Source organism: Xiphophorus hellerii, chromosome 21 (assembly GCF_003331165.1).
Source record: "Xiphophorus hellerii strain 12219 chromosome 21, Xiphophorus_hellerii-4.1, whole genome shotgun sequence".
NCBI classification, from domain to species: Eukaryota; Metazoa; Chordata; class Actinopteri; order Cyprinodontiformes; family Poeciliidae; genus Xiphophorus; species Xiphophorus hellerii.
The window spans coordinates 6862245-7125713 of record NC_045692.1 but is presented as its reverse complement, the minus strand read 5'-3'; the positions used below and the strand labels follow the sequence as shown (position 1 = coordinate 7125713).

The 263469-nt window shown below is 40.4% G+C and overlaps 12 protein-coding genes and 1 non-coding gene across 22 annotated transcripts; 4 read left to right on the top strand and 9 right to left on the bottom strand.

The window, feature by feature from the left end:
* The first annotated feature begins 59880 nt into the window (after positions 1-59880).
* On the top strand, positions 59881-70815 carry tecrl2a (trans-2,3-enoyl-CoA reductase-like 2a). Of its 2 annotated transcripts, none has more exons than XM_032551028.1 (13): positions 59881-60931; positions 64500-64583; positions 64699-64750; positions 65180-65224; positions 66215-66318; positions 66411-66526; positions 67122-67227; positions 67381-67453; positions 68090-68133; positions 68204-68261; positions 68370-68458; positions 68593-68638; positions 69443-70815. In XM_032551028.1, exons 1-13 carry the CDS (start codon positions 60908-60910, stop codon positions 69568-69570), a joined length of 969 nt encoding a protein of 322 aa, XP_032406919.1. In that variant the 5' UTR covers positions 59881-60907; the 3' UTR covers positions 69571-70815. The 2 variants fall into 2 exon arrangements, with proteins under 2 accessions (XP_032406919.1, XP_032406920.1); XM_032551029.1 differs by having other exon boundaries at positions 59886-60931; positions 64533-64583.
* Positions 70628-115469, bottom strand: LOC116711635 (retinal-specific phospholipid-transporting ATPase ABCA4-like). Of its 3 annotated transcripts, XM_032551024.1 has the most exons (51): positions 113609-115469; positions 113130-113249; positions 112683-112776; positions 112409-112550; positions 111685-111824; positions 109425-109552; positions 107058-107255; positions 103579-103668; positions 102307-102541; positions 101023-101162; positions 93099-93215; positions 91281-91478; positions 88865-89070; positions 88615-88791; positions 88300-88522; positions 87578-87799; positions 86372-86576; positions 86210-86287; positions 85913-86110; positions 85417-85594; positions 85207-85338; positions 83952-84091; positions 83733-83870; positions 83428-83606; positions 83048-83150; positions 81930-82135; positions 81603-81657; positions 81077-81157; positions 79768-79925; positions 79348-79472; positions 79162-79260; positions 78894-79083; positions 78684-78778; positions 78545-78577; positions 78213-78318; positions 77123-77197; positions 76847-77016; positions 76531-76708; positions 76323-76438; positions 75317-75464; positions 75115-75238; positions 74395-74524; positions 74157-74277; positions 74005-74067; positions 73789-73895; positions 73411-73552; positions 72997-73131; positions 72794-72897; positions 72615-72707; positions 72274-72523; positions 70628-71726 (listed from the first exon to the last, which is right to left on the bottom strand). In XM_032551024.1, exons 2-51 carry the CDS (start codon positions 113193-113195, stop codon positions 71607-71609), a joined length of 6951 nt encoding a protein of 2316 aa, XP_032406915.1. In that variant the 5' UTR covers positions 113196-113249; positions 113609-115469; the 3' UTR covers positions 70628-71606. The 3 variants fall into 3 exon arrangements, with proteins under 3 accessions (XP_032406915.1, XP_032406913.1, XP_032406914.1); XM_032551022.1 differs by having other exon boundaries at positions 113130-115469; XM_032551023.1 differs by having other exon boundaries at positions 85958-86110; positions 113130-115469.
* A 1075-nt stretch (positions 115470-116544) lies between these two features.
* arhgap29a (Rho GTPase activating protein 29a) lies at positions 116545-152273 on the bottom strand. 2 transcript variants are annotated; one of them, XM_032551026.1, is made up of 23 exons: positions 152001-152273; positions 150172-150557; positions 134254-134397; positions 130793-130889; positions 129550-129622; positions 129075-129135; positions 128469-128615; positions 126822-126886; positions 126619-126729; positions 126437-126517; positions 125811-125999; positions 125586-125723; positions 125314-125504; positions 123583-123752; positions 122097-122225; positions 120919-121017; positions 120613-120776; positions 119581-119769; positions 119239-119376; positions 118902-119137; positions 117907-118207; positions 117714-117822; positions 116545-117629 (listed from the first exon to the last, which is right to left on the bottom strand). In XM_032551026.1, exons 2-23 carry the CDS (start codon positions 150455-150457, stop codon positions 116674-116676), a joined length of 4074 nt encoding a protein of 1357 aa, XP_032406917.1. In that variant the 5' UTR covers positions 150458-150557; positions 152001-152273; the 3' UTR covers positions 116545-116673. The 2 variants fall into 2 exon arrangements, with proteins under 2 accessions (XP_032406917.1, XP_032406918.1); XM_032551027.1 differs by lacking the exons at positions 134254-134397; positions 150172-150557; positions 152001-152273 and adding an exon at positions 131836-132116.
* A 1238-nt stretch (positions 152274-153511) lies between these two features.
* On the top strand, positions 153512-195864 carry prkdc (protein kinase, DNA-activated, catalytic subunit). Its single transcript, XM_032551202.1, has 86 exons — positions 153512-153819; positions 154304-154380; positions 154476-154580; positions 154669-154743; positions 155598-155706; positions 155780-155892; positions 156138-156237; positions 156328-156383; positions 157081-157111; positions 157759-157916; positions 158040-158186; positions 158318-158482; positions 158564-158732; positions 159450-159499; positions 159612-159719; positions 159822-159971; positions 160074-160183; positions 161000-161159; positions 161256-161342; positions 161439-161558; positions 162648-162807; positions 162908-163017; positions 163760-163847; positions 165038-165201; positions 165286-165438; positions 165525-165632; positions 165711-165937; positions 166067-166161; positions 167298-167400; positions 167480-167613; positions 167716-167946; positions 168019-168245; positions 168328-168536; positions 169121-169253; positions 169625-169783; positions 169937-170140; positions 170338-170526; positions 170615-170719; positions 170813-170980; positions 172489-172616; positions 173393-173600; positions 173684-173862; positions 173954-174122; positions 174736-174801; positions 174885-174948; positions 175085-175233; positions 176117-176257; positions 176388-176507; positions 177377-177520; positions 178044-178195; positions 178682-178813; positions 178975-179086; positions 179188-179312; positions 179401-179550; positions 180179-180352; positions 180783-180881; positions 180971-181181; positions 181269-181443; positions 181525-181728; positions 182434-182549; positions 182640-182771; positions 182851-183030; positions 183104-183312; positions 184271-184409; positions 184549-184737; positions 185646-185870; positions 186115-186223; positions 186855-186957; positions 187030-187180; positions 187268-187442; positions 188293-188486; positions 188612-188795; positions 189414-189574; positions 189696-189907; positions 190016-190103; positions 190197-190340; positions 190609-190816; positions 190972-191039; positions 191123-191343; positions 191496-191588; positions 192282-192359; positions 192472-192543; positions 192625-192826; positions 192909-193097; positions 193508-193647; positions 195398-195864. The coding sequence occupies exons 1-86, from the start codon at positions 153645-153647 to the stop codon at positions 195600-195602; spliced, it is 12321 nt and encodes a 4106-aa protein (XP_032407093.1). The 5' UTR covers positions 153512-153644; the 3' UTR covers positions 195603-195864.
* A 1205-nt stretch (positions 195865-197069) lies between these two features.
* garem (GRB2 associated, regulator of MAPK1) lies at positions 197070-206493 on the bottom strand. Of its 2 annotated transcripts, none has more exons than XM_032551204.1 (6): positions 206093-206493; positions 205400-205540; positions 204458-204588; positions 201811-203007; positions 201078-201232; positions 197070-200992 (listed from the first exon to the last, which is right to left on the bottom strand). In XM_032551204.1, exons 1-6 carry the CDS (start codon positions 206232-206234, stop codon positions 200152-200154), a joined length of 2607 nt encoding a protein of 868 aa, XP_032407095.1. In that variant the 5' UTR covers positions 206235-206493; the 3' UTR covers positions 197070-200151. The 2 variants fall into 2 exon arrangements, with proteins under 2 accessions (XP_032407095.1, XP_032407094.1); XM_032551203.1 differs by having other exon boundaries at positions 197070-200995; positions 206093-206492.
* Positions 206494-207919: 1426 nt separating this feature from the next.
* On the top strand, positions 207920-216032 carry ncf2 (neutrophil cytosolic factor 2). The gene is made up of 15 exons (XM_032551385.1): positions 207920-208123; positions 208383-208465; positions 208633-208741; positions 210107-210241; positions 210317-210424; positions 210588-210647; positions 211231-211274; positions 212633-212774; positions 213588-213656; positions 213823-213877; positions 213971-214008; positions 214101-214240; positions 214332-214437; positions 215257-215374; positions 215458-216032. Exons 1-15 carry the CDS (start codon positions 207950-207952, stop codon positions 215547-215549), a joined length of 1473 nt encoding a protein of 490 aa, XP_032407276.1. The 5' UTR covers positions 207920-207949; the 3' UTR covers positions 215550-216032.
* On the bottom strand, positions 215581-220273 carry dph2 (diphthamide biosynthesis 2). 2 transcript variants are annotated; one of them, XM_032551386.1, is made up of 7 exons: positions 220007-220273; positions 219648-219848; positions 219443-219555; positions 218631-218851; positions 217866-218546; positions 216058-216240; positions 215581-215912 (listed from the first exon to the last, which is right to left on the bottom strand). In XM_032551386.1, the coding sequence occupies exons 2-7, from the start codon at positions 219795-219797 to the stop codon at positions 215788-215790; spliced, it is 1473 nt and encodes a 490-aa protein (XP_032407277.1). In that variant the 5' UTR covers positions 219798-219848; positions 220007-220273; the 3' UTR covers positions 215581-215787. The 2 variants fall into 2 exon arrangements, with proteins under 2 accessions (XP_032407277.1, XP_032407278.1); XM_032551387.1 differs by having other exon boundaries at positions 219648-219816.
* A 293-nt stretch (positions 220274-220566) lies between these two features.
* On the bottom strand, positions 220567-225687 carry mcur1 (mitochondrial calcium uniporter regulator 1). 2 transcript variants are annotated; one of them, XM_032551388.1, is made up of 9 exons: positions 225235-225687; positions 224611-224727; positions 224375-224478; positions 223395-223496; positions 223170-223211; positions 222941-223012; positions 222055-222108; positions 221853-221967; positions 220567-221217 (listed from the first exon to the last, which is right to left on the bottom strand). In XM_032551388.1, the coding sequence occupies exons 1-9, from the start codon at positions 225506-225508 to the stop codon at positions 221162-221164; spliced, it is 936 nt and encodes a 311-aa protein (XP_032407279.1). In that variant the 5' UTR covers positions 225509-225687; the 3' UTR covers positions 220567-221161. The 2 variants fall into 2 exon arrangements, with proteins under 2 accessions (XP_032407279.1, XP_032407281.1); XM_032551390.1 differs by lacking the exon at positions 223395-223496.
* Positions 225688-227269: 1582 nt separating this feature from the next.
* On the bottom strand, positions 227270-231993 carry rgs9bp (regulator of G protein signaling 9 binding protein). The gene is made up of 3 exons (XM_032550838.1): positions 231510-231993; positions 228576-228882; positions 227270-228170 (listed from the first exon to the last, which is right to left on the bottom strand). Exons 1-3 carry the CDS (start codon positions 231603-231605, stop codon positions 227788-227790), a joined length of 786 nt encoding a protein of 261 aa, XP_032406729.1. The 5' UTR covers positions 231606-231993; the 3' UTR covers positions 227270-227787.
* A 1134-nt stretch (positions 231994-233127) lies between these two features.
* LOC116711514 (kinesin-like protein KIF20A) lies at positions 233128-239700 on the bottom strand. The gene is made up of 18 exons (XM_032550840.1): positions 238388-239700; positions 238194-238289; positions 237095-237214; positions 236887-237025; positions 236633-236817; positions 236452-236545; positions 236089-236235; positions 235903-236014; positions 235759-235821; positions 235241-235387; positions 234987-235152; positions 234751-234912; positions 234517-234656; positions 234256-234421; positions 233967-234078; positions 233826-233893; positions 233637-233756; positions 233128-233540 (listed from the first exon to the last, which is right to left on the bottom strand). The coding sequence occupies exons 1-18, from the start codon at positions 238463-238465 to the stop codon at positions 233319-233321; spliced, it is 2337 nt and encodes a 778-aa protein (XP_032406731.1). The 5' UTR covers positions 238466-239700; the 3' UTR covers positions 233128-233318.
* A 490-nt stretch (positions 239701-240190) lies between these two features.
* On the bottom strand, positions 240191-241613 carry rps20 (ribosomal protein S20). Its single transcript, XM_032552226.1, is given in 4 exon segments — positions 240191-240418; positions 240567-240640; positions 240820-240919; positions 241398-241613. Coding segments are annotated over 4 exon segments (573 nt in total). The 3' UTR covers positions 240191-240235.
* LOC116712391 (small nucleolar RNA U54) lies at positions 240710-240779 on the bottom strand. Its single transcript, XR_004337531.1, has one exon. It is a non-coding gene; the product is annotated as a small nucleolar RNA U54 (small nucleolar RNA).
* Positions 241614-243324: 1711 nt separating the features above from the next.
* anks6 (ankyrin repeat and sterile alpha motif domain containing 6) lies at positions 243325-258160 on the top strand. Of its 3 annotated transcripts, none has more exons than XM_032551607.1 (18): positions 243325-243955; positions 245342-245560; positions 245663-245864; positions 246706-246856; positions 248322-248366; positions 248462-248666; positions 249455-249561; positions 249794-249945; positions 250915-251152; positions 251249-251298; positions 251595-251789; positions 251879-252041; positions 252118-252308; positions 253296-253488; positions 253573-253640; positions 253751-253867; positions 253965-254061; positions 254156-258160. In XM_032551607.1, the coding sequence occupies exons 1-18, from the start codon at positions 243618-243620 to the stop codon at positions 254203-254205; spliced, it is 2781 nt and encodes a 926-aa protein (XP_032407498.1). In that variant the 5' UTR covers positions 243325-243617; the 3' UTR covers positions 254206-258160. The 3 variants fall into 3 exon arrangements, with proteins under 3 accessions (XP_032407498.1, XP_032407497.1, XP_032407499.1); XM_032551606.1 differs by having other exon boundaries at positions 251246-251298; XM_032551608.1 differs by lacking the exon at positions 243325-243955 and adding an exon at positions 243970-244071 and having other exon boundaries at positions 251246-251298.
* Positions 258161-263469: the final 5309 nt, after the last annotated feature.

The following is a 263469-nucleotide window of genomic DNA, read 5'->3' as shown; positions in this document are numbered from 1 at the left end:
AACTTTTGGTTTGGGTGAATAAAATCATGAACCATTTACTTTTTACTTAGCTTCGTCAGGTTGGTTACTGCTAGAAAGCTAAAGAAGAAAAGAAATTTAATTTCTTTGGCTTCTCACTAAGTCCGATTTTACATCAAAACCAAGATTTTGATTTTGGTAATCAAAATCAAAATGGATTTTGATTTTTGAAAAAGTTTTTCCTACTTTTTCAAAAAAAATTGGCTTTACAAAAAAAAAAAAAAAATTTTGTAACGGTCATAATACCTGAAGACATTTATGAATGAGGAACGTAGATCAGTATTTATTACCGTGTCATGATGTGGATCGATTCCTGCCCCCCAAAAATAAAATTCAACCTCAAGAAAACGTTCAACACCAGGTTATTAAATATTCAACAAAAATTAAGCGAAAATGGAAACATTTGTAAAAAAAAAAAAAAAAGATGATACACAACCTCTTTTGTATCACATAAAAATAGTGGTACATTTTTTTTTTTTTACATTTTCACGCATTTTACAAATGTGTATAACCCGGAAATTGTACTTGTTTTTTGTATTAAGTCTGTTGGTCTGTAACAAACTAAAAGCAAAACAATCATCAAACTGTTGTAGTGTCTTAGAAAACATTTGGCTTCAAAATCTAGTTTCCACAGCTTCCGGATGTTTGTTTTCTTGTCCCTGTTCCATCATTTTTGAAGAATCTTCCCTGTATTCCATAAAAAAATGAGGACATTTTTTTTCTTTTGTCAAACCTGTATGCAAATGTCCTCTTTCTGTTCGTGTTTACCTTCTACACAGCATGCCGACTTTCATGGAAATGTGGTTTTATTTTAGTTTATTCCAATCATGAAACCTGTTGCCAGTGCTCTTGCTAGATTGCATACAGAGCCAGCCTGGACATACAGTATTCATAATACACAGAGGATTGGGCTCAGCTATGAATACTGAGCACAACCTCTTTCAGAGTCTCCTCCATGATGAATTTGCATGGCACAAATTACTTTTTTTTTTTTCTTCTGGAACATCAATGACTCAAAAGCACAACCTGACAACTTTCCCAAGAGAAAAATAAATATGCTGCTGCATGCAACCAACCCCTGACCAAAATTATTTTGTTTGCATAATATGCGATCCGGTGTAAGTTGGATTTTTTTTTTTCTGATACCTTCATATATATACATGCTGAGTGTACGCCTCCACTGACATTTAGTTCAAACCTTAAAGCTGCAATATGTAACTTTTAGAAGAATCGATATTTTTCTAACAAGAAAAATGGTTTTTTTGTTTGTTTGTTTTTCTTTTCCTCAGGAACATTTAGGTGATTATTAGAGGTCATCTCTGTACTGTAGTCCATGTGCACTTTTAATTGTATATAGTTTGGGAACAATTTGCAATAAGTTCAAAAGCTGTGAACTGGATTCTTGTTTTCAGAGGTCAGCGGAGTTGAAGAAAGAAGTCATCAAAAGGTCAAACTTGTTCTGACATTAATAGTGCTGATGTTGGTAATCAGCGCCGCGGCGTAATTAGCTTTCCGAAAACAGATCACTCTAGCAAGTATACCTCTGTCGCTTCTTAATCCTTGGTCCTCATCTTTCAGGCCTGGACGGGTCGCAAACCAAAATCAACCTGAAAGCAATTCAGACCGCCACTAAAACATGGATACTTCTAGAATCCAAAGCATCCAGAGAAAATGCACAGCGGCGCCGTGCTAGCTCCACACCCAAAGCTCCTGAATTTAAATCACTAACCTTTTTTTTTTTTTTTTCTTTTGCTGTGATTTAACAATGCTCCGCTTCGCCCTTCCTGCAGACGCCGTTTATGGTAAACAATGGACGGGAGTTGTGCCCATAACTCAGGCGATGGCGGGGCTCGGAGTAATTTATGAAGATGTCTCAGCCCCTTCTTTTTATCGTAATAAGGGTAAAGATGAATGGATATGATGGCCGCGGTGATGACAGCATTTTTCAGGGAGCGGAGGGGGGATTTTCGTGCACTCAGCATGAGGCTCTCTCTGAGGGCTCCAGACTTATCGTTTGGCATTTCCATCAGCCTGTGGTGGTGATAACATGATGGAAGGATTTAAGGAAAAACTGCCATTTCTTCCATCTCACTGCTGACTTTCTGTCTTCGGCAACGTGTCTTTGGGCAGGATGTTTACTTCCTAGTGCTTGATGGGGAGTGTTGAATGTGTCTCAATGTTAATAAACACATTCTGTTTTTATCTGTGCATATACAGTACATGTTCTCTTAAACATTTTGACAGTTGTTAAAGGTAGAAGGTAAAAATTGTGTACCACAAATGTCCCATTACACTGCAGTTGAAACAGAAAAGCATGTGATTTTAATAATCTTCTTTATTTAGATTTTTTAATCAGATGATGTCAGTCTGACAAGCATTTCTTCTCTTTCCTTTTGGCTTTTTTTTTTTTTTTCGGTCATTTATCAGTTCGCCGTCTAGGGATCAATGCTACAAGTGCCACTCGGTAAAAGCCCATGCATCACCATTGTTTTCCAACTCTTATACTTTAAAAAAAGAAAAAAGAAAAAAAAATCCCATCAGTGCGACCTAATTGAATCAAAATGGCCCTGCGGAGAACCCCATTAGCATTGATTTTCCCACTCCTCCTCTGTGAGCACAGCGTGTGGCGGTTTGGATGTCTGCCTGCTGAAAGCAGCTGATCCAAGTCTGTGTGTTTGACAACACTCATGTTTATCTGACCCCAGTAGCAGCTCTGGGTCGTTTTCCCCCCTTACAAATTCATATCCCTGTTGTCCCATTTCATCCCTTCCTGCTTCTGTTTCACACCTGCCAAATTATAAAGCTCCCTTAATACTTAAGCTATTCATTGTGATTAATTATTATTTTCATGAATAATGGAAGTGAATGTCAAAACACTGCTGAGATTAATTCAGTTGTATTATTATCTGAAAATTCCCTTTTGTTTAATCATGATATTTCTTGATTAAACCAAAATATCTCTAAGTTACATCCTACTGGGAGTTATTTAATGTGGACTACAACTTAAATATACAACACTATATATTTAAGTTATAGTTTTTAGTAATTGGTTTAGCAATTACTAAATTGGTTTAGCAATTAGCAATTACTAATTGCTAAATAGTAATTTAGCAATTAGCAATTACTAATTGCTAAACCAGGGGAAGCAGCACCATTCAAATCTAAAAAGTCAAGTTAACATCTGTTAATACAGCTTTGTATCCCAGAAATGCTACGACTGAGCGTCCTGAAAAGCTAAAATTAGCTAAAACAGTTGCCGCCATTTGGCTAGCTGTTAGCCTGCACTACTTTTACACAAGTACCATCCTTACTCTGAACCCTAACGTCTAGTCTCTATTGTGAACATGTTAAGTGTTTGAAGACATAAAATGAAGAGAAATATCCCCTTTTGTTGTTAATGGTAGTTAGCAACACAACGATTAGCTAAACTTAGCTGTCCAGCTTGTAGCTACAACAGTTGAGGTGACACTCATCGCAGCATAAACGTCCAAGACAAATTCAGTGCTTGCTAGCAAAAATATTCCTGAGGTTAATTCCTAAACTGGAATGTGTTTAATATCTACATAGAGCAAAACTTGTTAAAGTTGTTACCCGACTGAACGTTTTGTCTCCTTTTACTTGCAGTATTTTTATATTTCATGACATACATAATGTAAATTGATCAATTTTAGCTCCATTTTTGGAGTTTATTTGAAATCTGTTTGCTATATTTGTCAGAGTAAACTAAAGTACTGGTACTTATTAGGTTTGTGTATTGTAAATAGCTGCTACTTTGTATATTTTAGTAATAAGACTAGCTGTCATTTTGTAATTTTGGGAACAGACCTGAGAATTTAAATGACAGCAGGTAGGACAAGTGAACTTTAACGGCGATAAAACCGTTAAAACAAAGCTGTTCTTCTGAGAAATTCTGTCATAAGTTTAAATTTGGAAGAATCTTTTCACATCACACATATTAGTATATATGCACACACATCTCTCCTCTGTGGAGGAGTGTTAAGACAAAAAAGCCAACATAATTTCTGTTTTCAGTTTGTCACTAGCCACCAATGGGGCATGTGTTAGAAGGTGCTCTGGTCAGATGAAAGCCATATTGGGTTCTCAAACTGAGAAAAACAAATAACTCTAAACACACTACTGGTCCAACACAATAGTGGGAGTATCATGCTGTGGGAATGTTTTTGATGATGTTGGTCTGTGGAAAACGTGAGTGGACGGGTTTAAATTGAAGCATATTTCAAATTAAAATTGTATTCAAAATTTTAAAATACTTTATCAGTCTTAAAGGGACACTACATATTTCAGCTACTTTTGCTTGATTTCAACTGAGAAGTAGTTCAATAAAGTACGTACTGTGTCAGACTAAATGTAAAATATTAATTCACGTTACACTTTTCACTGTTTTTATTGGTTAAAAGAAAACCTTTAAATCCTTCCACTTCACAGATTTGCTCTGTTTGTGTTGATCTGCTGCTTTGTTGTTTGTTTATTTTCATTACGAGATTAACATTTTAATTTTGAAGCTGCTCCACCATGATGTCTGCTTCACATAACTGAACGTAACCAATTTTCTTTAGCCTCAGTAATGTTCTTATCTACAGTGATTTCAGTTGTCACATTACATATTTGCCAAGAAATGACGCATTTAGATTATTTAAAATGGCCTCATTTATATATAGCTCTATTTGTGCAGCTTCTGTCGACATAACATTTCTTTTTTTTTTTTAAATCAAGTGCTTCTTTTTCTATAAATCCCAGAATAGTGTGTCTGTCCACAATTCCTTCCCTGTTAGTCTCTGGCTTACATAAAGGACTCCTGAAATAAAACAAACTCATCCCATTATGTAGAACAACAGAGTTCATCATAGCTGAGGGGATAAATCGACGTTTTACTGTCGTTCCACTGAATTGGCCCCGATGTGGAGCCGCTTTGTTTCAGCTAAATAAATGACCATTGCTGTGAAAAGTCGTTTTGCCCACCTGCAGTATTGATTATGTGGTACCTGTCAATAATCTAATTGGGCTCATAATTAATTTCAAATTAATGCCATGCTGGATTAGGCCCAGGAAACTAAGTGTCTCCAGCCGACTTTGTGGATTTGCCTGTGAACGGCGCACAAGATTCTTTCTTTCTTCTTCTTCTTCTTTTGCCATCTGCCCAAATTTGACTGCTCACCCATAAAATACAAACGTATTTACGTCAGTGTTCTCTACCGTTGCTGTGCGTTAGCTACATTTGTCTTCTGTTTAACTCTTTTTTTTTTCTTACGAACTTCTGACATAGCTTGATACGGCTTTCTTTTAACAGCTGCTTTCTTCTTGCTGCTTTTCTATCAAGTATCAAGATCTTTTTAATGATCGGCCAGAAAATCCCAATCCATGCATTCCTAGGTTTAGGCAGTTCTCAAAAATATCAATCATTTTCAGCATGGCTATAGAGTAGTCATCTAGGAAGAGTTTTGATGTAATATTCAATAGGGTAAAAAGATGTTTACTGATTTGGAGAGATTCTTCTTTTCGTAGACCAAAATATATACTAGGGTGTCGGAGGTATTTTCAAATTCCAGGCGTTAACTCCATTAAAAATCTGTGACAAGACTTAATTGAATGACGCTCTCTTCCAATCTGATTGACCTTGAGCTAGTTTACAAAAAACGAAAAGACAGAAACGTCAATTTAAGTTTGAAAGCTAGTTCAGATATTCCATGTGGCAAAATGTGAACAGGAAAACTTGCGGATACTTTTGCAAAGTACCGCTTGACACGTGCCAATTTCTTTAAATAAATCAGCATCAGACCAGTTTTCAGCTGAAGTCAAAAAAGACAAAGGAAGGAAACATCTGCCTGAACATTTTCTTTGATAGCCTCTAATTGTATCGGGAAATCACAGCCATTATCTCCACTCAGACTCTGCAATGCAATATGCATTTTATGAGAAACATCCACAGCCGTTTCGGCAAAAGTGGGAGTTTTGCTGGCATGGGGCGGCTGGAATCAAATGCAAATTTTTATCCCGTCAGTCGCCTTCACTCTTTCCCTCTTCACAGCGTCCCTCGCTCCGTCTCTCACCCGCGATTCGGCGAGTTTCATTTCCTCCAATGGGGCTGGAAAATTACCACACCGTGGGAGTGATGACCTCACAACATTGTCGGTCGCCGCGGTAGATAATTATCGTGTCAGCCCGAGTGCAAGTTGTGCGGCTTCACATTACACGGTGTGACATGCCTCGATATGAAACCGGAATATTAACTGTCACCAAAAGAGGGACGAGAGGTTAAACCGAGAAGCAGGTAAAGCTGCCACTTAGCAACATTTACAGAACCGAGACGCGGACGAAATCGACGCCTGGAAGGGTTTCCCACACAGTGCTGGCTGGGTTATGTTTGTTAGCATAGATCCAATTTCTTTTCACATAATCTTTGAAAGCGGTTTTAAGATATTCTACAGTTCTTAAATGCTGATTTTTAAAAAAAAAAAAATTATTAAAAAGAAAACAATCTATCCAAACCCGCCATGTAACAGTAAAACTGCCTCTGTTTTAAATTTTGATGTTTTTCATAAAAATTGAGGACCGGGTTTGCAAATGAGCTTATGGCTAGAAAACCTTTGTGCAAAAACAACGGTTCTACATGTAACACTGTTCACTGAGCTGGCTTGATTCAATGAACTTAAAGTGAGTTTAATTAAAATAATAATTTAACTGTGGTAAACCCAATATGTTTTTAGTCATCTTTCATTAACCACACAAGACCTGATTACTGCACAATCAGTAAAACATTCAAGTAGAAGTTGTCTGACAACTTGAATCAGGCAGAAAGTTTTCAAAGACTAACGTATGACCTGATGTAAAGAAATGTAAGAGTAAATTAAAAACAACGTCATTGATATCTATCAAACTGGAAAGGGTTGCAGAGCCATTTCTGATGTTTAAGATTCCAATTATCCACAAATGGAGAAAACTAAGGGAAAGTGGGAAACCTTCCAAGGAGCGGCTAACCTACCAAAATTAATCAAAGAGTGAACAGTCAACTCATCCAGGAGGACCGAAAATAATGCAGAGCTACATCTAAACCACTGCCGACCTCAGCTAAGGTCAGTGTTAAAGCTTCAATCAAAACCCTGAGCAAAAAATGGTATCCATGGAAACTCTTAAGGCCAAAACCAAGAATGCATAGGACCTTCACACATTAGCCAAACAAAATATCTTGATATTCCCTAAAACCTTTGGAAAAACGGCATGTGGACCGCTGAGACAAATGTGGATCCTTGCAAATTCTTGCGTTATGAAACATCCCAAGTTTTGAACATTTCAAAAAGGAACAGCTCCATACATTATTATTTATCATATTTCATTAGCCACACCCAAACATTCTCATGTAAGGATCTGTTCTCTATATGTGAAATGCTAGTAAGACAAACGCCCAAAAGACTTCCAGCTGAAATTGCAAGCCATCTTGTATTGTACCGTTTTTCGCCGCCATGGGGCTGTATTTCATTTTGTGTATTAATTACGGCAGCGGCAGGTACGGGGTTAATCGAGGTGAAGTGTGATTCTGTTCAGATGTTGCTAGTGAGAAGAGGCAGACGGTTTTCTACTCCGTTTAGTCTTGAGTTCTAAGCGGGGTTTTCTTTTCTCTAGATGGAAATGTCAACTTAGATTTAAGTTGTAAAGGAAATAAATGGCTTTTGGAAGTGGAAAGAAGATTGTCTTAGTGAACTTTGAGTGCAAAACATGAAATAAAGCACACAAGGATTTTAATCGCTACAGTTTCAGTCGACTGTTGTACAAATCTTTCACTCAGGTGGCGCTGATTACAAATGTACGCCACACTTCTTAGATTTTTTTCATCCTTGCCAAAACAAATAAATCTCCATCATTTTCTTTCCACCTTACAGACATGCACTACTTTGTGTTGGTCACACAAAATCTTAATAAGATACATTGAAGTTCCAAGTGTTAACATTATTAGTTAATATACTTTTCATTTGAGCAGAATTCCATTGCCAGCAGTTAAAATGGAGTCATTTAAAATGTGTTTAATGATCATTTTAGATATATTAAAGAGAGTTTCCAATACCCTGCATCTTGCTCATTTCTAATTCTAGTTTAAGGTTTTTAAGTCAGGCATTTATTCCACTTTTGCTGATGAAATTGCGAAAAGGCGTGCGCGTACATGTATGTGACCTTAGCTGTGACACGGACTTTAATCACGCCTTCTTAATTTGCTCTCTGAAAGGATTTGTTGAAAGCCCCGCCTCGTGGTTTAATGTGCGGAGTCCTTCGGGAGCCAAAGATTGCTCGCCAAAGGGCATCGCTCAAAAATTATTCACACGTCACAAGTGCCATCACGAGGTCCAGCTGGACAGTTCAGTACTCCCTTCAGATGGTGCTTGTTCTGCAGCCACAACAGTTTGTGCTGAAAGTCGTTAATCTTCAATCCACATTTGTCTCTGGATGCCAAGTGTCATTTAAAATGCTCACTTAATATAAATGTATACATTAAAAAAAAAGAACTTTTTACTTTTTTTTCCCACTTTTCTGTCTTCTGCTATGAAACAGACTCCTTTGAAAACATTTAAAGGACGAATGAAAGGAACGGCATCTATTTGAAGGCATTGTGTTCCGGCTCCGTTTTCGCCGCGACACAGCAGAAGAAGCGAAGCAACAAGGTGGAACGCGTTCCCCACCTTTCATCGTTTGCTTCTCCTGACTACAAGGGAGGAAGGAGGGGTAAAAAAAAAAAAAAAGAAAAAAGGTCAACCAAAACAAAAGTAATTGCAGCCTCCTATCGGCGCCGAGGTTCCGTTTTCATTTCATGTTGCGACATACAGGCGCTGCTTATTTCCACATGAGGCGCAGAGGAGCTATGCACACATTTGGACTGTTTCTGGTGTCTCGGCGTAGCGTACCGTGACGCCTCATGATTGAGGATTTGTTAGGAAAGCCATGGGTGTTGGACCTGCCTCTGAAACTAACCAAAACGGCTTCTCCACAAAGGAAGGAAGCTGGGTTACTGCTGTACACTGATTTCGAAAAGGTTCTCAAAAAAATTAAATAGAATAAAGCTGTACAGCAACCTTAGAAAATGTGTTTATACTGCTTAAACTTTGTCACTCAAGCACGAAACTACTTCTGATTTAAAGCTACCGACACGGAAGACAAATGATTCCGTTTTTTTTCTACGTTTTATCCAAATCGTGGCGGACATTTTTTTCTAGTCCCTTTGAGTCCATTTTACAGTACACGGATGATCAAACAGATTGAAATCTGGACTTTGACTGGGCCATTCTCACACTCAAATATGCATTGACCTAAATTGTTTCATTCTACCGCTTGCTGTGTGTTGAATGTTCTCGCACGAAAAGATGACCCTACACCGTTCAGAGGAAAAGCATCCCCACAGCATGACTCCTCCACCAACGTGTCATATGTCCAGTTTTGGCCTCATCTAACCAGAGCGCCTTTGTCCGCATATTTGCTGTCTCTTCTACATGGCTTGAGGCAAACTGCAAATTCAACTTTTAATGTTTTGTTGTTGTTTTTTTCCAACAATGCATGATCCTGTTTTTGATCCCTTATAGACTCTAAATTGCCTCTAAAAGAACAGAACAACTTTTCTTAAACTGGGATTGAAACAGATGACTTCTGAAGTCAGTGGTCTTGTGCCGGATTTTTATTTAGGAGTATCCGAGTAAAGACAGACATATATATACGTATATATAGGTTATATGCATAACCTATTGCATATAGGTTATGTTAGTCTGTTGCTTAAATCCCAATAATATAATCTGAAGTTTTGGTGGTTTTCCAAGGGGTAGGAATACTTTAGTAAGGTACTGTATGTATAAAGACAATGTCCAGAACCGTTTGAAGTCATTTTAAAGTTTTTTCTGTGGTTTCTTTCTTTCCACTTTAATTTGTCACGTCTGCGGGTTTTTTTGTATGTTTGTTTTGTTTTATTTTGGGTTTTTTTGCTTCCTTTTCATATTTATTGAATTGAAAAATGGGCTTTAGCTGAAGGATTGATGGTCGAATCCCATCCAGAGATGCCAAAATGTTTTACTATTTGCTGTACTCGCAATGCTATGTTCATCACTAGCGTTGTTATGAATTTCCACAGACTCACTTGTTTCTTATTTTCCACTAAAGTGTATCAGAGAAAGTGTCCTAATTTATATGCTTCATACGCACACACACACACAGAGAGAGAACTATTTCAGTAGGTACATTTTTGTTGAAGAAACCTTGAACTTTGACCTTGAAGAGCTACAGATCCAAGTAGGCAAACAAGCTCCATCCTCTTTTACCGCCAACGTTGACGTCTAACTACCTTCCCAAAGTCACGATTGTCTTTAATCGGCTGTCCAAGTGAATACTGCTGCTCATTACGCAGGATATAAATAAGTTATCGGTCCTTTGGAGCAGTTTGCACCAACAGAGGAACTAAAGATCAGCAGCCCGGCCTCGTCAGCTGAGGAACGTGTCTGTTTTAACCCGACAGGAAGGTGAAGCCTCCTCCCAGGAAACAAGAGGTTCTGGTGAGTTGAGACCCAGCAGGTAATATGTGTGCAGTAAAACAAAGAGCAAACAAACGTCAACGTTCTGAGAGAAAGAAGTAGAAAGAAGAAAACTTTTGATACAACTTCTAATTTAGGTTGAAGGCAGCGTGTTTGACATGCTCTCACTCTACTCTCTATCATTTTGCATCACTCTTTTCTTTTCATTCCACATTCTCAGAAGCTGAAGATTTATTAGAAAAATGTATGCAAATTGTTGCATGTACGAGCCCATTGTCATTCTTTTCCTGTTTCCCCTCCACATGATGTGTTGTACACTGACAACGGCTGACAGGTCTGGGCCGCTAAGCACCGCGCTGCTGAAACAACGATTCCGAAATCATTTCCTTTCCTGGAAATGATCCTTTCCTGGCAGATGATCCAGGAAAGGATCTTGCTGATTTCACTGACATATTTGCCTCAAAGCTCATTAGTGGTACCTTCACTCAGATAGAAGTCACCTCTGTGGTTGGTCTGACCCCATACCTGTTTTAAGCTCCATAAAGCTAAAGTGTAATAACGGTTTTTCTGTCTATCTCAGGTGAGCTGTAGTGTTGATATGTCTTTATAATAGTGTAGTTGAATCATGGTTTATATTGCTTTAAAACAAAAGTTTTTGGTGGATTCTCCTTTTATCCACCAGAATCCACCAGGATCCTATCACCTTACGTTTTTCCAAATAAACTTACTGTCCTTTACATTTTTACAGAACTCTGGTATTTGTACGACCCCCACCTCCCCCTAAAGCCGCAGAATGTAAGTTTTGTAAGAAAATATTTTTACTTATTTGTTGAAACTGTCATTATGTCATGACACAGTATGATATGAGACAGGTAATCTGTGAAAACATCGAGTTTCTCTGCCTTCTAGTCAAACTAGAAACAACCAATCAGAGCCGGGAGGAGAAGGAGCTTAGCTCTGCCAATCATCGAAAAGTAAAAGGATTGTGGCACAACTACAAAGCTGCTAAGACACATCTCCACCCAAACTGGTGTTTCAGCTGGAGAAACAATCATCCTTCAAATCTGGAAAAAATGTTCAATGCTAGCATTAACAAACATTTAGAAGCAAGCACTTTGGTCAGATGAGACCAATGGTAAACTTTTTGGTCCACTTTCAAAATGTCCTAGCAAAAAGTTACTGTACCTCACTGTCAACACACCATCTCCACAGCGAAGTGTCATGAAAGATCCAGTCAAAGTCCAGACCTAAATCAACCTGGGAACCAGTGGCACGATGACTGTCGAAAATCTGTCACAGACACGCTCTATAAAATCTGATTGTGAGCCATTTCTTTTGATATGTTTGGCAAAAACTAATCAGGTTTAAACATGACAAGTTCTTAAAAAACTTAAAGAAGTACAAACACTTTTGGGTGAAAGCCAGAGAGGTTGGAAAAGAGCCATTCACTTATCAATGACGGCAATCAGTTTCTCTTTCTTTCTCCGAAAATAACCCTATTCCCTCGTGACTCAAAAGTCTCTGGGCAACTTGAGATATTTCAACCCGGTTGCATCACTTTCCAGATCTCCTCTCTCTCCTTTGATGTTTCTCGCTGGAATACAGATTTACAGATATCATAATCTAACCGTCCGAAGCGATAAAGTGAAGCAATAACTCATCTGCTCTCACGTGGCGCGGCTTTCCCCCCTCCCGGTGCGCGCGAACGCCTTTCCCCGTCACTTCGACGCTTTATTAGCTGATGCGACCTCACCTGTTGAGAGGCCAGGCTGCTCCGGGTGATGAATGGCCTTCGTGTCGGGTTAGTGGCACAGCAGAGATATAAAGCGGCTGACGGGACGCGTCGTGGATCTTTGTCGGGAGCCAAAAGGAGGGAAATTAATTAACAAAAAAACAAGCGAGTGCACAAATCACCGCGCGCGAGCCGTTTTCGCGCCGTCTCGCCGCTGCAGAGATTTATTTCCCCACATGTTTTGCTCTCCGTACCCGGATATAAAACATGTCTTATTAGAGAAACGGCAGCAAAGCTAACAAGTTTTATCGGACTCGACGACTAGCGAGTCATAATGTGCAGCTCGTCCCTCTAAAAATACGGAATAAAACATGAGTAAATTTTTTAATGAGACAAAGCGGGATTAAAAGTGTTGAACCGGGAGAGCTGAGAGGTTTGCTGAATCATTAAGGTGGAGGAAGACGGCGGTTAATGAGATGTAGCTGGGGATTCAACACTCCCTTGTTATTTTTTTTAAAATTTATTTTATTTTTGTTGCTGTTGTTTGTTTTTGGGGTCTTTTTCGTACAATTTCATCTCATAAAAAAAAAAAAAAAAAGAGCGGCCGTCGTTACAAACATTTGATTTCTTCCTACAGGTGCGCGTCAGCTCCAGAGCTGGTTGTGCTGCCAGAGATTAACTAAAGCGCATCAATATTCTTCATACAGAGACATCCGCAATGGATTTTCTTCTCACTTTGCTGTCTCAGCTGCGGCTCGGGCTTTTGTTGTGCTCATTTCTTTCGGCTTTGTGGAGGGATGAGACTTCAGTCAATGTCACTGTCACTTACTGGAGCTTGGCTTGTCAAAGAGATGAAGCTTCATCTGCAGACTGAGATCCAAACGGGGCTGCAGGACTGTTAAGCAGAGAAGAAGGTCATCTTTTTGTATCTTTTTTTGTTTTTCTCGTCGACTGAGGTTGCACAACTACTGTAGTTATTAATTGTAATTTGACATGACTCTTTGTTTCAGTAATGTTGTAATTGGTGTTATATATCCACGTGTTGTTTGTTGCTGGGGTTTATACCAGTTTTGATTTGTTTTTTCTCTCTTTTGCAGGTTTAGAAACAGACTTCTAAGGTGTTGACCTGTATCCTCTCTATTCTTCCTTTCCCCCTTTTCTTCTATGTGCTTCTTGATTTTTGTCCCTGTTTGGTTTTTTCTTGGAACTCGCACAACAATTCTGAGTGTCACAGGGTTATTTTGTGGGGTTTTTTTACCCATGTCACAGTTGCCTTTTATCTTCCCAGACTCACTTTGCAACAACAAAAAGAGTTTTATTGGGTATAATGTGATAGATCAACACAAAGTAGTGGACAGTTGTGAAGTGTAAGGTAAATGACACGTGGTTTTCATATTTTTTATCATTCAAAATCTAAAAGTGATGCAAATATGTCATGAAGTTGTGCGTCTTCTACTTGGGGTAAATGCCACCTTTCGCTGTACTTGTAGCTGCAGGACTTTTGCACATCTAGAGCCGACGTTGTCCATTGCTCTTTGCAAAACAGCTCAAACTGAGTACGATTTTTCCATTCTGCACAACTTTGTTGCTCAATTAATTAATCATATGAACCACTTGCAAAATACACCAAAGTTTGGAACTGAAACGTTTCAAAATGTGAAAAAGTTTAACCAGTATGAGCGCTTTTGCAAGACCATGTATCTAATGCAGTGGTTCCCAAAGTGTGGGGCGCGCCCCCTTAAGGGCACGCAATGCCATTGTAGGGGGGGCGCGGGAAACGGTATGGATGAGCGGAAAAAAAACCCACAAAATTGTTTCACTGTAAAGATGGTTTGTAGTTTGTTTTGTTGTTGCAACCTGAAGTGTGAAATAAACTTCAGTGGAGTTTGAAAACAAAATATGTGTTTAGGTTTATGTCTGGTTGAACGATGTGTGTGCCCAGTTGATTTTTTTTTTCTCTTTTGGTGGGGGATTTTATTGTAATCCATAGGGGAAAGAAAATCTTTGGGAACCACTGCATTAATGTAAGATATTAGTGATACTCAGGTCTGTAAATCAGAAAATATGTTTCTCAGTAAGCTCCACAGTCGGTATACTCCATGAAGTCAGCGATCATAACATCCTGCAGCATCGTACTTTCCTGCAGGATCTCAGCTTCAACTTCATTCTCTCCTCCCTAACAGCACATCTGGATATTCTGCCCGAGCACGTAAATTAGACACTGACTCCTTGGGAGGGTTAAAGTCAGCACGTCTTCATTTTGATAGACAAGATCGTCCTTGAGGACTAGGAAACTTCGCGGTATGATTGACGGCCAAATTGCTCATGCAAATGAAGCAAAAACCCAGTGGAGCTGCTGTGGACTCAGCTCAAGTTGTTGGACTCCCTTCAAGAAAATCTTTAGAAACGAGAGCAATTGGGATTCCGATTACTACCAGTGTTTGCTGGAAATGCAACATGTTTCCTTAGAGATCAACTGAAATCAGCGGTTTTGCTCTGTAATTATTACTATTATGCTCATTTTAATTATTTTTTGCTCATTAGAAACTTCACTGCCTGACCTTTGCTGTCATTTTCAAGTTCTCCAGAGTCTCCTTTTTCTCAGGTGGAATTGTTACGCACTGCATCCCGTCTTCATCAGCTCCCAGCTGCTATTATGCTCCTCCAGTGACAGATTGCCGTTGCTCCCATGACTGACTGGCCAGTTTCTAAGTATACTGCAGTATTTTATTTATTTTTTGGTCTCTTTATGCCCATCACTTCATTTTACTTAACGTTATTCTGTTACATTTTTAGACAGGCATAGGTGCATCTCAAAAATGTAAAGAGAAGGACCTCATATGTGCATATATTAGAGACGTGGTGATATATTTCAGTCGTTAATTTCCTAGTAACTATAATGGCTAGGTCTTACATTTTAAAACAAAATCTAAAAATGCAATTTTGTAGAAAATTAGAACGTTACACAAGACCAAATATAGTAAATTGTGTTTAATAAGAAAATGTGATATGGTCATGTTGTATTGTGCACAGATATACACTAGGAGGTGCTAGAGAGTGTCCTTTTTTTGCTGGACAAAAAAGTGCTCTATCCAAGCATGTAAATTAGCTGAAATCTTTTTCTTAATTATTATTTCAGTGTCTTTTGTCTGGCCAAAGGCAGCATGTGGCAATTGATTTGGCAGTCACTGACACCCTCCACAAAAAAGAGATTGTCTGTTTACAAAGTCTAGTATTCAAGAGTTTAATCGGAAAGTAGAGAAGAAGGAAAACGTTTACTAGGAAAAGGTCCAGACTTACAGGAGAAAGCAGCGAATGCAGCCCTGACTCCTGCTGTGGTCCACGCCTCATGAATCCCATCTTCCCCCAAATTCTTAAATGTGCCTCGTATCAGATCGCAGTAATCTCTGATTTTTTTTTTCTTCCTCACTTTTTCCTTCCACTAACTCTTCTGCTTGGATCCAGCTCTCCGTAAACAGCCAGCTTCTTTAATAATAGACTAAGCTAGGTACTAAGCAGACTAAACAGAATTATGGCAAGGTTTTCAATCCTTGCCATGATCCTGCAGACCAAAACATAACAGAAAAACAATGATAGTAGTCTACATTAATAAATCTATATAGTAAATCTATGAGGAGAGAAGTAAACAAAAAGCTGCTTGAAATATGAACACAGTCTCCAAAAAAATGTCCAAATCTACTTTGACATAAATATGAAACTCGTATAACTAAAGTCGTTCATTATATCCATGTCCAATTTCAGGGTTAGTACTATTTTTTTTATTATTATTATTTCGTCCCTTGAAGAAAAAAACAACAACACAGATCCACATGAGGAACATGCAAGCTAATCCCTGAAAGCCTGGAGGCGACTACCAAACTGGTGACATCCTTGCTGAGGTAACCACAGTAGATCTGGGTAGCTCAAAGACACAGCAGTGGTTCTACACAGAAGACCACCAGGAGAAGTAAACAAAAAGCTGCTTGACATATGAACAGTCTCCGAGAAACGTCAAAAGGAATGACGAGACTCGTAGAAATTGAGAGACACGGGTGGAACTAAAGGAAAACGCCTGAAACAGGGCAAGAGAAAACTTGTCAACAAAGAGTCAGAGTTTTGCAAAAACACAAATAAGGAGAAATGGCAGAAGTGCTCTAAAAATTAAAAAAAAATGTGTAAAATATTTTTTACACATTTTCCTTGTCTTTCGAAATAAGTCAAGAAGTAAGAAACAGAACTGCAAAACTAGCAGATATCAGTGGAGATACAAAATGTGTCTTGAAACCAGAGTGTAGTTGTAAAGTGGAAGAAAGGTGAAAAACTATTTAACTTTTCTCAGAAACTAGAAAGAAATTGAAGAATGGCATGAGGCATTCAGGTCGTTTTAGTCCAATGACCCAGAGTGAAATTAGGCCTATCAATTTCCTGCTGGTCTCGCCCAATTAGCAAATTGAATTAACCTGTTCCTAATTCAGTCTCAATGTAAACAGACCAGGGAACACAGATGAAGTTTTGGAGAAGTCTAAAGCAATGTGTGGTTTAAAACTCTCATCATCCAGATAAAACCACCAACAAACTGCAATTCAAAACACTGAAACATGGTGTTGATAGCTGGGTTTCCTAAAATAGAGAAAGGGTTTGTCTCATTTGAATAGTGAACTGCATTATTTTTAGCTGCAGTGGAATTGGAATGCATAGAACTGATTTCAAATTTGGCTGTGAATTGATTATGTAGTTCTGTGTAAAATTAGATTTTGTGAATCTGTATGTGGAAAAATGCCTCCAGATCATTACTTAGCTGGTGCTAATAGGCTAAAAGCAAAAAGAATAAAAATAGGTGGTGCTAAACACTCAACATTGGGCAATTCTGGAAGAAAAAACTAATTTCATCATGCTTTTAGACGTTTTTAGACCAGTTGTTATACATTCTCGGCAATAAGAAAATGATACATGAGTGTCGATTTCTTCAAAAATGCCTGCTGCAACGTCTCAACTGCCTGGGATAGTCGAGAAAATCTGGAGCCCCAATCAAATAAGTGCAGAAATGAACATTAGAGGTGAGCGGATCGATCCAAAATAACCATAATATTGCTACCAAGCCGTTATTAGCATTGGGTCGATACTAGCGTGATACTTTAGTTTCTGATTACCACTTGAAATTTTATTTTATTTTTTTATTGCAGTTTTTCCAACTCTACTGTAAAAAGGAAAAGAAAAAAAAAATTTGGCTTTGATTTGCTGTCAAATGACCATTTTTGCACTTTGTTTAGTTTTTCTATTGTTTCTGTTTGTCAAGTTCAAATAGACATCTATAAACTTTATCTAAATTCTGCCCCATATTTTAACAGAATAATTCTAAGGGGGAAAAACCTAAAAATGACAAAAAGTTTAAAAAAAAATTTAAGACATATCATACTTAACTAATAAGTATCGGTATTGGCGATACTTCTCCTGTATTCACTTGGTATCAGAATGATATTAAAATATCCTATATACATATAGAGAATATTGACATTTCTGGCTAAATATAGTTTTTTTTTTTCATTGATCTTGTTTAATATTCTAATTTTCTAAGTCGTTTTCGTTGTCTGCAATCCATAATCATCAATATTACAAGTAATAAAGGATTGAAATATTTTACTTTGTGTGTAATGTATCTACATAAGTATATGACTTTCATATTCTTAAGTAAGTAACAAAAAAATGACAGAACTTTTAAAAGTGAGATTCAAACTTTTTGAGATGTACCTGCATACCAAAAGACTCGCAGCCACAGTTTAAATGAAATTTCGGTGGTTTTTTGGGGGGAAATATCGACTCGGTGAGACAGGCTGAAAACCAATCCTGCCGTGTGCAGCTCTTCATTTTTGTGACAAAGTTTGAAAACCATGTATGGGGAACGGTCAGAGGCCGGGGCTGATAACACAGAAAACAAATAACAAGGCCTAAACAGCACAGCTGATTCAAACAACATCTTGAAGTGTATTTGAAATAGCCGAGATACGAGGGAGGCTCCGCTGCAGCTCGACGGGGACAATAAAGACGAGCAGTGGACTGAACGCTGGGCCGATAAGTGTCTTCAGCTGCCGGGGCAGAATTATGAATTTAGAGAGGACATCCACTGTGGGGACAGAGCAGCTGTAATAATTCACGCTGAACACAGTCGACAGCTTACAATAAACAACGCGCTACTTTGAGAAACGACGCCATGTAAACACGTTTAGTCACTTAGCTCGCGCTCGACAGCCACAAAGCGCCGCAGTGGTAGCGAAATCCCATTAATTAACACTGGCTATTTCATGCGAAGCACCTAATTAGCTGGAAAACATATCACTAAAAACAGAAGACGGTATTCATTAGAGGACTGAAGATGACCATTTTGAGATTCAGCTAAAAAAATTCCCCCAAAATCTTGATTTTGACTTTTTCCCCCTCCGGATTTGATTCAGTTTGGACATTAAAGAGAAAAGCATAGCAGTGCAGAGGAGCGGTAGAAGTTCAGCAACCTTATCGCTGGTCTTTATCACTATCATAATAACAGAGGGGAGAGTAATTCCACCGATAATGAAATCTGACTGCGCAGACTCGCCGCCCCCACTTGACATGCCGCCCGCGTCCCACGCAGCGTGTCACTTTTTGGGGGTAAATTAATCATTCCAGCTGTTATTTACATTCTCTGTGTCCACTGTTGTATCAGCCAAATTATTGTCATAAATCTCACTCATTCTGGAGCCTCTTCACTCAGAACAAGGGGGGTTGGGAGGCCCGCGCGCTCACGCGTGCGCACACATTTCCCCCTCGTCAAAAACTTTCGGTCTCGAGATGCTTTTCTCTTCTAGTTTGCGCTGACTAACGCTGACAGCAATATAAGGCTTTACAAGACTTTAATGAGCCTCTTCTTTCCAAGAAAAACCCCTGATGATTAAACACACGCAACCAAACAAGCTCACTGAAACACTATAAATGCAAATTTGGGTTGCTGCAATGCAAATAGAACCCCATTTGCATGGAGAAAGCCGTACCCTTACTCATTTCTATCTTAATTAAAAGGGATGCGCCGATATAGAGAGACAGGGGAGGGGCGGGGAGATGGAGCTTTAAAACATTTAAGAATGGCCCTTTTTTTTCCGTCTTTGTCTTATTTTAACACGCTGCACAGGCCTTTAGAGATATATGTTAATAATCTCAAATGCTTCTGATTCTAGATTTACAGTCACCTGAATCCTTTTTTACGTTTCTGTAACAAATCAACCAATTGAAAGTGGGAAGTTTTGCGTGTTTTCCAGGCACACAGTGCCATTTTATAGCACAATCAAGCAACTATGTTGTTAAAAAAAAGTTGCTAGAAAATTGCTATATATAACAATTATGACTTAAAAGAAATTTTACTTTGTAATTTAATGCCTTGAAATTGGACCTCTGTTGCTTTAAAAACTCCTGCTCATTCTGAAACTCCGCCTTCAGGAAGTCATCACAACATCGCTCCCCTATTAGCCCTTTAGCAACGTTTTTACTGAGAAGCAGCTCGTATGATGAGCTCAGCTGATGCCCGGTTCCATCAGGTGTTTGCTAGTTGCTAATGGCTAGTCTGAAGGAGCCGAGTGGAGAAGTTGGGGGAGCAGAAGCCTGGACGCTTGAAAACTGCAGCACTGAGGAGGAGCTTCGTCTGGAAGGCGGGGCTAGGTCCACCCAGGCTGTTTGCACAGCTGAACGGTTGCCACAGGAGATTACAGGATTTCTCAAACATACATCAAAAGAATCAAGGCAACACTCCAGGTATGTTTTCCATGAAAGAATAACATCACAAAAAAATCTATTTTACATAATACTGCCCCTTTAATGTATTTTATTGGGATATTAGGCAAGAGGAAAGTCATTGTTGGAGGAAAGTCATATGAGGTTCTATTTGACCTTAATAGATGAGATTCAAATTGAGCTCATTGGTGTAAATAAAAAAATGCTATATGTGAAATGTAACTCTGTACCCCTCCTGGAAAACATCGTTCCCGCTGGTAGACGTGTTTGGACATTAAACGTCTACCAGCTATCTTTTAAAAAGAAAAGCTGTCGCCCACAACCAGCTGATTCAGCAAATTAGTTGATGAGGTTGATCAATGCAGTAGACTGAATCTGCTTAGCCTTAAACTTACGTCTCGAATAATCTCATCTTTGTGCTACAAGCCAGCGAACTACGACCAACAGCAACTTTAGAGAACGGCAGTTTTTTAAAAAGCATGGCAGCAAGTTAGGCCTCTGAGCGACTCACATGAAGCGAAACGCAGCCACAGTCAAAGTCTGGACTGACTAAACAAAGGAGAAGATGTGACATTACCTTTCAATTTAAAAACTTAAACCTCTAATCTGGTAAAATACAGTAAATTCTGAGGAAACAAGTTCCTCCACTTTGACTTAAAGGAACTTTTGGATAGTTTTCGCAAATACTTGATGGTCTTGCCAAGCAATCATTAGGTTTAGAGGGCAATTGCTTCCCACATGACCATTGGGTGAAGCAATTTTTTATTTAAAAAAAAAAAAAAATCATTAATTTGTATTTACTCACACTGTCCTTATTTGACGATCTGAAACTTTAGAGTTTGTCTTTATTTAAAAACAGCAAGAACAAGAAATCTATGAGAGGGACAAAATGCACATTAACCTGCTACTGTTGCACTTTTCTGTTTATTTATTTATTTATTTATTTCATTCATAGCGCCTCGTCGTTTCCCGCCTGTGTGATCCTTCATCCGCTATGGCCTGTGACACCGACAAATGAAACCGCTCGACGATCCGATTGAAACCCGGAGCCGCATCTCTCAGGGCTGCCGCTCAAGAGTCAGAGAGAGGGGTCACCGAAAATGATCGGGACCCATCCTTTCAGGGGCAAACGAATGTTTCATCAAACACTCCTTCCATTTTGATCAGCGCGAAAGCGGAGCGCCGTCTAAAAACGGCTCGCTGCAGGAAAAGGGGAAAAAATCAATAAAATTAGCATGATTTAAGAATACGCTCGGAGCGGAGCGGAGCGGCTTGAAAGCGGTGCTTGTCCAACCTTCTGTAAACGGAAACAAGAAAACCAACACTTCAGAGTTTAGAGGCGATTAAAAAGTATAAACCTTTTAGATCCCTGCCACAATCGACCTAAAAGATGTGAATGCAAATCATTTATTCAGCAGGTTTTCGGCGCTTATTTCTACTATCGGTGTTAGGAAAGAAAGGGCCTCGTGGCGTCCTCCGCTAATTCTGTACGGTGCTTATACTGAATTTCTAAATACTTTGACTTCCAGCCAACATAATTTTTTTCAATCACTTGACAAACTTGTTGGCATAGCAGTTCTCCACCGGCTCTGCGAGTTGTCAGGAGTGTGCAGCAAAGTGCTTTATCTCCTTCAGTCCTCGGCCCTCCGCCGAGAACACTTGTCCACCCACACGGGTTTGATTCGAACTAGTCGCTTTGTTCGACTTCTTCTTGTACATCTGGAGCTGGTACAGCGCCCTGTAGAAGTCCTGGTGACACCTTCGACGTTTTCACCCACAAAGTTTTGTGGATTTCACTCGCAGGTAATGTGACAAATCAACACAAAGCAGCCTCTAACATTTCCTGTTTACAAAAAAAAAAAAATACAAAAATAAATCTGGGTAGTGTGGAATGATTTGTGTTCTGTACCCCCCTGAGTCGAGTCCAAAGTGAGCCGTCTGATTTCAATCGACGGCTCGCAATCGGGCTTTTGCTGAAGTGCAAAAATGTGAATCGGGTGTGTTAAAGCACGGGGAGCATCTAAAACGTGCAGGCCAGCGTGCCTGGGAAACACTGACCTAAGTATTCCCTTGTAGCTCCAGCTGCCTGTTTGAAGCTGTCTTGAATTTTGCACACGAGTCAAAAAAGCTCGATGTTGATCTCTGGACACTACTTCCACAAGTTTGTTGTGAATTCTGCTCTTCTTGTGGCAAACTGCAAAGACCTGTGGTTCCTGAATTTTGAAAACGTATCAGAGTAATTAATACAAATGTATATCACATTTTTATTAACAAAAAAAAAAAAAAAAAAAAACTAGGCTAGGGGTGGTCATCGCAGGCGCAATAAAAATTTCTTGAAATATTTTTCTTTGAAAAACGTGGTAGAACCTAGAATGATGCTGTAAACACGCACACTATAAACGCATAGAACATCAGTTTTTACCATGCAGTTAAAAGCGCACAATACAAACACAGCAAATAAATAAATATACAAATAAATACAATCAAAATAAACTGCATCTTTTGCCAAGCATTCATAAAACTGTGTGCTACAGTTGCATTTTGACCAAGATTCAAATTTCACTTCACAACTATCAGGAAACGTCTGAAAGATTTGTTTTAATAATCCTTAATAAGTCTTACCCTTCACTAAAAATCAAGAAACAACCTACAAGTTTAACTGCGCAACTCTTTATCTGTGTTGCAGCTCATGCCGCCCTGGGCAGCCGCCCACATTGTATCAGAAACCGCTAATGCTTCCCCTTTACATAATGTGAATTACTATTATATTAGTCATAATACTAATACTCAAAACCATAAACAAACAGTTGCAGTTGTAACATTTAACTGTACAAATGTGGGGGGAAAAAAACACTAGTAGCTGTGAATACTTTCGTAAGACGATGTACATCACTACCAGAAACGCAGTTTATTTAAATCATAGCAAATTCTGCTTATGACTTATCGAAGTTCCAGCCAGAGCTTGGTGATGTCCGTTGTTTGTCATATTCCCATATCTACTTAGAGAAAAAGAGCAGAAGAGAAGAGATAGGAGAAAGGCAATTTCTTTGGATACCTGAGAGCAACAAATCCAAAAATTGTCAGTGGCAACCAAGCCACTGACAGCCGGTGTAAGAAGTGAAAACAGAATTGTTTTATGCTGTAATGCTTCAAACAAACTTTTAAAAAAAAAAAGCCGTTTAATCATTTTTACACTGAAATAAGAAGATAACCTATTTACATATAATGTCCTGTTTGGTGTTTGACTTCAAACGTCTCTTCTGGGGAATTGTAGAAGTGGCTCCGTCAGTAAAAAGATTTGCTGGAAAACCTTCATTCATTGACTCAAAACTGAAGTCGGCAGAAGCAAATTTTAATGAGGGAGTCTGAAAACTGGAATTTAGAAATGATTAAAAAAAAAAAAAAAAAAGATGTAGAAACATTGTGTTTGGGGCTTTGATTCAATTTCTGGCTTCTGACTTTCCACCTTTGCCTCTTACTTGATTGCCTCGGTTTTCTGCTGTTGTCAAAGCAGCGATCCATCAGATGAACATGGTTTTATATCACTCATTCTGTAATCACCCTGTATTTACTGTAGGCTGTTGGCTCGCTCATTGACGGCCGAGCCTCCGGTTACGACCCTCCACGGATAAATCTGGTTTACGGGACAGATGGATGGATATTTACAGTTACAGTTCTTTTTGTCACATCCATTTTTTATACTGTGCCTTTTATGGATGTGGTTTTACCTGCTTTTTAAAGCCAGCTGACTGTTTTGGGGTTTTTTTTATTTCTGTGATTGATTTCATTAGATTTTTTGTTTGTTTGTTTGTTTGTTTGTTCCCTTAAACTTGCGTTCTAATTCTGGGCCATTCACCAATTTGAAATATGACAAAGCATTTTCTCTGCATGACTTTGCAGCACTGGTTATCCCTTTTAACACATACAAATCATATTACAACTGAACTGCCGATGACAAAAAACAATTTTAGTGGATCAAGTAAGGGAGAGCTGCTAGTTTTGAGTTAAAAAACTGAACTCTGAATATTGTAACCATTGTCGAATATTAAAATGCATCTAGTTTTGCAAATAAAACAACATCTTTGTGCTTTATCCTTCTAATTCAACTTCCTGTCTCACGTAATTTATTTTATTTATTTATTTATTTTTGCACTTTAACAACTCCTCATGATATGACTTGATTTGGATTAAGAAAGTACTTGAGAATATTATTTGCATTTTAAATATTAACTATGTTAAAATCCTGCCTTGGTTTTTTTTTTTTTTTTTTTTGCTGGGACGGTTATGTGCAGGGATTGCGACTTTTTTGTAAGACATCGTCATGGCAAAAATACAGCTTGAAAGATATTTGGCTGGAACACTTCGAAAAAGGTGTCGCAAAATCAGTCATTTTAGTCGGCAAACAATAAAACGAAACGTCGCAACACGCCGGAGGGACGGAGCCAATGTTCATGTTAACAAATAAAAGCCACAATTCTGTTCATCTGCCGACTTGAGTTGCTTTTCAAGCATTAATTCGCCGTTTCCACTCTGCTTTCCTGTTTCCATTCTTCCGTCAGAGCACTTTGTTGCGGTGGCCCTATCATGTTCATTTCGTTGTCCAGGTTGTAGTCCCCAACCTGCTCCTCCCACACACTAGAGGAAAGAAATGGAGGGAGTAAAATAAAAACCCTAATTCTGCAGACCTAAACTGGCTGACACTAGGTTCACAAAAAATAAATAAAAAATAAAAAAATCACCTTTCAAACGCACAAAAAACACGACTTCCACTGACCTCTGGTGTAATAGCTCTGGCCTTGCTTCATGTTGAGACAATGTTGATGCAGGGCAGGACGTGAGGAAACGTCCTTTCCCAAACAAGCTGAAAACAGAAGCTAAACGCCAGACTTTTTGTCCAAAAGAGAGAGAGAACAAAAAAAAGAGTTTTCACTGAAATGAATCGGTGTTCTCAAATTAAAACCACACACCGCTGAACTGATTAGACACAAACTCAAAAATCACTTTTTCTCATTTGTATACATCCTACGTAAAGTTTTCCAAACTTTACCGTTTGTTTATGTAACTCGTATTTATCACAACTCAACTTCCAGTAAAAAAAAAATAATAAAAAAATAGAAACATAAGATCGCTGCACCTGCCTTGCATCTGTCCTAAAAACAACCCTCCCTGGAAACCCAAATCTGCATATTCATGTGATAATAAACCATATCCACCTCTGCGGTGTATAATTCATTGCGGTAACAGAGTTGGGTAGGAAACTCCTGTGGCTTTCAGAGAACTCATCTGCATGCATGCGCATTACAGCGGCGAGCGACGGTTTGCCAAAGAGCTCAGACGCGTCGAGAGGAAACAGAGGGCGGCAGAAAAACGTCTGAACGAGGAAACAGAAATGCAAGGACGGTTTTTTGGACATGTAGCATGTCAGACCTACATTCAGTTCTAGCATAGGGCTCCGCCTGTAGCTTTCAATTTAAGAGGGCGTTTTAATGCTACTTTGTTTTAGACATATTTGAAAAGTGTTAAAAGAATTTACCAACTTAGCCCAATTTCTCTTGAGTGAATATTTGGTCTATTTGGTCAAACACGTGAGAGCTCATGTGAAATATCACTCCAGTTGTACATTTACATTTTATTGAGTGAATGGCCTCGTGGGGGGGGGGTCAATCATGAACAGGTGTAAATGTTCACCGCTGATAATTCAGAATCCCAAGGGCAGCTGGCCGGATGAGAGAAAACCTCAGCTGAATTCTGAACATACATCATATTTTTAGCAGCTGCAGTGGGAATGGCAGCAGTCATGACCATTAGTAATCAGAGCAGTAGTCACCCTTTGCTGTAAAAAAAAAAAACCTTCCTGATGTTAAATGCCAAGCTGCAGCAGTTTTAACAAAAAGGCTTCAGGCTTCCCAATGAGATACCGACGTCCTTCTGTGGAAAGTCAGAAAATCTGGGACACAGACGTTATCAAAATCCACGAGCTCCGGCCAAGGGAGTCAGCAAATAGAGGCAACTTTTATTTTAACCAAGACTTTAACATCTGCTGTCCATAAATCCCATGATTTCAAGCCATAGATACTAGATGGTACTAGATGTGCAAATACTTCTATTTACTAAATGCAAAAACTAATGAGATAAAACAGGTTTAGGATTTTCCTTTGTTCGTATTTTTATTAAGTTCTGAAATTTACACACACTTCCTTCATGTTTGGTGTCAGTGTCTTCAAACTCAATGACAATTGGGTTGAATGTTTTCTTCCACCGTTTCCACAGTCCCTGCTTTACTGCTGGTATGTTGTTTTTAGCCTTCATCTGAATGAGCATTATGACCAAACACTGATTTTAGTTTATTAACAGAACATGTCGCTAAAAAGATAAAACCAAAAGTAAAACTTTTTTTGTCAATTTTACTGTATTTTCTTCTTCCTTTCTGAGCGGGCCTTCCAACCAAATCGATACAGGTCCGGATTTCACGATCCGTGTTTCCACGGAGATTTAGATTGTGCAAACTGGTCTTACAAAAACAAATGTGCTTAATCGAGAAGCACCAATTTTAGCGAGCTCACATTTTTCAATAAAAAGTTTCGGCGTTGGGATTAAATGGCTTTTCAGCCTTATCAAAATGAGTGTTTTTCGCAAAGCTGCAACGGAAACACTCATCCACACAACGCACCTTGTGTGGATATCAAAGGACAAACCAGACTCGCGAGAGTCCACAATTCTCTTCTAGATATATATAATCCATAATTTCTATTGATTTACTCACAAAAAAACGTTTCAGGTGTTGGGTTAAAATGCGGGCTGCACAGTGGTGCAGTTGGTAGCACTGTTACCTTGCAGCAAGAAGGTCCTGAGTTCAATTCCCAGCCTGGGGTCTTTCTGCACGGAGTTTGCATGTTCTCCCTGTGCATGTGTGGGTTCTCGCCGGGTATTCCGGCTTCCTCCCACAGTCCAAAAACATGAATCTTAGGTTAATTGGTCTCTCTAAAATTCTCCCTAGGTGTGTGTGTGTGAGTGTGTGAATGGTTGTTTGTCCTGTGTGTCTCTGCGTTGCCCTGCGACAAACTGGCGTCCTGTTCAGGGTGACCCCGCCTCTCGCCCGGAACATCAGCTGAAGATTGGCACCAGCACCTCCCAACCCCACTAGGGACAAGGATGTGCAGAAAATGGATGGATGGATGCATCCAATTAACGCTATGACTTATCATCTGGTAAATTTTTAACACATATCCATCCATCCATCCATCCATCTTCTTCCGCTTATCCGGAGTCGGGTTGCGGGGGTAGCAGCTTCAGAAGGGAATTAACACATATAGTAATCTTAATTTATGGAAATTCTTTCTCTCATTATGCCGACATGTGCATATGTCTAATGTGCATGATGCCGTTTTACCAGATGAAGATGTAAATTATATCAACACCGTATGCAAGAAACATATTCTTGTCCCTTCATAAGACAAAACATGGCCGGTGTTATCTCTGGTAGAGAAACAACACTCTTTCCGAGGCCGTTTGAAGAAAATCTGCCTCACTTTCATATGCGAGTCACTGCTGCTGAAGCCCCCTGTTGTTATCACCTCACCTAACCCCCTGTCGCATTTCTCCTCCTCCTCCTGACTCCCCGCAAAACAATCCCATTTACAATTATGCTGGGTCAGTGGAAATCAAGAGGTGCGGACGGCTGGAGATTCTGACAGCATTAGGCGGTTGGCGTACACCAAAGCTACGCTCTGCATTCAAAAAGACCTGCTTGAACAGCTATCATCATCATCATATAAAAAAATCCCTGTTTGCTGCCTGGTGTCCAAATCCAGATCCAGATTATTGGTTCAGGACGGACAGGATACGGTAAGACAGCGCGGACGATGACGAATCCGGCCACCCCAGTCAGAATGGAACCTATTTGTGGCTCCCAATACATCCCAGGTTCTTATTTCGTGATGGAGTGTTGTAATTTACTTTCTCGCCGTGGCCACGTTTTTACTTAACCTACCTCGTTGTGCACCTCTCCGGATCCTGGTTTTCTATATTCTCCTGTATCACCTCTGGGCGTCCGCGACTGAAAGTCATCACAAGCTCTGGCCTGGGCTGCCACGAAGAAAAGAACTACAGGAAGAGTCGGTGGTAGCAATTTGTTCAAATTACAAAACAGCTGTCGAAGAACCTCGTCTTTTCAGATAGACTGTAAATAACGAAAGATATTGAACATTGAGTATAAAAAGTATGTGAAACAGTCAAGTAAGTGGCTAAACATTGAGGAAACCTTAAAGGGGCGGTATTGTGTTTTTTCAAGCATAGTGCCACTTTGTAGCATAATCAAGTAACTATGTTAACTTTAGTTACAAAAATTTTGTATATATCAAATCTAACTTAAGAGAATTTTGTCTTCATAATTTATCGCTTTGAAATTGGGCCTGTCTCTTTAAGAAACTCCTCTTCTTTCTGAAACTCCGCCTTCAGGAAGTCGTCACAACATCGCTCCTCTATTAACCCTTTAATATTCTCACCAGAGCTTCACTGAGAAGTAATTCATGTAATAAGCTGAATGGTTGCCATGGGAGATTAAAGGATTTCTGAAACATGCATGAAAGAATCAAAGCAACACTCCACGTATGTTTTTCATGAAGGAATAACTTTATAACATGATGTAAAAAAAAAAAGTCAATTTTACATAATAGTTACCCTTTGAGAACGTATAATTAGATGAATGCTGGTTGTGTGTCAAACTCTTTATTTCAATAATAAGCTTTTCAATAATAATGATTTTCAGAATGGTTTAACTGCAATATTGCAAAACTATTCCATGAAGTCCTTGTAAAATATAAAAATTACAAAAATGTGAAACCTTTTGCAAGATACTGTACATTATAAAATGTTCAAGGTAGTGATGTATTTTTATTTTGTGTTTTTTTTTATGTTTGCTAAAGGCTACTCAGCGAAAATACCTCATTTCAATGCATTCTGCTTGAAATTGAAATCTGTATGGAAATAAACAGGACACTGGCTGAAAAAACATGTTTTTTAAAATTATTTCTTTTTTAAAATAGATTTTATACGTGGCTCTGATATCAACAAAGCAAGTGCGTTTACAGGAACAAATGAAGTGCGAAAACACTTCCATTTCTAGATACTGAAAAGTTCAATGAATTTTTTTTTTTTTTCCCCACCGTGGATTTGGTTTTCTAAAGGAGTATTTCTATTCTCTGGAGGTTTAGCCCAAAAAAAAAAAAAAAAAAAAGATTGTGAGGACATTGTGATGCAGAAAGGCTCTCTTTACTTTTCATCCCCTCTCTGCCCTTGTCTCTTTCCTTTCTGCTCCCTTGCACTTTTACCCTCGTCTTCCTGTTGTTAGAAATGCGACTCTCCCAATTCTTCCGTACGTTTTCGATCATCTTCGCCGCTTGGGCCAACGAGGCATCATTTATTAGGCTCAAATGTATTTTCTAAACACAGCTCGGACCGTAAGCAGACGTTCGTGGACAAATATTGATTATTCCAAAGCTGAAGTTATTACATGCGGTGCTCTTATCTCCATAAGCTGTAATTGGATCCTGGTCATTTTCTTTTCGCTCCACTTCCTCGGTTTAGCACCAGTTTATCACACACACAGTGTCGAGGAGAGTTCCACTTAATAAAACTCTGTGTTTATGTTCTTAGCATGTAAAGGGCAACACTGGAGATATATTGATTTTTGCTTTGGTTCGTCATCTGCTGGAGTGAATCACACTGAAGAGCGGCTGGAAAATGTCAGGACGCTCTTCACCACACAACAGCGGAGGTGTAACGGTGCACCCCCACACACACGCGCACACCCACACACACACACTTGTGCTGAATGTATCCGGTGCTGCCCTGTCGGTTTTGAACACACGCATCAAATAGAAATGTTTCATAACTGCATAATGTTTCTGTGTGGAACAACAGACCCAGTCAATAAATTAGAAAATTGAAAAGTCCATTTGTTTTTGGGAGCTTCGTCACCAAGTGAAGCACATTAGAGAGATTAATTGCACACAGATGGATGTTTTGAAAGCTTTTAAAATTAGAATATTGCATCAGACCAATAAAGAAGAAAAAATATTAAGACAGAAATGCAGCCTTAATGAAAAGTGTGTTTAATACCTGCTTAAAAGTTGTCCATTTTCAAAGGGGACTGTTAGTCTGACAAGCGAGTCTCGTCGAGATGCGTACTCTAATTTATCGATTGCATATGTGCAACAAGACCAAACAAAACGGAGAGGAGTCTGTCACCATTTCATGTCAGCATGAGACAGTTAATCTGTGAAAGTATAGAGCTACTTCACCTCCTCCCTGAGCTACTGTTGCTGTCTGGAGAAATGCACCAAAAAGCAACCTATCAGAGCCAGGAGGCTGTCAATCAATGCTGCTAATGGTGGAGAAACAATTTACCGATCCAGGAAAACAGTTCATCGGCGATTGGTGGCTATGCTAACTAGCCTTAGATTTTTTTTTGGCAGGCTACCTTGTGGTGAACTAGCTGTAACATAGCAGAGAGCAACGGGGCGAGCAGCACCAAGTCCCTCCTCCTGGCTCTGATTGGTTGTTTCTGACTGCGTGGTTTATTGCTGCAGTTGCTAATGGGAGAAGTGAGATTTTTTCACTGTCATGACATAATTATAATTTTAATAAATACGTAAAAACACTTTTAAAAAAAAGTTACATAGTGCAGCTAAGCTGAATTACTCAACAGAAACAACGTGAAGCTGAATGTAAACATTACAGAGACTGGGAAAAAAAACTATAATAAGCTAACGTCCAAATCCAGTCACCTGCTTCATCAAACCAGTCCGATACCAACTGTTGGGCTTTTACGGTGCATTCAAGTACATGTTGCACACTGGTTTATCTAAATATCCATCCAACCTTTGACTTATGATGGATGAGTGAGTCTGTACTGACAGCTGAAAGATACGAATGTCAAAACTTCTAGATTATCTCCGGCTTCCGTAGCTGCACAGGAGAGAACGGGACGAAGTGACAAATGGGAAAAGTGCAATCTGTGTAACGTGAACATTCCTGGCAAGATTAAGCGCAGTCTGAAAGTTGCTTATTTTATGCCATTTCGAGAACACCGAGAGAGAAAAAAAAGAGCGTGTGGTTACAGTAATGTGGCATCCCGATCCTAACAGATGATAGCCCATTTGCTTTTATCTGCGCGAGCCCAATCTATTAAGGGTTATGAGTTTTCGCTAGTCACTTTCACCACATTTGTTTCTGACGCTTCACCGGGCCCAACGATTCCACTTTCGGGAAATAAAAGTGACACATTTCGAAACTTAAACCATCAATAATTCGTTCAATTACGTATCTTCACCTTGGCAACAAAAATGTTTCAGGTTTCAAACTCCGACACAGATCCTGGCGTGTGGGTGTGTGTGTGTGTGTGTGCGTGTGTGTGCACAGATGACAGATTGGAATGGATGGGAATGCAACTCCAAGGCTTTTTTTTTTTTCTAAGAGAGAACAGAACATGCTCTCCTGTCTGAGATAGCTTCAGTCCATCAGTGTCCAAATCCAGCTACTTTTTTTTACGTGTCTGTAAGGGAGAGACATTTCTTTTCTTCGCAGGCATCTTTTGAGGCAGCAGCATCAGAGTCGGTGAAATAAAGAAACTGAACACACCGGGAAGAAAGGAAAAAAAAAAAAGGGTAACTCTGTGCTGAGGACGACTCTGGAGCCTCAGGGGTGTTAGTAGCAAACAACATCGCATATCACATCTGTCCCCTCAGCCTGGCTTTACTAGAAAAAGGAGGGAAGCTCCAGGTTATTCACGCCTACAGAAATAAACTTAGCCCACCGCTACAACTTTTAATCTCAAGGCAGAACCCTCCTCCAGTGTGAGAAATTCTTGCATTTCTATTTTTTATTAAAAAAGTTTTTTTACATTTATCTGAAACTATTTCGTTGTTCTCATTCACAAATCATTTTTAAGACAACGCCGCTTCCCCACTGCATACCTACAAAGCAGCTCTTTAGTGCCTCTGTAGTGCAAAGTGTCCTTCAGCGCATCAATATTTGGCAACAGGGAAAGGTTGTTTTTTTTTTGTTGGTTTTTTCTTTTTTTGTTGTTTGCCTGTTTGATCACTCTTCCTCCAGCTCTGATGTTGAATCATTAATTTATCAGTCTTCAACCGTCGCACTGAGTGTTTGATCGTCAGGAACCGCCATGCATGATAATCGTAGCTCGGTTGAATTTCAAACCCGCCACAAAAACACGACTGGAAAGAACAAAAGAGAGAGAGAGAATTAGTTTTTCGTTAGACGATTAAAAGGGTGAGTTGGCTGGACGTCCAGTAAGAGATGCTAGACAAAAAAAATAGATACTTGTTGCGGTTTATGTTAAAAAACAAATCATTTAAAGGGCCAATATTATATAAAATCTACCTCTTTGAGCTTTACTTTGTGTTATAATGTTCTCTCACCAAAAACGTACCTGGAGCGGCAGTTTCCAAGCTTCCACCTTTCAGAGCACTCTTCCCCCACGACTCCCCCACTCAGCTCCTTCAGACTAGCCGGCAGCAATTAGCAAACACCCGGCGGAACGGCGCATGCCGAGTTCGTTTTACGAGCCACGTCTCTACGCCAGTTAAAACGTTATTAAAGGGTTAATTTGAGGGGTCATGTTGTGATGACTTCCTGAAGGCAGGGGGTTTCTGCTAGAGCAGGAGTATCTTAAAGAGACAGAGGCCCAATTTCAAGGCTGCAAATGATGAAGTCACATTTCTCTGAAGTCATATTTGACATATATGGCAATTTTATGACAATTGAGGGTGGCATAGTTACTTCATTGTGTTATAAAATGATATTATGTAGCTGTAAAACACATAATACTGCACCTTTTTATAGGCGTTTGGTCGATACTGAAGTACGGTCTGATGCTTCATTACCGTTAATAAAGTCGGCTGCATCTGGTTCCATGTGCTGGAAGATTCAGTAGGTTTAGTGTAGAGTCAAATGACACACTGTATTTAACCAGAAAGCAGGTCACTGCCTACTCCCATATTCACAATTTTTTTTTCTGTGGGATGTAACTCCAAATTATTTGTGGAACATCTGCCTGTTCGCGGATTGGTTCGGTTTTGGCTGCTTTTCTTAATTATTACTCTTGGTAAGTGTAAAACGATCGAGCGCTAAGTTGTCTTTTGTAACGGATGATAGCATGACACACACTGGACAACACATTAGCTGTGGTGCACTTACTCACCGATGATATTCCGGATGCTGAAGTGCTTGACAGACGTAATCAGAGTTTCCACACAACAGCCTCGTAAGACTGCAGCTGTACAAGTTTTCAGGAAAAACAACAAAAGTATCAATATGATTGTTTCTAAAAATATATTTTTGCTGGACAGAAACAGTCAGACTCACCTCTTCTGCTGTCGGATGTTTTCAAGCAGAACAGTTGGCAGAAAGGTTAGGCTAGCGTTAGCATGCTAACTGGTTTGATATGTTTCATTGAAGTTGTTTTTCCACGAATGCTTTTCAATGTCAGAACTTTTCTCTGCTCGTGGTTAAGCTGCGGTAGGAACTGAGAAGTGTGTGTGTGTGTGTGTGTATCTGCTGCAGTCCCACAACCCAAGACGTCTAGTTCGAAATGTGTGTGTGGTTTCCAGAGCATTTTTCTTATGCGCAAACAAACAGTCTCTCGCGGAGCAAACAGGAATTAAAATGAGGGAGTATCAACTTTGCGATTTAAACAGCCTTCATTTAACTTCACTTATTTCATTTGCTGTAGAGGGACGTTGTGCATTAATGGATATTTTGAATGATACAATTGTAAATGCACTCAATTTCTGCTAAGGTTGATTTTCATGATTCGTTCCCCCTGCGTGATGATGCAGGCAGAAAGACAGAAAATTAATAAAAACCCAAAAGAAAGAAAGAAAAACCCCAAGATTAAACACATCCTATAAGAAACAGTGTAAACACGACATTTCTTGCGACCATAAAAGCATTAATTTTTCACATGAATTTGCTGCACTAGCATATTTAATGGCTTTTGCTGCAAACAAAAACAGAAAAGCAAGCTAATTTTATATTGACTGAATTTCTCATTGTCAAATGCAGTAAATTGTTTATTTGACTATTGTAAGGAAGGGATTTTCTATTGTTGGTTCAGAATGGGGTCAAGAACAGAACCACTTTTCACTAATAAGATACAATAATACAATCATGCATGATTCGCTCTCAGCAGTGTTAGCACCATGTATGGTTCCTGTAAGAAACGTCATTTTCTGAAAGTGACTGAGTTACACTTTTATACTGCAACCTTTGCTTGGAAAATGACATTAGCAAACAAACGGTTTTGACACATCTTTTTGAGTTTAGTTGATACGTTTTTGCTAAATTCCTTATTTGTTGGTAACTGAAGGCAGGAAGAACCTTGGTTCACTTTGAGTCCATTGAACCCCACAGGCTAAGCTTAGTCTTATGATAGCTACGACCCTGAACACTGGAACTTTCATGTATGTGTAATTTTTTTTGAAACGGACAGAAAAGTAGAAACGTAGCTAACCTGCAAAGCAGCTACGTCAAAAAATACGCCTGGCTACACATAATATGGCAGTAAAACAAACTGCGTCGCCGCACGTTCTGCCCGTCTTACCAGATGCTGTGCCCATAATTAATCCTACAGCAACGCAGCCAGGAGTGAGGCCGATACGTCACGACACACAGACAGAAACCAAATCCCTTTTCGGATCTGCCATGTCTCCGCATCACGGTGTTCTTTTTATTTTCACCTTACTTATGACTTTTTATGCAAGTCAAAACCCTCATTTGGGGAATAATCTGACCAGAGGACACTCTCTCTCTCTCACGTGCGCGCCTTTCTTATTTTCCTACAGACGGATGTAAACAGCACGAGGCCCCGATATGCTAATCAGCGCGCGCTGCTTCGTAAAAGAGCTGCACAGCAAATTGAATGGATGTGTTAATGAAAAACCCCATTGGAAACGAGTTCTTTAGGAGCCAGCAGAGGTTAAAAGGCGCCTTTGGATCATTTACCATTTTACATCCAAGCCTGTGGTGAAATTTGCATTAACTTTATGAACAATGTGATAGGAATTATTAATCAAAGGTAAGAGGAATTAATTGCTAGACCTTTTAGTATAAGGTCAGACTATTTATTTTTAATTTAAGCCTCCTACCACGGAGGGTTTTTTTCTTTCTTTTTCTTTTTGACGGCAGAGGCAACACGCATGCTAAATGTTAAATTTTCTCTTGGAAGTCAAGTGATTCTCGGTTAGATCCTCATTTGGGCTGGCATTACGGCAAGGCGAATGTGACTGAGTTGCAAATTGGAAAGTACGGAAAGGTCATTTTCCTTCGCTGCTTAAAATTGTAATACTTTTAAAAAAAAAATAAGCAAGAGAAATCATAATTCCCAAATAAAGTCTTAATAATGGCTTCTTTGGAATAAGCGAGTTTATCCACGTTCCTTATCAACTTTCCAAACAAGTCGTAGGAAAAGAATGTAGCATATTTCTAGAAAGGGGACATTGTTGAGAAAGGAAATATCTAAAAGGCCTTCTTGAGGAAAAAAAAAGTAGCTAAAAGTAGAAGATGGGGTTAAAGCTGCTAATCTAGTTAACGTACACGTTATCTAAAAGCGCCGTTCTCTTCCTTCAACCGGAATCCCAACTGTCCCAGAGAGCTACATAGCATGATAAGGATGACAGACTTCTCATAATAACAATAAAAAAATAAAAATCTATATGCGCTGGATTTAACTGACTCAGAGATTCCTGGGCAGCAGAGGCGTTCATGAGGGTCACCCATAAAAGAAAAGGAACATCCGAGATTGAAGAAGGAGAGGAATCATTACTATCCTGTTTAATGTCTGCTTATCACGCGCCAACAGCTCTCCACCTTATAAAGGAAGCGGAAAGAAACACTTATATATATATATGTGTGTGTGTGTGTGTCAGATGTTAGGGCTACAACTCAAATTTCATCTTATTATTTTGTCATGCTGATGTAAATAAATCTAAACCTAAGGAGGTCAAACAGTAAACAGTGTTTTTCACATTTTGTGGTAGTGCCGACCCCGATGTGTTTTATTGGCATTTTGACTTGGAAATCGACAGTCCTTTCTGAAATAGCTCAAGTTCGGTCAGACTGGATGGATGACACTCTGTGAGCATCAATTCTTAAATGTTTTCGCGGATTCTCAATTGGATTCTGTTCTGAAATTATTAAGTGGTATATATCGGTCCCAATGCTGAAAGAAATTCCAGACGGGGTATTGTGAGCGACATCGTGCTTTATTATTTAGCATTATCTTTATAATTCCTAATCTGACTTTCTGAACCATTTGAAAGGATTGTTGCAGGTTATTTTTACGTTTGACCAAGCTAGTCAACCTATTGTTCCCGTCAATTTCAGTTTCTTTATTATTTATTTCACATTGGCTGTGATACTCCTAATTGCCCTGAACAAATTAAAGTTGTTTTGTTCTTACATCTTTGACTGAGCTTGTGAAGATATTGGTGTATTTAAGTGTGCTGTACAGCGGTGCGAAGTTATAAAATAAGTCATTTCATGACATTTATGCCTCTGTTTAATAAAAAGAAACGTTTTAAGTCAAATCCAGCTCTGTTTTTCCGTATCGGATCGGAATCAACCGATACTAAATCTCAGACATCTGTATCGGTATCGGAAGTGACAAAAGTGGATCGGGTTGACGTCTGTGTTTGTCATATCATATTTAGCTGCACATGCCACATTGCTTGTATATCTAGAGATGATCAACTACTGCTTAAGGCTCTTTTAAAACCTCCCCTCTCATTTCGAGGTACTCCTTTTACCTTTTATCTACTCTACTTACTGGAAAGGATAGGAAGTGTGAAAACACTGAAGAGTTTTACCCATCCCTCCTCTCTGAGCCGAGGAACAAGCTTCGTTTTTTTCCACATCCGACAATCCTCGGGGGTTTCCGAGCATGAAACGCGCAAGGAGCCGGCAGAGTACGCCGCGCACCGCCACGCTGGCTGCCGGCGACAGAACACTCGACACGGCAGATGTGCGGAAACAGCGGGCTGGTTTAGGTAGAAACGCAAAAACAGACGCGGTTCCGCCGTCCCGAATCCAAATGCGGCGCCGTGATGAATCCGGTCCTTTCCGGCCTCAGCCTGCCAGGGGGAATTTCACATTGGCTCTGGCGGTGCGCAGAAGTCATGCTTCCCCCTCTCGGCTCTCATTAGCTGTCCATCCCGAACTGCGGGATTGACGCCTGACACAGCGGGGGAGCGGTGCTCAGTCGGAGCTTCCCCCATTACTTTCTGTTGCGCCCAGTGACTCGGTTTGAACATTAATAAAGCGAAACGATGGCTGAGGCGCAGATCTCGCTCTCCGCAGGGTAGCAAGCCACTGCCGGGGACACTCTCAGATCATTTGGCTCCAGGCGAGGTCACCTCCACTCTACCTACGAGTTTTTATTTTTTTTAAAATCTGGTTTCACTGGGAGAATGAGAGCCTTCGGTTCACCTTTGCTGTCCAACTCGCTTTATTTCCGGAGTAATGATATGGGAGGGGCTTTTTGTTTGATGAGACATCAAAGCGCCAGGAGTTTTTTTTTAAATTATTATTATTAAAAAATTCATTAATCAGATTCAGAACTTGATAAGGCAGCTGGAAGTCTCCCAAGAATGCTTGATGAGTTGGGGCCCACGCGTTGGTTTGTTAATATTAAATCTTGTTTTTGAATCTACTTTACGAGGAATCATCAGCACATGCTCAAGGTACAGAGTGTTTGACAATAGATAAACGATGGTGCGAAAGAAACAACCAAAGGCATCAGCAGTAGCATTACACTCTTCTCAAAAGGGATTACTGACTTATTTGGGGCTCTAAAGTGAGGTTGTGAGTTGCTTGTATCTTACGTCTAGATGATCATTTCTTTAAAGCTGTATGCAGTATGCAGCTTTTGTTTTTTTTACATATTTGTTGAATGCATCACTATGTCACGACAGTACAAGACAAATAATCTGTGAAAAACAAAATCAAGTTCCTCTGCCTTTTCCCTGTGGTCCAGCCTTCAATTGAACAAATACATTGCTCTGTCAGAAACAACCAGTCAGAGTCAGGACGAGGGCCCTAGTGCTGTCAATCACCCTCATGTATGTACTGGTTCTCCGCAACCTGCTGTGAACTGGCTAGCCTTTGTCTTCATGGTATTTAGTCACGAAGGCTAAGGCCACTGATGATGTCAGATAAACAGTTCTCCTGTAACAGTAAGTTGCTTTTCTGCCATTGCCATATTTAGTAGCGCATACATGAGGATGATTGACAGCGTTAATACCCTCCTCCTGGCTCTGATTGGTTGTTTCTGACCCGGAGAGATGCATTTCTACGGACGGCAGCGGTAGCACAGGGAGAATGCAGAGGAGCTTGAATGTTTTCACAGATTATGTGTCTCATCTTATGCTGTCACAACATGGATGTTTCCATTGGCGCAAACCACAAAGAGAAGAAGAAGAAGACGACGACAGGAAGTATTTGGAGCATGTTTTTTAATGACTTGTGTAAATAAGAAGTCATTAAAAAGTTATTTTTTAGAGGCTTATTTAATGGGAACACCACAATTGCAAAATGTGTGTTTTTTAGACATTAGCGGAATATAGAGAAAGTTTTAAGCTTATTTGTAATGGAAACGCAACTTGCGAGGAACAAAGAGACATGCTTTGAATCAACGTCCGCAAAGCGGCATCTGACGACAAATCAAAGAGTAATATTGGAAAGTCCAGGACCACGAATGCTTTAAAAAAAACATTTAAAAAAATACAAACGATCAGACATAAAACTCTAGTCCACTGATCTCAGTTGAAATCATATTTAACATGACTCACACTTGGATTTCACGCAAATAGCACATAAGTGGAATGCTTTCTATCTTGCCTTATCCTTCCACTTGGTGATTATTTCCCAGATTAAATGAATTACCACGGAGCGCCTTCCAAGAAAATAAAGAAAATGTAAAAAATAAATCTATTAGGCTCCACTAAGAGAGCTGTAAACAGAATCTCTATGGTCTGAAGGAGCATCATCTCCCCAAAAAGTCCAAGCAATCCCCTGAATTGATTAAAGCTAAAGAATCTTTTCATGGGAGTTGAAATACCCTCAAGGATCACGACGAGAGATTTAGCTGCCTTGTATTTAAGCAACTAGGATTACCTGGTAGGCTGAGAATCTGCACCAACATGTGGCCTTAGGGTTTGTTTGACTTGATGAGTCTTTCCGCGGTGCAACCTAACATGAAGCGTGACCGTCCTGGAGACGCTTAGGCTGGTTGACAGCTTGTGTTTTTGTCTGAACAGCAGAAGGTCCCTGTTTCACATAACACCAAGACCTGAGAGTACATAGCCGCAGTCTGTTCAAATTCAACGTAATTTAGAGAAACGTTCATAATGCCAAAGGGAAATGGAATGTTTCATGTATGGAAATACTCTGACAACTCTGCCAGGAATCAAAGAAGGACAAGACATTGAGTATTGAGGGCTGGGGGAACAATCTTCTTATCTTAAATGTGAACAAAACAAAGAGAGATAAACGTAGACTTCAGGCGACGGAGGAAAATGTCAAACACCATTTCCTTCATGGTGAGAAGGTGGAGATTGTGGAGGTTATAACTACCTCGGGGTTCACCTGCTAGAAAACCAACGAAGAAGAAGCAACAGAGAGGCCGTACACAAAAGGATCCAGAGGAAGCTTGGATCCTTCAATGTTTGTAGCAAGATGCCGAAGGTCTTGTTGTGAAGAGTCCAATCTCTTCTGCCATTATCTATCGGGTTAGCATCATCAGAGCTGAGACTTTGACAAAACCTCAACAAATGGATTCTGTTCTGGGGATGGTTGTGCAAATAAATGTGCTTCATAAAATACAGAAAAGCTCTGAGCACTCTCAATAGGTTTCCTCTGATCTGCTAGAATACATGATGAACACAACAGGCAATCCTTCGTGCCCACAGACGTTTTTGTCTCTACAACCATTCTGTGAAGAAATTTTGTTTAGTTTTAACATTTCTACACAGTTTAATTTCCCTTTGGGTTGAATGGAGTATAAATGTAATCAAATTGAGAAGCTGTGCAGTACTGTGCATGTGAATGATTCAATGAGACATTCACTTGAAAAGTGAGAGCATACAGTTTATTTATACTGCTGCATTTTTAAAAAAAAAAGAGGATCCGTACTGCATTTTCAGAGTGGGGTTCCGACTTTTTCACTTGGATTCATGGTTTCTCGACTGGTTTCTCGACTATTTTTCCAACGTAAAAGCAACAATTTTATGTGATTGAACCACGTCCTTCAACCACAAATAGATTATCAATGGATGTAAACTTTATTTTTCTACCTTTTGTTTGTGTTCTCTGTCCATTTTAAGGAAACCTGAAAGGTTTACCTTAAACATTTCTTGCAATGTTAAATGAGCAAGGCTGATTGAGACCAAGCCACACAGACCCCATGCTGTGATTGCAGCCAAATGTGCATCTTCTGACTTGAAGAGTGTGAATACTTGTGCACATTCTTATTTTATGTTAAATGTTTTTCTTTGTCGCTATTTTTTCAGAAATTACTTTTCACTTTGAACTTAAAAGTTTTGTCTATTTTTTGTTATGATGCAATTAATGTTCTCATTTACTCACTGACTTACATTCATTTTTTAAGCAATAAAAGGGTAAAATATACAAGCGAGTGCTTTTATATGCAGCCAGCCTGCGCACTAGAGTTGTTACTAAATTGCAATGGAAATCCACCCGAAATTTGAAGAGTAGAATTGAGCAAAGTCAAGCCACTAAGGACGTATTAGAATCATTGTAGACAGAAAAAAAGGAGTAAATTTCCACAAGAAAATTAAGATTAACTTCAGAAATGTGTTACTTGGAAATGTCTGAGTTTCAAAAACTGTAAATTTGCTATAAAATACAGACATTTTTACATTCATCTCAGAAATCAAATATTTTCAACTTTTGAAACTCAGAAAATTTCCAAAAGTTGAACATTTTCAACCTTTCAAACTCAGAAATGTCCCAGTTTTTTTTGTTTGTTTTTTTTAAATGTCAGTCTCAAAATTTCAGTTTTCTAGCAAAATTTAGAATTTTCAAACTGAAATTTCTTTATTTTTTGGCAGAGATTTGCTGCTATTTTCTGTTTTTATTGTCTACACTGGCCCTAACACCTAATGCTCTGTCATCCACCTCCATGTTGCCGTGTGATAACCCTTTGCAGGGTGTACACCGCCTCTCACCCGATGACCCTCGGAAATGGACACCACCCTCTGGACCCTGTTTGAATACGTGAGCATAGACAGAGAATGGATGGATTTGGAGTAGACATCTTGTGAATCACCCGGACAGAGGTGGTCTTTACTGATATACATGTAATCGAGACTCGAGCTTTTCTGAAAGAAAAAAGAAAACTTCCCTTTTCTGCTGAAGTTTATATTCACCCCCACATCCTGTCTGAAGCAGCAATGTCAAACACTGACAGTTGTCAAGTGTAGAAGAACCGTGTAAGATGAACTCTCATCTCAAGGAGACATCAATGTCGTTTCACCGAGTGCAGAAACATCAAGAGCGTCTCTTTGCTTCCTGAATAAACCATGGCTGATTTGGAATTGGTGGACATATATTTCTTTCTGGCATTGGAAAAAGGACAACAGCGCTGAACAAATCCCAAGACACGGAACAGCCTCCGGCGATTACACGTCGAGCTTTAAGTGTCAGACCCAAAGGACGAACAGCGCCGACATCGGCACCCAATCAGGTAAAACCACAAACTCAGGTGAGCCTTAAAAGTTCTCCGTGCGACTAAAGTTCAGCTGCCGTAGCGACGGCGAGGACTCACAGTCGACATGCTAATAACCTCTGGATCACTGAGCACCTCCTTTTTGAAATAATTACTCTGGCATTCTCTCGGCTCAGCAGAATTTACGTGCGCTAGTGCCAGTCAGCACCCACACTATGTACTCAAGCAGGCGGGTTTTCACAAAGATATGAATCTGCCTTCATTTCAATTCCAAGTTGACCTTTTTTCTTTTCGCGGGGGCCTGGAGGGAGGAGTCATGAAATTCAGAGTAACTTGGGAATACTTAATCATGTCTACAATGTGTAAAGAAATCAGCCAGCAATGCCTAAATGACAGTTTTGGTGAAAGTTGTAAAGATAATTGTTGTGTATTGGGATTTGGCCACACTAAAAGGGCTCATATGGGCATGCTAGACTGTCAACAATGCACAAAATTGGAATGACGAAAATAAATTCACCTAATGGAAACGTGGCAATTTGAGAGAAAAAAAACCTCGAGTTTTATTTGACAAAATCTTTTGAGGCGGTTTTGAAACTTGTGCATTTTCTGCAACAAAAACACTTCCTTTGCAACGCACTGCAGTGCATGTAACAAAGAGGCTTAAATAAGTAAAAGCTCAAATAGCACTTAGCATAATTATGTCACCTGGTCAAACATTCTGTTTTAATTTGCAGAGAATATCTAGATAAGCAGCAAGGAGCAAAAATTTACAAAAGAATACAGGCTTTCATTTGAAATGTTCTTGCATGTTAGCATATGATGAAACACGCTCAAAATGAAACAGTTCATTACAGTGAGCCATTCTGCATGGTGCAAGTCGTGATAATAGTGAGAAGAAATTCAGGTATTCAAAGTTCAAGATCCCTTAGATTCATGTACATTAATATTCTCTGGATAAGATTAATGAGAGAAAATAACTTGACCTGATTATGTGCAGTCCAATTAGGACATGTTTTGAAAACCTTCAGCTTCTCTACGATGTCTTCTTGGAGACAGGATTCTCTTTAGTCCCACAATTTTCTGTGCAAGCAAAAAAGAATAAAAAATCAAGCAAATTTATTGCTTAGGATGAGCCCATAGTTGAAAACGTTTTTTTTATTTGTGGTGAACGATGAACAGGGGGTCTGCGTGTGTCACCGAGCGCCACGCTGCTCGTTCTCAGGAGCTTTAGGTGTTGGTCTGGGCTCTCGTGGGAATTTCTCGGGAACCCTGGAGCTTCACAGCCAGCTAAAACCTTCCTCCTTTAAGTTCCCGATGACGCCTTTGAAGTGCCTTTGAAGCACAAACGATGATTACAGCGCAGAGTTCCTTGGAGCTAGTGCCCACAGTCGGGTGGGAAAGAAAATGTAATGATTTCAAACATCAATCCCCTTTTAAAGCAACCAGTCTGGTTCTCCTAAGTCATCAGAGCGACGGGGCGGTACTAGCTGCTCCGTTCTGCTGAGGTGACAATAAGATCACTGAAGTGCTACAAAAATATAAAAAGGGTGCAATTGAGAGTTTTTGGATTGAATAAATGTTCATTAACTTTGCAGCTGACTACATTTGATCCGATTAGTCCTTACTGAAACCTAGACTGAATGCAACTCTGCCAATCTCCAAACCTTTGGTTGTGATTGTTAGGCACTATGTCGTTCACTACTTCGTGTTGAGTCTGAGTCACTATGGCGATGACCTCTGACCTCAACACAGGATAAGACAATGCATAAACACAACGAACTACACTTGACTTGACTCTCTGTGTTCTCTGTTTGCAACGCTCCTGTCTCCAAAATGCCGACGAACAGAGTAAACTCTGAGCTGCTGAGTTCATACGGGAATAAATTTGAGCCTTAAACATAACGGGCTTGTACATTCCTGCCAGCAGATCAGATTAAACACATCATCACTATAACATTTCCATATTGTATCTCTTTAGTTAAAAAAAATAAAAACTAAAGAAGCTTGCCACACTATGTCCAGATCTTTTGTGAAATATTCCAATTCATCTTAAAATTACTGAGCATTTGCTATTAAACAAGTCAATCTGGAACCACAAGCTTTGCTTTGGAAAACTGTTCACTGCTGTGTAAAGTTCAGGCAATTTGTAGTTAATGGGCCAAAACGTGCAGAAGCACTGGTCCGCTGTTTTAAATCAACCAGGCTGACCCACGGCCACATGTCAACAGCATATTATTAAGTCCTGCTGACGTTCATATTATTACGCCTTTAATTTGAGTTCCACAGGAATGTATTAAAAAAAGAGGTAATTATATGCTAGCTTTGGACAAAACGTTTGGCTCTTTTCCTCTTTAATCTTGCCCGGGATCTTCCGAGTCCTTGGCGAGTGACGCTCTCCGTGCAGCGACGTGTAGCGACGGCGTGCTGCTAAAACGAAACAACAACAAAACGTGTTGACGTCACAAATCACGGAGTTTAATCTCATACAAAGCAATCGACAACAAAGCTGCAGAGGAACAGAGATATGCATTTTATCACAAAATAAGACACACAAGGGAAGACAAACGAACATAAAGACAGACAAAGGCGCCCACGTGCAGAAAAGATGAAAAAAACTCTCCGACTCTCCGGTGTTGACCTGAAATTTTAACCAAAGAGGCGTTTCCCTATTTAATATATGCAAAGAAGGCATTCCGTTGTCCGACTAATCAGAGCCCTGTCTCGGCCCCCCAGAGAAAGTTGGGACTTCCTGATTTATAGCAAAGGTGTCTGTTTTTTATCTACGCAAACGGGCGGACCTCTTCGTCTTGGGCCGTGCCAGATACGGGGAGAGGCGCCAAAGAGTCTCTAACCTCTTTCAGACTGTAAATTTTATTGCTGTGTCTGTCAAATGGGGGAGGAAAAAAGGCCCTGCTTTGTCTGCTTTCCGCATCTCAGACGAGACCTGTTCCAAATAGAAGTATTGTATATAACTGTTACACATGTCGTATATTGGCTATATTAAACACCAAAAAATAATCATTTTTCTTAACAAATGTAATGTGAATGAGTTCAATAGAAGGCTGTAAGACGGGCATGTAAAGTTATGGTGAAGGAGGACAAACTTAGAACAAAAATCACCTCCTTAGTTGAAGTAATGGGGGGAAAAAAATAACTTAGTAAAAATTGAACAGCAAAGTTTCAACTTAGATTTTCTAAACATTCAAAAGATTGTGTGTAAATTGTCAGAATAGAATATATGTGCCATATCGTGAGACAAGTTGCACACATGAACCCAACCAAAAATTACACAACAGATGCCATTTCAATTGAGTTTTCTTTTTTCTTACTTGACCTACTCCTTTACATTTTTACCAGTGACACAGAAAAGAACAAAAACATTTCTTATACATACAAAACAAGCAAATACTCAACAAAAATAACAAATATTGTAAAAATTGAAGATAAGAAACGTTAAACAGCTTTTATATTGATCCACTGTTATTCACAAAAGTTAACATTATGCCACTCTATTTATTTTAGTGTTTGTTTTAGATCTTGTGTTTATAATTGTGACTGTCATTTTGAAATATTAAAGCTAAACGAGTGTCGTCCTTCATATTCTGAATGCTTGGCCTATTTTGCCACATCATTATGAAGCAATAATCATAAAAAGTCTTCAATCCTGTCACTAATTAACACTGAACATCGTACTGGTGTCACTGTATTAGAAATGGAAACTTACATAAGCGTAGTTACTGAAAAACACAGTAAAGTTGACCTGAGTTTGAACTCCTGTCTTGGAGTTGGTCTTAAGCAATTCGATTTTAAAATTTAGAAAAAGTCTTTAATAAAATGTCCAGTTGTCTTCACCTGGCAGAACAAACACTCGTCTTCTACCGCATCTTCTTTAGTTTATCAAGGTTAATATTTTCTTCCGGCATTTGACAGCAAAAAAGTTAACTACTTTAGGTCATTTTCTTTCATTTATTTGTTTGAGCCGAATTATTCTATTATGCAGCTCAGGGCCTCCTTATTGGCAAAGAACATTTTTCAAATTAGCAGCTAAGGTTTAACATTTATTTTCCTTTTCAACAGGCCAAATCAAAAGAGAAAAAAACCCCACCATTTTCATGGCTAAGTAAAGAAAAGCCTTGTAAGGTGGCGAAGGTAACGTTCTGCTCTGACTGCTTCTGAAATCTTCCCCATTGTTTCAGCGTAGACGCGAGCATGTGGTAATTCCTTAGAAAAAGAAGTGAGACACCCTCTGACGTGTGAAAGTAACGTTTTTCTATCTTGATTACCCACAACAGTTTAGTTTTTTCCTGCAGCTTTTCCTTCGCTGTTTGTCTCCCAGTCTGCCCACTTTAATTTCCTTGGCACACGTTTATCGATTTTCATCTGCAATTTGTCTGTTTTCTTCACGTACGCCGTTGCCCTCGTCCCGCACCTCGTCCCTTTCATTGTCCATTAACGTGGTCTTGTTGTTCTGTCTCTTATCTGATGTCTGCCTCTTTATAATCTGCTTCCACCCACGGACGGCTTTGCAACCCTGCCGCCTTTTCTGCTCCTCTCTTGGTGTAATCTACAATCTTTGGAGCCTTTTACCGATGGCTTTCACTTCCCCCCCCTCACCTCCCGTGCTTGCCACTTTCTTGCCTCTCTGCCCCTGACCTTTACCGAACACTGCGTGTTATTACCCAGAAGGTCATTTCCATTTCCCTATTTTGACTCGAGGCTCCTTCCTGGCGGTTCAACACCTAGGTGTTCTCCCCAGTGGTGCTTAGTTAACGAGGCAGTCAGAGGAGCAAAACATCTCATTGCCTGCTTACATGCGGCCTAAGCCCTTCTAGATCAAGGTCTTAGATTTAATCTTTTTTCCCTAAAGCCCCAATAAGCTCATGTGATGCATTTATATGCACAGGGTTCCTACGAAGAATGGGAAAGAAATGCTGCTTTGAATGAAACCTTTTCCAGGTCTTGATGACTATGAAACAAAAACCAAATATGGGAAAAAAATATTGCACTATTGAAATGTGTAGCCACGTCTTTATATACCTACATAAACAGATGAGATAGATGTTGTAGATAACTACATGTCCGGGGGTCTTCGTTTTTTGTTAAACTCAACATAACATGACACTGTAAGCCCCCAGCACAGTCATAAATTACGCACATCTGTCGTCCTCGATAAGAATAAAGAACATCCTGCTGTTTGAACTGGCGGTCGTCACGCTGCAGCTGCTGCTGAGTGGACCTTTATGCACACAGCAGGGATCCCTTGAGCAAACAGTTTAAGAACAATGATGACTGTTTACTGATCTAATTGAACCATCAGTGTTTTTAGCTAAAGCCGGCCTGCTCAATATTTGTACTAAACCAACAAGAGTGATAATTACACCAAGCTATGGTCATGGGAGAAGCCTTTCTTTTTTTTTATGTCGTTCTCCACAAAATTGAGATAAAATTGGACCATAAATTTATCCCATTATTTGGTTATTATTCTTTACGTGGATTCTGTTGGCTGGGATTTGTCGTGAGGTGGAACGCATGTTTCAGCCTTTAAATCCCAAATATGATAAGTAAAAATTGCTTTTTTTAAAAGAAATGTTATTATTTCCATTTTAAGTTAAATTTGATTTGAACTTATAGGCTCTTGCTAATACACTAATTAATACCTCATAGAGAGAGACACTTACAAAATCCCGATTGAAAAGTTGTTCTTTTTTTGAAGAACAAAAATTTTTATTTTAAAATGTCGCTAAGCAAAACCGAACAGTCGTGAATGTTCATTTCTCACTTACTGGAATGTTGACGGACAGCATGGCAGATTAAATCGGGGAGGATCCTCCATGTTTGCAGATGACATCGTGATCTGTAACGAGAGAGGTTCAGCAGGGGAAAGAGAGTCTAGACAAACGAACGTATGCTCTTGAGGAAAAGGGGAACGAAGGTTAAAAGAAGCAAAGACTGAGAGGAAGACAGGGGGAACAATGGAGCCGCAAGGAGGAGAGGTAATGAGGAGGGGATGAGTTTAAATACCTGGGATTATCCTTAAAATGCAGCGAGAGGAGAGAGTGCAGGTGGAGACAGAGACAGGAGGCAGGGAGGAAAATGGAAGGTGAAACCCACTGTGATGTAAAGTCACATAAAAGTCAGCGGTGGAGCTGGCAGGGCTTGAAGCTGCTGGGTTCTTTAACCCAACAGAAATGAAAATGTCAGAAAAGGCAGGTCTGAAATTAGATTGACAGGCCTGAGATTATTTGGACATGTTCAGAGAATAGATAGTGGCTATTGTGGACGAAGGACTTCTAACACAGGTTGGCACGGGATAGAAAAAGACGACCACAATAAAACCTTACTGATGGATTGACTAACAACACGCAGTGTGGGCTGGTGTGGTAGAGAAGCCTGAAGGACAAACGAGAAAGTCAGGGTTCAACACGGCAGAAATTATGAACAGAATAATGTCTTGTCAAAACATTTCATAAAATACTCGTGGAATAAGTTGAGCTTTTGTTTTCTCCAAACAAAAAGCTGGCAGGCGGTGTTCACGTGACTAAAAACTGTAAAGTGATCTTCAGCTCCTGACTTCTGTTGTCTAAAAATTAAGTTAAATGATATAAAGTCATTGCTCAAGATACTAAGAAAACAATTTGTATCATGACTGTTTAAGAAAGACATAAAAATCTGTAAGACATAATGCAAAGGAAGATAGCAAGGGGCTAACCCTGATTATCTATTTGCTTGAAGTCAACTGAACTGCTTTCTTTTTCAAGATTCAGTCTCACTACACAGCTTTAGGTACAACAGCTTTTAAACTTCACCATGTAGGCCTGACTTAAAACACTTTTGTAAGTAAAACCATGTAAGAAAGAAAAAAATGCTAAAAGAATAGCAAAGCTTATTCAATTTTTTTTTTTTGCTTTTAATGGAAGTACTTCAGCTTTGGTAGAGAATCCTGTCTCTTCACCACACAAACACTTCTCCTTCCATTACTGCATCATTGTTGACTACTTCAAAATGAGTAATGTTTTTAGTACAACGACCATTTCCAGCCCACCCAAAACACAAGGTTGGGTCGGAAAAGAGTGTGAAAGGGTAAAGTTTCCGGCACTTTAATCAAGAATTTGTTATATTATTAATATCAGCCCCCAGTTTTCAAAAGTCTATTTGCTAGGGATGCAACAAGGTCACATATCAAAATGTGACAATACATCTTGCCTACATTAACTCCATCTGGCATTAAAGTCACACATACTGCCTGGTTAAGTAAATGTTACAATGTGCCGAAGGTACTTTAGCTAAATTTGAGACTCTTAGTTTGATGTGGGGAAGGAAATTGTTTTTGAGTTTCCCTGTTGTGTTGACAGAGTGGGCTAATAACTTTTCATAAAGCTAGCTCACACAACACCACATAACCACCAACAAATCCACTCATTTTAAAGTGGTTGTCTTGTAGCATTTTGTGTACTTGGTATAATAAAAGAAAACCGTGACAGACAAGAAATGGCCTACATGTAAACAAACTGAGAATACTGCAACAGGCTAATTGTTAGTTGCTAGCTAACAGCTAATCATTAGCTGCTTACTGTCCTCTAAACTGAAGGGCTGTTTTAACTGTTTAACAGACCATTTTAAAAAAACATTTTCATAGATGAAGTGCTTTTTTTACACTAAATTTAGATTTATGATGAAACCTTGTTTTCATTGTGAAAACAAAAAAAGCCTTAACAATTTTTGAATTAGACGAGCGTAAAATCCCAATATATGAACTCAGCTGGATAATTATTCACTCATCACTGATTTTTAAAAGCACCATTTTTTATTTGTGAAGTCATTTTTGAAAAAAAAAAAAAAGACATTCTTAGTTTTCCCAAAAATGTCTAAAATATTGTCTCGCCTTGTGTGTATTTTGTGTTATCTTGAGAGGTGGATGTTACACCCTTACAATTTTTTGTAAATGTACATAAATGGAGAGTTTGATGGGAAATTAGTAAAAAATAAATAAATAAATAAAAGTCTGCCTGCTTCAAGCTAGAGAACCAAATAAAAAATATATGTGTTGAGATCATTTATTGGGAGTGCTTTACTTCCATCTCAGTATTTGATGTAATTTTCAAAAGATGTCTGTGTTGAAGGTTGTTCTGTTAGATATCTCGAGAGATTTTCTTTTATAATAAACGAAACACATTGCGTTAACGGCATTTTCTTTAAGGGGAAAGGTAACGTATCATAAAGGAGACGGGAGACATTCTTTGTTCTATGAAGACGTGCTGAAAACTAATTAAGTTAAGAAAGGGAAACATGACATCAACACATTGATGAAAGCAAAGAAGTGGAGTTTCCAAGGGAACTGGAACTTGTAGTAGACCAACACGTTCATTGGTAAATCACAAAACATCTTAGAAATATATCCATCGAACATATTAACCACCTGTCAGACACTTTGAGTTAACGACATAGGCATAAGCACAAATCCACAACGAATCAAATCTTTGTTCACAAAGCAATAAATAAATGACAGCCAAGGTTGTGTTCAACAATAAAAAAGAAAAAAGTCAGAAATAAAAGAGCAAATTCTAAAAGCCTCGTGACAGGTAAGAGAGGATCCTCACAGAGACTTTGCTGGAGTTAATCAAACTTTTATTATAGCTCTCAGTGAGGCAGGCTGCTTCACCATCTGTTCAGGCGTCATGTGAGCAGAACTAATGAAAACAATGATGTATTAGGTTTTACTGACACAAAGAAACACGTTGACTTATTGCTTCAAGTGTCTTGCCCACCAAGGGAGTATATCTTTTATACAGCGCTGACATGACAACAAAAAGCATCTGACACCCCTTTTTTTAAGAGCCTTCTATCTGTTGTGGGTAATGTGGTGAAACGTTTCCATCCTCTTTGCTGCCCGGCAGACTCCGGCATTGTTAACAGCAGACACAGTTGTGTCAGAGTGAGTTGTTTGGAAATGATAGACAAGAAGATGAGATCAAAATGAAGATTGCGTACATGACTCAGTCATATTCATTGTCAATACGGCCTCCTCCACCTAGAGTTGTTTTTGAATAACTTACAGTTGACTTGAGGCTCCCACACACTTGGATGTACAGTTCGTGTTCAGTGAGCCGCGGCGACTCCGCGCAAACTGAGGTTTCACAGTCGAGTGGACCAATTGCCTACATTTCTCGAGAAAAAATTCTTCATTTCCAGAAATCTGAATAGATACTAGCAAGTTTGATGAGCTAGTTGGGCACCCAACTCTGTTTCTTCTCTACCAGGACAACCACCACACACCTTTTGGTACGGCAAAGAATGACAGCCTATATTGTCCTTGCAGCAGTTCTCAACCTTATTAGCTTGGTGTTGCTTATAAAATAATTCAATGCGATGAATTCAAACGCAGTTTTTTTACTGAGTAATTTCTGTGCAACCCAGAGTACATGTATGCATTTGTAAAAATGCACCTTTGCGTGGACGCAACATCTGATTGGCAGATGTTCTCTTCGTGTCTGCATTGAGTACGCAAGAGCGTGCGTGTGGTAAAGTACGCCAGAGTATGTTGGGGCCCTTTACAGTTTGCTAATTGCAGAATTGATACAAGCATTCCATATATTTCCCTGGTAGTTGGTAGAAATACTTTTTAAAATGTACAGCATTTTAGAGCTATCCTTCCACAAGCTCATTGAACGAGTTTCTGGAGTTTTGGCCCATTCCCTCTAACAGAACTGGTGTAACTGGACTCAGGTTTGGAGACTTTCTTGCCTAATAATCAGGGCTTTGTGACAGCCACCCAAAAACATTGCCTTTGGTGTCTTTACGCAACTTTGCAATTAATGTCATATAATTACAGTCACTGCCCATTTGGGAGACCCGTTTAAGCTCAGGTTTTAACTTGAAACGTTGCTTCAACGTAATGTTCTTTCCTCACGATGCCATCAATTTTTCTCCTGGTGTTAAACACCCACAGATCATTGTGTGACCATTTTACAAATGCGATAGTGTCCTCAGCTGTGCAAGCTTCCTTCCTTTCCCCCCAAATGTAACAATGATCAGGGACAACCATTTCGGTCGGTATCTTTACACTGTCCTCTTGTTCTGGGGTTTAATACATTCTTCTCTGGAGAACAGAACCTGTTTCCTTTCTGAACGATGTGCAGCCTAGACATTCCCGTGCCAATGATGCTTGCTTGTAATTGTGATACGTTCGGGAATATGGAAATTGCACCCAAGGATGAACACAAGGGCCACAATTCGCTTCATTAAATCCCCCAAGGACAACGTGTATTCATGGTGTTGGTTGTCTTAAAATATATTCATAAAGGTATGCCTCCATTCAACACTCAAGCTGTAAAATAAAATAATCAGAAGCTTACAAGGGCATGACGTCATCATCTAATAGTGCCAATATTCCTTAAAGGAATAGTCTCAGTCGAATCTCAGTCTCTAGAAATTTGTATTCCTCGTTAGTGTGGCGGTGAATGTTACTGGTTTTCTCAGTCGTTGGCGTTTTTTATGATTGTGTTTTTATGATGTAAAGCATTTTGAACTGCCTTTTTGCTTAAATGTGCTATACTAATCAACTTGATTGATTGATTGATTGATTGAGCAAATAAAAATACTTTTGGTAATCCTAGTTGACCTAATATCTGACATTAAGAAATAAAAGGGCTATCTGTTGTTTTTGTTTTGGCCAACATATGTGAATGTCTGGTTTTAACCGGTTTCTGGTTTTGCTTTGACCATAATTTTGATCCTTTCTTTGCAGTCTGATTGAAGTTGCAGATTCGCAGAATTTCATGGTCCTTCTTTTAAGAAACCCATTAGTATTCTAGTTAGACTGAAAGGTTGCTTTTTGCCTCAAAAGGTGCATTAGAGCGCCTACCCTTTGTACAGTTCCCCAACATTTTTTTTTCTCTATTTTCAGCTGAGAACTTTAAAAGAGAATTTCTAACTAACATATTTCACCAGCCGGAGAGAAACAATAAAAGGTGCATCTGAATAATTTATAGTAATAGTGAAAAGTTATTTTAAATCAGTAAGTTAGTGCAGAAAACAACCCTCCTACAGCGTCTCTTTCAGGCTTGTATTATTATCCGTATTATTTATTATGCCTTATTAAAAGCCACAAATATTTCTCGTAAAATTACATGATTTCATGAGACCAACAAAAACTGATTTGGTTATATAAAAAAGTGATGTTCGCAAAACGTTGTCAATAATCCGCTAATGTTGTACCAATACAATTTTGCAATTGCTGTGTTTCCATCAAATAAGAAACGCAATTAAAATCACACGCCAATAAGTTTGTTCACCTGATAAGTCATTAAACAAACATTGAGCCACCGTCCTCCATCTACTTCCTGTTGTCTTCTTCTTCTTTGTGGTTTGTGCCAGTGGCAACATCCGGTTGGTTTTGCACACTGGTGATAATTTGAGGTGCCATGTCATCTGCTGGTGTTGCTTCCCTGAGTTTCACAAGGTCCAAAGACGGCAATCTGCTAGAAAACCGTAGAGTACTCTATGAGTCCGTCTGCTGACAAGCTTTATGGAAATGCTGATTTTTATTTTCCAACAAGACTCAGCACCTGTCCAAACTGCCATTGGTACCAAATGCTTGTTCAGTAGCCACGGCATTTCTGTGTTGAACTGGCCACCAAACTGGCCCGACCTGGACACCATGGAGGATCTATGGAGGATTGTCAAAAGACACCAGACCCAACAGAGCATCAGAGCTGGAAGCTGCTGCTAAAGAAACCAGACAGTCACACAGGCAGAGCCTCCAATAAAGCACATGTTGAACACGCTTGTATTGTTTTTGTGGGGGTTTTTTTTTCAATTATTTATTTATTTTGCAGACAAGGAATAAGAAACGCCTACAGCGATTTTATTTAACCTCATTTATTCATTTCAAGAGCTTGTCTTCTTTTGCCTTCTGAGAGGAAATATTCTCAGTCTTTAGTGTTTTAACTGTTTTAACATGGCGAAGACGTGTCGTCAGATCTTAATGTCCATGACAGCCTCTGTCTCATTAGCGTGTTTGATGGATTAATATTTCAAAGCATGACTTTTGTAAGCTTAGCAATAATATTTTTCCAAAGAAAACAGGTAATTTGACTGGTTAGCATGATGCTAACCAGACTTCATGCTAACCTGGTTAGCATCATGCTAACCAGACAATAGAATTTCAAGTCAACGACAAATGGATAAAACATGGAAGATTTAACTAGATTCCTTCGATGGTGTCTGTCTTAAGTCTAGAGTTTAAATGTCTCGCAACTCTATTCACTTGTTGACATTTTGCCATTTGCGTTTTTGACTAAGAGTGTAATTTTGACAGGATTTGCACCAAAGAAAACTTTCACCGTATCCCAGAGGTGACCAAGAATCTGCAAAAGAGAAATAATTGACCTAAATATTCCCGTTTCCCGTCCTGAGGCTTTGTGAAGTTGATCTAAAGCGCCCAAAATGACTGAATGTGGCATTATTTCAAAACACATTTAATATCAGTCAGTCTGTCAAGGCTTCAAACTAAATAATCTGCTCACTCGAGGAATCGTTTTGCTGTACAGAGTTCCAGCTGCACCAATCAGGCGTCACCTGGCCGATATCAACTTGTGCCAATGAAGACAGACGTCGCTGAAGTTTATTTCGTTTAAGAGGGTAGTTGTGTTTTCACATTGACCCAGGTGGACTTTGATATCGATTTTCCTTTAGTGTAATAAATTCTCATATGAAAACTGGCTTTTGTATTTACTCAGGACAGCTTTGTCTGTTAACGATTTGTTTGATCATCTGAAACCTTTGCAAGTGACCAAAAAGGCTTTAACTTTGACTGAAAAACAAACAAAAAAAAATCTGCAAGGCGCCGCAAATACTTTTGCACTGAATGTGCTGAATGTTTTTTATATTACAAAAAATAAAGCACTTTGAATTGCCTTGATGCTTGAAATGTGTTACATAAATAAAATTACCTTACCTTACCTTGAAGACACATTCAAAAAGTAGGGGAGATTAGATTTTATTGTAAGTTTTAACTTCCAGCTTGATCAATTAGCAAATCAATTGATAAATGTATTCATTTGAGGTGAAATTTATAGAATATTCTGTTTGGGGTTTTTTTTTTAATTAAAGGGCTATCAAAAAATAAAACCTTTTTAGAGGCAAAATAAATGTAAACCTGACTGGATTTTATTTTGTTATAACATTATCACATATTTTGTTCTATCCATGTGTGGATGGAATGTGAAAATCCGGATTTATGCCGGATATAAGTTTTGTACTTGTTAAAAGTAAATTACATCTGATTTTGTTGCACCTGTAGCAGAACTTTAGTCCTTTGCTCTCCAGATTCAGTTCAGAACATTCTGTATTTTTCAGCCACAACAAGAGGCAGGCTGAATAATCTAAAAAAAAAAAAAAAGGATCTAAAGGTTGCTACATGTGCCAGTCCTCCATTTTTCTGAACACGTTTGCCCAAGGCGCTGCGTCACTATCGCCCCCTGCTGGCGGAACGTCATCTGCACTGAAGTAAAAGCACACGCCATCAAAGAGTGTGCAGTAGACCGTGTTCAAGTAATACAAAATCTCTCAGTTGCAGATTATTGTGCAGATTGCAATTTGCTGCTGCAGCCACGCCGCAACGTGAAAGGGAGAGTAAATGTTGAATCAGGTAATTAATAAATAAATGCCTGTGCAGAGGAGCCGCTTCGACGTGAAGGAAAGTGTGCTGCACTTCGGGCACTCCACCTGGCTGCTTTATCTGGATTCCAGTCCACGCTGCTGTGACCCTTCAAGCGCAGGATTCCTGGTTCCCGTGGGAACCAGGTGGGAGAACTGCTGCGGGGCATTGAGCTTTTTCATCGTCATGAAAATGGTGCACTGCAAATCAGCTTAAGGAGAATCTGCTGTGTGGAGAGATAAATGTGTAACGGGAAAGTGAAATTATGATAAGATTTTATATATTATTGTTTTATATATCTATATATCTATCTAGATAGATATATATCTATCTAGATAGATAGATAGATAGATAGATAGATAGATAGATAGATAGATAGATAGATAGATAGATAGATAGATAGATAGATAGATAGATAGATAGATAGATAGATAGATAGATAGATATGTAGGCAGGAAACAGTAGTGGTTTTTTAGTAGTGGTTTATTATGCATAGGCGGTAATGGAAAACTTACGTTGAGGTCTTAAAGTGCACGCTGAAATAAATATGTAAGTTTAACAGTTGTAGATGTGGATGGACTTGTTGGTCCCCCAGGAAACAATGTGTGGAAACCCATAAAGTGAATTTATTCAGTTGGAGGGGAAATAAACCTCTTAGGGAATAGTAATTTGTTGTTTTGCTTGTTTATTTTATTTTTTTGCCAAATCTAGTGTTTAGCATTTTTATTTAGTTTTTTTGTAAGTTCATCGGGATTCATAGGAACCTCTGACTACTAATCTGTTTCCCCGTTTCCTCGGGGTATCGATATGAAATCACACAGAGGAATGTTTCCTTTAGCCGCTGGCCACTGAGCTCGAAGAGAAATCCCATTTTTCTCACCAACAAACACACAAAGAGCAGGCTGGTGAAGGAGGCAGAAAAACAAACCAAGAAATATTAGTTAAAGGGCCGCTACGCCCCAACCACTGTTGGACTCTTTCTACCTGCTGGCCAGCTGTTCGTCCTCCTGTCGTAAACACACACATACTGTCCAGTGCTGAGCATTTACACCACTACCGGTTTTTGATCATTCTTTCGCTCTTCTCTGACTAATGCAGAGCACCTTAAAAACTTTGTGTCCATTTTATTGTTGGACTGACATATCCGCAGAAACCAACTGCGCTTCCATGTGACGTGGCTGTGGATATTATTGTATCGCTCTCTCAAGGTGTGACACGTTCAGGTCCTATACGACTTTTATAAAGGGGCGGTATTGTGTATTTTCTAGGTAGTATATGGTCCAATTTCATGGCACATTCAGTTGTTATAAAAATGCTGCATATATCGAACTTAAAAGAAATTTGGCAATCCAAATTGCCAATTTGAAATTCAGCCTCTGCCTCTTTAAGAAGCTCCCGCTCGGTTCCACCAGGTGTTTGCTAATTGCTTCTGCTAGGCCGAAGTAGCTTAATAAAAAATAGGCGTGGATTTGTAACAAGCGTTCACGCACCGCTGATTGGCTGAAACGGGAGAGTCGAGGATTTCTCAAACATGCATGAAAGAATCCAATCAACACCCCAGGTATGTTTTTGATAAGGGAACAACATTGTAACATGATATACATTTTACATAATGACAATACTGTAAACTGCAGAGTGTGTTCCCTGGTTAAGATTAACATTATTAGCAACAAAGTATGAAGCAAGGGATAGATATAGATAGGTAAATAGATAGAAACATTATTAATCCCTTTGGGATTTTCCCTCAGGGAAACTGTAGTGCAGAAAAGTTCCCCATTCCCACTGTTATGATGATGTTTTGCTTGGGAACCCGACTTTTTTTAATACCGGGAATACAAATCCAGTATCATCACAGTCTTTCAAAATGATAATGAAAAGTTTAACCGGCCCAAAATAAACTTCTGGTCAGACATACGTCCTTTAGAATGAGAGAGTTTAAAAGATGATGCAAAGATTAATAGTGAAAGATCTGCATTCGTTTGCTCCAATCGTTCTCAGAAACTGGTACCTGACCGGCAAAAGGAGGTTAGCTAAGAACTTATGTGGTTATTTCCCTACTAAATAAACCTACCCAGAATTTAAAGTCGCATTTTCACACATTTATTTACATCTTCACCGAGGGCACCTATAAATACATCGACTTCTTCTCTTTTTTTAGTTAAAAGCAACATTTCGAGAAAACATTATTAACCGGAGAAAGGACCTCATTCTCGTATCATGCTCCTCTCAGCAGAGCCTCCACCGGCTTATCATCCGACTTCAGAGGCTCAGAGGTGAGGATGTATTGCACGAGCACACAGAGGCGTCTCCGGCGGGGTCGCGGCCTCAGGTCTCCGCGGGGGAGAGAAGAAGGAAACGTCTCCCCCCACCAGCCGTCATCCCGGGCCCCTCACCCCGCAGTGACTCCATTACGTTTAGCCGTAGCCTCTAGCCCCTTTCCATCCAAACTCCACATAATGATAAGAAGAAGAAAAACTCAAATTGCCCCGAGCCGGAACCCTCGCAGGTTAGAGGCTGATGGAGCTTGATGGAAAAGCCAGTAATGACCTTCGGGATCAGCAGGCGGCGGCGGGCGGGCCCCGGCTGCGACGCGGCCCCGGACTTTTGATCATAGGCAGCGACTTCCACAACTTAAATCTCCAAGCTGCTAAAGGGAGGGCGCCTGCGCTTCCAGGAACCCTAAAAACAAAAAATGGTCTCTTTGTTTCCAAACAATAAGCAAAGTTTCACTTCCTGCTACACCTTGAAAACAGAAAAAAAAAAAAAACTTCCATGTTGATTTAAAAAAAAAAATCCAGATATTTCAAAGAATAAAAAAAATGTTAGTTTCCCTTTCAGGTGAATTTTAAAAGCAGACATGGTCGCACGTCTGTTTATCACAAAGATAAGTTTATTACATCAATGCTATATAATCTTTGAAACCTAAATGCTGAGTTTTCCTTCCAGCAACAAGCTCAAGAGTCACAGAGGTGCACTAACCAAACTCGCCAGTAGAGGCCGCTCTATGACACCTTATGAGAGGAGAAAAGGCCTTTCAAGGTTGAAGTCACTTTTTGAACAGGCTGTCATGTAGAACAGCTGTTCTAATTCCTGTGATAAAAGTTTGATGGATAGCTTCCAAAGAAGCGCTGGGGTTGACGTGAGGTGACTGAAACCGAATGAAACACTGACTTTTAAGTTTTAATTTATGCATTTATAGCCAATGTGCTAGAATGGGAGCAAAAGCTTCACCTCTCTCCTACATAATGCTTCAGTAAAAGTCTTCATACCTCTTGAAATTTGCCAATGAGTGCGAGCTCAAAACTGAATGTATCTTATTTTAATTGTACGCGATAAACGGTAACAGTAGGGCTCAATTGTGAAGTGGAAGGAAAATTATGGATCATTTTCTAAGTTGTTTTTTTGTATAAAATCTGAAAAATTGATTTGTCTTCCACCCACCTGAGACAGTCTTTCCACTACCTGTTATATGCTGTATTAATGTGGAAAAAAAAAAAGTTTATATCCAGCCAACACAACTTGTAAAAGCCAACGAGTGATTTGCAAAGTTCTGCCTGAGAAAATGGCTTCACGTTTAAAAAGTTCAAATAAAACGCTATTTTCTAAGTCATGCCCATAAAGGTGAACCGCATTGATGACAATCTAATTCAGCTTAACATTGAATCCGTTGTCAGATTCACACTCGAATCCAGTTACACCAGTTCAGTCCAACTGTGGTAAAGTGCAGTCAGGAGTTGACAAATTACAACGCGCTCATTATTAGAAGCAAAAACAAGGCAACAAACAAGAAGAATGTTTTCTTCCTGGCTTTAATAGGGAAAGGCCTCCAGCACAACTAGACTCGGCGCGAGTGGTCATTTGTCTCGACCCACTGGCGGTGAAGGCAGTAAAAATAACATAAAACAATGAAGCACTCGGCCCGGCAGAATTTCTATCAAAAGAGAGAGACAGAGAGCGCAACATTATTGGCAGCAATAACTCTGAATAAATGGAAAGATGGCAGTGAGAAAAGGTCACTGGTGTGTTTTCCAGCAATCTGTAACAACATTACTAAAATCGATAGCTAAGTGTTCTGCTACAAATATATTAATTTGACAAGTTTTGGTCATTCAGATATTTAAATGTTGAAAGAATGTTGTTGCTTTTTTAAAAAATGAACAATTAAAACAGTATTACCTAAAAGAAATGAACTCATTACCTACTTTCCCCGCATCTCTCAGAGGCATTGCTAATTGTGGCAACGTTACACAATGATGTGAGATGTGCAAGAATCCTGTCTTGTACAGGATTAAAATGGCAGATCGGAGTCAAAAATTAGGGCAGCAACCTTTACATTAACACTGATTGTAAAGAGTAGACCTTTAGAGAAGTAGAGACGCTAAAGCGGTTTTAAGGTGATCAGGTTAAAAGATGACACGCAGCCCGTTTCATGTCTTACTCTGAAAACAGGAAATGTAGGTCAACCAGTCTTTTACATCTCCGAGACGTTTCAATGTTCTAATTAAATGATTAATTTGATCTGGGTTCACGGATCAACTTTGATCATTTTCATCTGCATAATAGAATTCTGTCCTCTTATTTGATATTTTTACAAAGTGGAGTCATATAAACTAGAGCAGTGGTCCAAACTTTACGCCCTGTGGAATTCCATATCCAACTAGCCCAGTTGAGCCAAACATATCCAGTCCGCTTGAGCAAAAGGTGAATTTCCAAGTTTGAAGTAGGCATAATTAACAAGAAAAAATAAAGGAGGAAATCTGTCCTTACCTCAAAAATCCAACCTGACTGCCTTAGACTATTCTTAGTGGATAGAATAGTTTTCCCCCCGATCCAAAATTTGTGGGTTCAATTCCAGTTTACTCCTGCCACATACAGGATATTTAACCCCAAATCGCTAAGTGGTCTGTGAATAAGCCTATGAATGTGAGAGCAAATGGATGATGCAGCTCTAATGTAAAGTTCTATATAAATTTGGCCCATTTACCATTGACCTTTTGGCATACGCTTGTGTTTTTATATTCTCCTTTTCTACACAGTGCATGCCTGCAGAGCGTCTCATAAAATGTGTGTACATCTGTGTACTTTCCTCTGCTCTTCAGCAGTCTCTGTCTCCAGAGGAATTTCTCCCACTTTGAGCAAAGCCCTTTCTGTAAAGATACCTTAATCAGAAGAAAAAAAGAAATGAAAACCATAACGTCCCAAAGAGGAGGAGGAGGCGGCAGCACTGAAACAGAAAGGATCAGACCGTATGCTGCAGGATGTGTGGAGCGCATCTTGTGATTCTGTGTCCTGCTGCCTCTCGGCTCAAGAGAGGGAGAGAGGACTGAAAAGAATAAGGGTCAGTCCGGGGATTGTCCTGAAAAGGAGAGGAGCTATTCCCGACCTTGTGTGTGAGGAATGAGTATCTGTTTTGTGTTTCTGTTTGTGCCGGGGTGAAACGGACGTAATTATTACCGAGCAGCACGATGAGCAGAACCACGTTCTTTGAGGTAAGGCAGAGTACACTTTTTTACTGACAAGTGATCTTTTAAAAGTGAAAAACCCAAGTCTTGTGTAAAAACGTAAAGGAGATTTAAAAATAAAAAGTACATAAAAGCATTTGGGCAGTTTTAGAAACGTAAGCAGTGTCAAGAAAGTGTCAACTTTATAGGCCTTCTAAACTGTGTCTTGGTTTTACTCATGTCTCATGTGGTCTGATGATCACTAATGAAGAAAAAGACAAGCAATTTTCCGTAACAGCAACAAGCCTACGAGCTAAAGCTAATTACAACTTTGCTCTGGGAACCGTGCCATTGCCAGAAGCTCAACAGCAAAACTGGAGAGCAAATGAACAACTATTTAAATAGTTTATTAGAGGGAGACGAAACCTGATCTCTTGAGAAGCATGTCATTCTGACGGCTTTTTTAGTTTTCATGAGAAAGTATGTGAACTTGTGTCCCTTCTGCTGAGGATGTAACTAAAGGAAGTACTTGTCTTCAGAACAGAGCAGGCTTGCTTGTTGTTTCAAGATGCTAAGCTAACTAATTGTTCAGCATACAAAAGATACTGGCATTGAGCGTCCTGCAATATTAAAGGGAACAGACATATTTCTGAAAACAAGAAACTTTCATTCAACCACACCATAGCATTACACAAAAAGCCAATGCGTTAAAATAATCCAACATGGCTTATCCTGCTAAACTAGTTCTGGGACAGGTATGGACCACGGCAGGATTGAACTATGAATTTGGCCCACATAAATGTACTTTTGTAGTTCACTTCTGAATGAAAATTGCTAACTTCCAATGTGACATTTTCCCACAAACAGTTACATTTCGAAAAGGAAAATTTATAGTAAATAACGCTTGTTTATGTAAATGTTGAACACAGCTAGCACTAGCTTAACAAGTAAACAAGTAAAAGGCTTTTATGTTAGACTTTGGCTAACTGGTTTTGGCCAAAGTCTCTGGCATTAGCTAGTCATTAGCGCAACAAGTTGAGATTAAAATTGTTATACATTTACCATCGTGTTTGGTTAAAACAACCCAACTTATGTCTGCTGGTTTTTCAGTCAAAACAAATTTCTTGCGTAAGATTGACAAAATACAACCTTACATAAAAATCAAATTCCCATTAAAAGTGGTTGGCGAAAGCTGACACACAAAACATTTCTACTTAATCACTATTTAACTCAATCGCACGCAAGCACTTCAGGTACAAAAGTGAAGCATCAACAAATGTACACGCCAACATTTACAGCCCAAGCTAATTTTGCATGAGTGTCCCTGTCGGCCAAACACTTAGCTGATTTATTTTAGCCGGGCAGCCATTTGTATTAAAAAAAAAAAAAAAAAAAAAGCCCCAACAACTCTGCATCACAAACTGCATCACATACCTTACCCTGTGGTGTCATAATAACCAATAGTGAGAGCAATTATTTGTACAATATACTTCTCAAATACTATATACTCATAATATAAAAGAATATTAATGTCTGGGATTATTTTTTCTACGTCTTTTTGTAATTTTTTGCACGTCTTAGATTTGGAGTGGTCATAATATATTCCGGTTTGAAATCACAGATATTGAACACACTTAGTGACACCCCTTTATACTCAAACTTACAAGTACATTTATGAAGAGTTACTTGGTGACTGTATAACATCCACTTCAGTCTTTTAATGTAAAGCCCTGAAGTCTATTGCTTAGTATTTTACTTCAAACCTCAACATACAGACAGATTTGTGCTGGTTTGAAAGTCCTTCGATGAATGCTCTTTTACAATGCACGTTGGCATGACTCATTTTCTCTTTCTTGACTGTGCACTCAGCAAATCTTCAGGTATCCATTAGTGGATTATTACACTGTCCAGTAAAGGCACCAATTTAGCCGGGACAGCTCTGCTGAGCAGCACAGTACGGAGTGCTTTCAGGGCAAATTGTGGGCCCATCCAGCGCCCTCCTTGCATATGCTGTACATCACCACTGACGTGGACTAATTAAGACGGAAAAAACAAGAGCACGAGAGACGCACAGATCTTCTGAGGGGAACAATCTTCATTATTCAGAGCGAGATTGTTATGCTTTGAACATTTTGGACACCTTTGAAGTAGGTGTAGTTACAATGAGTCATTTATTGGTCATCTCATCCAAATATTGTAAAAATGAAAGGTATTCTGCAGAATTGGCACCTTAATTCGGTGGAAGGGTTTGAGTCCTCCTATGAGCCTGGAGGATATGTTGTTAGGGGGTTCGGTAGAGTTTCACATGGCAAGTAGGGCCAACAAAGAGCAAATAAATCTTTTCAGATGACACAAGACCTCAATAACTCTGTGAAATTTGGTTGGACCACTTTAAGGCCACATCAACCAACACCACAACTGATCATGTTCTAGTCCTGCAGCAAGTGTTGCTGTTTTTAACTTGCCCTCTGCCATTCTTGAATTCCGTTTCCTGAGTGTTTTATTGTTGTTCTCTAAGAAAAATGTAGAATAATGGAAAGCTTAAATATTATTTATGCAGAATAAGTTGTATCTGATTTTAAACGGGTAAATAAGCAGATCAAGGGCTTGTAACTGTAGAAATAACATTAAGTCTTAAGGAGCAAAATGTACCTGTACATTAAATAGATCGATGTTAGATGTATATTTATTTTGTAAGAGGTAACAAAAAAAAAAAAGTAAAATATTGCACCACGTCATAACATGTTTGTTACTTTCTATTGTAGGATATGTTAATGGATACACAGTTCCAGTAAGTTTTAAATGCAGAAAGTAGTATAACATTTCACAGCGTAAAAATTATACGAAAAATCTCAAATATGTTAGACACACCGCCCACCTCCCTTAGCACATACCCAGAAAAGCACAAATATATTCACTCACACAACTCTTGAAATGCATGAATGTTTTGGGGGGGTTTTTAGTGTGGAGAATACAACATTTCTACAAAGGACGGGGAGCCGTTGTAAAGATTTTTTAAAATTCCAACTAGAATATTTACCAAGAATATGAGAGTGGTGGTACCGTCCATTTTCCATCTACAGATTCCATCATGTAGATGGAATCATTTGTAGATTTATCAAATGAAGCAAGATGTCGGACTGTTTGACATGACAGAGAGAAGCTTCTGACACAGTACAGAAAATGTGAAATAATCATCGCATTTAAAGTTTACTGGAAGCTTCAATAGTACAAACATTTTCAATGTCTAAAATGTGAAAGTCTGAATTTCAGCATTATTTCTTAGCTTTTTGACAGGGAGTTTAAAATGTGCAGTCAGGTATATTTACAATGATCTACATAAAAATATATATATATTTGTAAATATGATTTGTTTGAAATAAAGATAGGAGTTCACTGGCTATTGTGAAGAATGTAATAGTGGCTCAGAAGGTAGGTGTTCATCCTGTATCCAGTGGGTTGCTGGTTCAGTCATTTTGCTGTTTTGCTCTTGGGCAAGGCACTTCTTCCAGTGCTTTTCCTGCTGTGACAAAAGTGACTGATTTCATGAAGCGCCATTCAATTGCAGACCAGCCATTTACCATTCATTAGATTGCTCTCCATTATTAACTTACAGGGTGGTGAAGGTGATGTTTACATCATTTTCCAGGTGGAGGTCCTTGATGCCACGACAAAGGAGCAGCTTTGTTTTTTAGATAAGGTATGCCGACCGATTTAGGCATGAACTGACATACAAGCATCAGAGTTTAAATAATTGCAAGACTCATGGGCATTAATTCAATGGGACCAATACTTTCTGCTTGTATTCTGATCAGGTGGATCCTCACTCTACAATAGGAGATATTAAGAGTCTGTTTTACAAATCATGTGAGTTTTTTTATTATTATTATTATTATTATTATTATTTGAATACCTCTCTCTGTAAATGGATTTACTGGACAAAGACGGAGATTAACACACTTGTTCTGCATTGAAGTTCCAATGACCTGAACACACTTGATATAATACCTCTTCCCCGGAGCGGTTTCTTGTTAAAAACAATTTCCTGTTTGTTTCCTCAAAGCTTTGCAGTGGTTTCTGCCGTAAGCTCGTCTCTGGTCAAGAGATGTTGCTAAATGTTTGCCAAGCCTGAGGCTGTCGGCTTCTATTAGAGCAGAGCAGCTTAACGTTATTCCATTGTGGTCAATTATTGCAAGGCCTCCAGCCAAAAACTCTTTATGCAATGCAAGCTCCATCCAGCCTCTGTGTGAATGTATACGTACTCTGTGTGTGTGTGTGTGTGTTTGGTCTGCTCAGATCCTCAGTGGTACCCAGCAAGACAGGCACTAAGACTTGATACCAGTAAGTGGCTATTTTGTCATTTCACTACTAAATGCATGTATTACAGGTACTTCATAAGCAGCATGAGAGCTAAGTGGTGGTCTAATCTGTGTAACTGTTTGCTATTTTTTTGCCGTGTGGAGGTTAAAGTGGGTATAACTGGGGCAACTGGTAGATTTAGATTGAGGATTTACTAAGTAATAGCTTTGTGTAGAGATGGAAAATGATGTAGAGTGCCTCAAAAAAGCACAAACGGTCCCTTTACTTGGTCACATTACAAACTTTATGGTATTTTATGGGGATTTTAAGTGACACACCATGAAATAGTGGCACAAAATTGTGTCGCTGAAGGTATCAAAGACAAGTCCCACTATCCATGGGACTTATCTTTACTAACGATGCTCAGTTTAAGTCTATAATTTAGGACAGGTCTTTGACTGGGCAATTCTAACTCATGAATATCCATTGTTAGTCTGTCTGTAGGTCTAAGGTTCACTGTCCTGCTTTAAGGTGATCCTCTAAATCTGGGCTGATAACATTTTATGTGGCCCTCAAGACTTTAGAGAGACGCAAATCAGAGGCGTCATGATAACGGTTGTATGCTTAAATATTAATTTATCAATCAAATCAAAGCAGTGAAAAAATAATTGATATTGTTTAATCTTATCAACAGCTAATTATTAATATTTTAACAGTTTGTTAAATTCTGCCACAACCAGCCCTTTGAGGACATTCGTAATCTTATGTGGCCCGAAATGAAAGTGACTTTCAAACTGGTGGCTAAAAAAGCTTTCAAATTTACCTGGCTGTGAAAAATTGCACAGTTTGAATTTGCTCATAGAGCTATTAGGGACAAGTATCCCATGTGGAAATTCTAAAAATGGCATCCAATTAGCCGGGCACACTATCCATAATCTGGACGAAAGCTCCAAGTGGAGAGTGTGTGAACAAAAAACTCCTATAGAATAACTCAATAAACATTGTATGTAAATACTTTTTCCCCTTTTTAAGGGGGAAAGTCACTCAGAGATGATGAGGTCTTACAAAACCTACCAGTGGGAACCACTGCCACCATGTACTTCAAAGATCTCGGGCCACAGTTAGGTTGGACAACAGTGAGAAGACCACGCTTGGATTTTACTAATGCACTATTTTACCTTACTTACACCCTAACACCAGAGTTAATACAAGCCTATTTTGTTTTCAGGTCTTTTTTGCTGAGTATATCGGAGTCCTGCTCACATACCTCGTCTTCTTTTTTCGAGTGCCATATATCTACTCTCACACATACGCCCTTACCTCCAGTCCCCATCCTGTTGTTAAGTAAGTAAAAAAACTAAATGTCACCCAAACAAAGCACAAGTCATAACGAGCTACAAGCCAATGTCCTTTTCCTGTCTTTGTGCGATTAAAGTCATTTTTCCAGTTGCCTGCTTTTGTATAAAGATAATGATTGTTATATGTTTACCGACTGTACGCATTAATTTCCCTCCAACCGAGAGCTGCTGAGATACGTGCGTTCAAAGCAGCGTTTTTCCGGTTTTATTTAACTACAGGCTTCTGGTATCACTAGTGGAAAGTAGCGCACTCTAGTGGTGGTGAATTGTAAGGTCTTCAATTTCTACTCGACTATGAAGGACATTGAACTGCAACAATTTCAAAAAAAGGCCATTGTGATATTTCTCCGCTTTCTCAGCCTAACAGTATCTGTGTTACAGATACAATAAAGTTATATTTCTGGAATCAAGTAGAAAAGTGAATAGTATACTGCCTTCACTAAATTTCACTTACTGGTGATGTACCATCTGTCTGCTACACGGACGAGAAAATAACTTCACAGAACCTCCCTTTAAAAAATCTAAACTAATAAGTTTTCATGTATCTTAGACCTTTGACCTTGTTTGGTTTTGTCCCCCAGACTGGCCTGTGTCTGCCATACATTCCACTATGTGAAGAGGCTAATGGAGACCATCTTCGTGCATCGTTTCTCCCATGGGACAATGCCACTCAGGACGATAGTCAAAGTGAGTTTCACTACCCCTTCTGTACAACCGTTAGCTACAGGACTTAGCCTTTGATGGATGTTGCTGTACAAAAATTACATAATACTTCATTTGAAACTTTTTTTTTGACAATTAACAATGTTGTCTTAAAATTTTGTTGCTCCTTTTCTGTAGAACTGTGCCTATTACTGGGGTTTCTCTGCCTGGTTAGCCTACTACATTAACCACCCTCTTTATACACCTCCATGTAAGTCCAGCCATGTGCAAATATTGACACACACACACACACACCCCCACCCACCCACACACACGCACACATCTGGTAAACTTTGACATCAGCGTTATTGGTAGCAAAACTGGTAACATAATCTTCTGACAACCACGATTATTGCTATTCCTCCTGCTGTCCACTTGGGGGCATACTAGAAAACTCAAATCTGTTGAAAACTGAAATTTGTTGGATTTACAATGAAATTATGTCCTTTTCATTATTACACTGTTATTAATATAATTGTTGTTGCTACAGCAGAAGAGGGATTGCTTGATTTTGAGATGATGGCAGAAAATGTAACAGCATCTTCAGTAAACAATAGGACTCATCAAGTCCTCTATCTTGGTATTTGTAAAATGTGCATTAATTGCACATGGTAGCATTAGGCTAGGAGGCAGTTTCAGACAATTTTGCATAACTTTAATAATGGTACTGCCTGACTTTAAACATGTACGTCCCCATGCAGCCTTTGAACTTCCCATGTCAAGTATTATTGCAGATATGGGCCCCACAAATACAGGAAACCAAGGCTACACAATAATAAGAATGATTTGTTTTTCATGTGTTGTGACATTTTATGCAGCATTTCAAGTTGAAATATTTCTGTTACAGCATATGGAGAACTTCAAGTCAAGTACGCACTATTCACATTTGCGGTACGTAAACTCAGGCTCACACTGGGCAAAGTTAAACTCAAGACTTCTGATCTGTGAATTTCTGCTTTAGATGTGTGAAGTGGGCAATCTCTCCATCCATATGAGTCTGAGTAACCTAAGAACAGAGGGTGAATTTTTGATCTATTTTTATAAATCCTCTTTTTTTTTAAGAATCAGGCCAACTAAAGTCATTTTCCCTTCCAATTGTTTCTTTTTCTCGTTTGTGGAAACATCAGGGTTCAGAGTGAGAAGGTTTCCTACGCCAACCAAGAACCCCTTCACATGGTTGTTTTTCTTTGTGTCCTGTCCAAATTATACTTATGAGGTAAAATTGACATCAACTATGTTATATGACATTACACAAAATAACATGTACCGTAAATTTTTATAACAGCTGTGAAGTTTCATTGTTTAATTACAATCCTAATATGTCTGTACGTTGTCATCTAACATCTGTAGGTTGGAGCTTGGTTGAGCTTCACAGTCATGACCCAGTGTCTTCCAGGTATGTGATGTGTACATCCACATTTTGGCAAAACGAGAGATTCAGCAAGAAATCAGCTGGTGACCAGAATTAGGAGATTTTCTGCTTAAGTGGCCAAAACCCTTGAACAGGCAGTCTGAAACTCAAACAGATCATCGTCTTCTAATTAGTAATTGCACCGTGCGTAACAGTTTTCAGGTTGCAACTGCTAACAACAATCATCAGTGTTGAGGTTGTTACTGAGGGAAGAAGACTCAAAATTTGCTACCTCCAGTGTCAGTGAGGTAAAGGAAAAACAGAGATGCACAAAGTTACTGAAATGTCAGAGGCATATCCTCACTGGAAGAGACTTTCAACAGTTAATAGGAAGGTTGAACGCTTTTCCATATTATGGCGTTGATGGCTTATAAAATATGCTAAATTTGGAAATGTTAGCAGTGTATCGTCTATCTTAGAGTTAAGCTAAGGTTATACATTATTTGAATATACTCACTGAGATTGATGTTTTAGTCACTGCAGCCATGCTAACCGCGCCAATCACTAATATAAGAAGTTAAAGTCAATTTACAATGTGAACTTTGCAATCATTTTGTGTTCTATCTTATACACAAAGATAGAACACAATTTTTATTCATGAATTACTTTTATTCATGAATAAAAGTAATTCATGAATACTAATGACAAGAAGGGTAGAAACAATATTTTGAATGCTGTTCATAGATCATAATTTGGAAAACGGTACCACAGTTTTATAAAAACCAAAGATCAAAGATTGCCTGTTACAGTAGCATGTCGTAGCTTTTCATTGTATGTTTTGTCTTGCAGTGGCAATATACACTTTGTTCGGGTTCATTCAGATGACGATCTGGGCCAAAGTGAAGCACAGAGCCTACATACGAGAGTTCAAAGACTACCCAACTGTCCGGATGGCCATTATTCCCCTGATTCTTTGACGATTGCTTAGGCTTGTGCCATTGTTTTCTTGAATCCAGCACTATGCAATTTTAATACCGATGGGCTTAAAAGACGCAATGATTTAGAAATGAATTACAGTTGAGCCTTCAAAACCTCCTGAGAACATTTGCTTTTCTTTTCAGTTTCAGCACACGTGGACAAAAGTTTTTAGCAGTGACATGAGTGTAACGTTTTACCATGCAGCTTTAGTTTTTGTGCTAAAAAAATCAAGCTGTTTAGATCATAATACAGAATGAACGTTTGTAAAAAAAAACAAAAAAAAAAAAAACAACACAACAACAAAAAACACAGTTTATTACTGCATTTTCTGCTTGACAAAGAATTAATTTTAGTATATTCATATTAAGCACAGGCGGACACTAAGTCCATCTGAAGTCCTGAAGGGTCAGCGCCCTGCATGTTTCATTTGTGCTCCCACGCAAACTCAGATTCAGCAGCTGAATTAGCTCCTTTTGATGCCATCAATTTAGGTGGGAACATACCAGTGAAACTTTTATACCATTTGTGGTGTTTTGAACCAGAGAAACATCAGCTTGCAGGACTGACTTTCCAACACCATTATGTTAACGGAGTCTAAGTAAATGTATCACTTTCTCTGTGTTTTATTTACACTTGTTGCAGCATTTTATTTATCTGGCTAGCTTTTTCAGAAAAGCTTGAGGGAGTATTATTTTTGCATCTCTATCATAAAACCAGCAAATTGTTCTCATTTCATAATAATTCATCAACTCTCTTTAAAAAAAATAATAATAATAATAAGATTTTAGGAATTTTAGCCAGAATTTTAGTTAGAAATAATGAATGTTCTTTGTAAGTAAGTGCCTAAACAAACTGATGTTAAGAGTAAGAGTTTAGAATCGCTTTTGTGCTCTCAGGGGGAATGCTGCTGGAGCATTTAGCCATTAAATTGTCAAGCTTTTTACTGAAAACATTGAAAATGTGCAGCAACCATTCGACATCAACATGTAGATGCTTTCACTATGTAGTTACAATAAAAAAAACATTATTCTGTCAAAACTCAGGTTTTATTTTAAAAAAAATGTGACTGTAACTACAAATAAAGGTGCACATCTTAAAGAAACATGCACTTTATTTGATTTGATGCTTCTCAGAAACATTCACATTCATTCCTCACCCTCTAACGACACCAAGTGTAATAAATGTGAGCAAAAAAAAAAAATCAGAGCTGGATATGTATAAGAAAAGCATTTAGAAGATTTAAACGTTCAAAATCAAAAATGTTACAACGGGCTGTAATGAGTTTGCAGCAGCCGAAGGATTTTGTAATAATCAGTAAATGTATTTCACCAAAATACTGTCAAAACACAGGAGATTCTGATGCTTGTAATCAATAAAGTGCAAAAAAAGATGAAAAACTAAGCTTGTTCAAGTGCTTCTTTCACAGGGATATAAAGGCAGTTGAAAAGTTTCTCGCTTGGCATTTGAAGCAGAAAGTACAAAGAGCTACGCTTTCTTCCAAGCCAACACGGTACGCATTTTCTGATGTTCCTTCGACAGATGACCCCGTGCTTTTTCACTAGGGGTGTGCCGATAAAACCTTAATTATGGAAGCGCAATTAACAATAGTCACATCACCGTTGTCGACTTAGCAACTTTGTCGCTATATTTAGCAACTATTCAGACAAAAAAAAAAAAAAAAAATCGGTATCCTTCAGACTTTTTAAAGATCGGCGATCGGCCAGAAAACTGCAATCGGTTCACCCCTATATATTTCAAGTCTGTAAAATCCAGTTCTAAGGCGAGCAGGCCGCGGAACATGCAGCAGGCACATAAATGCTCCACTAAACTAACTTTGTTTTATCAAAACGCAAAAGAGAAAAAAAATTGATTCACATGACTTCCTTCTTCTACACTTGTTTTAGCCAATAAATCTGATTTCAGAGCTTTTTTTTTTCTTTTTTTTTTTAACTAGACCAGAGTAGAAGCTGTATGGCAGGTCACTACAATCATCGGAGCAGTGAAGCGAACACCCGGAGCTCCCATCCGGTTCGGTTTACTTCCTGTAAGACTTGATGGCCGTGGTTTCAATGTACCGTTGTGCGCCAGCAGCTTTCGGGTGCAGAACAATGGTGTCGTCCTCTCTGGACTGCTGCTTGGCAAAGTTCACAAACACCTGCAGGGACAGTTGAAGATCAGATCAGAGCAGAACAAACTGGGAAAAAAGCGACTTCATGATTTAACATTGTAAATAGTCAGAAACACAAGCACTGGCGCTCAACACTGTACACATCTCTGTTGAAATTCCACATTTGTGTGATGTAAAAAAACAACAGCAGCAAATAATAGTAAATCAGTTTAAATTTTATGTAACATGTCTTCTTTACAATTGAGTTGGATTAAAATATTCCAAAATGTTGTGGTGGCATTAACAGAAAGAACAAAATACTCAATGATACACGGTGTTAGTGGCATCATGATGTGGGGTTGCTTTTTATCAAATGCATTTTTTTTGTTCATTGCATATGAATGAAATTATGAGGAAATTCAAATACGAGTTAACTTCGACCTAAAACAATCAAGGGGGTTAAGGTGAAGAGGAACTTCATTTTTCAAACCAAAAGCTGTTTTTGAATCAAAATTGGCTCTAGCAAATTACCAGTTTACGGGTGTACACTTTACACACAACTCAAACGCTGGATTGCTCATGTGTGTATATTGACCTGGTCAAGAGTTGTCTGGGACACAGAATAGTCCTCTATGTTTAGCTTGTCCTTGTTAGCCAGGACCATTTGAAATATCCTGGCCAGAGATGGAGAGGAGATCTTATACTGCAGAGTGTTGTAGTGCTTCTCGCTCTGGATGGAGCCGGGGAAGGTGCTCTCCATGAAAGCCTCGGCAGGGTTCAGGTCAGGCAGACAGCCGGGCTTGGCCGCCCTGATCTTCATGGTCACCACGTAGCCGTCACCGTACCTGGATCGCAATAGTAATATTATCAAATTATGTTTAGCGGGGTCGGTTACTGTTACTAGAAATGAAAAGAGCGTAAAGTGCAACGACTGACTTGTATTTGAGATGCTGAATAGTTCCCAGACATTTGAAGGACCCATTAACCATAATGGCTAAGCGGGTACAGAGCGCTTCACATTCTTCCATGCTGAACGAAATAGGAATTGCATTGTGAAGCAACATCTGTAAGCTTATGCATGTGTAGAGCACAATCCACAGCAACCCTCGGTTTACCTGTGTGAGGTGAGGACCACTGCTCTCCTGTCCTGAATGACACTCATGATGGAGTTCCAAAGGAAGCGTCTGGAGAGGGGGTCCATGCCTGTGGTGGGCTCATCCTGAGAGACAGGAAGTAAACCACGACAGCCATATTTATATATGTTCACAGCAGAGTTTTGTAGGTTCTACCTTGAAATGCCGGATGGTTTAATGCTCACCAGCAGCACCAGAGTGGGACAGCCGATCATGGCAATGGCGGTGGAGAGTTTCCTCTTGTTACCACCGCTGTAGGTCCCAGCGCTTCGACCTGCGTACTCTGATAAACCCAGTTTCTGGATGGCCCATTCAGCCACCTAAAATATACATATATATATATATACAGTACAGACAGGTCTGTACTCAGTTCAGACCAAAAGTTTGGACACACCTGAATCTCATTGAATTCGATGAGATTCAGGTGTGTCCACATCATGATTCAGTTGTGTCCAAACGTTTGGTCTGTACTGTATATATATATATATATACAGTATATATACAGTATATATACATATATATATAGTGAAACATTTCATTCTAAATTTACCCAATTGCAATAAATGATCGTCATCATAATATAAGCTGCTTCATCTCACCCTGCTGATCTCAGACTCTGGGACCCCTCGGAGGCGGGCGTACAGGTGCAGATGCTCTCTTCCTGTCAGAAGCTCGTCGATGGCACCAAACTGGGGGCAGTAACCCATGTTCTGGTGGACGTCCAGGATGTTGGTCAAAATGCTGAAACATAATGTGGCATTAAAAGGCAACTTAGCATTGAAGATCGGACAAGAGAACAGATTGCTGCAAAGCTACAATCCAAGACTTAGAAACGTGTTCACATCTTATCAAATGTATGGTTAAAGCTGTGACTTGATGGAAAAAAAAAACTAGAAAGAGACTCAATATATCATACTACTTACTGTATGCCACATTTTTTAATATTGACATTAAATCGTATTGTTTATATCGTGAACCTGTAGCCGGAGACAGAAGCCTCTCCTGACGTCACGTCTATGTCTCCAGTCAGCATCTTAAACGTTGTGGTCTTCCCGGCTCCATTTACTCCCAGCAGGCCAAAGCACTGCAGATGAAGAGGAGAAGAAAAAAATAAAACAACAAATAAAAAGTTATCCGACTGTCTACTGCTGAGAGCAGCTGTTCGGGACGGATTTAAAGAAAGCCGGACACACCTCTCCGGGTGAAACTCCAACACAGATCCGATCCACCGCGGGGATCATTGTTCCTCTGTACGTCTGGTCCGATAACAACGAAATGAATCCTGACTTGTTTAGTTTTCAATCACTTTATTTCTGTCTAAAGCTCATATATTGAAATCTCTCACCTTGGACAGGTCTTTTATACGTAAAATATCAAATGTATTTTTACTCCTGTGGATTCGCTCCCTTTCCTCCGCCACGTCTTTATCTTCCTCCAGCATATGAGGCTTTGGGCTATCTGAAATCCTATAATTATAACAAATAAAAAAATTTTAAAAAGCTTTCTTAGCAAATCCAATTTCCACCTACCTAGAAATGACATCGCATCTTAGAAATGTGTTGTGAAATTTTCCCGTCCTTTACCAGTGATCCAGGAAGAAGCGGTACTGAAACAGGATGTTGAGGATGAAATAGACAAATCCCTCAATGGCCATGCAAAACAGGTTCTTCCCAATGAAGTCCCAGTTAAAGGGATCTGGACTGTAATCCTCACCTGAGGCGACGGATAAACACAGCATACTTGAAATATCTGTTTTCTTATTTGTGGCTGTTTCAGACAGATGTACATTGCCTTCTATTCATACTCATTACACGTGTTTCCATTTCGTTACTCAATATTTACAGTCTTCAGTGTGTTGACTGGGGAAGAACAAGTTAAAGTCCGTGTAAAGGGACTTTATAGTATTTTCCTAATCTTTGCAACTCCTCCACAGTTACCATGGCTCTCTTGGCTGCTTCTCTCATCGATGCTCTTGGAAGATTTGTAGTTGTGCCACATTCGCATGGTGTTTGCGTTAAGCAATTATTTTTCAAAGTTTGGTGTAGTGTGTAGAATACATGCTTCACAATTATCCACTACTTTATCTTGGTCTGTCACTTTAAATCCAAATAAAATACAATTTAGTTCAGAGGTTCCAATGTTGCAAAAATATGAAAAGGTCAAAAAGGTGCGAATGTTTTTGCAAGCCACAGTACTAGAGTGAATATATAGAATCTGATCTGTGACACCTGGAGTGACTGGACATTCATCATGCTCAGACAGTGGTTGGAAACTTGAGTGATACGGAAAAGTGGTGTGATTACCGAAGCGAGCATAGACGTCAGTCACAGCCTGGTTCATGGCCATGTCTATGAGACCTCTACCAAGGCAGTAATGGGGAAAGATGAGCAACACTGTCTTTAACATCTGGTTGAATCTGTAAAGACCCTGAATTGAAAAAAAGAAAGAAATTGTAAGTGGCAGGGAAACTTGTTGACTTTAGGTTGATATTCGCCATGGACCTACTGTAGAGCTCTCAAACAGGTCCAGGATGAAGGTGATGGCACTGCTGTTGATCCCGATGAAGAGGTTGATGCAGGACAGAGAGACGTAGGCTGTGCTGGGGACGCTGAAGACGAAGGACATGGGGTACATCATGGGTGTCACGGACCAGCTGGGAAAGAGAGTCAATTCGTCTGAAAGGATGAACGATACCCGATACATGTTCACATCCTGTTAGTCATGATTACCCAGATCAGGTGTGGACCTTAACAACAAATTTGTATTTGCAGACAATGTTAATTTTTCCATCAGATTTTTGCATCGGTTATTGCCAGCACTGGTAATGAAGGGCAAAATGTCTTGATATAAACTCTCTTTTTTTTGCTCTTACATCATTTCTTATTCAATCAATTATCCCTGATATTTTAACATATCTTAAACATTGTCGTTTGTCACAGCTGCATTTGTTTAAACTGTTTAATTATCACTCTGACTGTAGATGAAGGCACGTTTAGGGAAGATGGGATGTTCTTGTAGCTATGTTTAGACTCTTTAGCAGAATGGTATGTTCTCTTGTATTTTCCATTTAGTGGCTAAGATAAATGGACACCTCTGCCACATCATATTTATACCCAAGGGAACAGGAGCTCATGGATGACCAATTAAAAGATCCTACACAGCTTGAAAAAACGAATAAAGTCAAAGTATTATCCACTTACTTTTATTAAAAAGGAGTTGTAGGGGTGCTGAGAAGTGTTGCACCAGTGATTTTGTGAAATAATTATTTCTCGTGACATTATTTTGTGTGAAAAGCACTCAAATTAACAGTGGGAAGGCTGGAATATTTTTTTTTTAGATATTTCTTTATCAGGGGTGCAAATACTAATTGACATTTCCTCTTTTGGGCCAGGATTGCTCCTAAAAAACCCAGTTGTGGTATTGTTACACTAACTTACGTTTCTGTTTTTGCTCCTACATTTGAAAAAAAGAAGGACCTTTAAAACAGACAACATGACTTGGTCCAACTCACCCATATAGCATGAGCAGGGCAATAAGGGGCTGCAGGTTGGTTGGTGAGGTGTAACATCTCTTATCGAAAAACAGGAAAATTTCCACCACCATCGCTGCACTGATGGAGTAATTCACCTGGAGGTAGTGACAGAGAGCCTCAGTGAAAGCTCTAATTACATGGCCTAGATTATGCCAGCAATCTCAAAAAGGTAACTGGGCCACTGTACCATGTCCCACAGAAAGTTGGCCGTCCAATACACCAGCGGACTAACGCCACTAACAAACTGCAGGAGTTTGGCCTGAGTGACCCTCTCCTGGATGAGGTAAAGGACGAAACTAGCTGGGACGAACGACATGGCGAAGATGACGCAAATGGCCACCACTGCATCCACCGAAGTAGTGAGCCTGGAAAAGGAGAAGTGGAAGAGCTTTCATGAGCTGGGATGAAAGGAAAACATGATTATTTGCTGTGTTCTAATAATGACTGGTGAACAATTCAAGAAAATGGATGGAAGAAGAACGATGAGGCCGAAGGTCACTCACACGGTGATCTCAGACAGCTGCTCTTTGGTCAGGTTCAGAGGATGGTTGACAACTGTGATCCCGTATTCGTTCAGATCTGCTCCTTTTGGGAGATTTGCGCGAAGGATGGCATTATTGGCCACGTTCATAAAAGACACCATGGCATGCCAGCCCTTATTGTTATACCAAACCTAGGAAAAACTGCAACTGATTACCATAATGTAACATGTATCGTGTATTTCATATTTGAAGCATATCTAGATAGTTTACCCAACTGCTGAGCTGTAAAAGACTAACCTTGACATTGTTCTCTGTTTCCATGTACCTGAGGAACTTCCCTATTCCTTTAAGTGTTTCTTTGGAGTATTGACCCTGAAATAAAATGTTATGGTTACCTTTATAAAGCAACAATATGTTAAGAAGGCTTTTAAATGGAAGTTAATCTCAAACAATCCCATAAAAGAATAGATGAAAGGTTTTAAGTAGTAGCTGACTGTCTTGGTTCCTTTCTCCAGTATAAATTCAGATCAGAATATCCAGAAGAGCCAAGACCAAAATTCACTTTTATTTTCTTAAAATACTTTCAACGTCAAAATCATCTTGTTTCATCTATTTCATGAATTTCTAATTTATTGTTCTATTTGCATTGGATCGTGTCTTACAAAGAAGCTAATAATAATAATAATAATAAATGCCAGAAAAATATAAGCAGAGGGCTGTGCACCATAAATTATCTTCCTGCGTGAAACAAGGGGCAAGAGCAATATTTGTTCTCAGTACAAGACTTACGATCAGACTTAAACTGAACGTCAGACCTCTGACTCTCTTACTGTCTTGATTCAGATAAATGCAGATTAGTTGGTCCCAAAAGCTGGTCATAAGACTAAGGACAGCACACAGCAGTTTATTTTATACACCAAGTTTTCTTGGTGAAATTATTTAGACATGACTATTTACAGGAGAAATTGAGGAAGGAGGTGTGAATGTGGGAACAGACCATGTAAGCCAATTCTAGTCAGGGTGACTAAAAAATAGAAAATTCAGACAGTGTAAAATACTACATTATCAGTATATATATATATATTTTTTATATATAAACTAAAGCTCTTTAGCTATTTTAATTATTTTACCTTTTTGCACCACCTAACATTTGCATTGGACAGTTACTCTCACTAAAAAGGGTTTACATTGTCAATACATGTTTCACACAGAAAGAGTTTTTGGCGCTGCACCACCTCCTTTTTATATTTATTATTTAAATATCGGTTACTCTTTAAATAACCACCCAAAACAAAAGAGATTGGAGTTATCTACTGCAAGTAACTACCTGTAACCTTTTAACACAACTTTATTTCAGAGATTCTTAACTATTTCCTTTCAGCCTCACCCCAGTAAGGTTCAAAAGTTGTCCCAGTTGAGCTGCTAAGTCCTGAAGCGTCTTCGGCTGCACTCCTAAAACAGGAAGCTGTCCACCCACTGATATGCCTCCATACCTGGACACCACAGAGAAACCTCTTAAGGAAACCTGCACATCTTCTCTGGTTTAGTTGTTTCTGCATCTAAGTCAGAGGAGTATCTGCAGTACACAATCTGACCACAAGAGGGAGATACAACACAAACAGTTGCATCTGTCTGTAAATTGTACTTCAAGATGAGCATGAGTTGTCATCATGTGATATTATAAGTATATTTTCACTGTGTAATATGGCTGGTATTTACCTCTGCTCATTCACCCAATATTTGCTTTTCAAGCTGCAGAGAAATCAAATAGAGATATTAAATTATTTCACCCAACTCCAATAAAGACCTCCAATCCAAGTCTATATATTTTGTTCTAAGGGCTTCAAAGCCTCCATACCTGGTCCTGATAAGGGTGGGATACGTTTTCACAAGGTAGTCAGAGATGTTCCTGCCAGTAAGGTCGAACAGAACATCTCCAGTTGACTGGATCCTCTAAAAAGCAAAACAAGGGGGAAAAAAGTGATTCTAGATTCTCATCAGAAGATTTATCTAAAGTAATGTTTTGCTTTTCTGCACAAAAGTCTGAGTATATTCAGTGCCAACCGACCTGTGGAGGTGGCAGGCCTCCAGCTCCTTCAGGACACACAGGGAGCATGGTGAGTTTCTTGGATGTGCTGCATTGACATTCCGGGGAGGGTCTAAGAGGAGTCCACTTTGGGCTCTCCAGCATTTCTATCAAGGAAGGGTTGACCATCGGCATCTCCCACTCTGTGGTGATGTTATTGCATGGGAAATCTCTAGGATGCGATGAAATTGAGCTGTTCTGTGAGCCACAGTAAACACAAGACGCATCCATAGCAGTCACATCTACTTACTCCAAAGGTTCATCGGCCATGCAGCGGGTCCCAAAACCAGGCTTGTCAAGCAAAACCTCCCCAAAATATCTCATCTGTGCATCCATGGGACGCTCATTGCTGCAATGGAGAAATTTCAGTCTTCTAACTTTACGTCACTTCGTCTATTTTAGATGAATTCAAAAAGCACAATGATTTTGCGTCCACCTGAAGAATGTGTACTGTCTCCCATACATCCAAGGAGTGAGGGTCACACTTGGATACTCTCCAAAAGGCGGGACTATGAGAGTAAACATCAGTGCTAAGAAGACAAAGCTGGCTGGAAGGACAATCTGCCAGAACCAACGAAATAATTACACTTTAAAAACAATGAAACAATTTTGAAATGTGCATTTCAAACGTATTCATACCCCTATGAAGCTTTTCAGATAGTCTTTTCTAGTGTTAGAAAATGGACTGATATTTCCTAAAAAATAAACTTCTGAACTTTAACTTTGAAGTTTACCTATAGTATGTTAAATATAGGCTATGAATTTATTAACTACAAAACATCAATGTGCCTTGTCAGAGCACACTGAGCATGATAAATAGTAGCTGACTTAGCATGAAAAATCACAGAAAGGTAACCTGGGCAATGAAGTCTTTGTAGGAGCGTGTAGCATGATGCCACCTCTTGATTAACAGAGCCAGGAACTGTTTGATGATGAGACAGACGCCTCTGACCTGGTAGGATCCTTTACCTGCGCTGCCCTCTGGGAACTCATTTGGGCCATGGCCATTGGTCTCTGAAAAAATAAAAAACAAGAAACCACATTTACATGAAGTAACTTGCACTAATATATTTAAAACTGTAGGTACCCAAACATTGATTTCTAGATGCAGCAGTCAAAATCTATTGGTCAGCAAGACTAATAAAGGTTATTATTTGCAATACAATCATGCCAGAGGAAATTGGTGACTAACAATGTGCCATGTTTGGACTTGGTTTCTCAGTTGGAAATAAAACCAGATCGCTCACATGAAGTTAGAACTCTGAGTTGGAAAGTCAAGCTTTCCCAGGCAGCCCTGAGTTTATTATTCAATATGGCTGCCGTTCACATAAAATGCAGTGAAACTTGCAAGTATAATATATTGCAACTTCATTCGTTTTGTGTCTCAATGAAGAAGTGGAACACATGCTGCTGTACAAAAGCTCTTTATTAGTGTTTGAACGCATTAAATGGAGACATTTAATGCGTTCTTATTAGCTTATTTTCTTGGTTTTCCCATTGATATTAAAATTTCCTAGTCAAACACAGTTAGCTTGGATCCAACATCTTTCTGAGATTTCCCAGATCCCCGACTTCCGAGATAAATCAAATGCAGCATAACCTCATTATAAGTAGCTGGTCTTATAAGCTACTACGATGTGATGCTCTTTGTGCTGTTATCCTGCAAAACATACCGAAGTATATTTTTCAAATATAAAAATATCTTTTGTTCTACTGTAGAAAAATTACCCAGAGGGGACTTATGAAGGTTTATTCTAAAGTTGTGGTGAGATGCTAACAAGTTTAGCTTAATGACACACAAGCTAACAGCTAGCTTAAGTTGGAGCAAACTGTGGGTGTATGGGGTTAAATCCTATATCAATCTTTCAAAACTGTAAGTCGTGTCATGATGAGGTGTTGTGTTGTAGGATTCTCACATGTAGACAGTCAGGTTTTGTATTGTATTTTGTATTGTACCAACCTCACCCTGGAAATTGCTGTCTTTTTACAACGCTAAGCCTCCCAGGCATTAGCAACCTACTATCCGCCTATGCTCTCTCTTAAAGAATGTTGTCACATTTGTCGAAATGTCAAATTATTCTTTTACTTTCTCTTTCTTTAAAAACTCAAACAACATGTTTGTCAGACAACAGCTGCAGTTCTTGAGAGCTGAAAGCCACTGTCACCTTTTTGTGCCTCCACATCAACAGCCACTCTGTTGAATCCACTGAGACTAGCTCGACAAATCTGTTGCAATGATTTCCTGTCTGAAAGTTTAAAAGAAATGATACAAAAGACAAGACAGACAGGACAGGAGGTAGATGGATACATGGTTAAAGCTAGAGTGGATACAAAATCACTTTTTACAACATCGGGGAGCTAATAAGGGGATTTTGTTAGTCATTTTGCCCCTTTGCCATTTTGTATTTTGTAAGGTTTATGGACCCTTCGTGCCAATTGTTTCTGTTAGGCAAAAAAATCCCTCTTACACAAGACATTTTGTAAAGAAAATAGGTCAAATCATACCTTAAAGATGTTTCTTTTGCACTTTCACAACAAATAATCAAAGTATTTTTCTTTAAATTAAGTGAAAGGTACCTGTAAATTAATTGTTGGCAACAGGAACAAAATGGCAGGTTGGAACAAAATGTGGAACAAGGACACAAAATGGAGGTACCACTATTACTATGTTTTGCTTTTGCCTTGAGATACCTTGACTACATTTCCTGTTGGTTGCATTCCCATTTGCTGTGACTTTCAGAAAAATCTGCAAGAAAGTATAATCATTTCTTAGACTTTAGATTTACAATGAACCCCTTTTCTTGAGAAAAAAAAGTTATTAAAAAGATCCACACCTTTTTAAGTTATTTCAACTTGTTCTTACACAGCACCTCCTATGTATTTACTGTATTTGCACTATGTCCTGCATAAGGCAAACTATTTAAGACAATGTCATAGATACGGACCAGGAGATTTTTGATGGGCTTAAAATGTGGCTGTAATTGGAAACTATAATTATTTTTGATTAGTTCCACCAACCTCCTCCAGGGAGGTGTCGGACACACCAAAACTGCTGAGGCCGATGTCCACCAGGGTTTCCTCCAGCTCCCTGAAGAGGCTGGCGTACGCCCTGGGCTCGAAGTCCCGATTCGGCAGCAGAAAGGTGAGCTCCTGTCCGATGGCCTCGATGAGACAAGCCTGTGGAACGTGGTGGTGGACCAAGGCTGTGATGCTTTCCATGTTACCTGGAGATGGGTGGAAGAGGTAAGATGTTCCTTTTTTCACCAGGATGGGTAAATTTAGTTTGAAGGATTTTATGGACCTTGCTATCCCATCTCTAAAAACCTTAATATCTTACAGTGAACAACTTCCTACTACCATGTAGTGCGGTTACCGACCACAGTAGAATAATAGAAATTTTAAACAAATTATTTTTCAAATATTCTTAGAGACTTATCAATATGCTTGTTAGCAGTGGCAGTTTAGGGCTGTGCTGCACATTGGATGATAATCAGCGAAGAAGAACAGAAGAAAATCATTGACATTGCATGTCAAATGTAGATTTGAATTTTTCTAATAATAACTAAAACCGTAAACAGGTGAGTTTTAGGTGTGCACAGTGGACTGACTACAATCCAGTGCACTGCAAAAACACAAAATCCTACCAGGTAATTTTGGTCTAGTTTCTAGTGTAAATATCTCGATATACTTGAAATAAGACAAAACTAACTTACAAGTAACTTTTTTAGCAAGAAATAGGAGCTTGTTTTAAATAAATCATTTCTTAATATTGATGAAAAAGTTCTTGTTCCAGTGGCAGATTATTTCACTCATAACAAGACATTTTTCCCATGTTATAGGTTAATTTATCTGCCAATAAAACAATAACTTTTTCATCAATATTAAGAAATTATTTACATTAAAACAAGCTTTTTTTTTCTTGCTAAAAAAGTTACTTGTAAATTAGTTTTGGTGACTTCAAGTATCTTGCTGAAAAGTTACTTTTGAGTTATTTTAGCTTATTTATTACTTGGTAATATTTTGTGTTTTGGAAGCGTGAAAAGATTCAAGAGATTACTCTCCACTGTTTTTGTAACAGGAGAGACAATTGACCACCAACCATACACATCACAAGGAGGTGAACGGCAAGATCTTACCATCCAGCTGTCTGTCTGGGGTTTGGCTTTCTTCCTGGTTGGCTTTAAACTTCGAACATTTGGAGCATTTACACGAGCAGTCCTGTGTGCAGTCACAGCTAGCCTGGTTGGTTGGATGAAACAATACCAGGATTAAATGATGGGAGAAGCATTTTTCTGTACTTTTACAATCCATTGTGTCATGACCTCTACGTCTCCCTCAAGCTGAGGTTAAGTTCAGGCAAAACCGAAAAACTATACTTCTATACTGTTTTTACACATCCCTACAGATGCCAGTCAAGCTTGCTCTACATGAAGTTAAGCATTTCAAGAGTTCTCACAGACTTTTCAATCTATTGTGTTTCAGACAAACAAAAGGTTTCATTTTCCCTGTTCCTCACATTAGGCAGCTCGTGCTTCATCCTGCGAACCAGAGTGAGGTAAAACCCTGCCCCAAAGCAGTTCTTAAGGAAGATGGGTGAGCCGCAGCAGTAAAGGCGACCCTGAGAGATGATGGCCACTCGGTCACTCAGCAGGTCAGCCTCATCCATGTGGTGGGTGGACATGATCACTGTGCGTCCTGAAAACCACAAATCAAGACAAGTGATGGTGAGAGAAGGAAAGATGGATGGATATTTGATGTATCACGTAATCACGAATACAGGTGATATTTTCCTGCGGTGTGAATTAGAATAATCTGTATTACCCAGACGGTATTTGAGCAGTAAGTCCCAAATCGAGCGCCTGGAGTACGGGTCCACCCCTGAGGTGGGCTCATCCAGGATCACCACCTTGGCTCCACCAACAAAAGCCAAAGCTACCGACAACTTCCTCTGCATTCCCCCTGGACGTCGAAACAACGGTTAAGTGTGTATTTTCTTTGTGTGTGCCAGAGGGCAAGGAATGCACATGATTCTAAAAAGACCTGAGAGATTCTGGGTCAGTTCGTCTCTCTTGTGGGGAAGGCCCAGATCCTGCAGCATGTTCTCCACCTCTTCCTCAGCCTCAGCTATTGGACGGCCTTTCAGCAGCGTGTAGAAGAGAATGTGCTCTGCCACCGTCATGCTGAGGAACAAGCAGTTGGTACAAATGAGTGCCACCGTTTTTCCAAGTTAAGACCTAAAACTTCAAAAGATGCTAAAACTTGAAGTTTTAGCTTGACGTTTCAAGTTGCAACTTCAATTTTTAATATCTTTCATCGGGTTTATGAGTGGTAGTACTGGACAATTGAGAGTTGAAAATACACGATGGCTTTAAAAAATTATTTACGAAGGAAAGTGAATGGAAGTAATAGTCTTCAGCATCAATCTAGATGCTCTGTGAAGGTTTGTTAGAAAATGTTAAAGAACAAACAGAATCATGAAGACCAAGAGGCACATCAAACAATTAAGGGATAAATCAATGGAAAAATTGAAAGCAGGACTAGATTATAAAACCATATTTAATGGATTTAAATCCCTATGAAGAGCTTTTTAATCCATCATCAAAAAAATGAAAGAGTAGGACACCGCAAACCTACCAATCCACTGGCTGTCTGTCTAAAAGACTCAGGTGTTTTAGGAGAACATTATTTAATCAAAGAGTCAAAATGCCTAAAGCAACTACAAAGATCCACAACTCAGGCAAGATAATTACAGTACGGGGAAATTATTAGTTTTGTAATCTACAAATTACTCCCCAAAGAAATCATGTGTTCAAATAAAGCTATGAAAGTCCTGTCTGCATTTTGGCACAAGCCAGGTAGGTATGTGGGACAGAGTAGAAAAAAGTAGAAGACATTGAACTTTTTGACTTACATGTAGAAGACTATGTAGGGTATTAAACAGTGTAAAACACCATGTACAGTCCCCTCCCCATTGGGAAGTGCAGTGGAGACAAATTCATGGTCAGAAGGATAAAGAAACTGAATTGAGGTAACAGGAAGAGCTAAAAACAGGGCAATCCTGGAGGAAAATCTTGAGGTTTCAAAGGATTTGAGACTAGGGCAGGTGTCCACGTACCAGCAAGATAACAACCTCAGAAATATGCCAAACGTGACAGGAAATCCCAACACAATACTTCAAGATTTGTGGTTGTGAAAACCACAAATCTTTAAGGGTTGAATGTGAAATCGTTTAAGGGTCAAGAATGTTTTTTCAAAGCACAGCTTATGCCAGTTAAATATGTGAGAAGTGACATACTGCTGAAAAAGGATGTTGTACTGAGGACACATTCCCAGAGACATGCGAATGCTGTCCATGTCCGAGCGGATGTCCTTGCCGTAGATGGTGGCCGTGCCCGAGGTGGGAGGGAACATTCCAGTCAAGACTGACCTGGGACAAAGAGAAGATGTAGACTCTCTCACGTTCAGCATTCTGCTTACATGCCAGCAGAGAGTCTAAGCGACATACATGGTGGTGGTCTTCCCGGCTCCGTTGTGCCCGAGAAAGGCCGTAATCTGGCTCTCGTAGAAGTTGATGCTGAGTCCATCGACGGCTGGCAAGGAGCAGTTGCTGAATACCTTGACCAGGTTTTGGATGCAGACCCCCTTCACCAGATCTGCCGGCTCTGCCTCGAAGAACGGCTCCTCTGTGGACACCAAAAACAACTCTGTTTTGCCACCATCCGGAGCGAGACTTTAAATGTCTCTGAGTTTAAACTGTGTTAGTTTTGTGCAGAGAGTGAAACAAATGTATTTTGTTGCCTAAAGGTTGATGAAATCATGTGTCTGGAATGCAATTCGGAGTCTACTGATTAACTAAACATGAGACTGGTAGGTGAGAGGTGTGAGTTTACAAATGCCAACAAGTTCAAACACACACAAGGTCATCAGGGTTCCACACAATGAATCCTGTCTGGGATGGAAAAGCACTCTGTAAGGCAGCTACAGTCATATACTGGGTTTACCATCCTTCTGGTTCTTCTTAGGCTCTGTGTGGCTGAGCTTCTCACGCTGATCATGATGTTCACATGAAGGTATGTCCTCCTTCTCCTTAGCTTGTGGTTCCACCTGCTCGGCAGTTTCCCCAACAGCCTTTTTCTCTCCTTGCTCCTTGTTCGTCAGATTGTCGAAGCCTTTTTTCTCCAGTTCCGTTTTGTAATTTCCTTTGGAAAAAGATAACAAAATATCCTGGTATAATCGCCCATATTATCTTGTGTATAAAGTCACTAAAACATATTCCACACAGGCTAAGAATGAAATACCAGAGGCTGGGGCAACACTGTTGAGCCAGTAACATGGCAGCAAGGGGAAGTAAAAGGGGCGACCAATGCCGTACTGTCCTGTGATGACAAGAAGAAAAAAACAGAATGCTAGCATATTTTTATGACGAAAGCATACCTTTTGGTTCATTTCAGCACACTGACCAGGGAAGACGTTGTCCAGGTACCAGGCCAGAGCAGCATAGAGAACCGTGTCCAAGCCCATCATGCAGATGGACGTGAGGAAGGAGAACTCGTCTCCCTCCAAAGGACTGGTCTGGATGTTGTCCCATTGCAAGCCCATCCCTTGCTCCTCATAGCGGGATAGATACTCTGTACCAAAGCCAAATGCCACTTGGGACAGCAGACTCTGCGTGATGAGGCATTATTTAATCAGAATGGTCAAATCCTTTCTACCATTACTTGACTAGCAATTTTACTTCTAATGAAGAAATGGGTTATGGTGTTTGGGAACAGTTCGTAGTTGTGTAAGAAGAAGAACATGCAGTACAGTCTCTTGTCAAAGTATTCATTATCCTTGAACTTTTTCACAAGTTACCAATCACAAACTTCAGACTATGTTTCTAGTGTTTACATTATGAACCAACACAAGGTAGAGCTTAATATAAAGTGGAAGGAAAATGATACAAAATTTACCAAATATTTTTCAAATGAAAATCTGAAATGCGCATTGAACCAATTTATTTTCAACCGAAATTTGTTGAATCAACACTTGCTAGCTCTAGCTGCACTGGAGGCCAAAAAAATCCAAGTCCATTTTCCATGTAGAGGATGACCGTGTGCTTCAGTCTCAAGTCTTTTGCAGTCTGTCGCAGGCTTTGCTTCAGGATAGACCTTAATTTATCTCAAACCAAGTCTCGATTCGACTTGGTTTTACTTTCAGAAAGATGTGTTCAGGAACTGTGCAGTGTTAGTCTTCAGCCAGAAATAACATTTTATGTGTCAGAAAGCTTCATTTTGGTCTCATGTGATCGGTGAACCTTCCACCGGCTCTTTGCTGGCTTGTGGCAAACTATCTACCTTATGGATTTCATTTAAAAATGGATTTAAATAAGTTTGCATTCTTCCATTTGGCCCAGATTTGATGAGTTTGCAACTAATAGATGTCATATCAATATATTCTCCTATTCAGCCTGTCAGTATAAGGGTGTCATGTCATGGTAAGTTTTGAGTTGTGCCAATGGCATTTTCATTGATGATAAGTCTATGGGAGATATGCCCTGATAATGCTATTTGTGGTTGTAACGTGACAAGATATTTGGAGGTTTAAGGTGGATGAATTTTTTTTCAAGGCATCTGCTCATCAATTAAAAGAGAAATATAACCATGTTTTGAGTTGGAGGCACCCACCGCCATGATCTTCATGTCTTTGGTGATGCGTTCCTGCCAGGCGAAGCAGAAAATGTGTGGCAAGTAGAGGGTGAAGTAGATGATGCCGCAGCAGGCAGCAGCCAGGTTGGCCTGGTTAAAGAAGACGCTGAACAGGAAGCACTGCATGATGGTGGCAGTGGTGAACGAGAGCAGAAAGAGGAAAAGGATGACAGGGTCGCTGTAGTTCAGGACCCTCCCTCCCTGAAGACAGGAAAGAAACACACACGAGGTTCAGATACTGTAATCATATCAACATGTAGGTTTTGCTTTGGTCGGTCAAAAAGACAACATCATCATCATTCTCTTCCTTTGTCAACAAAATGTGGACATTTTGATGTAACACTGTCCACAAGGGGTCGCATAAGCCCACCATATTAAGATGAAGAAGGCGCTGTCTCTGCCCGCTTTTAATCATTTACAAGTTCTTTACTGCAAATCTCGCAGAACTCTGACATAATCCTCATGATGTCATGGTATCAGTCATTCTAACATTAATGATTTACTGAGAAAGTATGCATTAAGTGAGCTATTAATATCAATTCAGTTGTTCAAGAAAAAAGAGTGATAACTGACAGCAGAATGGTTTACTACTTGGCGTTTTTGATTTGTGAAGCAAGTTTATGTCGAAAGCAGACAGGGAGATAGATTAGATGTTTCAGGTGGAAGACATGCAGGTATGGAAGTACAAATACGAAGCTCACCATGATGATGGCAGTCAATAGAGCTGTGCTGGTGCCCATCATGAAAAAGCTGTCAATAAACCAGGTGGACCAAATGACACCATTGGTGACCCCAATGGTTTTCAGGGTCTCCTTCAAGCGGAGTTCCTTCTCCAGAACTATGCTCTTAACTACCATAGACACGGAGTAAACCCAAGCCAGAACCATGAAGATGGGGAAACATCGGTTCAACGTCAACATGAAGCTGGAGGAAGGAGATTTGGGAGAGGAAAGAAATGATATGGAGGACCTACTTATTGTCAGATGAAGTGTGTAAAACAATATGTTTCCACTCACAGGTCATCCACATAGCAGGGATAGGGGAACTGCTGTAGGTAGACACCCAAAGGCCACTCTTTTCCTGTATGAGTCCTGATAATCCCATGCTCTATGATGTCCTGGAGGTAAGCAAAGCCACCCCAGACGTAGCGGAAATCATCCATAGGATCAGCTCTGGGGCCTGGGTCCCAGTACCTGAGAAAAGCAAACACACATTTTAAATCCTATGTTTTTTCTTATCTACAGTCTGCTGGAAACCGAATCTGACCTGTCTTTGACTTTGTTGGTGCGCTCCACTATGTCGATGTCCATTCGGATCTTGAACTTGACATGAGGGGGAACGCTGGTGGTCCAAGAGAACATGTTCGTAAAGACGAGACCCGCCCAGAACTTGCCTCCCTCCAACAGGTCCAAGGCCCGATGAGTGACAGCATCTTCATCAGGTAGAGGTATGAATTTATCAAGAATTAAACACTGTCAGAGAGGGAATAAATGAGAAACAAACACATACATTAGGATATGGATTAGAGTAAAGTCACGAGAATGAACAGAATGGAGTACAATAGGGACGACTTTCAGTCACAATGCTGAACAGAAGTTAACCACTCAGTTTAGCATGCCAGCATGCTAATATTACATTAATAATATCAAATTGTTCGGCAGTTAGCATCTCAGCGTAGCATGTTAACATATTTGCTTTTAATCACACCTAATTGTAATTTAATGGATATGACTACAATTCATTCTGTTGTTCATTATGAAACGAGACAACATTTTATTTACATTACAAAAGTTACAATTATTTTACAGTTTAACTAAAAGACCATTTGTAGTAAACTACGAATGTTTCAAGATCATGGTTCTTAATCTATAGTACAAGTACCACAGGTGGCACATGGGCTCCCATTAAGAGTACACAAAGAAAATGTTGGTGTCAAATATTTGAGATGGTAATGCCGATCATGCAAGCATAACCCTGAATAACTCATTTGAAGGCTAAAAATATGATAATTTTATACTGAAGGGTTCTGTTGTTGTAATGATATCTTTGCCTGAAAAGAAGTTGTGAACTGGCTGCCATCATACAGCTGCTATTGCTTCAGCAATGTCCCCAGCGTAGCTCAAAAGATGAAAAGCCCGCAAATACCAGCGCTGGCCCAAGACTCCAAAGGCCCCTTACACATTTGCAGAGGTGTTTGTCTCGTTCCTGAAAAGCGTGTCCGATGAAACCATTCAACGAAAGCTCATGCAAATAAGGATGGCTGTGGTCCAAAAGGAATCCCTCCAAAACAGCTATTTACCACCAAGGCTACCGACAGCCCTTCTCAACCCAAAACACACACACAAACACCATTTGCTTTGCAAACACAGATATACACCAAAAACAAAAAAAAGGTCTGGATGCATTTGAGCAATTTCAGACTTAACAATATTAATAAACAATTCACATTTAGGAGAAAATCTCTTTGTTTATGGAAATATTCCCTGACAGGAACAGTGAAGCCTCTTCGGACGGTGTGATATGCATACATGCCACCAACGTGAGCGAGCCAACCATTAAGCTCACGGTTATTGTTGCAGCTTTATAAAGGATAGTAGATGGAGTGACAGCTGTGTCTAATCGGTCTCAGTCGTTTCCACTCTTCCTGTCAAACTCAAGTGCTGTAAGCTTCAACTTGGACAAAAACAAAGTGCACCCACCACCTACACAGCCTTGTATCCAGGTACACCCCCCTGTCCTCAACCCCTTCAGGGCAATATACTTCTCATTCTGATGAGCCTCTGCAGTAAAAGGGCCAGTTTACTCTTTTGTCTAACATGCATTCCCCCCTACTAATGTAGATGACCCTTATAAGAAGCGTTACGCAAGGGCTTCTCTTTGTTTTTTAACTTCTACTCAATCAACATGAAACAAAACAGAGTGGCCAGCTGCTTTGTAGCTTTGGCTCATGCCCACTTGGGTGGACTACCACATTTCTGTACAAAGGGAACAAATTGGAGAGCCAAGAATCTCCTAAAAATGTCAAGAGTAGTGCATAGAGCACAGTGCTTAGCTTCCAGGGCATTAAGTTCGACAAATGCGAGACTTGATTGGATTATTTTGTGAAAAAGGCCTGACCTGGAGCCTGACATTTCAAGAGGAACATAATGGCAGTACTGTCCAAATTCGTACCATCAAAGTCACAAGAGAGAATGGGGAAAAAATTGAATAATTGTCCTGAAACTTTAGACTTATCTGGAAATTTGGAGAGTTATTGTTGGAATGTGTTTGTGTTGACACCAGGCCAAAATGTCTGATTCGGCGAAACATTTAGATTGACAATTTCCAATTAAAATACGTCAGAGGTTCTCTTTTAGCACAGATCAGTATAACCTTGAGGGAATAAAAAAGAGAAATTGGGAACTACAAAGAAGTTAAAGTACTGCTAGACCTGACAAGCTAATTAGAACAAACCTAACAAGCTCTCTTGTCTTGCAGAGACACTATTACTAATTCCAGATCATGCAGGACGGTTCACTTTTGCTGCTTGTATTTTAAGAAATAAAACTATTAAATGTGAGCTTAATTGTTTTTTTGGGGAAGTGATTTTTTTAGCATGCTAATCAAACATCTGAAGAATAAATTGCTGCTCTCTGCAAGGAGGCAGAAAATTTTAAATGCACTGCTGTGGTTTCTTACTTACATCCCCGTACTGATTGAGCATCCGAATGACCCGGTCAGTGAGGTTGAAGATGTCTCGCCAGTCAAAGTTGGGCATGTCGTAGCGCCGCTCCTCTGGTGGGCCGTTGTGCAGGAAGTTGAGGATGTGTTCGGAGGAGAATGGCGCCTCTTCCAGGCTCCTGTCTATAAAATCCATCACGGAGGGATTGCGGATGGTGTCCTGAAATAAAAGAAAGTTTTGAGCTTAATTTGAAAAATGTACAGATCAATTCATGGATTTACGTGCACTGTAGAAATAGACATGTTTAGATAAATGTACTTCTTTTTGCAAAATGCCACAGTAACAGAAAAGAAAGTATTCGATTATGTGTTTTTGAATTCATATGTTGAACCTACTAAAATTATGACCCCGTTGGAGCATTGTGAAGCCACACCACCAAGAATGATTCTCTTTCTTTTCGTAGGTAAATTAGCAGCTTTTGATTACAATTTCCAGAGACTGAAAAGTGCAGTATTATCTACTCATGCAGTTTCAGTATTATAGAAGTGTAAACGCCATAGAAATATTCAGCTATTATAATTTTCAGGAAGGAGACACGTTTGTATCCCAGAATGAACGTTAATTAAACCTGTTTAAAAGTGTCAAATGTGCGTATTAACTCCTAAACAAAGGCAAAATATCTTGCAAGAATGTTGTCTGAAGCTCATAAGAGAGAGAGTCCTCCTGATTAAAACAACTCCATTATTAACATGTCCTGAAATGCCACTCAGCAAGGAAGATGTCATGACTCAAAATCAACATACCGTAAACAGACTGACAAAAAAATCTGCATTTCAGAAGACATTTTCTTTTGGTATGTTTAAACTAACATTTAAGTGTTTGGAAGAAATTGGAGGGAAAAAAAGGGCAATGACATCCTAACTGTGATGTTTGGCAGCATCCTGTTTTGTGGGTGTTTTTGGTGCAGCAGGAAATTACATGGCATCACAAGGTAAGAACATTAAGCGGAAATATTGAAGGAACACTTCAAAACTTCGGCCTGGAGGTCATAGCTTGGACACAAATGGATCTCCCAAGTGGGTAGTGACCCTAAACATACAGCCAAATTAGTGACAAAGTGGCTTAAGGTCAACAAAGTCAGTGTTCAGGAGTGGCCATCACAAAGATCTCCCTCTCTTAGAAAGTTTGTGTGCAAAGCTGAAAGGAAGAGGGCGGGCAAAGTGGCCTACAAACCTGACTCAGTTACACCACTTCTTTCAGGAGGAAGGGGCCAATGTGAGAAGTTTGAGGAAGGATATTCAAAACATTCGACCCAAGTCATGCAGTTTAAAAGGCCGTTTCACCACTGATATTTGTAAACAGTTAAAAGAAATCTTATTATTCTGGCATTTAGCAAATAGAACTAATGTTCTCAATCCTAATTGACCTGTAAAACAGGACAAATTTGATCAGATTTACTATCAGAGAGTGAGAAGAAAAAGATATGTTTCCCTTTTACACAGTATATGGAAATATCTGTTTTCAACCAGGCATTAATCTGAACAATGGCCTAGTTTCACATTTTGAGAAGTAAACTGGAAAGCGAAAGAGATGCGTTATTGTAGTGAGATCATTTTTTATATACAAGCAGGAAATTTCACCTAAATGGTCAGAAGCTTGGGATGAAATAACATCATTTATCAACTTATTCAAAGGCACAATAGTTGGGCATTGGGTTTCAGCTGAATGGCAGCAGTGATAAGATCGTCATCGTGCACATCTCCCATGTCACAAGGAGCGGATCTGGTGCGAGATAAGCTTGCAAGTTATTTATTCAGCCAGACTGCAACGTTGTCCCACCCGGATCATCTTGACTTGCACTCCATCTTGGAAAAAAGCCCAGATCTGAGGAGCCACTTCCTCCCAGGCCTTTCCCATCGTCCTCAGCCTCTCCAGCTCCTCAAACGTTGTGTTTGCCTGCAGCAGAGGAGAAAGTGAGAAGTTGAACATCCCCCAAAGAAAATATAGAGAAATGCATTCAGGTTGCAAGAAACGTTGGTAGGTAGAAGCGAATAACACCCAAGTCCAATCCAAACTTGGACACAAAGCTTGGATGCTTAAAAACACACACACATAGGCATACACCCCGTCACACACACCCTAATCTCCCGCTACATACCATTCCCACATCAAACTGTGCGAAAACAAGCTTTGCAAAGACAACACGTGCATTCTTCCACAAAGAATTCCCGCCAGCCTTTACAGATAACCTGCGATGAAGGCCTTTTCGGTGCCAGATTGTCAAATATTTACTGCACGCTTATCGTTCAAAACCCCGAATGTGTACAGTGCTTTGTGTAGGCGCACACCCGAGGTCGGCTACTCAGGCATTCAGTCATGTGCAGTGGGGGGGATAAAAGCACTCAAGAGTACACCCAATTAAACGCCTTCCTCTTGTGTGTGTCTGATTTCGGGTGACAAAGGGGACAATGGAGCCGGGGGGTGACAATGGAGGCCGTTGGTGACGACTGGATGAATGCATTCAGCCGGCCCAGTGAATCCCAGTAAGGTTCCCACAACCGGGAGCTTCCTCATTCCACAAGATAGTTCAAAATAGCAGGCGACAGAGGAGGAGTAGCTGGACGGGGAGGCTGCTGATAGCCAATTTTGTAAAAAAAAATCGAGTAGGAGCTAAGATGTGGCGTGTTCTGATGATGGAGAAATATTTGAAGTATGAGGATATTTTCTGCCTTTCATTGTGTGTCCTAAAAATCCGACAGACAAGGCTTGGGTACAGCAGGATGTAGATAAGACCTAGGTAGCTCGATATTCTGCGAGAGCAACCACGTATGACGACAGCGTGGTCCTAAAACACAAAGTTCTTGACCAGCATTTCCTTGAAATACTCTGATGCATGACAACAAAGAGCCGCCAGAGTCTTTGTTTCCCCCTCCTGTAAAGTAATGGATTAACCCAGTGGTTGTCACATCATTCTTAGTGCAATTAAGATTCCAGCTGAGGCAAGAGGAAAACAAAGAGGTCTATAAAGGGCTGTGTAGGAACAAACATGAGGGTGTGTGACCCTTTCTACGCACTCTCACATCTTTAAGGAAAAGCCACGCCGCTGTAAGGCAACTCTGGAAAAGCGGCGGCGCCAACGGATGGGGCAGCAGTCAACACAGCCGGTCAGTTTGTGTTCTACCATTGCAACCAAGCCAACCATGACTGCCTATACCCACCTCCCACCCACCCCACCAGAGGCTTAACAGCTTTGACAAACACTTATCTGCATCTAGATACAAAGGCCTGGATAAAACATGGGGAAAGCTGATCACGTTTTCTGTGGTGGAAACGCATTGTTCGCCGCATCAGAGGAGCCAACACCGAAGGAAAACAGAGATAGGGATGTCACCGAGATGTCTGGGTGGCCACATTCATTTAGATCTTTCTAGATTTCGTGCTTGAGTGTCTTCGATGTTTCCGGTTGTTCCTGTGCATTTCTAATCGTAATTTTTCAATTGATCTAATCCCAGATCAACTCTCAATCAGATGTCCTCAACCATAAAAGTTTCCCCCCAAAGATTTTTCCCATTTATTACAGTCCGACTGCAAACTTGGACATATTTTATTAGGATTATATGACACACCAATGCAATATACTGCACAATAAAATCTTTTGTATTTAGCCAAAATAGAAACAATATATGATGAAGAGTCAGTATAGATCCTTCTTTTGGTGTATTTCTCTAGCAACTTTGAACATCTAGACACTTAACCTCAGTCAAATTGGATGGGCCGTGTCTGTAAGCATCATTTTCCCAGTCCTGCCACAGGTTCTCATTCGAATTTGAGTCTTTACTTTGATTAAGCCATTCTAGAGTCTGCATATGTTTGGTTCTAACTTACTCCCCATTGACTCTGGGTCTATGTTTAGTCTTACCAACATCTGCTCCAGTATTTATGTGTCATATCAAGCTCCAATAAAATATATGCAAGTCTGTGGTTGTAACTTCATAAAACTTAAAATAAAAGGAATTTACTTTACACTGTAAAGTAAATTCAAGCAATAGAGAAAGGTTAAAATCATAAAAATGACAGTTTATACACAAGTAATTTTAATTTCTAAAGAAAAATACAAACAATAATATATTAAAAATCAGCATAGTGGGGAGATCACGTGGGTCCGGACCAAGATGGACGCTTGAGGCTCTTCTCCGCTCCAGGCTAAAAATAATTTTACATCTTCCTCCAGTTAAACTCGTTCTTGTCTACTTTGAAACATTTCGGGGATGCCTCGATCACAACGTGAAAAAGATTTCCCAATTTTTTCCCCGCCGGGTTCTTCCACCAAGAAGAAAACCGTTCCGAAGGAATCAAGTCAGGGTGAGGCTAATGCTAGCGTCTCGGAGCTAGCCGACCAAACTACAATGGAGCTGATTTTATCTGAGGTAAAGTCGTTGGCCTCCCGGATGAAAGATATGGATGCATCCATCGGCACCCGACTCGATACTATTGATGTCGCACTGGGCGATTTAAAGGCCTCTGTCGGTTCGGTCGAGAGCTCCCTGTCGCTGCTCTCTAGCAGAGCGGCGGACTTGGAAAAACGCATGGAGGAGGCCGAGGGGAGAATCTCCGGGACAGAGGACAGCCTCGGCGCCCACGGGACAAGCATAGCCGCCATGGAGAAGATAGTGGAACAGCTACAGCTAAAAATAGATGACTTGGAGAACCGTGGTCGGCGTAAAAACTTAAAAATCATTAACTTACCAGAGAAAGTAGAGGGCAACACTCCTCTTGTGGACTTTCTCCAAGAAATGCTACCGACCTTGGCCGGTTTACCAGCTGATCATCCAGCATTGGAGATCGAACGGGCCCACAGGGCTTTAGCTCCTGCTCCGGCCCCGAATAAACCACCACGAAGTATCCTGGTTCGTTTCTTGAGATATTCGCACAGAGAGGCTGTGCTTAATGCAGCAAAGAAGAAGCGTGACATATTCCATGGCGGCTCTCAACTGAGATTCTACCCCGACCTGTCGGCGGAGGTCCTGAGGAGAAGGCGAGAATTTGGTGCTGTGGTGAAGGAGCTGATCCGCCGCGACAAATACCGTGGATTCGCTTATCCCGCTCGCCTCAGATGTCTTCATGAGGGGCGAATCCGTTTTTTCGATACATCTGAGGCTGCCGCTGCATTTCTGGACTCGCTTAAATGAGGTATTCTGTTTATTATTGTTTCTTTTTTCCTGCTTTATTCAGGAAATTTGGAGGAAGATGGACTTTATACCCACGCTGAGACCTAAAAAACATTTTCACTTTTTCTCCTTTTTGAACTTACTATGTTGGGAGGCCTCTCAGTGTGGCTAAATCTTATTTCATTTTATTTATTTTTTGCCTGGACCACGGATGGTGTTTTGAGCGTCCGGTTGTCGCTGTGACCGAACTTAGAATCGGGAGTTGTATGCTGGTTGGAAACGTTAGTGACATCTTTTTGGGTTGTTCTTTTCTGTCGTTTGGGGACAGGATAGGGGAGGGTGAATGCTGCTGTTTGCAGATTCAGTATTTTATTTATTTTATTTGTTTTTATGTTAAATGTCAGGAACCTAAGTGTGTTTTTTCTCTTTTTTATACATACACAAATGTCTATGTACAGCCCAACCTATTCAAATATGACACCCAGTGTTTAAGAGCTGTTTTCTGCCCTTATAGTTTGTATGTCTGGCTCTCTTAGGATTGTTACCTGGAATGTACAGGGACTGGGTCATGTGATCAAGAAGAAGAAGGTTTTGTCTTTCTTGAAAAAAAATAAACTTGACATAGCACTATTACAAGAAACTAGGTTATCTGCTACAGAACATTTGAAACTTAAAAGGGACTGGGTAGGTAATGTATATTTTTCCGCCCATTCACAAAATAAGAAGGGTACGGCCATTCTCATACACAAGAATCTTCCTTTTATTCTGGAGCATGAGGAGAAGGATTCAGAGGGGAGATTTATTCTAATTACAGGGTCGATCCATGGACAACATATAACTATTCTCAATGTATACGCTCCTAATGATGACTCGCCTCAGTTTATGTCACGAATGATCTTATTATTTAACCATCATTGCAAAGGAATTGGTTTTTTGGCTGGTGACTTTAATTGCGTAATGAACGCATCTCTGGATAGGTCCTCCTCTGCGAAATTGCCGAACCCGAAAGCTTCAGCTGTCCTAAAAAACTTATGCACAGATACTGGCTTGATAGATATTTGGCGACATTTACATCCTAAAACAAGGGACTATACATTTTATTCACATCCCCATAACTCTTATTCCAGGCTGGATTATTTTTTTATCCCCAAGTCGCTTTTACACTCAGTTCAAAGTTGTAACTTAGACCCCATAGTCTTGTCAGATCATGCACCAGTATTTTTAAGTGTTGATCCAGTATTACGTATGCCTAGAACTTTCACTTGGAAATTCAATACCTCCTTTTTAGATAATAAATCCTTTTGCAACTTTGTCCGGAATAACCTATTGCAGTTCTGGCTTGACAACAAAAACTCTCCTGTATCTTCTGCTATGATCTGGGATGCAGCAAAAGCTACTTTGCGCGGCCATCTTATTTCTTACTGGTCTCACCAAAAAGCGGCTCTAGCGGAGAGAAGAAATAACCTTGAAAAAGAGGTGATTCGACTAGAACAAATACACAAACAATCACCAACATTGTCAAATTTAAAGGCACTAATGGCTGTTAAATCTGAGCTTAATATAGACTACACCCGCCAAGTTCAGAAATTACTACTTTATACTAAACAGAAATACTATGAATTTGGTAATAAGTCCAGTCACATGCTTTCTCATTTATTGAAAAATCAAGATAATAGTCGCTTAATCAATATGATAAGAACGCAAAACGAAGACGTCTCATGTGACCCAATAATTATTAACAGCACTTTCCGGGATTTTTACACATCTCTATACAATACAGACATGGCTGACCCAGAAGATATCACCTCCTATTTGAGCAATATATCTCTACCTTCTGTCACGGGAGAGGATCGTGCTTTTTTAGATGCTGCAATCACTCCGGAGGAAGTTTGGGCTGCAATTAAATCTATGCCAAACGGAAAGTGTCCTGGACCTGACGGGTTTCCATTGGAATTTTTTAAGTCATTTTGGCCAGAGATTCAACCAATATTAATGCCCGCTGTTAATGACATTTTGAGAAATGGCATCCCCCCCTCGTGGAGACACGCCTCCATCAGTCTTCTTTTAAAAGAAGGTAAAAGTCTCCTGGATTGTTCCTCCTTCAGACCTATTAGTTTGCTTAACGTTGATTATAAAATTGTGGCAAAAGTTTTGGCCCGGAGATTGGAAAATATCCTCCCTAAAATAATAAACCCAGATCAGGCAGGTTTTATAAAAATGAGATATGGCACAGACAATATACGACGCGTTCTTAATGTTGTTCAGTACCTTAACACTCACAAAAAGCCTGCAGTAATTGTTTCCCTTGATGCCGAGAAGGCCTTTGACCGAGTTGAATGGCAGTTTCTTTTTCAGGTGTTACATAAATTCGGTCTGGGCCCAAATTTCATCAACCTGGTTAAAAGCTTTTATTCAGACCCAACAGCCTCAGTTAACACAAATGGCTTGATGTCTGAGCCCTTTAAGATTCATAGGGGCTGTAGGCAGGGGTGCCCCCTCTCACCCTTACTGTTTACATTGTTTATTGAACCTCTGGCCGAGATTATCAGGACTAATCCAGATGTATCTGGAATCAATATAGGCGGTAGAAATCATGTAATTTCACTATTCGCAGATGATGTACTTCTGTATATGTGCAATCCTGAGAAATCAATTCCAGCTATCTTGGAATCTATGGCCACGTTCAGTGCTTTGTCAGGATACAAAATCAACTTAGGAAAGTCTGTCGCCACCCCTTTCGGCATCCCCCCAGAAAAGTTCATGCAATCTCCCTTTCAAATGTCTATGAGAGGCTTCAAGTATCTGGGTATTTTTGTTACACCTGATCTGAATAATCTTTTTGGAGCTAATTATTCACCTCTAATTCAGAAGATAAAACACGATTTAATAAAATGGGCTCCCCTGCCAACTTCTTTCTTAGGGAGAATCAATATTATAAAAATGAATATTCTCCCGCGACTTAACTATTTATATCAAAATCTTCCCTGCTATTTATCTCCTGCACACTTCAAGTCACTAAATTCTCATTTATCTCGCTTTGTTTGGAACAACAAACACCCAAGAGTTAAGTTTTCTATATTAACTAAGCCAAAACATCTTGGAGGACTGTCATTACCATCCCTGCAACTTTATTATTGGGCAGCACAACTTAAAATAATTTCAAATTGGTTTATGAATAGAAGTAACTCTTTATGGCTAGATCTGGAATCCCAATCCTGTTTCCCCAGCAAACTTAATTCTCTTTTCTTTATAAGTGGCATAGACCAAATACCCCATCTCAGAAGCAACTTTATTGTTTATAATACCTTGCTGGCTTGGCGAGATGTGAAGAAATATCTTAATATCTCTCCCATCCTCTCTTCTTGGTCGTCGTTAACCTTGAACCCAGATTTACCAGCGGAGATTAGAAACATTGGTTTGTCTGAATGGTCATCTAGGGGACTGTCAATTATTATGGACATACTGGACTCTGACTCTGTTAAATCCTTTGAACAAATTAAGACCAATTTCAATATTTCTAATAGAGATTTTTATAAATACCTACAGATCCGTCATTTTGTGAACTCTCTCAGGAGAACAGGAGACTTACGCACAAGATTGTCAGAGTTAGAAAATATAATTGTCATGACCAAATCTCCAAAAGGACTTATCTCCAAGATATATAGTTTATTATCTGGCTCTGACTCCTCAGCTTACGATGCTATGAAGCTGGTGTGGGAACATGATCTAGGGCTGAAGTTTGATCTAGCAGATTGGGAGGAAATTTGTATTGGGGTTTTTCCCAACTGCACCTCAGTTTCTATACATGAGCAGAACTTTAAATTTTTCTACCGAACTTATTATACACCTGTTCGCCTTCGGAGGATGTTTCCAGATACTTTAGATCTTTGTCGTAAATGCAAAACACATAGGGGCACATTTATTCATCTGTTTTGGTCTTGCAATTGTATTCAAGTTTTCTGGAAAGCAGTTCATCTGATGATACAAGAGATCTTTGGTAAACGGTTCCCACTAACTCCCTCCTTCTGTCTTTTTAATCATACTTCGGAAATTCTATATAATGCAGATACTAAACATTTGCTTGTAATCCTCTTATTTCTGGCCAAGAAATGCATATTACTGAGATGGACAGCACCGCAGGCCCCTACGGTTGATATGTGGATTTCACAAATCTCTGATATTGTTTTAGTTGAAAAGTTGACTCATGATCTTCATCAAAAGTCAGACAAATTCTGGAGGATCTGGGACCCAGTACAATCTTTCTTACAGAGACTGTAATCTTTATTTATCTTATTAATTTACTTGTTTTTTTTTTTTATTATTTCTTTACATTTAATATATTGTTCACTTGGCTGTCTGGGAGCTTTGACTACTTAGAATGTTGCCTGGGAATGTCTGTCTGTACTTTGTGTATGTGGGCTGTATGTATGTTTTTTTTTTTTGTTTTTTTTTTAAATTTTATTCTATGTTGACACTGCTGTGCTTCTTGTTTATTTGGGGTGGGTTGTTTTTGTTTACTTCTGTTGATGTTTACATATAGTAAAAAAAACCAATAAACAAATATTTAAAAATCAGCATAGTGGCCATTTGCTTACATTCCTTATGATTTGCTTGACAGCTGGTGAGTCTGGAGCGTAGAGGATCCGTCCCATCAGCATTGGCTTCACAGAGTTCCACACAATTCGTGTGGCAGGATTGAACTCCAGCTCCTTCATCAAGTCATTGCAGAAAGGAGCTGAGACAAATAGTTATCAGTCAGCAGACTGTTGTTACAGAGGAAGTCAGTTTATTATTAAATTACCAAATCATACAGATTATGACAACAGGTTTCAAGAAACAAAAACAGATTTCTCAAACTACAAATGAAAACTTTGGATTCATCTACAATCCAGGAGCAACAATTTATAAAGCCAGGAATTTCTTCCCTTTTTTTCACCTACTTTAGTAAACTACCAGCTTTAACCAGATAGGTTTTATTTCAAGCAATCTGCATGCCGCAAACAGCGATTGTTCTTAAGAATCTTACATCCTTTTCTCTGCTGAAACAGACATAAGTAGAGGGAGATTTGAACCTTAAAGGGGAGGTATTGTGTATTTTCCAGCCACACAGCGCCAGTTTATAGCGCAATCAAATAACTATGTTCTTATAAAAATGCTATGTATATATCAAATATGACTTAAAACAAATTTGACTTTGTAATTTAACGCCTTGAAATTGGGTCTCTGTCTCTTTAAGAAACTCCAGCTCTTTCTGACTCTCCACCTTCAGGAAGTCATCACAGCTTTACTTCTCCATTAACCCTTCAAAACATTTCTACCAGCGTTGCACTGAGAAATAGCTCGTCTAATGAGCTCAGCACATGGTTCAGTTCCACCAGGTGTTTGCTAATTGCTGCTGGCTAGTCTGAAGGAGCTGAGTAGGTGAGGTGTGGTAGTTGGGTATTCTGTGAGGTGGAAACTTGGAAACTGCAAGTTTCCGAGGAGGAGCTTCATCTCAAAGGCGGGTCTAGGTCCCCCAGGCATTTTGCACAGCTGAATGGTTTCCATGGAGATAAAAGGATTCCTCAAACATGCATGAAAGTAATGACATTACAGCATGACCTAAAGCTAAAAAAACTTTGATTTTACATAAAACTGCCTCTTTAAAGCATAATATCTAATCTAAATTTAATCAAAGTGTTTTTTTGCCAGAAGTCGCTATTGAGTTAGTAACGCTGTTTTAGGATCAGATCTTCCTTTGTGTGGCGTTTGAGACTGCTCGAACGCCACACATCTGCAGAGTCAGTTTGCCTCAGCAAACTCATGAAGCTACTACACCTGTAGTAAACCTGTAGTAAACCTGTATCTGCTGTGTTTTGTAAAACAAGTGCTGAACTTACTGGTGCTGTTGTCATATGTGTAGTCACCCTGGGCCCAGTCGCTGCTGATTCCCAGGAAGACTTTGTAGTTGTTGTCTTCGTACCAGTTAAAAGAGGCGACTCTGGAGAAAGCCCCCTCTGTGTAGCCGCACACAAGGCTGGAGGCAGCAGCCATCACCTCCCTGAAAGACAGATTCTTCTGGAACAGAGGCGTTACGACCTGGATGAACTCCATGGAGCTGCTTCTGTGGAACAGCTGGGAAGACAGATCCAGTGTTGATTTTAAAAGATGGGTTTGTAGTTGAAAGGAAATGTTGATGTGCATTTGAAGTTAAATTTAACAAAAAGAAAATGCTGTGCTGCTAAAAGCCTACTTTCCCTCTTGCAGGTTCCTTGGATGTTTTTCTTTACCACAGTTAAATGTTTCAGATCATCAAATTTTAATGATGATGTGTTGCTTTTAGAGATCGCTTAGTCTACTTTATGTTGACAGACAGGTTTTGTTTAAGCAGTTTCTTTGCTGCAAGGTAAGGCCAGAAACAGATGTAGGTGCTTGTGAAATTTAAGCAATAAAAAATGGTTGGTAGCAGTTGATTTGTGATTTAACGAGAGTGGGGAAATTATATTTCCACATAGAATCAGACTGATATGACTGCTTTTGTTTGACAGAAGGGAAATCCCCGTTTGAAAACGGCATTTTTGTATTTATTTAGGATGACTTGATGATTCAATGCATCTAAGTGTGGAACACAAAACTCTTGAAAAGTAATATTTCAAGGCGTTCTACTTGTTAAGTTTTAGGATCTTCCTCATCTGATTTACAGGAAGTGACATGTTTACATGTTCCACCTCGAGCATACACGGTCTACAGAGACAACTATCTCGCCAACAGGATGTCGGACTGTCAACAGCCATGAATGTGTATTTGGAAACATCAACATAAAAAATTAGCTTAGTCCTTAATAGTACACTTTAGTGATGAAAATATAGTGAAATTGAAAGAAATCATCAGCTATCACCCATCATCAACTTTTAGTAGACTGGAGACTTTTCTTCTCCCACAGTATTGTCCTACAATAATGAGCTATCTTTCTTTTTCAGGCTAAACGGGCTTGATCTGTATTTAGATTTCCTAACACGCACCAGAAAATACCCCCCACCTCCCATCTGTTTGCGCAAAAACTCAGGCAGAGTCAGGCAAAAGGGAAGCAACTGTTTCCTGCCAACTAAAAATAGGAAGCCGTGAACTTTTGAATGGGGAGCTACTGGTTTGCTCCGCGGGCCGGTTCTTACATCTCGCAGTCTGTCCGAAGCGGTGGAGACGATCCGGACCCAGAAGTGAATGTCAATGCCGTCAGAGTAATTATCCAAGATGCGAGGGAGCTGAGGAGAAATGGATATGAGAGATAAAGAGTGAACGATTGTCAATTTCTATTTATTGCAGGGAAAGTCCAAAAATGGTAGGAATATTGCTATTGAATTTAATGAGATCCTAAGGGATTTCAACACCAAAAATAAAAAAAAAGTCAAAATATAAATTAAATTGCATTTTTGAAAAAAAAATCATATAGGCAAGGCAGGATTATTTATTTCTCCACAAAACCTTCTACTCTTCTGAAACAATAGCCGATGCGGGAAGGAGGATGAATTTGTGCCAGAATTTCCTCTTTTTTACCACTACAACATTGAAAACAATGCAATGCTTTTCAAGTTTTTTGATATCATTAGACCAAAAAAAAAAAATGAGTGAGAAAAAGGAGAAACGGAGAAAACAAACCTCTTGAGATTAAAAAAGAAAACATCTGGAAAACTAACGTGATCCTTTGCCTGCCCTTGGTTTCCCATGTCTTTACTTGAGTACTGTTTGGGTTTTCCAAAGCAACTTCCAGAAGAGCTCACTAGACAATAGAAGAAAGGTTCAGGATGTTGGATGAAGCCAAGACACAAGAGTAGCCATCAGAAACATCCTTCCTCTTTTCTGTCTCTGTGAACAATTGGGAGACATCAGCTACAAGTCACACTTGTCAGTCGCTGCAGCTGTACTGGATTGAATCCAGTAGCGCCCCAAGAAGTTTTGTTGCTAAGAATGTTCGTAGCATTTTCTCGCTACTGCAAAGTTGGAGAGAGACACTAAATACCATTTGGCACGGTTCCACTAGACAGTTCCTGGGTAAGGATGAGGCAGACAGCAGAATCTGTTGTTGTCTGTCTCATAGTCAGTCTTATTTACTCTTCCCTAAACACTGTCTATACGCTAAGCTGTAAATAGACAGAGGGATCTTTGACCGTTTATCAGTGCACAATCTCTCTTGGCACTGTCCTTTCTCTAGTTGACCCCATGGCTTTTCAGTAGGATTTAGGTCTTGGGGACTGAGACGGCTGATTTGAGGTCAGGTAAACCAATTGTGTCTTGAATTGACTATATTGGATTATTGTCCTTAGAACAACAGAGTGACAACCATTGCCAGTCTACCGGTAGAAGTCCCCTCAAGCTCTCTCAAGAAAAGGCTCATTCCTGGCTTCCTAAGAAATTGGTTGCCATGTTGATTACATTTAGCGGTTGTTCTGGAAACTAGGCAACCATAAAGGCTCCCACATGCTTCATCCCAAGCCAAACAGTCAGCGCGATGTCACGTGGTTGTGGACTGTTCGTTGTTCTGCGCAGACCGCCAGGGGGTGATCCCTGCAGAGAGCGACATTGCAATTTCCGTCCAGAAGTTTTTACTCATTTGACAGTCTTTGCAGTTATTTAGTGAAGAACCTGTACAAATGTACACAATTCCTTACCATGTCAGAAAAGACGTTTCTCAAATAGCATTCATGTCTCTGGCAGACACAAAAACGGCTAGTGGAAGCGGACTAGCCAAAGTGAAATATCAAAGTTGAAGTCCGAGCGAATTTCGGCAAAAATTCTTTTACCAATCACACAACACTTTGCACAGAGCTCCGGACGAAAGAGTTCAACCCGGACCCGATGTTGAGTTCGGCAGGCAGGTGTTTCCCTGTGAACGATATCAAGGAATTTTCGTCACATGCCTACGTCAATGAGAGCCGATTTCAGCACTTCCGATGAAGTTTGAGGAGGTAATACAACCATTTTCTGGTACTGTGTTATCATGTAAAGCGTTTTCAAGTGCTTTGTTGCTAAAATATGCAAAACAAATAAACTTGACTTGACTTGAGCCTTAAGACACAACTCTTTGCTGCTGTTCCATAACAGAGAGCTTTGGGCAAATTATGTTTGTTATGTTTTTGTTTTTTTGTCATTAAATTTGTATGTTTTTTTAGTGGCTCGTTTATCATAATCCGAGTTTTTTTTTTAAAAACATGTTGATAGTTTAGAAAAGTACACACATCTGCCTTAGTTACGTATCATTTGTCAGGCTTAGTTTAATCCCCTGCACACACTCTTAAATAAATACCATCCGATGCGCTGAGCTAATAATAGGCCTGAGACCAAGTTCGTCTGCTCTCCTGCTAATACAGGTTGTTGGTATTTATCCGTGGCTATTTAAGCTCAAGTGCTTTCTTCATTTATTGCTCAATTTATTTTTGGAAGTATCTGCTTTTGTTTATTTTGAAGCTAAATGGTAATCCACTGAAAAAAAGTGAGTGCGGTCACGAGACTTTAGGACCATGATGTGTGTTGAGTTAATGCACGTAAAAACAGCAGGTTTTTGGATTTTCTCCAGTCGTGCTTCCCTGCTCACATTTTTCTTCAGCATGACAGCTGAACAATGCTGTGTTTACTTGCACTGCATTTTCCTGAAAAACATCTGCTCCACCCCATGAGTCATGCTGCTTGTAAAACAAATACAAACTGATGTTTATCCATTTTATTACTGTCTTTAAACATGTGTGTCACCTGAGAGTACTTTCTGTCCTTATTAATGTTGTAGTGGGATGTGTTGACAAGCCCTAACTGCTGATGTGGAAGAAATGGAAATATATATATACAGTATATATACAGTATATATATATATAATAGTCACAGTTACTGTTTAATTCATAGTTTAGTCTGACTGGCTAATTATTGAATGACCAGAACATAGAGTATATGAATTGTGAACTAGAAAGAAGAGGATCTGGCATTGTAGTGGCGATTCCATTGTTTGTCAAACCAAGCATCCTTCATTAAGAATCAGTCAACTACTGCTGCACTGTGGTGACATTTTGTACACAGACAGTAGACATCAAATGTCTAATGTGTTTTCCAGGCACACTGAGCCTTTATGTAGCACAATCAAGTAACTATGTTACCTTCTCTAAAAATGTTATGTATATCAAATATGACTTGGCAAAAATTTTACTTTGTAATGTAACGTAATGAAATTGGGCCTCTGTCTCTTTAAGAAACGCATGCTCTTTTTGACACTTCACATTCAGGAAGTCATCACAACATGGCTCCTCTATTAACCCTTTAACAGCATTTTTAACAGCATTTGTACCAGCGTTGCTCTGAGAAGCAACTTGTATAATGAGGTCAGCTGATGCGCAGTTCCCCCGGGTGTTTGCTAATTGCTGCTGGCTAGTCTGAAGGAGCTGAGTGGGGGAGAGCTGCTCTGTTAGGCCCCTTTAAAAAAAAAAACGTTGCATGTTTCATTATCCACCCCGAACAAAAAAATAATTAACATGGCAAAAATTGACTTCAGTAAGATTTGTCAACATCTTTCTAAAACCATGAACTATGTTTTCTTCATTTATAAGTGGATAAAAGGATGTGCAATCCATCTCATACTTCTCATACCAAGAATAAAAAAAAAAACACTGACCAGTCGAAAGAGTTTGAAAAAATCCACGTTGGCATAAAATCTGTCCTCGATTATCTGCAGCCTTTGCGGGGTCAGGATGCACATGGCGTTCCGAACGGAATAGAGTCCTCTATGGCTTTGGAAAATCAGGAATCGCTCCAGGAGGCTGAGGCTGCAGGCGATGTCTTTCAAATGCAAGTCTGGCACCCCGAAGGCAAACTGAAACAGGAGGTCGTAGCATTTAAACACGAGATTTAAAGGTCAGATTTACAATACTTTAGCACAAACACTGTTTACGCATTAAAAAACACTAGAGGGATTCACTGGCTGAATTCAGGCAAGGAAAGGTTTTGTGTTTGGGCCTTGGAGCTATGTGTGCGCAGTGGAGTTGAATAATTCACATGGTTTGGTTTGCTGCAATCCACGTAGGTCTTGTTGCATTATTGTTTACAAATGAAGCTAAACGCTAACATTCAAGGCTGGCATGCAGTTTTCCCAGGAATTTGCAGGTGTTGTGTAAGAGGGAAAAACAGAGGAAGGAACATAGGAAGAGTTTTTTCCCCCCTTCTTGTTAATTTATTTGGAATTTTATCAAATACACGTCACACTACTTTGTTTTTAAATCAACTCCAGGAAATGCAATGCCTTAGATCTCTAGCAAGAAACCAAAACTCTCAGCACCTCTGGGTCTTCTTTTCTTCAGTTATGCTTCCTTATGTTTTTTCCATACTGCATTGTTATTTCTGTTCTTATCAGACGTTCCCTTTATTGGTTTTGCTACATAATAGACTTTAATGACTTTCCCCCACTTATGTGTGTTATTTTAATTTTAAATTAGCAACAAAATGTAATGGTTTTAGTCTAAATGGAGAATTTTTATGCTTTGTGCAATTTTTATGAAGTAATTTTTGTGGTATGGCATTGGATAAAAATCCTACATTTTGACTGCAAATATAACACAATGTATAAGTATCCCAGTTGCATTAAAGTTATTTATTATACTGACTGTGATACATTGAGCAAAGTAAACATATAGATACATGCTAAACGTATGATTAGTCAATTCAATTCAACAATACTTTATTAATCCCAAGTAGGATGTTAAATGTTGTTGTACATCATGCAGTCCAAGTTTTGTCACAACAGTCATAAATGCTGATGACTGTGGGAAGGTAGGATAACCAGTAGCAGTCTGTAATACAGCAAATCTGAAGAAGCTTCTGACTGAAGACTCCGCTGCATTACAGTCTCATAAAGAGGACGGTCATATTTTTAACTTCATCAGGAACCCTTCTTTTCTCAATCATTTACTAATTAAAGGGGCAGTATTATGTGTTTTCCAGGAAAATAGTACCATTTTACAGCATAACTTCAGTTGTTATAAAAATGCTACATATTAAATATGACTTAAAAGAAAGTTTACTTTGTAATCTAACGCCTTGAAATTGGGCCTCTGTCTCTTTAAGAAACTCCTGTTCTTTCTGAAACTCTGAAATCACAACATGGCTCCTCTATTAACCCTTCAACAACGTTTTTAACAAGTGTTGTGAAGGACGTAGCTGGTATAATGAGCTCAGCTAATGCCCAGTTCCACCAGATGTTTGCTAAGTACTGCTGGCTAGTCTAAAGGAGTTAGCCTTCGCGGGGACTTCAGACTAGTCCTCGTGACTTCAGGTGGAGTTGCGGGGGAAACCTGCCCAGTGAGGCGGAAGCTTGGAAACCTGCAGCTCCAAGACGGAGTTAGGTCCACTGAGGCTTTTTGCACTGCTGAATGATTTCCATGGGAGATTAAAGGATTTCTCAAACATGCATGAAAGGATCAAGGCAACACTCCAGGTATTAGAAGTGTGCCGATCGATCGGCCACCAATCCTAATCGGCCGATTTACGTTAAAAAGCATGTGATCAGTGATCGCCAATCACTGTCTCTTGTTGCTGATCTCACAAACCAAATCTGCAGAATTACTCAGCTCGGTCAGAAACAACCAATCCAAACCAGCATTAATCCGCTAGTCAAGCTCTCATTAAGTTTTGATTTAGTAACTCAGGATTGTTTATTTTGATGCAACCTGCATTTGACTTTGAATGAATGCTTCTTTTTTTCGTGACATTGTTTGATACAGGCAGATTTATTTGACTCATGAGAGCCTTACTATTAAATATTATTTTACTGATTTCAGGTTTTTTAGTTGTCCTTTTGACATAGACAGCAGTCTATAAACATACTTGCAAGTATTTTGTTTTCTTTGCTGAACATGTTCATTTTGAACTTTATATCATACAGACTGCTCAATGATGTTGGGTGTTAATTCTCAGGATTTACATTCTGAGTTAAAGGCTGCAGTCAGTATTCTTGGCTTTGTGTGTGTGTGTTTCTGAAGGGGTGTACCTGTTCAGGCCTGATTTGGGCATTGACTAGATGATCCACCACAGACTCCGTCAGAGGAATGTCTCTCAGCAGGAACGACGTCAAGGTTTCGTCGTCCTTCAGGATCGCCTCCACCTTCACTCCGCGACCTGCGCCAAATAACGGAAGCGGTTTGTGTGGGTCCACGTGCCACTGGCCTCAACAGATAACGGCTCCTCCTCCAGCTGGAATAACTGGTCCGGGGGGAGAAATCCTTAAGTCCTAGCGGCACATACCGCGGACAAGTTGCGACAAGCGAGTTTCAGTGGAGCAATTGGAACGTGTTGAGTGCTTCCCACTGGTTCCGACTTTCTAGACACTGTAACAATATTTCCATCGGCCTGCCTGTGCTTGAACGGAGTTTACTCTGACGGGCAGAGTGCAGTTTTGGTCTCGATCCAGTTCTGCCTGTTTTGTTCCGAGTGATCTCGCTCGTGTTGCATCCACTGGAAACAACATACGACATAAAGACAAGTGGGAACACGAAAACGGGGAACTTAACTGATTCCGTAAAACAAGCAGAGCGGCACGACGCACCGTGGAGCCTTCCAAGCAAGATGTTTACATCCAATAAAACTGCAGACTCTTTATGTTTGTGTAATATAAGCAGTCGTGATTTAATGTCGCTCATTTTATAACTTTATTCACAAGGATTTCATTCTCTTTCTCATGAGAACTTCACAAGAATGTGAATTACATCAATCCACTCCCACAACGGAGGCTCATTTTTTCCAGTGGAACAAGAGATGGATACAGTATCATACAAAAGTACTCATACACCATCAACCTTTTCTTTTTTTTTTATCGAACTAAACTCACAAACTTTATTGTATCTTACTACAAACCAAAAATAAAGTTGCGCATGAACAAAAATCTGAATTGGGGTGTACATTTTTGCATTCAGCCTCCTTTTCTGCTACTACTGTACATATCGTGCACTTTGCAAATCTGGCCTTCACAGAAGAGTGGTGAGTTTTTTAAGCATCTGGAAGTTAACGGTAAATCTTTTGTCCTGATTAGTTTAAACAGCACCATCAGTCAGCACCATGTAAAATGTCGGGTGGATTATATAAAAAAAATATCAAGTTGAACTTATGGTGAACCATAACTCCCAAAGCACGAAGCTGCTGCCGTAGACGTTTGCTTTGCTGGTGGGAGAGAAGAATGTAAACGAAGTCGGACTCCTTGATCTGTTTTTATAATTTGTCACGTCACAAACAGAAACATCAATGTATCTTAGAGCGATTTTGTGTGAAACACCAACATTGCGAACTGGAAGCAAAAACAATGCACGTTTTTTCGTCAAATTTTTCCAAATATAAGTCTGTAAACATGCTGCATGCGTTTGTATCCAACCCCATTTACTCACATACCCCTAAACAAAACCCACGACAATGATGCCGATTACCTTTTGACATCACCTATATATTAAATAGCCCACCTGTTGTAAGGACAACTCTTAGGACAAAGAGAAAGGTATGCTTGGTGGTGGCAGCATAATGGTGTGTGAGAACTTGGTCAAAGGTAATGAAAAGATTAAAGACTGCTCAAGACTTTTAAACAGTTTAGGTCAAAGAAAATTAATGAGCGCTGCACTGATGGTCTTTAATTTTGGATGATCGGCAATCTGCCAATATTTACATGTGGAACCTGAGAAGCGAGGTATAAAATCTGCTTCCAGACGCTTTCGGTCCAAAAAAAAATGCTAAAAACAAAGTTGAAGAAGTATGAATACTTTGCAAGGCACTGTCTGACGGAGCGAAATATGGAAGAAACGCGTCGGTGATCTCACTAAGAAACAAGAAAGTGGACGGTTGACGTGGCCAGACGTCTCTCCCAACAAATAAACAGGTTCGTCGCAAAATAAGCAGCTTAAGGTTCAGATCAGCCTTAAGCCCGCGTGATATAATGGTGTTAAAGCATCCAGACACAATGATGGGAAAGCATGTGAGATGTAACTGACCTCAGATGCACTTTCAAATGAGATGACAGTTTTAAAACGGCATTTTTTCTAAATCCCATTAGATTAACTCATTTATGAATGTCTTTAAGCCGATATGAACTGCAAGTTCTGCCAGAAGCCTAATGTGACCACAGAGTAAACTGCGTTAATACTCACGTAAACTCCGGATTAAAACATAAGGGAAGCCATTTTTTTTCCTGCAGCGGTAACACCAGCCCCAATAAAACAGCTCAGAGTAAGGGACTTTGCAGGAGCTCGATGAAGGCCTGGAGCACTGACCTGAGACCTTTTTGGGATGAGTGCGCAGCGTGTCCATAAAGTTGCTCATGGCGTTCAGTTCCCTCCACAGGCGACCGACCTGCAGAAACTCGGGGTCACTGAAAAGAAGCTCCTCTGCGTCCGAGTAGAACCGGGCCAGTCTGCGGAGAAACATCAGGAACAGCTCTTCATTAGCATCACACAGTATATAAAGATAGTCCACTCATGCAAGGATGTGTAAAGAAGATTTTCACTTTTTTTTTTTTTTTTTTGCAAATAAAACTCAGAAGACTGAGATTTGCTGTTGTGATACCCCTAAATAAAATCCAGTGTGTTAACTGCAGCTGTTCTGAGAGGGTCTCAGAAGTTCGTTAGAGATTTTAATTATGTAATATTATATAGAGAGTCAACATTAATGAAGAGTAGCATGTAAATGAACACACTGTAGTTTTTCGGCTAATGTCAATCCAAAAACATTATTCTTACGTGTGTGTGAAACCCCGTTATCGAACACTGGCTGTTACATAGTGTGTTATACATGTCAATACTGTAATTGCAGGTAATAGCAAAGTTCAAAACACCTGATCTGATGTTACATTATTACATCATTTCCACCATGAAACAACGGGGGTGGCAGCAGCATGCTGTGAGGATTCTCTTTCAGCAAGGGAAAGGGGAAGCAGGTCAGATCTACAACAGACATCAAAGCACATCCATGTGTTGGAATGGCCTAGTCAAAGCTTACATGGAGTTGTTGTAGTTTGACACCAGACCCGGAGATTCGCCACGGGTGGGATACTGAAAACAGGGGTTATTAGCATTGCAGACAATTCCCTGGATCCACGGCAGGATGCCGGCTGAGGGCATGGCCTTGTTAGGGAAGTGGCCTGAAGAGCAAAACATTACATTTCTAAATAGTTACGCAACATTTATTAAAAAAAAAAAAAGAGAGAAAAAAACAGGAATGCCTGCATGACAGCGGTAACAGCTTTTTCCTCCTTATTTAGCTGTAGGCTCACATTCATGTTGACGGTAGAGCGGATTCACTCTCCTCAGCCACACCAGTCCCATGAACAGCATCACAGGCCACATGATCTCCATGAAGAACCGAATCTGATTCAAAACGACATTTAAAGTTTATGTTAACGATTGTTTTCAGAGCATTCCTGTGGTATTAAATATGAACCTTTGCTTGTTAAAAGAGAAGGCCTGGCACAAAAGGCCAGTAATCCTCCAGTGCTTGTTCAGACCCAGCAGGGTGTGGCAGCCCTTATATATAGCATGCAACGCTTAAGCAGATGTAACAGGAAGGTATTTAATTTGTTGAAAATAACAATTGGGCAACCGTTTCCATTAAGCAGCAACGGCTTAATGGAATCTGACTTGGGACTTCCACCAAGTTTAATAATTGCCCCACGCTGCTGGTCTTAAAACGGGTGGATAAAGCACAGATGAGAAGGCGTTACCCTCTGCCGCCTGCGGATGGTCCAGTTCTTCCACAGCAGGAGCCTGACCTGACCTCCTGACCCCATGGTGGCTCCTGTTGACCCCACAACCCCACGGGGGTCAGCTCTGGCCCGGCAGACCTGTATGCAACCAGTCCAGAATGATCCGCTGTGTTGGGAAGAGCCGTCCTTTGTCTTACTGACATGTAATCGGCCCATTCAGCTGCAGGAAGCTCCATGTCAAAGCCAGCAATGGCTCATAAAGACGGTTAATGAGCTCAACACACTTCATGGTCCGAATAATAGCCACAGAGGTCTCCATATGACAAATATACTGCAATCTGTCTAAATTAGAAAGGAAAGTGCTTTTGCTCTTTCCTTTTACATTTACAAAACAATTAGAGTGTCAGTATGAGTCATTTTCTTCTTTTTGGATTGTACTGTAGCTACTACACCACAGCGTGTTTACAGTAAATACATTACACTGATGTGCCACTTACCTCAGACGAACACCTCAGCTGTGGATGGACGCACAGGAAATAAAAAATAAAACAGTAGAGCCCATGTTCTCTCGACCGTTCCCTGTGGTTGCAAACGCAGCTCGTTTTCAGACCTCGTGAATACGTAAGAGGATTGAATTTAATCTACTTTCTGAGCGCTGGGAGAGACGGCTCACGCCCCTCTGCCACCGGCAGAGCCCTTCATGTCCTTTACCAACGAAGGCTTCATTAGATACTGTAATTACAGGTACGGTTATAGATTTATTGAGAGGCGTGTGTAATAAAATTTCATCACAATTCAGTCACATTTAGTTATTCGAAACTCAATGAATATTTCAATAGTTTAATTCGGATAATGAAACTACTATATTATAAACATTTATTCCTCACAGTATGACTAAATATTTATAATATTTAATGGTGCCTAATGAAACTCCAAAAGGCCGTGCCTCTGCACTAAGGTGGTCCAGAATGTTTTTATAGTGACCTTCGGATCATCTTTATTGTTGGGTCTGGTGTCTCTCATCTTCCTCTAGAAAAAGATCAATAGATTCCCTACGAGGTTTAAGTAAGGCCAGTTGGATGTCCAATAATGCCAGGGTCAACGAACCGACTTTTGCTGCCTTTGGCATCCTGTTGGGAAAATGAAATCAGCATCTCCGTCAAGCTTGTCAGCAGAAATAAGCTTGAAGTGATCCAGAATTTGCAGGTAATGAGAGCACTTAACTTTGCCCAAAATCATCTCTTGACCGTGGAAACTTCACACTGGACTTAAAGCTATGTACTGTTACACTTTCCCCAGAACTTCCAAACTCAATTTATAAATGCAAAATTTGCTTTCTTCTGACCAATGAGCAACAACAGTTCGTCCATTTTTTTTCTTGCCTGCTTGGATCAACACAAGGAATGAGACAGATGTAGCCTGTTTTCAGCATACATCTTTGTACTTGTGGAAGTGTCTCCTGCTGCTGTCTACATGTGAACCTCCCCAAAATCCTGAATAAACTTTTACAATCCTCTGGAAAGATGCTGACACATTTTTTAACTTCCACTTTCCATTAACACGACAACCCTCCGTGAAAAGACATTTTCTCCCAACCGTTAGTGGAGAGTGTCAGTAACTTTTTGCAGGACAAATTTTAAATAAATAGTTGTCCATCCCTGTAAATTTTTTTTATTTTTTTATTTCTCTCTCCCTCCACTAATTTAGTTTAGGCTTAAAGATAAATCCAACCCCTCTCGCCAGACTGACTTTAATTATAGGCCTAAACCTGAAGTAAACCCAACGTATTGTTTTAATTGAGATTTAAATTAATCAGTGTAACTTCTTCCATTTTTAGATTTAGTTTTAACATCTTGCAGCTCCATTTTGTTGCTTGTTGTAACGGCAAATTGATGTGGGGTTGATTGGAGCAGAGCAGGGCAGCACATGCAGGGCAGGGCAGCACATGCGCGTTGTGCACAGTCTAATGAACTTACCTTACGTCCTTTCTGTCTTCAACAGAGTAAACAGCCAACTCTAATTACTGTAAGTAGACCAACACAACGTCATGTCGCGCATTCTTCTTCGTGTCTCTCTGTGCTGTACGTATTGCAGGCTTCCTTAACGCGCGTGCCACAGAAGCCCGGGTCCGACTCGACCCGAACATAAAGCAAACAGTTTTGACCCGGACTCGGCCCGAATTTCGGGTTGGGCTCTTGCCAAAACAAAAACAAACAAAACAAAAACTCCACGACCTGGCGCGGTCGCAAATGAAGTCGAGTGGACCCACACCTCCCCGTGGAGAGCCGTCCGCGCGTGTGCTTTCCTTTCCAACCCCGCGTGCGTTTTTCCGATTTTTTCTTTTTTTACTTTTCTCGTGGTTTCGGTAAATGACAGCCCGATCACACTCTACCTGAGCGTCGAAATGGGAGTGCGGGTTAATAGTTGGCCTTGCGTAACCTTTGAATTTTCTCACCAACTATAAAACATTTTATGATTAATTAACAAAACTTAGAAGTGTTACTAATATGTTTCAATCCGTGCTAGTTGCCCGCTTACATCAGCAGATAGTGAAATTACTGAATGTTTAAAATAAAAATAAAAAACACGCGTCTTTCTTAGAATTTGTCAGATATATTTTAATAAGTTACAAAAGAGTGTTTGTTTAAATGTACCTGTTTTTTGTCTTCTCCTTTTTTAATACATTGAACCTTTTAACAGTTTATCAACTGTGTACATTAAAATGAAAAAAACAGATACAGTTTAAATAAATGACGTCCTTCCTATTGCGGACAATGAACATGTAAGGTTTGTTACTGGTAGGACTATTAAAGTTGCAAAAAAATTTAAAAAATTAAAAAAGCTTTGGCTATTAAAATTCAAAGGTGATATTACAAACAGTGGGGTGGGGGGAAACCGCTAGCGGCATTTGTAAAAACCTGTCAGACAAAGTTGACATCATCCAAGTTAAAAAATATAAACGCAAAAGGCTAACTAGCTTCTGCTATTTTGTTCCTTTCAGAACATGTCTTAACTGCCAGTACAGCTATCTAACGCGCCATGTGTGTACATGTTTTCACCCAGATTTATACACAAATCATTAGAAAATAACCTACTTGTAACAGATTAGAACACTCTCTCACGGTGGGGAAAACACTGCTCCATCGGTATTCACATCAGGTTAAGTGCACTGGACTGTTTTCAGTGTTGCGATTCCAATTATATGCACTAATCTAATGTTTCACACCCAACTTTTTGGCATTAAAACAAACATTCATTGTAAGTTTGTAGAAACTTTGTACAATATATATATATATATATATATATATATATATATATATATCTATATATATAAAAAAACAATTGCACAGTTTTATAGAAATTATAAATATGGTGCCGAGTGTTCTGAGCAAGCGATTGAAAGATTTGAAGTATCCGCAGTGGTTTAAGTGCGACTTGTTGGTCTTCTGAGGATTAAATCAACAGGTAGAAGACAGCTTGTTGTTTTTTTTTTTGACTAATATGGAACTCGTTCACCTTTGACCACAGTTTGTATTGACTCTCGAAGCCCAGGACTTTTCACTTAGACGAAATGAGCCTCTCTGTGTTCTACCTCTTGAAGGCGCCTGGGCCTCAGTCTCTGGTATACAGGTTTCGTCTGGTTTTGACCCATTTCTTCAGGGCTGGAACTGGGAGAATGAGACATGGCTGCCTGGTCGACTTCCTCAAGAGGCTCATCGACTGAAACTTCTATCTCAATTCCTAGTTCCTCCTCTTCCTCGTCATCGTCGTCGTCGTCATCCTCCTCTTCTTCGTCATCATCCTCCTCTGCGCTGTTAGCTAGCTTACAGTTCTGCTGCCCTTTATCTTTGCTCCCTGAGGGAGGCTTGTAGAAAGTTCCTGGCGGAGGCTGAAGAGTCCTTGGCGCTCTAAAAACTGTCGCAATCGTGTTGTTTCTTGACACATTCTCCTCCCTCTTTAAAGTCCTGCTGGGTCGCACCGCCACTGTGTAAGGTCTGTTAGGGTAGATGGTGCTGATGGTGCTCCCCACTGTCCCTTGGTTTAAGGAGGCTGGCACAGAAGCCGACAAGCCGCTGGCATCCAGCGCGGATCCCTCCGACGGAGAGCTGGCTGCCAGTCTGGTGGCTCTGGACGCCACGTCGTACTTGTACTGTTTGTCCCACGTTCTCCGTAGCGTCTGCGTGTCGATGAAGGTGCTCCGGTAATGCGCGCCCGCTCGCAGTTTGGAGCTCTCCGTCTCGTCCACCTCTTCGATGGACTGGCTGCATCCGCCTAACTTCTTGTTCTCCCAGTTGGCGCTGTTCCGGGTGTTGTTCTCGTCCACCTGGCCCCGGCCGAGAACCCGCTCGGCTGGCATGCTCATCGGCCGGGAGGACAGTTTGTTGCGAGGGTGTCGAAGCAGAACCCTGCTGACCGTGACGTACTGCGAGCGGCACAGACCCTTCTCGTTGGGTTTTGCGATCTCAGGGACGCTCGACGACAACATCCCATTTAGGGTCTCAGAGTCCACCTCATCACCTTTGAACACAGATCAAAAGTGTACATATATTACAAATCCAGATGGGCTTTAAAGGAATGCTTTTTATTAAGATGAACACTGACCAGGTTCAAAGTCATTTCCATCGAGGGATGGCATGGCCTCCTGAACCTCAGCTAATAAGTGCGAAGATGGTATTATGGAGGAATGTCTCTTAAACGCCTTTGAGCTCTGCTGTAAAAATCAGAAATAAATGTTAACTGACAAATAGATGCTTAAGTAAACTGGTCAAAAGGGTGGAAATTGACAAGTTCTCACCTCCTTGATGTCTCCCAGTGACTTCGAGTGCCTGCTCAACTGCTCCTTCTCCTGCTGGCTGAGGCAAGAGTGAGAATCTGCCTCTGTGGGTGAGATGCCACGCAAAGGGCTGAGGGTGGCATCAAAGATCATCTGGTAGTGTCGGATTAGGAGCTCCACCATGAGTGCCTGGTATGGGTAATCCACCAGAGAGGAAAGGGAGACGTCGGCGTCCGCCTGCCTCGGCTTGATCAACGTTGGGCCGAAAATGATCCCGAGGTTGCTAGCCGTCATCTTGTTTTCCTCCGAACACTCTGTCACCCTTAAAAGGAATCAAAGGAGATGAGAGTCTAAGGGTGGATTCACATCAGATCTGTTTAGTTTACTTCAATCAAACTCTAGTTTTTTTTGTCTAGAAAGTCTGGTTCGTTTGGGGAGGTCTGAATGTAATCGAACTCAGACGAGGACCAAAACAACGAACTCTGGTCTCGATTCGGCTGACGTGAACTCTGGCGTGGTTCTGTATGTGAATGCCAAGTGCACCGGAGACCGCTTGGTGGGACATTCTGGCTATATGCAACCAAACCAAATGGTCAAGTCCATTGCTACTGGAAGAAATGGCTTGTGGTCTTTTGCCAAAAATGAAAGAGAAATCCTACATCAGCTAAAAACTGGCACCACTTCATTTTGGTTTGCATTTTGTGAAGAATAAAGTTACGCTCAGTGTCTTCTTCAGAGGTTTTCATTTTGTTTCCTTCAGTGGTTCTTGGCGCGGCGCGAGTACAGGCAAGCCGGGCAACAGGATTTTCAAAGGGTTTGGTACATTTGATGTAGTGCAGTTACATCAAATGTAGTACACATTTGATGTAACTGCACCTTCTGAATGTAACAAATGCTGCAGTTTTGGTCCCCAGTCGAACAGATTCTCGCAGACTATCAGGTGTGAAAACACCCTGAGAAGCAGATCAATACCCATGTTAAAGCAATATTTGGAGAACTTCCCCTTCCCTCTGTACCTGTGAAGATGCTCTATGAGGAACTGCAGCGTCTTGTAATGCGCTGGAGGCAGCTGTCTCAGCAGATCCTTGATTTTGAACAACACCCTGTTGAGCTCCACGCTGACCTGGGCTGCCGTAATGGCACCAGGATTGAGCCGCTGGGCTTCAAGTTCTTCCACGATGATGCGCTGGCTTTCCTTCGCCAAACCGATGAAGTCGTTGTAGTAGCGGAACAAGATGAGAGGCTCTGGAAGCTGGAGAGCACAAGGCGCATAAGAAACACCAAACTTGATAAGAAAGCCCTGTTTTCTGTTTTTTTTAATTAGGATTCAAACACTATGAGAAAGCAGCCTACCTGTCTCAGGTACAGCTTGAGCACGTTGCTAATGTCGTGGGGGTAGAGCTCGGACAGCTCCACCAGGTCTTTGCCGTTCTCAAACGCCTGGCACAGCTTCTCCACCCGGGACTTGGCACCATTCACGCGGTAAATCCCCTTCAGAGCACAAAAAAAAAAGAAAGCTTTCAGCACAGGAAACTGCGATGGCCTTTTCCGACTCACAAAGGAGAAACCGGGGCCACCGACTCTAGAATATTGACGGGCACCACAGAGAAAGGCCACGCAACCTGAAAACTGTTTGGTTAACTTTTAAATCGAGGCGAGGCTTTGTAGGCAGGCTTTACGGTGGAATAACAATACCTTAATGTTGAGCGCCCTGTTCTCGATTTCACATGTGCATTTCCGGATGATGAAGGGAATGCCGTCGGGAGTGTTTTTGGCCGTTTGCGTGAAGTCGATGCCGAACAGGTGAAGCCTGCCCTGGAGCTTCTTATGGCCACACTGGATGGCCAGCGTTTCCAGGCACTTCTTGTGACAGGCCAGCGAACACTGCAAACACAGCAACGGGCAATTTAAGCAAAACAGAATAGAACAAAACAACTCAAAAGCAGACCACAGAGTTAAAAAGAACAACAAAAAAACAGTAGGCCAAGCACATTTTAATACAAAAACACAACAAAACGCCAAAAGAAACATTCTTCTAGTGAAAAGGGAATACAGAACAGGAAGTGCGTAAATCTGCAGACACAAATAGAACTCTGAGAAATATTTCCTGGGAACTTCAGATTAGGCCAAGATGTCCTTGCGACCAGCAGTATGGGACTCCCAACATGCTGCCAAGGGGATACTTGTGCCAGCTTCCTGTCAATATGTCAACCGGCATTACATAATCTATCTTTTTCCAGTGACTCCTTTATTTGCCTTGCTCAGTGTATCTAATAAATATGGACAGAAACTTGATCTAAAGTCAACAGAAGAGGGAGGCTGCACAGGGATGATGGAGAGGACTCTTCAGAAGACAAACAAAGCCTCTTCAGTTTCCTCCTGCCTGATCCCCCTTAGTTTGGTCTCTGAGGAGAGAATGTGACCATTTTCAACTTTTTTTCCTTTTATTCCCTCTCATTCAAGCATTTTGATTAAGGGGGGTAGAAGTGGCATTTTTCCTTTTTTTTTTTTCCTTCAGTTTTTGTTTCAAATTTTTGCTCCCGTGGGTGATAAAGAAGCTGTTGTGTAACTTTGGCAGGCTTTTTCTTGACGTTTGAATGCAGTGAGCTGGAGTTACTAAAAAGATCTGAACACTAAAGGTTTTGGCCCGGATCGGGTTTCTCTCATTCTGTTCATTAAAAAAAAAACCCAAAAAGAATCAAATAAAGCGAGGAATGCGAGTTTTACCTCTTCACACTCGGCTCCATGAAACACCACCAGGCTGTCACATTCTCTGCATTTGGAGGGAGCGCGGAGCTTCCTTAGCCTGTGGGTCTGAGCTGCTTTGGACATCTGGGTGTTTCTGAACGGCCCCGGGGAGCTGGCCGTCTCTATCATCATCTCACTTAAACCTGCCAGTGAGAAGGGGAAAGTAAGCTTTAAACGTGATCGTGGAGAGGAACAGATTAGGGGGAAAAAAAATAAAAAAATCACACAGCAAGGGTAAAATAACTCCAAATGACCATGAAGTAGAAAAGTTCTGGTTCAACTCACCGTTATCCAGTGGTGAGGGAGGCTCTCGATCTTCCAGGTCATCAGCAGATGACATGGTTCCTGTAGAGGGAGTTCTTGGCAACCTTCTCTTGAAATCCCCTGAACAAGCAGCCAGAACACACACATTAGGCCACATCTTATACGTTCCTGGTGTCAGATTCCTAAACGTGGCAGCTGATTGCTAGTGATTACCATCCACAGTGGCTGATTAATGGTCACCTAAAGGATTGTTTTATTAACACTGCTTTGCTTCTGAAGAACCTGATGAGGCTAAACGGGGATAAATTCACACACTGTTCACACTTTCGCAATGGTCAATGGGGCGGCACAAATCCTCAATAATCTGTAACTGGTGATTATGCAAACGGTGGACTTACTTCCACCAATCAGGAGAGGTTATTTCTGCCCAAACGGTTTGATTTTGATTTTAAGTGACAAACAAAGGCTGCATAGAAAAAAAAAAAAAGAAATGATTTTTTTTTTTATCCATGTTTTTGCAGTAAAACCTTTCACTGCAATTGCAGTTGCAAGACTTTTAGGGTGTGTGTCTACCAGCTTTATGCATCTAAGTTATTTTAGAGAAAACATCAAAATATGTGTTTTAAGAAAAACTGAAAATGATCCTTTCTCAATTATTCCCTCCTTTGTGTTGCTCTGACATATAAACCCCAGTAAGGCACATTGAAGTTTGTGATGTAAATGTGACAACACGTGACACGAAGCACCAGTACACCTCAAGTACAGCAGCATAGCAACTTGAAAAACATAAACCCCACTCAACACAACCTTTTTATGTTGGTATGCACTGTATTAGAGTTGCATAACATTCACAGTGTGCGGTTGCTAAGCCTCCTGATTGTGAGAGAACATGCCAGCCACGTTGGGTGAACATCAAGATCACTCAAACAAAAATGTCCGACGCCTCGGGACAATTAAAAAAACCCACAATGGGCAGATATCTTCTGTTTCTGGCTGCCGTTTCAGGGAACCTTCACATTCTTTGGCAAACAATTTTCTCTGAAGCCTTTCAAAATAATAAACCATGATTTATTGCCTCAGTAGCTCAGTGTGACAGCAAGTGATTTAAATATAAAATCAGGGTGTAACATGCATGTTGTGAGTTCAGACAACACTGGGTGGGGAAGGAATGAAGTGGTGCAAATCCGTAAGCCTAATACCTGGACTTGCAGTGGGCGAGTCCATGGAGCGCGATTCGCTGCTCCCTCCGGCGCTTTCCGAGTCGCTGCACATCCCACCGCCCTGACTGGCTGAACCCCAGGGGCGGAAGGGACCCTGAATTCGAAGTGCTGCGAAAGAAAGGAGAATCGAAACGTGAATAAAAAAAACGTTTGCACCCGTCTGCCTTCATAAACACTCTCCGATGCCAACATTTGCAACAAATGAAGTGGAATTTCTCAATATTTATAGTAAACGTTGGGAGTTCATTAATCACTGATACTCATATCTGTAAAGGTCGTCCTGTACTTTCTGTCGCTGAAAGAACAGCTCTGATTCAGAATGTCAGATGTATGAGGGTTACCTATTACATTTAAGACTTTTGAAGACCATTATGAATAACATTTAAGACCTATATTATAACAAAGATGTACCAAAGAAAAGCAAGGAGGCAAAACCGTAAAATTTCTGGGGCCTTTTGTGGCTCTTGGCAACAGCTTTCTGCTTCTCATATGCATATGGCTCTCTAGCTGGCTGCTAACGGCTTGTTTGTTTGCTTGTTAGCTAGCAAGCAAGCATTAGCAGCCTGTTACTGATAGTCTTAACTGCCTTCAGTCACAGAACGCATCGAGTGAAAATGTCAACGTGAGACAACGCAAACGTTTGCCTGATAGAAAAGTTCTGTCAGAAAAAAAAATACATACAATCTCAGATTAAAAAGTCCTGCCATGACAAAATTTATGACCTGTGATTAGTATATGTAAAGCCAACTTACAATTTATTTAACAAATCTAAGACATTTTAAGGCCTAAATTTTAAATAAATGAATTTGAGAGTTTTTAAGGAGGCGCGGACACCAAGTGCATACAAGTGGTCAAATGTAAAACCATTGTAGCGTTGAGCGTTAGCATCTTTAAATATCTTGTAAAACCGTATTGTAGGCTGTTTGCATTAGATGTTAATATTTGGATATAATTATACAATGAAGCAATCTAAGAAATTCAGCGTGGCCAAGTAAGGTCTGCTGATGAAAACAGTTATGAGCCCAGTTATCAAAGAGTCATAACAAAACAGAGAGTAAGCTGCTAACTACTCCAGATTTAAAAAATGTAGTCCAATTCATACAAGTATCACTTATTTTACAATATTGAGGAATATTTGAAATGTTACAAATCAGCTATATGGGAAACACCATTTACATAGAAAATGTCATAATTAATAAAAATTGTACAAAAAAAATGAAAGTAGATAGACTGCTAATAGAAGATCACAAGCTTGTACTTTAAGCAGAATGGGTTTATATTGGCAATTTTTATAAACAATAAAAAAACAAAACAAAAAAAACCTTCTTTTTGCCAGTAATGTGGTAATTAAGAAAAGGTTTCATAAACAAAAAAAATAAAAATCCTATGTTCTGGCTCCAATTGCACAGTTTCCCTTCATGTTTTTCCCTAAAAATGTCTAATTAACCTGCTGAAGCAAACCTACCTTGTATATCGGTGCCACCATTGGAGCGTCTCTCTGCGATCTTGGCGTTTTGGGTGTTGCTGTGACCGTCCACGTCTTCTCCACCCACCACGTCGGAGGTGACGGATGTCTGCGACAGGTTGCTGTGGGAGGAGTGGCTCCCACTCAGTGAGCGCTTGTTTGAAGGCAGCCTGAGACACAAAAAAGGAAGGAAATGAGCAAGAACTCAGAAGTAAGACGCTGAATTATAATTTGATTAATATATACAAGCATCAAGCTGCTAATTATGCTAGTAAATTCCATCAGCGGTGACAGGATCCCTGACTAATCCTAATATCATGAGATCAGGACATCAAGCACAAGTAAACTACTGCATAATGATGACTAACTGACTGACTCCTGCACATCAACAAACGATGCTCTCCATTGTTAACCAAAAGTATCCCACAATACATCACTAAGTAGGTCAGCGCTCTATATTTAAGCTTTTGGGGAGCAGTGTTGTGGGTGAATGTGAGCGTGGGTGTGTGTATGCGCCAAAATTTCATTTCCTCTCTCCCAAGCTGAACTCTTTTGATCAGAGGGATCAGAGTCAGGGGGGCTGGGAGAAAACTAAGTGAGAACAAAGCACTCTCTTATTCCCATCTGTCTGGTATGTGCATGGGTGTGTGTGAGAGATCACAAACCTGTGTCAACAATACCCCTTCTGATTTTTTTTTTTTTTTGGTAGCTTTTCCCCCTAAAAACACTTACGAGAAACGACCAAAGTCAATTACCCAAATTAGCAGGACAGCTAATCTTAGCAAAGTGGGAGCTGAAAATGATAGAAGTTGAGCTGAACTGACGGGAAGCTTCTCCGACCGCTGACCGCAATGGTTTCCACAGGAAGCAGCCCGCCGCCCCGATTGCGTTACGCTTTCCAAAACAATCTCAGCGAGGTCCGGCGTTTATTTATCACACAGGGTGTGAAGACACGCCCAGCTGATGGGACCAAAATTACATCCCGAAATTTGTAGGACTCGCTTGTTTTTAGGAAAAGAATTGTGGACATTGTAGGGAGACAATTAACGTCTGTCCAGTATGTGTCTGCACAGTTTAGTGTAGCTGCTGGAGTCCTCTGAGGGAGTCTTCGAAGGATGAAACAATTAATCGGATTAATCGCGATGAGTCAATTATTGAAATAATAGTCAACTAATTTTGTAATCGATTAATCGCTAACTAGAGTGTAAAAAAAGATAATTTGCTGAAAGAACAACATTATTTTAGCAAAAATTATTTTACAAAAAATATGTACATTTTTCATTTCAGATCAAATAAAAAACTTTGTAAACATGCCCTACACAAAACTCCTTAAGTGGCATACTTTGTTTCAAAAACAGCATCTTTTGTTATCCATTTATTAAACAGTTATTCCAAAAGTAATAAACAAATCAGTCCAACACTGCAGAAACAGCTGAGCATGTTGATGCAGATGCATCCTACGCTACAAATGATCAAATAAAGAAATCCTGGATGTTATTGCGGGTATGCAATAAAATGTTCATGTTCTTATTTTAAAAACTAACTGAATTATTTATTTATTTTAATCTCTTAATGTATTTCTATTATTCTACAAAAAAGGTTTGAATAATAAAAATTAAAAAAAGTCAGCAAAATGTACCAATTTTTTTATCCGATTAATCGATAACTAAAACAACATTGCGTAGCAGCCCTGTTGGAAGCCATAATCTGTCTGAAATTCATGCATCTCACCAGGCGTTAGAGGTGACGGGCGAATCCATCGAGTGCGACTCCAGGCGGGGCCCGTTGGTCGGCAGGCTCTGGACGAAGTCGATGTAACGCTGGCCCGGCTCGTACTGCTTGGCGTTCTCGCACAGGCTCTGGTGGTTGACAGGTAAAGACACAACCTGGGCCTGCTGCAGCTGGAACCAGTTGACGGTCACCTGCAACGGTGAAATCGCGCGCTGCTTGGTCTCTCCGTTTCATCTACACGTCATGTGTGAACGTTACAGACGTGAACTTACGGCCTTGAGGGTGAGGTCGCACTGGGAGACCATTTCTCTGATCTGAGTGATGATCTCGCTCTTGGTGTTGGCCAGGTCCACTCTCTTCACGCTCACGTCGATCTGGCAAGTTTTGCAGTGCTCCCTGGCTTCCTCGGCCTGACAAAATGAGGATCCAAGACAACTTAAACATGGGGACACTTGGAAGGAAGAAAATAAATCAAAAAACTGGAGGATGCGCTCTACCTTCTGCAGGGCCTCCTCCTCCAGCCTGCGCCTCTTTTCCAGCTGCTTGGCTGCAGCTGCGCCTCCTCCTCCTCCTCCCGCAGTCTGCTCCTCCTCCAGGCGGCTGGTGCTCACCTTGGCCTTCTCGTACTCTTCCTGCCGCTGGGCCTGCAGCAGCCGGGCCTTCCTCAGAGCGCTGTCTGACTCTTGCTGGAGACAAAAATAGAGAAAAAGAAAAAAGGTAATTCATAGGCAGAAACATCACTGAGAAATTACTATAATAAACAACAGAGATACAAATCTTTCAGTGTGTACCGGTCTGATTTTTAATTCAGAAATGAGTTTTCCTATTTTATTTGCAGTTTATTTATTTGGACTCATTCGTAGATTTATGTATAGATTAAGATGTGTGTACTTATTACTTTATTTATTTTATATTTAGTTATATTTAAATTACTTACAACTTCAAACTTATGAGTGTATATTTTCTCAATTTTATATTGCTTAAGGTTATATTTGTATTTAATAATATTTAATACTTTGGATGGAGCAGCTTGTCAACAAATAAGCAATTTCCCCTTAGGCATCAGTAAAGTACTTTCTTTTCTATTCTAAATTAACTTTGCTAAGCAGAACTGACCACTCACCATTTTCTTTTGCTCTCTCTGCCACTGCTCTTTGACCTCTCTCCGTAGTTTGTCCAGGTCATTCTTTCTACCCAGGAGAGGCTGAAAACAAAGACACACCATCTTAAAGATCTCGTTTCAATACTACTAAAAAAATTAAATAAATAAATAAATTTAAAAAATGAAGCCGTTTCATGGATTACCTGCACAAATTTGTTGCTTTGGAGTATTGCTGCGGTTTGAAGTACCAGCTGACTGTATTCGATGTCGTTTTTGAAAGCGGTCATGTACGTCTCACGGAACGGCATGAATTCCTTAGAGGTGGGAGGAAAAAAAATTCCTAAACGTCAGCGCTTGCGATTAGTCTGATAAAGAAATGAGCTGCGGCATTTTTTTTTTTCCTCACCTGCTGACTTGCGAGAGTCTTGGCAGTTTCGGCCATCTTGGCGTAACTTTTGGCACACTCGACATCTGCGAGTAGAAGGAGAACATTTCCAGCTCGTTTCTGAACACTGCTTTTGTTATTGTGCTGATTGATGGTACTTTACGGTCTGTCCTGTGCAGTGCGAATGTGAGCTTTGTGTGTTCAGCTGAAAGCATTCATTAACTCGTCAAACAAATAAAAGATCTCACACTACAAACTCAAACCCTGAGCTTAGGTAATATACTCAAACAAACCTGCAGTAAAGCCCCTCATTCAGAATCTCTTTAAAACTTTTTGTTTGGACATAAAACCAGTAATAAAGCTGAACAAACAGTGGTGACTATAGCAAAATCTTGGAACTGGAGTTCATTTAACACTAAAGGAAAAACCGAATGAAAACACAACGATGCTGGAAATATAATTAAGCAAACACTGAACCAACGATGAAGCTTTTTCTGACGGATTTTGCATTTCCTCTGACTTCATTTAAAAGTTAAGTTTATTTGTATTGCACATTTTGGCAACAAGACAGTTTAAAGTGCTTCATACTGTAAAAACATTATACAGTAGCCAATTATGAAACAAGTAGTAAACATTACATATGTCAAATGCCATCTTCAAAATCATCAAGCAGCTACTATGAATCAAAGGAAGCTGTAAACAGGTGGAGTTTTAGTCAGTGTTTCAGCTGTTTTGCAGTTTTCAGGATGTTTGTTCCAGATTTGTGGTGCATAGAAGCTGAATGCTGTTTCTCCATGTTTGATTCTGGTTCAGAGCAGACCAGAACCAGAAGACCTGATTGGTCTGGAAGATTGATACAACAGCAGCAGATCTTTAATGTATTGTGGTGATAAGCTGTTCAGTGATTTATAAACTAGCAAAAGTATTTTAAAGTTTATTCTCTGAGCTACAGGGAGCCAGTGGAAGGACTGTAGAAACTTAACAAAAGAGCATTAGTCCTTCAATTCTGGAAATGTTTTTCAGATGACAGAAGCCCAACTTTGTTACTGTCTTTATGTGGCTCTGAAGGTTCAGGTCTGAGTCCATCGCTACACCCAGTTTCCAGGTGTTCCAGATTACTAGTTTCTAGCTGTAGCTGTGCGTTGACTTTAGGTCGTTCCTCTTTGGGTTCAAAAGTTTTCAGTTCGGTTTCTGTTTAGCTGGAGAATGTTGTGGCACATCCATGAATTAATGTGATCTATCCATCTGTTTAGTGCATGGATGGGTTCAGGATCACCTGGTGACATCATAATGTAGAGCTGGGCATCATCTGCATAGCTATGAAGTAAAACTCCTTCCTGATAATAAAAACAGTGAACTTTGACTCCCATTCTTGCAGTAACAACTTCAACAAAGAAAATATTGCCTTCAGTGCTTACAGATGGTGTGTGGTAAGAAAAGAATATGATTTCCGAGTTCGTAACCAGCCAATCACTAGTCAGGATGAGTCGCTGACCAATTTCTTTCACCAGCCGATTTCTCTGAGCGTCTCAAAGTAAAAGACCAACACTTTAAGAAAAATCTCTTTAGTCCTTGTGAGAAACTTCTCTCAATTCTTTCCTGTGATACAGTCTTGTTCACCAAAGCCTTTAGAAGCACCATTGGAAATATACGATTGGTCCAACTCACCCACACTGATCCTCTTCTCCACCCATGCCAGGAGTTCCTTGGTGTACTTGGAGCACGCCTTGGCGTAGAGCAGCACGGACTCCACTCCGCTGTCCTGCCGCTGCAGTGTCCTGTCCACCTCTTCCGGCCGAACCGGTGGAGACGGCCCTGTAGTTACGAAGGAAATCCAACAAAAAGCTTTGTAAGAGGTGGCCTCCTCCATGACTGATGGAGGCTCTATGGACCGGAACCTGATGGATGTGCCATGTGCACGATCACAATGCGATATCCAGGAAAAGCTCAGTCTGACCTTGACTACTAGCAATATGGGCTAATACCGTCAAGGCTAACCAACACTGACAGCAGAAGTATTATGTCAGTAAGGTGATTGCTTATTACCTACTTAATCCTTCAGACAAAGCAGGCAGTGTAAAAAATATATAAATAAATAAAAAGCAGCAACAAGAGCTCCACCTAAATACTGATCTACACGTCATTTATGTGCAAGGGTTTTTTTTTTTGTTTTTTTCCTTCTTGCCTCTCAATGTGAGAAGATTAGTTTTCATCCAGACCTTTTCACACAGCGGGCGCAGAGAGTACAGTAGCTGTGTGTTCAATCCGTCTTACCTGGCGGATCATCTTTCTCAGAACCGGATCCTCCAGATTCCACAGAGAGGTTCTCAGAGGACTGAAAAACAGACAAAATGGCTTTATAAAAATAATAATAATAATAATAATACAAAGCAGGGAGGAAAGGAAGTGCATCCTCCTTGAAAAACAGAATGCTCCAGTAACATGCATGGTACAGTCCTTATCAGAGAGACAACTTCCTCCTCAGACCACTTTTACAGTAAAACATCCAGCAGGAAAACAACGATTTATCACCAGAGGAGGATGTTTAAGGCAACTGCGTCAGTCAACGAGGGCTTGGTTCACCTCTGAACTCTGCTGGCTAATCTTTCATATTCAGTTTCAGTAAGCTACATCCTGCTGTTAAAACTCTGCTCAGAATAAACTGACATGAGCCATTTGTTTTTATTTTAGATGCATTTCTAGTAGGCGATGACTTCTAACACAAGGCCACCTGTCCTACTTTCCTTACCCTGCTTCTCTTAGTCAGGGGGAGCCCCAACACTGATCCATTCTCTACATCTCCCATAAGGAAGTCAGACACTCTGGAAGAGGAAACAGAAAAATAAAAAAGATTAGGTGGGGAAATGGACAAGAATTATATATATATATATATATATAAAACAAGTGCATTGGTCATCTATCAATAAAGCTTATGTTTCTTTTGTTTCTAACAGAAAAGACAGAAAATCCCCTAACTATGTTAAAAATGCAAAGTGATATGATTATTTTTTCTATGTTAAAACAACTCAAATTCTGCAGATTCTGATTAGGAATGATTCCGATTTTTTCACCAAGGACAACAACACATAAGAGAAAAGAAATGTGGCGGGTTTCTCGACTGGAGTAATGGTTTGGAATCCAACGTAAAATGACAAAAATACAAGATTAGTCTTGTATTTTTGTTAAACACCATCAAGAAATTCTTGCCAGTGGATTGGTGAATGTCTAATTTAAATTAGAGATGAACTGATCCACTTTTTTTTCCACTTCCGATATCAATATCCGAGGCTTAGTCTTGGCAGATACTGATCAGATATAGAAAAATGGTGCTGAATTGACTCTTTTTTTTTTTTTACAACACAGACATAAATATGTTGAAATGCACGTTTATTTTATAACTCTGCACCAGTACAGCACACTAAAATACACCAACTGCTTCACAAGCTCGGTCAAACATGTAAAAACAACTTTAATTTGTTCAGTCAATGCATTTAAGAGTATAGTTGCCACTGTAAAAATTAATAATAAAGAAATCTAAAGTGACAAAAACAATAGGTTTACTTTCTTGATCAAACATGTAAAAATAAACTACAACAAACCTTCTTTCAAATGGTTCATAAAGTGCGATTAGGAATTCTAAATATAATGTAAATTAAATAATAAAGCGTGACATCGCTCAGAGTTCAAATCATAGAGTTAGACTGAATAGAGCCACCCTCTTGGATTGGGCACATTGCCATACTACCTGAGCTATAAGTTTTTAATATCAGGACAGATACAGACACTCGTATCAGATCTACTTTAAATTACTCGTAACCACGGCAGGTATGAGTTGAAGCAATTTGACAGGCTAACAAGTCAAGTGCAAAAGCGCCAAAAGTGCATAAATAAGTGGTAAAAATGACCTGAATCTATTAACAAAACAAAAAAACAACCAACTTGTTCCATTAACTGTATCTACAATGGTTGCCCAACACCGATATCTTACTTACACATTGCCAAAGGTGAACGCCAAAGTATCAATAGCGGTGTAGATCTCCCCAAAAAGCTTCTGCTTGTTCTCCTCGTTCACCTCATTGAAGTTCACTCCTGGTAACATGTAATAAAGAGAGACGGAGTCAGGTTTTGGCAGGATACTGAACTGATGAATGCTGTGTGCCTCCTTTGTTCAGAGGCATCAGCTCCACGGTATGATTCATCGTCATCCTGTTGGTGATGTCAAACATGGCGCTATTGAAAAGTTCTAGAGTCACGGTGTACTTCTCAAGAACCTGAAGTTCTTGGCAATCTGTTTATGTGCTGAGATTTGAAAAATCCAAAAATCACCCAGTGCCCTCCCCTCTGGAAGCGTCCAAAAACAACTTTTGGCAGTCTGTAAAGATAAGCAGGGGACTGCAAGTGTGTATATTTTGCTGTAATCTGGCCAAGCAGTAGTTTCCTGCTGCGAGTCTAAACACGGTGATGACTGAAGACAGAATGAAGGTGGGGGAGGGAAAGCGGCGTAAATACGGCTGTAATCAGTCTCCACAATAAACTTCCTGTTCTGACTTAGAAGAGAGAAAATAAGCCTCTCTCCCTGAAAAAGATGGTCGAAAAGCAGAGAAAACGTGCAACAATAAACCAGTGATGTCACAGAGCGCTCTCTGCTACCTCCGTCGTTTCCTCGGGCTTTCCCTTCCACTGGAACAATGAAGATTTCTAGAGTTCAAAGGCCAAGAAAGGATAAACTTTTGTGGAAATCCAACCTTATTATCGATGAACAGAGACATTCTTATTTTTGATTTTGATTTTCTGGTTTGCTTGTTTTATTGGAATTTAATGCGAGGGGGAAAAAACCTCCCATATCTCTATAGAACGTGGCTCTTAATACCTTGAATAGGCCAACAAAAATGTTTAACGATTTCCTTCATGTCTGATGAAACTAATTAAACTCGACTTGTAAAGATTTCCAAATGAGACAAAGCATTCTCCGTTGTATTTCCCAATTCTTTGTAGAAACCTCTTAAATTACACGTAAAACAAAAAAACGACCCACCTTAACACGATTTTCCAGGCCTCGTTCTAACCGCTATAAGCCTCATTGATTCCAGCAACAAGTCCTATGTGTAAACTCTTCAGAAACACCTTAAAAATCCCAGATTTCCAAATCTTTTAAGGAACGTGAAGATGACAACAAAACAGATCCATTGAGAAAAAAAAGTAAAAGATGGTATTGTCTTTGAGTAGGCCACAGGCGACGGTCCAGGCAACAATGACTTGAACAAGTTCCGTTGTCCTTGGGAAGCTTCTTGGCAATCCTGGACCAGCTACTGTGGCCACCTCCACTGAAAAGGACACAACTCCTGTGTCGCTGAATGTCCTCCTTTCCTATCCCACCCCTAACCCCCCCTCAACAGGACATCCTGAGGCTTGCTGGGATACAATGCCACTACTTGCTCAGGCCCCAACCAACGGTCCAAATGCGGAAGTTACATCATCTGGGAAAAATGGTATTGTTTGCATGGAAAACGCAAAACACCGTCGAAGCAACTCGTCAGCAGCAAAGACCTGTCCGACATTCGGCGACTGGAGACCGCTTTGGGTCCCACAGAACTTAATACCACGCCGAGGTAGAGTGGTAAACGACCTCATTCCAAGAATCATGGGAGAAATTCTGCACTTCATCTTATGTTGAGTCAAAATTACTTTGTTATAAAGTTGAAATTAAATAAAATTTGATACAACTTCATCATATCTTTCTCCTTTTTTTCCCATCTTTCCTAATTCTCTTAAACTGAAAAGTGTTGCGATTTGGTTCTAAAATTTATTGACATGAGGACAGTTAGCACATTGTTACTAAGAGGACAGCAGGGTGGGGTGTGGAGGGTCAAGAAGTGAGCAATTCTGACCACCTAGTGGCAGAAGAGCCCCAGAATTAGTCATTAAAAGCTTTAATGTTTACATTGCATGCAAGTTATTGTAGAAACCTGTTTAGGAGTTTGTTCTGGTGTGTTGTTAATCAGTCTTGACAACAAAGTCATTTGGAATATTTTTTTTCACAGCAGCTAAATTATGCAGTTCCTGCTTTCCGGTTTCAAAATTCTGTACTCTCCAGATTTCTAAAAGACTTATCTGTTTTGGTTTTATTGCCCAAAACTAGGCTGCATTCAAAGATAAAGAGCAGGAAATGACATGTTTATAACCTGCACCCCATCACCCACTCAAAAGTTTTATAGTCTTAATCAGATCCTTCAATTGTGCTTTAGTAAAGCATAGCAAAATCAATCATTATTTTGGGCTGAAGTCCCACATTGATCTTGGGAAATCCTTTAAAACTTTCCTAACAATTAAAAAAAAAAAAGTTACATTAATTTATTATCTAATCAACAGCTGTTTAAATTTAGATTTTTGCAATAATATATGTTGTCTTAGTGAACACAGTTTTGGGAAGCTATCGAGTTGTTGGTGAAGTTAGCTTAGGCTATCATGAGCCCCAGGCATAAAGGTGAGAGCAATTAGCTCCATATTCTGTTGTAGCCATGTTTCAGACTCTTATTTTGAAGCGAAAAAGGAAGTAGTTCTCGAGTTGGTCTCTTAGAATAATAGTCGACTAATGTTAGTTGACCTGCCACAACTGTTACATAAGGGCTGAATTCTCTTTGAGGAGGCCACAGGAGATATTTACCACTTTTTTGATTTTTTTTTATTAAACTCGGTTGAAATTTAGTTACAGTTAATGTTTGCATCTGCTTTGGGCCTTCCTATGAGGACTGCACTTTACACTTTATGTGCTCAAAATCAAAAGTACTTTGACTAAACTTGAAGTGGATGGTTTTACAGTAAAACCTGGATTCTCTCAAACTTTCTGATTTTCAGAAATCAGTTTGAGATTTCTGAAAATCTTTTCCGTTTGAGTATTTGAATGTTTTTAGCAGTAGGAGCACCTTGGAGTTATCGGTGTAGACATAGGGTTTAATCAAACCTAGACTAGACCGTATTTTATTAAACCTTTACTCCATTTGTGAATACAAAAAAGTTGGTTTGCCATAAATATTGCTGAAATTTCATCACATATCATCTATTTTTTTTTGTCACCTGAATGCATCACATGTTTTATGTTAAATTCAAGTTAAATGTAAAACACACCCGACTAGATCCAAAGGTCACAGAAAAGAGAACATGTTAGCTGAACCATATCTCAAAGCCTCCTGTAAGGAGTTGATTGTTTTTGAAAACAGTTTACGGACTCTTTAAGAAGCTTTGTTATTCTACTTGCAGGACATAGAAAATGTGTGTTCAGCAGAGTAGGCTGTCATGAGAGAAGGGAGGATCAGATACGGCAGAGACGGAAAACAGACCAGAGGAAGAGTGGAGGAGTGGCTGGCATGTTTCACAGGAAACCTGACAGCTCCGCTGTGTGTGTTTACACTTTTTTTTTTTTTTTTTAGGCAGAGCTGGCAAAAGCTCAGCATACCTTTGACCGTGGCGATCACCGTTCCAGCTTTGCTCAGGATATCCACAGAGTTGAGGCTCTGGTGCTTCTTGATGATGGCCTTTAGGACTCGCAGCAGCTCGCCGAGTCGCTCGTGGACCGCCTGATGGAGGGAATCCTGATGCTCTAGAAGTCAGAAAGGAAGGCCCAATTAGTTCTACTCATGACTGCTTTACTTCAGGAAATCAGCTATTACCATTTAGGATGTTTTTACAACAAAAATCATCCCTGGTTAAACAATTGTTAGTAATGCACCAATCTGATATTGTTATCTGTATCGGAACAGATATTGAAAAAAGATTTACATCAGGTACCGGTAACAATATGCCCAATTCATAAGAGCGAATCTATTCAGTCCAATTCTATGCTTTGTGCTCTGACTGACGTTACGTTTTATTTATTTTACGTTAGATTTGATTTCCTAATCGCACTTTCTGAACCATTTGAAAGAAGGTTTGTTGCAGATTATTTGTACCTGTTTGACCAAGGCAGCCAACCTATTGCTTTTGTCACTTTCAGTTTCGTTATTATTTATTTTACATTGGCTGTTATGAACCTTCTTGCACTGACTGAACAAATTAAAGTTGTGTTGTTTTTACACGTTTGACTGATTTCGTTACGCTATTGGTGTATTTCAGCGTGCTGTGCTGGTGCAAAGTACATTTATGTCTGTGTTTCAGCACTATTTTCTGTATCGGTCAATACTAAATCTTGGATATCTGTATCGGAAGTGGATCAGTGCATCCCTGATCTTTTATACCAATAAAAATCTAAAATATTGTTGTTGTACTCAACCAAATTTAATCTGCTGCTACTAAACAAAATCTGGTAAACATAACTCAACTTGGACACCTTTGACCCACCCGAGATATCAGTATTGCTAATCATTTTTACCATAGTGAAGTCACCACCGTATATGTAGGACTTCCAAGGGTTATTAATAATGTTGCTCACTGTGATTTAAAATCTCAAGGTCAGAAATAAAATCAAAGTTGTATACCGTAAACTACCAGAAAAATCAATAGGGTTTAATAAACTGTGGTCACATTGGTGATGGACAGCATAACCTCAGACACCACCAGCCAATCAGTCACAGCATCATCTGTGCAGCGAAACCATCTAAGCTAACTGCTAAATGTGTGGTATTTCTATAATTATAGGCTACATGCTCAGTTAATTATACAGAAAATGGCATTTCAGGCATTCTGGTATACACATTTCTCTTAGAGTGAGTCAACACACCCATTTACAAAAGGACAAAATGCACTTTGTTATCAAGCAACCTTGAAACTTTGCTATTGGCATGCTTTAGGGCTCATAAAAGGGAACACGTCAATGAATGAGGAGTCAGAAAACAAAGAATTACAGGCTGGTGAAGCCTTCACTCGCGTGAGGACAACAAAACAGTTAAAAGCAGAGACGCCTCTTATCTGTTCCCTCATCTATCAACCAAATGCACGTAATTGTCACTCTGGCCCAGTAGCTCTGCAGTACTAGACTGTCAACATGTTGAACACACAAGCAGCCGGACACGTTGTTGTCATCTGATGCTTTAAACACAATGCGCGCTGTAATTATCTACGTCAGGTGTTTAAACGACTGGTTGCTTCTTAGTCACACCTCACTGGAAACGCATGCAGACTGTTTCCAGGCAGTAAAAAAAAAAAAAAAAATCCACATTTTGTGCTGACGATTGGCCCCGGATTAACCATCATGGAAAGAGGGATCAGAAAGACTTTAGCCATCTCCCGGTTTTGCCTTTTATTTGTGAGCCCTCTTTCCCCCCCCACAGAGTGAGACAAACACTGCTGCCAGACGACCAAAAGCTGCTGGGCTCTTTGGGGCCGCCGTGACAATGCTGGTTGCTGATGGGACTGATAAGTTCACACCAACCAACAGGTAACGTGTGACGGCCAAAACTCACCAACTGTAGTAAACATTCATAGTTGCTTAAGAGGAGAGATGGCACAATGCAATCACAGCTGGGCTTTCCTAAATGGATAACGTTCTACCAATAGACGTTATACCCTCAACTGTCTTTGCTTCTACTGTGTTATTATTATTATTATTATTATTAGGACTGGATGATTGGATATTAATAAAATGGATATGAAACAAATCTGGTCTGGATTTCTAACCGCAGGTTTTTTCTAAGTTCACCAATAACAGTGATAGCAAAGACAGGTTAAAGAGTCTCTTTGGTGAAACATTTGGAAGCACAATAGCAATATAGTATGCTATATTGCTAGTATAGTATGGTTAGTGTATGTGTTCATACACTAACCATAGTATGGTTAGTGTATGAACACATAGGGAGACTGATGTCGAGTGTCTTTTTTCTTTTTAAATTCACCAGAACTCCGTCTTTACTGCTCTACATGCCAACAACTTCTGCAAATAAAGTCACAAGTCAAAATTATTTTAAATGTACTTTTTTTTTTAAATGTTTGCCTTTGTTAAGGATTTCATAGTTGGTAAATGGGTGTTGTTAATGTCTTCCAATAACATAATTACCTTGTCGTATTTTCAAATTTTCTGCCAACTTTAAACATTTTTTAACTCAAAAACACGGTGGGCCGCTGGATGATTGCCTCAGTGCCCCGCTACAGGGCTTAGCAAGTTTTCAGATGGTTTTTGTCATGAATGTGCCATAATTGCAAAATATTTAATAAAGTAATTAAGCTAATTAAGGCAAAAACGTAAAAGGGGCATACAAGAGATTCTTCAAAGACCAACCATTAGCACCATCTATTAGTATAAAAGTTAGCAACGTCTTGCCAACATAACTTAGTCCAAACCAGCTGTACACCATGATGCTTTCAAACGTCTCTCCATAGGACTTGTAAAGTCCCATCTTTCACCATAGCAACTGTGCTCATTTATCTTCATCATTTGCCAAGTACAGATCCAACCAGTACAGAGAACCTGGTGTGTTTTTCATCATACCAGCCTTTTGTGCTTTTGTCTTAGAGCCACATGAGGTGGGAAACATGCCAGTGTGCTTTTCGTATAACTATGCATCAACATGAGATTACTTATTTTGACATAATCAATGCACACATTTTCACTGGACTCTTTCACCATAGAAACAGGGAACAAGTATAAAATTTAGTTTGGGAAACATAAGTCAAAACCACAATGACTTTGATACAGGGCAAAGTTTATCACAAGCACCTCTAACTTGTGCCAAAACTTTCTAGATTCCTTATAGTCCCATTTTTTTGTGGCTGCATTCCAAATTGCAATTTTTGTAAAGTTTTGATTTTAGTTTTCTGACACCGTTTTAATTTCTGAGCAGTTGGTTGGAGCACACACAGCTAAAAATTGTCAAATTTTGGTCACCCGCCTATTTTTCGGTGCATCTCTACAACAAAGGCAAAGGCTTAATCGTCTGTCCGGCAAACTGAAAGTCCTGAAGGCATCAAGCAATAGATTTATTAAATGCAAACGTAAACCATAACTTCCTCAAAAAAGATTTCAAATGAAGGATCTTCATTTGCCAATCTCTAAGCACTCCACTTATCAATGGTGGCCTGTTGCCTGTTTTTTTTTTTTTATCCTAAAAGGGAGCTAATTAGCAAGACATTATAGCTGCATCCACCAGCCCAGCAGGGCACAGGATAATGTAAAGAGACTGATTACTTAACCCTTTCGCGGCCAGTCTGGGTGCAACACAAAGAGAGAACAGCTCGTTCCCAGCAGGGAGGAACTGTTAAACAGAAATCTTACAAGGTGGATTTGTTTTAGAGGAAGTACTGTGATTCACAAGGAGGGGAAATTAAGAAAACGAAAGAAATGTACTGTATATCAAGGGCTCCTAAACACACAAGGCAACATACTGCTAAGGTGGTGTTCCGGTTTGTTTGTTTTTTTCCACAGGGAAATCTTTGGTTCTGCAGTGTCCAAGGCTGTCTGTTGTCCTAGAGCCAACAGTGAGCCTTGCTGCCTCATGGGCATGCCACATTTATGGACCAATAAATCACAACAGCTATTCCTGCTCCTTGAGAAAAGAAGCTTTGGAGTTTATAAATGTTTTTTGGGGTTTTTTGCTCCAAATGGAGTAGTCTCTAGAAGAAAAAAAAAAAGAAAGTGCAAAAGCAGTAATTTGTGAGAGAGTCAGAATTTGAACGTAGACTGGAAATTTGTGTGGTTTTTTGGGCTTGCGCTATCCCTTGGGATTTGTCCCAAATTTACCCCTGCGCACCCACCCTTCACATCCCAGCTTCATCTGCCGGTTAGGAGAGAAGGAGAGACATTCCTTGGCATAATGAAGCTCTGGTGAATGAAGGCTACATGGGGATCAGACTCGGATCGTGATGAGAAGGAGGCCGCAGATCAGGAGCAGGGCTCTGAGCCTGCCAGCAGCGCATTGCCAGGTTTTTACTTCATTAGCGTCATGGAAACCCAGCATTCCAGCCTCTTGTTTGGGAGCTGGGGCAGGAGTTGCGGGAGCAAAGGGTCGAGGTGGGGTGGTGTGTGTGTGTGTGGGGGGGGGGGATCCATAATGAAAACGTTGTCAGATCGCTCACAATCGAGGTGACATCTCAGTACCAAAACACTGAGCAGATGCTTCAGCGGCCCGGCTTTCCAAAAATAATGTCAGCCCGTTTCATGTCATCCTTAGCCCAAATTTAAAGGGGTCACATATTAAATGCCCATTATTACAAGATATGACAATAAAGGCTACATAAAAAACATTTCAAGGGGCGTGCTGTGGTGGTGCAGGGGGCTGGCGCGCCGAGCGCTTGGAGGCCTTGGTCCTCGACGCGGATGTCACGGGTTCGGCTCCCGGTCCCGGCGGCCTTTGCCGCATGTCCTCCCCCCTCTCCTCGCCCTCTTTCCTGTCTGCCTACTGTCGCAAAAAATACGACAGTAGGCCGCAAAACTCTTCGGAGAAAAAAATGGAAGAAAAAAAAAAGATTTCAAACTTGAATGCAACTACAGGAAAATGGGATATTATGTGGATGGTGTCTGTCCCCCACCTGCAAATGAGCTGAATGGGAGGTGGTCCTTTAGCTTTTTCACCTTTTCATGCAATTTTAGTGTTTGTTGATGAAAATGCAAGCAACAAAACATAACTGGATGCCACAGGAAGTTTCTGAATGATTTAAAGCAACTTTAATTCTACTGCTTAGGGGTCATAATCTTTCATAATTCTCAAATGATTTGCATCAAAATCAGTGGAAACAAGGGGGCGATATAAATTCAACCGAAAATAAATTAGACTTAAATTTATTTATCTGCAATTGATCAACAATACAAACGGTTGGTTGGTTACTTAAAATGAACATTTAGTGACTGCTTGATGCCAGAATTATGGAAAAATAACATTATGAATGCTCATCTTGGATGAATTTGTAACATTGTTCCTTCCTAAAGAGAACATTGTATCAGCAGGTAAAGTCTTCACAAAAACCAGTGATCTGAAATTATCTAAAAAAAAAAATAATAGTAATCTGGTCACTGTATCTCTAAATAGTGTAGCAAAAAAAAGCAAATTACGTAGCAGCAGAATAAGAATAAGAATAATAAAAACTGTGTACAGCATTAGTGTGCAAACATGAAGGGGCTCAAAGTACAGGCAACTGTCAGAGCCTGATGTTTATTTCCAAAGTGTCCATAGTTAATAGTTGGATTGACTTTTTTTTTTTTCTTTTACAGTTTTATCTGAAGCCTTGGTATGAAAAAACCCAGAATGCACTGATGTCATCCAGCAGGCATGAAAAGAAACAATTCAGTTCTTCACAAGTCAAGGTAATAAAAAGCGATGATTAACATTGTTACAGCCTTCTCAAAAAGGAAGGGATTCTTGTTGTTAAAGTGCTTCAAATGCATTGAGCTTATAATTTAACTGTTTGGTGTTCTTGGGTGGGGCAGTGTAACATATTCCAGCACTTCTGTTGAGCAAACAGCATCATGATTCAAACATAAAAACAGCTGAGTTTGCTTGATGTACACCATATGTTACTAATCTCCATTTGGATACTTGCTATCAGTGACTCAGTTCTTTGTCATCTCGAGCTTTCCATTTGGGCCTCGACTCGGAGCGATTGGACGGCATTCCTCCCCTTGAAACTCTTGCAATGAATTACTGTAGGACTGGTGTAAAATACCTCCTTCAGTTTCTTGTGACCTCCCCGAACAGATCCCCACCTGGACCGGGTCCAGTCACATAGGAGGAGAAACAGGACGCCGGACAGGAAAGCATTGACCGCCATCGTTTAAAAGCCTCATTTGTCCCAATCGATTTGACTACAGCTGGACATTCCTTGTACTCCTCCGAGAAGTACCCTTATCCTTCATTCCCCATAGAGGACAGTCATCGAAGGCACAACGAAAAGGCTCCTTTCAGACTTTTTAGCTCTTTGTCTTAGCGCGGCAACCAAATGCAACTCTGGTAATAATGACCTTTGTTCAAAAGTGATTCATTTCCAGCAGCCTGGGGGTGAAAAGCCACATTCTTTACCAAGCCATGTCTAAAACTGACCCCATTGTTTAAGTCTGAATTTTAGGTATTTGCAGCGCTTACGGTGGTCTTCAAAAGAAAAAAGTCCACTTAACCTCTAATGCTTTGTAGGGTCACTGCAGATGAAGGGTCAGAATACGGCTTGGTATCCCCCCCCCACCTCTCTCTCCCCAGCATATCTCCTGTGGTCAACACACCCTCTTACCCCCTTATGTGGACAGACCACCGACAGTCCCCTCTGTGGATTAGCAGATTACATGCAGCTGGTAAAAGGCACGGGAACTTAGCCTTTGCAGACCTCTCCGGTCACACTGAAACATTCCCCTGGATCTTAAACCTTTGAAGCCATTTTTCCCCATGACTGCATACACAAAGAGCGAGAGAGATCCCTAGGCTAGACACACAGCACCTTCCACCTAGACGGGGGGGTTTTCTGTCGCCACGCTGGAAGCAACTGCCTTCGTCAAGCATGTTAGCTTTTATTCAGTCAATGCAAATGAGAAAATATGATCAATGACAGTTGCACTCTCAGACTTCAAACTTGACTCAGATATTTGTATTGAAATGTTTCTCTCTCTCTCTCTCTCCTTCATTTCCCTCTCGTCATCAAGAGACAGGGAGCTTGTCTTTCTGAATGCATCACCCCCTCCACAACCACCACACAGACACCACCTCTACCGCCCACTGTTGATGCAAAGCTCTGAAAGCTGGCATTCCAGCTATGCTTCTCTTGAAGCATAAAATGCCCCCCCCCCCCACCACACACACCGTGTAACCTCTTGTTGGCAGCTAAACTGTTCAGGCATTTGGCTCAAGAGTTGATCCAAAAGTTGTGTCCAGCAGCCAGAGAGTAGGGAGTCTGTTGGACAGAAGCTTAAAGATGGGGGTGGCCTTTTTCCTGCACCTGTCAAGAGACTGTGAGGGGAGGGAGGTGAGTGGAGCATTTAGCTTTAGCCATCATCCTTATCCTGAGACAATGCTGATACAGCCGTCAAAGCAACAACAAAAACAGCTTCAAGAAAACAGTTTGTGCTGTGCGTCACAATGAAAAATTTGCAGCAAAGGAGACAAATCGGATAAACAAGTCAGGGTGTTCTCAACCTAATGAAGATGGATAATGGGGCCAGTGTGAGTGAAAGGCTCCGCTTCACCCCTTCAATCAACAAGGTCATCAGATACAGTTTGTTGAGTGAAAAGGTCGGCATCTCCTTGATGGTAGATGTATTTGAAGTAGGAGGTTATAATACTTAGAAGTGTTCAGCTACATCTTGCTTGTAAGTCTTGTAATTTGGCAAATTCAGCACCACAATTTGATCGCAATCTGAGTGTAGAAGACAGGGCAGACTTGCCTTTTTTTACCATAAGATCAAACATTGGCTCATACTACAAAGCAGCTCTAACATTATCAAAGTATCTGCTGGCTATGTGTTTGTTGCATCTGAAACCTCAGACCTTATATGAGCCAAGAAATTGTGATTTATTTATTCTGGTGCTTTCTATTTATTGTGGTGCTCTCTACATGTTTGTCTGAGAAAACATGTAGAGCCACGGTGAGCAGAAAATTTGCCCTGAAGAAAGACTGGCATTCGTGCAATCCCTCTGTTGGAAAACAACAAAAAGGCGTTTTATAGTCTATTGATCAAGATAAAGGGAAATGAACTTTGAGTCAAAGTGTTTTAAATCAACTTATGCTACAGATGAGTTATTTCCTGGTTTGTTTGCAGCACATCAGGAATAAATGTAAGAAAGAAAAAAACCAAGATGTCACAAACAGAGTTCCTAAATGTATCAAACGTAGTAGGTCACTAGTACAGCTGGTTATCTGTCTAATAACATCTTCAATGGCCTTTCAATGAGTATCAAGCTTTAGTCAGTATGAGGTCGAGCAAGTCACACGTGAACATGACCCAAAGTTCAGGAAGAGGAAAAAAGCACTAACACTTAGGGTGTAGTTTCTGCCGTCCTGTCAAAACAACAGAGACAGATAAGGGTGATAAAAATGATTCACCTTAACAACATGAGCAATCCACGAGACAGATGACAACTAATAGTAGTGAAGCTAAGAGTAGGGCACCTTAAAACAGCTGTAAGAGTATTGGCTATTTTTCTGGTTTAAGTCAAAGCAGTTATGTCATGTTATACATCTTTGTTTTAAAGTTTGTGTTTAAATATCATGACAGATAATCGCAGGAGATAAATGTAGCCACCACAGTTTGTATTCAAATGTTTCAATCAGTTAATTTGAGGTAGCTCACATGCTGGGGAAGATTCTCAGTCCTCCAAGCGCAAACTTGGTTCTGTTTTCATCTCTGCTGATTGCATTAATCAATATTTCAGACATTATAAAAAGGTTAGCAGTAAATCCCTCTTCGCTAATGCTATTGACCTTTAATCCAAAGCATGAACAAGTTGAGGAGAGGCACCCCTAAGCCTATGTGTGGGATCAATTTGACATTTCTGTTTGTTTTAACCCAAAAGGTTAAAGGGGAAGCCATTTCTGAGCACTTGATTAACTGGATGTCATTGCCTATTCGACTACAATATTGCTATTTAATCATTTTCACAGACATAAGAGAACAGACACAAGCTCCTAGTGTGACCTCCCCGGACCCTAAATCAGCTGTAAACAGACAAGAAGCACAAGACTTTTCCAAAAAACCTCATCATCATCAATCCCCAACTTCTCATAGGCAGTGTGGGAATCCTGAAGCTTGACCTTACAGAGTCACAGACGTTGACCGTCTCCTAGAACAAAGCTGCTCCAGCAAGAAAAAAGGCAGCTATCGTCATAAATCTCTAAGGAAAACAGAAAAAAAGAAACATAGATGTACTGAGAAGGTTCTCCCATGGCATGAAAACATCTTACAAACTTGCCAGGCGAGTTTAGCTTTATCACCTGTATACGGCATGCATTTATTACCCGCACAGTGCATCGTGTGTGTGTGTGGTCATGTCATGCTTCGTTTCTTCGGGCAAATGGGTTAAATAGGTCCGCCATATGTCACAAGACCCATCGAGTTTAATCCCAGAAGGAAATTATCTGGTCCTTAAAACGAGGATCACCCAGGACAATTAAGCTAATGTAACATATCCTGAAAGGCTGCTTAATTAACATGAAGATAGTTCAGCAGGTCTGTGAGCACACCGAGGCTCTCTGACTGCAACGCGATATTCAGCAAACAACAAAGGCCTGTGTGGTCTTGCACTCGGGACAATTTACAGTGACTTTTAAGTCGGGGAGCAGTAAAAGAGCCATAAAAGGAACTTTTTTTGCGACGCTTTTACAGTGGATCCCAGACCCAGTGGGATAGACTGCCTGAAGTTAAACAACGCTTAGCCGCTGCCATTAAGAAAGTCTGGAAGGGTTTGTGAAAAAGACCCGAGCGGAGGCTAATTTTAGGCTGGTATTTCGCGAGGGGTGATTTAGAATATTGCTCGCTAAAATGGCATCGAGGCTTTCTCAGAGGACCCAGACCAGAACCACTTTCCCACAAGGCATTTGCATCAGCAGAGAATATTAAACCCACCTCCAAAATTAGAGAACACGCTCATTTTCCCACGATTCAAAAGCATACCAAAATGTAAACCAGACGTCATGTAGGTTAAGTGACATTTCACATCGGTGACCAACAGTTGTGCAAACATTTGGGCCTTTACTCGCTGATGGTATGTTACAGTATGTCATTGCACAAGTCTGCTGGAAACATACTAAGGAGGTGTGTGTTAATCATTAAAATCCTGAACAGCAGAGTGTGTGTGCACAAAGAGAGCTGCTAAATCCCACACTGATTAACTCACAGCTGCGAGTCAAAGTGAATCACAGAGAAACGCGTAAGAACTAAATCAGCATGAATTATCCAATAACGGCAACAAAATATATGGCTAGCAGTTGTAGTACACTCCAGCTTTTATCAGTTTATAGTGTGCTGGAGGTATTCCTTGAAACGATGCGAAACGGAGATCAGTTTAAGCTGGGTTCAGTGAGGCAGGACAAGAAAGTTTTCCAAGAACCGACTCATTTTCAGGACATACTATACCTGAGTGCTGCCATTTCATAACCAGAGGGAGCTTTTAGAGTGAAGTCATACAAAGCACAAAAGGTGCAAAAGGTTGCTCAAAGAGAAAACTAATTTCTAGGGAGGCATGTTGTTTGGTCATACAAGACGTGTAGCTATAATTTGGAGAAAACTTCACTGCACGCAAAGGAGGCAGTCGATTGAGGTTTGTTGAATAAGTGATGCATCTAAACCGTCACAGGCCACTGGTCCTCCAGGAATAGAGTTTGACCCATGTCTTCTGCAATTTTCCTGGCCGGTTTGGAAATGCTGTTTAGAAATCACACTAATCTCTAACAGAAGAAGCTAAAGATAGCTTAAAATGTACACCAATTGTTTTCTAAAAAAAAAAATTACAAAAACGCTGTTTAACAGCAGCTCCTCTCACACACAGTGTGACGTTGTCATCGTTTCACTTTGGAAATGAGGCACAAATCTAGTTTGATCAGTGCATGTCTGAAAACGCTTGAATAATTCAGCTCGGCTTGTTTCAAAACAAATGTCCAACTCAGATCCAATTATATAGAAATAATCCAATTGCCTGGAGTTCAATTTGATCTGAATCATAATACAGTCAAATTCAGATTGTTTTTTGTTAGTTGGTAAAACCTCATTAAGTATGTGGCTACAATGGAAAGGAACAACTTCCTACTTTCAGCAAATAAGAGCTCAAGAGCAGCAACCATGGTGATCACGATGATTTTGATGATGGCATTTGGACAAAGTGTAATGTTAATTGCTTGTTTCATAATTGGATACTCTATTATGCTTTTATGATGTAAAGCACTTTGAACTGCCTTGGAGCTGAAATGTGCTATACAAGTAAACTAGACCTAGCAGCTGAGAGAACAATAAGAGAGAGGGACAGAAAGCACACACACATATAGAGACACTGGACCAGGAGTACTTTATATAAGGAAGCTAAACAAAATGTGTGCTGTTTATGACAGAAATAGCTCTGTAAATAGTTCAGTACAAGACAGAGATGCAGCTAAACACAGAAGCATTGGTCAAGCATCATTCTCCATGGGAAAGGACCAAAAAATACACAAACAGTGAGAGATCCCAAAAGGATTTCATAAGAATTTATTACTAGTCTACTCTAACAGTAGATATACTTTGAAATTAAATTAGAAATAGTGTCAAAACCTTGCTGTATGGAGCTATAGCTAATACATTGTTTTGTTTTGCCATTTTTAGTCTTTAGCAAATGACACAAATTTCCTCACCGCCACTCTGCCTGGTGGATTTCAAAGCACTAAAACACCTGATTACACGCCTGTCCCTTTAAGACTGGGTTATGCTTACAAAACAAATAACATGTTTAGCCCTTAAGTACATATTGAAACAAACAACAGTCGTCTCCTGATCTCACGGAAAGCACCAATGCACCGTTTGGCTGTTGACAGACTAATCCCATGACGGGGAGCATCAGAGGGCCTCCCCAGTCCAAACACTAGAACCACGGAGCCCATGTCCACAGCTCAACAAACGCCCTCTGTGACCCTCGCTACGATCGCCCATCAAAACAAAATCCTACTCGACTGCTGACATGTCTCTCATAGGCGCTCACTGGAGCAGGTCAGGACCTTTCAAGCAAACTCCTGATGATGAAATATCCCCCCCCCCACACAACGTTGACTTGGCAGCGAATTACCCTGATACCCCATCTTCTCGGATGTGAGTAAATAACAAAATCCTACCAGGCAGGCCTCACCGACTGCAGCCACAACTAAGGAGCCACTATGTAACGGTGTCCTTTTAAGGATAATAAGCAATGCCTGGAAAAATGAAACACGGACTGAAGGGGGGAAAGAAAACAAAACAAAACAAAAAAACACCCAGGGGATCAATCCTGCGGCAACGAGCTATTCTTGACTTGGGAAAGAAACGTTTGTGCGAAAGCTGCCAGATAGCAGAAGCATGCTCGTCTGGAGATGCCTCTCGGGGACAATGAGTGTCAGTCTCACATCACTGACTGTGAATGTGGGCACTGTTGCGAGGGGTACAGGGCCCTAAGTTGAATATAGCTTGTGACTACTGGCTCTGTGAAGTTGAGGGAAGAAGGGGTTGTGTGTGTGTGGGTTGGGGTGTTACGGGGGGACGAGAGATTTAGAGTAATGAAAGGTTTGAACTATTGTGTTGTGCTTCAGAGACAATATGGCCATAAATTAGGAGGAGAGTTGCATCTCATCCAATCACTGCACAATCTGGTCACTCCCAAGGATCGGTTTCCGTTCCTCCATAGTAGACGGAGTCGTTTACAGAAACGTTCGATAAGTTAGAATGTCATCAAAACGTCAATTTATTTTAGGAACTTCATCACCATTATAAACAAATGGATGTGTTATAGTAGTACCAATAAATATCGTAAAACTTTAGTTCCACATCGTCCGCCCCTACGTCAGAATATTGAAAAATAAAAATAAAACAAAACAAAAATGTTGCTTTATGAAGACCAGTTTCAGTCTTATTTTCAAAAGTTACTTTTAATATAACTAACAAGCCTCGTCTTAATGCATATTCTAATGTATTGACTGCACAAGGTAGCAATGTGGCTGCTTTTACCCAAATCTGCCCCTTCCTGTAATTCAACAAGCATAAACCATCCCAGGGGAATACTTTGCTTTTCTAACACATGCTGGCATGCATTTAATTCAATTTGGGGAAAAACAAGAAGAAAGAAAAGGTGTTCTCGCTAGACCTATAAATCGTTTGCATTAACATCTCAAAGGATTGACAGGCGCTGATGTTTCAGTTCAGGATGCATCTCACCAGCAATCATAGATAATTATAATGTAGAGTGAACAGGGGATTACAAACTGGTTTCTCAACGGTTCCTTAGCAGCAAAGCCAAACTGTCTAAAATGACAGCTATGCAACTGGGCCACATAGCAAGGACCTGTGCTCACACGCTGTGTACCGATCCCGTTTAATCTGGTTTTAAACGGACTCAAAACTGCAACTGTATCTGATTACGCCAGACTCCAGGCAGACAATATCCAACAATCACGAGGGATCAACTTGTAGCTAAACCCTTCTTCTGCTCCATGAAGCTACAGGTTTAAATCTCCTGGCACATGGTGGTTTACCGCTTCGATCCGCAAGTGTGCCAACATGGTTACTGAAAAGTTGCTCAAGCTGCTTTATGTAGGACTGCACCTTTCCTAACCTTTTGAGGAAATTAAAATAAAAAATAAAATAAAATAAACATAGGACAAACAAGAAAAATCTGACATTTCCTTTTCATCATGTTTTGGGAGCCATGGTACTGCTAGTGAATAAAAATGGCCGACACCACCGTGTACTTGACTTTACATCAATTAGAGCTCTCTTAAGCAAAACATTGTGATTTTTTTTTAACATAATCTCTGGCACAACAATTACTGGCAAGTTTTTTTTGTTTTTTTATTTTGTTTGTTTTTTTTAAATCAAAAAGTTGAGGATGCAATGGTTTTCCAACAAGGTTCCCATGTCAGCAACATCACAGATCTTCAATCAGACTTAAAAGTGGACATGAGGACAAACAGAACAAGAGAACCAAATCCAAATGCTGTGTATATGTGGGAAATTCAATTATGGCATTAGTGAGATCCTTGGCATCACTTCTGGCAAAATAATGCTCAGTTTACCAAATGAGTTTGAGAAGACATCTTGAATGCTGCATGAGACTTTTGTAAAAATCATGTACTGCCTTTTTTATTGGTTTATTTATAGTGCTGTATGGCACAACACAACGTAAAGTTGGCTAGGTTAAGGAGTTTGGCTCAGGTTTGTAATATATGCTACCAGAAACAAACTGGTTTAGAGTTGGTTTGCTCTGCACCCTAGTGCACAAACCAACCGCACCAACTTGGGAAACGAACCAGAGTTCACCTAGAACAAACTAGACACTTTAGGAATGAAAACACCTTTACTCCAATCTGACCAGAACACATAGTTCCTGTTAAAAAGTTAGAACTTTTTTTTCAGCCTCACTCCAAAGCAAATGGTAGATAAATAATGGTTACATATCCGGTCTATGTTAGTCATCCCTTTCTCTCAGAAGAGCAAGAGGGGACAGAGGATGATTTTTAGACCCTGGTGGAGATAGAAAAGTTCAGTGGATACGATTATTTTCACTCAAAAGTATCATCCAATCGCCCAAAATTAAGAAATCTAGGCCAATTTTTCGATGCGCCCGAGGACAGTCAAGTTTTAGTCTGCTTTTCATAACCTTATGGCAAGACATTTTCTCTCAACTCTCTCATTTTGAAGAGTGTCCAAAAGAAATGGGCCTCCGTCTCAAACCATATGAAATTCAGGAAAACAGTAGTGCACAGATTGATATAAATCAATAACTGATCAACACGGAAAAGTAAAACTGAATGCTTATAAAAATGCTTCATGCTTTGCCAAATAATAATAATAATAATAATAATAATAATAATATATAGGGTAGCACCTGTAATTTTGCTGAAAACTATTTGCTACAGCGGATATTTTGCTTCAATGAAGAAAGATTTCATTTGACTTCACAATCACAAGCTTTTTACACATCTTTCCTTGGATTGGAAATCACACTGCAGGGGACAGTTAGCGCATCATTTCAAGACAGCTTTTAACTTTTCCCTCAGTGGCGTTTCATTACCCCGCTAAAATAAACATCGTTTTCTGCTTTACAGGAAAAGATAAGAGCTAAAGCAAGACCGAGATAAGACGGGTTGACTGACTGCGCGGCCAAGGCCGCCACAGGACAAAACAGGTAGTCGGGCCCGGCTGTTGTGTACACACACTGCAGCGAAAGCAACAGTGTGTGTACACAAGAGAGAGGACGAGGTCGACGGCTACATTCCGTTATAAATGCTGTTCGCTGTGCTTACACTGTTCAGCGTTTTTTTTTTTTTCTTTCCTTCCTTTCCATTCGCCGCTGTTGAAAGCTGTGACTTCAACGAGAAGTGTGGGACTCATGTGAGAGACAAACAAAGCGATAAGAAAGCACAAGAGAGACATGTTGTTTTGGTACGGAACACCGACACCAGATCGTTCGGCTCGCATGTGAAAGCGACAAACACTCGCACGAGTCTGACATAGTGACGTTGACGTGTAACTTGGTGCAAAGCCCAAATCCACATGGTTGTTGTGGAGACAAATCTTTCACAGGTCCCCTCCAGTGACACTTGGAATATCTGAAAAAGCTCAGCTAAGCTCAGATTAGGTTGCTGGTGTGTGGGTGCGTGTGTTTTTTTTGTTTTGTTTTTTATTACTAAGCTGCAACTCTGTAAACTCTTCAGGCAGCCTAGAAACACACCGTTTCAGCCACGTTATATCGACAGAAGAGAAATATAGCAAAAGCAAACACACGAGATGCATGCAAAGACAGCAGGCTTCCAAACACACCTTTGGAGTTGAACACCTCTTTGAGCTGCAGGAGCACGTCAGCAAACTTGCGCACGTCGCTGACGAGCTGCATGATGTAGTTTGGATCGGCGGGGGCGGCGTCTTGGTTGTCCGAGCTGACCGAGTTGTTCTTGGCCAGCCTAGAGGGGCTTCCCGACCCCATGCTGGAGCTGGAGAGTCGGGAGATGCCTAAAGTGAGTTTATTTCCACCGACACCCCCGCTGCCTCCGCCCGATCCACCCGATCCGCCGCCGCCACTGCTCTGGCGCAGCATGGCTGCAAGCATGCCTTTGGGGTCCCGCGGCCCTGGGGCCTCGATACCGGTTTCCCTTCGATTCAGCTCCGTGTTCACACCGACCGCTGCCGTGCAACAGGGATGGAGGACGCTGTCAAAATGAGAGAGAGCTTTATGAGCGTGAATCTGGTCAGAGGCAGCGGCAATGTTATGAAATGATCAACCGCTTTATGGCAGTGACACATGGGACTGGAATCGGTTTGATTTGTGCAATCCGTGACTAGGAATAATACATCACTATTCCTGCTACCTGTTGTTCTTTTCCTGCGAGAAGAATGATGCAAGAACTTATTTCAACCATTTGCTTAAGTATCTTCCACAAATAAATCTTCGAAATTTTCTTCGAAATTCACAACATGGAGAATCTACAGGGACTAACCATGCAGTGGGGACGATCAACTACTATATATTTTAACAGTTGGAAATGATTATTGTAAAGATAAACTAATTGAATCCAAAGGATTGGGATTGCTACTTTGGCCATTTAAACCATTTTTTCTATTGCTGGTTTTATGAGATCACCAATAAACAAATCTGTTCATGTCTCAGAAAACAACCGAATATAATTGTTAATAGTATTTGTTTCTGTGAGACTTTAATCAGTGATAGATTTAATCTAGAGACAATGAGAATAGTTGAATACTTAAATATTTTTCTCATCGTATTCATCATCATGTCAATAGATACCACAAAATATTGGTGAGAACATTGTAGGTGAATATTTACATTTCCCTTATACAGTTCATAACGCCCACTTCATTTTGAAATGTAAGGCATTGCTTTGAAGGGGGAAGTAGGTCATTTTATTGGGATGTCAATGACATGTCATTAATAACAGCCCCCTGTTCATGGTAAAGACAATATTATCTATAAGACAAATGACTGGAAGGATGAACCTTTAAAGTTAAAAAAATAACCTGATTTACAACTTAGAAGTTCCACTTTTATTTGTTAATTTACATATAAAAATATATTATTTAATCACACACAAACTTAAAGTCTATTTAAAGTATATTCTTGGGGAGAATCGGTGTGCTGTGGAGAGGTGTTTCTGCGCGTAAACACTACGTCCCGGACAAACGCGCCACTTCATGAAAAACCAGATAACGTCATTATTTTTGGGCGTTTTTTCTTCAAAAACTATATCGACTTACTATTCGTGTGGTCTGCTCAGTAGGGTGGGCCAGTTCAAGTTGACAAATTACGATTTTGAATGTCGGCGTCTAGTTGAGCAAAAAGGTTCCAAGTTAAATCTGACGTAATTGTTACCGACGCGCATCTTTCGTGTTTTAGCGTACGCCGAACTAACGTGTTCACGCCACGGTAGAAAAAATACTAAAGGTAGTTTTCCTAAAGGTAATACAGGGATACATTTAGAAAGAACACAACACAAACACTGGCGTACGAGTTATATAGAGGTTGCAAAAAGTGTGTTATTTGTTAGAGCATAAATCTCTGCTGACCGCGATATTCCGCTAATTGATTAAATGAGTTTTGAAACATTTCTTATAGCTGAGAAAGTAAACATACGCACCTGCCGTTGAATCCTCAAACATTACAGGGAGGGAGGGGGATGATATCCAGAAACAGAGAAAAATCCAATGACCAGAACGGAAAGAAGTTACTAAATCCACATGGACACTGCGATATCCTTGTCGGTTACAGTCGCGACGTAAACGCCGGTAAAGTGCAACTCAGTTCCTCAGAGTGGGAGCCCCTTCCGTCCCCATGTGATACACGCCGCAACTGGTTGGTGAGCGTGAAGGTATGCACGCGCCGTGGAGCTTTCTACACAGTCCTATGAGAACAACAGGTGCCCCGAAGTTTAAACCAGTGAAGTGCAAAAAAGAATAATGCTCGGTACATCCTGTTAAGCCTTTCAAAATAAATGCCTTGCAGAAATGAGTCGCCAGCAAGTAAGTGTCCTTTTACGGCAATGCAGTAAACCCGACTATAAAACCATACAATTAAAAGCTTTTCGTATAATTGCAATGAAACGGGGAAACTCAAATAAATTGATTCGACAAATTAAATTGCTGTAAAAAATAAACAAATAAACAAATACAAATCACGGCCCTTAGTAAAAACAAGCCAAATCTAATTACAATTACAGAATAAGGTTAGTAAATCAGAACATTCTAATCTAGCAAGTCCTAGAAGGGCTTAAAATTAGACTCGCTGCAAAATGTCTATGAACGTTTTTGCTGAACTCTACATCATCAGGCCTGTTATAACTTTCTTAGCTTCACTGAACCAAATCTGTAATTTTTTGCCTCAGTGGTCGAGATTGAGCACAACGTGAGGCTTTTAATACATTTAAGAAAACGTAAAAAATGGATTTTATTCATTTTTAAAGCATGATACATTTTGTACGCAATATATTTAATGTAAACCTTGATATCTCATTATTTTTTGGCGTTTAATAAAGATTTCCAGGACCCGTGGGCAAACATTGCTCACTGAGGACATCTGCTGGAAGGTTAAATGAAGTGTAGATAAATCACTAAGGCGTTATTGTAAAGTTTCAGGAAGAAAATTTTGTTTCAGATTAGTCACTTTGCTAAATTGAATTTTAATCAGACTTGACTAAATGTGTTAAATTACATTAAAAAACGTTAAACTGAAAAGTGTAATCCTTTTTTTTACGTGCACTCGGACAGTAAAGTCAAGTAAGTAAAGTTACATAATTCAGACCTCCTCAAAAATGCTTACTGCTTATAATGTCTTCTTGGCACTACCCAAGCAGCTACATCAGCCTTTGGGGACTCTTTATTAAAGACACTAACTTTATTGAATAGTGAAGAAGTCGACATAAATGCCTGCAACTAACGCAGTTCCTAACTAAATAATTTAATACATAACCATTTAATTTTCTGTACGTTTGTTACTGTTTAAATATAAAATACATTGCCATGTTGTTTATTCGCTCTCTGACATGTGTATATATTACTAATTCAGTGAATGTAGGCTGTATGTAAAATGTAAAACAAAACCTTTTTTTCCCGCGGCTTTCATTTTGAAACTCCCCCAGGTGACTTCCTGTTGTTTCTCTTCCTGGTGTAGGATTTGATTGAAGTGTCTCCGCTTGGCAGGCTGTTTTGCTTCTTCTGACCTCCTTTATTCTGTGGCTGCTCTCAAGTAATGCGGGGCATTTAGCAGCCTGTTCCAGCTCGGACGGATGGCTGGAGTCTTGTCTTCCCAAAGCGTCCCCGCTTCAGGGATCCAGGGGCTTCTTCTCAAACTCCATGAATTACTTTCAGATGAAGACAGTCGCTCTGCAGCCCTGAAGTGTCACGATATAATCGGTGATCTGGGGCAGGAGTGCATGCTAACAACCACTGAGAATGAACTGGGTAAGAGAGGTGGTCGCATAGCCAAATGGCGCCAAACTCCATTCAGAGATTTACAGTTTGAGCTCATTCATGCTTGAGTTGTTGACAGCGGTGAAATATACTGAGGAACAATGCGCTCTGCTTATGCACAAGTATTAATTGTTTGTTCGTCGTACAGAAAATACTTTCATAAGCCTGCTAAAGTCCTTTTTTTATATCTTGTATCATAAAGATCTACCGCCAAAACGGAACCTGAGCTCCTGTTGTTGTTATTCTGTAACCACGTGGTTTTCTGAGCAAAACAAAGATGCTGAGAAGTTCAAGCCATGCAAAGCACACACTTTCCTGCCATATTAGCAGATTAGGTTCTTGCAAAGTTTCTCCAAAAGCAGATTAGTTTCTTTGTTGAGGCTGAAATCGGATTGATTGCCGTAAAAAATAATTTTCATAACATGAATTGAAGAAGCACTGAAGCATGCTTTCTCTCTATTTCCATCTAACAAAGCTTTACAGACGTCACTGTTGTTCTCAAAAGACTATGGACTGCTTAGCTTCCTCAGGAAGTCCCTGCCATTGGAGGAGGTGAGTGTTTTTTGCACCATTCTGCCATTAAACAATCACAAAGTCATCATAAAAATCTTATGTTTTGATGCATTTTTTATTTTATTTTTTTCCAGCTGCGGGACACCCGGGTGGAAATTCTGCTGTTCCTAGAGAAATTTCTGGACAAAGTGTCGCCGAGAGTCAAAGGCTGGGAGAAAACCTATGCCACAGACATAAGAGTGAGCTCGTCCACAGTCTAGGATGTTTGCTACGTTACGTTTAATAGCAGAATGGTTTCCTAGTTTATTTATTGTTTTCGTTGTGCAGGACATGTGCATGGGCACGTACACAAAAGAAAAAGTTGCCAAATGTAGGACGCCGGTGTTGGAGCTGCTTATAAAGGTAAGCTTTTTGTTTCCTATGTAGTGTTGACCGAGTACAAATAACTTAGTAACTTAACTATTTCACATTACGAAATAAACTTTAATATCAGACAAAGTTGACAAGTAAATACAAATTTATGTCTTGATTATTGCATTTATCTATTAAAGGGGGAGATATCCAAGCCATCTCGGCCTTGAAATATAATTTTCCTCCTTATTTTATTGCGATTTTGATTCTATTTTAGTATTTCAGACCTATTTAATAACCGACCTGTAGAATAACATAAGAAAAACATTTAATAGGACCTGACTGGCAACATGAAGTAGGCTAAAATATCTCAAACATAGAATGTAAAGTCAAGCTTAGTGGCGGTAATGTGATAGTCAAGACAAGGGGTGGACCGATCGCAGTTTTCTGGCCGATCACCGATTTAAGAAAAAAAAAAAGATTTTTGGCCTGTACAGTTTTGTTTTTTTCTCTGAAAAGCCACAAAATAAGTCGCCAAGTTTGCAAAAGTGATGTGATTATTGATAACCGCGCAAAAGGTGACAGCGGCTGATTTTGCAGACGGCTGAGGTGGCGGTAGATAAGGTCAGCAGGAAATCGGCCGATCACCGATCAGCCAAAATGAACGAAATTGGGAAGGAGGGGGTGATTTTTGCAGCACCACTAGGTGCACACAGTTCCAACACAGTTGTGACCGTTCACTCCTGAAACCCCTTCACATGTAGATAACTTGAAGCAATTCTGGTAAGATGAGAGGGGTAAAATGTTTCAACAGGGATCTGAAAGACTTAATTCTTACAGCATTTTATCTTAAAAGGAGACAATTTGTTCCTCTCTTGACTCCACTCTCACTGACCGCTCTGCAGGTCCTTCAAACAACCAAGGCCTCCAGCGTGGCTGCAGAGTTCAAAATCGGCGGCATCTTCAACAGATTCTACAGCGAACTCTGTCAGAGGAGCAAGTTACCCGACTCGGGTGAGTTCTCTTTTTTTTGACATGAGACGACTGGGCACGTCGTTAGCTTTCTTTTTTCTTTTTTCCTCCTCAGTTCTCGGCAAAATCTACGAGTTGCTCGGGGTTCTGGCGGAGGTTCATCCCAGCGAAATGGTCAACAACTCCGACAAGTTATACAAGGTCTATCTTGCGGAGCTCAAAGAGCAGGTTGTGTTTTTTTTTTCTTTCTTTGTTCCTTTGTTTCATTTAGTCCCGGGAAAGGACAGGAAAGATAAGAAGCGCGCGGTGGTTTGAGACCGATTGCTGTAATCTCGGGTTCCCACCAGTTCAACGCTCAGAATTTGTATCTAAAATTAGAATTAGACTTGAAAAAGCTGCTATCTGTTGTTAGCAGACACGTGTGTTGTACTGATTGATTCTCTTGTTGTCGTCCCCCCCCCTCTCTCTTCCAGATGACTTCCTCAACAAAAGAACCAAAGCTTTTGGTTGTGGCTGGATGTTTACGAGGCTTAACTGCCCTGATGGTTAATTTCACCAAAACCATGGAAGAAGGTGGATGACGATGCGCTCGTCCGACATATTTACGTTGCGTCGACTTATATTGAGATTTTTTAAAAGTACTGTTTTTTTTCTCCCTTTCAGATCCGGTTACATCCAAAGAAATCTTTCAATATGCCCTGAAGTCCATCACTCCTCAGGTTATTAATGCACTTTATCTTCTCTTTTGGTTTTTATTTTTTGGACATGTTAAAACCAGGATATCCAGAGTATTTTATTGACATTTTTTTATAGATGGACCATCACAAATTAGTGCAGAATTGTGAAGTTGAAGGTAAAGGATGTGTGGATTTGTGCTCCTTTGAGTCGGTGTGATATTGAACTGTTTTCAGCTTTAATTCCAGCTTCCTGGTCTTCATATTTTAATAAGGTGTGCGTAATTGAGGTCTTTATTTCTTGAAAGCCGAGGAACGTCAGCCAAAAAGAAATATTTCTATATTCAGATTTTTTTTTTTTTCAAGGAAATTAATTATGCAACTTTTACACAGGACACAAAATGAGGCCAAAAAAATGGAAAATGGAAAAAGGAAGGGAAGAAATACAGAAAATCATGCCTTTATAATTTATAGAACGTTTCTTATACGGAGCCACACTGATCCGTCTCCCTCTATCTGCCGAAGAAAAGAGTTGCCTCCTCTTCTTCTGCTCTTCGTTTTGTGAAAATTTTATCTGTCCTTGTGCATCGATGCTATTATGTGTTACTTTGTTTTGGTCTCATCAGAAGTTAATAAAAAACACATTCTTTGTGGTAACATGACAAAATCTGAATGATTGAGAGGTTTGAAAACTTTTAAAAAGCTGTATACCAAAAACCATATGGCTGTTACTGTTTCACAGATGGAAATGAATCGCTACGCTGTCACATTTGGTGAGCCTTATTATTTTATTTTATTTTTTTATCAAAGCAACACAATATCTATGTATTAGGCTTATTAGGGCCGCTGTAGATAGAAAAGAAGGAGGAGTACATATATGCCAAAAAAATGTCTTGGAAACTTGGATAGTTTGAGAAGTTGAAAATTTGCTGAAAAAATCTCAGAAATGTTGCCATTAATCTTAGACATTTTTTGAAAACAAAAAAAAAAACTTAGATTTTTCTGAGTTTGAAAACTTGCTAGAAAAGTTCTGAAACTTTGAGACTAGTCTGAGAAATTTTCTAGAAAAGAAATTGGCATTTCTAAGGTTTAAAATTTTTTGTCTTTTGCAATTCAGAAAATTCCCAAAATTCAAAAATGTTCGATTTTTGAAACTCAGAAAGTAAAATAAAAAAAATTCCATAAAATTCCTGAGTTTGGTCTCAAAATTTCTGAGCGTTTTTCTTACAAATTTTTGACTTTTCAAGGTCAGAAATTTCCAAGTTTGTTTTCTAGAAATCAAAAAAAAATTTCTCAAAAATGTACTCCTCCTTTTTCTTCTTCTTTTTTTTAATATCTACAGTGGGTCTGATACGTCTCTGCACCTAACAGTGTTTATAGATTATTAAATTAGAATAAAAGTGCATCTTTCTCTCGGCAGCCGGGCTCCGGTTGTTTGCCAGACATGCCTCCCAGTTCAGCGGCTGCCTCATGGACCACTACAGGGCTCTGTTCGAGACCATGTGTAAGCTCTGCGGACACATCAACGGCGAGATGAAGAAGACCAGCTACAGCGCGCTCGAAGCCTTCCTCAAACAGGTTAGAAAACAGAAACTCCATTCCTAACCCCATTCATCTGCTTATGACATAATTACATGTGTACGCTTATTTAACGATTCATTTACCTGAAGTGCTGTGCTGCTGCCGCTGACCTTCTCCCAGGTGGCCCTGTTAGTGGCGGACAACATTGAAGAGCACAAAAGCAAGCTGAAGTTCTTCATGCAAAAGTTCTGCGGCATCATTAAAACCATGGAATCGACGCACAAGGAGCTGTCCATCGCCATACGCGGATATGGCTTCTTTGCAGCTGTAAGTTAATCGCAACCTTTAAATGCTCAATCAGCTGCTTTTCACATGAAACCACAATAAATACAATTGCTTGGATTTACTACTGCGTGTTCTCACTCTTAGTTTATCCCGTTTGTCTTTGATTTGTGCAGCCGTGCAAAAAGGTGTGCCCCCAAGACGTGGACCTGATGTACACAGAGTTAATTCAGCGCTGCAAGCAGATGTATCTGACCGAGTCTGACGGGGAAGATGACAGCTTCTACCAGCTGCCCAGCTTCCTGGACTCCATAGCCAGTGTCCTTATTCATCTGGACAAGGTAGAGACATGAGGACACTGCACAATAAGTCAGAGGGAAAGGTTGCGCTAATATACTGCAGCGTCTCCTTTGTGTATATAGATTCCAGAGGTGTATACCCCACTGCTAGAGCGCCTCCTGGTGGTGCAGATTGACACCTTCCCTCAGTACAGCGAGAGGATGCAGTTTGCCTGCAGCAGGTCCATCCTGAAGGTCTTTGTGGCCGTGGCCTCCAAAGGACCAGTGCTGTGGAGTTTTATCAGCTCAGTGGGTAGGTTGAGCCGCAAAACACTTGGATCCAATGGCTGACGTCTTGAACGGTGGGTGGGATGGGGATGGACAGGCTATTAATCTCCCATTGTGTTACATTGATCCGTTCATCACCAGTTATCCAACCAATCATCGACTAGTTAACCATCCATCTGTTGACCAATTAACCACATATCCATACAAACATAAATACATAAGTTTAAGTGTCTACGTTCTACATCTGTGTCTATGTTTTCAGGCTGGAAGGAAGTTTCTTGTCCACGACCCTTCTCAGGAAACCCAACAGATCTATGTCAGATTTAATTCTGGACTCTGTCCAAGTCATTTCAAAATGTTTCTATTGTTCTGGTGAAGCCTTTGTCTTGTCGATCTGCTTTAATGGTTGGAGTTGATGTGATCGCGAAAACCAAATTCTTTCCGTCTTCGGCGTTCCAGCTGGGACTGTTCTTATTGTCATCTACTGTACCTTTTATGAAACATCGCTTCTTGAAGTGAGCAATAATTCATGTCAAAGTTTCGAAATGATTTATTTTGTTGTTGTTTGTTTTTTTTCATTCAACATCACAGCAATCTCACTCTTGCGATATTGATGCATTTTGACTCTCCGTTTAGAATGAATCAACGTGTGTAAAGATAAATTCAAACTTTAAGCTTATTGTTTCTGTACGTCAGTGTTTTTGGACAGAAGTCAATGTTCAGCCTTGCTTCTTTTTTTCAGTACACCAGGGTTTGATTCGAGTCTGTTCAAAACCCATCACGCTACCTGAGGTCAGTCGTGTTGTTTACATGTGGTTCACACAGAATTACTGAATGTGACATCCGCTCCTTTTCTTCTTACCACAAAAACAAAACAGGCTTTTATTTCTATTTCTTCTCTTAGGACAGTTCCTCTGAGTCCGCGGAAGTTCGGACTGGAAAATGGAAAGTTCCCGCCAGTGCCAATTACCTCCCGCTCTATAAGGGTCTTTTGGACTGCGATCAGCTGAAGGTGGAGTTTTGTTTCAATTTAATTATCTTTCAGAGGTGAAATGTATCGGTTTGGCCTTCTTTGCCACCATCATCGTGTTTGACGTCATTTCACTTCCTGTAGGATTCGGGATTTCTAGACGGAGCTTTCCTGAGTCAGAACGCGGCTCTGGGCTCCGTGAGCCGCCTTCTTTACGACGAGTTGGTCAAGTCAATTCTGCGCATTGTGGAAAAGTTGGACTTATCCGTGCAGAAAATAGCAACAGGAGAGGAGGTGACGGCCGCTCTTTATGCATCTGCATTAATAATACTCAAAACTCCTCCTCGCCCGATGATTCTGACTGTAATCCCTGGAGTTTGTCTTTGTGTTGGCTAGGCCCCCGACGATGCAGCCCACGTCCTTCCCTCTTCAGACCCTACAGCAAACCTGTTGCCCAATAAGATCAAAGACTTCACTGCTTTTATCAACCTGGTCGACTTCTGCAGGTACAGAAACGAGATCAAACCCAATTTTTGTCCACCCACCAGCCGTGTGCTTTGTTTTCCACGTAGTTTTCATTACCTAAACATTATTTTATTAAAGCGTTTAAATAAAGAACAGTTGTAGGTATCCAACTTTTACAAAGTTACGTTTTACAACTTTTACAATACAGGATGACTGCACGTCCTTAAAAAGTCTTGAATTCACGGATCTGAAATTAAGGCCATAAGATGCTTTGAACAAATTTTTTTTTTAAATGTAAAATGGTGTTAAATAAGTTGATCTCAGGTTTTACATTGTATCACGGCATGACTATTTAATCTCGTAAATTCTATGTAACTTATTTTTCTCTCCGGACTTTTCTGTCAAGTAAACATTTGAGTTCCACGCAGACATCTTCATTCCAGTCTGTGACTTAAGGCGGTTGAGGCTACAGCTAACTAGCTAGTGGAGTTTTGTTAATGTTTGTTAATTATCTTCCAGAGGTGAGATGTAGTAGTTGGGGCTTTTTGACATCATCAAAAAGCTACCTAGCTAGCTAGGTAGCCAGTTAGTGGGAACAAAACAAAGCTAGTTTGACATCATTGTCAAACTAGCTAGCTAGGTAGCTGAAGCTTATTTGTATCTATCATGGGTAAGTGTAAATTTATCGCCATTTGACACTAGATTGGCACTACTAAATATTAAAATGTTATTTCCGTCATGATACAAGTCTTACATTCCATAATGGTCTTGAAAAGGTCTTAAAATTGGAGTTGGAGGAAACTGCAGAAACCCTGGCAATAAATGGGTGAGGGCTTTAGTTTTCTTCTTCTCTGCAGTGAGTTGCTGCTGAACACGCATGTGGAGTACTTCCAGTCCTGGATGTATCCCCTGAGCCACGAACTGATCCTGCACTCCATACGAAATCCACTCGTCAGCGGCTTCTATAAGCTGCTGTCGGTCGGCATGAAAATCGCCAAGAGGATCAAGTACTACCAGGTCATTTTTCCTTTGTTTAACTTTATTAAAAAAAATTTAAGTACGCTTCAAAAGCGTAGGCTTTAATTTACAAATATAAAATCTTCTTTTGATCAGGGTGTGGGACTGAGAAGTTCTGCGTCCACTCAGGATGACACCGTCAGAAGTGCTTGCTTTGCTCTCTTCTCAAAGTTTGGGAAAGAGGTATTTTCTCATTTTGGAACACTTTTCTTTTGTTTGTTTGTTTGTCTGGGGGTAATTTCCTAACACACATTTTATAACACGCGTGTTTCTTTCCAGGTGTGTGTCCGAATGAAGCAGTACAAGGATGAGCTGCTGGCTTCCTGCTTGACCTTTGTCCTCTCTCTGCACCACAACATCGTTGCTCTGGACATGAAGGCCTACTGTCCAGCTCTGGAGGTAGGGCCAGGGGCGGTTTTGAAATTTCTTCTGCTTAGTGACATAACTGAGGTTTAGGAGAACTGGTAATGAAAATGCAGCTAAACCTCGTTTGTCCTGAGAAGTTAAAACCAACTTGGAACACTCCCAGAGTTTTCTGTCTAAACTCAAAACATCTTTAAGTGTACTTTTTTGCTTTTCATTTGTTTTTTTGTTTTTTTATTATTTTTTTTATTTAGTCAACTATCCACAACAGTACATTGAACACAGGGACAAAGTAAACATGACATTTTTTTTTTTTTTTTTTCCCCTTCTCCCCTCCTTCCCACTCCCCATCCTGTGGTCTCTTCCTTTACCTTCTGTTTATTCTGTCCCCTACCCCTCCCCATCCATCCATACCCGGCTGCAAACAAAAGAAACAGCAAAATAAAGTAATAAAAAAAAATTTAAAAAAATTAATAATTATACAGCTATGGAATCACAATCATGAAAAACCCAGGGGACTAAGACAGAGTACAGAAACATGGACAGCATGTAAAACAGGCGTCCGCGCAAGCGTAGGTACACAGATCAAGACAGAACATGGATATTTAAAACTGCACAGGTTGACAATCACTATCGATAGCCAGATTCACAAGGAGCCGACTTTTCATTTGTTTAATTTGCAATTTTTGTTTCATTTCAATTAATTTAAAGTTGCTCCCCCCCCTCCCCCAAATTTGTTCTGTTTTTGTCTTAAATTTCTTGTCTTTTGTTTCTCTTCAATTCATTTAAGTTCATGTAGACAGTGTTTTATATTCCCTTGACTTTTACTTTTTCATCATTCCTCATTTTTTTTGACAATTCAAAACACAAACCTCGAATTACAAGCATATTAATAATTTCTTGTAATTATTCAATGCTATAAAAAATTGAATATAAGTAAATAAGAATAAGCCAGAGTTTGTGGGAACGCAGCAACCACATTTGCCTTACTTTTGTAAAATTGAACATTTAGTGATAAAACAGCTATAGAATCATAGATGAGTTATCATGAATCGCTCAAAATGTTTGGTTAGCTGTAGAAGTCAGCTTACAAAGATTGTTAAAGACGTTCTTGTTCGGTTCCAGACGGCTCTGAGGTTGGGTCTAAGTCACATTCCTCTAGCGAACGCAGCCTTGGACGCTCTGGAGGACTGGTCCTCCCGCCTCCCGCTGGACACCATGCAGCCGTGCTACGCCGACATCCTGCCCCTCCTGGATGGATACCTGAAGACCACCTCCTCCAGCGGTAAGAAGCACTGAGGGGACTGGCGGGATCGGGACTTTTCTTGCTTTTGTTTTCACTTCACTAGGGGAAGAAGATTTAAATCCGATTCTTTTTGCTTCAGACAAAGATGAGAGCAACTGGGAGGTGATGTCCTCGTTGTCTTCAAGACGGGACAAAGGATACAGCAGAGTGATGACGAGGCTCCTCAAGAAAACCAACCAGCTTTCCATGGTAGGACCCAAGTTATTTCTTTTGCTACGGAAAGTCATGAACTATTCATTAGAGGTAACAACGGATCAGTCTATGTTAAATGATTATCTATCCAGTGTTTCCCCCAGTGTATTATCAGCCTGGCGGGCCACCAGGCTTCACTTGTGCCCCCACCAGGCTAAGCATTGCTCCTTTATTTAAATCTTTTTACAATGTTTGCATTTTTTAAGACTTTATTGTTGGCGTTCAGGTATTAATCTTCCAATCTTTCAATAATACATAATTATCAAGTGATATTTTCAAATTTCTTGTCAACTTTAAACATTTTTTTTAACTAAAATCAAACACGACTGGTCGCTGCATGAATGACTGCCCTAGCGCCCAACTACTGGGCTTAACAAGTTTTCTGGGGGAAACCTTGCTATCCAGTTACATCGGTGCAAAACATAAATAAAAATCTGTCATTTAAAGTTTAAGATATTGTTAGATTAAAATGCCCGATGTCTGTGAGCTGCTTGGTAAGTGATTGTGTTATATGGCGGTATATCGCCTCATATCAACCACAGATTTGATTAAATTGAACTTAAATCCTATTGTGATATCGGCAAACATCGTATTGTCACCTAAACAAACCGATACATTATATTTTGATAAAGCAGGTGACATATACCCCTATTAAGCAAAATTCAATAAGAATTTATTGAAACAAAATCAATTCTTTAAACTCATAACCCAGCGTTTTTTAATTGTTTTCTCTGCGCAGGAAGACGTTCCTCTCGTAACGCTAAGGCTCAGGGTGGTGAAGTTGCTCGGCCACCTGGGAGGAAAGCTGAACAGGAACCTTGTGACGGGTAAAGATTCAAACACAAGATGTAAATTTAAAGGGATTCAGCCCAACGGTGAAGAAATGGATGCTTTCATTATGAGATGCTAAGGAATCCTTTGTCTTACGCCAAACCTAGCTTAAATGTTTGGTGATGAAAAGCTCCATCTTTTATCTTAGTCTGAAAAAACGTGAACAAAGATCATGGAAAATAATTGTATGTCCTGACTTTATTATTGCCATTCACCGAAAGCTCTGATCACCCATCCTTTAATAATCTATTCTTCCCATCCACTTTTCTGTTCATCCGTTTAAGTATCCATGTATTTGTACATCATGCAGCTAGTTATATCTCCATCCTCCTTCACTTTTCTTCTTCTTTTCATGCTTCCACCTAGCAGTGAGCAATTTGGACTTTAAACACAATATTTTATGAAGATTATAATTTTACAAATCTATATATTACTTACTTTTAGGAAATAGTTTTGCAGGACAGTGACTGAACTCGATAATTTCAATTCTGATTACTAATATTTTTGAAGGGAAATTTGCTTTACAGAGACATCATCATTTTATTTATGGTTTCAGTTGTAAGTGTTTTTTATTTCCGTTTTATTTATTGTTTTTGATTGTCGTGTTTTTATTTTGTTTTATATTTAAAATATCTTCCGGTCATTACTGGTCATTGAGGCGGCGAATTGCATTATTATGCCATTATCAATATATTGCTTGAAAATGGTCTCAAAATAACAATATTATCGCTTACCGCAATAATTACTGGAACCATTTATCGTCCACCAAAATTTATCTTGACAGGGATAATAACAAAAATAAATAAAAATTCAAAATTTTTTATGATAAATCATAAACGATTTGATAAATTCCCACTTCCACCCACCAAAAACGTCGTCACAGTTTGTAGTTTTTGCAGGTTCCCTATTTAAAGCCTGACCGATTGAGAAATAATGTCAAATAATGTTCACAAGAATACTCCAGAAGAAGCAACACTTAAGTCTGGAGAAGGTTGAAGTTTTATAAAAAGTGTTGAATCTCTGTTTTCAGAAATGCACATATTTCCTGCTGGAAGGCTGGACTTTTTTTTAATTTGTTTGTCTGTTTACAGTTTTTTAGTGTTATGTAATGGGCTGTTGCGATTAAAGATTTATTCAGTTTTAGGTGCCATTAAATGTGAAGGACTTTCCTTGTTCTGGCTTGCAGTGGTCTCATCAGAAGAAATAATGAAGAAATTTGTTGCCTGGGATTCGGAGAAAAGACTCAGCTTCGCCGTGCCGTTCACCGACATGAAGCCCGTGATCTACCTGGATCCCTTTCTGCCGCGCGTCAGCGAACTGGCTCTGTCCACAAGCGACAGACAGACCAAAGTACGCCTTCACTCACCAGATAGACGACGCTCCAAATGCTTTCAGAGAAACAGATCTTCACCGACATCTCATTTGCCTTTCCAGGTGGCAGCCTGCGAGCTGCTCCACAGCTTGGTGGTCTACATGGTTGGGAAGAGTGCTCAGATGGTGGAAGGGGAGAACAGACTTCCTCCTATGTACAAGTTGCACAAAAAGCTGTTTCCTGTGTTGCTCCGTCTGGCCTGCGACGTAGACCAGGTACATATTTTCATGGGAAAACAAATGTAGTCGGGTATATGTTGAATTTAACCGTTTTGATTTAGAGTTTCCGATCTGTTCTGCAGGTAACCAGGCAACTCTTTGAACCGCTGGTCATGCAGCTGATTCACTGGTTCACCAACAACAAGAAGTTCGAGAGCCAAGACACGGTGGCCGTTCTGGAGGCCATTTTGGTGAGTGATGCTTTGGGGACTTTGACGTTTTCCTCCAGCTGGTTTTATGTGCAGCATTCTAACCAAGCTCATGTTTAGGACGGCGTGATTGACCCAACCGACAGCACCCTCAGAGACTTCTGCGGGCGATGCATCGAAGAGTTCGTCAAGTGGTCGATCAAACAGACCACGCCCAAGCAGCAGGAGAAGAGCCCTGCCAACATGAAGTCCCTGTTTAAGCGCATTTACAGCCTGGCTCTCCACCCCAACGGGTTTAAGAGACTTGGCGCAGGCCTGGCTTTCAACAGCATCTACAGACAGTTCAGGTATGACCCCGGGTTCTGCTAAGGGTTTCAGTTTTATTGTTTTTTTGATCCAGTTATCTAAAAAAAAACAAAAAAAAACAGAAACGAATCTTATGTCTGATGTAAAGTGGTATTTTCTTTTACCTTCAGAGAAGAAAACTCTTTGGTGGAGCAGTTCGTCTTCGAAGTTCTCGTCATTTTTGTTGAAAGTTTGGCTCTGGCGCACTCGGATGAGCGATCCATGGGTATATTTCAGTACATCTTCATATATGCAGTGCCAAAAATAGCTCCACCCCTTAAACTCTGTGATGGCAAACCTAAAAAAGGTGTTTCAAGTCTTCTGTAGTCTCAAAAAGGGTTTTCCTCAAAGATTTCCTTGAATTTAACTCATTAACAATGACCAACATCCATGTAAATACTATTGTGCATGTGGTTGAGAAAGTTGAGATTTCACATGACTTCCTTTCGACAGTGGCTAAAAATGTCTTTATCAAGATATATGAATATACCAAAGAAACATTTAATCTATGGTTAGCAAAGGTCCGTCACATGGGATGGTACTGAAACATGTTCAAAGAGGAAACGTGGTCTCTGGAACAATCTTTAAAGAATGGTAAATTGAGATCACTTAAACATTTGCATAAAATCCAAATAAAAAGAAAATAGAGATAGTTTATAAAGAGAAGATGACAGATGCAAAGTATCTGCACATAAATTAGAAACAGTTCCGCCAACAAAAAAAAGCTGAAGTTCTAATTTAATTTGTAAAAAACCATTATCTCATTAGCATTTTTCAATATTCTGTCAAGCAAGAATATAGACTTTCTCTTTGGGCAGACATAGCCTTTGGACATGTGAAATGGAGCTCCCTATTTTGGTTAGGTTCAAATGTTAGTAGATTTATAACAGATCAAAAATCTGAAACCTTTTCATTTTGAACAAGGCACAAATTGGGTTTAGCTATCAAAACCCCCTGATATTATCCCTCCAATTAGTTTACAATGAACATAAGGTTTCACTTTATGCAGATGACGTTACATTTTATTTCAAATCCCCATATTTCTGTAATGTCTGTGTTAAAATTTTTTACCTAGTCGGGTGAAAACTGACAACTGAAGGCTGCTCAAGATGAAGACAAATGATGCTAACAGCGGTGACTTATTTAGTATTACATAGTTCAAGATAAAGGGAGTCCAATAGACATATATTCAGTATAGTTTTAGTCAAACTACTGAGGTTTTATTATTTGGGTTGCTAAGCAGTCAGGATTTTTCTGTTTGATTAGGGTTACCTAAGTGAAAAAACTTGGGGAATTCTGTGTTATGGAGAACGTAGAACTCAACAATCCATAACAGGTGAAGTCTCTTGCTTTTATCTCCAGGTACTGTGCAGCAGTGCTGCAGTGCCATCGACCATCTGAAGAGAATAATCAAACACAAAGCCCCCAGTCTCAATCAGCACAATGCAAAGAGACGCATCCCAAGGTGAGCAATCTGTGTACGCACCACTTCGACCAAGGTGGAGTGTTAGAGTTAAACTACATCGTGTGCCTCTCTCTCTCAGGGGGTTCCCGCCTGATGAGAAGCTGTGCCTGTCAGATCTGGTGGTGTGGCTGCTGGAGCAGTGCGGCCGACCGCAGACAGAGTGTCGCCACAAATGCATGGAGCTTCTCTATGAGTTTATTCCCCTCCTCCCAGGTGAGAACGGGAGACTTGGAACTGTTCATGTTCCAAGTTTCTTTTTTCTTTTCTTAAAAAAACAAAAAAAACTCCTGACTTTAAGTGGGTTCTGTGAATCAGGAAAGAAATCTCCGCCGCAGTGGTTGGAGGGCATGCTAAAGGATCATGGCATCGACTTCCTGATCTCCCGGTTTGAGGGTGGGGGCCTCCTCTCCCAACCGACACTCAGGGACCTGACGGGCCCCTTTAGCGTCCGAGCCACCCTGCAGTGGATGGACCTACTACTCGCCGTCCTCGACTGCTACAACACCTTCATCGACTTGCACATCATCAAGCCTCAGCACATTCTCAGTAGGTTGTGTTTGTGTGACTGTGGTATGAATGCTTAATCAGTTCAGTTGATATTTTCATTATACTCCAAAGGCTCAAAAGACAAATCTAGCTTCCTGAAAGCCACACACTTCTTCTTGACGGAGCTTGCGAGTCGCGGACTGGCGGCCGCAGAGAGCTGTTTCGGTCTTGGCGAGAGGATGTCTCACTTCAGCCCGAGAGAGGTGGACCAGTACAACTACAGCAAGTGCACCATCACTGTCCGTCTACTGGAGTTCGCCTCCATGATTCTCATCAAAGGAGACCAAGGATTCTGGAAGGTACCGCTTGCTTAGTCACCAGGTTGAATTGTCGAGTTTCTTCTGAAAGTTCTAAATGATACGTTTGTGATGTTATTCGCAGCTGCTGGAACAGGAAGTGTTCTGCTCAGTGTTTTTCGAATTGACCGCAGCGGTGGTGTGCGAGCCATCCGCCGTGGGGTTCAACATGGCCGACGTGGAGGTGATGAGGAACCTGCCAGAGGTGTGCGTGCCGTTGCTCAAGGCTCTGATGGCTTCGCCTTACGGCGGCCGCCTCGAAAGCAGCTTACGGACAAAAATCTCTCGTAAAAGGTTTCCACCACTGCAATAAAATGCTACGATTGTTGAGAAGATCAAAAGTAGGGGTGCACCGATAAGTCTGACCAGATTTTTGTAATTTTGAAAGGTTGGCAATCTCCCAAAATTTTATCCACCGATCTTATCTACCTGCGCAACGGACTTTTAGCAACTATTCAGATAAGAAAAATTGGTATCGGCCAAAGTCTGGATCGCTAGTAAGTCTTAGATTTGAGATGGTGAAACCTGCAGAAACCCCAAATGGACAAATAAAAAAATCGGTATATTAACCCTGATTTTCAAAATCAGGATTTTCAAAATTTTGGGAGAATGCAATTGGCTGATACTTAGAAAACTGAGTTTGGTTACCAATAGTCAATCCATTGTTTCCAATTTAGCGAGTTTGTTGCTATCTTTAGTGACTTCTCAGACGACAAAAAAAAAACATTGGTAATGGGCAAAATCAGAATATGGAGTCAGGTGTTTTAAATAAATAGATGTGATCGGCCAGAAAACTGCAGTCGGTGCACTCCTAATCGGAACGTGTTGGATTCGTTTTAATCAATAAAACTTTTTTTCTGCTCCTGTTGTCGCCACAGTGTGGAGAAGCTGTGTGAAGTAGACCTGTACCATTCTGGGTCTCTCAGCCACCAGGAGCAAATGGAAATGGTCCTTTCTTCCTGTAAGCAGATTCACAAAGCTGGCCTCCTCAGCTCCATTCTACACAGCCAGGTAAGAACTGGCAGTTCTCCACTGAAGATACAGAAAGATGTATTTTTCTTGTTTTATTAAGAAATCAGTATATTTTTTTTTAAACCAAAGGTAATTTTAAACTTAAATAAGTTTGTTTTTTTTCATTAATTTCTATCATTTGTAAAAACAAAAAAAAAACATAAAATACTGGCTTTTATTTCAACCATTCCTTCTGTGAGTTGACCTGAGTTTAAAGTTGGAAAAAAAAGGAGCTGTATTAATTTTCCAAAAAATTAGATCTTGAAAAGCAGAAATTGTGATTAGTCGATCAAATCAATTTATCATCCAGCAAAATTTGTTATTGCGACAGGCCTAGAAATGACCTTAGATCCTCCATGTTTATCTCGAAGGATTCGGCGTACGGCAGCTCTCTTGGCCACAAACTCCTGATGACAGTGTATAAAGGCATAGCGCCGGGTGGAGACAGGAAGGCGCTTCCATCCTTGGACGTAAACACCAGGAGACTAGCGGACGGACTGCTGCAGCTCACCTTTTCTATAAGCCAACAGGTTGGAGGCTCAAAGCCAACACTCAAAAAGTGGGGCAATGTTGGGTTACAGCAATGGCAGTCAGTTTGACCACAATACTACTAAGGAATTAAACACTACACCTCTCTGTTCAAATGACATTAGAATGATTTGAGCGCTTGTGGTTTTCTGCAGAGTGAGCAGCTGGTGGAGTTGCTGTTAAACACCATCATGCTGTCGGTGCCGATCTCAGGCGGTCACAGCCACAACTTCCTCAGCTTCTCCCACGGCGAGTACTTCTACAGCCTCTTCCAGGCCACCATCAACACAGAGCTGCTGAAAAATCTGGAAACCGCCGTGCCACGCCTCATGAAGGCCTCCTCGGAGAATCCCAGCATGGTAGTTCATGTTTGATTCAGGGGCCCGGCTTTGAGCTCAGGTTTCCTGCAAAATCTGCGGTTAGACAGGAAGTACTCTGGGACATAAGAGTGCAGGAAAAGATTTGTTGTTTTTGTTAGTTGGTTTCTTGTGCCATCCATACGTCAGCTGCTGCCGTCCTTGTTGTTGTAGAGTGATGGGCTCTCTGTGTCCTTCAGGTCAGTGTGTTGCTGAATGGCATGCTGGACCACAGTTTCAGAGAGCGCTCGGTTAGGAAAACCCAGGGCCAGAAGCTGGTGGAAGAAATTCTGAGGCGGTGGATGAGTCTGCAGTCCTGGTGGGACGGACCTTCGTCCACTTCAGAGAGTAAAACTGCCATTCTCCTCCTGCTCTCCAAGCTCCTGCAGGTGGAAGAAAAACAGCAAATAGTCCAGTGTGAAGAGTCCAACTTGTTCGACTTTGGCCTAACGACGATCTTCTTCTTTTCTGATTTAGATTGACTCCTCCGTTTGCTCGGACGTAGACCACAAAGCGTTCCAGCAGGTGTTTTCCACTTTCACTCTGCTGCTGGTCGACATGAATCTGCCTCTGAATCTCAAGGTGACACACGTCTACCTTTTCTTTTTTGCCTGGCGAGGTTATTAAAGCCCACGGACACAGAGTTTGATCGTTGAAATCTTCTCGCCTCTTCAGAGTCAGGCCCTGTTGGTGTTGCCGTTTTTCACAACACTCAAAGGCGAGCCGCTAGCTGGGCTGCAGAGAGCTCTGGACGCCGTGGTCGCCTCCCACTTCCCCATGCAGTCCGACGAGTTCGCCAAGGGCTCGCTGCACCGCAACAACTACATGGACTGTATCCGGAAGGTGACGTTACAGTTTGTAGAAAAACTACAGAAGCTTAAAAAAAATGTCCAAGATGTAATTTTTTTAACTTATTTTTGACCATGCACGATTTCATGCATAGTTTCTCATGCTTTTCCCTTAAAATATTTCTCTCTTATCCAAAGACAATTATATAAAAAACAGATTTAAAAAAAACAAACAGAGTTGGTACTTCTCTAATGTTCTGGCATGAGGCTCACACTTTTCTCTATTTCTCACTCTGCAGTTTAAAAGACAATTCTAGAACAAAAAAGGTAAAATATGTGAAAGTTTAAAGGAAGTTAAAAAATAATTTCTGGCATTAGCCATGTTAGATTTAATTTTGGTAACCCTAATATGTTGTTAACAAGAAAAGTAAAGTCAGAGAGTGAGTGTAAAGAGGCTTATATGTACTAGACTTGATATTCCCCTTCATTTTCTCATGCTTTCATCCAATAAGCATTTGTCTTTCAGCGAGTAAGCAAATATGGCAAAATAGGGACAGCACTTCCTGTGGTCTGTAGTCTGTAGCTTAAAAGCTTTTTAAGCTAGTTTTTAAGTCTACAGACAACTGTAGTCTGAAGCTAGCCTATAAACTAGCTTAAAAAAGTTTATAAGCTAGTTTTTAAACCCAACTAGCTTAAAAAGTTAGTTGCGCTAACTCTTGCTGTACATGCTAATCAAAGCGTTAGTTCTGCTTGCGGTAAAACGATACAACACTGTATTTAGCTGAAGCTAATTCTAAAGTGGTAACTTCAATTTAAGTTATATCCACCCTCAAACATTGCTTTCCTAGATTAACATATAAATTGACACTATAATTTATATGTTATAAAATGCTCTTATTGTACTATGTTTATATGTAAGGGTAAAACTCTACACCAACACTGTATTTAGTGGAAGCTAATGCTAACTTTAGTTCAAGTTGTATCTTCTCTAGTTAATTTTGACATTATAATTTATGTCTTCTAGAATGCCCTTAGGCATTTCATTTATATTTATATCTTTCTCTGTACAGTCTGTGTTTCACTTTGTTCCTGCAGGTTTCTTGTTTGAAGTAAAGTTATTGGGAAAACAGTCTTCACCCACTTCAAAATAAGAGCATAAATATAAATGGCTAACTACCCGAAGAATCCTTAAAAGTCAATTGCCAAAATTTCAACACAAATGTTGAACTTTATTGAACTGAAAGTTTACAAAACAGCCAAATAAGTTAATGCTTTATAATGTATCTGGATAAATTAATTTAGGGAAAGCTAAATGTTTTTAAAGTTAGCAAGTAACTTCACTGTTAGCCTATTAGCGTAAATTTCCCCACCATTGCTTGAAGTAAACCACAAACTGATGACTAAGCATCTTGTTTAGTTGTCTTTATGCCAAAATATCACTGAGCAAACCTATTTTTTTTTTACTTTACAAAGTACAACTGTAATTATGAATGCAAGTGTGATTTCAGTGTGCTGAACACAAAAGAAGGGGGGAAATAAAAAAGGTAAACATCCATGTTTTAGTTGCTGGATGCCCTGGAGCTTTCCCAGAGTCCTCTCCTGCTCCGACTGATGGCAGGAGTTCTGTGTCGGGACGGGAAGCACATCATGGAGGAGCAGTTTCAGACATGTTTCCAAAGAATCGCAAAGAGGTAAGTAAGAGTTGTTAATGTGGGGGGAGAAACTCTAGAGCAATAGGTGGCTGGATTATACAGAAATGATACAATATTCCTCAGGATTCCTATGCAAAATTACACTGTGGAAAAGCTTTAAGTACAAGCAGTATTTAAAGCTTGAAAATAGTATTTGTCTACCTTTCTACCAACATTTATTCTTTCCTTTCCTTTAGGTGTTGGATTCATATGCAGGTTTCTTCAACAAGTTGTTGTACATGCTAATGGCTGTAGGCAGGAGAGATTTCCTGCTGTCTTTCTAATATCCTTCCATTTTCCACTTTCTTTCATTTCTTTCTATTGTCCTTTATTGTGTCCTTTTTATATATACTTTTTTCCATATTTTGGTCCTTGACTTTTCTTTCTTCCTTCCTCCATTCATTATGTCATTTCTCCTTATCTCCCTTCCTTTCTTCCTAGTGTCCTTACTTCCTCCCTTCTTCCCTAACTTCTTTCTTTTCTTCCTTTCTGCCCTTCTTTTGCCCCTTGCTTCATTCACTTTTTCTGCCCCTTTACTTCCTTCCTTTCTCGCCTTTCTTGTACCCTTCCTTGCTTTTTGTGTGTGTGTGTGTGTTTCCTACATCCCTTCAGTTTAACATCCGACCAGAACCGTCCACAGTAACCTGTTGTGTTTTATGAGGCAAAAACTGGTGTAAAGGGCCGGAAATTCTAAAAGTTTGACACTTGAGCGTGGAAGGTTTAAACAAAAACATCCGAACCGCTCCTGATCCCAGCCTTTGTCCGTGTGTTGCCAGGGCGAGCAGCGAGCGGCAGCTGCAGCTGCTCAGTGCGGTGAATGAGGTGATCCAGCAGGGCGACGTCCCGGTGAGCTCCATGCTGCAGGGCCTGACGGAGCGGGTCCTGCTGCCTTTGGCCTCCCACTGCGGCACCAAGGCCCTGAGCGACTTCTTTGTGACAAACGTCTTTGACATAATCGCCTTCCTGCAAAGCCGTTTCACAAAGGTCTGCCTATTATGCTTTCCTAGATTAAGATCATCAGTCGGGGCAGGTTGGTATGTCTAAACGTACGCGCTTGCTTATTCAAGTCTAGTGAAGCCGCTTTCGAGGTCCAGCTGCTGAGGAAAAACGGCGGCTACAAGATGATGGAGCTCCTGTATTCCCGCCTTCCCAAAGACGAAGTCTACTCGAAGGAGTCGCGCATCAACCAGGCCTTCTGCCGCTTGGAAAAGACAGAGGGGAACGAGTTGTCTAAAACCTTGATCAAGTACAGCTAAAAAGTTCTTTCAGCATTGCTCTTTTTAAAAAAAATTTCCATGAAAGAATCCTTAAATATCTTCGACTCGTGCAAACCGCAGGTCGTGTTTCGAAGCCTTCACGGAGAACATGGCCGGTGAGACGCAGCTGCTGGAGCTCAGGAGAGGCTACCACTGCGCCGCGTACAACTGCGCCATGGCCGTCATCAGCTGCAGCTTCAGCGAGCCCAAGTTCTACCAGGGCTTCCTCTTCAGCGAGAAACCAGAGAAGGTGCTCCAATTTAACCCTGCGTCCAATTCGATTCAAAAGCACTTTATTGATCCCACAGGGGGTGAAAAGGATCCGGAACAGGTCTTAGAAAGTCATGAGAAACCCGCATTAAAGCATCAGTATGTGACTTTTATAAGAAATGCTTTTTTTTTTAACCCATTTGTTGAAAGTGTCAGTAAGTCGTGAGGTTGGTCATGTTTGTGACAGTGATAGTGATGCAGTGCAGGATTGTGGGTAGTTTAACTGAATCACAAAAGCAATGGTGTGGTGTTTTTTTTTTTCTTCAGGGTGTCAAAAGGATAGTGAAATAATATATATATGTATTTATACAAAATCGGTATATATTGGTTATCACCCATAGCAGCAATATTTATATCACATATCAATATTGGCCCAAATTTCATGTCATTGCATCCATATGTATAGGTTTTAACATCTACTGTATTTAAATTGTGTTTATGGTTAAAGTTATTTGCGCATCCATTTTTTTTTTTTTTTATAAGTTTTTTTTAAATGTGACCCAGCTTTGTTTTTTGGGGGGGAAACGAGCATAATTGTGATTACCAAAGAAACTTTCTCAACTTTTTATTTTGTATTTTTTATCCCCCCCCAGAATCAGTTCATTCTTGAAAACATCATCGACGTCCAGCGCACCTACAGCTTTCCCATTGAAATCGAGGTTTGCCATTTTGGAAATGATTGAACCTAATGCGCTCAGTTTCACATGCGACTTTATGTAATATCGTTTTCGTCTTGCTCCAGGTCCCACTGGAGAGGAAGAAGAAATATTTCATGATTCGAAAAGAAGTCAGTGATGAGACAGGAGGTAGGACTCGAGCTCATCAGTGTTTCTGAACTTTTGACATTTCGATCTAAGATTTTATTTCAATTTCCCGCCCCCCTCCCCAAGAACTACATTGACCAATTCTTGCCTGGTGCTGTTGCCATTCGGGTTTCCACAGAAGCGCCGGTGTATCTTTCCTCCCAGTCCTACATGGCCGACAGCAGCCTGAGTGAGGAGATGAGTCAGTTTGATTTCTCCACGGGCGTCCAAAGCTTCTCCTTCAGCTCCCAGAATCCACAGGGACACAAACGCACCGCGGTGAAAAAGGTTTGGCGATTTATTTATTTTTATACCTTATTTTCTGCTAACCATGTTCCAGTAACGCGTTAAAAAATAAAACTATTTGCAAAGTTGATTCAGTGTGCCGCCTTTTCTTAAATGGAAAACGTTTTAGCCAGTTTGAATAATCTTCTGAATTTGACTGCATGGTTTGATAACTACAATCAGTTGGAATGTGTGTTTTGATTGCACTGAATTGACTGGTTTTATTTTATTTTAAATTTTTTTGGGGAAATGACGTGTTGTGAATTGGCACCATATAAATAAACTGAACTGAATCGATTAAAATATTTCATTAAAAGTCCATTTTGTCATTTAGTACAAGTCCGGTTAGGCCTGCCACAATAAGCAATTTAAGCAATAAATCAATTAATTACTTCATAAATTAAAATAAGTTTAATAATGTATATTTGAACAACGGTCATTAAAGAAATCCTCCCTTTTAATATTGTTAAAGAGCTGCCATTTTGAAAAACATTGCAAACATTGGACACTCAGTACAAAGTGATCAGTTTTCCCGTTTTTTCTAACAACACTCCCAACTGACCTTTTCCTGATTAAATTTTAGTTTGCCATTTTAGTTGCAAAGATGTATTTTGAATATTTAAAATGTTTTCCAATTCCACTATTAAATATTCTTTAGAAATTCAAGTTTGCTTGTTTTGGGTTTTTTTTTGAGTGGGTATACTTGCATTAATATTCCATTATTATTATAAGTTGAAAATGGTCTCAAAATTTATTGCTAAAAATCTCTGGGACAATTTACCGTCCAGCAAAATTTCTTATGGTGACGGGCCTTGGTCCTGTTTTAGGTTTTCGATGTGTGATAACGCTGAGCTGCGGTTGTTTGTGTTTCCTGTGTTTCGTGCAGGAAACTGAGGACAGAAGTCCCGCCCCTGATGGGATGGTGGATCTGGAAATGGATGAGCTAAACCAGCACGAATGCATGGCCACCATGACGGCTTTGATACAACACATGCAGAGGAGCAACATAACGCCTAAGATCGAGCAGGTCGGCTGCGTTTTGCCCAAATCTGTGACCTCGCATCAAAATATCACACGAATCACCTTTAATAAAGCAAGATCGCTGTAAGAACACGCACAGAACTTTGTGTTTATTGCGTCCGCTCCGTTTGAAACAGGGAACGACGCCTGACGAGCTTCCGCCGTGGATGAAGTTTCTGCACGGGAAACTGGCAAACCCAGCAACGCCTCTGAACATCCGACTCTTCATCTCAAAGCTGGTCATCAACACAGAGGAGGTGAATGACACAATGTAGTCACACCCCTTAACATTTTATTACATATCAACCTCAAACTTTAATTCTGTGTATATATATATATATATATATATATATATATATATATATATATATATATATATATATATATATATATATACAGTACAGACCAAAGGTTTGGACACATCTTCTCATTGAATTCAATTAGAAAGTGTGTCCAAACGTTTGGTCTGTACTGTATATACATATACTGCATATACAGTATATTACATGCTGTTGGTTCTACAGTTTTCCCAGGTAATCTGGATTTAGATTACACACAACTAAACTCTGTTTGCTAGATCTTTGACTTTTTAAGACATTTTGTTTAAAGAGAAGCAGCAAAAGCAAATGAGGCGGATTAGCTGAGCTGGCCAACAACTTATAGCATCAAGCAGGACATGTTACTGTGAAATATCGTCTCTGCTGCCCATCAGTTGAGCTCTTAGCATATAGTGATGAGACTGAAGCAACCAAACCTTCAGTCAGAGACTTCTTCAGATGTGTTGTAAGACGGACTGCTATCAAGAACATTTAATTTGGCATAAATAATTTTTTGTGTTCTGTTTTCTTTAGGTGTTAAAGTACAGGGGATTAAATAAAAATACACGCTGATTATTGCAGCTTAAAATTTTTTTAAAACTGCTTAAAATTGTGCATAATTATCCTTTCGCATCACAGTCGCCCGCTACTTTGTAACAACCCATCACTGTAAATCCTGATAGATTGCTTTAAAACGTTTGTAGTTGCAACACAGCAACGTGTGGGGAAAAAAATTCAGGTGGCGTAAACGCGTTAGCATTTTACCTTAGCAACCCCACAGTTATACGCTGTTATTCGTTATCTTGCAGGTCTTCCGGCCGTATGCCAAGCACTGGCTGGGGCCGCTGCTGCAGCTGGTCGTGTCTGGAAGCAACGGAGGAGCGGGGATCCATTTCATGGTGGTGGATATCGTGGTCACAGTTCTGTCCTGGACCGGTCTGGTCACGCCAAAGGTTAGAGAAACCCTTGAGGTTCAAAAGATCAGAAGTTTTGGATTTTAAAATTTACAGCACTGAAAAAGCTATGTAGAATGAGGTCATTGAAACACTTTAAAGCAGTTTGATTGTGAAGCCGACACACTGGTCAAAAAATGTTAGATTGTGTTTCGTTAACAAGAAATTTTCAACTTTTTTAATTCTTTGAAAATAAAGGTGATGTAATTACAGAATAAGCAGCATTAATATTAAACACCCTTGTTTTATTCGTTATAAATGTTTTTTCTTGCTGAGAATAAAGACAGGACAACCTTCCCTTGCCTCCTTGTAGTCAGTTTCAATGGGAATAAATGTATAGTTAGGCTAGAAATTTTTACATATATTAGATTTTTTATTGGGGCCTGCCATAGCAGTGAGTAGGAGAGCATTGAAATGCCTTGCAAAGCAATAGTGCACTGAGGCGAGCAGAGCATCCATGCTGAGAGATGTTGCCATCTTTCAGTCAGTTTAGCAATCATCTCACTAACGACGTCCATTCCAGGGAAACCCCAGAGACAAAGTCCTCGCCAATCGGCTCCTGGAGTTTCTGATGAAGCACAGCTTCCACCCGAAAAGGGCCGTTTTCCGCCACAACCTGGAGATCATCCGCACTTTGGTAGAGTGCTGGAAAAACTGCCTGCATGTGCCTTACAGGTGACACACTGAGCACACTTTGCATGTGACAAGCTGCATTAGTCATATTTTTTAATAGAGGGGCAGTATTATGTACTTTCCAGGCACATAGTGCAGTTTTATATCACAATCAAGGTACCATGTTAACTTCAGTTAAAATGCTATATATGTCAAATATAACTTTAAAAAAAAGCTTGACTTTGTAACTCAACCCCTTAAAATCGGGCCTCTGTCTCTTTAAAAGCTCCTGCTTTTATTTGTCAAGTAAAAGCTGACAAATACAAGAGGACACCCTCTGGTAATCTCTCAGAGTAATTAAATATTTTAGCTGTTTAGCTGACAGTAATGTGTGACTTAAATTTCCGTTAAATTTAAACAGAAATTTGGATATTCAACAACGAAATGCAAGAAAATCATGGGAATCCGCATGAAACGTTTGTAAAATGACAGGATTTCTTATTTATATTCATTAATTTAAAAATAAATTTTTATTCTTCCCCTCGCTAGTCTAATATATGACCGCTTTTGCGGCACCGACCCAAACAGCAAAGACAACTCTGTCGGACTCCAGCTGCTGGGAATCATCCTGGCCAACAACCTGCCCGCCTACGACGCTTCGTGCGGAATCGAATACGAGAGGTGGGAATCGCGACCGCGACCTTTTTCAGCTCAGATGTTCTACCTGCTAACAAAAATGTGCTCGCATTTAAGTTGTGTTGCGTGTGGTGTTAAATTCACATCATGTGGCGCTTGTTGACCTATTAGGTCTCTCTTTTCTTCTTTGTGCTTTGCATGCTCAGGTACATCCAGTCGCTCGGCAACAACCTGTCCTTTACCAGATATAAAGACGTCTACTCGGCTGCGGCGGAAATTATCGGCCTCGGTCTGAAGAGCATGACAGAAACAGGAGATGTAATGACTTTATCTCCTTTTGCCTAATTATGTGTTCCTTTAGACATTAGAATATTTCTACTGATGCTTTTTTAAAATTTATTTATTTGCTCATATAACAGCAACAGCAAGAACTTTTCAATCTCGCTGCAACCAAGATAACAGATCTGAAGAAAAAAGACCTGGATGACAAGTTCATCATCTGCTTGAATAAAGTGACCAAACACTTCCCGCCCTTTATGGATCGGTGGGTGAATAAAGGAACAGCTGTGACCTTTTTTTTTCCATCAAGATAACCACAGCCATATATACATTGTTTTTTTTTTTACTTCCAGGTTCGTCAATCATGTGTTTTACCTGCTGCCGAAGCTGCACGGCATCTTAAAGACTCTCTGTCTGGAGTGCGTGCTCAGCCGAGCCGATGTGATCCCGGACATCTTTCTGCAGCTGAAGAGCTCAGGTTTCATCCAGATGATGAGCCACAGGTGGGTCCCAAACATCTGGAAGATGTCTCAGGAAGGTGTCGTTTTCCCCTTCCTGAAAGTGTAACCTAGATTGTGATTAGTTTCTAAACCACAACAAAGATGGGGGGTTGATTGAACTCGTGTTGAACAACTGCAGTTCAGATTTTTCCCTAAATAACGTGCATTTCCCCCTTAAAATGATAAAGTTAGCCTTAAAATGTCTTAAATTCGTTTTGAAAATTGCCAGTTGGCTTTATACACTTTAATCACAGATCTTAAATTTTGTGACTCAAGACATTGGAGGCTACCAGTCACTGCTAACATACCTTTGCTAGCTAGCTTTGTGGATATAATCCTGCATTCTGTGGAGATACCAGTTTTACATCCCATTCTTAATGGTCTTAAAAAGTTTTAATTTGAGTTGGTGAAACCTGCAGAGACCCTGCAATACCAGAAAATGTGTTTTCAAAATAACATACAATTGCTCCAACAATAGTTATTTTGTTCTCTTTCTCAGCTGGGCTACAAATAATGAATTGTAGTGCACCAAAACATTTGAAACGTCCAGGATTATCTTCTAAATCTTACTGGGATTTGTCATTTAGTTTGTCAAACTCGCAGCTGCTGAACTTATTTCTGCCTCTCTCAGGGACGAAGCGAGACAGAGGGTGTGTCTGGATATCATACACAAGATAATTGCCCTACTGACTCCGGTGGAACTGCAGGAGCTCCTGGGAGCAGTGACAACGTTCGTCTCTCACCCCTCACCCGTTTGCAAAGAGAGGATGTACGAGATCCTCATGTGGATCCAGGACAACTATGGGTCAGTCTTCTATTGTGCAATGTGTCGAGCTGGATCAAAGCAGGGTTCATGATTGGCCTTAAAAAAGTCTTTAAAATGTCTGGGGTGTGCTGTGGTGGCGCAGGGGTTAAGCACAGCCCACATAAGGAGGCCTTAGTCCTCGAAGTGGCTGTCGCAGGTTTGATTCCCGGCCTGGTGACCTTTGCCGCATGTCTTCCCCCTTCTCTCATTACCCACTTTCCTGTCAATTAACTATCAAATAAAGGCCACTAGAGCCAATAAAACCTTTTAAAAAAAAACATCTTAGATTTGACTTACCCAAAGTCACTCCGCACCGCTCTCGCTTATTGGCAGCTCTGGTTAAAATGTGTAAAAAGTCTTGAAAACTTTTCAAATTTAAACTTAAAATTTTGAGTCTCCTTGGTTGTTCTGTGTTTATTTTTGCCCGTAGCGACGAAGAAAGCATGAAAGACAAAACGTCGCTGGAGATTTTGGATGCAGCAAAAGAAACTTTACTTCAAGGACTCTCAGAGGAAAATCAAGGCCTTCGGTGAGCAGCCACCAGTCCAAACCTTGGCCAAATGAGACGTTGCTACTACTCGATTTGTCGAATGACTCGACGGTCTCCCTTGTTCCCAGGCTTTACGTCCGTAACTTCTGGAGTCAGGAGAAGCGCCTCCCCTCTGCCACCCTGGAGCGGATGCTGACGGTGCTGCGTTCGCTGTACTCCTGCCAGATAGAACGCTGCTTTCTGAGCCTGGCCACCAACCTGCTGCTGGAGATGACCAGCCAGAGCCCCGACTTCACGCGGAACATGTTTGAGTATCCTCTGTCAGAGTGCACCTTCCAGGTCCTCGCACAATTCCCCTACTTTTTTTCATTCAGGAGATCCAAATAGAGCTCCTAATTATGTTTTTAATTCATCTTTTTTCTGCAGGACTACGTCATTGATTCAAATTGGCGTTTCAGGAGCACAGTAATGACACCCATGTTTGTCGAAACCCAAAGCTCTCAGGGCCCGGAGAGCGCAGGGGCCTCCCAGTCCGGATCCATGAAAGGGAAACTCAGAGCAACACAGACTTCCTTAGAGTTTAGCCAAACCCAAGCACCAGGTACTGCTGGCAGCCCGTATGTTTGGCAAACAACAAGAAGTAATATTAAACTCTACATTTATTTATTTTTGTCCTTCCTAGGTCGCCGCAAGGCCTACAACTGGCTAACTGGGAGCAGCGTGGACACCTTGGCAGACTATTCGGCTGGCGCAGAGTCTCTGTCTTCGCTGCTTGTGTTCGATAAGAAATCAGAGCGTCAGGCAGCGGCGAGACGACCGGTGGGAGAAGGCTTCGGCCTGAGGCGGCTGACGACGTCCACGGACGAGGTGGACAGTCGCACCCGAGGTTGGCTTTAAAGGAACCGGATCGAAATCTTTACCCATGTAGAACAAACAAAAGGTCAAAACGGTTCAAAAATAGGAGTAATAATCAAATATAAAACTTGTCAAACACTGTTAAAATCTGTTCTCGTTAAAATGACAAAACCTTTTCAGATATTTTCAGAATTTAAATTTATTTATATTTATATTTTTAGATCATTTTTTAAAATTGTAAATGCAAAACTTGTGCTGTTAGGATGGATGGATGGAAAACAAATATTTTTTTCTCTTTTTAAACTGAATACAAAGAAAGTTTTGTTTTATAATAATAATAATAATATATTTTATTTACAATCCCTTTATATTTTGAGATATCAGAAGGCTACAAATAAAACCGGGGGGGAAAAAGAAGCTATTTTTATCAATTGTAATTGGTTGTTTGGTTTTTTTTAGACTTTTGTATCCTTTTGACATCTGAAAATATAAAGGGAATTACAAATAAAGTCTAAAATTATCACTATTATTCTAAAATAACCTTTCATACTCAGTTCAAAAAGTAGATGCTTTCCATCTGTCCATCTTCACACAGTTCAACGTTTGCATCTGCACTTAACAAAAATGGTCTAAAAATCAATTCTGAAAATACGTGAAAATGTTTGTAACTTTGACGAGAACATTTCCCTGAAACCCTGAATGCACCGCGATGTTTTTACCCCTTGTTGTCCGCCAGCTGAAAACGAGCAACGGAGCAACATTCTGAGGCTGAGGCGCAGATTCCTGAAGGACCAGGAGAAAGTCAGCTTGGGTTTTGCCCAGAAAGAGATCCAACAACAGAGACAGAGGAAGGTCAGACCGAGGTCCAAGCTCCCTGACGGTCAAACCAGCGTCTGTCTGTGTTTATTATTTGCGTTAATGTCGGCTGGATTTCTCCCGCAGGAAGAAAAAGCTGACCAGAGGCTGCGGAAAGAAGCTCAGGTGACTCTGTATAGGAACTACCGAGTGGGCGACTTCCCAGATATCCAGATCCCGTACAGCAGCCTCATCGCTCCCCTTCAAGCTTTAGCTCAGGCAAGGCTGATTCTGCAGTAGAAAATCTGGTAAAATATTACCTTGTTTTTGACAATGGATATTTTTACTCGTCATTCAGAGAGACCCGATCTTAGCCAAGCAACTCTTCAGCTCCCTCTTTGCCGGCATCCTCCAAGAAATGGATAAAACGCACACTCCGCAGGACAGTGGAAGAATTAAGGAGGAACTGCGGTGCAACATGAACACATTCCTGAATAAGAGCACGCTCTGCTTCCCACCGTTCATAGCATGCGTGCAGGTGAGAATGAGAAACGGTCTGGGAAAAAAGAACTTTTTTTGTGATGGGGACTGATGAAAAGTTGTTGTTTTAGGACATGTGCTACCAGCAGAGGGAGCTGCAGCAGCTGGATCCGGCCGCCGTCAGCTCCACCTGCCTGGTGAGTCTCCAGCAGCCGTCGGGCATCCTGCTGCTGGAGGAGGGTCTGCTCCACGCCGCCGAGCCAGAGGAGCGCCCCGCTAAACGGGCGCGAGGACGACGAGAAATCCCTCCGGACACCAACAAATGGATCCACCTGGCCAGGTGAGCCCAGAGGCAACAGGTTTCAGGCTGTCAGACATCCTTTAAAAGTCGTACATTCATCAATCTAAAAGTAAGGCCTTAAAATGTCTTAAATTCATTACAAAATCTGTAAGTTAGCCTTGAATATGTTAATCACAGGTCTTAAATTTGGTCGTGGCAGGACTATTAAATCTTATATGTTTTATTACAGACTCGAAAGTTTGAGTCTTCATTAGGTTCTGTGAGGCTACCGCTAACTAGCTGCTAATAAATCCTGCTAGCTGGCTTTTTGCGTCTGTCATCGGTAAGGAGAAATTTATCGCCAGTTCGCTGGACGACGCTCGCCTTCGCCACTGACTCACTTCTGTTGCCAGTGGCAACATATGTGATGCTACGTGTTTTCTGTGCAAAAAACCTAGGCAATACTACATAAAATGGGCAATTTTCTTTTGTTTATTCCTGGTATCAAATTTAATTCATTGTACTCTTAAAAAGTCTTAAAATTTGAGTTGGTGAAATCCAGAAACCCTGGATTTAGAAGGCCCCAAATGGATGAATAGAATAAGTAGTTACATTTTTTTAAATTTATATTTCTAAATACATAAAAAAGAATAATTACCTATGGATAAAGTTGTAAAATATCTATTTATTTTTATTAAAATAAAAGTTGGTTTATAAGGGCCCACTGGTAAATTGGCCCAGATTTTCAAAATTTTGTCCGATCATGATTGGATGAGACTTAACCACAATATCAATAGTCACTCCACTATTGTCAACTTAGTGAGTTTGTTCCAATTGTTAGTGACTTTTCACACACAAAAACATTGGTATTGGCCAGAATCTGAATTTTTTAAATATCAGTGATCGGCCAGAAAAAATGAAATTGGTTCCACCTTTTGTATTCAGTCTAGACTGTCTTTTAAAAAGTTAAGCTGTAATGTTTTTTGGTTTGGCTAATGTTGGTTGTTCTTTTTTGCAGACTTTACAGGGACCTGGAGGACTATGATGTTGTGCGCGGCATCTTCGGTGGGAAAGTCGGCACAAAGTCGATCACTTGTTCCGCGCTCCAAGCCGAAGCCAACACGGACTTTGCAGAAGCCGTGAAACTTTACAATGAGGTACAGCAACCTCTTGTGGCGGTACTGCTGCTGGAATCCTGCAGTATTTTTAAGAAAACGGATCACGACACACAAAAAAAAAGCTCAACCCAGACGGGGATTGATTGTTTTTGTGTGAACTGTGTTTCCGTCCTGGCAGGCGCTGAACACCGAGGACTGGCCGGATGGAGAACCTACCGACTCCGAGAAGGATTTCTGGGAAATTGCAGCTATGGAGGCGTATAACCAGCTGACAGAGTGGAAGTCTCTTCAGTACTGCTCCACTGTGTACATTGATGAAAACTCGCCACCCAACCTGGAGAGGATGTGGTCAGAGCCTCTCTACCAGGTAGCAAAAAGTTACTTTTTGACACATTTTTGAGCATACAACCATTATTTGTGTTTTAGGCCACACAAAATTATTAAGGAATTATATTCATCTATAATTGTCAATAATTCAAAATGTTTCTGTCACGGCCAGAATTTTTGTGCATGGAGGCAAATGTTACGCTCTACTTTGAGTATGTTTAGATTTGTTCTTTCGCATGTTTCTAATTAAAAACAACAAACAAAATATTTAATTAGTTTCTAACCACACTTTTATATTTACAAGTAGGTTTTAGTAGCTTTGTAATTCACATTTCACTTTTTAGCATTCTTGTCTTATTCTCTAAATCAAACTTTTGGGGAGTTCCTCAAGGCTGTGTTCTCAGTTCCATACTGTTCTCACTTTCCGTGACTCAAGCAAAAAATAATTTGGATTGTATCAAGAACTTCTGTGAGTGTTAATTTTCAAGTCTTTACATGGATTCTTTACATGGATATTTTTTATCTAAATTCTGGCTGGGAAAACCGTCTTTTTCCAATTTTGTGGGGGGAATAGCCTATTAATCGTTCCATAAACTCTGATTGGTGTCATCCATCCCAGCTGGAGGAAAAAAACACACCACCATCATCACCATGTTTTATTGTAGTGATGTTTTCCACTCAACTTGAAGGCCACACTGCTGAAACGTTCGGCCATGACTCTACATTTTTATCTGTATGTTAGTTGGTACAAAATATTCCTACATACATGCTTATGTTTCTCTTAAAAACAGTTTTATTGATTGCATCTTTGTTCTCTTAGTCTCTTATCAAATGGGGTTATGTGTAAAAAAAAGAAAAAAGAGAGAAGCTGTTTTTGCTATCTAAACGGAAAGCAACAATGCAGAAATTGCAGGCGCGTGGGTCTAAAAGTGGTCTGTTTTCCGTCAGGACATGTACCTGCAGCACATGATTCGCAGCATGTTGAAGCAGCTGCAGTTGGGCGAGAGCGACCAAACGCTGCTCAGCTTCATCGACAAAGCCATGAGGGTGGAGGAGCGCAAGAAGCTGCTGGAGAGTCACCACAGCCAGGAGCTCAGCCTGCTCTACATCCTGCAGGAGGACTACGACCGCGCCAAGTACTACACCAACCACGCCATGCAGCTCTTCATGGAGGTTTGTCCCAAGTCTTGCTTTGGATAGAAAAGACAAAACGTAGGTACTGGCCAAGAGGTTTGCAAACATTCATCAGAGGAAATGTAATACTTTTGGGCTATTGGATTGGGTCTGATTCAACATTTGGTTTTCAAAATAAAGGACCGGGTTTACAAGATTGGTGGATTTTATCCAATTAATCTAGGGTAAAAAGTTTCCTACAAAGAGATTGCCAAGTCTTACACCGTCTGTTTGCCTCGTGCAGAGTTACTCCAGCGTAGATACACTCCTGACCCAAAGCCGACTGGCCGTCCTGCAGCCGGTGCAGGCGCTGACCGAGATCCAGGACTTTCTGCTCTTCATCAAAGGAGATGGTGAGATCCGGCTGTCTTGTCTCTCAAAACCGTAAACTTGGATATTGACGTTAGCATACCATGCTGACGTCAATGTTAGCATAATGTTTAATGTTATTTGAAAGTTGTTCCAATCACTGGCTGCAGCAAAATGGAATGAGGTTTGACCTAATGATGTACCAACTCTTGGGACCATCGTGGTGATGAATTTATTAGTACATTTCAAGTTTTGTTAGAAATATCGGGGAGTGATCGAAGATATGGAAAGGTTTTGCCAATGAGATAAAAAAAAAAAATTTAATCTTACCAAGTATTTTTGGTGTAATTATATCTTCATTGATGAAAAAGTAGTAGTTCCGCTGGCATGTTGTTTCATTTATGGCATGTCTACCATGTTTTTCCCATTTTTAAAAATGAAATAATCTGCAAGAGGAGCTAATACTTTCTCATCAATGTTAATAAGTTATTGATTTAAAACAAGCTCCTGTATCTTCCTGAGAAGTTGCTTGTAAGTTAGTTTTGTCTTTTATTGTGTTTTTGCAGTGAAAAATGTTGCCCATCATAATTGAAATGTAAAAAAAATATATATTTCTTTTCTGCAACTCTTCAATATATTCTAACCTTGTTTTCTCTTTTAATCTGACATTATTAGTGTCTGTGGGTTCTCTTAAGAGCCTCATCAGGTCTTGGACTGATCGGTATCCCGACACCAAAGTGGATCCAGTGATCGTGTGGGACGACATCATCACATCTCGGTAAGGATGGGACTGAAAACCAGCTGTGAAAGCTGACTACAAATTTGACTCTTTTTTTCATTATTTTTGCAGGTGTTTCTTTTTGGACAAGATTAGGGAAAAGCTGAGGGGCGACAGCATGGAGGTGGACGAGGCGCAAGACCCGGCGCGCAACGTCGAGACGATCGTGAACGACTCCAAGTTCACCATGAAGCTGCACATGGCGGACAGCGCCTGTCAGCAGGTAAGGAAGCATTGGAGGTTTCTTTTTTTTTTTTTTTTAAAGCCATTATAATGTGTCAAACTCATCTTGAGCTTCAAACCTTTTCAGAAAAACTTCCCAGTCACCACCAAGCTGCTGAAGGAACTTCACAAGGAAGCCAAAAGCAACAGAGGCTGGCTGCTGCGCTGGGTGCACAGCTTCAGCAGCTACAACCACAAGCGCAGCCGGACGCAGGGGGCTATAGAGCAGATCGGTGCCATGCTGAAGACCATCCCCCTCCTCGGTAATAGGAGGCACACCTATTTCTGAGACCTGTCTGCACTCCTTTCAAAAGGCTTCAGTTTATGTATCTAAAATTAAGACTTTAAAATGTCTTAAATTCTTGTTTTGTTTTGTTTTTTTAAAAAAAAAAAGGTAATTGGCCTTAAATAAGTCAATCACAAGTCTTAAATTTTGTGGTGGCAGGACTATTTAATCTTGTATATTATATGTATAAGAATACTCTACATATTACTTTATGTAGTCTTTTCTGTCAGTTGGTACTTGTACTACTTGTAACTAGTTGATAGTATACCCTTCCTAGCTGCTAAGATAGCCGCTATGTTAACAGCTAATATAACAGTAGTTACTGCTATATTAGCAGGAGCACTTGGTTCTGGTTCCTGAACTGGAGGCAGGAGGAAAAACTAGCGGGCAAAAACGCGAGCTCGACAGCTAGCTTGCTAGCTAATTGTTCTCCTCTCTCCTTTTTAGGAACCAGAACCAAGTGTTCTTGCTAATATTAGCAGGATGCCTAATATTCTAATATTCATTCGCTAGCTAGCAAGGCTATATTAGCCAGGTAGTTACCAGTTAGACTTGAGCTTTTTTGCTTCTATCATGGTTTAAGTGCAAAAACCCTTGCTAGCTAGTTTGCTAGCTTTTTTTCTACCACTGGTACTCGTAAATTTTATCATCAACGACGTTAATCTTCTCCATTGGATCATTTTTCATTCATTCTTGGCACTAGGGGGGTTTAAAGCTGTTTCAGATAGAAACCATGAATAAGAACTTCCCTCTCTGTGACATATTTTGAATTTTTTCATGTTTGCATATTTGAATGAGATTTTGTGTAATCTCCTCTCCCTGTCCAGAGGAGCTCGAGGCGGACTGTCAGAGCGCCACTTCTGAAGTGTTCAGACGGCAGAAGATTCTCCAGGGCACGTCGTTCCACATCCTGGCCTCGGCGGTGGGCAGAAGCCCGTCCGTCCTGGGAACGCTCGCCGCAGAGAAACAAGAGAGCGTTGTCAGGCTTTCAGGAGCTGCAGAGCCCAGTCCAAACCCAAAGGTACTCTTCTACTCTTTGGTCTTTCTCCAGCTTTAAAAAAAGGGGAAAAAAAACACTTTTCAAAACACAGTGAAATGTCTCACGTTTCCTTGTCTGAAACTGAAAAACCGTTTTTTTTTCTGCAGGAAGTGGAGGTGGGATTGCAGCAGCACGCCCTGAAGCTGCTGTGTGAGGCGAGCAGAAAGGCCGATGAGGAGCTCCAGTCCTTTGCTCACGACTTCGTGGAGACCAGCAGCGTCTCGGAGACGTACATGGCTTTGGCTAACTTCTGCGACAAGCTGCTGCGAGAAGAGGAGCAGGACGACACTGGTGACTGACGCCGCACGCTTACAGCACCTTGCGAAAGCATTTCCTGCTTGTTTTTGTTCTGTTTTTTTTTTTTGTCTTGTTGCAACCGTGAGCTTCATTGTATTGCACTGGGATTGTGTGCAAAAGATTGTCATGCATTTGTATTCAACACCCTTTACGTGGGTATGTCTAAGGCAAGTTCAACACGTTGAAATTGATCTAATTAATTAATCAAAATTAACGTGCTACAGTCACGGCCGTAAATGGTTCAGCTCAAGTCTTATGGATTTGCAGACCCAATCAAGTGGTGAAACATTTCTGTCTCCAGATGTGGAGGCAAAAGTAAGAGAAGTGAAAGATGGTTGTGCGACGCATTGACTCAGGGATTCTGAATCCAAAAGCACACCACACTTTTCAGATTCCATTCGTGAATCATTATCTTTCCACCTCATAATAACATATGCTGAAGTTTGCCGTTGTGGCAGGACAAAATGTGGAGACGTTTCATTGTTGCGAACACGTGGGGAAAAACACTAAACGAAACCATTATTTAAGTCATTTAGATTCTTCCTCCCTTCTAGATGATTCAGTGTTTTTCACGGCGACCATTTTCTTCCTGTCGGTGCGTTTTGCCTGCAGTCAGTCAGTTCCCGGACCTCGTGGCGCTGTCGGTGCACGTGGTGGAGAGCATGCTGAAAGCTCTGAAGATGAACTGTGAGGAGGCCCGCCTCCTGTTTCCACGGCTGCTGCAGATTATTGAGCTGTATCCATCGGAAACGCTGGACGTCATGACTAAAGAGGTTCGTTCACCCGATCGTGCGGTATATTTGAGACCAGTTGCAAAGGGGGCAAAAAATCCAAGAAATCCGTGGAACTGTCAAATAAAACGTTCCACAATCGCTCTCTGCTGCTTGTATTCAGATGGCGTCGATTCCCTGCTGGATACTCATCAGCTGGATCAGCCAAATGGTGGCCCTGCTGGACAAGCCTGAAGCGATAGCCGTGCAGCACTGCATCGAGCAGATAGCCAGGAGCTACCCTCAGGCGCTGGTCTACGCCCTCATGATCAGCAGTGAGAGTTACCGCTTCGAGGAGTCGGTAACGGGACACCAGCAGCAGGAATTTGTCAACAGGTAGTCTTTGACTTCTTGGGTTTTTTGTTTTTCATCAAAAGTAAGTCTCTTTTTATTATTCCTCATAATTTTTTTTTTTTTTTTTTGGGAATCCTTATGTATAAACAGGCTTAGGAGCATGTTGGACAAAGGAGGCGCTGTGAAGAGCTTCGTGGACGCCCTGCAGCAGCTCACAAATCCTTACATGATTTTTAAGGTTATTTTCACACCACAAAAAAAAAAAAAAATCAAACGGTTGTTTTTGTTTAGGATTTTTTTTAACATTTTGTGTTTTTGCCGCTTCGGACAGGATTGGTGGGAGAGTGTGAACAGTGAAATGGAAAAGTCGACCTTCAACAAGAAGCAGATGGGTGAAATGTACGAGGAGATGCGCTCCTCGCTCTGCGATCGGAACACCCAGGGCCACGGAGGGTTTCGCAGGAAATTCATACAAGTCGGTTCCTCGCGTTACTGTACCTCTTTTCTTGGTTATTTTACACTGCTTTTTAATGATCAAGCTAACAGGCTTCAAATTGTTTTCATAGTCCTGTTCCGGAGAATAATCAGCACCATATTATGTAGTGAACTTAGTAAAAGTTTTGATGCATTTCCTTTACGTTGCATATCATCACCATCTTAAAATAAGTCAATTTATGCCAAAAAGTCACTTGTCGTATCAAAGAAGACAGCAGGTGACCTTGGACTCTTTGTTGTCCTTGCAGAAATTCTCCAAAGATGTGGAGAAACTCCTGGGACCTAATGGTAGCAATCTTTTCGAGAAGAGGAAAAACAAAAACTTTTTGCAAGAGGTGACTAAGCTGATGGAATCCATGCGTGGATTTCAGAAGGAACCGGGGAATCTGAAGGAGTACTCGCCCTGGCTGAGCGGCTTCAAAGCCGACCCATTCAGCAACGAGCTGGAGATTCCAGGTTTGGCAACTGGATTAAAGTGAACTTGTCTATTGCCTGTGGTTTTAATGTGTATCTATGGCATTGAGTCATATGCCTTGTGGTTATCATAATCCTAATGTTTCATATGTGAAAAGCATACTTTGTAAAGCTGAGCCCACCTTTCTTAAATGCAGGACAGTATGATGGGAGATCTAAACCGCTACCGGAGTACCATGCAAAAATAACTGGCTTTGATGAAAGGGTAGGCATTTCTCCCACGTCCACCGAAAACCGGAGCACATTTAAATGTCCAGTAGTAACCTGGCGCCTGCATGCGTCTCGCAGGTAAAGGTGATGTCTTCCATCCGTCGCCCCAAGCGTCTGATCATCCGCGGGGACGACGAGCGGGACCACCCCTTCCTGGTAAAGGGCGGGGAGGACTTGCGGCAGGACCAGCGCATCGAGCAGCTGTTCGCCGTCATGAACATCGTGCTGAGCCACGACACGTCCTGCACACGCCGAGGCTTGCAGCTCCGCACTTACCAAGTTATCCCCATAACCACCAGGTACTGGACGCAAATGTTGCTCACTCATTTATTCATTTTGCTACATACACTTCTAGGGGGTTCAGGTAGAACGCAATCAATCAACGTCCTTCCTGAGGCAACATATTTGCCTCCTACTGTAAAAGAACTGTAAGGTTTTATTTCCTTTCTAGAATTGGTCTGATTGAGTGGATGGAAAATACGTGCACGCTAAAAGAGTTCCTGGAGAACACAATGACGGGAGACGAGCAGCAAAAGGTCCAAAGGTACAGTGTGTGTAGCATTACCAACATGAATAATTAGCTTTTCATCTTCAGTACTATGGAAACGTCACTCAGATACATGGAAAGCTAATTAGTTTATTAAATAAATCAGGTCTTATTCAAGTATTACCGCACACCGTTTGTAATGCTTTTAGGGAAGCCAACAATTAATTGGCTTACAGTTAATTATTGATTAATGCTTTATTAGATTAAAATTAGTTCTAATTGATTAACTAATAAAGTCCTCTTTTTAGTGCTGCAGTTTGGCGACTGATCAGCAGAGGTCAGGTCATAAGTGGAGCCAGTTGATACAGAAATAAAGATGGCAGGGCCATACCGGAAACGAAAGAAAAACGGTCCAAACGGAGTCCGGTGTGTGAAATACACGCACTGGAGAAGCATCTTAAGTTTCACCTTAATATCGCTCATTCGACCAAGATTCACGATGGAGCCGAATCAACTTCTCAACCAAAACTTACTGATATTCTATGAAGGCGAGGATGTGATGACAGAATAGCAGAGGCATATCGGAGGAAAATTGCAACGTGAAAATGTTGCAATCTTATGTTCTCAAAAGATGGTCAGCCCTTCTGATACAAGAGAAAACGACTTTAGACTAAGTCATTAATCGATAACTTGCTTACCTAAACATGTTACTTATCTCCGAATACCCTCAGCTGCTTCCTTCTGTTTCAGGTGTGCTGAAATCTATCATAAATGGCTCTCCACCTTTGGTGACGCTCCTTCCATCAGCCTGTACGGACTGTCGTACAGGTAAGTTGGTTGAAGATTGCGTGTGCTTCTGGGGCTCACATGGGAAAGTGTCTCCGTTGTATCAAGTGTGAAATTTTAATCCCACTTTTTCATCCGTGTTTCTCTTTACAAGGAAAGCAAAGCGTGACAACGCAGTGGGAAATTTCCTCAAAGTCCTGCAGCACGTGCCCAGCGATCTGCTTAAGTACGTCAGAAACTTCGCGACGGATGTAGCGATTGGCGTTGGCCTGTTTAGAGATCGTTTGGTCTTGTGTTTTATGTTTAGGAGAGCTTTCCTGAAGATGTGCAACGGTCCCGAGGCGTTCCTCTCGCTGCGGTCCCACTTCATCACCTCCCACGCTCTGCTGTGCGTGAGCCACTGGGTTCTCGGCATCGGAGACCGCCACCGTTCCAACTTCATGATCAACATGGAAACCGGTGGTATGATCGGCATCGACTTCGGCCATGCGTTTGGCTCGGCCACACAGGTACGCCCGATGACGTCAAACGTAAAGACAGCGTAAAGGTAGGACTCGAGGTCTGAATGTGGAATGTTGCGTTCGCTTCCAGTTCCTCGCGGTGCCGGAGCTCATGCCCTTCCGGCTGACTCAGCAGTTTGTGAATCTGATCCAGCCGTTGAAGGAGTCCGGTTTGATCCAGAGCACCATGGTCCATTCCCTGCGAGCCTTCAGGGCTGAACCGGACCTGCTGCTCAACACCATGGATGTGTTTGTGAAGGAACCCTCACTGGACTGGAAGGTAACCAAAACACCTGCTGAGGTTTTTATTAATAACACTACTGTGACAGAGCTTCCCTCAACTGAAAATGACTTATTTTCTCTTCTCTTCTGTTGCGTTTTGTTGCTCTTTCTTCCATTCCGTTATGATTTTGGATGTTAAAATTATGATTGACCTCAGTAATCTGCTTTCCTGCAGTACAGGACACTAACATGACACATAGGTCAACCTTAAATATAACCTCTTCTGTCCTTTTCTAAAATAGATGTTCATTCTGGGGTTATTCTGGGATTCATGTTGTGAGTAATTTGCTAAAAAAAAAGAAAAGACAAAATCTTAATACTGTATGTCTGAATTAGTTTAAATGAAAAACTCTTTATTTTCAAAGTACAATAAAAAAGTTGTTTTTTTTCTCCTTTGGTTTTATGCAGAACTTTGAGGTGAAACAGCTGAAGAAAGGAGGAACATGGACCCAGAGCGTAAATACCAAAGAAATCAACTGGTTTCCTCTGCAGAAGGTGAACTTCGCCAGAAGGAAACTAGAGGGCGCTAATCCAGCCACAATAACCAGGTACTTTCAAATCGTTGTGTGTTTTATGGGATTTACTCTGATCTTAAGGAGTTCATATTGAAGGTCAAGTACATTTTATAATGTAGTTTTTTATTAAATTTTTTCATTATGAGTACATCAGCTGCTATTTGAATGCCCTTCTACTGACCTGCAACATTTCCCTCAGGTGGTAGATGTATAGAGTTTGGCAAAAAAAAACAAAACAGATTCTTGCCTCTTAACATTCTCCAAATTTTGACAAACACAAATCTCTGTGTAAATAGAAGGTCGTTCTTACTCTGCTGACAAAGTGAAGGATATTTGGCTTTCGGGTGAAATTTCAGGATGACCTGAAGATGCACCAGAACCCTAACAGGTGAACTTAAGGCGGCCTTCTCTAAACCTTTGAAAGCACATGTCCACCCGTTCAGTGCTTCAGTACCTTTTGCTCAAGTTGCTGTTCTCTAACAAGGAACTTAGCAGTAAAATTCGCATCAGGTGTTTGATTCATCAACCTATCTATGCATGATTGGTTTAGTTGATTTTTAAAAAATTTTTTTGGTATGGTCTTGTTTTTATTTAAACACAAACTATTTGGGTGTTTTGCAATTATGAAGGCCACAAGTTGAAGCATGTTGATCGGTCAATGAAGGTGGTTCTTGGCGCTCCAAGTGTCATTGGAGTCTTTACCTTAGAATCTCTTAGCTGATTTGTGAATCGACCATCAATGTCCTGGTTCAATCAGAATTGATATTTAACCAGTCATATCCTCATGCTGTTCATAATTTGACATCATGAGACCAAGTTGACGACTTATAACAGTTCAACAGTAGATAAACCTTTACGGGTCTTTAAACAGGAAGTTCTCAGACGGAAGTGGCCACTGAGCTCAGAGTGACATCAGAAGGTTGTAGCAAGACTGGAAGAGTCACAGAAAGGTTTAGAAGTGGAGGCCCTTTAGTTACATCCCACACTGATGGCCACTTCACTGTGAGCAGAACCCTGTGGTAACGGATGATGAATGCCATTCAACTCCTGGCCCGTTTAAGGGAGGTGAGAGGCACCCAAGTGTCACATCAGACCCTTTGAGACCTTAAACATTTTCATGATCTGCTTGCTAAATAACCTGCAAGGTAACTGACCACACCACCAGGCACAGGCTTCACCGTCTTGCTTGGGTAAGGAAGTGTTTACACCAGACAAGGGACCAGAGGGCATCAGTGATGTTATGATGGAAAGTCGATTCGTGCCGAGCAGAAATAATGGCCGCCAACGATGATGGAGACATCAAGGACAGCACTGTTTGTTCAACAAGGGTGGCATGCCATACCTATGCTGAAGCCTGGGTTATTGTGAACAGTGCGAGCTGTCGTTGTCAAGCTGGACTTGATGCTCAAGGGCACATGATTATGGAGGTATTGACATCTTTTGTTGTGGCAGATCCACCGGTGTTGTTGACTTCTTTGAGTTGAGGAAAACCACCGTTGCTTGCTTCTACTTAGATGCCCTACATTCATAATTGTATTGTGAACTTTTTACATTCTCCATAAATTTCTACTGAAAGCCAAATATCCCAAGCTTTTTGTGAGTTCTGTACATGGTTTATAAAATCTCTTCCCAATACTTGATGGAAAGAATAGTTGTCCCACAATCTAGGGCAAGGCACTCTCCTTGCAGAGAACTTTTTTTTTTATACACAGCTACTACAAAGACTGTTACTATAACCCTGTAAACATATTATTTGTGTCCCATGATGTGTTGTTTTCATCAGCGAGGAGCTGAAGCTGGGCTTTGAAAAGGATCTCGCCTTCCAAGGAATGCAGGCAGTGGCTTTGGGATCTGAGGAGCACAACGTCCGGGCGAAGCTTCCAGCCGCGGGCCTGTCTGTGGAGCAGCAGGTGGACTGCCTGCTGGACCAGGCCATGGACCCAAATGTGCTTGGCAGAGTTTATGCGGGATGGGAGCCATGGATCTGATGTGAATTTATAATAATTATTGTGGATGAAGGCAAATGGAAAAAGTAATTACTGGGAAAGAAATTCTTGGAAATTGGAAGGGTGTTAAATGTGAAGGAGAACATTTTGAAACGGACATGTTGAATTGTTATTATTGTGTCTTTTATAGAAATGGATTAATTGCTGCATTTTAATGGGAATGAAGGTCAAATGTAACACTGGAGTTGTAATACTGTAAGATCGTGGTAGGCATCCTGGATTTCAATAAAATGTTCCAAAGTCATCAGCGTGCGAAGTTGTTTATAAAACAAACAACTTCTGCTTTTCTTCTTAAGGAAGAAAACCAGAACTCTTATGACATTTGAAGTGTCCATGGTCAAACAGGAAACGCTCGCTGTGGCTCCACAAGAAAGCAGAACTGTTGACACACTCGTTCCTGGTAAGCCTCCGACGTGATCTGCAACAGAAACATGAAGCACACCTGAGGGGAGAAAGTTCTTTTCTGTTTTATCAGACAAAAAAAAAATGGAATAATAGTTTGGGCCAGATCAGGGGCCTCGTGCATAAAAGAGTGCGCAGTTTTCACACTAGAACTTGGCGTGCGGAAAAATTTTGAAAAGAGTGGCACACAAAAATAATCGGATGCATAAAGCCCTGTTGCCTCCATAAATACATATGTAAATTAGTATAAATACCCGGAAGTCTGCCACCACCTGAATCAATAACAATAGCAATCTAAACTCTAATAAACCATCAACATTTCCCAGCTGATCAATATGATCAATGGCTCCCTCTGAATCCCTCCATTAGCGATGTTCTCCATCAGAGCCAAAGCGCTCCAATTACGCGGCTCACCTTCGCGCAGCTACTATAATACGTGTGATTATACACACTTTGATCACCTTAAAAATAATCAACCCTGTCCGGAGTTAGTCTGCTGATCCAATCCTGTTTTCTTTTTCAGTCAGAATGAAACGACCCCATAGATGCATTTCATGCGCACAGACCAATCTTTATCAGACAAAAACTGAGAAAAAGTACTATTTACATTCAAGTGAGTTTTTCCACATACTTTTATTTTTTTCTTTATTTTGTGTGCGTGTAATGTTATTGTCTGAGGATGAATGCGGTTCAGTTTCATCGTTTACGTTTAAACAATAAAATATTAAAACCATGAACCGCACCTTTTCACGCCAGCGAAAAAGTGTGCGCATATTTATGCAAACTTTGAGGCAAAGTAAATTTTTATACATGCCGACTTGTGCGTAAAATATGGCGCCGCACAGTTTTTTTGTGCGCTTTATGCGTGAGGCACCAGGTCATTTATCAGATTTGACTGAGAAATGCTTTGGGATGCGGTATCGGGCATCGTTTTTGTGCCGCTCTCTTGTTCCTTCTTCTCTTTAAAGAGCCTGCGTTATTATACTAGACATTACCACCCATATAGCAAAATGTAAAAAAATAAAATAAAATAAAAACACAATCAAAGCTTATTAATAATTTCCTTTAATGTACATGTAGTGTGACTGATTCTTTCAGGGGTTTCCCCCCCTAATGATCAAAAATTATTTCAGTCAGAAAAAAAAACAGAACCCACATCTTACAGTTACCAACAAGAATTCACACAAAATCTCAGTAAAAATAATTGCAACATTAGTAATTATTTACTTAAAAAAATTTTTTTTTTAAAAAGATCTATACATTGAAAAAAAAAAAAAAAATCAAGTAAAAGATGTAACAACCCCATGGCAATAAGTGTCTCAGAAGGGATTGGGGTCCTGACTCGATGCTGAGCTGGTCTGCATATTTACAGCGTTGCAAAAGTATTCACACCTCTAAAACGTCTTCACACTTTTAACGTGGCAGCCACAAATCGTATGTTAGACCAACACAAAGTACAATTAAAAGGGAAATGTTTTTGGGAGGGTTTTTGGCGTTTCTTTCTTTTCTTTTCTTTTTAAACAATTTTACAAAAAAAGTACGCTGAAGAATGAGGCATGTATTTGTAAATTACTCACCACCACTCTTCAAAAATACACTGGAGATGCGACGAGCATCTCATGCGGCATGAATACTTTAGCAAAGCGCCGTAGCACCGCGTTCACAAACAAACCCGAAAACTGAAAACACAAGTGTTTCATAAAAGCAGATCATTCTGAGTTTTAGCTTCAATGCCCCTCAGAGTTTTAGGAAAAAGGAGGTCGGGGGGGGTGGATGGGGGTGGTAAAATACAACATCGCTCCCGTTGAGGTCTGTCGACATCATCTTGAGAAAAACTGGCGAAACATGGAGCCAGAATTAAAACAGCTAAACCTCTTTTTAAGGGCTTTTCGGTTAAGGCGCTGAGAGACTCTTTGCATTAGAGGACACTTTGGAACAAACAGTGACAAGAAAACAGGCAGACGTACCATTGAAAAAAAAGAAACAAAAAAAAACATGTAGTGCATTTACTCGCAAAAAAAAAGACACTTCAATACGCTTAAAATCGACTGCATTATTAAAGTATAATCTGCCAAAGTGCATGATGCATAATTTATCCTTGATGAACAGCGTCGTGCCTCACCTCCATGTTCGCTTTGGAGTTGGGACAGAATTTCACTCGCTTTACGTTGGCGGAACTCGTTACAACCTTAGAACTGCATCGAACGGAAACAAGACTTGCATAATAAAAGATTCGTGCGTTTCCGAAAACAAAGTGAGGTTGGGTTTACATGCACTAAACAAATGAGCTTCTCAAACCAAGAATGAACCACGATTCTTGCGCGTAATACTTTTCTGTGAAGGATGCTTTTGTTCATTTCGCATTTATTCACACGTTTGTTTCATTGTAACTTAATGCCACGGCTTTTTCGAACAAACCCGAACTCCGCTACAGTACCGAAAAAAGCTAAAAGGATGAGCTTAAAAATCGCCCTGTATTTTAGGCATGGAGTTAAAAAAAAAAAAATTTAAAAAAACTACTGCCGCAGACCGCCGCTAAAACCGAGTTACAAAGTATCAAATAAAACAGGCAACACAATAACATTAACGTAAATCTTTTTTTTTTTTTTTTTATGTTGCGACTTGCACAGTAACTTAAGTTTTTGTTTGTTTTTTTTGGATCCCTGTCCTTACGAAACAAATACCACACACACCTAAATACTATTATTAGTGCTTCTCCGACAAAATATTAAAGAGACAGTTCAGGATTTCTGAAGTGAGGTTCTGTGGTGTAATCAGTTAATATCCTACCCGGAGTGGATTAACTCCTTTGTTGTCTTCATTTAGCTTAAAATCTGATTAGTTGGACGTGGAGGCTGGAGCTTCGATGCTTGTTCAAGAGCATAAATATTGTAAAATCTCTTTTGTTTTTGTTTTGTTTTTTGTAGCAGATAAATTTCAAAAGCACTTTCTGACGACAAAAAATCTTTGTAGCTACATCGCTCTCAAAGACAGGTAGTGAGGACCATATATGGGTAATGACAATGGGCAGAAAAGTCAGCAGTCTGCATAGATGATCAATGTGGAAAAACATGGGTGAGCTAGGATAGCCGCGGCTGCTCGTTTGTGAGCATAAAGTTTTATCAGAATTTTTTTTTTTTCTTACATTTTGTGTCTAAAATTTAAGTAATAAAAAAATAAATAAACAATTATCTTATATATAGAGAAGGCCATAGAGAGCACAACTTCTGTACAAAAATTAAAGACTGGCTCGATTTCTAGTATTAAATAACTTTCAAGGGATGCAACATGGGTAACAAAAACATTAGTATTCTTGTTAACTAGCTTAACATGACATATTAACATGGATTGACTTTTTCTTTTTATTGGAGCCATTTAAAGATTTTAGTCTGCTTTGGTCTCAGCTCCTCTCGAGCTAGCCATTAGCTCTTGACTCGGCGACCAACTAAACTGGAATTGCGTTGCATTTACCTTTTTTATGTACACTGCCGTTTTGAATAAAATAAGACTGAGCTGAAAATTTGAAATAAAATGATACTAAATGAAGACACAGAGAAAGTTGGCTATTGCAGGTCAGATAAAAAGCTTTTCTTATATTGCAACAAAACTGCTTGAGAAATCATGAACTTTCCCTATAATTAGTGAATAGTGTATTTTTGGATTTAGTTTTTTTTTAAAAAGCATTATTATTTAAAAAATAATAATTATTGACGCTACTTCTTAGACACACATGTAGTTTGTGCTCTTAAAAATCTTAATAGCTTAAGATTCTAGCATCCTATAGTTCTTCACATTTGTTTTCGTTTGTATTTCATTTGACTCAAATAAAAACAACATTTTTTGTCATAAATAATTAGCGGGTCGTGGATGGAAACACACTAGGATTCTGACATAAATATATGCCTTGTAATGAAAGTGCCAATTTGTTTCGCTCAGTTAAAGTCGCAGACAGTCCGAGGGTTTGCAGGAACGACAAAAACCCCGGTACGTTTCCCGCGACGTAGCGATGGAAATAAGTTCAACATATCAAAGAAAAATCCCAAGCCTGCTTGCGGCTTGCTGTGCATAGCGTGTATACTTGAAGGCATTATGTTCTCAGCTTTACAACCAGATTTAGTGTTTCATACCGTTATATCTTGGGTCTCCACCCGTTTATGAACTGCATGAGTTTCTTCACCTGCAGCTTGCTTAGGCGGAAGTCTTCGGACAAAATCTCCTCGGTGAGCTGCAGGAGGAGATTCCCGTCGATCTTCTCGGACACAAAAAGGGAGACTATGTCGTTGGGCAGGCCGATGAACTTCAGACACTTGGACACCTCTTCGATGGAGATGCCGGACAAGTTCAAAGGCGGCTGCCACTGCGCGGCGGGAGAGACAGAGGGACAGTTTAGAGTTGCAGAGCTGGGACTAATCTCATTGGTGCCCGGCTCGGTTTGAACGGCGGCTCGCTGCGACTCGTTGCAGACGGACTCCGTCGGGAAATCTGGGCACTTCTTGATGGCGTTGGATTTAGGTGTTCTTGGTGGTAAAATGGGGCAGGATAAGCTCTGCTTAGTGTTCGATTCTTCTATTGGCGTGTTCCGGTACATTTCCGAGTTGCAGCTTGAAGATTTAGTGCAGATCTGGTCAGTGGGGCCTTTCTGCAAGCTGAACTCCGCGCGGCGGCGTGCCAGCTCTCGGCCGTCGTAGTCATCCAGACTGATTGCGCAGGTTTTCGAGGAACTCGGGGTCCTCTTTCTGGGGTAGCTGAAGTAGCTCCGGCAGCTCGCGGGCACGAACTCGTCCATGCAGTGAGCGTCCCCTCCGATAAAGTTGTTGGGCCAAGACAGACGGGACGACACGCCGTCCAACGGCGGGCCTCCGCTGGGCGAAGTGGCTCTTTTCTCCATAGTGCTGGCGTTACCCCAGCTGCAGGGGTAGCAGACGTGACTTTGCTCTTGTAGCTCGGCTCCCTCTTGCTCAGTTGCTCCACTGCTAATGAAAAATGACAAGACTCATTTGCCAAATAATTCTATTAGATCTCCAGCCCCCCTCCTAGAATGCTCCTGATTCTTACATGTTATGAAGACCAGAGGAATAATAGGAAAGCGTTGGACTTGGAGACCGAGTGTCCTGCTGGCGGGGCTTCGACGGGATGGGCACCGACGGTAGCTGCTTTATACTTCTGGGAGGAATGGGTGGAGCGTTCAGTAGACGACATTCCTCCTTCACCTAAAAGGATGTTGGATTCATTTGAAAACAGTCAGAAGGTTCCAAGTTTTATATTTGAAAACTTTCTGTAGTAATGCAAGCGCCAATGGGAAGTTGGTTGGAGCTAAAGGCCGAGCGATACCGGAAGAATATTAATTAGAGGTTGAAAAAGACCATCAACCTACGATGGTATGGTTTAGATCAAGGTATATTTGTGAATTAGACCGGTTCAGTCAAAGTCCAGACATAAATGCAATTAAGGATTTTTGGTAAGACTCAAAAATGACTGTTCAAAGATACGATGGGTTATCTGTAGAAGTCCAAAGCTGGTAGAGACGCCAGAAACACAACAAGTGCCTGAACATTTTCCTTCCACTTCACATCAATAAACTACTTTGTGTTGTGCTGTAACATAAAATCCCAATAATGATGTTGACCTTGAAGTAAAAATACTCAAGAATTCTACATTCATCGATTAAAGAAAGAAAGAAAAAAAACCCTAAGCATGAAGACACTGAAGAGTCAAACTCTCAACAGAAGCAGTTTGACTTTGTTTTACTCGAAACACAGAGTGTATCAAAGAATGGCGTTCTACTCACAGCTTCAGACTTTGGTGGGACCGGTGGTGGAGTAAGTGGAATGTCCAAACTGGTTCTGGCAGCAAGAGGACATGTGACTGGATACAGTGCGGCCGTTGTTGCACAGTCGTCGTTGGCGACTCTTACGCCTTCGCCTGAGGAAGGTTTTGGACTCTGCCTTTTCAGGTGATCCAACCACAACTCCTCATAGGGAACATCCAACTTGCTGAGACTTGCATGTTGGCTGGTGAAGTCCGACAGCTCAGGGAACAGGTGCTCGTTCTCTCCGAATTCTGAATGGCCGCCGTCGGAAGGCGGGAGAGCCCAGTCTCCGCACAGCGTCATACACCCCTGCAAGTTGACTTCGCTGTTCCCGTGCAGGTTGCTGCCGTACACGCACACCGAGAGTCGGTGGAAAGACTGCGTGAGCTCGTCTCTGGCGTACGTCAACGAGCTGGGCACCTGCTTGTGGCCGGGACACCCGTTGGAGCTGCCGCTTCCGCCGCTCCCTCCGCAGCTGCCGTTCCCGCTGCTTTTTTTCGGGCTACTGCCGTCTTCGTTCCAGTCGGCCCGCACGTCCCGGACGGCCCGAGAGTAGTCGTCGATGTCGAACTGCTCCTGGCAGAAGGAAAACCAGCGGTGCACCATGGTCTCCAGCCACAGCTCTCCCTGCAGCAGCTCTTCCGGGACGATGAATCTCGGCATGGCCATGTGGAAGGGGAAGTGGGTGGGGATGATCTTGTTGCTCCGCAGGACGCAGCACACCACCACCGTCTTGGTCTGGATGTTGACCAGCTTGTAGCGGTGGCCCTCGCGGATGAGGTGGAGGTCGTGCTGGTTGCGGGGCGGCGTGCCAGGCACGACCACGTTGACTGGGAGTCGGGTTTTCTCCACGATGTTCCGGATGGTGTGCTCGCCGTACTGCATCTGCAGCTCCAGCGGGCTGCAGGTGCTGAACCGGCCCTTGCACTGGAAGGGCAGGCTGATGCTCTCGTTGGTGCGGTGGTTCATGCAAATCAAGCAGGGCATCTTCCCGCGGCCGATTTTGCTGATGGAGTTGAGCTTGCCGATCTTCTTGAAAATGGTGTTGAGCCTCGACTTTTCTTTAGAGCTCTTGGCGTAAAGGATCTCCGCCTGACCCATTAAAGTCAGTTCGTCACCGGTACTTAGTGTTATGTTGTAAACTTCTGTGTCTTCATTACACTCCCCTGAAGCCATCTGTGAACAAAAGGTAATGAATGTGAAATTTGCACCAATGCACGCTCATCTTTGGGACATCTTTCCCAAATGTTTAGGTAGCTTGTAGATAAATGCGGCATTTTCAGGCATCTGGAAATTGGATCCCAAGACAAACCAGACGTATCTGCATCTCAGCTTTTTTTTTTTGGATACCTGGTCAATTGATTTAGTTTTTTTTTTTTCAGGATATCACACACGGAAGCATCGTGTCTGAGGTGATGTCTTAAAATATATCCACAGTAGCAGCTTCCTTTTAACTCCTATACAGCTAATTACCCTTACACCGTAATGGCATCATCATCTGGCATTTAAGGGCATAGTAATCTTTCCTAGAAAAATATCTCCATAATTATTCTGCCATTGTCATAATTCTTTTACCAACAGAAGTCCAGTTCTTCTTGTTTCCTGGAGTTATGACTGACTGTAGTTCATAGAACTGCTCAAATGAGTTTTTATAATATAAAGCTTCATGGCAGATGCTTTTCTATTGTTCAGGTGACAATCTAAACAGTACACAGGCACAAACTGGTCCAGTCAACATTCCTAAAATTTAATTAGTTAAACCTATGTGTTTATCTTTAGTGCTTGCTATTATAAAGACATCCGGTAGAAACCGGTTGAGTGTCAAAATAGTTTGGCTTTTTTTACTTTAACCTTAAAAAACAAGTAAATAAAACACTAAATAATGGCGTGAGAATTAAGTACTTGGACTAAAAAGCCCGTTGTGCATTGTCATGAATGCCGATGGGATGATTTTGTCTCGTCAGACACTCCTTTTATTGCTGGAGTTAAGGCAAGCATAAAAACAGCTCTGAGAGGAAATGCTGTCCTTTGTAGTGCTCCATAGTTAAGGAGGAAGTCATCAAAGACAAGATAAACGAAAGGCTATAAAACGTTCCAAGACGGCAAATTTTCCCATCATGCCGTCATTACACTTGAGATTCTTTTTATTGAGAGCGATAATAAAAAGAATTTGAAGTCCCTCCTCGACCAGCCATTGCTGCACACAGCCAGTCAGCTGTCTTAAAGAGCAACAAAAGGGAAAAAATAATTTGCCCGTTTGGAAATATAGTAATTGAAAAAAATAAACAAACATCTCCCCAACCGCATTTCTATTAGCAACCTAAGCAGATAGCCTGATAAGCATCCACAAATTACAACTACAACATTTTTATTACATTAAAAATCCTTAATTTGCTGAATAAATAAATGGTGCCAGTATGACCAGGATCATTTAAAAGTTTTCTTTCTGATAGTTTTTTTTAAATTATTTGTACTTCTGATTTTACTCGTTGCTATATTCTCACGAACACAAATTCTCTCTACACATTATGATAGATTATTGAGGAGATATCGTCCTACTCACCTTTCCTACTGAACCTGGCCTACAGCAGCTTTAATCAACGTCCGTTTAACGGGTTGAATGTACCTTAACGTTGAAAGTGATCTCCTCCATGACGTACACCCTTTCAGGGAAAGCTTTGGCCACCTCCTCCACACTGTTGAAGTACTGCACAGGCTCCTTGACATCTCTGTCCTGCTCCAGCAGCTTAAACTGACCTGAAGTTGGGAAAAAAACAAACAAACAAAGGAATATAACAAAAAAAAGGTCAGCTCAGGCGTCAACAGTATTCCCCAAGTGGTGAACAGTCGACCGTACTGTCGATCCCAGAAATTATCCTTCACTTTGATGGATTTTCAAAATACAAACTGCTACAGCGGGAAGAGACAAAGGTGGAGGTAGAAAGACAAATTACACAGAGCTGCCAGTCATTTTATAGCATCGTTAGAGTTACATTTACCTTCACAATTCATCAAAAATACTTATCAATAGCAATAAAACAAAAATATTTCAAATTACAATCGTCATTGCAGTGTCAGTGTGTGGAGAAAAAAAAATACTATTCCACAGGATGGCTTAGATGAAATATTTGGTAGAATAATACATTTAAAAATAAATACCACTGTGTTCAATTACTATAAATGGCCAGCAGGATGGACGTTTCTGACCATTGAGGGAGAAATTGACATATATACTGCTCAAAAAAATAAAGGGAACACTTTAAGTGTTAAACACCTGTTTAAGTGTTATAACTAACAAAACCATCAAAGAGTTGTGGGGATATCATTATGATGGAAAATATAGAAAATGTTGGTTAATCACAACGATTTCATCACCACATCAACAAAAAAGAATCTTAATTGCATTATTTCCTAATATTTTTCAGTCCCATTTCGAGGATATGGGTGCAAATTGTTTTTAAATAGTTATGAAATGGAAGCCGATTGGGACAAAATTCTCATATGTGGGTTACAAACTGAACTAGTAAACTGATATAGAGAAATGATACAAAGATGCTTGTTGCTGTACCTTCATAATGAACAGGGATCTCTATCTTGGGCCCAATCACGTAGTGTCCCTCCTCCAGACTGTGAGCAGTAATAGTTGTCCACTGACGGCAGGAATGGATCAAGAGGTAGTCATTGTCTCGAAGCCCTTCAACTGACTGACCTGCACAAGTTATGGAGTGGCAAATATGTTTAAAAAAATTTTTGAAATGTGCATCTTCACAACACACATAGGCTAAATGATTTGTGCTGACAAGACACATGATGCTGTGAAACACAGGTTATGACACCAGACATACTTTCAAACGGTTTACTTTTTGCGCAAAAAAACTTATTTCCGCTGACATTACATGCTGCATCTACATTAAAATTACATTTCCGAGAGGCCTGTGGCGCTTAAAAAACATAATTTCTAAACTTTTTCCTGCATTGTCTAGCTTCAACACAAACGAATTGGTTTTCATTCTTCGCATAAACGCAGTGGCACCACTTCAGAGTGCGTTTTTATTGTTCACATTTACATTACCTTCTTCAGGCCAACATGGTGTGACCTGTCAGGCAGATGCACCGTTTGCGTCCTACCAAAGAAAATCTCTAAAAATGTATTTTAAACAACTAAGTCCAGCATTAATCATAAACCACAAGACTGAATTTTCTGCTCACCAACGCAAAGATAATAGCTTGAGAAGTGAGTACAGTCACAATTGTTACTCACCGTTATCCAGTTTGGCAATCTGGGGCAGCTTATATGTACTGACCAGCTGGTCTAAAGGTAGGGACGTCGTGCTCCATGTAACATCTTTTAAATTGTTGTACAACATTGTTCCAAGGTCCATTTTGCTACAACTAGCTTCCATTAGCCAACTGTGGAGTTAGCTGTATGTAAACACGGCTGCGAAGGGCTTCTCTGCGCCGAATACAACAAAGATACCGCTTTTCTTACATTAAAGTGTCATATATCAAATAACAGGACGCGTTTTGTCTGTTGCATGTTTCCCTTTTTTTCTACGTGCCTAAGTATCATAAGGGTTCGTTGTCCGAAAAAGTAGCAGAGCCATGTTTGTTTAGCTAGCGACGGCTAACGGAAACTCGTACTAGGCCTTTCAAAACAAGAGCGTTGTTTATTTAGAGCCTAATGAGTAACGTTATTTATAAAAAAATTTTAATGTATTTACACACATTATAATATCTAGCAAACAATTTTATACTTTATGTCCTACTGGAGGTTATACTATTTTTTTTATAGCAATTTTTATATATTTGGCTATTTACAAGTAATTTACTTTGAAAGGTATAGACCGGAGGTTGTATTTTGTGCTGTAAAGTTTGGCACAGTAGCTCATTATTAAAATAGATTAGGAGGTAATCATCCTTGACCTGTTTCGGAATATGGTGGCTGCTGCCGAGTTTAAATACGGTAGGTGGTGGTGGCAGCATCATTCTGTGGGAATGCCTCTCTTAAACAGAAAAACAAAATAAATGATGCAGCTTAGTGGGCAAAAAAAACCAAAAAAAAAACCCACAAAAAAACTGATTAATTACCTAGACAACATATTTTTGAAACCACGTATGTGACAATATCACATTTAGAAGGAACCTGCCAAGTTGCAAAATTAAATTAATTTAAAATTAAAACGTATTTATAATTTGCAATACTTAATAAATGTGCTTGTTGCAATTATACAAAAAAAATTATTATAAAATATTATTTTTCCATGTAAAATCAATCTACATATCAATTTCTCACCAGCTTTACTGAGTTTGCATTGAAATGCAACGAATGTCAGACCAAATGGGTAAGCCTGAGGAAAAACATTGTCTCCTCAATTTATTTACTGCTACTTATTTATTAAATGATGTGACGTGTGTAACATGGGTCATCAAGGGCCAAATATCCTGCAGTTTAATAAAATACTAATATCTAATAATTAATATGGATAAAGGTGTCAGTATGTTTTTTTTAAATACATCAAATAAATAATTTATGTATAAATCTTCAAAAACAATTTGAAGTGAATGTAAGCTAAAAGTACGCACAGTTATGAATCATAATCGTCAAAGTCAGTGACGATTATGACTCAAGCTGCCACGAGTTGCTATGCAGGTTAACCAATCAGATATCAGAACACAGAGGCTGTTAAAAGTATCTTATCATAGACTGCAGCAGAGGTAATGTGAAATGATTTAAAAGGAAATATATATGGCTTCGACATAAAACATAACTGTTGAGTGTATTGTGTATCTAATCCCATATTTATACAGCATACAGAGCTTATTTTATTGAACAAATTGAGCACATCATCCCATTTCTAAGTATTTGTTCCATGAAAACTTTGGATTCTTCATGTGACCTTAAATGATGTAGCAGTGACCCCGGATTTAAACACCTTTTTACGACGCACTGCACATATTTCAATACTTCAATATGATGTACTCCATCATATAAATAGCACTTGTTGCGGTGCAGGGAAACTGTCAACACTGCTACGTGTCACCGCACTTCCTGATCTCACGGGTACAAATCAGAAGAGCTTCCCCAATTTGCTCTCAGTGTGCTCTCTGGCCGGCGAACATGTCTTTCGTGGACACCCTGCGGCAGTGGGACGAGGCTGTGACCTGCGCCGACAGACAGGACTGGCCGGAAGCCCTCAGCATCTTCCTGTCCATCCAGGAACCCAACTCCAAAATCTGTTTCGACATCGGCTGCCTCCACCTCCGCAACCAAGACCTGGACGCTGCTGAAAAGGTACGTCTGGAATACACACAGAGTGAAACGCTGGCCACATTTATCCAGAAAGTCACAGATTCTTCCACCAATCAGAGGGTAAAAAAAAAAAAAATCATCCAGGTTCTGCTGGGGTCAGGTGTGAGATGATACAGCAGTGTCTGAAAGTGCGAGTCACCCTGAAAGAAGAAGTAGTTGAACCACTTTTGTTCTTTAAGAGGAAGTTTTTTTTAAGAGTTTTTTTTCTTCTTCTTTTTCTTCTTCTTCTTCTATTTCTTAGGCGTTTGATTGCAGCATACGTAAGGATGAGCACTTGGCAGTCGCCTTCTTTCAAAGAGGAATCACCTTTTACAAACAGAAAAGGCAAGCAGCACGCATCATTTGAACAAATTGCCAACTTTCTGACTGTTTTATTCAAAATAAAAAGAAACTTGGCATATGTTCCGTCCAGTTTGATTCTTGGGCACCACTTATAGATTTACCTGTCAGCGACATGATGTGTTATTTACCCCACACCACTCTGCTTGAAGGTATGAGGAGAGCTCAGCAGATTTCCAGGGAGCTTTTAAAGCTCTCCGAAACAACCAGCTGATCGATTACAAGGCGCTCGGTCTCAGATACATCCTGTATGCATGTGAGGTAAGCAGTTTATATATATATATATGTATATATATATATCCCTCTCCACTCAGCTATTGCCAGAAAGAGCCCAGCTGACTCTCAGTAGTCGTAAAATAAGCAGCAGCATATGCTATACCCTGCAAAATTACTCACATTCCCTGAGATTTTTAAAAAAAAATTTTATTGGGTCACACATAGTTACTATGACGATCAGATCCATCGTCAAGGCCCTGGGCTACAAGAGATGTCTCAGACGTGATGTTAGATTTATAACCGCGACGCTGTTGTGATCAAAAACTGTTTATTTGGATGCATATCGGAAAGTTAAAGTATTTCTTTAAAGAAGATAGTTACCTGTTAGACATTTGAAATGGTTTGCGATTGATCTGCGAATAATTTTTGAACATTAGCTCCGACCAGCAGTTATGTGCCATCCAGTGATGTGGAGCAGACGCTGGCTCTTCCCTGAAACTTAAACAGAAGAAGTTGGTAAACAGCAGATTCTATTTTGAAATGAGTTGCGTAATGTGCCAGGAACACACATTTCGTCCAAATCCTCTCACCCCCCCACCCCTCCTTGGCAGGCTGATAAAGCGCCTGATGACATCAGATTGAGTAACTTCTGTGACCTGACTGAGGTTGAATCAGTGAGGAGTTTATGACTGGCAACGCTGAGAAGCACACAAGTTTTTATCCTTATTTGTATGTATAAATATTTGTAGGGAAGAAACTCCCACTTATCCAGAAAGATGAGTTCTTACGCCGTTTCAAATTGGGTTTCAAATTCAAAAGAGAAACCACACATCCAGAGAGAGAGAGCGCTAAGCTGGTTTTTAAAAGTATTTACTCCTGAATAAACTGCAGGCCACACTTTTCAGACTTTCATTTGTAGGCTATTTCATGTTGGTCATAAAATGCCAACACATTAGATTAATACGTCAAAGGTTGTGGAGGAAATACGACAACATGTGCGAAAGTTCAAGGGTTACGAATAATTTTTGCATGGTGCTGTATGTCCAAATTTATATGGACAGATGTACACTCTATTCTGCTGAACAGCACAACAGCTTACTAAGGCCATTATAGATCGAAGAAAAAAAGAGTCAAATCCCACCAAAATTTTGAGATTAAGCTCAGAAACTTTTGGGGGGGTTTTCTCGCAAATTTTTGACTTTTCGAGTTCAGAAACTTCCACATTTTTTTCTCTAAAATCCCTGAGATTAATCTCACACTTGCTGAGATTTTTTTGGCAGAAATCTACTCCTCCTTTTGCTTTTGCCGTCTTCATCGTCCCTGGTGTGCCGTCATGAGCAAAAAGGGCTTCGAAATAAAAGAGACAAGCTTCTTGCGCAGCATGTGACATTGATAGTTTTGATGCCGCAGGTTCTCCACAACATAGCTCTGGCTGAGGCTCAGCTGGGCAACTGGGAAAACGCCCAGAAAAACCTGGCGAAGGCCCTCGACTACAAAACGGAGGCCAAGCTCAGCGTCATCGACAGAGCTTTGCAGGCGACTCTGGTCAGTCGCCGTGTTTCTGAATCGCACGAATTAAAACTGGTGGGATCTTTGAAAAGGCTTTCTTCTCAATTGCAGAAACGGAAGCTTTTCAAGCTGGTCGAGTTCCCTTCAAAGACTCTGTTCAAACCGAACAAGCACTACGTAGCCGAGCTGGAGAAGAAGGACTATCTGGGCAAAGCAAAGGTATTACAACACGGCTGAGGAACAAACAGAAGCATCCGCTAACTTCTGCTTTTTGGGAATTAGTGTAGATGACTTGTCTTTATGTGGTAGTCACCCAGTTCCTTTTTATTTACAACGATTCTGTGGAAAGATACTTTGATTTTCGTTTGCTTTAAACCCTCAGGTTGTTGCCTCCGTCGTTCCACAAGACGAGTTCTCTGGATTTGCCCCGCTGCAGCCCCAGGTGAGACGTGAGAAAAGATCCTGAACAAATTACACTAGAAATCCAAAATTAACCGATATATGACAGGTTTGGGTCGATGCCAGACTGTCACTTTATAAAAACGTTCAGTACAAAACAAAGACGACTCACAATAAAAGCAAAAATGGGTAATATTTTTTAAAATGTATGAATTATTAACTTTATACTTTTTTTCACTTATTAACTTTTATTTCTATTCTTGCTGTGAGTCAACAGGCTGCACTCACAGTACACTAATATAGAAAGCGAGGCAACCTGGGGTTATGTGCTGGAAAAGATGGAAAAAGGTTCACAACTTTCCAACTGCTAGCCAAACAGGAAGTGATGCGATAATCCTTACCCACAGTTAGTCACTCAAATAAAAACTGAAAAATAAAAAACTGCTGAAATTGATTACTTCCACACAGCCTGTCCTGAACCCTTCACTTCTGTTTGTTTTGATGATTTTCCGTTTTTTGCCGATAAAAATGTAACATTAGAATATTACAGCAGACGAATAAAAACCATTTGACATTCTGATGCATCCGGGTCTGTGTGACTGAACCGTCCTGTGTTCTGTCTAAAGGTTGAAGATGGTCCAGCTGCTCCAAAAGAACCAGAGGTCCTGAGGTATGCAGCACACACTGGAGCGCTGCAGCACCTAAAAACACACTGTTGAATACAAATCACAGACATGATTCCTCAGGACATAATGCTTTCAAATTGTAACGTTTCTGTTCATAGCAAATTCAGAAGAAGAATTATTTGTTTACAAGGCATCTGCAAATTTCAGCAGTTCAAATTTAAGGCTTTTTAAGATCTTTAATGCCACCTTGAATTATATTTAAGATGGGAAAAACTACAAATATAAGGAGTGTTTGGGGGGGAAACCTGCTGCATTACAATCAAGCATAGCAAAAACTGCAAACCGAGTGTGATGCTAATCACATTCGATATGGCGCGCTACAGCCTTAGCCCACATAGTGCCAAGCTTAAATGTTGTTTAGCCCTTGTTTATTGTCAGCCGACTGGCGATAAATTTACACTTACTGATAGGTTTATTTTAGGTCCTAACCTGCAAAGAATCAACCAGAGACACAAATTACTTTTCTGCAGAATAGGAGAGCCGAAAACAGACGCAGATAGCCGCTGTCAAACACTGTTTGTGATCAACTCTACCAGATCTTTCTCTGCATTGCTCTTTATTATGTATAGAAAAAGGAGGTTGGGCTTCTTCACACAGTCACACAGAAAATTGACCAACGATCTTTACAATAGGGTGTTCTGGAACCTTCTGTGGACATGCCCTTACAAGGGCATGAGGCTGACCGCAACCAATCAGTTTCACAGGAAACTGATAACACATGAATGTTTTAACGTTTTTAGCTTCCAGGCAAACATCCTAAACAAAGTTAATAATGTACTACAAAAGATTAATAAAGTACTACAAAAAATTAATAAAGTACTACAAAAGAGAGAAGTCAAGTAAACATAAAACAGAATAATAATATGAAAACATAACTGTTAAAATAAACTCAAAAGTAAATGAAACTAGATAATAATTCTTCTAACACTTACCCATGATAGAGGCAAGAAAGCTAGCAAGAGTCAATTAGCAGCTAGTTGCTGATAGCCGCAACCGCCTCGAGTCACAGAATGCAATGAAGATGTTTGACTGCCACTCAAACTTTTGTGCGACAAAAAAAGTTTAATGAGAAAAAAAAAAATCACATTAAAAAGTATTGCCACAACACAATGTAATACCTATTTAAGGCCAACTTTATTGAAAAATAAATTTAAGATATTTTAAGGCCTCGTTTTAGACACACAAGACAAGACTTTAAGACTTTTTAAGGATCCGCAGACACCCTGCTTTAAACTTATTTTTGTGTAAGTAATGTGCATAAAATCAACCAACAGAACAGTGCTTTCAACATTTTGCTGTGATATCAGATGACTCTGTTTTCTCCATGTTGCTGTTTTCGCAGAGCGCTGGAAGGGGAGGCGCACACAGTGCTGTTTGAGTTTGTTCCAGAGACCAGCGATGAGTTGGCTGTAGTGCCGGGCAACATTGTATTTGTGTTGCAGAAAGGGACCGACAACTGGGCATATGTGGTCTTCAATGAACGGGTACGACCTCGGTCCTGCAGTCTGTGCTCAGAATAGACGCTTGTATTGATTTCTTGTTCCTTTTTTTTTTAAATGCCTATATACAGGGTATGCAGGTTTCAGCAAGTCAAAATTAAGACATTTTAAGATATTTTTAATGTCACCTTAAATCTAGATTTAAAACCAATATATATATATATAAATATAGGGGATGGTTGGGAGATTCTGCTGTATTACAATCAATAATAGCATAGCGTATATTGTAAAATTTCTGGGGTCTATTTGTGGCTACTGGTAGCGCTTTTGTGCATCTTACCCTCCGTCTGTTCGTCCGTCCAGGGGTTTATTAGCAGCCAGTTACCAGTAGCTACAACTGCCTGGAGTCACAGAACCAAGTGACAATGTCTGCGCGTGACTCAAACTTTTGCCTGACAAAAAGCTACATATACAAGACAAAGCTAGATTAAATAGTACTGCCACGACATAAGATCACTTAAGATTTCTAAATAACGTATTTAAGGCTAACTTGCATCTCTTTTGCGAATTTAAGACATTTTAAGAATGTGCGGACACCCTGTGTATATATCACCCTATGGGCACCTCTGGTGAAGTTGTGTAAAGGTTAATCAAGCACAATTAAGGAAAACCTTGTAAAAACCTGAACTTTAATGAAGACAAGTGAACATGCCCTTTAATCATGATAGATGACTTTCATCCACCAACGCAAGAAAGAATATTTATAAAGCTTTTTCAAACATCTTTACCAGAGCTGCAACACTTCATCATAATTCAGCTTTATTAATAAATAGTAATTCAGTGTGATGTCTATTGCAGAAGGGACTCGTTCCGTACAACTACCTGGAGCCTACCCTGGACATCTCCCTGGGTTCTAAAAAAATCAAGGTGTTTATATGAATCATTTCTTGTGCTGTTTGTACTTTTTTTTTTTTTTTTTTGGACACATTTCAACTAACGTCTTCAAATGTCATTTGTCCAAATTTACATTTCTGCGCATACCTGAGTCTTGCTGTAATTTTCATTTTTCTGCATTTGCGATGGAAATCAACAGGGCGTGGCCAGACTTCACAGTCGAGACCCTCCGAGAATACCGGAGAGGATTCAAGGTATGGCATTTTTGATCAAGCAAACCGAGTTTAAAATCCTCTTTTGGTAGAGATGTAAACACTTCTTCTTCTTCTTCATTCTGTACCTGGAAGGTCTTAGTCCTGGCCGCAGCAGGAACACTCAGCAGCAGGTACGCTGACGCTAACCTGTCCAGCACTACAATGATTGCATTGAGATGTTTTAATTTACACATTTCCACTCTATTGTTACCCGATCTCGCAGCCAGAGGACAATTCTTGTTTTGTCAAAATCCGCTTCACCTTCAACTTTGCCGTATCGGTGCCGTCTGGGTCTTCTTACGTGGTTCTGATAGAGAAAATCAGCAAGAAGCTGAATCTCAACTCTACTGCCATCACCTTGAGGTACAAGCTCTGTTTAAACTGTCGTCTGTGTAATTGTTATGGCTGCAAAACGCGCATGTAACAATGCGGGGGGGTTTTTTTGTTTTCCCAGCTCGGATTCTCGGGGGAAAAATCTCATCGATAACAACACGGAGATGGAAGACGTGTGGAGTCGTGCTGAGGATGGGCGCATCATCTTATGGTGTACCACCAAAGAGGTAAGGTGGCGGTTCAGTTTCTGTGACTCGTGACTAGGGTTGCACCGATACATCGGAACCAATCTCCATCGTTTTGGGTGATCGGCAGATAGAAGTGAAACCGATTTTAACCGACCAATACCTAGGTAACACGTGCTTGTGTGCAGCTACCAAGAGTCACCCTACTGTTGCCAACTTAGTGACTTTTTTAGACAAAAAAAAATCCATATCGACCAAAATCAAATCGGTGTACCCCCGGTGGTGGTTTCATAAGAGCATCAATTAAAATCAATATATTCAAAACTATGACTTCATGTACCACTATCTAATTGGTCGAGCAGCATATTTGATAATACCTTTTACTTTTAGAGTGGTAAAAATGTAACTTTTCAGAAGGAAAAAATAATTCATATCGGAAGCATTTTAAAGATCGGTGATCATCCAGAAGAGTGCAATCGGTGCAGCCCAGTTTGTGACAGAACTTAATTAATCTTACATGTAAGTTTTCAATCAATATCTTCTAAACGAACATGAACACAGTTGAATTTTTACTTGTGTAGAGAATGCTAACACAGAGATCCAGCATATTTCAAATGAAAAAAATCCCAAATCTCTAGAGTTCTCCGTCCTTAACGTTCACTTGAAAACATATTAAAGTTCACCAAGAATCTATAGCAGAAACTTCTTCAGCTTTTTCCAACATGACACTTTTGTTCTTTCTTGATCAGAACACATTCTAAATTCAGGCAAGGGAAAAAATAACGGACTAGATTCTTCAGTCATTCTGAAGTTTTGACTTAAAAAATAAAAAAAAAGAGCAAGTGCGTTTTGCAATTACAGCAAAGTGATGGAAAGCCACAGAAGGAGGTTTACTTGGTGGCGCTTCACTCCTACAACTCTTCGAACCCAGAAGACCTGAGCCTCCAGGAAGGAGATAAAATCAAATTGCTCTCCAAAGGTGAGTTTCAAATCATTTCAACATGTTGCAAAATCTGTCGTATTAAAATAATACACACTCTGTCTCTCTTTTTCTCTGTGTAGTAAACCAGGATTGGTTGGAAGGGCAGTGTAATGGGAACACTGGTATATTCCCTGCATCATTTGCAACAGAAGTTCCTGTGGATGGACAATGACTTAATGCAAATTGAATTTTTATTATTATTATTTTTTAATTGTACACAAGGCAGAAAATAAGAAATAATTGTAATCGGTGACTTGAGTCGTGTTACATTCAGGTATTCATTAAATATTACTGAAATATAAAGTGATGCCGGGTGGTATTTCAGAAAAATGCCAAACATTTAGCTTCTAGTGATATAATTGCATAAATTTATACGGAGTCCATTCGAAAATGAATAAGTTGCGGCATCATCAAGGCGCTCCTTCGTCTTCGTAGGCGATAGCTATGCCTCTCCTGCCCTGCACTGCCTTTACTACAGGAGTTTCCCCCAGCTTCTGCTCCAGGCCTCGCCAGCTTCGACCCGCCAGGAAAGACGCTAGAAAACAACAGTAAGAGCGTATTCACAAGACCGTAGATAATCCACTGTGTCAAAGCTTTGGACATGCTGTTAAAAAAAAAAAAAAAAAAAAAAAAGAAGGAGCAATAAATAAGTATACTGGATGTCTCTGGCTGTTCTGTACCTGCTGAGTTCGCGTCGGCCACAGTCGTAGTCTGGTTCCTCAGCACCACAGAGGACCCGAAGGAGGAGTCCGCGGGCTCGCCGCTCGGCGGGTTCCGACTCCGCAGCGCTCCGGTTATCAACGATACGTCGGTTTCGTCGTCGCCTTCCTGCTGATCGGCCATCGGCACGTGACTCTGTCCACCTGACCCAAGGATTAAAAAAAAAAAGAAAAAAAGTTGATAAAGGATAGAAATGGCAGACGTGAAATGATGTTTGCGATTTTTATTTTCCCTCAAAATAAAAAGAAACATCCTGGCAGGAACTTCATTTGCAAGCAGAGACGAATCAGAAGGCCGATGAAGAGGAGGGAACGTTAATGTTCCCTCGGTAATGGGAAACCTCTCCATATAGTTTTTGTTAAAGCCGTCAAAATGTGATCAAGATTCGAGTTCATGTTCTTCTTCTTTTCTAAATTAAATACTTTTCCAGAGTTTACAGCCAGCATTTATAAAAAATATTACAAAATGTATCGTTAATGAGTTAGTTTTGATTAATTACATCAATTTTGATGAGTTACAAAATTTGAACAAAATCACATTTATTTTTTTATTCGTTCATTTTATTTGATTTTTTATTATACAAAAGTTCTGGTCGCGTTTCTGGTACGCCCATAAATCTGACACACAAGCGAGGGAGGCCAGAAAGGACTATTGTTGTGAGAAAGTTGTGCTAAAAGGAGTTAGCCTGTCAGCGAAGCTACTCTAGCCTAAAATATTATATCAATGCTAAACATTTTCCACAGAAGTATTTTTCCAAAGAAGTTTCATGAATGATCAGGGGTTCATAACACCCCTGAAAGCTGAATGGACATAAAAATCACTTTGCGCTAATCTGACGGTTGAATAAACTAAATAACAAATTAAAAACAATAAATACATGTTGCCCATATGTCTATAACTTGGCAGCAAAAAGGAATTTTGATTTGAAATTGTTGCCGATATACAGTAGATTTAATTAAAATGCAATTAAGTCATTTTTTTTTTTATTATTGTGTTCCACCATAAATAAAAATACAAAAGGTGATTTGTATAAAACAGAAGCTCATCTGCTATTTGAATTTATAGCCGATATTTCAGACTTTAGATTATGAACATATACCAAGGGTGTGAATCGCATTGTGACATTTCGCCATTTCTTTTTTGACGACTGTCATGTAATTAATGAGAATGTTTGACATTAACAGACTTGACTGATATATGGATGAATGGACAGATTGAGGTAGTCAGCCACGCCCATGTTTCATCCACATTGGAATGCTTTTCCCTGTTAAGGCCCAATCAGGGGCCATAATCCCTGATTGGGGTGCATTTCTCCATCATGCACCGACGGGGAATTATATTAGTTCTCCATTAGTGCATGTTTGGCTTCTAATGTTACACGGCATGGACAGACAAAGTTATGGATGGATGGAAGCATACTGACCTCAAAGTGCGTTGGATTTTGACGGATGAATGAAAGATCGGATGGATTAACATTTTTTATGCTTACTGACATAATGCATAGAAAGATTAACTATGAAAGGAGAAGGACAGATGAACTTACTTCAAGAAATTCATATTGTATCACATTGCCAAGGAGATTGGAAATAAAAAATATTTTCCATACTAAGATCTGGAGATTCTACACTCTTCCGGACTTTTCAGGACTACATCGTAACCCTTGTGTATAAGCTAATCTGATTAAATCTACCAAACAATCCATTGTCTGGTTCGGGGCTAACGGCTCCTCTTAGCTTCCAAACAATTACTCCATAAACTGCAATCAAACCTGGAAGAAGATGTCGAAAATCCGTGACGTATTCCTCGGACCACTCCCTCTTCCTGTTGCAAGCCACCTCCATCTCGAACGGCGTCACCACGGGCTTGTAGAACTCGCTGGAGTCCAGCAGCGAGTTCTCGGGACACGCGATTAGCACGAAGATGTCGATCTCCAGAAAGTTCGCTAGTTTGGGAACGTTGAGCTTCCCCATGGCGAACATGTAGCTCTTCTTGCCGGCTCTGCGAAGAGTCTCTTTGAGTTGCTGGATGATGGCGAGGTAGTCGGCCACGCCCAGGGTGCCGACGAGGATGCCGACCACGTTAGCGTCTTTGGCCCTTTCGATGGCATAGTAGCGTTTCATGAGAGCACGGTTGACGTTCACAGACTCCAGCCTTCCCGTCATTGAGACAGGATCGAAAGAACAAAACGAGCAGCGATTCCAGGTCATCATGAAGTTTCGTAAAGTGGCTCCCTCCTGGCCTACATAGAACATACGGTAATCCGTTAGAGATGAACCACTTTTTAAGGAGAACCGTCGTCCGAATTGACAAATGGTCTGGCTGTTGTCATCCTCAGATGGACGGGTTTCTTTATCGATCCGTCCATGACTGTAACAGTTTTCCCCTTCAACAACAAGCTCAGTGACTACAAGGTTTGGATACTCTGGTGAGAGGAGCGTCCGAAGATCACCTGGAAAAGAGAAGAAGATGAAGAAATTTACAAAAGGAAGTGAAATTTAACCAAGAAATTAATGTTTTCCTGGGAAAAACTTGCCAATAGCGTGATCGTAGTTGACGTCATAAAGGAGGAGGATGTGCGTCTGTGTGTCCGCGTAAAGGTCCCTGAAAGAGGCGGCGCACTTCTCCACATCCAGGGTCCGTCTCTCAAAGACGTACATGACAGGAAGTCGTTTGGACGGGCTGAGGCAGGCGTTGCCGTAGTGAACGATGCAGTCGGCGCCGACGTGTTCTGCTGCTACCTCGTCGACACAGCAGCTGCTCAATAAGAATGAAAGGAACCACACGAGTTAATTTCAGACTGGAAATTATTTCATCCAACTTAAATTTAAAAAACAACAACCAGAATAGAAGGTCTGTAATATAGATTCTAATTCAATACCTACAGTCCCTCCAGTTCTTCACCCAGATCTCCATATTTTTTTCATGCTAAGGCATTTCTGTTAATATCTTACAAATTTTCCTCAAAAATGGTTGAAACATTTGCTTTAAGTGACTGCTAACTCCCACCTGCAGGTGACAGTATTTCTTACTTTCACTACACTGCTGACTCAACTTTAATTGATATAAAGTTATAGCTCATGATCTATATGGCCCCGATACAATTTTAATAATTTAAGTTCTATACAGAATAAAATTGAGGTCCAATCTGACTGTGTGCTGTTGTTTTCCATCATCCTGTTCTCCTAGATGTAGACTTTTGTAGCGCTTAAATGAGGAAATATCCTAAAAAGTTTATTGGATATATTTCTAAAATAACCCCACGAAATCCGTGATTTTGTTTGCAAAAAAAAAAGAATCCCAAAGAATAGTTGTGAAATACTGGAGAAGTTGAACAGATCATAGTACCTGCCATAGGAGGTGTCTCCCAAAATAAACGTTTTGGCTCGACTGTTTCTCTCAATCTCCGCAGCCACAGCGGCCGAGTCGACCAGCAGCTCATCGGGAAACTGCAGAGCAACCTGAAAAAAAAAACAACAAAAAACACACAGGAACCACAATTATCTACCTTTCATCCAGTGTTTAAAACAGCGTAAGGTTTTTTAAATGCTACCTTTCCAAAGTGATGCTCGCTGATGAAGGCGCATGTCCTCGTAATCTGATACAACTCGGCGAGTTTTTCAGCAGGGGTGTTTTCCTTCAGGCTAACGTCGACCACACGCTGAATCACAGTCTCCGAGCTGCTACTGAACGCATCAGCCATGACAGTACGCTACAAATGTCTTCGAAAACAAATGTTTTAAGGTTCACACTACTAGACGTAAATCATACAAAAACAAAAGTAGTCAGGACGATCTAACACTGTCCCTGGTAGCTAAAAAAAATAAAATAAAATAAATATCATATTTCACTGTAACAATTATACAAATTAAATTGTTACAAGCTGGTATTTCCATGTAATATGTAACTTACAGCGAAGTATCATGTGGGTAGTTTTGCTACAATCTTTACATGCTTGTCGGAAATGTAAACACGTGTCCAGAGTACAACGGGAGGGAGAGGTAGGAGCACTTCCGGTTCAGGTACTTTTCAAAATAAAATCCAAACCTTTCTCGCGCTTTAAACCAGGAGCGGGAAGTTGTAGAAAGTCACCCAAGGACCAATTAGCATTGAACCAATTTGATTAGTAACGCCATGAAGTCCGTTTTTGCGTGTTTATTTATACAAACACGTGAGAACTTCTAGTCTACATGGATAATTATCGAAATATTGCTTTCCAAGCTCTGCCATACTTGACAAAAAAAGTATTTATACTGTACAGCATATCGACAACTCGTGGGCGACACCACCAGAGTTTGGTCAATTGCAACTTTATTTTAATTAAATAAACATCATCAGAAAATGAATTCAACAGACATTAGTAATATAACATGTACAGCGTGATATGCATAAAAACATGCATAGGGTACAAAAATATACTTACTTTTTAAAATGATTCGATTACAGAATTGGCTTTGTTGAAACTTTGTAAAAAATAAAATTAAAATAAAAGTACAACTTCTACCAGCAGAATAACTAATATGCACCTACTCGTAATACATTTATAATCGTCAAAAGGTTTTACTGATGATGAGATGAGATTCACTAAAACAAAATAATGATATCACTAAGAGTTCATCACTATTCAATTACAGGTACGTGGAAATTTCTTGTACTTTCAGTACATCACAATATCATTTGAGTTGTTTTTGTTGTCTTGAGTGTGCAGAGGAAATAAGCCGTCATTATGAATAAATACCGGTAGGAAATAAATGTATCTATCACTGTAGAGAAACTTAAAACCATTGTAAGTAACACACAACTGGTTTTTACAGGTAGGAAATGCAAAGTATTAGTGAAAGAAAGAGAATATGTTATTAACTGAAACCAAAAAGCGTAAAAATAAGAACTGTTTTTTTTTTTTTTAGACGCCACAATTTTTGGATTGTCCATAAATAAAAAAAAAGAATGGGAATGAAATGACATAATTGAGATTCGTCATGAAACAGCTGCTCTTTAGCTGGTATAAGTTCCTTGGCTTCTCTGTCGGCATCGTTGCAATCGACAGTAGTCGCCGTTAACTTTCTCTCACATCCAAATACGATAAAAACCCAAAACCACAGTGAGGCAGGTGAACACCGAACCTGGAGGATAAAGACAAACGGGAAGAAGTCATTATTAAAGAGCAAGAGAAAGCATGAAGAAGGCAGTGTCTGATTACATGTACAACAGTCTTTCTGGTTGCATCACTGAAGAGGTCACATAACGATTGTTGGACTGAAATAGATTAGAGAAAATTATTCATTTAATTGGAATAATTACTTTATTGAAAAAATATTAAGTAGATTATTTTCCAGAGGCCCCAAATGGGTTCCTGAAATTTAAGCACTTATGAATACTATAGTGTATTAGGACCATTGTTGAAAAAAAAAAAACAACAAAAAAACAACAACAAAAACAATGGAGTTTTTTGGCAAAAAACACTCAGAAATTATTTTTTAGGGGGAAAAAAGCAGGGAAATTTCTGAGTTTCAAAAATCTAAAAACTTAAAAAATGTCCTTGTTTTTTCTAGAAAATCTCTGAGATTAATCTCACAATTTCTGAGTTTCCTCTCAGACATTTTCAACTTTCCCAAATCACAAATGTCCTCGTCTTCTCTTGAAAATTGAAAATAATGGCAACATTTCTGAATTATTTTTTTTTGTTTTGTTTTTAGTGTTGAAAGATTCCAAAACACTGGCACATTTTTCCTAACTCCAATAAATTACAATTTCCTACCAGCAAGATATTTGATGGTATCCAGTTTATGAGACTCCAGCATGGTTTTCAGACCGGCTACTTCAGTGTCTATTTTCATGTTTATTTGGGTTAGATGGCGATCCTGCTCTGCCGTCTGTACAAAAATGCAATTGGAACAAATACAATAAATAATATGTTTTAAAAAACTGCATGTTTATAGCATTTTAAAATATATACAAACCATTTCCAGAATTTCAGTTCTCGTTTCCAGAAGCTTCTTCTCATGTCCTGCTTTCTGGAAATAAGAAGATTTTAGGTTTAATGTTTTAATGCTGCCATGCCTAGATTAAATAAATGGGTAATTAACAGACTTTTGCCACATACAGAACGTGATGCTGACATTTTAATCTGTACTGGAGCAGAGAGTAGGCTGAGGATCTGGATTAAGTTATATTAACCCAATTTTTAAGCCTAAAACTCATAAATTCAGACTTTGAAAGCAGAATCCCTGGTCTCTATTAGTAAAAAAAATTAAAAATAGCAGTAAAACTAATGTTCAGCCACCATATTTGAATGCCAAGCTTTAACCACAAACATGTCTGATGTCGAAGTCCAGGCCAGGTTTTCGAATCTGTTTTTAACTGGCAACAAATGTCGTGTTTACATCCGGAGCTAAACCGGATTAAAGCAATTATCCTTAAGACACAGAGAGACAACAATACCGGGAAAGGTCAACATGAACTTTATTTATTAGTGGAAAAAGACTGTTTCATTAAAATAATTTCATTAAACATTAATAACTGAGAGCCAAAGGAATATTTACCTCAATAAATAAATCCAGTGATATCTCTGTCAGTGATGAGGAAAATGCTGCTGTAACTTTTCAAAAATGTTTTCTTATGCAATAAACATTTTAAGTTCCTTCAAAGGGAAAGATTTGGGGGAAATCATCTAAATCACCTACAAATCTGCCTAGATGTGCGTAGCTCTGACTGAAATCAGCATTTTCTGACTATTTTTGAAGAGAGCCAAGAGTGTTTAGTGAGTGTTTATTAATCAGTTTGCCATATTTAGTATAGATCTAAATACTTTAGAGAAATTTGTCTGAACCCGGCTGTAAAACTCACCAGCTCTTTTGCGCGGCTTTTCTCCAAATTCAGGTCCAAAATATTATTCGAGCGTACTTTGTTCATCACATCCTGCCGGGCGGGAGAGGAGGGGGAAAACCAGAGGGGGGGAAATATTGCCGAGTTTTAATTAAAAAGAACTAAATTAAAACCCATTTTCTTTACACGGTTTCTATGAAGGTGTTAATAAAACAACAGGTTTAAAAAGAAAATACACATAAGCACTCACAGCCAGCTGGCCTTTGAGCTGGAACAACTGGATCTTGAGTTTCTGAGAAATAGCAACAACAACAAAAATTTACCGAAGCCGTCAGACCAGAAACGTAACACGAAACACTCCACAGTCATTTAGATGAATCTCTACCAAAAAAGCAAGATAAGCTTTGGTTCATGTTGTAAACCAGCTGGTTTGAGCACAAAGGTAGGTCAAAAAAGCTCGATAATCGCTTTTTACCTCATTTTCTGTGAGAAGAGTGGAGAACTCGCTCTTCTCAAGGATAATCATGTCCTTTTTTACAACTGCTATTTTAGACATTACTTGCTGCAACATGATTTCCTGTAAAAAAAAAAAAATACACAGAACAATTAAAAAGCGACTTTGATTGTCGTTGGTGCACATGGCAGTCCAATACAATTTAGTTGGCATCGTACTCTGTTTAATGTGTGTGTAACATAAAACAGTCATGATTCAATTGCAAAAATAAACACAAAGTTGGGGGTTGGGGGGAAGACTTATTGCAGGGGTGTCCAAAGTGCGGGCCGCGGGCCATGTGTGGCCCTTGAAACGACTTTGGGTGGCCCTTGATCAGAAATCAAGAATAGCCTAAATTTGGATTTGCCAGTTCAGGAAGTGGATACAGATTTAAAAACAATGTTAGGATGCAGCCTTTCAAAAAAAAAACAGACAAATTAGGATACTAAAATGGAAAATGTAAGGTGCAACACAAGTTTTTTTGCTTTTAATTTGATGTAATTTTTTTTTGTAAAAACAACCATTTTTACTCAAATGTAGACTTGGGCATCCCTGTTCAATGAACTATTCAAAATGAAGCAAGAGTGAGCCATGTACTGTTCTGGTTGCCAAAAAGACAAACAAAAAATGTAGAAAAATATGATCAACATGAAAAAAATTAGGATACAGTTTGTTGTTGTTATTATTAGAATTTTTTTTTATCTGGCAAACCCATAAAGCATTTTGTTTGTGTTATCCATCACTTACCTGGAGAAATGTGACTGCCGTCATGTTTAGTTTTCAGGTAAAAATGAAAAGATAAGATAGTTTTTGCAATTATTATTAAAAATAAAAATACTAAAAAGTTTGTGACCCCCCCCAGACTTCTTTCAGCTTGACCTTTTTGGCAAAAAAAGTTTGGATACCCATTCATTTAGTGCTTGTTAAATATGGCGTGCATAATCAGTCTTATAGGGTCTCACCTGTTGCACTTTGGTCACCATGTCAGTATAAACCAAATCCATGTTGGAGTTTGTCGTCCCGATCAGAACTTTAACCAACACTTCAGCTTGCTGAGGGCTGAATCCTAATCATACATATACATACATACATATATATATAAATGGAAATTACAATTACTGGTTTACATTTTTAAAAAAGTAATAATTCAACACTTCAAAAACATGCAAGTTGCATGTTTTGCAATATCCGAACAAACCGTTTTCCTCAAGGAGTCGCACAACTGCGTGAGTGTCAAAAAACAGCTTGCGGCCTTCGGCTTTCGGTATGTCTGGTTTCAGATCGTATTGGAAGACCCTGGAGGAGGTATTCAGTTCTGAAGGGGGGAAAAAAACAAAACCAAATATATCTTTTTAAAAAATTATATTTATATTTAACATTCAGCTGGGTACAGGAGTGGATGAATATTTAAATTTGATTTAGTTTTGTAAATTGTTGCACAAACACACCTGGAATGGGAGCAATAAGTTTGTGTTATGGAAACAAAATGTGTTATATGGTTATGGGTTGATATTAAAACAGCAAAAAGGCTTTGAAGTAGCCCGCGTGTGCTGACTAATAGATATTGAGGCATTCACGAAATGGCTAACCTCGGAAAACATGTCTTTTAAGCTCTTTATGTCATGAAGTCATCAATGTGACCTCAACTGACCTAAAGAGCTTTTATTTTGAAAAACCTTCCGTACGCGTTCAAAACTTACGTTTTAAACAAAGTGAAACTTCCGTGTTAGGAGTTTTAATTGTCCAGAGTAGGCTCAATACTGCATGTTATCACATTTTAGACCAGAATAAACTCAGTGACCGTACAAGCTAGCAGCTTTACCTCGTACGGACATGTTTGTCAGGGCAGAGAAACCCGTAACCTTCCGTCCTGGAGCTCCTCTCCATGTCAGTGGCTGCGGCTCACAGTTAGACGCAGATGTAGCGGTGATAACTGAGGTGCTGCCAGCTGTCAGACTCAACAGAACCGGGGAAATGCTCGATGCCAGTGCTGCTGCAAACCTGCCAGCGGTGTCGTGGATTAAAGTAGTGGGGTCAAAGCGCCTCTGTGATTGGCTCAGACGGAAGAGCTTCAGCGGCTGCTGCTTCAGCACCATGGTCAAGGTTTGCGTCGTTGTGCAGAAAGTCCTGCCCAAGGCGGAACCTCCGTCTGTTCAAAATCTCCGAAGTGTTGATGTCGCCTTTTCGTTTGGTCATCGCCGCATTTCACCCAGTAAACGAGCCATTGTTGATCAAGTTTGATGTGTATACCATGCAAACTTCCTGCCTCGCCTGTCAAAATAAAGCGCACAACACGCTCTGAAAGAAGACGTTTGAAATTGCAGTTTGTATGATTACAAATATATTTTAAAATTATGCCAGACTTTTCCCAATATTTCAAACACAAAGAAAGCTATATTTATACTTATGTAGACCTATATTTCATATTTAAATATGTAGTAATTCCTGTGCTTACAGGAGGTGAACGCATAAAGAACATCTGGACAACATGATCGCTAAGCCTAGAAGACGTGAACATCTGTCTATAGGTTCCGCTTCTGCAGATAAATTGCTAAAAGTATTTACTAAACTATTTGTCTAATCTTCTTTCATTGTACACCATGAGGACATTGGAAATGTGGTTCATTTCAAAGGTGGGGACTGAGAAGTGATACCTAAAATTCTTCAGAATTACCTAAATCGAAGCTTTCATAATACAGTACAGCAACACAGAATGAATATTCCTATTGTACATTTTCCCTGTATAGATCAAGCATTAGCAATCATTTGAATCCAAAGAGACATATTTGCCCTTACCCATAATAATTACTAATTTGTCTAGAACTGCAAAACCTACACAATAACAGTAACTGGTTAATTAAAAAATAATACACGACATAACAAAACTCAATGACCAATGTTTACACTGTTTTTTTTATTTCTTTCTCTGACAGGAATCCTGTTGCATGTTCCCAGTGCTAGTACAACAATTTAAAGGTTCATAAATGTTAAACGCTCTCCCGCGTTGGTGGTGCGCTCGCTGGGCCGACTGGTCTGGATTAAAACAAAACGAAGATGCCAGGAGAATCATCTACAGCAGAATTATCTTATTTTGCTTTAATGAAACCTCATTTCAAAAGTAGATCTTATTCAATTGGGAAAAGCAACAAGAGCAACAAAAAAAAACCGACAACAGGGTTTTGTCAAACTTTATACTTTTATAATCCACAGTAAATGTATTTATATCATTGTAGTCCTTCAGTTTATATACAAAAAAAGACAAATTATTACATCCTCTACTGAGCATAAGCACCTACTGTATGTACTTACATTGGCAATCAGAAAAATAAGTTGCAAGTGTCATTCTAGCTTCTTTATTTTCTCAAATCATTAAGCAAAATGTACAGAAATGTTAGCTTTTCTGTCTTAATTTTTTACATTTAACAGAGAAAAACCAAACCTTGGCTCCAGTTTCCTTTGAAAGTAAGGACTTGGATCTGGGAATGATATCCCTGCGAACTGCACCGCGGCTCAGATAGGAGCAGGAAAATCTGTGGGATTTCCAGTGAGATTTGCTCTTTGGTTTATTGTCAACTGCTAGTAGCAACACAAGCTGTCAATCGCGTGTTTCTCTTCATTCAGTGTGTTCATAACATTGAAAGGACATGTTTGGAAAAATAGATTTCCACCATTTCTCTATGTGCACCAAAGGTTTGACAAGACACAAACTGTCAAAAGTTCTTATCAATAACTAGCTTATTTACGGCAACTGTCACAAATTTGCACATCTGTGGCAGATATGTTGCATTTGTAGCTGTTAGAGACAAACAAATTCAGATTTTAAGGATGTGCTTGATTTTGGTTTTCAGCTAGAAACCCACAGTGTCTAACTTGAGGACAAATCGAATGTGGTTTTAGTAACCAGGCTAACAGTTATTGGCCTTGGAAGCTAGCAATAATAGATGATTTAATTTTGGCCCTAGAGGAATATTTTTACAAAAAAATGTGACAATGCTACATATACAGTATGTGTTATTGATTTAACAAGTTAATGTGCAGCAGCCATATTGGATGCTGTGTTCAGGGTCGTTCGGGGACGTCCAACTTCAGGAGACAATTTAGTTGATTTTTCCAACCTGTTACTGATCAATTCAGACAGCAGAGAACAAAATGGAAATTCACCATCTGGGCTATACTCAATTTCAGATTACGAATCAAGTCCTAAGCTATTTTAAAATTAAAAAAAAAAAAGCATTTAGTTAGATGTAGTGTAAAAAATTGTATGCTAGCTTGCATCTGGATTAAGTCTGGTACACTGTTTACACAAATAAGCTGTTGAGTATTTTTTCCTCACCTTCAGAAGAAGATGAACGATTGAAATTTGTTAAGGTCTTGCTCACGAGAAAAAGAAAATACAGAGAGATAAAGTGGACGCTACAAAAAAAACACCAAGCAGCAGTAAGAGCACAAACATGTGGCTCCGCTGGCACAAGGGCTGAGATGTGGGGGCCTGCTGCTCCTCGTCTACGGACAGCAGAGCCATGGAGGCGCTGTCAGTGCTGCTGAGGGGGTCTGCGTACAGCGGCCCGTGGGGCTCCACCATCCAGCGCAGCACGTTGACTTTCATCTCCATGTCGTCGATCATGCGGTCAATTTGGCCGATCTCTAGCTCCATGGTGCTGCGCTCCTGGCTCTCGAGGCCGGCAGGGAGGGAATCCGTCCGCACCTGGTTCAGGTCGGGCAAACTCAGGGCCCGGGCCGCTACGTCACTGCATCCTCCTGTGGGGCAAAGGTCAACAAACCGTGCTGTAACTTCCTTTCACAGTTGTTTTGAACATAAAAACTATGAAAAGTTTTCATGAGAACAAATAGTTGTTCTTACAACAACTACTTGTTGATCATGTTTAAGCCTGAGGGGAGCACTCCTAAACTGCAGCTTCCTGCTGTTACCACGGCAGCATCTGAATTCAAGTGCCAACTTGAAACTTTCATTTTAACATCCTCACTCTCTAATGGTGTTAACTCATCTAAAACTTTGGTCTTAGATGATTTGATACTGTTGGTGTCAAACAGTGAGTGTAAAGTAATGCAACAAATTCAACCAATCTCTGTTTAAGCCGTGTTTTGAGTGGTTTCTCATACATGCAAAACATGTTTGAGAAAGTGACGCATTCAGATACCTACCTTCCAGGCCAGTGTGCACAAGGGACGCAGAGTCGGCCAGCGAGACAATGCCGCTGATGTTCAAAACTTTGCACATGTCAACGTGCAGCAGCTCCAGGCAGGCGGAGAAGGCCACCCAGAGGAGCTCCATCTCCTTGCGCTGTCCATCGGGCAGGCTCTTGTCCCTGAGGTGTGAGGTCAGGTGGTGGCAGACGTCCTCGGCCAACTTTTGGGCCTTTTCTCTCGTTTGCCTCAACTCGTCGCGGAGCTGCAGGCTGTCTGTGCACCCACCCACACATGAGGCTAAATGCCGGTAGCAAGCCACAACCTGAGCGAGAAAGAGAGAGAGAGAGAGAAAGAAAAAGAGGGATTTATATCGTCAACTCAATTCAATTTGAACTTGTATAATCAAGGACAGCACATAAAACAACATTACATGTTAAAAACAGAGCAACTGTTGTTGCAAACCTAGTCTTTGGTTGCACTTTTTCTTAAAAGACAACAAAATTAAAGATTCCTGTCACACCACACACACAGGATTTTGGGCCCCACGAAGACACAGGGCCCCTCTTTGTGGTGGACTCCCGTGGTTCGGACCCTTTATGATAACAAAAACAAGTACACACACACACACACACACACACAGACGCTGAATTTCAGCGATTATAAACAAGAAAAAATTCACATTAGAGAAAACTTATTCTCCACAGAAAAGTGAGTCAGTATACATTAGTGTTCATATATTTGTGTTTGGTTTAGTTATTGTTTCACCTGGGAACTAACAATTCAAACAGCCGCCATGTTTAGACATCTTTTGAACTTCTCCTGATTTCCAACCACAAACCCTTGATATATTTCAGTAGAATGGTATGTAATATTAAAAGTAGCTCATAATTGTTTTATAGAAAAATAAGTCTTTTTAAAAATTTTTTATAAAAGGAAACCTGAGAAGTCTGGCGTGCCTCTGTATTAATTCTCCCTGAATCCATACTATATCAAACCACTAAGTAATTACAGCTGTATCTTGGTCCATATCTCCAACTTTGCACACCTAGAAACCAAATGTTTTTCTTAATTTATTTATGCTTTTTATTTTAAAGCTTAAGGTCAGTCTGACTAAATAGAGAGCATCTTTAAATATCAGTTTTCAAACCTTTGCAACTGGATTTGGGTTTGGACTTTGACTGAGCCATTCTAACACAAGAACATGTTTTGATCTAAACTACTCCACAGTAGCTCTGGCTTCATGTTTTTTTCCCATTGTCTTCATCCATCTTCATCTATCAACTCTGGCCAGCTTCCCCGTGAAGAAAAGCATCCTGAGAACATGATGCTGCCACAGCCACATTTCACAGTGGGCATGGTGTTTTTAGGGTGATGTGCGCTTAAAAAAACTCTAAAAACCAGTCGAAGTGCTGGTAAATAGTTTCTAATTGTGACTTCTTCTATGTTTTAAACAGGCAGCTGCCTTATTGATCGCTGAACTCGTACCGTCTCAGTACGAAGAATGTTCTTGTCGCATCCCCGACTGGGAACTCTGGATATCCGATTTCCAAACACAAAGAGAGCCACACTTTTCAGATTTTTATCGAAGAAGTCTGATAAATAAGTAGTGTGCATTCATTTACTTCCTCTTCAGAAATTTGCAGTACTTTCTGTTGCTCTTTCACATAAAGTCTTGAATAAATACACTGAGGTCTGTGGTTGTAATGTGACAAAATGCTAAAAAAAAAAAAGTTCAAGGGGTGTGAATATTTTTGCGAGGTGCTGTAGGTAGGCACTGATATGCGGTGGGTTTTCACGTCACGTGAACCACAGCACCACTAATCTCCGTTAAATGTTGTCTATTAGTCGTCTTAGCAACTATATAATCAGCAATGCCGATGTCCCAAAGACGTCCCTACGACAACTTTAGTCAGTGCAGTGAAACTATAATACATATTATAAACATTTGGACTTGTAAAGGCAACATTTCATTGACAAAAAATGGCTAACTGAATTTCCAAGGATCTAGTTAATCTGAAAAAAAAAGCTACAGTTTGTCTGGTGTGATAATCGTCGTACAGTTCGTGGGTTTTATAAAGAACCATTAGCTTGACCTCAGGTGATTAGCAGCCATGGTTTCATTCATTAAAAATATTAGATATAATCTCATTATCGTGGATCTATTTCTAGATAAGCCAAAACAACCTTGTGGACCAGAGTACAAGAGGCCCCCTTTTTTTTTTTTGTGATGCAACACGATAACTCTTTATTTATACAATCGATTTTTGTTCAATTTAATCACTAAAGTATGTTACATAAAATATAGTAACATTTTAATGCATGGTTAATCAGAGATGACAGTAATCAGAGGAAAAGTCCGTTCATGTAACATGTTTTAAAATTTAATTTTACGTTGCATATATATATATTTTTTATTGGCGACATGAAGATGGTCTCAGCACCAACACCATTTATTTCATTAAGCAGGAAGATATAAAATCATTATTTAAATATGCTTAAACTTAAAAGTAATAGACAAAACTACAAGAAAATGTTTACAAAAAAAAAAAGAAAAAAATTCAATATTTGATAAGTGTGGGGGCAGAATTGTATGGCAGGACCATGACATTAGCTAATAGAGGAGCCACAAAGATGCACTGGACCGGGGGATTCTTTTCAAAGAGAGTGCTCTTTTAGCTGCGGGGGGGAAGATTTGTTTCTGTTTTTGTGTATGTTCATGTCTGGGCATAGTGAGAGAGTGAGGATGAACTTAAAATAGCAAACTATGTTAAAATTTTTTTTTTTTTTTTACAAATATTTCCATTCTTTTTGGGGCTAAGTTTTAAGATCAAACATCTAAAATAATTTCACAAAGACTTTATTATTTTTGGTAGAACCTGACATGCTAGAACTGGGTCACAGCATTAACTTCAGCCATAAAAGCATGAATAAAAGCCTGCTGCGGCTTACCTTCATCAACGAGTCCACCAGCGCCTTTCCATCGGCCAAAGCCTTGTCTCCGCTCGCCGCGCAGTCATCGCCAACTTTGTTATTTACAAGTGGCATGGGGATGATTCGCACAGAGTCTCAGACTCTGCCACAGCAGGCGAGATCTCGGCCCCCACTGCCCTTCACTTCTCCAGCTTCCCCGGCTCCTCTTCTCTCCCTGGAAGATGCTTCATTCAGCGCCAGAGGGCCCGGACGCGCTCGGTCCCGAGGCGAAGCATGTTGCAGAGAGAAGCACCCCCATCTGCGGATAAAGTGCAATCGTACGTGCTGAACATGCTTTGGAAAGTGAAAGCAATAAAGAGAAAAAAAAAAGTATATTAAACTGAAGCAACTCTTAAGCAAGATTATAATCCAGTGATTGACCCCTTTGCACTGACGCAGGCTAAGACGGACTGCTAATCTCATTAACCATCACCGAGAGACAGGAGAGCAGCTGGCAGCCTGAGCCACGATGGTCCTTTCACTGACCGAGGAGGCTTGGCTCCCTTACCTCAAGCGCTCCATGCAGGCTACACCTCCATCACTCATCTGTGAAGGTCAACGTGCTGCACTTCACGCTGTCGTCCCACGGCTAGGGTTCGTAGTATAGCGCATCTGCTTGGGAAAAATAGAAATAAGTGTGCAGTAAAAGAAAAACAAAAAGTAGTGGTGGAGTTGTAACTTATGAATATTTCCACCTTTAGTCCAACACATTGATTATCTAGGCCAGACTTTAGAGAGGGCTTACAGGGGTAGCAGCCCAAGGTCCCAATTTTTCTCTTTTTTATTTTTATGAATACATATTTTGGAAACATTGTATTCCAAAGCTTAACTGCCCAAATTAGGCAAGGTGTATTAGGATTTTGGAATTTTTATGAATACAAACAATATTCAAGTCTTTAAAAATGATAAAGTTACCAGTCTTTGGTAACAACATGGAGTTACTGCCTACCTATTGACATATCTGCTTTTAATTACTATAATATGCACTATTAAAATACATTTTCCTTAGAGGATTGGGCACCAAAACTGGATCCAGCCCAGGGACCAAATCAGTGTAAAGCCGGCCCTGATTATGTTACAATCCAGTAAAATACAGCTCTGTCCAAAGTCACCAAGTTATGCTGCATTCCTGTTGTACTGGGAAACTCAGACTGCCCAGTAGGACAAAAAAATAAAAAACATCCTCTGAAGTCAGATTTTCCAGTGGGAGAATGGGAGCAACTCCCCAATATCCCCAGTTACATTCGTAAGACGGACTTTGCGTTTCAATATGGCGGCTGCTAGCATCAACAAAAGTAAGGAATTAGCCTACAGGAAGCAACTAAAAAGTGATGTTTACTTAAGTGAAGCTTAAAATGCTTTAGGAGCCATTTCAAACAATGCTTACGGGCGTCGCCATGTTCTGACTTCTGAACTAGAAAGCTGGTCTGACGTCAAATTATTCTAGGAGTTCCCACTGCCATTAATAAACAGAGTCCACCTGTGTTTTAATTTAATCCTAATGAACAGCAAGACGTTTGTGTGAGGAGAGCAGTTTGGAAGAGATTGTCGTGTTCTGGTATTTTAAAGCGATAAAATTGAGTCAATGACTACAATGTCAAGAATCAACAATAGAATTTTAATAAGCAAAAACATTTAAAGTGTAAAAATACAAGATCTGGAAATGAATTACATTCGAAACCTTCTGTAGAGCTTTTCAGTTCAAGAAACTCAGACATTTTGCAGAGTTAGTTAAGATACAAAGTTAACATTTAAAAACACCTATGCAAAGCACAGACGGTGGGACGTTCAGCACTTGGGAGTCCTGGGAGGCTTCACGAGGCTGTAGCTGGACGCGCCCCTCCTAGGGGATGAAACTGACTCCTTGATGTTGGCCAGCAGGCCTCTCCTGGTCCTGGTCTTGAGCTGCACTGGAGACTTCTGGGAAAGCTTTTCGATTTCAGCCTTAAGCGAGGCGATCTCCTCGTCCTTTTCAGCGTTCTGGCACAGAACCTCTCCCATGGATTTGGACTGTTGTGACACAGCACAAAACATTTGCACCCAAAAGACGACCGCAACCGTGGGAAGTTTCTGAACTCTCTGTCCGTGATGGCGACGTCGCCTCACCTGTTCGTCAACAGTCTTCCGCAGAGCCTCCGCATCAGCCGATTTCTCCAGAAAATCATCCCGGACGTGGTGCAGAGTTTGGTTAAGATCCACCAACCTTTTCTCCAAATATAAAATTAACTGAAGACCAAACATCTACGTCATTATGCGTTTAAACAGTCTCAGAGTCAGAGGTTCTGACACCGTTACCTGTTTATTATCCTCACACATTTTCTCAAGGACGCCGTTTTCTTGGCGAAGATGTTTGATTCGATCGTCTGTGTGGGCAAAAAAGTAATTTGACGTCAACGCGTCTCGAGATCTCAGAATGGGAGAGGGGAAACTTTTTACCCGTTTCTCCTGGATCCGTCAACGGTTCCGTCTGACACCACTGATCCACACTCAGCAGTGGAGAAACGCATCTTCCCAAGTCCTCCAACTCAGACACTTTACGTCTGAGCACCTACCAAAAAAAAATAAAAATGTACAAACATATACACCCCCTTTGCGTGTGTGTACATATATTTATGTTTTTAAAAGACTTTGTTTGGATCACTTCTACAAAGTTCTTTCAATGTGAATTTCTGTAAACCCCTCTTTTCAAATTCACTGTGGGGTAAAAGACAAAAATAATAATTACCTCAGCTTTCTCCTGTTCAGCAGTGAACTCATCAAGCGGCACATAGTTATCCTCCAGGTTGCTCATGGCACACTGATAAGCGTGCTCCTTGATCACATCTTTGTACATCTCAAACGTGTTCTCCAGTTTTTCTGCATAACTCTCTTTCAGCTCCTCAATCTGCCGGCTTCATGGATAAAAGAAAAAAAAAAAAAACCTTCATACAACAATGGCTTGTTAAATTGAACCACCCAAGATGAATCTAAACAGCACTGAGCACACATGCGGAGTTCTTCGCTCTCCAGGAGCTGCTGCAGCATGGCGTCCCCCATTTCTTTACGGATTTCCATTTCTTGGACCAGGTTCTTCCTTCGCTCGGCAAGAAATTTAGTTCGCAGGTTTTCAATTATGTTCAGAAGCTCCTTACAAAGAGAAACCCATGCAGACGAGAGTTTGCATTAGGGCCACAAACGTTAAGATATCCGATAGTGGAAGTAAGCTAGTTGTTATCTTTACATTTTGTGGCAGCAAAGACATGTCCAGATCGTCCTCTTCAAACAGCTCGTCTTCGGACGGGTGGCCCTCCAGAACGCCATTCCTCATCAGTGGCTTCCCATCCCGACCGACCAGACAAGGGACTGAAGGCTCCGCAGGTTTGTTTGGAATCACCTGCACCACCTGGGGAAAAAGTGCTCTGGTTGCATAAAGTCTCATTTGAATTGGGAATGACCTTGGTTTCCACTTGCCTGAACCTGTTTGGCAATGGCAGAGAACTTCATAACATGGAGGGTGTCGTCGTAAGTGGACGCACACTGGTTGATGTTGACGATCATCGTGGCTCTACCTTTGCCGCAGAAGAAAGCCTGGAAGAGCTTGGTGAGTTTGCTTTCTCGGAACGGAACGTAGGCAACCTTCGCTCTTGACACCGAGACACAAAAGTTGACCGAGTTAGAGAAAACGTACATTTAAACCCAACGGTTGGCAACGGGCTTCCAACTCCTTTTACCCGTCAGCCTGACCACTACGGAGGGAGCTGATGCATTTTCCCAAAATAAGGAGGGAATTGTTGATGTTCCCAGCCTCCTTGAGCCGCTCTCCGAACGTCTTCGCTTTGTTGCATCTTTCCAAACCAGCCAGGTCGCAGAGGGAGAACCTGGGAAAGTCATTTACCAAAAACAATATATTTTGCAGCTTTCATGTTAAGAGATGTAAATTCCAGCAGTTAGGATGTCCTGATCTGGTATCAATATTGGAAATCAGTCCGATATGGGCCAAGAAACGGGTATCGGTTTGTATAGGTTTGGCATCTAAAAAAAAAAGTAGCCAGCAGAATTGCAAAATTAATAAAATGTATAAATAGTCACTAATAATGTTCTATATTGAAACTAAACTAAATTTGGCCATTTTTGTATTTTGAATTGAAAATCTCAGAAAAAAAAAAGTTTTCTAGAAAACAATGAATTAAACAAGGTCAAATTAAAGAAAATGAACAGCCTCTGGTTGAGGCTCGTCTGCCTTACTTACTCAGAAATCCTTTCCACTGTTCGTCCATCGATCTTCAGCAACTTCATGGTGAATATACTGTGACTAAAAAAAAAAGAAAGAAAACATGCAGACCCCATTAAAGGTCCAATTCCAACAAAATAGATGAAAAACTTAATAGTTCACCTTCTGCTGGATGACTGGTTCATCTTAGTGGTTGCAGCACTTCTGTTTCTATTTCCAAACTGGAGCAGTTTGTTGGCTTCACTCAGGTTCTGGATGTTAATCCATTTGAGGTCTTACAATCAGATATAGAGCCGTTAAGTTACTGCAAAAAGTCAAACGTAGCATTTGCATTTACATTTTTCACACCTTTCACATAAGCATTTCCAGCCCCGTCGTCACACACGCGGAGAGAGGAGCGTTTCTTGGACTGGGACGGCTGGAGGAGGTCATACACACACTCGTTGTAGATTTCAAAGAACGCCACCCACAGGGCAAACTGGTCACCACTGGTTTCTGCCAAGAGGAAACAAGAAAAATAGATGCCATGTGACAAAAAATAATATAAAAAAAATAGAGAAAGGGTTTGCCACCATCTTGGCAAACACACATTGGATTTTCATGCCAGACTTGAAGATCCAATGTCTTTTTTTTTAATTAAAGGAAGCCCAAGAAAAGAAAGTTTTTAGTTGCAAATTAATGAGTGTTAGTTTTCCCCAAGTTGGGTTCTACCTGTCAGATTGTTGGATGAAGACAAAGATGAAAGAGTGATATCTGAAGAGATCGAGGGCTCTGAACTACTGCCGAGTCTTTGATGATCGCAATCCTGGAGCACAAGAACATTGAAGTTATGACGATGCCAAGACATTTTTAGATGACTGGTAAAAGGTTGGAGGTAAATCTAAGGTTTCACGTCTTTGATTGAAGCAAGAACGGTCATTTTAGCAGTTCTCTCCTGCTTGACTTGGTCGGCATCCAGAAACTGGGCGCCATTCATCAGATATGGCTTTAGGTCCATTCCCTCGTACTGAAGACCTCCGATGTAGCTAAAGACGGCATCCAGCACCCGTGGAAGAATTCCCGGATCTTTTGGTGTTCCTAAATTGATTTCAAAGCCGGAATTTAGGACTTGATTATTCACTGAGGGTTGGGTGCTTCCACACTTACCTTGGATTGTGAAGGTTTTCCCAGCGTTGGTTACGCCATAGCTGAATATCAAAGTATTTTCTCCTGCCAAGAAATCAAACACTTGGCTTCTCACCGTGTCCTCGAAGAGTTCGCCTTGTGTTGTCTGGGGTCCAAAAACCTAAAGGCAGCAAAATGAAGGCAAGTCTGATGCATAGATGTTGAAAGAGGTGCGGAGTTTGCTTAAAACCTTTGAGAAGGAGAACTTGTGGATCGACAAGCCAACTCCTTTCTCGCTGCTCTTCATGGTGGCAGATCCCTTCGGTGCGTTCAGAGTCACCGTCTGGCCATCGTCAATCACAACACAGTCCTGACAAGAGACAAAAGGGGTATGGGTCGGTTTAACAATTTAAAATTAAAGCTTTACTCAAGATGCCTCGATAACTTACGGGCCCAGTCAATTGTCAAGTCTTTCAATTGTATCTTAAACTCAAGGGGGAAAAATGGTTTCTAATCATATTTGTGACCATTTCCATGATAATGACCTGTTTGAAGAGCTTCCTTTAGAAGATAGAAGCCATTCTAACACTGAAACAGCACTGGTGAAAGTCGCCAATGAAATTCTCGGCATTCCTCATCAGTGGCTTCTCATTTCGACCGACCAGACAAGGGACTGAAGAGTCCACAGGTATTGAACTTGTATCTGTACTTTTACTGTTAGATCTCAGCGCTACATTTGATACACTAGATGACAGGACTCTTCTACAAATTCTTGAAATCATTGTCAGGACCTACAGCACAAGATTAGTTTAGACCATATTTGTCTGATAACAAGATACCAGTGTGTTATGTTAATGACAAATTATGTAGCGGTTACTTGTGGAGTACCACATGTCTCAGTCATTGGGCCAATCCTATAGCTATGCCTGCATAGGGGTACAATAAGGTACTTTCTGAGGTGCTTGCAGACACATTATAGGCACTCATCTGGAAGTTTCCAATGCACAAACTGCTGTTAAATAAAGAAAATGCCGACCTAAAATAATTATTTTACCATTTATTTGGCGCCCCCTCAAGCCTGGCGCCCTCTATGCGTTGCAAACAATTCATACCCACTTTTTGCCTCACCGGCTACATCTCTCAGCATCTGTCTGCATCTCCACTTGGTTAAGCAATTTTCATTTCTTCTGTATTCACGCAGCTTCAATGCAACACGCGAGTCATCAAATCCTTTGCCTTGGCTGGACAAGAAGTCAGGCAAACTAAAACTCTGGCAGTAAACGAACTCCAGTTAAACTGTCTTTGGATGTGAACTAAGATGAAAAGGTCACTCGAGGCCTAAACTGCACCTGATCCTCGTTGCCAGAGAGCTCCTCTTTGGAAAAGGGCCGAACTCGGAGGTAAATTTGCATCATCTGCCGCTCAGCGCCAGAAGACATCACAGCCTATTCAAGAAAAATGAACATACGTTTCAGGTAGAATGGCATCGTTATCGGTCTAAAGTGATTTGATTGGAGCAGAAATAGGCTACGAAAAGCCTTACCTGTTGGAGTGAAGGACTGAAGACAGAAAACTCCCCAGTCAGATCCATGTCAGCAGGCTGCATGTCCTCACTTTCCATTTTGGTGAAATCAAACTCTTACTGAGGAAAAGCTTTGATTTCAAGGAGAAACCTAATGCTTTTCAGCCTGAAATGAGCTTCCACTCTGCCACTACCTGCAAAAAGATCTACCGGTGAAATGTGTCAAGGGACATGTGATCACTTTTTATTGGAAGCAGGTGCGAGCCTGCCCACATCATCATCTCGTGGGACCAGCTACAGAGGAGGGTTCTGCGCCAGCAGTGAGGTCCATTCCTTAACGGTCAACTGGCGAATGACTCGGCCAGAACTGATGAGGAACAAGCAAAGGAGGAGTTTTAGTTGAAAATCAACACCTTAGTTGGAGATTACTCATCAAAGCAAGCGCCTTTTGTTTATTTCTGATAATCATGCTTTTTCTTCCAAAGGCTGACTGAACTTTAATAAATTCGACAGATTGTCTGTCTCTTCTTGTCATTTAGCATTTTGATCTCAAAAAGTAAAGATTTGTGTAATGGTCACATGATAATCAATGCATGTACTCTAGTTTTTGAGTCAGCGCTAGGCATGCAGCGGCCGTGAATTTGTCTAAAGTTGCTTTCTATCTACACCCACCCCTCAGATAGCCCTGCTGGTTGCTAATTATTTGCCACATTGATAATTCAAATAATTCTATAAACTCTGTTTAATAATGCAATACATTTCTAAATATAATTGAATGATTCAACAGGTGGAAGACTTTTACTGCGGGGCCTAACAGTTGACTTCTATCTGGGCTCATATTATAGGTGCACCTCTGTACATTTGTATGATTATGTGATACATTTTAACCATTTGTTGGTTCATTTAGAAGGTAATGAAAACCTCAAATTAGAATGATTCTTTTTCCACTGCATCTATACTAAACGTTGCCTTATTTTTCAGATTTTCTCCTATCTTCTCTTTATATTTCAGAATATAAACATGTTATATTTCAGATAACATGTTCTGTGGTTTCGTACACTGCAGTGATCACATTTGCCTCTGTTATGCATTTGTATTTTAAGAAGTGCAAAAAGTCCTGTATGTTCCAAGTTTTAATCTCTTCCAATTCTTATTTTATTTCACCTACAGTCTTGTTAATCTTCCTTTTTTTTTTTTTGCCATTCATCGGGTTTTGTTTAATGACTATCCTTTGGATTTGCTTGTTTTCACTATGAATCCTCAAACTTTTCAATAGTAACATGAAGATAAAATGAAAAGACCTGAAAGGGGTGTGTCAAACTCCAGTCCTCCAGGGCCGCTGTCCTGCAGTTTTTAGATGTGCCACAGGTACAAAACACTGGAATAAAATGTCTTAATTACCTCCTCCTTGTGTAGATCAGTTCTCCAGAGCCTTGCTAACGATCTAATTATTCTGTTCAGGTGGTGCAGCAGAGGCACATCTAAAAGTTGCAGGACTGCGGCCCTCCAGGACCGGAGTCTGACACCTGTGCTTTAATGTCAATTCTCCAAGAACCTTAATTATGGGTTTTCAGTACCTGGGAGCTCTAGTTTCAAATACTGAAATTAGTGTAATGAAATACCTTGAAAACAGCATTCCCAGATTTATGTTAATTTATTAGCTCCTTAAAGCCACTTCCACCCACATGTGTTATCAAATCGGCCTTTATGCTCAACTGTTGAGCCAGTTTGAAAGTTACAGTTTGAATACTTTCATACTCATCAGTATTTCCTTATTTTCTAAGGATTCTTAGGATTCAAAAAAGTTTCACACAAAGAAACGAGTGCGTTTTCTTTCAGTTTTTCTTTTTATTGGAAAAACTGCACTGCTTATGCATCTGCAATGGTGACTTCGACCTCTACGCCGGGCTCGATGCTGATGGAGGTGATCTGCTTGACGATTTCAGATGGACTGTGCAGATCGATCAGTCGCTTGTGGATCCTCATCTGGAAGCGATCCCAGGTTTTGGATCCTTCACCACAGGGAGTCTTTCTGGTGGTGATGCGCAGAGTCTGGAGATGAGCAAAAAATAAATAAATTAAAAATTAAAGAATGCTTTAGGACATCCAAAAGATTTTCAAAATTTCAGTAAAAGTGGCATGACACTAGAGGAAAATAAGTAAAAAAAATTTTTTTTTTTAAATCTAGAAAAGTCTGCACCTTGGTTGGCATGCGGACTGGTCCCTTCACCTTCAGGTTCTTCTCCTTGGCGCCGCGGATCAGGTCTGCGCAGACTTAAAAGAAAAAAAAAGAAGAAAAATTTAAGATCTACTCAACTACAACCAATAAATTTTATAAAAATGCCTCGGCTCAGAATAGCGTATACAGTCACCACGATTAATTACTGTCAAATGTTTTCATCCTCATCGCTCAGTTTTATGCAAGAAAACACAAACAAATGGAGGCCAGCTACCTTTCTCCAGAGATTTCACGTTGCGGCTGGTGAGGGTGATGCGGATGCGATGGATGGCGACCTCGGTGTCAACCGGCGCCTTACCAGTGTCCTTAAAAGCCTGGAGTAGAAGAAGAAGAAGAAAGCTCAGACATGTAAAAACATGATTTTTTTTTTTTTCCTACCTTAATCTTTGAAAGAAGCTGCGCTTAGAGTGATTTTTTTATTTTAGTCACAGAATTACTTTCTCGACTTTAATATCGTCCAATTCACACCAGGAAGAACTTTGGCTTTAAAAATTTCATTAGCTTGATTTGTGCTTCAACTTAAACATCACATTGTCTACAAGCTGAATGCAAATATTACATTTTTTTAAGCCGAATTATTAACAGCGACCCTTGGTTAATACTCAATCAGTTTACCAAGTTAATTGACATGTTTAACAGGAACAAGTAGTTTTTTTATTCCATACGGCGGGAAGCCAGGCGGAATTCTTGCTATTGGTGGTAAATACATCGTTTTTTTTGCTTTAAATTAAACTATATAAATGTCACGCACGAAATACACATTAGATATGAGTATACTGAAAAAGAGCATACCATTTTAGTTATTCCTGACCGACTTAATCGGAAGAAATTCAAGCGATCAGCGGTGAGCCAGGAACGGACGCTACCAACGTGGTTAGCTCCACAGGAAAAAGGACGAGCCGAGGCCTGCTTCCGCTTTATGTTCTCTTCATCCGGGTCTCTGCCTTTTCTTCTTCTTCTTGTTCTTCTTCTGTATTCGCACCACGGTTAACTAGAGATCAGTGACATCTACTGGCCCGCGTTATTGTTCGTCAAACTTCCACAACACAACTTTCAGACTCAAAATCAGGAACAATCCCCCCAATAAAACGTGACCGATATAATTAATCAGGTCTCACATTGTTATGTCCATTGATTATTGACTATGGATTTTTACATTACTGTTCAGCGTCTCGCTAAAACTACCAGAAACACAAGTATTTCATATTTTTGGCAAGAAGATTATAGGAGTACAAAACGAATCACAAAGGAGAATAGTTAGAGAATACTTTATATTATTCTGTACACAATTTTGATTAGAGAAAATGTTAAATTATGTTTGGGTTTGTTAAAGGGTTCGGAATTTTCTATTATTTTCTGCAGTAATAAAAAAAAAAAAATCCTGCTTTTAAAACCGTGTGGAAATGTTGCAGGGGTCTGTTTTCTTGTTGTTGTTTTCTCCTCGGTAAATTGTGAAATAAATATCCCAAACCGGTAAGAAAGCAAATCATAAAAGTTCGAGGTCAGTTTTTGTAGTTCCAATTCTTATCACCAGAGGGCAGTACAGACACATATTTGTGTACCGCGAGGGAATCGCCTGAATCAAATCAAGGCAGATGCAATTCAATTCATGAACTAACAGGTCCAGTAAAGATCAAACCTTCCGATTTGTAAAATAATAATAGTAATAAAAAAAATAATTATAATAAAAAGGCAACGAAGAAGGAGTAGAAGAAAAAATATATTTTTTTTTGCAGGTTTCCTTCAGGAGCGTCGTAACATGTCAGAATATAATGGTAAATGCAACATATTTAGCAGGGCTGTTTAAGGTTATTTTAAGTGAAAGTAAGTTTAGATGAATGTCATAGACATAGACGACAAACTTAAAATAACATAGTGGTGGATATTGACACATTTACTGTGTTTAATTCAATGTGTTATGCATAACATTATTGCAGTTTAAATTTAAAAAGTTAAAATCAGAAACATCAGTGTAAGACCAATTTTTTTAACGACTTCAAATATTGAAAATACTTGGTGTAAAATGGTACATTTATTAATTTTAAATGGTAGAATTTTGTTTTTAAAGTAATTCTGTTTGTAAATGGACAGCTCAGATGTTAGGACTGGAGGATGACTTCAAAGGGTGTCGCGCATGTGCAGAAAAAGAAACTATGATTCACATGGTAGCAGCAGACATGAGGATGGCCTCGTTTCATTTTTTGTTTTGCTTTATCTTGCAAGCAAAGTTCAGGAAGATCTGCTATTTTCCAAACGGTTATTTTTTTATTTATTTATTTATTTATTTATCTTGGGCGCATAGGAAGATGAAATTTTGTTTCCAGTACTTTTTTTCCCCTTCTTTTCCTTGCTGCTGGCATGCAAACCAGCACCCCTAAGTTTAAGTTCAAGTGGTTTAGGGGGCCCCCTGCTGGTGCGGAGGTCTTTCATCAGTTGCCTTTTTTACTTGTGCCTCGGGCAGCTGAGTCCAAAATTAGCATATTCTTTGGTACGTAGGCTATAGGATTGCATTATGATTTATGTTTGTTTTTTTTTTTTGTCAAAACGTTACCAATTATATGTAGGATATTAGGTAGGCTTTAGGGATTTATTAGACACGTTTCATAATCACACAACACAATTTTTTTTCCAGCTTTTTGAGCATAATAACTTGGGTTTTGTTTTGAAAGATAAAAGCGGAAGTAATCGGTTGTATTGAATGCATCTTGACGGTTCTCAGATTCATTTACAAGTAACGGAACCGGGCAGTTCCGCGGCTGGTTGCCAGAAAGTTTTTGTTGTTGTTTTTTATTAGGCAAACTACTAAGATTGAATGTAAGCTATACGGCTACTTTAATGTTTTTTTTGGGGGGGGACGGGACGGGGGAAGAAGATTTGTCGTAAAGGGTAAACTTTTATTTCACTGCGCGCAATGAGCTCCAAACTCAGGCCAAGTGACAGAGGAAAACAGTTTTCGCCTCAACCCTCGATGAGACAAAACCACAGAGTAATGGAGACGGACTAACGCGTCAAATGAAAGACATGAACTTCGGCGTCCCCGCGAACTCGCTGCTGCTCTTGCGTGCCTGCGATGACGGGGACTACGAGACAGCCCGGGGTCTCCTGGAGCCCGGCGCCCCGAGAGAGTCGGGTCGGCAGAGCAGGCTGCGGTCAGAAGCGGGCTCCGAGTGCGCGGCCCCGGACGGGGTGTCCCTGGTAGCGGTGGACTGCACGGACGAGGAGGGGAACACCGGCCTGCAGTTCGCCTCGGCCAGCGGCCACGAGAACCTGGTGCGGTTCCTGCTGCGGAAGGGCGCCTCGGTGGACAGCCGCAACAACTACGGCTGGACCCCGCTGATGCAGGCTGCGAGGTGGGGCTGCGGTCTGGGGAACCAGGATGCATTTAACACGGGAGATGTTCTTATGAGCATTCAAATTGGGCATTCTAATATAAATTGAGGAGCTATTAAATGTCACAACGAGCGGGGTAAAAATATAAACTTCACTTCTCTCTCTTTCTCTCTCTTTTTTTTTTTAAAGCTATTAGCCCGACGTTTCTGGAAAGTCAGTCAAACTCACTCTGGAGGTGGTCTGTCACCCACCGCACAACGTCTTATAATCAGCTTTTGGTATATGGTTATTAATGGTATTTGGTTGTTATTTTCTTTGCTAGATAAAAGCTTCACGCCCACATACCTCTGGTGACGTCACACGAGGCATAAGTCACTAGCTGCGTTTCCATTGTCCATATAATTGCGTAGTTTAACATTTCGAAAATAAGTTTGCTTAATGAAAACACGGCAATTTTGGAAAAAGAAAAAAAAATCTTCTTTTTTGCTAAACATTTTGACGCTAGGATGAAGTGATTTTTCTTTTTTTTTTTTGCCGAAACTGCAATGGAAACACTTTTTTCCCCGCATCACAAAAATCACACAACCGGATGTTGCAACTGACGCAAACCACGAAGAAGAAGAAGAAGAGGGCAGGAAAAGTAGTTGGAGAATAATGAGCGCAGCACAGAGTGAACAAACTTATTCACGTTTGTTCACATGTGAAAAATTGTGTTTCATATTTAATAGAAACATCTTAATTGTGAAATTGGTTGTGCTTTTTTTTTAATTTTTATTTTTACATTAGCTGAATATTGACAAAAGTTTCGTGCACATTTGTAACAGAAACACAGCTAAAGATCAGAGGATATTTGATCATAGCGCTTCGTCAAAGTTTCGACTTTGTCGTGATACAATCACAAACATGAGTATATTTCACTCAGAATTTATGTAAAAGACAAATACAGGGAAGAAAAAGGGAAGTAGTTGCCATGGTTCCTGTATTTAGCTTCATCCATCTACCCATCAACATCCATGGAAACCGTTTGCTTAACTCATGTCCTAAATTCACCAAATCTTATTTAGGGTTATCAAAGTACTTTAGACAAAACTTTTGAGATTTTTATATGCAAAGAATACTCTAGAGTTTTGAGAACTCTAGAGTATTTGTCTTCCACTTTATAATTATGTGTTACTTTGCGTTGGCCTACCAAAGGGCAAGTGGTTTGAATTTAATTTTGATTTAATTAAAAGTGTTATTATTTATTGAATGGCACTTAATGACATTTATGAAGACTCCTTCATGTTTATGTCTTATCAGTCGCATGCACTCCCCTTCAGATAAAGTGATGTCCTCTGTTTTGATGAAATCACGCAGGTTAAATCCATCCGTGACTAACTTAGCTGTTGTTTCTGTTTTCTGCGAAGGTTTGGCCACCTGACTGTCGCCCACCTCCTCCTGGAGAACGGGGCGGAGATAAACGGCCGCAACAGGCTTGGCGCCAGCGTCCTGTCCATGGCGGCCCGCGGGGGCCACGTTCACGTGGTCAAGCTGCTCCTCGAGGGCGGGGCCTACGTCGACGACTTCGACCACCTGGCCTTGGCTGCGGAGACCATCTCTAACAGCAACAGCAGCAACAGCTGCAGGTTGAACACCTGACTTGTCAAACTGACGGGCATCTGGAGTCCTGACTGATGTGTGCGTTTGTGTGTGTGGGTGTGTGTGTGTGTGTGTGTGTTTCCCAACAGCACAGTTGGATTTGGACCTGCTGAGGTCTACCCGGTCGGAGGAGGAGGAAGGGATTTTATGGACATCACAGCTTTGATGGTGGCGTCCCAGCACGGTCACGAGGCTGCCGTCCGCCTGCTGCTGGAGTGGGGCTCTGATGTCAACTTTTCCCAGAAGACCACCGGCTGGGGGCCGCTAATGGCGGCTACGCTCAGCGGGAAGGTGAGGCTGATCTCACTGTTGATTCTGCACAGCTGACCAATAGGTAGGGCTGGACAAGAAATCAATAACAATATATATCGCGACAGACAAGTGATAAATATCAATAGATAATACATAGATAGAGTATTCGATGTTCAATACATAGAGTATTCAGTGACCCAGACAGCATTCTGGGAGATGTAGGCAGAGGAAAGGCTTTAGCCTCTCAGCCTCTTATGTTCAGCTAAGAAACGTTGGTGGCATCAACTAAATCAGTGTTTTTCAAAGTGTGGGGCCGCCAGGGGGCGCAGTGGAGGCCTGAGAAAGTTAGAGAGAAGATGAGAAAAAAACAGGCAAAAATTAAAAAAAAAAACCCTCAGATCCCATACATTTTTTTTAATGTTAAAATTTTCACCATAATTTTTATGTTTTTGGTTCAATTTTTTATCTATTTATTTACTTTTTTTTTTTTTAACAAAATATAAGTTAGAATAATTCATTTACATGCTGTTTCTGATGCTCATTTTCTGATAGGCTGCCAGTCAAATTCATCAAGTTGCTTTGCTCTTCAAGCTAGCTTTGCAAGCAAGCAATGGGAAAAAAACAACAACAGCGCGGAGTGAAAACCTCGCATAAAACAAGAAAGGCCACCAGTTTGGCAGTCTTTCAGGTATTAAAAACAAAAGACTAATAATCAATAATTGTCAATATCGACAATGATCAATCTCGACTGATACGACACGCTTATATCGCGATACGTTTTTTGCTGATATCGTCCAGCCCTGCCAACAGGTCCCTAGTTTGCCTGCGGTTTCATTGTGTGGAGCGGCGGGTCGCTAACGTTGTGTCACGTGTTCTGAAGGAATCGGTAGCTGAGCAGCTGGTGGAGCGCGGGGCCGATCCAGACCGGGTCAACGTTCTCTCCAAGACGGCCTTTGAGCTAGCCATGCAGCTGAAGCAAAGAGGCGTCAAGGCGTACCTGGACTCCATCACCACCGTCAGACCTCAAACGGGTAGAGCGCCACCGTTGAGCTGGTGTTGTGCAGTGGCAGCCCAGAGGCCCATTTCATTTTTCATAGGAACCATTCATACTTAAACTGACAGACCACAAGGAGATAAAAACAAAAACACACCAATAGTTTTCTTCACCTACAAGTTTTGTGCGGATCCTTTTCAGTCAGCATCTATTCTTTTGTGAATTTCTGGAAAGATATACAAATGAATGCCCACATTTGTAAAACAAAAAAGAACATGTTGTACACTCTCACTTAACTTTGCAGTTATTGGCTACTTTGCGTTGGTTTACTTACTATTCCCTGAAAAAAATAAAATAAAATTATATGGTCATAATGACATATGACATGCAGGGTTTCCTCCAGAAAACTTGCTAAGCCTGATGGTAGGGGGCGCTACAGCAGTCGTCCGGTGGCCCGGATGACACCGTGTTTTTGAGTTAAAAAATATTTTAAGTTGATATTAAATTTGAAAATTTACTTGAAAAGTAATTACGTGTTATCGGAAGACGTTAATAACAACATCTAAACAACAACTATAAAGTCTCTTAAAAGGGCAAAGATAAACATTTTTTTGCACTACAGTTGTTTCGTCCTCATAAAATTTTATGTGTGGGGGCGTGCTGTGGTGGTGCAGGGGGTTAGCACGTTTGGAGGCCTTAGTCCTCGACACGGACGTCGCGGGTTCGACTCCCGGTCCTGGCGACCTTTGCTGCATGTCTTCCTGTCTGCCTACTGTCACAAAAAATACGAATACTAGCGCCGCAAAAACTCTTCGGAGAGAAAAAAAAAAAATTATGTGTGAATATTAACTTTATTTGCTAAAGTTGTTAGCATGTGGACAGATAAAGACAGGAAGTGGATACGGTGTTCTAGTGAATAATAAAACACACCTGACCTCAATCTCCCTATGTGTTCATCACATATTGGCCGTACCATGTTGCTATTGTGCTTCCAGTCGTTTCACCAAAGAGACTCTTCAACCCGTCTTTGGTGTCAGTGTTGCTGGTGTATAAAAAGAAACAACAATAACAAACAATGCTCAGCCTGGTAGGGGCACAAGTAAAGCCTGGTGGCCCGCCAGGCTTATAATGCACATGTTGGACTTTTTTCTTCAACATTTAGTGTCCTGAACTATAGAAAAAGCCTTTACTTCCCATCTGATGTTTTTGTGTCTCTGACAATGCGTTGCAATCAACGTTAGTTTGACAGAGAGCCTTGAAGTTCTCCTCATCCCGACACCAAACACACAAACTGTTTAGTTTTTTTACGATCTTTATGTTTTTTTTTTCTTTCATCACTTTCCTGTCTCTCCTTCTGCGCTCTGGTATTTCTGTTTAATTTTGTAAGTGATGAACTCTGCTATCATTAGGATTTGTGTACATAGCCCCCCGCTGACTGAGCTATGTGGAGTGCAGCCAAGCAGGGCTGAGGTCTCCTCTGCTCTTCTCTCCCTCTTTCACAGACGATGAGAGAAAAAGGCCAGACGTGTTCAGCGCTCTCAAACTGGGTGAGCTCGCTTTCCCAGGAAACATCCCCGCCCTGCCCCTCTTTTAAGTAAAGCATTTGTGTAAATGTTTGTCAACTTTTTTCCTGACGATTCAGGAAACTCCCAGCTCGTTAAAGACATCTTGGAGGAGGATCCGGCTCAGGTAAACTCCTCCAATCAGGACGGAGCGTCGCCGCTCATGATGGCGGCGGTGAGCGGGCAGTTGGAGGTGGTGCAGCTGATGGTGGAGAAGAAAGCCGACGTAGACAGACAGGACTCCGCTCACGGCTGGACCGCTTTAATGCAAGCCACGTATCACGGGTAAGCGGGAGGCGCTGACTTATTTTAAATGGTGTTGGCTTTCAGTGGACTGATTGAACTTTTCGTGCATACAGACATTTCAGTGGTTGAAAATACAATTTCTATGAACTGTCTAGCGTATCCAGAATTACTCAAACAACGGTTTATATTAATATTTTAGAGTGTGTACATCCTCTCTTAATTGCGAGACTTCCTAAAGATTGCCAACATTTCCAAATTGAGCAAGTACCATGATAGATGGCGGCAGCCCAAAGGGATAAAAATAATAGCTGTAAATGTTTAGCCTTCCTGTTACCGCCTAAAAATCTCGCTCCTTCTAAATAGTCTTTTCCATCTTTGTTTTTTCTCTAATTTCATTTTTTTTAAAAACTAAAAACACAACAGATTGAAAATAGCTAACTTTCAATACTATTGGCACGGCAGCGGCATACACACAACAGCGTGCTTTTGTTAGCATCACCTGGTTGTGCTAGCAAAAGATTACCTTTGTTAGCGCCAGTCAACTCAAAACAAAAACACAACATTTCTGACATCAACCAATGTTTCTGTGCATTTCTGTTACAAAGAGGCAAATTAATTTTTTTTCACTTGGCAAAAATTGTTGCGTCATTCATGCAGTGTAAGTTAGCGGCTGCCCCGAACTCCTTCCATCTTTGGGGGCAGCAGCTTTTCTATTGGTGGCCGTCACCAACCAAACTATCGTTGCTTCGGTTCCAGGTTTTACTGCTGACACAATAATCACCTCTCCTTCTCTTTGTTTTGCCGCCTGCTCTCCCGCTCTCTCCCAGCAATAAAGACATTGTCAAGTACCTGCTGAGTCAAGGAGCTGACGTCAACCTGCGAGCTAAGAATGGATACACTGCCTTTGATTTGGTCATGCTGCTCAACGACCCAGGTAGACCTACTGAACGACACTCTTTGTTTTCCTCGACTCTCAACTCTGCTTACACTTAACATGTAAATTTCTTTGTAGTAAGTTTAAGTAGTAAAATCTAGCATGATTTCATCGTTTACCCTTATTCAAACTCAAACATAAGATTAAAAACATTGATTTTGCTGGATTCTGATTTGTTCAACTTGTCTTTTACTGTCTGATGTGCGTTTAATTTTACTTCTCGTTTCGTCAGACACTGAGCTGGTGCGTCTCTTGGCATCGGTGTGCATGCAGGTGGACAAGGACAAATCCAAACACCGCGGCAGAGCTTTGACCAGCCTCTCCAAAAGCAGACAGTCCCTCAACAACATTCCAGTGCCACCCGATGACAAGGGAGGCCTCAAGGTAAAGAGGTTGATTCTTTTACTTTTATTTCTGGCTGAAACTTAATCTGATTAATCGTGATTAGTCGATTATTGAAATAATCGCCAACTAATTTGGTAATCGATCAATTGCTGGAGTATTCAGACTCTTTAAGATATGCCATTTGCTGAAACAACGACACTCTGATAGCAGCAATTAAGCCAAAATTTAAAAGAATAAATATATATATATACATTTTGCTCTTTAGAGGAAAAACGTTATTTGACTGTAAATATGTTTTAGCCAGAATTCATGGTGTCCTATTTTTAGCGTCACCTGATTCAGAATCTGTCAAATACTCCCATTTAACACCATTTGCTACCCAATTATTAATTGGTTAATTGAAAAAAGACAGTCAACAGATCAGACCTGAACTGTACTGATGTTAAGTGAAGTAGAAAGAGCTTACTTAGGTTTTTATTTAGCTGCAGATCTATCTTTTGCTGTTGTTCCATTTTAGGCAATAGTTTTCTTCTTATGTAGAAAAAGTTATTGAATTATTTATTTATTTGCATTTCTTGAGCATATTTTTAATGTTGTATAAAATCAGCTCAAGTGGTTAAACGAGAAATCTGCAGAAGGTGCCAATTGTTTATGTGATTAATCAATTAATCGTCAGAATAATTGATAGAATAATTATTTACTAAAATAATCGTTAGCTGTATACCTAGTGTTATACTAAATGTTTTACGTTTAGTTTTCTTTCATCAGTTAGCTCATATTAAGAGCAAAACGGACATAAAAATTAATATTACACACAAGCATGTTAGGAATGTTACATTTTTGAGAAAAAAAGGCATTTTTTAGTATCTGCCAAAAGTATTCACTGCACTACTTTGTGTAAGTCTATCATATAAAAGGAAGGTTAAAGTTAGTGGTTGTGTTTGGGTGTAAATACTTCTATAAGACGGTGTTGCTGCAGTATTTTTTGTGGTGTCCATACCTTTGCAGTCCTGGTGGAGCAGGATGTCCAATCGCTTCCGGAGGCTGAAGCTGACTCACACCCTGAGGCACGGCCTCTCAACCAATCGGCTGGCTCCGTTTCCAGACGAAGCCGAGACTCCGCTGGACGCCACGATGAGGGCGGACGCGAAGGCCGCAGCTGCGCCCAACGGCACGGCTGCGGCAGCTGCCGCTCCAGGAGTGAGTGACGTGAGCGCCGTGTGGGCCATCAAGACCAAAGACGCTGGTGAGACGCAGTAACCGAGGCGCTGTTGAGTATTTGGCCATTTAAATTTTAATGTTTCGTAGCATTTGGCTAAAATGAGTTTCTACCTTTCAGCAGGTCACTGCAGGACATCCTCAGAAAAGGACGACTCTCTGATAACCACAATGGTGAGCGCATTTGGTTCGACATAAACGGATTCAAGCAGAAATCCACCGATCAGAATTTTGAGGTCCAATATTTTTGTGATATTTTGGCATTGTTGATACCAATTTGGGTGTTTTCTTTTTTCCGGAACAGGATTCTGAATATTTTCTCCAACTTTCTTGCCATAAATTATTAGTTATATTAGGAGCAGAGGCATGTTTATACACTTTTTTTTAGATGTTTTCAGGGTCCAGTTTAAAGATTTCAGGGTTTTGATGCTATCGGTTGCTCACACCCCGAGTTTTGTTCCTCCACCCAGCTGAGAAGCGGCGCTCCTCTCACCCGGCTGCCGAATGACAAGCTGAAAGCCGTGATCCCTCCCTTCCTGCCGCCATCCTACTTTGAGCCCTGGAACTCCGACCGATTGCGTTTCCTCCAAGACGGGAAGAGCGAGGCAACGCGGCTGCCGATGCCTCCTCAACGGAAACTCAACAGCAGCGGGAACTCTGACATTGTGAGGGGAAAGAAATGTCCAGCTCCCGTAACGACCATCACTCCTTCGTCTACTATCTTCCTCTCTCTGCTTTTGTTTTCCTCTCAAAGACGTCCATCAGTCGTGTTGTGAACAGGTCCATCAAGTTTCCGAGCATCCCTAAGGGACCCTCCTCATCCTCGCCCTCTAATTCTGGTCACTACCACTCCCCCCACTCCTCCGGGGGGTCCAACGGAGTAGCGGGGATCAACCGGGACTCTCACAATCGCTCAGGTGCAGACAGACACATCACTCCATGGAAATGAGCTGAGGGTGAGCGTACCAATATTTTTTTTGTCACCTCCACCAGGGGGCAGCGCAGACAGCGTTCTCTCCCAGATAGCTGCCCAGCGTAAAAGAGCTGCGGGGCTGATAGAGGTGAAGACCCAAACGGCAGAGAAGCATCATAGCCCGGCTCCTCCGCCGGCGTCAGTACCCGTCAGCCTGCCTGGCATCCCGTCCAACCCGAGCCTGGTCGACACGGACCTCCACGCCAGAAGGGTTTGGGCTCCTTTTAATTCGGACTTCCAGCAGAGCGTCTCCACAGTTTTACAGTCGTTAATACAGCTCTGGTCAGAGGTTTATACTAGTCTGAAGGAGCTGAGTGGTGGTGCTAGGTCCACCCAGGCGTTTTGCACACCTGAGTGGTTGCCACGGGAGATTAACGGATTTCTTAAACATGTGTTAAAGAATCAAGGCAACACTTCAGGAATGTTTTTGATGAGGGAAAAACATTATGACACGATGTAAAGTTTGAAAAAAAGTCAATTTCGCATAGTACTGCCCCTTTAACACTTGCTGTCTGCTCAGATTTTCACATCGGTAGCATTCTACTTCTGAACTGGCCTCAGCCTTCGCTCTTTGAAAATGTCCAGACTTTGTAATCTTGGATCTGTGACAGCCAGTCGTCCAGTTTACGTATCCAGTTTAGTCTCGTCGGTTCTACTCGAATAACTAGCCAGAATTATTCCAGACCCTTGTTGATGGCCATAAAAAGTTTGAGTTTATTAAAATATTAGTGCACAAATCTATAAAAACTCCACAATAATTTTGATCAAAAAAGAACATAATTGCCAAAGGGGCAGTATTATGTAAAATCAACGTTTTTGAGTTTATGTTGTTTTATAATGTTTTTCCTCCATCAAAAACATATGAAGGGTTGTTTTGATTCTTTTACTTATGTTTGAGAAATCCTTTAGTCTCCCGTGGCAACCATTCACCAAGCTCTGCCTTTTTCACGCAGACACTTCTTAAAGAGACAGAGGCCAACTTCAGAGTGTTACATTGCAAAGTCAAATTTTGCTTAGGTCATTTTTGACATATGCAGCATTTTTATAATAGCTGAAATTAACATAGTTACTTGGTTGTGCTATAAAATGACACCATGTGCCTGGATCTCCCATGATACCGGCCCTTTAAAAGCCCCAGATGGATGTGTAAGTCTTTTGTAAGCATGGAAGCTGCTCTCTCATTTGTCCTTCTCTGTAGAAGGTGGAGCGGAAAAAGAGATCGCAGTCTGGGAATTCGTCCACCTCCAAGAGCACGTCCCCGACTTTAACCCCGTCTCCGTCCCCGACGCCAAAGATCCCCGTCGGCCCGGGCGACTCTCTGTCGTCGGCTTCGTCTCACCCGCGCTCCAAGAGCAGCGGCGGCTCCAGCAGCGGCACCATCACAGGCGAAGGTGACGGCTCTTTCTGCCGTCAACACAGACTCATCACATTCTCTTAAACCTCAGTGTTTGTTTTTGTTTTTTTTCCCCCCTCAGATGAGCTGTCTAGTATTTTGAAGAAACTGTCTCTTGAGAAATACCACCCTATTTTTGAGGAGCAGGAGGTATCCCATCTTACTTGTTTTTTTGTGTGTTTTTTTTCAGACGTGAAGGAAGCTTTTCTTTAGTTTTCTTGTCGAAGCGATTTTTCCTTATTTCTTTGTTTCTCTTCCAGGTCGACATGGAAGCGTTCCTGACTCTAACAGACGGAGACCTGAAGGAGCTGGGGATCAAAACAGACGGCCCCAGGCAGCAGATCCTAGCCGCCATATCCGAACTCAACGCTGGAAAGGTGCTTCCAGCTCGCCGGAGCTCTTTGCGCTCAGTTCAGAACTTTGCTGCGCTCTTGTCTACATGTGTTTGTGACATTGGGTTCTGGCCGCCTCTAGGGTCGGGAAAGGCAGATCCTTCAAGAGACCATCTATAACTTCCAGTCGTCCTTCGGCAGCAGCGCCAGCAACCCGAGGCCACCAGGCCAGTCCCGGTGTAAGCACAAAACGATTACTGTAGACTTTTAAAAAAAAGAGCATTCATCACAACTTCTTATTCTTTGTCATCTTTTTTTTTTTTTCTTGTTCAGCTCCAACAACTTGGATGAGGCATCAAGTTCGCTCCTCCAGCAAAAGATAACCTTATCTACATTAATCCCCATAAGGGAAACACTCCGGAGGTCCCTCCAGGAGGAGCGTGGATGTTGACGACTCTTTGTGGAGGCTCCCGAACGGCAACAGGAATAAGTGCAAGGGGACCAGCCAAGCTCTCCAGTCGAGAGAGCGTTTTATGGGGCACAGCTGGACCAAACTGGGAAGCAAGGAAGCAGCCTCTGCTTTCCACTGAAGCGTGAGCTGCTTGGGAAACAGGACATGGAAAAATGGAAAAAACCAGGAGCGTTGGGACTAAACCCTGAGGTACACCAAGTAAATTAACAGACATTTTGTGATAAGAACGTGAGATGCAACAAACGTACCATAAAAGCATTGGTTGGATTAAAAAGTACATTGGTTGTGTGCGTAGAAATAAAAGGTGTCTGGATTGTCTTTTGTTGGCTCTGGAAGCTGCTGAAGTGAAATGACTGAAACACTAAAAGGACGAAACTGCATCAGGTGTGTTTTCATCATTAATACAAGGAAATTATTCCACCCCGCAATTCTTTGCGGCTGCAAATGTTATATTTATGATTTATGTAAAGAAAAATCACTTAATGTCGAGAGTGTGAACATCATAGATATTCAGTATGTCAAACGAAAAACACATTTAAACTTCTATTGGATTTAAGAGGGAAGATAGCAACCAGCAACTGATAATTGAATCCTCTTAGTTCACTGATTATCAGTAACTTTGGGCGGTTTAGTCATACATACACGTATGGAAACACAACGCCAAGGGGGAAGGACTTCAGCAATGATCTTAGAGAAATAATTTCTGCTGCTTATCAATCTGGCAAGGGTTGTAAAAAGGCAATCTCCAACTTATCTGTTGTTGAACTTTACACAGAGTGACAAATTACCTTTAAGAGGAAAAGTGGTCAACACTATAAAAAAAACACAAAATCTTACAAAGTTTTACTTCTGTCCATTTTCTAGTGCAAATATGTTATTACACTTGACTTGAATAAGGCAAGACTGACTCACAAATATCTTTTCAGCAAGATATAAGAGATTGTTGTAAGTCAACAATTGTTTAATCTTTAAAAGAAATAGCTCCACTGACAGATTGTTTCTCTTATAACACACACGCAAAAACAAATTGCCGTTCTAGAAGTGAAAAAATATGCCTGTGAAAATTGGATCGGCACTCAACAATTATTGACTTAAAACAAACTCCCATATGTTGCTGAAAAGTTAGTTGTTAGTTTTGAGTTGATAGGTTAAATGTTCCTAGTCCAGTTTCAGAAAACACTGAAGAGGTGTTACTTGTTAGGGGACAGAAAAAAAAGAACAAGGCAGCACAACTCGGCTTTACGAACTGGAAACGATGATTAAATATTACACTTTGTTATTCTTTAACATCTTAGTGGACAAAACAGCTCTTAAGGCTGGAGAGCCTTACAGATGCTGATAGGACCTTCAGCGTAGATTGGCCAAAGAGATCTTTACTTGAAATTCTGCAAATTTGATCAAAGGAATCTGAATTACTCTTTGGCACCACAGTTAAGTTCTCTGACCCCGGGAAATAATTACATCTCTGTCTCAGGACTGAAGGAAAGCGGCCAGGAGAAAATCCCCCTATCTTCCAGAAGGGGGCAGTAAGCTCTTACCACTACATTAAACTTTCAGCTCTCCTGAACTTATACATATTCTGGTCTTCAACTTTTTGCCTAAAGTTGAAGACTTCAGCAATAGTAAAATAAATAAATAAAATTAATTTCATTTATTTTTTTGTTGCCAGATCTCCTCCTCCTCGTACTGCACTGTCTCAATAAAACGAGGACATCCCCAGTGCAAAAACACGAGTTGATTTGTGTCAACATTGATTAGGAGGGAGGTGATTTCAAATCATCCAGAGTCTCCACCCTCACATGTTTTATTTACATCATTTTCCTCGCAGCCGTCGTTCATTATTATGAAGTCCCAAAAAATTGTGAGCTTGAATTTCGTCACCTGCTGTAAAACATGTTTGGAGGGTTTAATATGGCTGTCTGGAAAAGCTTTATTGGAATTTTTCCTTTAAGGATATATTTGGCACTATTTGTACAGACTGAGACATTTTTGTACAACTTAAAATGTTTCATGTTAAATGAATAACATACCCAGCCAACTTTTACTCTCTCTCTCTTTCCTTCTTTTTCGTTTTTTAACAAGGTTTGGAGTACTTCTAAAGCTCCAGAACTAGCCTGCAGGCTGCACTTTGTAGGAAACGTTCATATGTCCCGAATCTTCCAAATCTTTTCAGTAAAATTAATTGGGCCTGTTGGACCATTTATCACCACGTCTAATAAGGCATCTAACGGGTCCTTTCACACGCACAAAAAGTGTCGTGACTCTGAAACTGCTCCAGTGCTTGAAAGTGGATTAGACTGAAATTTGTCTCACTACTTCCACTAGGCTACTAGAGGAAGTGGCTCTGCCTTGAAAAAGTATTTTCCTCTAAAATCTGAAACTCCTCAGCAAATAAAAAAGAAAGAAGTGGAAAAAAAGACAGCGAAACAACTTACCAGTACAGGAAAACAGGTTTTCCTGTAGTCATTGGTGGCCTTTCTAACTAGTTAGCATTCTAACTAGCCAAGGCAGTTGCTCCTAACTGGTTAGCATGCTAACAAGCCAAGGCAGTTGCTCCTAACTGGTTAGCATGCTAACTAGCCAAGGCAGTTGCTCCTAACTAGTTAGCATTCTAACTAGCCAAGGCAGTTGCTCCTAACTGGTTAGCATGCTAACAAGCCAAGGCAGTTGCTCCTAACTGGTTAGCATGCTAACTAGCCAAAGCAGTTGCTCCCAGATTTATTTCTTTATTTTCAGTTTATCTGTCCCATACCACACGTTTATGATTTGGTGACAGTTTGAACAAATATGTAAAAGCAAAACATTGTTTCTAAAAGTTACATACCGCAGCTTTAAATGTTGCAGATAAAAGCCAGCAATAAAATAATGAAACAGCAAGAAGTAGGCGATAAATACACTCAAAAGCTTAGACCGAGTTTGCAGACGTAGACTTCATGAGTCATGTTATTGGCTATACGAAGAATTTGCACACTTTAGAAAACATTTGAGCTTGACGGAGATGGTTTGTAATTGCGAAGGGAGTGTAAAGGAGTTTTTTCCCCCCCCTCTCAGTTGGAGACGTTTTGTTGACTCTTCCCGAAACTCTCGATTTCTGAACACAAAAGGCTTTTGAGTGCTGGATATTTTTGTCTCGTACAGATAAAGCTCCAAGTTGAAAGAGGAATAAGAATATGCAAGACATTGTTTTCGGCCTTGGGATTGTGTTCGAATGGAAAAACCCCACTGTGTGCTCATTACCATACAAGTGGCGCATGTACCAGTTCTCGTTTAGATCCGTTTTGTTTCATGAACAAATTTTGCTCTAGACCCTCTTCATCTACATTCTCTGACATGCCTCAACACCCACCATCAATCCCCGACCCGACCAAAATCTGGAACAGACTGGCCCCTTTAAACCCGTTTTTTTTTTTTCTTTTTTTCTTTTTGATGACCTGGATGGAGACGAAGCCGACAGGCAGGCGACAGAGTTCTTGTAGAGTTTAATGAAAAACATGGCTGCAGCACAGTGAAGGCTTCCCTCTCCTGTTGCCGCGACAGAGCCGGAGCTCAGATGCACATCGACGGGGAGGAATCTGCAGGAGCGAGCCAGAGAGAGAGAGCTACATTTGGAACATATTAACATGGCCGCGGCATGTGGGAAGCAAATGGAGTGACTCATTCGATGTCCTCATAATTGTTTGCATGCACATGTGCTTTTGATTATGTTGAATAACATTAAATAATATTGTTTGTAGCTGTCAGTACAGTAGTTGCGCTGTGGTTGGGAACACCATTCATGAATCATGACTGCATTCTGGAAGTAAACTGAACACGGCGACTGGTTAGAAATTGTTTATGGTGAATAATAAAAGTGAACTTTTGTTGTTGTTTTGTTTGTTGTTTTTTTTCTTACACAAAATCCCAAGATGTCTACCAAAAGGACACTGAAGCGGCCATGTCATGCTACTTTACTTACTAAAGGTTTTAAGAAATAGCAAAGAAACATGCCTGAACGCAATCCGATTACACTCAAACGCTTTAAAACACACATATTTTACAGCTCAAAATGATGGCTTCGGTGTATAAAACCTTATTATACAATTTCCTGCCATTCCCAGCAGTCCACCTCGAACCAAATAAGGCAGAAAGCCCTTCCTGGTGCCGCAGCTGGTTCTCCACAGACGATCCGAGCAGAGGTGGAGGGTGTGGAAGGCGTGAAGGGGGCGAGATTAGGCGTGAAATTAGATTTCGGAGTTGGGTTTCCCACGAGAACTTAAAAGCCACATTTGAGAACAGAAAAGCATACGTATGTGGAAGAACACTAAGTACTTCGTCATTGGTGTCCCTTTTTGCTTATGTTTGATCCCTACTAATGTTTTTTTTTGGGGGGGGGGGGGACAGTTCCAAATAAATCCAGCATATGCAATAAATAATTTACCACAGCCTCTGGCTGTACAAGAGAAAGCTGTTTTAAAATGTGAATAACCTGAGGCAATGACTTTACTTCCCTTGTGTCTGGGTTACTCCTGTTCTCTAGTGACAAGCAGTGATTCTCAGCAGGATCACCAGGTATTTATAGACCGTTTTTACTGTCATTCATCTCCATACTTATCACCTCTGATAAAGACGTGCAAAAAGCAATAGCGTGTATTTTTTTTATTTTTTTAATTTCAACCCCAAGTTGTAATACATTTATTTATCAGCCAAGAATTTCTGTCATTTATTTTTATTTTATTACAAAATTGACTCACTGACACATCTAATAATCCACTTTGAACAAATGCAACAGAAAACGTTTTCTTTTTGTCTCTCCACTTTACGATTTGAAGCTGATTTTCACACTGAACGACGCTTATTTATTTCGTAGTTTTCCGCCTATTGTTTGCCTTTCACAATAACGCGATACAACATTCCATCAAAAATGAAAAAAGATGCCAATAAAGTAGTATAAGGCAGATGCAGGCTGCTGGGTTGAAGTTAGTAAATGGCAACGAGAAATAACAAACCCTGCCCATGTCAATGGTCAGAATCGCTGAAACCGCCACAAAACGCGTTTGGACGAGGAGCAAAGTTGATCTTTTCACCATGTGAGGTGAGGCGGATTAGAGAAGTGCCAGAGAGAGGACCGTCGTGAGAGCTCCGGGTTTCAGTAGCGGAAGAGACAAAAAGATCGAGCTTTCTAGTCACAAACCCGTCTTTGGTGCATCATCTGTTAAGTGTGGCAGGAGGATGTGGGACGATGCGGGGCCCGTTTCGCTTCCAGAAACCGTGAGAAACCTTATCAGAGGATGGCATCGTGAAGCCTTTGAACTATTAGGACGTTTTTATGTGTTTAGAAAAATCACTGAGCAGGACAGTGACCCAAACCATAAGTGGTTTGCCAAAAAAATAAAATAAAGTCATAATCAAGTTCTGTATGTGTTTATCAGTGGATATATGAGCTGGAAGGCTCTCATTCAGATTCTCCTGTTTTCCTCTCTCTTTCCTAATCCGTGGATCTGTGGGTTATGAACAGTTGTAAATAAAATCTCCCAGCACTCGCCTTTGCGACCGATTTTTGGTTTGCCTGTGCCAACAGCGTCCCTGCTTCCACGCTTGCCATCCATCCTCGTTCCTCCGTCAAACAACCACGACTCGTATGCTTTCTGAAACTCCGGGTGTCACGCAGCCGCGTAAGCCCTGCTGCCCCTGATTCTTGTGTAAAGTCAAAAGAGCCCGAGCAGATTACAGACCGATCGAGGGACGCGGGGGGGAATAAAAAGAGACAATCTCTGCTTGACCCCATCCATCTGACCATCGAACGACCCTTGAAAAACCTAAAATCCAAACGTCAACAAAAGATTATCTCCAAAATCCCAAAACGTACCTTTTTTTTTTTCCTTTTCCTAAAGCAGCGGATGCAAATCGTAACAGAATCAATGACGGATAAAAAAAAAAAGAAAGAAAGAAAAGAAAACGAAAGGTTTGAAAATGATTGGCACCATTCATGCCGAGTGTTGACAGGACGTTCTCATAAGAATAGTTTCTGCAGTTTTATTGAAAAGTGATCATTTGTTATGAACCGGGGTATTTTTTCTCTCTCTCTCTCTCTTTTCCTTTGTGAGTTACTAGTTTGTGGCACGTTCAAATGCTGTTCCGGATTTGAGATTTGCAGTCCCACGAGATAAAAGAAGATCCGCTTATTGTCCCCAAACAAATGTCAGCCTGATAAAGATGTGGTATTAAACACTTGACGTTCGGGGAGCAAGTTTACAACTAAACCAAATTGGAGCAAATAGCTCAAACCTTAATATTAAAAACATGCTCTATAAAAGTCAGAACATGCTCCACGTCTTATAAAATAATTTTAGTCCTGTTTTTTTTTTCTGGCCGAACAATGTTCTGCACGTCAGGGCTCAGAAAGTGGCTCCACTTTCCACACCAAATCCAGCTCTTCTACACTTCCTGCCCGATGATGAGTTTTCAACAACTTCTGCATGTGACTTAAATCACCTTCCCGTGGTTTTATTTTACATTGGGTCTTGCGAAGGTTTGCAACTTTTTCGCATTCTGTCGCGTTGCAACCGCAAACTTCTTCATAGACCAACACAAACGATTGCACAATTGCGCAGAGGAAGGAAACGAAACATGTTTTTTTGTTTTTTTTTAAATGTTTCACTAATACGAATGTTGGAAGTGTGTTCCGCATGCTCTGCGTAACTCTAAACAAAATCCAGGCCTAATAATTGCCAGAAGTCACCTAATTAGTGAATGTGTGCACATATAGCACATGTGCGCATGTGCGTCATTCAGTGTTAGTGTTAAGTCCAGCTGTTCCGTGTGCCGGAAGAAATTTGTTCCAATATTATCTAAAGAAAAGTCCAAGTTTCAAAGAATGACAACTGAAAAAATACAATTGGAAAAAAAAAATATGTTGAAAAAATTAAATCTGAACAAATAATCCCACTGCTGAGATTAAAATTCAATTGTAAACTGATTTACAGTTGTAAATTAATCTCAAAACATTCTCTGATTGAGAAGTTTTTTCAAATGTTTATTTTTAAAAGTGCTTTTATTTTCATTTAAAAGACATACCTTCTGAGCTCAGCATGGAGAACATTGTTAGACAGTTCACAGAGAACTAATACTATATGGACTGCCTGAAGGCGGAGTTTCAGAAAGAGCAGGAGCTTCTTAAAGAGACAGTGTCCCAATTTCAAGGCGTTAAATTACAAAGTCATATTTCTTTTACGTCATCTACAATATATAAATAAGTAACATAGTTACTTGACTGTACATATAATGCCACTACAAGTCTGGAAAATACATAATATTGTCCCTTTAAAGTAAACAGCAACTATGTGGAAGAAGTTCTATATTCATTGTTGAGCAGGTAAAAAAAATATCTAAAAAATTTTTTGGTTTATAATTAAGAACACACAAACCTGCTGTTTTGGCCCCCAAGCACTTTTCAGTTGAAGATTTTGGCCCATATGGCAAAAACGTTCAGACACCACTAGATTAGACCAAAGCAGATTGATGCATTAGAACGGCCCAGTCAAAGTCCTAAGACGCAAATCCAATTGGGAATCTGCGGCAAGATACTGAAAATTGATGTCGACACACTCTCCATCCAATCTGACTGAGCTTGAGCCATTTCAAACGGAACACACTGCGCATTGTGTCCTTTGTTTCGCAGATAGCTTTACTTCCATTTGAGCAGTCATGTGGCACTTAATAAGAAAGAGTTTGCTCTAAATGACAGTGACAGGGGATCAGAGTGTGTGTGTGTGTGTGTGTTTGTGTATGTCTGTGTATATGTGTAACTACTTTCCAATCCTGACCCTCCCATCAATTATGAACGTCCATTGCGATCAGACCGGTCGTGTCGCGGCCCCCCGCACGTCTCCACAAAATCCCACTGCGAGACTAATGGAAATGTCTTAATCAATGAAAGCCACACTATTGCGTTTGGCAGGGTGGGGGGGGGAGGCTGTCAGGAGGTCCACCCCGGTTCGGTCTCCGAGCTCCTTGTTCCGAAACTCGTGCTCAGCCACACGAAACGCGCGCTGTGCGGAGACGCACTCAGGGTTGCGTGCAAAGGTCAACGCCGGTAGGGTTATCGGAAGTTTAAGCCCGGGCTAATCTGGGAGGCAGCTTGGATAATGTTGGCTGTGGATTTGCAACGATACCAAAAGCTCCCTGTAGCTTTAACGGCAGCAGCTGACAGCCTTAACAAGGCCTCTATGGATCCACAGCTTCACCTGTCACAACAAATAAAACATCTCCCCTGGTAAAGTGCCACGTGCGCCGTCACTAGCCCAACCTGACTGCTTCATGCTAATGAATACAATGTCAGGCCTGTCAGAAGAGTAGGCTGGGAACACATGGATTCGGTTGCTCTCATAGTAACGTCACCACCATTATTTTTCCCCTCCTCCTCCTCCCCTCCATACTACATGCATTATTAATAAGGACCAGAGGTGATTATAGCTATTTTACTCAACTTTATTGCTGCCAAAATGGGCAGTGACAGCTACATGCTGTCAGCAGGCTCTGTTAGCCTGCGGATCAAAGTTTCAGCAAAACAATCACAACGCAAAAACTTTTTTAGAGCTAATAAAAACGGCTGACGTCAAAACCCGTATACCTGTCCACATGCCTGACAGGTATCAAAAATTATTCAAACCATTCCCGTCTGAATCGTTTTTTGTTGTTTTTTTTTCTCTCCCTCTCTTCCACCATCTAAGGGGCCGTTATAGAAACCCGAGTTTCTATAAGAGAAGTTTCTAAAGAGAAGATAAAAGGCGTAAAGAAGAGGGCGTACGTCAACACGTTGACCTAAAAATGACCAAGAAAAGGCCTGTCACGTATCCCTGCGGATTTGCAAGGGTCACTTCACATCACCTCTGTGCCACTGTGCGTTGCACTTGTGGGCAGTAGAGAAGATATTCATAAATTCTAACCTCAAGGCTGGAAAGATGGAGTTTACGTGTTCGGTTGCACGTCTCTGACTGACAAAAAAAAAAAACGAGTTTCAATCGGCTGATTTTATTCAGTTACATTTTTTTTTTATTATTATACTCAAGAGTCCAAAGTACAGCTAAACGAAAAAGAAATTACTTTTTCACAATATTAGTAACAGAAAATACAGCAAATAAAATTATTTTTGTGACGTTGCAGCTACAGCCCAGTTGTAAAAAAAATATTTATTATT

Excerpts from the sequence above, each read along its gene's own strand:
- tecrl2a (XM_032551028.1), top strand. The coding sequence starts at position 60,908 with ATGAGCAGAACCACGTTCTTTGAG. Across the intron at positions 68,134-68,203 it reads ACGCACTATTCACATTTGCG|ATGTGTGAAGTGGGCAATCT; the intron begins GTACGTAAACTC and ends TTTCTGCTTTAG. Across the intron at positions 68,262-68,369 it reads GAGTAACCTAAGAACAGAGG|GGTTCAGAGTGAGAAGGTTT; the intron begins GTGAATTTTTGA and ends TGGAAACATCAG.
- LOC116711635 (XM_032551022.1), bottom strand. The coding sequence starts at position 113,327 with ATGGGCCGATTACATGTCAGTAAGACAAAGGACGGCTCTTCCCAACAC. Across the intron at positions 83,871-83,951 it reads ACTGACCCAGAATCTCTCAG|GGGGAATGCAGAGGAAGTTG; the intron begins GTCTTTTTAGAA and ends TTCGACGTCCAG. Across the intron at positions 77,017-77,122 it reads AAACAGAGAACAATGTCAAG|GTTTGGTATAACAATAAGGG; the intron begins GTTAGTCTTTTA and ends AGTTTTTCCTAG.
- arhgap29a (XM_032551026.1), bottom strand. The coding sequence starts at position 150,457 with ATGCTTGCAGCCATGCTGCGCCAGAGCAGTGGCGGCGGCGGATCGGGT. Across the intron at positions 126,730-126,821 it reads AGACTCTCGCAAGTCAGCAG|GAATTCATGCCGTTCCGTGA; the intron begins GTGAGGAAAAAA and ends CCCACCTCTAAG. Across the intron at positions 126,000-126,436 it reads AGAGAGAGCAAAAGAAAATG|CAAGAGTCAGACAGCGCTCT; the intron begins GTGAGTGGTCAG and ends TTTTGTCTCCAG.
- prkdc (XM_032551202.1), top strand. The coding sequence starts at position 153,645 with ATGGCTGGAGTCTTGTCTTCCCAAAGCGTCCCCGCTTCAGGGATCCAG. Across the intron at positions 178,814-178,974 it reads TGCGGAATCGAATACGAGAG|GTACATCCAGTCGCTCGGCA; the intron begins GTGGGAATCGCG and ends TTGCATGCTCAG. Across the intron at positions 185,871-186,114 it reads CCATGCAGCTCTTCATGGAG|AGTTACTCCAGCGTAGATAC; the intron begins GTTTGTCCCAAG and ends TGCCTCGTGCAG.
- garem (XM_032551203.1), bottom strand. The coding sequence starts at position 206,234 with ATGGAAGCTAGTTGTAGCAAAATGGACCTTGGAACAATGTTGTACAAC. Across the intron at positions 203,008-204,457 it reads AGATCACTTTCAACGTTAAG|ATGGCTTCAGGGGAGTGTAA; the intron begins GTACATTCAACC and ends TTTTGTTCACAG. Across the intron at positions 200,996-201,077 it reads TCCTCTGGTCTTCATAACAT|CAGTGGAGCAACTGAGCAAG; the intron begins GTAAGAATCAGG and ends ATTTTTCATTAG.
- ncf2 (XM_032551385.1), top strand. The coding sequence starts at position 207,950 with ATGTCTTTCGTGGACACCCTGCGGCAGTGGGACGAGGCTGTGACCTGC. Across the intron at positions 213,878-213,970 it reads AATACCGGAGAGGATTCAAG|GTCTTAGTCCTGGCCGCAGC; the intron begins GTATGGCATTTT and ends TGTACCTGGAAG. Across the intron at positions 214,241-214,331 it reads TCTACTGCCATCACCTTGAG|CTCGGATTCTCGGGGGAAAA; the intron begins GTACAAGCTCTG and ends TTGTTTTCCCAG.
- dph2 (XM_032551386.1), bottom strand. The coding sequence starts at position 219,797 with ATGGCTGATGCGTTCAGTAGCAGCTCGGAGACTGTGATTCAGCGTGTG. Across the intron at positions 216,241-217,865 it reads TTTTCGACATCTTCTTCCAG|GTGGACAGAGTCACGTGCCG; the intron begins GTTTGATTGCAG and ends TCCTTGGGTCAG. Across the intron at positions 215,913-216,057 it reads GGCCGACGCGAACTCAGCAG|CGTCTTTCCTGGCGGGTCGA; the intron begins GTACAGAACAGC and ends GTTGTTTTCTAG.
- mcur1 (XM_032551388.1), bottom strand. The coding sequence starts at position 225,508 with ATGGTGCTGAAGCAGCAGCCGCTGAAGCTCTTCCGTCTGAGCCAATCA. Across the intron at positions 223,013-223,169 it reads AGCTCAAAGGCCAGCTGGCT|GATGTGATGAACAAAGTACG; the intron begins GTGAGTGCTTAT and ends CCCGCCCGGCAG. Across the intron at positions 222,109-222,940 it reads AAAGCCGCGCAAAAGAGCTG|AAAGCAGGACATGAGAAGAA; the intron begins GTGAGTTTTACA and ends TCTTATTTCCAG.
- rgs9bp (XM_032550838.1), bottom strand. The coding sequence starts at position 231,605 with ATGCCACTTGTAAATAACAAAGTTGGCGATGACTGCGCGGCGAGCGGA. Across the intron at positions 228,883-231,509 it reads TGGTGGACTCGTTGATGAAG|GTTGTGGCTTGCTACCGGCA; the intron begins GTAAGCCGCAGC and ends TTTCTCGCTCAG. Across the intron at positions 228,171-228,575 it reads TGTGCACACTGGCCTGGAAG|GAGGATGCAGTGACGTAGCG; the intron begins GTAGGTATCTGA and ends TTTGCCCCACAG.
- LOC116711514 (XM_032550840.1), bottom strand. The coding sequence starts at position 238,465 with ATGGAAAGTGAGGACATGCAGCCTGCTGACATGGATCTGACTGGGGAG. Across the intron at positions 236,015-236,088 it reads TGGAAATGCTTATGTGAAAG|ACCTCAAATGGATTAACATC; the intron begins GTGTGAAAAATG and ends TCTGATTGTAAG. Across the intron at positions 235,388-235,758 it reads ACAGTGGAAAGGATTTCTGA|GTTCTCCCTCTGCGACCTGG; the intron begins GTAAGTAAGGCA and ends TGACTTTCCCAG.
- anks6 (XM_032551606.1), top strand. The coding sequence starts at position 243,618 with ATGAAAGACATGAACTTCGGCGTCCCCGCGAACTCGCTGCTGCTCTTG. Across the intron at positions 251,299-251,594 it reads ACTCTCTGATAACCACAATG|CTGAGAAGCGGCGCTCCTCT; the intron begins GTGAGCGCATTT and ends TCCTCCACCCAG. Across the intron at positions 252,042-252,117 it reads GGACTCTCACAATCGCTCAG|GGGGCAGCGCAGACAGCGTT; the intron begins GTGCAGACAGAC and ends CACCTCCACCAG.